Below are 288,358 nucleotides of genomic sequence, written 5' to 3'. Positions count from 1 at the left end.
TCCCCCTATTTTTGATATCTCATATTTACACGTTTTACGATTGCCATATTATCATAGCATGCTCTTACCTTCCTAAGGTATCCGTTTGCAATATTGTGATTATATTTCATAATATGTGCTCTCTTTGCATTATGTATTTTATTTGATGTCAGGGTGCGGTTTTTCTGACTGGTGAGGTTATTTTTTATGCCATTGTGCATTTTGACATGCAGTACCTCTCTTTCTCTGGCATCTTATATCTATACCTTATTTTATTGGCACATTATCAATCAGCATGCCCTCAGTAATAATTACTTAAAGGGGCTGTCTGGTCCAAAATGATAAGTCTGCAGTCACTCTGTGTGACTTCAGACTTATGAATTCCCCCCCAGCATATGCATTGTGCGCTGCAGTGATTCGCCAGTTTCTGAGCCAGGAAAGGCAGTGATGTATGCGGCTCAGAAACCGGCGAATCCCCGCAGCGCACAATGCGTACGCTGGGGGGATTCATAAGTCTGCAGTCACATAGAGTGACTGCAGACTTAGTATTTTTGGACCGGACAACCCTTTTAGGCTATGTGCCCACGATGCAGAAATGCTCAGGATTTTTTCCTGAGCGTTTCTGCATCTCCCTGGCAGAAAAAACGCATGCGGTTTGTACATGCGTTTTTCCTGCCAGGGACATGCGGATGTGAAGCGTTCTTCACATGCATTTCCACATGCGGGTTGACAAGCATTTTCCAAGCGATTTTAGCATCACTTGGAAAGTGCTTGTCAACTTGGTCACACTATATAAATCCATGCCGTTTCACACTATATAAATCCATGCAAACGGCATGGATTTATATAGTGTGACCTTAAAGAATGGTAAAAAATAAAAAAATAAATCTATACTTACCTTCTGATGGCCCCCGGAGTCTTGCTTCGCTCTGTCCTGGCTTGCCGGCAGCTCGCGGTACACTTCACTGTACGACCTGCTGTCACATAACTATGACGTCAGCGCAGGTCCTTCAGTCCACCGCCATCTGCCGGCAAGCGAAGACGAGTGCACCGCGGGCCATCAGAAGGTAAATATAATATTTATTTTTTATTTTATTCTTTTTTTTACAGGTTCTATGGTACCCGGGTCCGGAGGAGAGTCTCCTCTCCTCCACACCCGGGTACCATCCGCACATTGAAACGTTTGGATTCCGCATGTACAGATCCAGTGATGCGGAATCCAAGCGTTTCAATGCAAGTCAATGGCGGCAAAAACGCAGCGCTTCCGCAAAATGATTGGTAGTGCTGCGTTTTTTTCCGCAATGATAATCCGCAGCGGAAATTTCCGCAGCATGTGCACAGCACATGCGGATTATCATTGGGGAACATGGCAGACCTTCTACCATGCGTTTTTTAAGCGTTTCTGCAGCTTTTTTGCCGCTGCGGAAACGCTTAAAAAACGCATCGTAGGCACACAGCCTTAAGGTATTCACTTACAATATTGTGACTATTTCATCATGTACCTTTTTGCATTGTTCTGTTTTTATTTATCTGATGTCAATACTGACCAATTTGTTGTTTTTCTTGTTTCTCAACTTTTGTATGCAATATTTTTAACTATTTTGTTAATAATAAAATTAAACTATTTTATAGCTATATTATTGTTCCTTGCTCTCCTTCTTTATAGTTTTTTTATATTAATGTGCTTATTGGCTCTTCACTTTATTCTCATTATATATATGTAGTAAAATACTTTGTCCTCCCCGGTTGTGTTATATCCTGGGTTGTAGGATTCCGTTTACTTAAATTATTAGGGTGTTTTGTAATTATATAGCATTGCTATTTCTACCCTTGGATTTCTATGAATTCTTGAGATGATCTGTCTTTGCATTTTTGATTAGGCGTTATGGCTTATTTTATAGATTGCTATAATAGCTATATTTATAGACATGAATTTATACCTGTACTGTATCTATGTGATGCTCTCTTTCTTCTTTCACCCCCTTATAGAGGTGGTTGTCATGGTAATGGCGCCTCAATTGAGTGTATACATGGTTGGGTGTTCTTTATGGAGCGCAGGTATGTGTTAGTTGCGCTTCCCCTCATCAATATGGTGGTGACATGTTGTGTGGAACTTTGCAGGTGCGTCCCCACACTGGAGCGCAGTGAGCCGGTTTTCTTTGTTGGTGCCTTCGTGTATAGTCCCGTTATATTAGCACTGTGGCGCGCCATATAGCGCACCGGAAGTGACGCAGTGCTGTCACTGCCGCGCGATACCTGACCTATGCATTCCACGCTGGAGCGCAGTGGACCGGATGTTACATGTTTGTCCCGCCCCTTCCGGTTCCTCCTTGATCGGCGATGCGTTCCAGCGTGGAACGCTTTACCCTGTCATTACCTGCGCCTTCAGTCTGGTCACATGAACACTGTGGTGCATCACATAGCGGACCGGAAGTGATGTTTGTTTGTTTGTAATTGGCGCTAAAAGTGAGCATATTTAAAACGCCACCCATTATCTGAGCATGCAGCACATGTAATTCCCTTTTGTATTTTGTTTTTGGGAATCCTATCATGCTGTGCTTATACAGCGGTCCCATATTTCCTCACTATCCCCTGATGAGTGACTAACGAAACACGTAGGGAATGGGAATCTTTTTGGGACATGTGCAATAGATCCCCGGCTCACCTATTTATACATGAGATATCGCTTTCTGGGTAATTTGTCTGTAGTTCTCCCCCCCCCCATTTGTTTGTATCTCTTCTGTGGATTGTACCTCTCTGGATGAAGTAACCAGCCAAGTGGGGATCCTCTTGTGCTTTGAGTAAGGCTATACTCCAACTATCGGTGAGATTGTTACTTTCTCATTTATTTACATGTCACTGCCTTATTGCTGGGGGGTTGTAATATTGGGTAATTCCACCCTCGCCCCGTGGGTTTGTGACTAAATGTCTATGTGTGTCGTTTGTTGGTTTATCGTGTCTATTGTCTATTTTTATTGAGCCATTGGCCATTTTTATCATATAATCATTAAAAGTTACATTTTAATATACCTTCTACCATGCTAGATTTACACTGATATGGTTGGTAGTCCAAATCCTACATTTTTTTATATATATGTAGGTTTATAATATCATTAACTCTTCACTAGACTGAACCACGAGGGAGAAAAATTAACGATTCGTGCTTAGCCTTAGGCCACCAGGGATTTTGACATTAACCCCTTAACTGTCCTAGACCAATATTTTTAACTCTTTCCTTACGCTGAACTACTTCAGATGCAGCCATTAAATTCTTCACTATTCCAAACCACCACGGTTAAAAGCGGCATATGTTCAGGGCATTTGTCATTGGAGAAATGTTTTTTTGGATCTGGTGATTATCAGTGGAGAATTTCCTGTACATCGTCTGATTCATCTGGTGGATTGAAACCTACAACTTGTAGTCCAAAAGGTTAACAAAGGGTCGCCATGGAAAGTATCAATCATCATGTGGGAATACAGGTAGTGAAGTATGAGCCTGTGGATACAATGATGTGTCCTGGAGGGCAGAGGGTTTTTATTATTGGCTTGTACTGGTCATTGTGATTTTTCCATGATAAAAAGTCTTGTAATGACATCACAGCAGCGCATTGACTCCATACAGATTGCTGGGAATGAGCCTGAACTTTGCTAAGGACATGTGACACTGTGCGGATACACTGCAGACTGTCAGTATTTTGCATATTTAGGTTGCATGTATAATGCAAGCGGTCATTAACCTGCAGTGTGAGTGTTACATGACTCTTTGCATAGCGTAAAATCTGTGAGCAAACTTCAGGTGAAACATTGGTACAAATTCTTCAGGGAATCTGCAGTGGATTTTTCCTCCTCTGCAGTTTACGCTCAGTGTTCATCTGATTTCTGATGTTGGTGTATACAGTAGGGAGTGTTGCCTCTGCCCCACTATAATGTATTGATTGCCATTTTATAGTTTGTCAGGTGCAGTAACAACCGTCCCTTCTGTATGACGTAGATCCCATAGTCCAATCCAATTTATCGCTGTACAGCTGTATGGAAGGTGTTACAATGACATGACTGCATTATAATCCTGAAGAATAAGCCATCTGTAGCAGAAAGTAAGGCTCCCAATGTAGGAAACCAGAGCCGTCCATCGCTGGCATTACACCATCAGACAGTAGGAGCGTCTGCAATGCCCAGGATCTGCCTGAGTCAGGACAATATTCAAGGAACAGACTTCCAGACAGTGGAAAATGTTTGCCAATCTTACAGTAATTCCTTGTGGTCTCAATGATGTAGAATGAATTCACAGATCAGTCCTGGGATGATGAATAAAGCAGGAATGTTAACCTAGAAGCCAGCAGACAGCACAGGGAACCTCCGCTGAATAATGATAGCTCACAAGCAATATAAAGAGGGGATCCCTGGCTGTAGATGTCTATCGTTACCATACACACAAAAATGGCTCCGAACCCCTACATCCCCTGTGCAGTGGTGCAGCGTGGTACCTGGGCCCACCTGGTATATCCTGGTATATCAGTGATTGTCGATATTACATTATATCCTGCAATGAATGGGCTATGTACACTGTACATGGAAAATCAAAATGACCGATACATTCCAATAATAAAAGCCTCCTGACTGCATTGTGCCCGCTGTACAGTTTGGTGGAGGAGGATAATACTATTAGCTGTTATCAGGGCTTGCCCTCGACCCCTTAGTTCCAGTGTAGGGAAATTTTGCAAAAGACATTGTGGATAATTGTAGCTTCAACTTTGTGGGAACAGTTTGGGGAAGAACCTTGTCTGTTCCCCATGACTGTGCCCAGTGCACAAGGTCCATATAGACATGGAGGTGGAAGAACATGACCAGCGGCACAGAGCCTGGACCTGAGAACCTGGACCTCATCCAACACCCATAATGGAGATTGTGAGCCCGGCCTCCCCCTAACATCAGGGTCTGACCTCACAAATGCTGTTCGGGATGAAGGGACATAAATCCCCATAGATACCTCCAAAATCTGGTAGAAATCCTTCCCAGAAGAGCGGAGCTATTATATCTGCAGAGGGGACACTCCATATTAATGTCTATGGATGTAAAATGGGATTTCAGAAAAGGACTCCGGAGGAGGATGGGGGGGGGGGTATATTGTATTATGGATATCCTGATAAATATAGGCCTATCTTCTGTGTTTTGTAACTTCTGTTCTGCCCTGTCATATTTCCTGCTATATATTTTGTGGCCAGAGTTCAGTTTTTCTGATATGGAGCTTCAGTTCCTGCATACAGAGATACATTTCTGGGGACCTGCTGGCACCACTGGAAACCCCCATACTTGCTATCAGGATGCATCTGCAGACATCTAGTGACTGACCTGTTTCAGTTCTCCTGCACAATGACATGTCTGCGTGTTCCTGACTCAAGCAATAAAAGGTGAAGATCTCGATACGATGTTTATGACTACAGAAGCCTCTGTCTGGTGCTGTGAAGGTCCTTAGAAAGATAAATACTTTGTACCAGTGTTTGCGTTTGGTGGCAGGTTATGGCCAGTGATCTTATGAATACATCTGATATTTCAAGCTTCAGGAGTTAAAATGTTACAAACACGCCGCTAGGTTCAGATAGGGCGAGATGGGTTTCGTGAATTTGTTGGAATCCTGGGGGAACGGTTACTCAGGGCGACCATAGGCTGCAGCTTCTCTCAGGCACACGATAGATTCAATTGCTGACCAGACACATCTGACAAGAGTCTTTTTCAACAGTTTAACAGTGGAATTTAATCTGAAGCACGGGCAGTGCAATTCAGGGCTATTACAGCAGTAATCTTTATTATTAAAGTACAGTCTTATAAACCAGGCACAGTAACGTCAGTCTCTTCAGTAGCATAATTCAGCACAGATTAGATCTCTTGGCAGCACCCGTCTATGCATAAACAGCAGGCTTTTCCTTCACAAGGACTCACTAGTACACAGCATTCTTTATCCTGCATGGAGATGGAGGGGGGAGGGTGGGAGATGATCCCTGTGACACAATTCCTTCCAGTCATTATCTTCCTGTTAGTTCAGGGAGTTTATCTGACCTGTGTTTAGTTTTCCTCCTGATCTGAATCCTGTTCAGTTGCCTTCTGTCAGATCCAGATAACCCACCACCTTTCTCTAAGGCTCCAGCCAGAACAGTAAACAACTTCTCCACAATCTCCCTGGGGCTCTGCTAATACACTCCCTGTCTCCTGTGACTGTGTTAACCCCTCTAGTTGCAGGATGCTTCTGAAGTACACTTCCTGTCTCTTGTGACTGTGTTAACTCTTATAGTTGTTGGATGCTTTTGAAGCAACAGCACTACTTCTGCATATCACAAAAATACTACAATTTTTTTTATGTGCACTGTACACAATGTCAGGAGCAAGCTTTGATCCATCTCTTAAGTCAGGGTTGGTTAGTTTGGGGAAATTGATGACTGCAGTGTGTAGATTGCAGCATATTCACTGTGCTGGCTTATGGCATTAGATTGTGCAGTGTCCACTCACTGATCATTTTAAGACTGAGGCTCCTGCCTGTTGTGACATGTGGACATGGGAAGGTCCAGGGAACAATGGTGACTTCGGATATTCAGGACTTTTTTCTTGAATAATGTGAAAATGCAGATTCCAGGAGAAGCTCTGAAATACCAGAATGTGAGTAAATGTCATGTAAATGTTTAACAACGCAATCTGGAAATAATGCCCCAGTACATGGAAAAGTTATTATAAGCAGAGGTTATGGAAATTCCTCTTACACTGGAATGATGCATGTTACAGGGGCAGGCATTTTATTCGGAGTAGATGACGGATGGAGGATGCAAATATTCATAATAACTTCTGTAAAGCCCAAAAAGAAGGGGCAAAATTTCAAATGTACATCTACAATTACTGCCTGTGCCAAACACCCCCAATTCAGACACTACAGACTCAGAGCGTGATTAGCTCACATGGTCTTAATTTACCACCATGGCTTTTTAGGCCTGGCCTATACCATCTTTATCTTTGTTGCCCTAAGTATCAGCATCATTATTTTGTGCTCAGAGAGTGGGCGTGTCATTTTCCCTTTTCCCCCCGAGTGTCGGTGTATCGTTGTGTCAGCGTATCGTTATGTCGGCGTGTAGTGTCATCCCAATCCCCCAAGTGTCAGCATCTCGTTCCGCGACCCGAGTGTTGGCGTGTCGTTGTCCCTGACCCCAAGTGTTGGTGTGTTATTATCCCATTCCCCCAAATGTCTTTGTGTCAATGTCCCGCATCCCGAGTGTCAGCGTTTCATTGTCCTGTGCCCCGAGTGTCGGCATGTCGTTGTACCTCACCCCGAATGTTGACATGTCATTGTCCTGCGCCTGAGTGTCAGCGTGTTGTCCCTGCCCCCCCCCACCCCCCACCCCGAGTGTCAGTATGTCTCCCCGATTGTCAGCATCTCATCCCACACCTCAAGTGTTGGCGTGTCGTTGTCCCATCATCGAGTTTCGGTGTGTCATTGTCCCATTCCCCCAAGTTAGCTTGTCGTTGTGCTGCGCCCCGAGTGCCGGTGTGTCGTTGTCCCATTCCCCAAAGTGTCAGCATGTTGTTGTCCCGTGCCCCGAGGGTTGGCATGTAGTCTCACACCCATAGAGTTGGCGTTTCGTTACCCCTGACCCCAAGTGTTGATGTATCACTGTCCCATTCCCCCGAATGTTGTCGTGTTGTTGCTCCACGCCCCAAGTGTCTGTGTCTCATTGTCCCGCACCCCGAGTGAGTGTCAGCATGCTGTTGTCCTGCTCCCCGAGTGTTGGCATGTCGTCTCATGGCCATAGTGTAGGCTTTTCATAGTCCCTGACCCTGAGTGTTGGTGTATCATTGTCCCATCACCCCGAGTGTTGGCGTGTTGTTGTCCCCCGCCTTGAGTGTTGGTGTGTCATTGTCCCGCGCCCTGAGTGTCAGCATCTCGTCCCGAGTGTTGGCGTGTTGTTGTCCCTGACCTCGAGTGTCGATGTGTCATTGTCCCATTCCCCCGAGTGTCGGCATGCCGTTGTCCCGCGCCACGAGTGTCGGTGTATCGTCCAATTCCTCCAAGTGTCAGCATTTTGTCCCATGCCCCGAGTGCCAGCATCTTGTCCCGTGCCCTGAGTATTGGCGTGTCGTCTCACGGCAATAGTGTTTGCGTGTCATTGTCCCTGACCCTGAGTGTTGGTGTATCATTGTCCCATTCCTCTGAATGTTGTTGTGACGTTTACTAACACCTCGAGTGTCGGTGTGTCATTGTCCCATTCCTCCAAGTGTCAGCATGTTGTTGTCCCATGCACCAAGTGTCAGCATCTTATCCTGTGTCGTCAGTGTTGGCATGTGTCCCACACCCGAGTGTTGACGTGTCATTGTCCCATCATCGAGTGTCAGTGTGTCATTGTCCCATTCCTGCAAATGTTGGCGTGTCAGCATGTCGTTGTCCCGCTTCCTGAGTGTTGGTGTGGTGTTGTTCCATTCACACAAGTGTCAGCATGTTGTTGTTGTCCCGTGCCCTGAGTGTCAGCGTCTCTTTCCGCTTCCCAAGTGTTTGCACTTCGTTGTCACTGACCCTGATAGTTGGTGTGTCATTGTCCAATTCCCCCGAATGTCATTGCCACATGCCCCGAGTGTTGGCGTGTTGTTGTCCCCACGGCCCGAGTGTCTGCGTGTTGTTATCCCGCTCCCAGATCATCAGCGTGTCATTGTCCCACGCCCCAAGCGTTGGTGTGTTGTTTTACCGTGCCCTGATTGTCGACTTGTTGTTGTCCCGCTCCCCGAATGTCGACGCGTCGTTGTCCCATGCCCGAAATGGCGGCGTCTCTTTGTCCCACTCACCGAGTGTCGGTGTGTCCATTGTCCTGCTCCCCGAGTGTCAGTGTGTCATATTGTCCAATTCCCCCAAGTGTCAGCATGTTGTTGTCCCACACCCCGAGTGTTGACGTGTCGTTGTCCCATCACTGAGTGTCAGTGTGTCATTGTCCCATTCCCCCAAGTGTTGTTGTCACATGCCCCGAGTATCGACGTGTCATTGTCCTGCGCCCTAAGTGTTGACGTGTCATTGTCCCGCGCCCCGAGTGTCGGTATGTCTTTGTCCTGTGCACTGTGTCAGCATCTTGTCCCACGCCCCAAGTGTTGGCATGTCCACCCATGCCCCAACTGTTGGCATGTCATTGTCCCTGACCCTGAGTGTCGGTGTGTCGTTGTCCTGTTTCCAGAGTGTCGGTGTGTCGTGTTGTCCAATTCCCCCAAGTGACAGCATGATGTTGTCCCATCCCCGAGTGTCAGCATCTTGTCCTGCGCCCTGAGTATTGGTGAGTCGTCCCACACCCCGAGTGTTGTCATGTCGTTGTCCCATCACGGAGTGTCGGTGTGTCATTGTCCCATTCCCCCAACTGCTGCTGTCCTGCGCTCCGAGTGTCTGCTTGTCGTTCTGCACCCCGAATGTTGGCATGTCGTTGTCACGCGCCACGAGTGTTGGCGTGTCATTGTCCCTGACCCCGAGTGTTGGGGTGTCGTTGTCCCATTCCCCCAAGTGTTGGTGTATCATTGTCCTGCTCACTGAGTGTCAGTGTGTCTTGTTGTCCAATTCCCCCAAGTGTCAGCATGTTGTTGTCCCATCCCCGAATGGCACACACCGAGTTTTGGCGTGTCTTGTCCCATCACAGATTGTCGGTGTGTCATTGTCCCACTCCCCCAAGTGTTGTTGTCCCGTGCTCCAAGTGTCTGCGTGTCGTTGTTCTGCGCCCCAAGTGTCGGCATATCAATGTCACGCTCCCCGTGTTATCCTATGCCCCGTGTGTCTGCGTGTTGTTATCCCGCTCCCAGATCATCGGCATGTCCTTGTCCCACGCCCCGAGCGTTGGCGTGTTGTTTTACCGTGCCCTGATTGTCGACTTGTTGTTGTCCCGCTCCCCGAATGTCGACGTGTCGTTGTCCCATGCCCGAAATGGCGGCGTCTGTTTGTCCCACTCACCGAGTGTCGGTGTGTCCATTGTCCTGCTCCCTGAGTGTCAGTGTGTCATATTGGCCAATTCCCCCAAGTGTCCGCATGTTGTTGTCCCACACCCCGAGTGTTGACGTGTCGTTGTCCCATCACTGAGTGTTAGTGTGTCGTTGTCCCGCGCTCCGAGTGTCTGCGTGTCGTTCTGCGCCCCGAGTGTCGGCATGTCGATGTCACGCGCCCCTTCTTATCCTTTGCCCTGTGTGTCGGCGTGTTGTTGTCCCGCGCCCCCGAGTGTCCACGTGCTGTTATTGCTGGATGATTATACGTAGCATCCACTATATATTGATCATGTTCTTGGCCCCATCCTTTTTCCATTTTCTTGTGTAATGTACATGACATGACATCACCTGTGATGCATTCTCTTGTCTGACCACTTTCCCGTCCTCGCTGCTTTGGTTGCATCCATTGTAGTGAGACCAGAGGATAATCTTCTGTGTATAGTGAATATGGTTTGGATGTATTTGATGGCCCAGATCATCTTGGTCTCTGTTCTCTTATGACCGTGAAATTTGATGGCCCACACTGGTAGAAAAGCTTATTGGCATCAACATCATCATTGCCGACGTAGTGAGCGATTATTAACCTATTGGAACCCCCTTTTCTTGTCATATAATGGGTTAAAGAACATTTTGTGGCTGATTCATTTTTTGGGGGAAAGCCAAAAGACTTCTTGTGAGGGGAGAGGGGGTGAGTCAGTGGACGGTCATACTTTCCCACTGACATCACTCAGAATGGTTTAGATCTACAATGAGCGGAGGGGGCGCTCGGGGTTTAGCTGCTGTTTCTTCAGCTAAGTGAAATCAGACGCTTCCTCTGACTCCTCCTCTTCTCTGCAATAATTTTATCATTTCTTGCCTGGCCCCCCGTCCAGATGTTTCCCTGCAGAGAGCCTCCATCCATACATAATACCCAGTGCGTTAGTGGACAGGAAGAGCCGCGTGGCAGTGGGGATAGGCCGCACAGAGGTGGGGCGCCCAGTCCTTCTTTGCTGATTGGTAATGTGCAGGCTGGGCCCATCTGATTGGATAGTGGGTTGTTTCCTGGCACCTGGTCATGACATCTTGGGGGCGACCTCAGCGCAGTGATAGCAAAGATCTGTTCTCTGAATGCAGTAGAAAATGTAAATGTCTCCACATTAATTACTGCAGAGTGGCCAAGACGGCACATCTAGGTCTGCCTGTTAATTAAACCTCCTTCACTATTCAGTAATATGTATTGGCTTGTATGAATGGCAGTTTCCAATTACCAGGCATACAATATTTATTCACCTCACTTATATAGCACCAGACTATACCTCAGCACTGTACATACATCATCAGAATCTACAGTAAGTTCCCTATCATTGTGTCATTGGAGTGTAGGAGGAAACCGAAGAAACCTGGAGGAAACCCACGCAAACAGGGTGGAGAACATACAGACTTCTTGCAGATGTTGTCCTTGGTGGGACTTGATTGCAGGACCCCAGAGCTGCAAATTGCTCATAACTACTGAGCCACCAGGCTGCCCATCATAAAATGTATTCTGAATGGGTCATATTTGGCTTTTTTAATGGCCACTTATTGAGCTGACATGAAAGCTTTTCTCTCCTCATAAGGCCGGGACTACAGACAACAATTTGCTTTCTCCTATTGAGAATAGTGCATGTATGAATTGCTATACTCAGCTCTGCAGTGCCTCCATGTGGTTTGGAAAGGCTGTAAACAAGACTCCATAATTCTATTGTTCTGTGCGGCGTCTTTTGCATTTGCTCTTCCTTCCCTCCTAGTAATATAGTGTGTGTGTGTGTGTGTGTGTGTGTGTGTGTGTGTGTGTGTGTGTGTGTGTGTGTGTGTGTGTGTGTGTGTGTGTGTTTTCAAGGTGATTAATCAAGAAAGCGAAAGGTTAAATGGACCTTGAGATCCACAATATCCTCCTTATGCTTTTGCTACATCCAGAACTTCATTCACAGTTCTGCTTGGCTTCAGGCAGCTCCGGCTGTTTGCAGTCCTGTCGGTTTAGTTTATGGTCAAATAATGGTAAAATACACCATATTAGACTATTCTGCCCACCTTATAAGAAGGGGAGGGAAGTGGGCCTTAGTTTAAAAGGATCTCGAATTTCTGATTCGTAAGGATTTTTTGAGCAGCTCTTGGATGCCTGCGACACTGAGTGTCCTGAACTGAGGTCCAGTCTAATATAGCACCAAAATGAGTGACTTGTCCTCCATACTTGTGAACTGTAGAGGATTCTGGGTAATAGTAATCTCATTAGTTATAAATGCATTATGATTGTGCCATTACCGGCTTTCACCTCACTGTCTCTGATCTCATATTCTCTGCTTACTCGGTATCTGTCTGGTGCTTCGAAGGAGCTGTAGTGTTCACACTTTCTGGGTAGTACGTAGGTAAATCTGCAGGTCTCAGTGCAGGTCACCAGAGCACAGTGCATTATGGGATTTACTTTCACATTCATTTTTGGAGCTCCCGCAAAACATAACATTATTTAATGGGTGCTCTTGTGGTTAAATGTTTGAGAATTACTGCGGTGACGGCTGCAGAATTGTGGGCGCCGCTTTGGATGTAACTGGAGCAGAAAACATGATGTAGCTAAAGATCATGAAAATTATTAACATATTTTAGTTTCTGAAGGATTTAGTAGATTACAGTCTGTTTATACTTTTCCTTATGGAGCCTCCTCTGATGCTTTGCACCGCAAGGACTGTGCTCCAAGGAGCGGACACAATACTCCTGATTGCATTTAACAAAGTTGTGGTGTTTTCAGTGGAAATTGCAGAAATGGACCAAATGAAGTTATTGCTGCTGTCTGTATATTAGGACATTTTTCATCTGCATGTGATCTGTTACATGGAACTTCCAAAGGCCCCACTGGAGTCAGGCAGAGGTCACGCTTCCAAGACAGATGGTTTTATATAAAAATTACATTTCTGTAAACCATGGAGTTTAGGTGTCTGTAAGGGGCCCAGCCTGATCACAGAGGCCCTATGTCTGTTGGGACGGAGAGGATTTATGTCTTCTGCTGTCTGTAATGAGCTTTATGTTCATAGCCCAGCAAACACTCCAGGAGGGAGCTGCAATCTAATACAGTGGACGTCCAAGACTTTTATTATAAGCGACTCATTATCATCGGCCTTCTCAGTGCCAGGTTTAAATTGATATTTCTGATTATAAGGATTGAGAATGATGATATAAATTCTGGCAATACTGCGTCATGTGCGACAGATAACCCAAAACTCCTAGAACGTGACGGTCTCTTCTGATGCCTTTTGCTTCTTGGTCCATCTATGTAACTGATGTGCAGGTAGATACACAAGGACACGTTGTTACAATGTCATATTATAAACAAAGACATCCTGTGTAAATGTTATCTGCCACAAATGTACAGTGGTGTGAAAAAGTGTTTGCCCCCTTCCTGATTTCTTATTTTTTTGCATGTTTGTCACACTTAGGCTGAGTTCACACGATGCGTATTCCATGCGTTTCCGCTGCGTTTTTGCAGTTGCGGAAACGCATGAAAAACGCATGGTAGAAGGGAAGCAATGTTCCCCAATGGAAATCCGCATGCGCTGTGCCCATGATGCGGATTTTTCCGCAGCGTTAACGCTGCGGTCAAAAATCCGCAGCATGTCAATTAATTTTGCGGAAACGCGGCGATTTCACCGCCATTGACTTGCATTAGAACGCGCCAATTCCGCAAGACAGCATCTGTACTTGCGCTATTGGCGCGTTCTAATACGCGGATGGTACCCGAGTGTGGAGGAGAGGAGAGTCTCATCCACACCCAGGTACCATTAAAAAAGCTGTAAAAAAAGAATAAAATAAAAAATAAATGTATTCTTACCTTCTGTCGGCCCGCGCAGCGCTCCCGCTTGGTTCCCGGCACTTGCAGTGAGTTGTAGGACCTGCGCTGACGTCAGAGTCATGTGACGGGTCACGTGACGCTGACGTCGGCAGGTCTTTCAATTCAAAGTTGCCGGCAGCCGGGAACTTTGTAAAGCAGGACAGCGCGGGCCATCGGAGGTAAGTATATACACTCTCTCGGGTCACACTATATAAATCCATGCTGTTTGCATGGATTTATATAGTGTGACCTAGTTGTCAAGCACTTTCCAGGTGATGCTAAATTCGCCTGGAAAGCGCTTGTCAATCTGCATGCGGAAACGCATGTGAATCTGCATGTGGATCCGCATGTATTCTGCAGGAAAAACGCATGCACAATCTGCATGCGTTTTTTCTGCCAGGGAGATGCAGAAATGATGCAGAAATTTTCTGCTTCATTTCTGCATCGTGTGCACATACCCTTAGGCTATGCGCCCACGATGCAGAAATGCTCAGGATTTTCTCCTGAGCGTTTCTGCATCTCCCTGGCAGAAAAAAACGCATGTGGATTGTACATGTGGATTGTACATTCGTTTTTCCTGCCAGGGACATGCGGATGTGAAGCGTTATTCACATGCATTTCCGCATGCGGGTTGACAAGCGCTTTCGAAGCGATTTTAGCATCACTTGGAAAGTGCTTGTCAACTGGGTCACACTATATAAATCCATGCAACCGGCATGGATTTATATAGTGTGACCGAAAGAATGGTAAAAAATAAATATATACTTACCTTCCGATGGCCCCCGGTATCTTGCTTCCCTCCGTTCTCCCTTGCCGGCAGCGGTACACTGAAGGACCTGCCGACGTCAGTGTCGCGTGACCCATCACATGACTATGACGTCAGCGCAGGTCCTTCAGTCCATCGCGAACTGCCAGCATGCGTGGAGGAGTGCACCGCGGGCCGTCAGAAGGTAAGTATATATTTATTTTTTATTTTATTCTTTTTTTTACAGTTTCTATGGTACCCGGGTCAGGAGGAGAGTCTCCTCTCCTCTAGACCTGGGTACCATCCGCACATTAGAACGCATGGAATGCGCATCTACTTATGCAGTGATGCGTAATCCATGTGTTCTAATGCAAGTCAATGGCAGCGAAAGCGCAGCACTTCCGCAAAATAATTGGTAGTGCTGCGTTTTTTTCCGCAATGATAATCCGCAGCGGAAATTTCCGCAGCATGTGCACAGCACATGCGGATTATCATTGGGGAATATGGCAGGCCTTCTACCATGCGTTTTTAAGCGTTTCTGCAGTGTTTTTGCCGCTGCGGAAACGCTTAAAAAACGCATCGTGGGCACACAGCCTTAATCAGATCACAAAACAAATTTAAATATTAGACAAAGATAACACAAGTAAACACAAAATGCATTGTTTCAATGAAGGTCTTGATTATTAAGGGAAAAAGAAATCCAAACCTACAGGGCCCTGTGTGAAAAAGTGACCCCCCCCCCTTAAAACATAAATTAACTGTGGTTTATCACATCTTTGGGAAGCGGAGTTCAATTTCCCTAGCCATACACAGGCCTGATTACTGCCACACCTGTTCTCAACCAAGAAATCACTTAAATAGGAGCTGCCTGACAAAGTGAAGTAGACCAAAAGAGCCTCAAAAGCTAGACATCATGCTGCGATCCAAAGAAATTCAGGAACAAATGAGAAACGAAGTAATTGAGATCTATCAGTCTGAAAAAGGTTATAAAGCTTTGGGACTGCAGCAAACCATGGTGAGAGCCATTATCCACAAATTATGAAAACATGGAACAGTGGTGAACCTTCCAAGGAGTGGCCGGCCATCCAAAATTACCCCAAGAGTGCAGAGACGACTCATCCAAGAGGTCACAAAAGACCCCACAACAACATCCAAGGAACTGCAGGCCTCACTTGCCTCAGTTAAGGTCAGTGTTCATGACTCCACCATAAGAAAGAGACTGGGTAAAAATGGCATGCATGAGTTCCAAGACGAAAACCACTGCTGAGCAAAAAGAACATGAACTTTTTGGAAGGTATATGTCCCATTATATCTAGCGTGGAAGTAACACAGCATTTCAGAAAAGGAACATCATACCAACAGTAAAATATGGTGGTGGTAGTGTGATGGTCTGGGGCTGTTTTGCTGCTTAAGGACCTGGAAGACTTGCTGTGGTAAATTGAACCATGAATTCTGCGGTCTACCAAAAAGTCCTGATGGAGAATGTCTGGCCAACTGATTGTGACCTTAAAGGGAATCTGTCACCACTTTGGAGTTATCAGACCTCTACTACTAAGTGATTGTGACTCCCTGGCGCCTGCGCAATAGAAACCTGCAGCGCAGTACACAGGCAGACGGGGCCGGGATGAAGCAAAGTGCGCTGTATGTGAGCGGCGCTTTGCGCATGCCCGGGAGGTCAGGGAGACCACTGCACGTCACAGGGCCCTGTGACGTGCAGGGGAGGAGGGAATATGAAAATTAAGCATATAGGCGGGGATTTGGGGGAATAATAAGCACATAGATGGCAATTGCTTGGCCAAGCCTGTACAAAATAGAATTAATTAAAGCGCTTTTCTCTGCAATCAAACCTCTACTATGGGCCATACAGGTATGTATAGATTTACTTCTCTATACCCTGTATGGCCATAGTAGAGGTCTGATAACTCCAAAGTGGTGACAGATTCCCTTTAAGCTGAAGCGCACTTGGGTTATGCAGCAGGACAATGATCCAACACACATCAGCAGGTCCACCTCTGAATGGCTTAAGAAAAACAAAATTAAGACTTTGGAGTCAAAGTCCTGACCTTAATCAGATTGAGATGCTGTAGCATAACCTTAAAAAGGCTGTTCATGCCCGGAAAACGTCCAATGTGACTGAGTTGCAAAAATTTTCCAAAGATGAGTGGGCCAAAGTTCCTCCAGAGCTTTGTAAAAGACTCATTGCCAGTTATCGCAAACGCTTGATTGCAGTTGTTGCTGCTAAGGGTGGCACAACCAGTTATTAGGTTTAGGGGGCAATCACTTTTTCACACAGGGCCATGTAGGTTTGGATTTCTATTTCCTTTAAGAATAATGACCTCCATTTAAAAACTGCATTTTGTGTTTACTTTTGTTATCTTTGTCTAATATTTACATTTGTTTTGTGATCTGAAACATTTAAGTGTGACAAACATACAAAAGAATAAGAAATCAGGAAGGAGGCAAAAACTTTTTCACACCACTGTATCTGTGGGAATCGGTGATTATCTCATCATACATTTTAAAGGACTATGGTTTTAGAGAAAAATCTACCAAGTAGCTCCTTATTATTGGGTCGTGTTTGATAAACTATTTGTTGTTAATGATTTCTATGTATTATGTGTATAATTAATCCATAACCGTACAGGAGAGCGATGCTGCCATCAAGTGTTACTTCTGTAAGTTACATTTCATTTTAAGTACTAGGTTAAATTTAAGAGGTTCTTCAATCTAAAAATAGGATGTAGAGGTTATCTAAAACGTTGAATAAATGATACATACCCTCTCTAACCCCTGAGGTTTCAGCATAAGAACGCTACCTGTACACTTCAAGCAGTCGTGACAATCAGATTACTGATTCCTCAAACCTTCCACAGTCCCACCACCCACTCTTGGGAAAACTCTACTTCTGCACCACAGCCTCCCCAATCACACATTAACAGTTCCCATTTAACACCATATCACATACATAGCCATCTGCTTTTGATTTGGCCAAAATATTTTTTAAGCCGCCATCATGACAAGGTAGGATCTTCTGTCAGGGCCCTACTCTACTCTAACCTATTAAACATTTCTTAAAATATCCAATACTCTTTTTTTTGGTATATTATTTATTTTTCTTTAAGGGAATGTGTCACATACATTTTTTAAAATTACCAATAATATCACATACAAGGGACAAATATCGTCACACCATGGCCGGACCAAATATTACCACCCCATTGTTACCGAATAATACCATATACAAGGGACAAATACCGTCACACCATGACCAGACCACAAATTACCACCACATAGTGACCGAATAATACGTACAAGGCATACATACTGCCACACCATGACCAAACCACATATTACCACCACAAAGTGATAAAATAATACCACATACAGTACAGACCAAAAGTTTGGACACACCTTCTCATTTAAAGATTTTTCTGTATTTTCATGACTTTGAAAATTGTACATTCACACTGAAGGCATCAAAACTATGCATTTACACATGTGGAATTATATACTTAACAAAAAAGTGTGAAACAACTGAAAATATGTCTTATATTCTAGGTTCTTCAAAGTAGCCACCTTTTGCTTTGATGACTGCTTTGCACACTCTTGGCATTCTCTTGATGAGCTTCAAGAGGTAGTGACCGGAAATGGTTTTCACTTCACAGGTGTGCCCTGTCAGGTTTAATAAGTGGGATTTCTTGCCTTATAAATGGGGTTGGGACCATCAGTTGTGTTGTGCAGAAGTCAGGTGGATACACATCTGATAGTCCTACTGAATAGACTGTTAGCTGCTTTTTTCTTGCCATAATACAAATTCTAAGTAAAGAAAAACGAGTGGCCATCATTACTTTAAGAAATGAAGGTCAGTCAGTCCGAAAAATTGGGAAAACTTTGAAAGTGTCCCCAAGTGCAATTGCAAAAACCATCAAGCGCTACAAAAAAACTGGCTCACATGAGGACCGCCCCAGGAAAGGAAGACCAAGAGTCACCTCTGCTTCTGAGGAGAAGTTTATCTTAGTCACCAGCCTCAGAAATCACAGGTTAACAGCAGCTCAGATTAGAGACCAGGTCAATGCCACACTGAGTTCTAGCAGCAGACACATCTCTACAACAACTGTTAAGAGGAGACTTTGTGCAGCAGGCCTTCATGATAAAATAGCTGCTAGGAAACCACTGCTAAGGACAGGCAACAAGCAGAAGAGACTTGTTTGGGCTAAAGAACACAAGGAATGGACATTAGACCAGTGGAAAACTGCACTTTGGTCTGATGAGTCCAAATTTGAGATCTTTGGTTCCAACCACCGTGTCTTTGTGCGACGCAGAAAAGGTGAACGGATGGACTCTACATGTCTGGTTCCCACCGTGAAGCATGGTGGAGGAGGTGTGATGGTGTGGGGGTGCTTTGCTGGTGACACTGTTGGGGATTTATTCAAAATTGAAGGCATACTGAACCAGCATGGCTACCACAGCATCTTGCAGTGAGTGGCATGCTATTCCATCCGGTTTGCGTTCAGTTGGACCATCATTTATTTTTCAACAGGACAATGACCCCAAACACACCTCCAGTCTGTGTAAGGGTTATTTGACCAAGAAGGAGAGTGATGGGGTGCTACGCCAGATGACCTGGCCTCAACAGTCACCAGACCTGAACCCAATCGAGATGGTTTGGGGTGAGCTGGACCGCAGAGTGAAGGCAAAAGGGCCAACAAGTGCTAAGCATCTCTGGGAACTCCTTCAAGATTGTTGGAAGACCATTTCCGGTGACTACCTCTTGAAGCTCATCAAGAGAATGCCAAGAGTGTGCAAAGCAGTCCTCAAAGCAAAAGGTGGCTACCTTGAAGAACCTAGAATATAAGACATATTTTCAGTTGTTTCACACTTTTTTGTTAAGTATATAATTCCACATGTGTCCACATTCATAGTCTTGATGCCTTCAGTGTGAATGTACAATTTTCAAAGTCATGAAAATACAGAAAAATCTTTAAATGAGAAGGTGTGTCCAAACTTTTGGTCTGTACTGTACAAGGCATACATACTGCCACACCATAACCACACCACATATTACCACCACATAGTGACTGAATACTACAATCCTGATCATTAATTAACCTCTTTCTGATGTGGGGTGTAATAATACGTACAGTACAGACCAAAAGTTTGGACACACCTTGTCATTTAAAGATTTTTCTGTATTTTCATGACTTTGAAAATTGTACATTCACACTGAAGGCATCAAAACTATGAATTAACACATGTGGAATTATATACTTAACAAAAAAGTGTGAAACAACTGAAAATATGTCTTTAATTCTAGGTTCTTCAAAGTAGCCACCTTTTGCTTTGATGACTGCTTTGCACACTCTTGGCATTCTCTTAATGAGCTTCAAGAGGTTGTCACCAGAAATGGTTTTCACTTCACAGGTGTGCCCTGTCAGGTTTAATAAGTGGGATTTCTTGCCTTATAAATGGGGTTGGGACCATCAGTTGTGTTGTGCAGAAGTCTGGTGGATACACAGCTGATTGTCCTACTGAATAGACTGTTAGAATTTGTATTATGGAAAGAAAAAAGCAGCTAAGTAAAGAAAAACGAGTGGCCATCATTACTTTAAGAAATGAAGGTCAGTCAGTCCGAAAAATTGGGTAATCTTTGAAAGTGTCCCCAAGTGCAGTTGCAAAAACCATCAAGCGCTACAAAGAAACTGGCACATATGAGGACCGCCCCAGGAAAGGAAGACCAAGAGTCACCTCTGCTTCTGAGTATAAGTTTATCTGAGTCACCAGCCTCAGAAATTGCAGGTTAACAGCAGCTCAGATTAGAGACCAGGTCAATGCCACACATAGTTCTAGCAGCAGACACATCTCTACAACAACTGTTAAGAGGAGACTTTGTGCAGCAAGCCTTCATGGTAAAATAGCTGCTAGGAAACCACTGCTAAGGACAGGCAACAAGCAGAAGAGACATGTTTGGGCTAAAGAACACAAGGAATGGACATTAGACCAGTGGAAATCTGTACTTTGGTCTGATGACTCCAAATTTGAGATCTTTGGTTCCAACCACCGTGTCTTTGTGCGACGCAGAAAAGGTGAACGGATGGACTCTACATGCCTGGTTCCCACCGTGAAGCATGGAGGAGGAGGTGTGATGGTGTGGGGGTGCTTTGCTGGTGACACTGTTGGGGATTTATTCAAAATTGAAGGCATACTGAACCAGCATGGCTACCACAGCATCTTGCAGCGGCATGCTATTCCATCCGGTTTGCGTTTAGTTGGACTGTCATTTATTTTTCAACAGGACAATGACCCCAAACACACCTCCAGGGTATGTAAGGGCTATTTGACCAAGAAGGAGAGTGATGGGGTGCTACGCCAGATGACCTGGCCTCCACAGTCACCAGACCTGAGCCCAATCGAGATGGTTTGGGGTGAGCTGGACCGCAGAGTGAAGGCAAAAGGGCCAACAAGTGCTAAGCATCTCTGGGAACTCCTTCAAGATTGTTGGAAGACCATTTCCGGTGACTACCTCTTGAAGCTCATCAAGAGAATGCCAAGAGTGTGCAAAGCAGTCATCAAAGCAAAAGGTGGCTACTTTGAAGAACCTAGAATATAAGACATATTTTCAGTTGTTTTACACTTTTTTGTTAAGTATATAATTCCACATGTGTTAATTCATAGTTTTGATGCCTTCAGTGTGAATGTACAATTTTCATAGTCATGAAAATACAGAAAAATCTTTAAATGAGAAGGTGTGTCCAAACTTTTGGTCTGTACTGTACCTGGGCCTTAATGACCAGGCATGTATTACTACGCCTCTGCGATCGTGCCCGCACAGAGGCGTGTGGGCGTGATCGCTGCTGGGTGTCAGCTGATTCTAACAGCTGACACCCGGTACTATAATAATAATAATCATCTTTATTTATATAGCGCCAACATATTCTATGTGCCAGGAGCAGTCCCGCACCGCTCCCTGCACATTAACGCCCAAAATGCTGTGATCGAAGTTGATCGCAGCATTGCGGGAGAAGGCAGAGGTATGAGAGCCCCTCTTACCTTGGATCGGAGACCCCATGCTGTGTTTACGGGGTCCTGATCGTTGCCATGGTGACCCAATGTCGTTATGGCGACATCCGGGTCACCAGGGATCAGGAAGTTAGATAGATCGTGCGCAGTGTACAATCTATCTAACTTGTGCCAATGCAGCGCTGGCAGCCTGCATAGCATAAGGATGCTGCTGCATCCCTATGCTACGCAAGCGATCAGCCTGCAAAAAATGAAAGTCTCAAAGTGGGACAAAGTATAAAAGTGAAAGCAAGTGTCAGAGGGTAAAAAAAATTGTAAAAATATATAAAAAAAAGAAAGAAAAAATAATAAAAAAAAAATAAAAATATACTGTACCCATAAATAAATATTATTATTAGAGATGAGCGAATGTTTTGATGTCCGGGTTCGGCGAATAAACCCGAACATCAAAAAAAAATGTTCATGTTCGGGCACCCGATCATGAGCCCAAGCAAGAACATGGCCCCGAACATCCCTGGTTTCCCGCGCTGTCATCTGCGTGATAGCGCGCGAATCAGGGGCTGTGACCAGCGGTAAGATCATTACCGCGGGTTACAGCGCTGCGGGATCAGCATGATCCCTGCAGCTGTGACAGTCACCCGGGGTAAAAAGCTTACCACGGGTGACAGGTGCCGGCTGATGGGACTACTAGCCCCATCATCCAGCGCCTGCTATCACAGTACACAAGCTGCGCAACTGCTGCTGATGGGAGAAGTAATCTCTCATCAGCTGCGCTTGCGTCGTGAAAGTAAATAAAAAAAAAAGGTTAAAATAAATAAATAATTATTTTAATTAAAATAATAAACACATCATACCTACCACTTACCTACATCTTGACCCCGATGTTCTCGTCCCCTGTAAAATATAAAAAACACCATATACTCACTTCACAGCTAATCCCTGATGCCCATGTCTCCTGCAATAAAGGTAAAATAATAAACCAACCTCGTCCTCACCTGTCTGCCGTAGTCAATATACCGAGTGTCCCATGACTATCTCAGTGATAGGATGGTCACATCTCCGGATGTGGCCATGCTATCAGGCAGCCGGCGATACACTGACAGGAGCGCTCTCGCTCCTGTAGTGTATCGCGAGAAGCTGCCGGTACTGAGGTCACCGTAGTTCAAACAGCTGAGCGCTTCGGTGATCTCTTACGGTATTAGTGCTGTGTGGGAATTTTCCCACGCAGCACTAATGCCGTAAGTGAGATCACTGAATCTCTCAGCTGATCATCAGCTGTTTGAACTCAAGTGACTTTACCCCTGCAGCAGCGCAGCACTATACACTGACAGAAGTGATTACACTCCTGTCAGTGTATACAGTGCTGTCTTCTACAGCAGTCTCATCAGTGATTGCTTCATGTCGGCCGTCATGTCAGGCTGACGTGAACCCCACCCTATTACCCCACTTGCCACCGCTACACAACAGTGGGAAGAGCGAGGCTAAGCACCAGATTTGTCGCATCTTATGGATGCGCCGTTTCTGGGTCCGCTGAGGGCTGATGTTATTAGCCTTGGAGGGGGCCAGGATCCATGGCCCCTTTCCTGGCTATTAATATCGGCTCACAGCTGTCTGTTTAGCCTTTGCTGGATAGATTTTAGTGGGGGACCCTACGTCAGTTTTTTTCTGGGGTCCCCCTGTAATTTAGCCAGTAAAGGCTAAGCAAACAGCTGTGAGCTATTATTAATAGCCAGGGAACATCTTTGGCTAATGGCCCCTTCCACGACTAGTAATATCAGCCCCCAGCGGTCAGCTTTCCCTCTGCTGGTTATGAAAATTACTCGGGAGTTCTATTGAACACAGGTGAATCCCCATGTGTTCATTGAACCATGCGGATTCACCGCATTCAGTACATTATATAAAAAAACCTGCAAAAAATCCCTGGTATATATAAGGTGTCCTAAACGGCATTATCAATTGTAGATAAATCCAAAAATGAAAAAGATGCCTGGACCAAAGGTACAACAAGATTCATAAAAATATATACATTTTATTGAATAAAAAACAAACAAATACTACCATAGACAATTCAATCTAAAGGCTGAACGATGCATACAAAGATGAGTGAGCAATTTAGAGTAACCCAATGATATATAAATAATTGATTAAATACAGGGTGGGCCATTTATATGGATACACCTAAATTAAATGGGAATGGTTGGTGATATCAACTTCCTGTTTGTGGCACATTAGTATATGGGAGGGGGAAAACTCTTCCAGATGGGTGGTGACCATGGTGGCCATTTTGAAGTCGACCATTTTGGATCCAACTTTATTTATTTCAATAGGAATAGGGCCATGTGACACATCAAACTTATTGAGAATTTCATAAGAAAAACAATGGTGTGCTTGGCTGTAACATAACTTTATTCTTTCATGAGTTTTTTACAAGTTTATGACAACTTATAAAATGTGTTCAAAGTGCTGCTCATTGTGTTGGATTGTCAATGCAACCCTCTTCTCCCACTCTTGACACACTGATAGCAACACCGCAGAAGAAATGCTAGCACAGGCTTCCAATATCCGTTGTTTCAGATGCTGCACATCTCGTATCTTGATGGTATGGTGTGGTATATGGAGTACAAAGATAGTGGGGCCATTCTTCGTCAATGGAAACCTCAATGCCACTGGATATCTGAAATTGCTACATGATGATGTGTTGCCCTCTTTATGCACTGAAGATGGCACATTCCCTGAGTTTTTCCAACAAGATGGTGCACCACCACATTATGGGTGTCAGGTCCGAGCATTCCTTCATGAACAGTTTCCTGGAAAGTGGATTGGTTGTCGTGGGCCAGTTGAATGGCCACCAAGGTTTCCCGATCTGACCCCTTTATCTTTGGCGTCATCTGAAGGCAATTGTCTATGCTGTGAAGATATAAGATGTGCAGCATCTGAAGCAACGGATACTGGAAGCCTGTGCTAGCATTTCTTCTGCGGTGTTGCTATCAGTGTGTCAAGAGTGGGAGAAAAGGGTTGCATTGACAATCCAACACAATGGGCAGCACTTTGAACACATTTTATAAATTTCTTATGAAATTCTCAATAAGTTTGATGTGTCACATGACCCTCTTCCCATTGAAAAAAATAAAGTTGGATCCAAAATGGCCGACTTCAAAATGGCCACCATGGTCACCACCCATCTGGAAAAGTTTTCCCCCTCCCATATACTAATGTGCCACAAACAGGAAGTTGATATCACCAACCATTCCCATTTAATTTAGGTGTATCCATATAAATGGCCCACCCTGTTCATTTAAAGTGATATTGTGCTATATAGATCTTGGGTTACATAGGGAGTATCAACCATGCATAATAAATATATGGAAAGAGAAAAGAAAAAAAAAACAGCTCACCTCCATGAACCAGCTTGGTGTCTCCGGGATCCGTGATCAGTGCTGCTGCTTGCGCTCAGTAGACAGGTAATAGGAAAGACGATGATCCAGCTCCACAGACTCCAATAGTAAAAACAAATGTATTTTATTTAGAATTTGATTCATATGAATCATACCAAGTTTAAGAGCAGTCTTTGCTCGAAACGTGTCTGGTAGCGCACCCCTTCTTGGTGCCCTTGTGTTTCCCCTTCAGTATTGTTTTTCTACTAGCTGGAGTCACATTATTGCCATTTGGATATTTTTTTTAAAAAATTCTAAATAAAAGACATTTGTTTTTACTATTGGAGTCTGTGAAACTGGATCATCCATCGTCTTTCCTATTACCATAATAAATATATATACAGTACAGACCAAAAGTTTGGACACACCTTCTCATTTATAGATTTTTCTATATTTTCATGACTATGAAAATTGTACATTCACACTGAAGGCATCAAAACTATGAATTAACACATGTGGAATTATATACTTAACAAAAAAGTGTGAAACAACTGAAAATATGTCTTATATTCTAGGTTCTTCAAAGTAGCCACCTTTTGCTTTGATGACTGCTTTGCACACTTTTGGCAGTGTATAGTGCTGCACTTCTGCATTGGTGACTTCACTTGAGTTCAAACAGCTGATGATCAGCTAAGACCTCCAGTGATCTCACTTACGGCATTAGTGCTGCATGGGAAAATTCCCACATTTTTGTTTTTTTACTTTCACTGCGCAAGCGCAGCTGATGAGAGATTACTTCTCCCATCAGCGGCGGTTGTGAAGCTTGTGTACTGTGACAGCTGGCACTGGATGATGAGGCTAGTAGTCCCATCAGCCGGAGCCTGTCACCCGCGGTAAGCTTTTTACTGCGGGTGACTGTCAAAGCTGCGGGGATCATGCTGACAGTATGATCGCGCAGCGCTGTCACCCGCGGTAATGATCTTACCACTGGTCACTGCCCCTGATTCCCGCGCTGTCACGCAGAATACAACGTGGGAACCAGGGATGTTCGTGTTCGAATGTGCCATATTCGTGCCGAATTTAAAATTGACGATCGTTTCCCAAACATATTCGCTCATCTCTAATTATTCTGAAAAAAACAATAAAAGTACACATATTTGGTATCGCCGCATCTGGCACGACTTGACCTATAAAATGGTCCCACTAGTTAACCCCTTTAGTGAACACGGTAAAAAATAAATAAATGAAAAACGAAGCAAAAAATTATGGTTTATCATCATACCGCCAATCAAAACATGGAATAAAACGTGATCAAAAAGACGAATGTTATTAAAAATGGTACCACTGAAAACATCATCTTGGCCCGCAAAAAACAAGCCACCATACCGCTCCATCAGCCAAAAAATAAAAAAGTTATAGCTCTCAGAATAAAGCGCTGCAAAATTTTTTTTTCTTTAAAATAGTTTTTATTGTGTAAAAGCGCCGAAACATAAAAAATATATAAACGTAGTATCTCTGTAAACGTATTGATCCAAAGAATAAAGCTGCCTTATCAATTTTACCACGCGCAGAACGGCATAAAAAAAACAATTCCTGAGTTGTTGGTTTTTGTTTATTCTGCCTCCCAAAAATCGGAATAGAAAGCGATCAAAAAATGTAATTTGCTCGAAAATGGTACCAATAAAAATGTCAACTTGTCCCACAAAAAACAAGCCCTTACATTACTCTGTCAGCTGAAATATTGAAAACTGATTGCAAAAACTAGTCTTTGCAAAAAAAAGCGTCTTTTATTGTGTGACAGCTGCCAAACATAAAAACCCGATATGAATCTGGTATCGCTGTAATCCCACCGACCCGAAGAATAAAGTTGTCTAATCACTTATACCGCATGAGGAACGGTATAGAAAATAAACTCTAGGGTTAGGGTTGTGCTTGGTTTAGGGTTAGGGTTGTGCTGGGGTTAGGGTTTGGCTAGGGTTACGGTTGTATTAGTGTTAGGGCTCTGCTAGGCAGGGCTGTGGAGTCGGAAAGCCAAACTTCCGACTCCGACTCCACAATTTCCATGACACCGACTCCACAACTCCGACTCCCTCATACATGGCTCATGCTTAAGTGATAAATTTACTGTAGCACAGATTCATCTCAGCTAAAAGTCTAGATCCTTAGATCAGGAATAGGACAGACATTTATAGGAAATTTCATAACTTTCCCAAATTTTTATGAAAAAAATATTCCCCACATACTGCATTGAACTACTGTTATATATTTTAGGAGTTGGAGTCGGTCCATTTTATACCGACTCCGATACTGACTCCACGACTCCGACTCCACAGTCCTGATGCTAGGGTTAGGGTTATGTTAGGGTTAGAGTTGTGTTAGGATTGTGCTAGGATTAGGGTTGTAATAGGGTTGGGGTTGTAATAGGGTTTGGGTTAGAGTTGCGTTGGGTTTGTGATTTTTTCAACAGTAAAGAAAAAAAAATATATAACGATATGTTGACTAGTATTGAGCTCAAGTGCTCACTACTTGAGTTTGTATCGGGTGCTTGGGTATGCACCGACTATCGCGGGTGCTCGAGTGACATGCTCGAGTCTCCGCCCCATATGTTTTGCGGCTGTTATACAGCCAAAAAAACCTTGCGGGGATTGCCTGCCATGCAGGAGCGATCCCCGCAAGTTTTTTTTTTGGGTGTCTAACAACCATGAAACATGCGGGGCGGGGACTCGAGCATGTCACTCGAGCACCCGCGATACATGGTGCATACCCAAGTACCTGAGGCAAACTCAAGTAGCGAGCACTTGCGCTCAAGACTAATGACAACTTATTCAATATGATGACCTAATGTTATCAAATTCTGTGTGGTACCTCTGGGTTCAAAATGTTCACTATACCCCTTGATAAAATCCTTGAGGGGTCTGGTTTCCAAAATGGGGTCACTTGTGTGGGGTTTCCACTGTTTAGGTGCATCAGGTGCTCTCCAAACGCGACATGGCGTTCACTCTCGATTCCAGCCAATTTTGCATTCAAAAAGTCACACAGTACACCTTCCATTCTGATCCCTGCTGTGCGCCCAGTGTATTTTCCCAACATATAGGGTATCGGGCGTACTCAGGAGAAATTGCACAACAGTTTTTGGTGTCCATTTTCTCTCTTACCCTTGTGAAAATAAAAAATTTGGAGCTAAAACATCATTTTTGTGGAAAAAGTTTGATTTTTTTATTTTCACGGCTCTAGGTTATAAACTTCTGTGAAGCACCTGGGGGTTCAGGCTGCTCACTACATATCTAGAGAAGTTCCTTGAGAGGTCTAATGTCCAAAATGGGGTCACTTGTGGGGAGTTTCCACTGTTTAGGCACATCAGGGGCTCTCCAAACGCTACATGGCGTCCACTAATTATTGAAGCAAATTTTACATTCAAAAAGTAAAATGGGGCTCTTTCCCTTACGAGCCCTGCCGTGCGCCCAAACTGTGTTTTTTCCCCACATATGGGGTATTAGCGTGCTCAGGAGAAATTGCTCAACAAAGTTTGTGATCCATTTTTTCCTGTTACCCTTGCGAAAATAAAAAAAATTGGGGTCTAAAGTAACATTTTTGTGCAAAAGTTAAATGTTCATGGTTTTCTTCCACATTCCAAAAATTCTTGTGAAGCACCTGAAGGGTTAATAAACTTCTTGAATGTGATTTTGAGCAAATTGAAGGGTGCAGTTTTTTGAATGGTGTCACTTTTGGGTATTTTCTCTGATAAAGGCCCCTGAAAGTCACTTCAAATGTGATGTGGTCCCTAAAAAATTGTTTTGTAAATTTTGTTGGAAAAATGAGAAATTTCTGGGCAACTTTTAACCCTTATAACTTCCTAACAAAAAACATTTTGGTTCCAAAATTGTGCTGATGTTAAGTAGACATGTGAGAAATGTTACTTATTAACTATTTTGTGTGACATATCTCTCTGATTTAAGGGCATGAAAATTCAAAGTTTGAAAATTGCAAAATTTTCACCAAATCTCCGATTTTTTCACAAAGTAATGTAAGTCATATCGAAGAAATTTTATTACTATCATAAAGTACAATATGTCACGAAAAAAACTGTCTCAAAATCAATGGGATCCGTTGAAATGTTCCAGAGTTATTACCTCATAAAGTGACAGTGGTCAGAATTGTAAAAATTGGCCTGATCATTAACGTGCAAACCACCTTCGGGGGTAAAGGGTTTAAAAAAAAACACAATTCTAAGTGACATTATACAAGGGAGCTCTGTATGTAGTGTCAGTTTACAGGTAATACAGTGATCACCAGTCACATTATACACAGAAGCTCTTTATATAGTGTCAGTGTACAGGTAGTACAGTGATCACTAGTGACTTAATACACATGAGTTCTGCATTTAGTGTCAGTGTACAAGTAATACAGTGATTACCGGTGACATTATACACAAGAGCTCTGTATATAGTGTCAGTGTACACGTAATGCAGGGATCACAAGTGACATTATACACGGGAGTTCTGTATATACAACCCCTGGCAAAAATTATGTAATCACCGTGCTCGGAGGATGTTCATTCACTTGTTTAATGTTGTTGAAAAAAAGCTGATCACAGACATGGCTCAAAACTGAAGTCATTTCAAATGGCAACTTTAGGGCTTTAAGAAACACTAAAAGAAATCAAGATAAAAAATGTGGTACTCAGTAAGGGTAATTTTTTTCAGACCAAGCAGAGGGGAAAAATTATGGAATCACTCAATTCTGTGGAAAAAAATATGGATCACCCTATAAATTTTCATTTCCAAAACTAACACCTGCATCAAATTAGATCTGCTCGTTAGTCTGCATCTAAAAAGGAGCGATCACACCTTGGAGAGCGGTTGCACCAAGTGGACTGACATGAATCATGGCTCCAACATGAGAGATGTCAATTGAAACAAAGGAGAGGATTATCAAACTCTTCAAAGAAGGTAAATCATCACGCAATGTTGCAAAAGATGTTGGCTGTTCACAGTCAGCTGTGTCTAAAATCTGGACCAAATACAAACAACATGGGAAGGTTGTTAAAGGCAAACAAACTGGTAGACCAAGGAAGACATCAAAGCGTCAAGACCGGAAACTTAAAGCAATATGTCTCCAAAACAGGAAATGCACAACAAACAAATGAGGAACAAATGGGAGGAAACTGGAGTCAATGTCTGTGACCGAACTGTAAGAAACCGCCTAAAGGAAATGGGATTTACATACAGAAAAGCTAAACAAAAGCCATCATTAACACCTAAACAGAAAAAACAAAGGTTACAATGGGCTAAGGAAAAGCAATCGTGGACTGTGGATGACTGGATGAAAGTCATAATCAGTGATGAATTGCGAATCTGCATTGGGCAAGGTGATGATGCTGGAACTTTTGTTTGGTGCCGTTCCAATGAGATTTATAAAGATGACTCCATGAAGAGAACATGCAAATTTCCACAGTCATTGATGATATGGGGCTGCATGTCAGGTAAAGGCACTGGGGAGATGGCTGTCATTACATCTTCAATAAATGCCCAAGTTTACATTGATATTTTGGACAGTTTTCTTATCCCATCAATTGAAAGGATGTTTGGGGATGATGACATCATTTTTCAAGATGATCATGCATCCTGCCATACAGCAAAAACTGTGAAAACATTCCTTGAAAGAAGACACATAAGGTCAATGTCATGGCCTGCAAATAGTCCGGATCTCAATCCAATAGAATATCTTTGGTGGAAGTTGAAGAAAATGGTCCATGACAAGGCTCCAACCTGCAAAGCTGATCTGGCAACAGCAATCAGAGAAAGTTGGAGCCAGATTGATGAAGAGTACTGTTTGTCACTCATTAAGTCCATGCCTCAGAGACTGCAAGCTGTTATTAAAGCCAGAGGTGGTGCAACAAAATACTAGTGATGTATTGGAGTGTTCTTTTGTGTGTTTATTTTTCATAATTCCATAATTTTTTTCCTCAGAATTGAGTGATTCCATAATTTTTTCCCTCTGCTTGGTCTGAAAAATATTACCCTTATTTAGTACCACATTTTTTATCTTGATTTGTTTTAGTGTTTCATAAAGGCATAAAGTTGCCATTTGAAATGACTTTAGTTTTGTGCCATGTCTGTGATCTGCTTTTTTTCAACAACATTAAACAACTGAATGAACATCCTCCGAGCCCGGTGATTCCATAATTTTTGCCAGGCGTTGTGGTATATAGTGTAAGTATACAGATAACACACTGACTCACCAGTGACGTTTCTAGTTCAACTCATTCATCTTCGCTTTTCTTTTTTTATCCAGCGCAGACTGCCATCACTTCTTCCAGCTAGTACTCGTCTCTGCATAATATAACACAGTTATCTAGAGCAGTGCTTTCAGAGCACATTCCCCAACTTCTACATTACGCAGATGAATACAGACGTGCACCCACCATTAATATATAATTATGTATTATGCAACTCACCATTCCAAATATAAATTGTAATCTACCACTGCGTCCCCACTAGCTATAAATAGCCACTTTCCCCACCCAATAAATACATAAATTAATTAGCACCTGTACACTTTCCCCCAATTCAATACCAGCCACTACATCCTCAATCCCCCCACTCTGTACCTCCAGCTCCCCCAATTCATTATATTTGCATGCCCCCCTCTGCCTCAATTAATTATGTCATTTCCTATGTCCCACTCCCACCCTCTATTCATCACTATTCATCATCAACTGCTGTCTCCCACATTCAATACATCATTTACTCTCCCCTACCCTCAAATTTATCATTATTTGCTGCCCCACCCCCAATTCATTATTTGTTGTCCCCGCCCTCAATTCATCATCATTTACTGTCCCCCATCTCCCAGTCTCAATACATCATCATTTACTCCTCCCACCCTTAAAATTCATCATTATTTGCTCGCCCCCAGCCTTCCCAAGTCATCATTTGCTCTCCCCAACCCCCACCTTCAATTCATCATTTGCAGTCCCCCCATCCCCCCTCACTTCATCATTTGCAGTGCCCCATCCCCCCTCACTTCATCATTTGTAGTGCCCTCTCACTTCATTATTTGCAGTCCCTTGCCCCACCTCACTTCATCCTTTGCAGTCCCCCCTCACTTCATCATTTACTCCTCCCACCCTCAAAATTCATCATTATTTGCTCTCTCCCAGCCCTCCCAAGTCATCATTTGCTCTCCCCACCCCCACCTTCAAATCATCATTTGCTCTTCCCAAGTATCATCTTCAATTTAATTGCTGTCCTCTGTCCTCCACCCTCAATTCATTTGCTGTCCCCCTCACTTCATCATTTGCAGTCCCCCTTTCCCCCCTCTGTTCATTATTTTCAGGCCCCTGCCCCCCCACTTCATCATTTGCAGTCCCCCTCACTTTATCATTTGCAGTCCCGTCCTTCACTACATCATGTGCAGTCCCCTTTCACTTCATCATTTGCAGTCCCCCCTCACTTCATCATTTACTCCTCCCACCCTCAAAATTCATCATTATTTGCTCTCCCCCAGCCCCCACCTTCAATTCATCATTTGCTCTCCCCACCTTCAATTCAATTGCTGTTACCCATCCTCCCCCCTCGCTTCATCATATGCTGTCCCTATCCCCCCCCACATTTCATCATTTGCTGTCCCCCATCACTCCATCATTTGCAGTCCCACTCTCCTCCCCTCACTTCATCATCTGCAGTCCCCCTCCCCACCTCACTTCATCATTTGCAGACCCCCTCTCCCTTCATCATTTGCAGTCCTCACCCATTTAATTCATTTTATAAAGGAAAAAAAAAAAAGGTTTTCTTACTTACCTCTCTTATGATCCCCTGCAGACGCAACTCCGCTTCTAGTGCCCTGGCAGTGGCGCGTGTACATGGCGGCGCATACGCGATGACATCATAACGTATGCACCATCACCAGAAGTCCAGAAAAGGCGGAGGGAGCTGGAGCTGCGCAGCCATTCAGGTTTGACGGCCTCGGAGCTCCGGAAAGGCTCCTAGCGCTGAGGTGTGCACCGCCGAAGGCAGCGTGTTGGCGCCCAGCCCTGCATTACACCCTGGGGCCTGGTGAGCTGATGCTCAAGAGGGGGGGCCCTGACTGAGCCCGCCCCCGCCCCAACCCTCTGTACTTCTGCTCACCAGGTCCAATACAGCAGTAAGGGCAGTAATGCTCTGATGGCAGCCCTGCCCTCATTACCTCACTATCCGACAATCCTAAAAGTCTGTTTAACACTCTTCATTCCCTCCTCAATCCCAGAGTACAAGCCCCGACCACCGACCTCAACGCTGACGATCTGGCCAATTATTTCGAAGAAAAATTTGACCATTTCCGAAATGGAAATTTTCTTCCAATCTCTTATTACCATGCACTGTCCTCCCTCCCACACTGCATCTAGCTCACTCTTTCTTTGAACTAGTCACGGAAGAAGACGTGATCAAGCTCCTTGCATCTTCTCACCCTACTTGCACCAGTGACCCTATTCCCTCACATCTCCGTCGGTCCATTTCCCTGGCTTTCCCACTCACCTAACTAAAATATTCAACCTCTCTCTCTCTCTCTCATTTGGTATCTTTCCCTCCTCATTTAAACACGCCAGCATACACTCATTACTTAAAAAGCCATCTCTTGACCAAAACTGTGCTGCTAACTATAGACGTGTCTCTAATTTTCCCTTCATCTCTAAACTCCTGGAACGCTTGGTCCACTCCCGTCTAATTGCTATCTCTCAGATAACTCTCCTCTACCCCACCTACTGTATCCTCACCCATCCCTTGTAGACTGTGAGCCCTCGCAGGCAGGGTCCTCTCTCCTCCTGTACCAGTCGCTGACTCGTTTTGTTAAGATTATCTAAATGTTTTTGCTATGTATATCCCTATCACATGTAAAGCGCCATGGAATAAATGGCACTATAATAATAATAAATAATAATAATAACTCTCTTCTTGACCCTCTACAATCCGGTTTCCGCTCTTTACACTCTACTGAAACTGCCCTCACTAAAGTCTCTAATGATCTACTAACAGCTAAATCTAATGATCACTACTCCCTGCTGATTCTCCTGGATCTCTGCAACTTTCGACACTTTGGGTCACCAGCTCCTCCTCTATATGCTCTGCTCTATCAGGTTCAAGGACACTGTTCTCTCCGGGTGCTCCTATCTCTCTGACCGCTCCTTCACTGTATCTTTTGCAGGCTCCTCTTCCTCTCCTTTTTCCCTTACTGTTGAAGGTTCCTCAAAGATCCGTCCTAAGCCCCCTCCTCTTCTCCTTGTATACTGCCCATATTGGACAAACAATACGTAGATTTGGTTTTCAGTACCATCTCTATGCCGATGACACCCAATTATACACCACTGCTCCTGACATCACGCCTGCATTATTACAAAACACCAGTGATTGTCTTTCCGCTGTCGCTAACATCACGTCCTCCCTCTATCTAAAACTGAATCTGTCAAAAACTGAACTCCTTGTGTTTCCTTCCCTCACTAACCTACCTATGTCCAATATTGCCATTTCCCTGTGTGGTTCTACCATTACTCCCCAGCTACACGCCTGCTGTCTTGGGGTCATACGTAATTCAGATCTTTCCTTCACTCCCCACATCCGATCACTCGCTCGTTCATGTCACATGCACCTCAAAAACATTTCTAGAATTTGACCTCTTCTTACCTTTGACTCTGCAAAAACACTTAGGCTGTGTGCCCACTATGCGTTTTTTAAGCGTTTCCGCAGCGGCAATTCCCCTGCAGAAACGCTTAAAAAACGCTTGGCAGCAGGTCTGCCATGTTCCCCAATGATAATCCGCATGTGCTGTACACATGCTGCGGAAATTTCCGCTGCGGATTATCATTGCGGAAAAATCGCGGACTACCAATTATTTTGGGTAAACGCAGCGTTTTCACCGCCATTGACTTGCATTGGAACGAATGGAATATGCATCACTGCATCTGTACATGCGGAATCCATGCGTTTCAATGTGCGGATGGTACCCAGGTCTGGAGAAGAGGAGACTCTCCTCCAGACCCGGGTACCATGGTACCTGTAAAAAATTATATTCACATTATATTCACCTTCTGATGGCCCACGGTCTCCTTAGCGATGCGTCTCGGCTTGCCGGCAGATCGCGATGGTCTGAAAAGGACCTGCCGTGACGTCATTTAGTCATGTGACTGGTCACGCGACCGCTGACGTCGGCAGGTCCTTTAGTCTACCGCAAGCTGCTGGGAAGCCGGGACGCATCGAATAAAGACTCCGGGGGCCATCAGAAGGTAAGTATAATATTTATTTTTATTTTTTTACCATTCTTTACAGTCACACTATATAAATCCATGCCGTTTGCAGGGATTTATATAGTGTGACCAAGTTGTAAAGCACTTTCCAAGTGATGCTAAAATCGCTTGGAAAGCGCTTGTCAACACGCATGCAGAATTGCATGTGAAGAACGGTTCACATCCGCTTGTCCCTGGCAGGAAAAACGCATGTACAATCCGCATGCGTTTTTTCTGCCAGGGAGATGCAGAACTGCTCAGGAAAAAATGTGGAGCATTTCTGCATCGTGGGCACATTGAATCAGTGCGACAGTAAGGCTTTCTCATCTAGATTATTGCAACTCTCTACTAATCGGTTTCCCTCTTACTAAACTCTCCCCTCTCCAATCTGTCCCGAATGCAGCAGCTAGGATTTTAATCCTTGCCAACTGCTACACCGATGCCTCTACCCTGTTCCAGTCATTGCACTGGTTGCCCACCCAATATAGAGTTCAACATAAGCTCATCACTCTCACCCACAAAGCACTCCACGCTTCAGTACCACCCTACATCTTCTCCCTTGTCTCAGTCTACCACCCTACCCGTGCCCTCTGTTCTGCTAATGATCTAAGAATAACATCCTCAATAGTCTGAACCTCCCATTCCTGTCTCCAAGACTTCTTGTGAGCTGCGCCAATTTTTTGGAATGCATTATCCAGGACACTTTGATTAATCCCCAGTACCCACCGTTTTAAGCGTGCCTTAAAAATGCATTTCTTTTGACTTGCCTATCGCCTCATCACACTTTTCTAACTATCCCTGTTTTGCCCATACAAAATTTTCATCAAAACCAGGACCCTCGTATCATCTGTTCACACAACCTCCATGCACTTAATAGCCTTCTGTGTCTGTACTGTACACATACTGGTTGGTGACCAGTTCATGCAGCATTACTTGAACACCCTATTTATTATATTGATAGCTGGACCATACAATACAAGCAATTGTTACCATCCACTTTTCGTATCTCCCCTATTTCGTCATAGATTGTAACCTTGCGAGCAGGGTCCTCACTCCTCTTGGTATCTGTTGATTTATGTGATTATTGTTATTCTGCAATGTCTTTTATTGTCTGAACAAATCCCCTCTAAAATGTAAAGTGCTGCGGAATATGTTGACGCTATAGAAATAAAATAATTATTAAATTATTACTGATGGTCTAAAAGGACCTGCCATGACGTCATTTAGTCATGTGACAGGTCACGCGACCGCTGACGTCGGCGGACATGTGACCTGTCACATGACTAAATCACATCATGGCAGGTCCTTTCACACCACCGCGAGCCGTAGGAGGGACCGGACGCAGTGGAGAAAAGACCGGGAGCCATCAGAAAGTAAGTATAATGTTGTTTTTTTATTGGTTGTTTTTTTTACCATTTTTAATCTTTTTTTCAACTATTAACTTGGTCACACTATATAAATCCATGCCGGTTGCATGGATTTATATAGTGTGACCAAGTTGTCAAGCACTTTCCAAGTGATGCTAAAATCGCTTGGAAAGCGCTTGACAACCCGCATGCGGAAATGCATGAGAAGAACGCTTCACATCCGCATGTCCCTGGCAGGAAAAATGCATGTAAAATCTGCATGCGTTTTTTCTGCCAGAGAGATGCAGAAACGCTCAGGAAAAATCCGGAGCATTTCTGCATCGTGGACACTTAGCCTTACATCCTGTATTATACTCCAGAGCTGCACTCACTATTCTGCTGGTGCAGTCGCTGTGTACATACATTACTGATCCTGAGTTATATCCTGTATTATACTCCAGAGCTGCACTCACTATTCTGCTGGTGCAGTCGCTGTGTACATACATTACTGATCCTGAGTTACACCCTGTATTATACTCCAGAGCTGCACTCACTATTCTGCTGGTGCAGTCACTGTGTACATACATTACATTACTGATCCTGAGTTACATCCTGTATTATACTCCAGAGCTGCACTCACTATTCTGCTGGTGCAGTCACTGTATACATACATTACATTACTTTTCCTGTACTGATCCTGAGTCACCTCCTGTATTATACGCCAAAGCTGCGCTTTCTGTTCTGCTGGTGCAGTCACTGTGTACATACATTACATTACTGATCCTGAGTTACATCCAGTATTATACCCCAGAGCTGCACTCACTATTCTGCTGGTGCAGTCACTGTGTACATACATTACTTATCCTGTACTGATCCTGAGTTACATCCAGTATTATACTCCAGAGCTGCACTCACTATTCTGCTGGTGCAGTTACTGTGTACATACATTACGTTACTTATCCTGTACTGATCCTGAGTTACATCCTGTATTATACTCCAGAGCTGCACTCACTATTCTGCTGGTGCAGTCACTGTGTACATACATCACATTACTTTTCCTGTACTGATCCTGAGTCACCTCCTGTATTATACGCCAAAGCTGCGCTTTCTGTTCTGCTGGTGCAGTATATGTGTGTATGACATTTCTCAGATCCTCTTCTATCTTTCATGTAATGTGTTAATTCATTTCCACACTGGAATCTCCTATAACATTGGTTTCCCTTGGCACGCAGCGTCATAGAACAAGCTGACCTATTTACTGTGTTGCCAAGATGAATGGGATGTGCATCATCTCATTGACCAACCTTCCCTCAATGTTATCCACAGATGTGAAATCTTCTCATGTTTTAGACGTATTGAGAATTTGGTGAAATTTCCCAGGGTGTACAGTTGTGAGTTATGTATCCGCCCATATCTGTATGGCTTTGTTGGACTGCCTTTGGGCCATGTACACACACTGGATATTTTTCACTGTGGATGTATTAGGCTTTGTGAAGTCTCATTCACACAAGTTGGGTTATATCTTATTTGTGAGTATTCAGTGTGTATTTCACATGACAATCAGGCTGCACAAACCAGCATTTCTCCACCCAATTTCCTATAGATCTTCTCTCAGGAATCCATCATTGTGCATTATTTCTCTCTTTGCCCTGTCTGCAGCTGGGATGACTGGGTGGACGTGCTAATACAAGTCTAGTCCCCTCCAGCTGTAACCCTCTAATATACAGGGGGCAGGGAGCTGCTTAAATAAATGAAAACTTTCCAGGAATATCCACCCTGTACTTGAAATAGGACACGTTCCATCCGCTCGATCCCCCCTCCATTCCAACGATCTATCATCATATTTTAAACTATTCACCCCGACAAATGTATGCAGAGACACATAGCTGAGGTTTCTGTTAGACTGTGATTTCCAGAATATATAGTGTCTTATTAACCCACCAAGTGCTGGAGCTGGATGTAGGGACACCACTATTGTTTTAGAAGTATCAGCTGCCCGGGTTATCCTTTATTATTGTCATGTAGACTCATTACTCTGCTCCAGCTTGGATATCTCTGTCACATGTTGTGCTTTCCCTCTCCTATGGAGAGTTACATGACGAGGTTCCCATATGAGCCAGAACACATCATTATTCTTCTTTAGAACATGGACTGTTGTGCATGTACTGTAAGAATTATCCATCCGTAGAAGACTGGTCATACAAATCACATAGGTACAGTGGTGGCCAAAAGTATTGGCACCCCTGCAATTCTGTCAGATAATACTCAGTTTCTTCCTGAAAATTATTGCAATCACAAATTCTTTGATATTATTATCTTGATTTAATTTGTCTTCAATGAAAAAACACAAAAAGAATTGTCCTGAAGCCAAATTGTATATAATTCCACACCAAACCTAAAAAATGGGGTGAACAAAAGTATTGCCACTGTTTGAAAAATCATGTGATGCTTCTCTAATTCGTGTAATTAACAGCACCTGTAACTTACCTGTGGCACCTTACAGGTGTTGGCAATAACTAAATCACACTTGCAGCCAGTTAACATGGATTAAAGTTGACTCAACCTCTGTCCTGTGTCCTTGTGTGTACCACATTGAGCATGGAGAAAAGAAAGAAGACCAAAGAACTGTCTGAGGACTTCAGAAACCAAATTGTGAGGAAGCATGAGCAATCTCAAGGCTACAAGTCCATCTCCAAAAACCTGAATGTTCCTGTGTCTTCCGTGCGCAGTGTCATCAAGAAGTTTAAAGCACATGACACTGTGGCTAACCTCCCTAGATGTGGATGGAAAAGAAAAATTGACGAGAGATTTCAACGCAAGATTGTGCGGATGGTGGATAAAGAACCTCGACTAACATCCAAACAAGTTCAAGCTGCCCTGCAGTCCGAGGGTACAACAGTGTCAAACCGTACTATCCGTCGTCGTCTGAATGAAAAGGGACTGTATGGTAAGATACCCAGGAAGACCCCACTTCTTACCCCGAGACATAAAAAGCCAGGCTGGAGTTTGGCAAAACTTACCTGAGAAAGCCGAAAACATTTTGGAAGAATGTTCTCTGGTCAGATGAGACAAAAGTCGAACTTTTTGGGAAAAAGCATCAACATAGAGTGTACAGGAAAAAAAAAAAAGAGGCATTCAAAGAAAAGAACACGGTCCCTACAGTCAAACATGGCGGAGGTTCCCTGATGTTTTGGGTTTGCTTTGCTGCCTCTGGCACTGGACTGCTTGACCGTGTGCATGGCATTATGAAGTCTGAAGACTACCAACAAATTTTGCAGCATAATGTAGGGCCCAGTGTGAGAAAGCTGGGTCTCCCTCAGAGGTCATGGGTCTTCCAGCAGGACAATGACCCAAAACACACTTCCAAAAGCACTATAAAATGGTTTGAGAGAAAGCACTGGAGACTTCTAAGGTGGCCAGCAATGAGTCCAGACCTGAATCCCATAGAACACATGTGGAGAGATCTCAAAATGGCAGTTTGGAGAAGGCACCCTTCAAATATCAGGGACCTGGAGCAGTTTGCCAAAGAAGAATGGTCTACAATTCCAGCAGAGCATTGTAAGAAACTCATTGATGGTTACTGGAAGCGGTTGTTCGCAGTTATTTTGGCTAAAGGTTGTGCAACCAAGTATTAGGCTGAGGGTGCCAATACTTTTGTCTGGCCCATTTTTGGAGTTTTGTGTGAAATGATCAATGATTTGATTTTTGCTTCGTTCTCTTTTGTGTTTTTTACTTGCAAGCAAATTAAATGAAGAGAATAATACCAAAGAATTTGTGATTGCAATCATTTTCAGGAAGAAACTGAGTATTATCTGACAGAATTGCAGGGGTGCCAATACTTTTGGCCACCACTGTATCTCCTGACCCCCCTCATACAGATAACCACTTATCTGTCCAGACTATGCTGTTGGGACATCTTCATATACATTAGTCAGCTGGCCCCATTGGAATTGGCAGATTCACCAGATGTGTGTCTCACTTGTGAAGTCATCTCAAGATAGACCTACAAATATTTTTCATGATTGACACTAAAAATATCCAAAAGTGATGTAATAACCCTCCATATGGTGCTGCAGGAAATCCCTAATATTTGTACATCACAGTGGGCAGGATTCCTGTATACATCACCCTTTCTTCTATACCTGTAAGGGTGAAATAACGCCTTTTGCTTCATAAACTCTGGATACATTGCCATCAGTTGGCCATTGGGATACAATGGCTGCACATGGGAACTACATCTACGTGTATTCTACAATAAAGGCTTTTGTTTTTTTATGTTAAACCTAAATCAGGTGCAAAAACAGAAGCCCAATTGTGTTGTGTGATAATATTTTGTTCTTTTCCTGATTGTATTTTGCAGATTGTGTAGTCTGTTTTATGATAATGTAAACCCGTGTGTGTCCAGCAGGTGACAGCAAAGTAGCACATATACAGGAACACAAGGCTGCTATATACTTTAGTCCATGTATACTGGGTGGGAGTGAATTTTCAGAACATTTGTGGTCTGGGTGGAATTTCATTTCTTCCACTTATCATATGCAGATAAATAACCTATATTCCTCCTGCTACAGGTCTTACATTTATGATGTGAATTATCTAGTGTAATGGTTTTAGGTTTGCAATGTTGCAGTGTTAGAGATGTTTTATTCCCCTGTGTAATGGATTTTGTATCTGTGGCTGCGCTTTACGTCTGGGCACTAAAGAACAATATATTCACCCCTAAAAGCCATCTTCCAACCAATATCTGCACGTCTACCTCATTGTGGATACCATTTTACAAAGCCTTATGTAAAATGCTACATTGAATATCTAGAGTAAAACTTAGACTTGAAATATGCAACGCAAGTCTATGTCATGCTAACTTATACAGTTTTAACCTATTCATAGCAAAAAAAGGATAAAAATTTGTCTCCTTTGCAATGGATTTGTCCTTCCTGACGCCAAATATCATCAGTAAGGTCTAACAGGTTGTGAAATAAAAAACAAGAAATAAACCCTATGAAAGGATATTGGCTCCAAATGATGTTTACTTTTGCTGAAATGTTTGAGACTTATTTTTGTAACGGGGCCTGGGCCCAGAGCAGGATCCTCTGTTGTTCTGGTGGGCCAATCCAACCCTTTATTATACAAACCAATGGATCCCTTTTCCAAAAGTCTCTTTATATCAGATGCCTTTCATGGCCCCCATTAGTGTTTCATGTTTATTGCTGGGTCTTGCATCTTTGATTGGTGACATAAGGTGCAGGAATGTGATGTTTCCCAGCTCCATTATTTGATGGCTTGTTCTAGTGAATAATTGCAATACAATATTTCGCAGTCCCCTATTACATAGATGAAGGATCTTTTACCTGCTGGGACTAGTTGTCCATTAGTGTTCATTTACCCTGCTGTGTGTGGGAGAAAGATGTAATTACTTACCGGTAATGGGATTTTTCGGAACCCATGTGAGCACCACAGAGAGAGGGGATCCACCCTTCAAGGTCAGGAAACCTACAAGATAAAAGGGTAGCACCTCTCCTACACATCAGTTGAATTACAGAGCACGAGAGGACCTCCAATGGTTATTACAACAATTCAAAACACCAACACCACATATCCTTTATGCACAGTGTGACCTTATACCAGAACCAAAGATAGTGCTCACCCACAAGTGACAGGAGGGAATATAAGGGGGCTGTCATGGGTTCCAATAATGGTAAGTAATTACATCTTTTTCAGTCATCCATGAACGCACCACGGAGAGAATTACAGAGAATAAGTATTCGAGGAGGGACCACAGCCTGCAGGACCCTTCTCCAAAAGGTGAGATCAGAAGTCAGATCCAGCCTATAGTGTCTATAGAAAGTGGAGGGAGAAGACCATGTTGCTACCTTACAAATTTGTACAATGGATACATCTGATCTCTCCTGCCACAGCTCTTGTGGAGTGAGCCTTTAATCCATCTACCACTACCACTTGCCGAATAAGCTAAACTGACGGCCTCTCTAATCCATCTAGCTAATGTACATTTTGAAGCTTTAAGCCCTTTCCTAGGTCCCTGAAAGGAAACAAACAACGATCTATCCATTCTCCAGGACTCCGTAACCGATATTTATTTAATCAGACATCTCTTCATGTGTAGATTATGAAGCTTTTCCTCTTTAAGATTTTTAGGATTAGTACAAAAGAATGGAAGGACTACCTGGAAGCTACTTTAGGCAGAGTCATTTTAAAACCCGTCCCGGCCTGTCTTCCAGGATTTGCGTGAAAGGACGACCTACTGATAGGGCCTGAATGTCACTGACCCTGCGGGCTGATGTTAAAGTTACTAGGAAGGCAGTTTTTAATGAGAAAGTCTTGAGTGACACTGACTCTATGGGTTCAAATGGCGAATCTGTCAGGTCTGTTAAGACCAGATTCAAATCCCACGAGATAAATTTTGCTTAAGAATAGGTCTTGATATAGAGGAAGCCCTGATAAACCAACAAATCAAACGATTACCTGCCAGATCACAATTATACAGAGCCCGAAGCACCAAAACCTGAACCCTTAAGGGTGCTGGTGGAAAGTCCCTGTTCTAGACCCTTCTGCAGGAACTCAAAAAGAGCACTAACTGGTACCCATCTTCCACTTTTGCTCCAGAAGTAGTCAAAAATTTCCCCCAGGTTCTACCATAAATCTTAGTGGTGGCCGTCTTTCTACTCTGAAGCAGAGTGGAAATTAAATAGGAGAAAACCCTTGATCTCTTAATAGTGCCCTTTCAAATTCCATCCCATTAAATGCAGACTGGTTACTTGAGGATTGTGCACTGGCCCTTGGGAGAGAAGATCCAGTATCTCTGGAAGCACCCATGGTTCGGTGACAGATGTTACTTTTAGGGAGCAGACAGCTATATTTCTTGTGCGAGGATCGCATCGCAGTGCACAGACTGGCCCAGCACCTCTCCTGACCAAAGCGTGACAGCGTGATGTATTTCTATGTAGCTGTCATGCTCAGGTCAGGAAAGCCGACAATCAGTCCGAGGATTCCAATGCAATCCTCGCACGAGAAATACAGCTGTCTGTCTGCCCCCTAAACCAGGAAAACCACAGCCTTCTGAGCTAAAAGGGAGCTATCGGGATAACTCTTGCCTTGTCTTCCCTGGTCTTCCGCGGGACTGCTGGGATTAAAATCACCGATTGGAAAAGCATATGCCAGATTGTAATCCTAAGGGATCAGGAAGGCATCCACTACCTGAGAACTCTCGCTGGGATTCAGGGAAGAAAATCTCATCAAGGGCCTGGACCGGGTTCCTCCTTGATGATTTATATAGGCCAGCGACACCTAATTGTCTGAGAGGATTCTTACATGGTGACCTTGTAGGGACGATAAGAGCTTCCTTACGGCTTGTTCTATTGCTAGTAGCGTCTTCATGTTTGACAAACTGCCTTCTTGTCCCCTACCCAGACCTCCTGAACCATGAGACTTTCTAAATGACCCCCCCATCCCTTGCATCTGTGGTAACAATAAATTAAATATTGTTCACCCAAGGCACCCCCCTGGCTAGGTTTTCTATGTTTAGCAACCAATGCAGAGAATGTGCCATCATCAGGGGTAATGTCATCTTCCCTTCTAGATACCTTTCCAGGGTGATCTCTTTTCTCAGGACGTTTCACATCAATTCCCTGGTATGAAACTGGGCCCACAACGCTACCGGGATGCATGAGGTCAAGGAACCAAGCAGGGACATTGCTTTCCTGAGAGACATGGTGGGAACCTTTAACACTTGGGATATCTGACTGTAATTTTTTTCTATCTTCCTCTCTAGAAGACGATATTTCTGTTTCGGAGTCCAACAAAAGCCCTAAAAATCCCTGCACTTTCTGGGGTTCTAGTCTCGACTTCTTTAAATTTAAGAGCCAACCTAAGCTTTTTAAGGTAGAGACGATCTCTTAACTTAACACCACAGTGATTATTATTATTTATTATTATAGCACCATTAATTACATGGTGCTTTACATATTTAAAAGGGGTATACATAGCAAACAACAAGTACGATCATTTGAATAAAAAATAGTCAGCGACTGGTACAGGAGGAGAGAGGACCCAGCCCGCGAGGGCTCACAATCTACAAGGGATGGGTGAGAATTTAGTAGGTGAGGGTAGAGCTAATCATGCAGTGGTGTGGTGAAGCGAGGGTTGCTGTAGGCTTGTAGGAAGAGGTGGGTCTTTAGGTTCTTTTTGAAGATTTCCATGGTAGGCGAGAGTCTGATGTGTTGGGGTAGAGCATTCCAGAGTAGGGGTATGCAGGGGAGAAATCTTGTATGCGATTGTGGGAAGAGGGGAGTAGAGCAGGAGATCTTGTGAGGATCGGAGGTTGCGTGCAGGTATGTACCGGGAGACTATACAGATGTATGGAGGAGACAGGTTGTGGATGGCTTTGTATGCCATGGTTAGGGTTTTGAACTGGAGTCTCTGGGCAATGGGGAGCCAGTGAAGAGATTGACAGAGGGGAGAGGCCGGGGAATAGCGGGGGGACAGGTGGATTAGTCGGGCAGCAGAGTTTAGGATAGATTGCAGGGGTGCGAGAGTGTTAGAAGGGAGGCCACAGAGCAGGAGGTGGCAGTAGTCGAGGCGAGAGATGATGAGGGCATGCACTAGTGTTTTTGCAGATTCATGGTTGAGGAATGAGTGTTAAATTGAATTGCCTATAATTCAGAAGTCGTCTAGATAAGGAAGCACTCACGTCTTTTTCCCAAAGGTGAGCCATTACTTCTGCAATCACTTTTGTAAACATCCGAGGGGCCACTGCTAGACCAAACGAAGGGCTTTGTACTGGAAGTGCCTGACTACCCTGCCACTCTGAGGAACTTCTGGTGTTCCTTGTGTGTGGGCATGTGATAATTGGCATCCATCAGGTCCAAAGACTGCCATGAAACAATCTGGAAAGAGCATTTTTATTGTTGATTTTATAGACTCCATCTTGAACGACTGAACCTTTAAGAATCTGTTTAACTCTCTCAAGTTGCCTATAGTCCTGAAAGTTCCATCTGGTTTTATAAAAAAAAAAAAAAGAGCAAAATAAAACCCCTCCCCTTGTTCTCATATAGGGGCCTCTAGAAGGACCGCCTTTTCCACCAGATCCAGAACTTCGGATTCCAAGGTCAGTGCTCTCTCGGTGACACCTGTGGGGGAGTCAAGAGTAAATTTTGTCTGAGGGACTGACTGAAATTCTAGCCTTACGCCTGTTCTTACTAGGCTAAGAATCCAGTTGCTTCTGGATATTTTTTCCGAGGCAGGGAAAAAGGGAGAGAGCCCCCCCCACCTGGAAACAGTAGTCACTGTGAAGATTTTTCACTGTCATGTGAGGGACCTCCAAACAAAGTCTCTGCCCTTTTTTCTTCAATCATCCCATCTATCCTGATTTCTGAGGGTGGGGGGGGGGGGCATCTCTGGTTAAACCTTCTCTTCCAAAAAGACCTTTTAAAGGCTGGGATGGACAGATTAGGAAACCAATTTTTGCTGTCTCCTACTTTCCCCAAAATATTGTCCAGGGCTGGGCCAAAATGATATTCCCCTTCACAATGAATAGAGCACAACTTTAATTTAGCCTGAATATCTCCCAGCCAGCACGTCAGCCAGAGAGCCCTACAGGCTGCATTGGAAAGTGACGCTGACCTGGCCACCAGTCTCACTGAATCGGCTGAAGCATCCGAAAGGAATGATGCTGCTCTCCACATTAGCGGAATTGTAGATAAAACATTGTCCTTAGCCACCTTATCTTCTAAGTGATCCAGCCATATCATCATGTTGCTGCAATCGCTGGTTTCAAGGCCCCGGCTGAAGCTTCCCAGGTACCTTTGAGAAAGCTGTCTGCCTTTCTGTCCAGGGAATCGTTTAGCATCCCCATATCCTCAAAAGGTAGAGCACATTTTTAGATGCTTTCGCTACAGCCACATCTAACTTAGGAGCTTTATCCCAGGAAGATGATGATTATTCATCAAAAGGATATTTTCTTTTATATGTTGAGGGAAAGGAACCTCTTTTCTAGTTTCTTCCACGCTCTCTTGACAAGTGCTTGAATTCTTTCGTTCATAGGAAAGGGTCGACGCTTCCTCTGCCCTAGGCCACCAAACATGATAATCTGCACTGATTTTGTGGGTTTTGGATAAACCATACCCATCATGAATCTTGGCGCCTTCACAAACTTGTCAGTATCCTCTATAGGAAAACAGTGACACCCCCTGCATCATCATCCGATGTCGAAGTTGAAGAGGAGGATCCTGAAAACCCATTTTCATCCTTTGATTTGCTGGAAGCGTCTGACTCGGAAGATAACTTTCTAGACCTCTTCTCATATCTTTCCCATCTTTTCCTTCGGACATGGAACTCGGGGAATTTTTGACCTCCGCCCTAATGATAGACCTTAACTCAGAGGCGAAGTTAGGGGACTCTTCACACACAGTCTGTTCGATACAGGACTGACAAAACCATTTCTGCTAGGAATTTGAAAAGCCTTCTTTACAGAGTTACACATTTCTTTCCGTCAATAAAATGACAAGAAAGGAACTCTATTATAAAGTGAACTTTCATTAAGATCACTTGCCACTCTGAGGTAATAAAGGGTACCGGATTTGGAGGAGGAATCATATAAGCTGATAGATCCCCTCTGGAGGCTGAGGATTCATCCACCTTACTGGAGCCGCAGCTCTGCTGACCGGTTCTGCTGCCACTTGTAGTGCCAAGCCACAGCACTGTTGACCTTTCACCTGCTTCTGGGGTTTATGTTGCTGCTGCTCCTGTTCTGGCACCATACTGCCTGGAAGGACTGCTGGAGCAAAGGGATCTGCTCTACTGGTGGTCTAACCGCATTTAATTCGGTACCTGCCAGGCCAGATACAGTCTGCACCTCCAGGTGCCTCTTCCGGCCCCATCCCCGGAAGTTAGGAGTTACCTCTGGGTCAAGTGTCTCTGGCACGCACGTCACAGGGCACACCTCCTGGCGCGTGCCCTACCTGAGAGGCGCAGAAAGCAGCCAACCACATAGCATGCCGCTGCTGCTCACACCCGCACACAGGTGAAGGCCCCCTTGGGCTAACCATGGCGCTTCCAAGACCCCTGCACCAGTCAAGGCAAGGAAGAAACTGCTGCCCGAGCCGACTGGCCAGGTCTGGAAATGTCTTCTTTCTTCAGGTACCGCCGATGCCGACGAAAGGTTCCCCCGTCAAGGACAGGAAACCAACTGATGCGTGGAAAGGTACTGCCCTTTTATCCTATAGGTTTCCTGTCCTTGAAGGGTAGATCCCTTCTCCATGGTACTGTCATGGGTGATTTAAAAATGTCCTTATAAAACTGTGAAAAAGAAGGACACGGAGACACCACAACCTTGAACTTGTATTTATAAACGCTCGTTCTGTTACAATCCTAATACCAGTATTCATCAAGAAAATAGTCGGATTTCCAATGCTTTTCATGTTGACATTAATAACGTGTGCAGAAGTGATTCACAGTAAGACCAGGCTGAGCAGAAAGGCAATAATCACATGAACACCGCGTATTGTTAGGGCGGTAGGGACAGCAGCTCACGGATACATAGCGAGATCATAACCAGAGAGCTCCAGGGGGGCTGGACACAGATATCCGCCCAATGAGATTCCAGCGCAAAGCATGAAGGTGCTGGGGGACCAGTCAAGGCCATCTGTGTATTATGCCCAGGTTGTGGTAAAGAACAACAGCACTTGTGGCGCCAGCAAGATTTCTGTCTGATTTTAACAGTGGAAATGTCATTTGTAAACATTCTGTAGCACATAATGTCTTCTCTGCAGATATTATGCACCAGATAGAATGCTGGCAAGTACTTTAAAGAGAACCTATCACTTTTTCTGTAAAGAACTCTTTTATCCACAGTATTACGTTCATGAATATCCAAAGGGGTTCTTCATTATGAATTTTCTTGGTGGGCTGTAATTTCTTCTCTAGTGCCCTCCCAATCATTCCAATAAGGAAAATGAAAAGTCTTTTGGAAACTAGTTAATCCTTGATACATAAAAATCTCTCAATGTGAACACATCCAGAAAAAGTATCAGGATCTCTTTAAAGTCTTGGGTAGGGGGTCATTTACCCCCTTTACAGAAGTTTCTCTATGACTTTCATATCATGAGCATTGTCTCCAATACACATAATGGGTAATGATTCTCTGCTGCCATCTTGTGGCCAGTTTTGATTATTACAGAAAAGTGAAAAAACATTCAAACACTTTTATCTTGCATATTAAATGTTGCAAAATCTTGACAGTCTGTTGGATTAGACCTACTGGACTTGAATGATTTATATACAGATATATGAACAATAAGAAAATAAACCCAATTCATGCACATGTGCCACAATCCGATCACTGTTCACCTGCAATGGCAGCCAGATATGACCAGATAGCTTGGCGTTTGCAGAACATTCAGGAGACTATGATCGGATTCTTTCAGCAGTTGCCTAGTGACAAAATTTTAATTAAAGTAACATTCTTTCAAATTATCAAAGCAAAATCATAGACTTTACAATCTTCAGACAGAATTGGCACCCCCACTTGTCATACGAAGGCTGGGGCTACATGGCAACACGTGTAGTGCAACTACATCAGAGCTCAGTCTTTGCTGTAAAAAAAAATGGCGAAATTGCATAAATGTCACACACAAGTCACAGTCACATGTGACATGATTTAAAATTGATGGCAAGTCACGTGTGACTCGGAACAGAAATTCTAACTCTTTTGGAAACATTTGCAACTGTCGTAGGTGACACTATAGAAAATTATTAGACGCAATATCACAATGTGGCACCAGTCGCCGTGTAGCCCTAGCCTAAGATGCAACAACCGTTTTTACATGGTGATGTAGCGTTGACGTGGTCCGCTCTCATACAATACTGTAAAACTGCGACACAACCAAACCGCACAAGAATCCAGAACACGTGGAAGTCGATACAAAACTGATACAGAGGGATAAAGGTTCAGAATACAAAAATAGATCTTCTTTTAAACTTTGCTGATACAATAGATTTTTTTTAATCCTTTCTATGTTTTGTTTTTTTTTTACTATTTTTTTTTGTTTGTTTTTTAATACACAACTTTTATTTCATTTTTTTTTTTTTATACATAATATCACAAGAATGACAAGAAATCTCTCATTGCTGGTGATCCCTAGAGCGCTCTTTCTGGAATCCCCCAGATTCCTGCAGCATCTCAAAATCGATGCGTTATGCTCGAGCCAGGCGTTCCCCCTCTACGGTAATCCTGCTGTATAACTGAGTGTGCTAGATCCTGTGCGTGTGTTGTTCCCTATTAGCACATTTAGGGTTGTCACATATTAGAGTATCATGTGTGTGCAGGATCGGCCCGGACAGCTTTAGGCCATGTTCACACATCCAGTAGTGATCAGTTAGAACGGATCCAGCAGCAGCCCGTTGCCAGAAAAGTTGTGCAGACACAACTTTTTTAGTCCGTTTTTAAATAACTGATCTGTGCTAGATCCATTTTTTAACACTGAAGTCTATGGAAAACAAATCCATTAATTATCAGTCCGTTTTTCTTTCATTTGTGATGTATCGGTTTTTTTACTTACTGGATCCAGTAACTGATCACTATTGGACATGTGAACATAACCTTAGGCTATGTTCACATATGTTTTTTTTCAGTGTTCATTTTCTGCAGCAAAACCTGATCTCTTGCCAGGAGGTTTTTCAGGATTTTTGTTGCTGTTTTCTTGCTTTTTTTGGTGTGTTTTTTCAATGTCCTTTTGTCTGTTATGCATGTACATAAAGTTCAGCAAAAAAAAAAAAAAAAAATCTCATTCTGGTTTTATTGCAAAAAACGCTGAAAACTTGACACCTGCGTTTTTGGTGCTTTTTTTTCACCACCCATTACTTCCAATGGGTGAAAAAACGCTGAAAGAAGTGACATGTTATATCTTTCAAAAAAACATACTAAGCACAAAATCCAGAACAAAAAAAAAAAAGTATGCATGAGATTTCTGGAATCTCAAACTTTGCTGGTACTGCAAAACACAGCTGAAAATTTGCATGAAAAAATTGCTGAAAGAAAACATGATGTGTGAACATAGCCTTACTGAGTATGAGGATAGGTGGCTAATGTACATGAATTTATGTTATCTTTAGTTTCTGGTTCTTGCTCTGTATCTACTACTCTCTGTGGAGGCCTCGGAGTAAAGCCACTGATAGAACTTCCTGGTGCAACCAACATGAATTTACTCAGTGTGCCATCAGCATATGCGAAAGCAAATAAGCAATTTATGTTGGTCCATGTGGAAAAAAATTACAGCATGAACTTGTAGATCTTGTGCATAAGACAGTGTTAATTTCAAATATGGCAAACAGGACGTCATCCATTCTCCATGGGCACGAGCACAGAGCTGCACATTAATGGAGTCATCTCTGCAATTTACTGAAATGACTGGTCCATGATTTAGCACGTTAGTATGAACATAGCCCAAAGGAGTATATATGTAAACCGATATCTGTAATGATTAGGTAATATGGATCATTGCAAATATCCTTTCTGTATGTTACAGCTTACTACACTTCCACATATTATCCACTATAGTCTTTTAAATGGACTCTGCCAGCACAGAATGACTGTTCAACACAAAGTACAGGCGCTCGGTGCTTCATGGCGCGGCCAAACATTTATATGCACCTTCCCACCTGCTTGGTTTCCATCTATTCCTGCCCTTTATTGGCTCTATGAAGCCAGAGCTGTCAATCAAAGAAGAGGGGGGTGGAGATAGAGGGAAAACGAGTAGGAGAAGGGGCACCGGGCTCCTGTACTTGGTGTGAACAGTCATTCTGGGCAGACAGAGTCCCTTTAAAACTCAGATGAAAAGGTTTTAAAAGCTTAAAGTATATGGACATCTTCCCTTGCACTTTTTTATTTTTAAAACTTTGGATTAAAATTTATTTTTGCAATTGTTTAATTTAAAATGTTGAACACCTTAGCTTTAACAGGACTGTATGCTTCACCTTACATCAACTCCTGTAGGAGTTACCTGAGAATTTGTCAGTGAGCTCTTTCTGATGTTGGGATTTATTGCTCATATTTCTCAGTCTCCTCAATTCTGATATGGTCTCGTTTCTTCAATATATCTCTGTATTTTCGGACTCTTCTATCTCAAAGCAGCAATGATGGGGTTACTTTTTTTTTTAAATCTGTCTAGAGGAAATGTACACAGCCTCCAGGGTGAAGTACAAATTACACAATTTGGGGTCAGTCCAACAAACTGGCGGTCATTGTCCCTGTAGGCATTAAGGCAAGGTTTTCACATGCACAAAGCCGCTCCATATGGGACAGGATCAGGCTTGTGGCTGTGACTGCACCAAATTTGAGTGGACTTTCCCAAGTGACATCTGCATCAGTAAGGCACTGAAGGAATAGTAGATTCACATGTCGGCTGCACCTCACACAGGCAGGACAGGAGTGGAGTGGTGTTTGCCTTCAGATATTGGGGAGCAACCACTGTTTAGGAATTTTTTAAAAATCTGCTACGACTTTCAAAATGATACTCACAATTTTTCATTTTTTGCTTTTTCTTCCACAATATTTTTCAACTATGTGTATAGACAAGAACTGCATAATGCAGATTTTATATTACTCTTTACACTCAAATATCTGCATAAATCAGCTAAAGATTCACTAAACCTGCCTGAGCATAGGGCATGTAAGAACGGTAACTTAGTATTAGATCATAAATCATTGCACTATAATATTTTTAACTTTCTGTATTTTTTTTGTTAGCATAAATGTGTATTTCCTTGTATTTGGGGACATACACTGTTACTAGAACTAGGGATGGGGGCAATGGCCTAATATCTTGTATGAATTTCAGCATTGATTGTCTCAATGTGAGGGATAGTTTCTGTCATGTGACGTATTAGGGAGTTCACGACTGTGGACTAAAATCACCAGGAGGGCGCAACGCTGCTCAACCTGCCATTACTGTGAGGAGCACTACTTTCTGGGACCTTTCCAGATGCTTCACAATGGGGCATTCTCAAGTTTGGGATAGTGAATAACTTCCCAACCACTGAAACCCCCACCGAACCCAAAAAATGGGGTTCTGAAGACCCCCAGCTAATGGAGTGAAGGTTGATCGTACTTAATAGGTCCACAGAAGATTGCCAAGCATTGTGCTCCACTGATCTTCGGTGCTCCCATTGAAATGAATGTGCACGTGATCATTGGATAGGGAATAACTTTAAACCTGAGAATACCCCTTTTCACTGCAGATTCCTGGTTACTCTGACATTTCCTATCCGCTGAATGTAATGTGCTGCATACAGTACATATCTGCTGTCAGTTTGGATGTCAGCAGAGGTAAAGAACACCCGGCTCTGGTTGGGGGAGTTCCCATGATTTTCCGTGCTTGTTACTACTATATTAAAATAAGCAGGAGAGGTATAACAATGGCATTAATAGCGCTTGACCAGTTGCAGGTAAGAAAGGGACAGGCGGCGGGAGGCTTCACAGAAGCGTGCTTTTAGCATTGGCTCAGGTTCCGAGTAAGCCGCTCTCATGCAGAACAGAGAGCGACAATGAAGAAGAGAGAACGAGATTCTTTGGAAAATATACATAGACCATTTTATGCTTTACAAGAAGAAACAAAAAAAGGCCAGTTACTCCATATCTGCACTGACTGGCCCAGGAACACAAACCGAGTGTAGACCTAACACAGAAGCCGCTAGATCCCACTACCCCTCTTGACTGGCAGTATCTTGGGCTCAGCTCTTTCCACCTGGTTCCTCTACAACTCCAGAGATGCTCAGGTAGCAATGACTACAAGAGAAAGAAAAACAAAGCGGCCTCTGGTTTCAGTTGTAGCACCAAATGCTTGGTTAGTACAAGGCGGGGATCATCCGTCTTTTTGCATCATGATAAATTCCTTAGGATGAAGATGGAATCTGCACTTACTAAAAATAAAATGTTTAGACTTCTCAAGATGATGCTCAGATCTGCACCTACATTGGCAGGTAAAAAATAAAAGGCCGGGATGATCAACCCGCCACAGAGAAGGTGGACCCAGAATCAGAACCGCTGCATATGAAGTTGTGGTTTTGGTTGTGTGGATCTCATCTGTTTGTGATTTATGGACAATTGTAATTTCATACTAAAATAATGACTGGGATTTTCTGCCTCTGCCTGTCCCTTCCGTGACCAGAGAGGTTAAGTGATGCTCTGAAGCCCCCTCTAGCCAAAAGAAGTATTGAAAACATTGGACAAAATCCCTGAATTCTACCCGTGGTACCCAAAGAGTCCTGTTTTGTTTTGCTCTCTCTTGATACTGCCTTTTTTTTTTCCTTTTTTTTTTTTATATAATATTTTTACATTTCTATTAAAGAGGCAGTAAATCCCAGTCTTTGGGCTTCTAAACTTTCTCAAATACATAAAAACAAAAATAATTCATTTATTCTGTAGTGCCTTGTTCCAAAAAAGCCTTAATAAAAGCTAACCAATCACCCAAATGGTTCTAAAAAACAAAATAACAGGCTGTGGAGCTACCGTACAACCAGCACTTACACCACAGGATAAAACAGTCCACACATCGTACTCTCCCCATAAAATGAAGGTGAGGGGCCCGTGACCAGCTCCGCACCGAGCTGCGCTGTGAGATGGGTGTTTTTTTTTTATGATGATTAAGGCCTAATATCAGATATGGGATTGATCTCCCACAGTATAAACTCCACCTGTGGAAAATACTACCAATATCGTGAGCCTGGCTGGTGACTGACCGCTGATGGTGATGGCCCAGCTATGACAAGGATCAGTTTTTTACAATCCTTGTGCATCATATATTCAAAAATAAAAATACATTCACCCTCACAAATCTGTGTGGATTTTCCTGGGGCCAAAAGTTACCAATAACAGCGACCGAAGCTTCAGCAGCGACAACCAAGCCATCTTAAACAAAAAACAGAGACCTTTGGGGCGAGCCCGGCCTGTACACATCCCAGGCATCTGTCACTGTATGCTGTTAATGATGGGAGAGCGCGGTCCTAGCTCTGCGGATGGACTAAAGGCGCACATGTGACATAGGATGAGGGATCCTGGACGTTTTCATTTAAGTGTGGAGGGACCACAGTGTCTCTCGAGAGCATCCTATAAGAAGTCTATTGCCCTCGGCACATGGGGACAAAAATACATTGCTTCTCTTAAGTCATTTGATGAGGCGCTTCCAGCATCTCCATTAAGAAGGTGTCGATAGGTGTGTCTCCTATTAGCTTGAAGAAGAAGAGGTGTTCCAAGCATTTGAGGCCGATGGAGCGGAGAGCGGGCAGACGCAACAAAAGCTTTGCAAACCTGAGAATAGAAAATATATAAAAGTCAGAAACTAAAATAAAAGTATTTGCATTTATCTCTTACTTGAGACTCTACAGTTAGCAATATTGGACTTGATGTATTCATTAGTAGCAGTGTGCGGACACATCATGTATGTATATGTGGGATTTGCACTTTCCCTAATTATCTGTGGCTCTTTTTTGATATTGTATCCGTACTGATGTGTAGTCATCGATGACAAGGTTTGTTGTTATCATTGATGTTGGATTTTCCTGGCTACAGCCGTACAGAGATCTGACTTGGAAGAATGGGTTAATGTTCTTCTTGACAAGTTGCAGAAGGTTCCTCATGGATGCAACTTCCATGAGCTCTGAAAACTCTCATTAATTGTTAACTCGCTGTCACGGGATATGGGCCTTATATATATATATATATATTTATTTTATTTTTATTTTTTTCTCCCCGTCATCACGCAATATATACGGTCAGGAGAAAAAAAATAAACCAAATCCTTTTACAGATTGGATAAAGGCCAAAGAAAGGGGATCATTTCTGCTGAGTTGTTGAGAATAGAAGTCCAAGCGCCAGGAAAAACAAGACTTTCTGAATGCTATCCAGGAAGTACAACTATAACCTAAAACATATGATGGCCGGGGGAAGGGTCCCATCTCTGTCGGTGCGGAGGCTAGTTCTCCTGGTGCTTCCTCGGACATTGTAGGAGGGAGAGCTGATTATTTTTTTAGGTGATCATTAATATACTGCTATTATCATTGTATAAACTAGAACAAGACATGAATGAGAACATGGATTAGTGCTTAGTAGAAAGAAGGGTTTAGCATACCGATTCATGTTTCTTAGGCCATGTTCACAAGACTGAGACTTATCTTGTCCTTAATACACAAACACTCTCTACCAGTGTAGATGAGCGCCTTATCGACTGGCCTGATCAAAATTTCAGATTTTTCTCTTGTGGTAATGTCTCTCCCAGTAATACAGATAGCATGTGAGGTCTGTGTGTATCCAGGGAACGTATGTTCACACATGAGCTCAGCTTCTATCCTGTACTGAGGACCTTTATGTGTTTTCCTCCATGTCACGGTGGACTCAGCCCTTCCAGAGACTAGATAGTTCTCCAGTGTGGAGAGGTTAGAAAGTATGTGCAACCCCCTCCCTGCTGCTACCATAAACACTCAGAGGAGGGAAGGCAAAGCAGAGGGAGCTGTCAGGAGAAGGCGCTATGATGGCTTTGTAACATTTTTGCATCTAGATGAAGGGCTTACAGACATTCTGCCTCAGCAGATGGTAGTAATTTTTTAATTTAAGCTGTTTATAAAGTGGCTTAACTTTGTGTTTGGGAAGCAAAAAAAAAATTCCTCTTCCTGTCCAGAAGAATGGTATTGCCCATGGATCGGTCTGTGTGCAAACAAAATGGCCTAAAAATGGTGTCAGTCATGTGATCCCCAGCACTCAACTGTTCACAGAGGTGTAAGACATATTATAGGTCACAGTAATGGGGCATGTTTAGTAGTCAGCAATGTGCCGTTATGTAACAGGCGCCGTATAATGTAGCAGCAGTCCACAGAGTATTCTTCCAAAAGTCTTGGCGATCATCAAGATGTCTTCTGGCAAAACTGAGTCAAGCCTTTATGTTTTTTGCTCAGCAGTGGTATTCATCTTGGAACTCTGCCATGCACGCCATTTTTGCCCAGTCTCTTTATTATGGTGGAGTCATGAATACTGACCTTAATTGAGGCAAGTGAGGCCTGCAGTTCGATGTTTTGGGGTCTTTTGTGACCTCTTGGATGAGTTGTTGCTGTGCTCTTGGGGTAATTTTGGTCGGCCGGCCACTACTGGGAAGGTTTACCACTGTTCCATGTTTTCACCATTTGTGGATAATGGCTCTCAGTGTGCTCTGCTGGAGTACCAAAGCTTTAGAAATGGCTTTATAACCTTTTCAGATTGCTAGATCTCAATTACTTTGTTTCTCATTTGTTCCTGAATTTCTTTGGATCACAGCATGATGTCTAGCTTTTGAGGATCTTTTGGTATACTTCACTTTGTCAGGCAGGTCCCATTTCAGTAAATTCTTGATTGAGAACAGGTGTGGCAGAAATCAGACCTGTGTGTGTCTAGGGAAATTGAACTCCACTTATCACAGATGTGATAAACCACAGTTAATTTATGTTTATGGGGGAGGAGGGGGGCAGTCGCTATCACACAGGGCCCTGTTGGTTTGGATTTCTTTTTCCCTTAATAATAAAGACCTTCATTTAAAAACTGCATTTTGTGTTTACTTGTGTTATCTTTGTCTAATATTTAAATTTGTTTTGTGATCTGAAACATTTAAGTGTGACAAACATAAAAAAGAATAAGAAATCAGGAAGGAGGCAAACACTTTTTCAACACTGTAAGGAGAATTACATACATGAATGTTAGTAATTTGTAAGGTAGAAGCTGAGAAAATAAAAACAGGAATATCATCCATAACATCAGAACCAGCGAGTGACCTGAGCAGATTGGCTGGATGTGTAATGGCATCACAAAGGAAGCAGAAACTTTATATCACTTTGTATGTGCTGTGATTCCTCCGATGTGAGGTGTCCGTCTGTCCGCATAGGGGCTGTACGTTTTCTACATTACCAGATAATGTGGTTTATTGTTCCAATGCATCTAACTTCACACATAAGCAACTTGTATCTTTTAAAACTCAAGACTGTCTGTGCCTACAGCTCCTATGCAGAGATGTGTATCCATGGTTACAAATCCGGTGGTGTTTGGTCCTGCAGTCGTCCTCCCTTCTATCACAACTTCTCAATAACCTATGGAAGTTAATTAGATCCAGGACCAGTCGAAGGGCTTTTTTATTTTTTATCTGTCACTATGGAGATGCCTAGATCTGCATAGGAGCTGTAGACCCTGATCAATGATAGATCTTTCATTAGGGCTATTTGCAAAGATTCTTCATTCTGTATGGAACAATAAAACCTATTTTAGAGACATCAACCTTTTACAGACGTAGAATCGCCCACCTTTCATTTGTTTTGTTGTGTTAGTAGCTGCCATATTTGTCGCTTTTCAGCATCCAATGTCTCTACTCCATCCGGTTTCCTGTTCTATTTTTGCAAAGGTTGTGACAAGAACTTGACCAGCAGAAAACAGACCAGACCAAAAATACTCCACCTGTTCAGAATTTCCTGCCGTGCAGACTGTGCGCAGCGAAAAGTACAGAGAAAGCCCAGGTCCCTCATAGACGAGGGATGGCAGCGACTCACCTCCCTGGCTGCTCCGGGTACTTGTGTTTGCAATAAGCTTCCAACGATGCATAGACCTTCTCACGTAATGCCTCCACCTCCGAGGGGTTAGAGAGACCTTTAGAGTCTGCACAAAACAGCATGATAGCAGGTTAGAGGATACATTCAATATACAAGATTACATTGGTCTCATAGTCTGGAAGCAGCTTCCTATGATTGGGAAGGATTTCTCCTCGATCACGCAGAGAATCGCTCTCTTATCAGATCCATGTAAAGCAGGAGAGAAAGCACACCGTAAAGCTGCACACAGTAAAGCTGCACACCGTAAAGCTGCACACAGTAAAGCTGCACACACGCTGCATTTCCTGACTAGCTGGAGGACCATTCAGGTCTTGTGATCAGTCACATTCCTGGGAGGATAAATGTGGTAAAGTAATACAGTGTGTACGGTAATATATGTCTACAATATACTGACAACAGATCTGTTACCTCCCTATTCTACCCTTTATCAACAGGAAACATGTTTTTCCTATTTTCTGCTGTACAAACCAGGGTGCATCTTATGTCTGAAAACTGGTAAATGGTGGAGGGATGATCAGGATTTCACAATCTGCGAGTCAACATAAAATAAAAGGTAAAAAGGAAAGAAATGAAACTTCAGATCTGTTTTCTGTAAATATGGATACAACAAAACAAGGAGCTGATTGATGTGATATGATACTGAGTTGGCAGAATCCTGGGTTTGCAATCTCCATGTTGGCTGCATCACCCTGGCCCTGGCGCCAGCAGAGATGGTGTAAGACCCTTCCCTTCCTCCCTGTATCACACTCCATATTAGCTCTAGTTCTGCAGATGGCCGTGGATTCATTTTCATGGTTTTTGGTCAGTACCTCGTCTAGTAAATTAGAATTTTTACCTGGGTTGAATAAGACAATCGCACGTAAGCAGCCCAGCTCGGTCTTGTCCATTTGCATATCCCGCATTTTGGAGACCAGTTCTGTGAGGACCCTGAAAAAGATAAAGTGTCAGATGGCTCACTTAGGGGAAAGAATTTGTGATGATTTGTAGCAAATGAAAAGATCTGTAGTTTGTGAATATGACTCAACACTCATTTTTGTATAAAAACAGATAGTGTTTTTTTTGTTGTTTTTTTTTTTACAGATTTTTATAAAATTATTTCCATTGTGATTTTTAAAATATACAGATGTCATTCTGCAAATCCACATTGATTTCCCCTTCAAAAATAAAGAAAATTAAAAAATATACGTATTTGGCATGGCCATATCCCAAAAGGTCCACTCAAAATACAACATTATTTAAACTATATGTTAAACACTGATGAAAAAGGGAGAAAAAAAGAATTTGGAAAAAACAGGATTCTCATTTTTTGGTTGCACCATTTGCCCCTCAAAAAACAATTTAGTTTTTTTTTAATATAAAATCAGATTTTGGTTTTTCAAGCTAATTTTTTTTAAAAAAGACTACACAACTTTGGTGTGGTCATTATCATACTAACCTAAAAAATCATTTTTACCACTTTATGAATTGTGTAAAAATGAACACCACAAAACAATGGCAGAGTATTTTTTTTGCAATTTTGCTGCACCTGGAAGTTTTTATGTGTTTTTTTTATTTACATTATATGGTAAAATGAATGGGGTCATTTAAAATTACAACTTGTCCCACAGAAAGACAAGCCCTTATACAGCAATGTCGAAGTTACGACTCTTGGAACAAGGGGAGGAAAATAAGTGCAAAGAATGAAAAATTCCCTAGTCATTAAAGGGTTAAGAGGGGAGATTGCCCAGTAGAGGACAACTCCTTTAAGAGGGAAGGACATATTACTCCAACAGAATGCAATGCTGAATTGTCCTCCGAGTCTATAAGAAAGTGATGCTTTCTGTACAGACACCGGCCCCTTATAGGAATGCCGTTTTTTTTTTTTTTTTGGGCAGAGATTTTAGTTCATGAAGTTACAAAGATTTTTGCTGATCAATATAATGTTGGATTTCTGCATCGTGGGATACAAATGTTTTCTTCCTAAACAATTCTGCCAGTTCCATCACTACATGAAATCCCAGTAACTTTCAAGTCACAAAATAATGAGCAATACCGTACCGGTCAAAAATTGCGCCAACTCCTGCGCTGTGCGCACTGTTGCGGTGGACGTGCAGGCCGGTAGCCAGAAGGATCCCGTCTTTGACAGCTATTGATCGATGGGAGAAGGAGGCGATGAGGAGTTCATTCCAGCCTGCACACAGCCGAAAACATTTTATAAGACAGACAGTACCTCCACCGTGAGGAATAATTCCCGGCCCATCACACGAGCACCGCATCCCTGAGACACACGGATCTTAGGGCCTCAGTCACACGTCCATGAATCACATACGTATGTATTTTACACAGGACACGTGCCAATTATAAATCTATGGAGCTGTTCACAACCATTTTTTTGGTGGACTGTTTGTCCACAAAAAAATTAATATTGGAGAAGTCCGTTTTTAATTGCAGACACAGATCAAAATTACTTATACAAGTTTATGTGTCTGTTAAAAATTACCGACCGCTCACATTGCCAGTGATTAACATTGTAACGAATGGGAGAAGGTTTACAATTTCTTTATTTTCTCATACGAGAAAATCATTGACTGAAATTATGGGAAAAACTGACACAGAGGAAATGCTGATGAAACTTGGATTGAATACCCTGATCTGCCCAAACTCTACCCAAAACTAACCTGACAGAAATGGCTGACTGGAAGTCTAAACATCAGAAGAGGACACCCCCCCCCTCAAGGATGTCTGTTTACTAGAAGGTCTAGGTGACCCCATACATTGTTTTCAGGTTTTATCGGCAAATCGTCCTCAGTGAGTCCTCCACGGATGAATAAAGTATTGATCAGTTTTATCACGTAGGGTCAGGACATTTATACAGAACGCCATGTGATATTTAGGCTGAGCGAGACGCCTCTTCCCAGTCCTGCTTTTCAGCACGTTGCCCATGTCCGCTCCATTTTCCCTCAAGCGGCGTTTCATCTCCTATTAGAAGACGCATGAGTGGATTCAGCTGCACCGTTAGCTGGATGTTGGGCTGTTAATGTTTCATGTGCGGTCAATCCCCAGACTCTGTTCCTGGCTCTCAATAATACATTAAGTTACTGGTAAAATCCTGCAGGGAGGTTATATAAAGCAGCGGGCTCCGTGTACTAGCGGGACTGGATCCAGGAACCGGGTTTACAATCCAGCAACTGCCTCACAGAGTTCTTACAAGGAACGTATATGTGGGTGCCACAGCTAAACTGATTAATCTGCACCAGCGCCCGACTTACCTGCTCGGAGCAGTATTACTTGGTCGTCCAGTGGCAATTCTGAGAAGTGCGGGATTCGTTTTGCCCATTCGACCAAAGTGAAAAGCTGCTTGTCAGCTGCTTGGCAAATGTTGGTAACCGGATCGCTGGGCTGGAAATAGAAAAAAAAAATATTAATTATATAGTTTTCTATACCTTGCTGAAGCTTGGTGAGAGATTTCACTGAAGGACATTTGCAGAACTAGTTAAACTTGGAGACATCTGCCATCATATACATAAGCCTACCAGCAAATGTTACTAAAATAAGTGAGATCTGCAGATAAACATCTTGTGTATGTTCATCCAAAGTGATACAAGCAAATTACCAATGTGCAGACAAAGTTTCCATCTCCAGACCTATCAAGATAGATGGGGGATGAGACCTTGGAGAGATCTGTACAGCACATTTACTCATGCTGAACCGCACTTCCCGATTTGTTTTTACTGTCACCTCGCAGAAAAAGTGGAAATCCAGCGTGTCACCGTCCTGATAAATTATACAGCACCTCGCCTTTAGCTCAGTCACTGCAACTTCTAAAAATATACAACTGCGTGCTCCATACAAGCGGCACGCGCTTGTCCGTCCCCTGAACACAGAATAGATTTCGATTGTACACGTGCCTCAGATTTTCTGCATTCGCTATAGATACAAAAACCTAAACTGTCTGCTCCTGGCACCCAACTCTGAGGACAAATGTATTGTTTTCTGCTTTGATCCTTCTTTCCTGCGACCTTGTGTCTGGAGAGCCAGGAGGTCCCCGTACACTCTAGAAGGTTGGCTTGTGTCGGCAAATAGGCAGGTAAACTTTTCTTTAATGTGTATTGCGGCCTTTATGCTCCAATCACAGCCTGAGCAAATGGGAAATCAGACTGATGTACAAGGCAGGTACAAAGTCTACATTTCCCACAGTCCACCACAGTGGGGTATTCCCTGTACAGACACTGAACTACCAGAGGCGGCGGCACATTTCATTATATGATTAGCGCAGGACATGTAATTAGTAGAAGAAAACCAGTCCAGAAGTCGGACTCCAATTCATCTACAATCACACACGCCATGCCATCAGCACCAGTAGTAAATTTCTATTCTTTGGTCTGACAGTAACATATACAAAGAAAGCTAAATTACACCCCCAGATCTACAAACTAGGGTACCCTGATATCTAACATACCGTCCTCAGTGCTACTTACAGAATTAGGGGTGAGGCCCATGTTGGCCTCAATGTAAGTTTCTGTTTTTGGCTCCACCGCCAGTTCGGCCTCCAGGATTTTCTCCACTGGCATGTCCTCATTGGCGCTGCTGGTGCACTCTATCTCATTCTCATTGCGGTCTTTCCCTCGCTGCCTCTCCTCCTGCACAGCTGTGCGAAAAGTAACAAAGAAGATGCATGAGGAATAGTGAAGTGTGAAGAATATCAGACTATTAAATGGTAGCAAACGTAACAGAAGAAAGTATAACCCCCCCAGGTGCTGATGATGCCCCCTAGTGATGAGTCCTGAGCGTTACTGTACTGCAATACAGAATATCACAGAGTATGCAAACAAGGAAAATGAGTGTAGACAGCACATGAGGGATCTCTCGGTGAGGACCCTCGGCCCGCTGACTCCTCTGCTGCTCACCGGGAGTTCAGTGAGCATCTTTCTTGCATTATATTCTGGAGGAAGTGTGTCTAATTGCATTTAGCATTGTTCTTTGTACCATATGCTGTGACCGTTGTTGATGTTGCGATGCACGCAAGCCAAAGGCTGTTCACTTCTCGCACATATGAACCATGGGAAAATCCCGGCGCTGGCTGCCTTTCTGGACACAATCAGCAAATTCCAGTCCTCCCAATTATTTAATAATATGATTACATTTTTGGAGCTGCAGTGCTCTCAAATGGAGTATTTTCCTTTTTTTTTTTTTTGCCTGTTGGGAAATTGTCTGCCAAAGTTCATGGCCTGCTGCTAGGATTGGGAAAAGCACTGAGAGCAAACACTACATGCTGTAATATCCACCTCCGCTGGTGACTATCACATCTGTCTGTGGAAACAAAATGCAAAAGGGCAAAACTACTTTCATGTAACTCAACGGCCAAAGTTACCTGGTAGAAGAGTTAAAAGCAATAGTCGCTATGGAAATGCCCATAGAAAGTTAACAAAGTTTCTAAATACTTTGCTTTACTTATCTCTATTGGCTGTAATGTTACCCAAAACCTGTAACGGCAGCAGAGACAACCTTCATAGCAGAACTGAAGTAAAAGCTTAAGTCTCCCATATACAGACTAATATCTGACAGCCCTCAGATCAACAGATTCAGCCTACAGTCTAATGTGTATGGGGGCGCTGGGCCATTAATTGCCGAGGGAGTTAAAGATCCAGCATGTCAAATTAAGACTTCAAATCAGTCTGTTCCCTGTGAGAAAAGTCACCGCCAGACATGTCCGGCAGCGGCTCTCGTAGAGAATATGGGTGCGCTTGGCCAAACGAGTGCTCCAGTGTCTGGGAGAGTCGGGTGAGATAGCCACGGGCAGATCCATCGTTCTGCCAACAGCTACCTGATGTGTGTGGGGCTTTAGTGGTCTGTGTACAAGCTAATACACAGGAGCACTTTAAGGCTTTTTGTCCCCCATGACACTAATTTTGCAAGGCCAGCAGATGTGTCAGTCTATTTGTACAGTCCCCACCAGTCTCTAGAAGTCACGTGTCATCGGCCCAGATAAATAATGGAGGCTGGAATGATGCATGATGTTAGACTTAGACATCTACACGTCTCATTGGACATCATATGTGATGAGACGATGGCCGGCGTATTAGGAGTCCATTGTTAGGATCATTTTTGTCCTAATAGAATGATCAGGTTTTTTTTAAGCCTTTGGGGACAATTATCCCATCTGTGCAAAACATGTTTCCTCTTATCACACAGAGATCACTTTGTCACCAGTGTATAATCACACACAAGTGAATGCATCGACAGAGCGACATATAAGAGACCAGTCACGCCATATTGGAAACCCGCCGCTGTTCATAACTTGGCAATTAATATTCTATAATGACATTTTTTGTGCTTTCATCCCTCAAAAAAAAGCGACATGAGATCTGAGTCTCAATTACAAACTGAATAAAAGCACTTCAGGTCATGTTCCCACGTAATAAAAATTCAGTTTTTTTCTGCTGCTGATTTCAGTAAATCTGCAGCGTTCAACAGTTCAAGCGAAACAAATGTGATTTCATGAAAATTCATGTCCACTGCGTTTAAAGATGCTGCTGATATGTGTGCCCCCCACTGCTATATGGGAAGCCTGAAAAAACATATGTAAAAAGTGCAATTGCGTTTTTAAGTCCGGAATCCCAGCATTTGTGTATTAAAAAAATGCTTCAAAACTGTATTTAAAAAAGGGAAAACAAGTAAAAGAATGCAGCAAGTCAGATTTCTATTGCGGTTGTTACGGACAGTGGCTGATAAAAAAAACAGCAGAGCAAAAAAAGGTTTTTGCACATGGAAACAAGGCCTAAAGGATATGGGCACAGTTGCATTAATTTAATTTTTATCGTTAATTTGATTACTAAATGCAAAATTTATCTTTAAAAAAAGGTCATCATTCTCTAGTATTTTACAGCTGTAGGGTTTGTGAAATTCCGGCATATAGCTGGCTGTGCTGCTGATTATGCCAGGATAGCATATTGCTCCTTTTAGGGTGCTTTCACATTGAGTTCTGTGTCGCAGTTGGGGCATACATCTGAAATTCCCCTCAAAACAGTTAAGCAAGTTGAAGATAAAATGATCTTTAACCCCTTCGCAACCCTGGGATTTTCCTTTTTTGCATTTTCGTTTTTTGTTCCCAGAGCCATAGTGTTTTTATTTTTTAGTCAATATGGCCGTGTGAGGGCTTATTTTTTGCGGGACGAGTTGTACTTTTAAACGACATTACTGGTTTTACCATATTGTGTACGGGAAAAAATTCCAAGTGCGGTGAAATTGCAAAAAAAGTGCAATACCACAGATTTTTTTTCTTATTTTTTTTACCACGTTCACTGAATGCTAAAACTGACTTGCCATTATTATTCTCCAGGTCATTACGAGTTCGTAGACACCAAACATGTATAGGTTCTTTTTTAATTAAGTGGTGAAAAAAAATTCCAAAGTTCGCTAAGAAAAAAAAAATGGCGCCATTTTCCAAGACCCGTAGCGTCTCCATTTTTCGGGATCTGGGGCCAGGTGAGGGCTTATTTTTTGCCGCCGAGCTGACGTTTTTATTGATACCATGTTGGGGTAGATACGATGTTTTGATCGCCCATTATTGCAATGTTGCGGCGAACAAAAAACGTAATTCTGTCGTTTAGAATTTTTTTCTCGTTACGACGTTTACCGATCGGATTAATTCTTTTTTTATATTGATAGATCGGGCGATTCTGAACTCGGCGGTACCAAATATGTGTATGTGGGTTTTTTTTTTTTTTTGAATGGGGCGAAAGGGGGGTGATTTAATTTTTTATATTTTTTTTATATTTTTAAAAACATTTTTTTTCCTTCACTTTTTGCTTGCTTCTATAAAAAAAAGTTATGACTATAGGAACAAGAGGAGCAAAAAATGGAAATGCAAAAACGGAAAATGCTCCAGTCATGAAGGGGTTAATGGTTGGCGAGATATTCTTTTCCTGAAATTCTGTGCCCTTTTTTCTCCACACATACCTTTGATCATTGTGACCAGAGTTCTATTTTAACCTCATGGGTCCACAGGACTTGTTTCCAAAATGCATCAGGCTTGTTTAGATGTTCTTTTGCTACTTCTGAAGCTGAATTTAATGGTGAGGATGCAGGAGAGGTTTTCTTCTGATGACTCTTCCATGAAAGCCATACTTGTGCAGGTGTATCTGAACAGTAGAACAGTGTACCACAACTCCAAATTCTGCTAAATCTTTCTGAAAATCTTTTGCAGTCAAGCGGAGGTTCTGATTTTCCTCTCTAGCAATCCTACCAACAGCTATCACTGAAATTTTGTTTGGTCTTCCAGACCTTTTCTTGACCTCCACTGTTCCTGTTAACTGCCATTTCTTAATTACATTTCGAACTGAGGAAAGGGCAACTTGAAAACACTTTGCTATCTTCTTATAGTCTTCTCCTGCTTTGTGAGTCTGCAGCTGCTTAGAAGATCACATGGCTGTTTTTTTTTTGGCACAGGGTTAGAGGAGTCTGGGTTTTTATAAAGCTGGGAAATTTGCATCACGTGACCTTTCCTAACGATGATAGTGAACAAGACATAACCCTAACCGGCTAATTCAGGTCTATAACCTTGGTCAAAGTTATCCGAACACACAAACCTTCAAAACTTTTGCATTGGCCCAATTCCTTGTTTGTAATTTTTAAAATGATAGAAATTACTATAACTTTAGGCCTTTTAGAGATTATTTCATCTTCAATTTGCTTAACTGTTGACAATAATAGTAATTTTGACAAGGGTGTCCAAACTTTTACATGCCACTGTAGCATTTAAGCAACTGTTGCTATGATCAGTGGATGAGACATTGTTATTGTGGAGGAGTATCACAACGCTGAATTCTTTCATCATGTTTTATTGTATTTCTACAATCTAATTTCCCTACTTTTCACAGATACCTCTTTTCCAATAAACTTTGTACGCTGAAGCCGCTGAGAAATCTAGGAGCCGCAACTTCCGCAGTGTCGCAGCAAGCATGATAGGAATGTGATAGGGCAAGGCCTTGGAAGCCGGCCACCTTCAGCAGAACACTGAGGTCCTGCTGGTGTCTAGAAGCGAGAAGGGAATTCCTTGCAGATGCTTCCTCACAGGGGTCCTGTCAGGAATTAGCCTTGTTATATTGTCACAGACCCCTAATGGGAAGCGACTCTATCCTCTCTTATCGCCTATGAGACCTGACAGGCTGCAGTGCAAACAAGCTTCTCAGTGTTAATTTACTGTGGCTGAAGGGGCCAATATAGTGTAGAGACCAGAGGCAGAGACCTATTCCCAGACGAAGACACTTCATTTCGTATCCCTCAAACCACTGGAGAGGACAAGAACTGTCAGTGTTATTCACATAGAGCAAAAATAATCGAAAGACCAGACACTGGATATAACAGTTGCATATCCGGAATAAATGGGGTTATCCAGCACCTCTGGCATCTGGAGGTGATAGTACTTGGATCACTTTTGTTCAGATTGGTGTATGAAATGCCAGTCTTTAATAATTCCCCCCAAATGTTTGATACTCAGGCGCCCACAAGGAAAGTTCCAACATTTGTTCCAGACATTCCTCTAATTTCTAAAGCTGCACAAGGGTGAAAATAGTAACACTCTTGTTTTTCAGTTGGATATTGTGAATATTGCACCCTAGGAAACCTGAGCCCCATAGAACCAACAACCTGCAATGAAGTAAGACAGTCCTGATACCTGCACTCGCCACTTTCTATAGCTGCACCCTGCACCACTCCTCGCATGATAGACACCCCATGTCTGGACAAGGCTTCTTTCAGTCCTGCGATGTCCATTATTTAGCTGACATTGTGGTAGTGTAAGCTCATGCTCACAAGATCTTTGACTGGTGACACAAAGTAACCGCAAAAAGAAAAAGTCAGCAAGAAATTGTCATCCTTCCTCCTCCAGCAAACACATCCAACTCCCTCTCCTCCCACAGCAGCAGCACTAGACGATGTGGTCAATATGAGAACCTCTGGAGAAAATCAGCAGCCACGACAGTGAGAACAGCTTCCTGTTTCGCTCCACACTTCCCAGCACATTGTCACTTTACTTCATCAGGCAGGAACTTTGCTGCTGCACCCTAAATTAGCTGGGTGACGGGCCTGTATGTGACCTCCAAAATGACTACCACAAACTCATGGCCCGTCATGTGACTGAGGGCCACAGACACTTCTCTAAAATAACAGAAAAAAGCAGCTCCCACTCCAAAACTCACAGGAGACCGGGAGGAGTGGATGAAGCCTGAGGTAGGGGAGTACCAACCACAGCAGTAGACCACATGGCCACTATGTGGCTCAGTGCTGAGCGGCTCCACTCCCCACCCATATTCACAAATTCAACAGCATCGCCTGAATGCATACGCCATGAAATAGAATAGTGTAATGGAGACGTCAGCTCTTGGATGCACCATTCAGCTTGAGCGTCCGAGTCTCATTGCAGTAGGCGCAGTGATGTTACCAGTGCATGCCTGCTGCTCAGTCCACACACATCACAGAGTGGAGCATTGCATCGGGAATGGCGAGAGGAGTAGTTTTTTGTCAGTATTTGTGTGTGGGGAAAGCTGTAGGAACCCAGATACTTTGTGGTGACATGATGCTGTATATTGGAGGCTGTGTGGGTCATTATACCGTGTGTGGTGACATGATGCTGTATGTGGGGGGCTTTGTTGGCCATTATGTGTGTGGTGACATGACGTATGTGGGGGGCTGTGTGGTCCACCATACTATGTGTGGTGACATGATGCTGCATGTGGGGGCTATAATACAGCATCATGTCACCACCCATCATGTGGGGGGGGCTGTGTGGGTCATTATACAGTGTTTGGTGGCGTGATGCTGTATGTGGGGGGCTGTGTGGGCCATTATACAGTGTGTGGTGACATGATGCGGCATGTAGGGGGCATTGTAGGCCACAAAACTGTGTGTAGTGACACAATGCTGCATGTGGGGGGCAGTGTGGGCCACAATGCTGTGTGTGGTGACATGATGCTGTATGTTGGGGGCTTTGTGGGCCATTATACAGTGTATGGTGACATGCCCTACATGGGGGCTGTGTGGGACACTATACGGTGTGTGGTGACATACTGTATGTGGGGGGCAGTGTGGTGACATGATGCTGCATGTGGGGGGCCATCATACAGCATCATGTCACCACACAGTATGTGGGGGGCAATGTGGGCCACAATACTGTGTGTGGTGACATGATGCTGTATGTGGGGGGCAGTGTGTGCCACAATACTGTGTGGTGTGACATGATGCTGTATGTGGGGGGCAGTGTGGGCCATTATACAGTGCGTGGGGGTTATGGTGTGAACATACTATGTGGGCAGCTACAAAGGCATTATACTGGGTGTGGAGGCCACGATACTGTGTGTGTGTAAACTATTAGCACTTTTGCTAAGTGGCGCCATGATTTCAATGTACGCCACTGGCCAGAGGGCAAATATTCTAACTGAACATCTAAAATGCTTACAGCCTGAAGGGATTAGCCAGCACCTCTCACTTCGGTGGATGTGGTGTCTGATATGGGACAGCATAATTCTTGTATATGGTTTGTTTCTGCTATTAGAGGAAATATGGCTGACCTGCAATATGGTGCACACAGACCCCTGGGGTTCATCGATACTGGTACTTTGCCCTGCACACCATGCATAGATCGTCAGCCAGTTAGGTTATGATATACCTTATTATTGGTTCATGCAGCGTTATCTGTATGCCCCTATTCAGACTGGTGGCCGGATCACAGGACAAGCACTGTAGTGTGTCCCCCCTATTTCCCGATAGAGTCTAGCTTGGGAGCAGGACCCTCACTCCTCCTGGTAGTTGTAGAATTATGTGCTACTCGGTCCCCTTTGATTTGTAAAGTGCCGTGGAATAGGTTGGTGCTATAGAAATAAAATGATTTAGAATAATAGTGTCTCCCCTCGTTTTAATGAGGAGTTCCCATAAGGTGGAGAAACTACAATTTCTTTTCTAGAATATAATTTACTTTTTCACAGCAGTCGAGCTGAGGAGTGAGAGCAGACTATCCAGACTACCCCAGGGCTGCAGTCTCAGGCTATGAGATTTATCAGATTTGAAGGTTATAATAATGATCGGGTTACAGATTTCTCCCACAGTCGCATGCCATTTCCAGGTATTTATGCGGATAATTGCCAGTAGAGTGATCATTATTATTACATTATAGTGGATTGTTAAATCTTATCTATCTATATAATTGTATTATCCCGTCTGTCTGTCCAGGAAATCCCGCGTCGCTGATTGGTCTGGCCGCGGCCAATCAGCGACGCGGCATTTCACAAGAAGATGGCGGCCGTTAGCGGCTGATCTGCCGCACGGAGGTGAGCGGCGATGCAGCCGGGAGATGAAGCCGGCTGCTCACAGCATACGTCCCCCGACCGGAGGAGCCGCTGACCCCCATGCGGCTACTGTCGGGAGATCAGTGGCTACGGCTGCTTATCTCCGGACGGTAAAAGTGACGCCCCTCCCCTCCTGTCCCTCCCCCAGCTCGCTCAGGACCCCGGCACCCGGCGCCATACTTACCCCTCCCCCCCCCCCGCTCGCTCAGGACCCCGGCACCCGGCGCCATACTTACCCTTCCCCGTGCCTGCGCAGCAGCTCCTGTGTCTTCCGCTGCTGCTGTGTGACGTGTCAGGTCAGAGGGGCGCTCTCTCCTGACCGGTCACAGCGCACAGCGGGAACATGCGGGCTACGCTGGAGTCCAGAGGAGCAGCTGACAAGTGAGGTGAGTATTGGGCATTCAATGGTGGGGTGGGGAAGTGTGACATCGTGGAGGGGCCATTATAAGGGAAGGGGGATGTGACATCCTCCATGGGGCACTATGGGGGGGATGTGACATCCTGCATGGGGTATTATATAGGGGGGATGTGACATCCTGCATGGGGTATTATAAGGGAGGGGGGGATGTGACATCCTGCATGGGGTATTATATAGGGGGGATGTGACATCCTGCATGGGGTATTATAAGGGAGGGGGGGGATGTCACATCCTGCATGGGGCACTATGGGGGGGATGTGACATCCTGCATGGGGTATTATAAGGGAGGGGGGGATGTCACATCCTGCATGGGGTATTATAAGGGAGGGGGGGGGGATGTCATATCCAGCATGGGGCATTATAACGGACGGGGGATGTGACATCCTGCATGGCGCATTATATGGGGGGGGGGGTGTCACATCCCGCATGCATGGGGAGAATCGGGCAACCATCTAGTATATATATATATATATATATATATATATATATATATATATATATATATATATATATATATATATATATATATATATATATATATATATATATATTCGTCTTATCCCGTCTGTCTGTCCTGGAAATCCCGCGTCGCTCATTGGTCCGGCAGCGGCCAATCAGCACCGCGGGATTTCTGAAAAAAGATGGCGGCCGTTAGCGGCTCATCTGCGTGACGGAGCTCAGCGGCGATGCAGCCGGGAGATGACCGGCGCTCATCTCCCGGCCAGTACCAGCAGAAGAACCTCGACCGCCGGACCCATCTGCGTGACGGAGATGCAGCCGGGAGATGAGCGGCGCGAGGCGCTCATGTCCCGGCCAATAGCAGCGGAAGGACCCCGACCGCCGGCGCCGCTGACCTCCATGCGGAAGGGAGGACTGGGGAGCGGCGCTGCGGGTCGGGATACTTCTACTGCAAGCGCCCGCTCATGTCCCGGGTTCTCGCTGCGGAAGTAGCCGCACAGGCAGCGCCGCTCCCCGGTCCTCACCAAGACGATTCGATGATTGGTCGCGGTCTTCGGACCCGACCAATCACTGATATTACCGCAAAAGTTAAACACCACTGTGCTGATTGGTCGCGGGCAGCGTCCAATTTAAATATCGTCCGCGACCAATCACCGATCTTGGCTCCACATTTAAACACCGCTGAGCTGATTGGTCGCGGACGCTGGCCGCGACCAATCACCGATTTTGGCGCCACATTTAAATAGCGTCCGCGACCAATCAGCGCAGCGGTGTTTAAATGTGGAGCCAAGATCGGTGATTGGTCGCGGCCGATATTTAAATTTGGCGCCCAAATCGGTGATTGGTCGCGGGCAGCGTCCGTGACCAATCAGCACAGTAGTGTTTAACTTTTGCGACAAGATCAGTGATTGGTCGCGGGCCAAGACCGCGACCAATCACCGATTTGTGCGGCACATTTAAATAGCGGCCACGACCAATTGGATGTGCTGCCTGTGTGGATACTTCCGCTGCGAGAACCCGGGACATGAGCGGGCGCTCGCAGCAGAAGTATCCCGACCCGCAGCGCCGCTCCCCGGTCCTCCCTTGACACGCTAGCCGCTGATGTCCCCACAGTACCTGCATGGTGTTACAAAGGTCCAGGCATTTGTGTTAAAAATCGCTGATCCCGCGCCAATCACCGATTTGGCCACCGCATTTAAATATTGGCCGCGACCAATCACCGATCTTGGCGCCACATTTAAACACTGCTGTGCTGATTGGTCGCGGACGCTATTTAAATGTTGCGCCCAAATCGGTGATTGGTCGCGCCCAGCGTCGGCGACCAATCACCACAGCAGTGTTTAAATGTGGCGCCAAGATCGGTGATTGGTCGCGGCCGATATTTAAATGTGGCGCCCAAATCGGTGATTGGTCGCGGGCAGCGCCCGCTCATGTCCCGGGTTCTCGCAGCGGAAGTATCTGCACAGGCAGCGGCGCTGACATCCATGCGGCTAGGGTGTGAAGGGAGGACCGGTGAGCGGCGCTGACATCCAATTGGTCGCGGCCGCTATTTAAATGTGGCGCACAAATCGGTGATTGGTCGCGGTCTTGGCCCGCGACCAATCACTGATCTTGCCGCAAAAGTTAAACACTACTGTGCTGATTGGTCGCGGACGCTGCCCGCGACCAATCACCGATTTGGGCGCCACATTTAAATAGCGTCCATGACCAATCAGCACAGCGGTGTTTAAATGTGCGCCAAGATCGGTGATTGGTCGAGGCCGATATTTAAATGTGGCGCCCAAATCGGTGATTGGTCGCGGCCAGCGCCCGCGACCAATCAGCGATTTTGAACACAAATATACGGAGCTTAGTAACACCATGCGGCTACTGTCGGGAGATCAGCGGCTAGGGTGTCAAGGGAGGACCGGGGAGCGGCGCTGCGGGTCGGGATACTTCTGCTGCGATCGGCCTCTCATCTCCCAGCTGCTCGCAGCGAAAATAGTAGTACAGGCAGCGACGCTGATATCCATGCGGAAGGGAGGACCGGGGAGAGGCGCTGCGGGTCGGGATACTTCTGCTGCGAGCAGTCGCTCATCTCCCGGCTTATCGCAGCGGAAGTAGCCGCACAGGCAGCGGCGCTCCCCGGTCCTCACCAATACGATTCCGCTCCCCTGTCCTCACCAATACGATTCGCTGATTGGTCGGGTGCGGAGACTGCGACCAATCAGTGATCTTGGCGCAAAATTTAAACAACGCTGTGCTGATTGGTCGCGGCCGCTGCCCGCGACCAATCATCGATTTGGCCGCCACATTTAAATAGTGGCCGCGACCAATCACCGATTTGTGCGCCACATTTAAACACTGCTGTGCTGATTGGTCGCGGACGCCAGACGCGACCAATCAGCGAGATTTGCGCCAAATTTAAATAACGCTATGCTGATTGGTCGCGGACTCCAGCCACGACCTATCAGCGAGATTGGCGCCAAATATAAACAACGCTCTGCTGATTGGTCACGGCTGCCGTACGCGACCAATCAGCAATTTTGGTGCCAAATTTAAACAACGCTCTGCTGATTGGTTGCGGCCGCCGGCCATGACCAATCTGCGATATAGGCGCCAAATTTTAACACCGCTTAACGGCCGCATACATATTCTAGAATACCCGATGCATTAGAATCGGGCCACCATCTAGTCTATATATATATATAATTGTCTTATCCCGTCCGTCTGTCTGTCTGTCCCGCGTCGCTCATTGGTCCGGCCGCTGTCTGTCCAGGAAATCCCGCGTCGCTCATTGGTCCGGCCGCGGCCAATCAGCGACGCGGGATTTCAGAAAAAAGATGGCAGCCGTTAGCGGCTCATCTGCCGGACGGAGGTCAGCGGTGATGCAGCCGGGTGATGAGCGGCGCTAGCAGCAGAACTACCCCGACCGGCGGCGCCGCTGACCTCCATGCGGCTAACGTCGGGAGATCAGCGGCTAGGACCGCTAACCTCCCGACGGCAAGTGTGAACGGAGGACCGGGGAGCGGCGCCGTCGGTCGGGATGCTTCTGCTGCGAGCAGCCGCTCATCTCCCAGCTGCTCACAGTGGAAGTACCCGCACAAGCAGCGCCGGTCCTCGCTAATACGACGCTGATTGGTCGCAGCCGCCGGACGCGACCAATCAGCGATATGGCCGGCAAATTTAAACGCCGCTCTGCTGATTGGTCGCGGCCGCTGCCCGCGTCCAGTCAGCGATTTGGGTGCCAAATTTAAACTCGCTCTCCAGTACTCACTAACACGGTTCGCTGATTGGTCGCGGCCGCCGGCCGGCCGCGACCAGTCAGTGAAATTGGCGCCAAGTTTAAACAACACTCTGCTGATTGGTCGCGGCTGGCGGCCGACCGCGACCAATCAGCGAGATTGGCGCAAAATTTAAACAACACTCTGCTGATTGGTCGCAGCCGCCAACCGACCGCGACCAATCAGCAAGATTGGCGCCAAATTTAAACACCGCTCCGCTGATTGGTCGAGGCCGCCGGCCGCGAACAATCAGCGATTTTGGCACAAAATTTAAACACCGTTCTGCTGATTGCGCCCGGTCGGCCGCATACATATTCTAGAATACCCGATGCGTTAGAATCGGGCCACCATCTATCTAGTGTCCATATAAAAAGAGGATTTTATGGAAGGTGTATTTGCTGCTCAGACGCTTCAAGATATCCATCACTGGAAATAAGAAGAAATGTGACAAAAAGGATGTTACAACCAGATATGGATCCTGAGACCGGAACTACAGTAAGAGCCAGCACTCCAATAGAAGTGAATGGGAAAAATGTAAACCAGTCACATGACCATTAAGCTCCCCATTCCCCTGTACCACCGCTCTCCAGATACAAGATCCCTATTATACGGCAGTGACATCACCGCTCTCCAGATACAAGATTCATATCATACGGCAGTGACATCACCGCTCTCCAGATACAAGATCCGTATTATACGGCAGACAGGTGATGCGGGTAGGCAAGCAGGCGGGCACGGCCGGTAGCCTTACAGGTGATGCAGGTAGGCAAGCCAGCGGGCACGGCAGGTAGACGGGAAGGCGGGCACGGCTGATAGACGGGCCGGCGGGCACGGCTGATAGACGGGCCGGCGGGCACGGCTGATAGACGGGCCGGAGGGCACGGCTGATAGACGGGCCGGAGGGCACGGCTGATAGACGGGCCGGAGGGCACGGCTGATAGACGGGCCGGAGGGCACGGCTGATAGACGGGCCGGAGGGCACGGCTGATAGACGGGCCGGAGGGCACGACAGGCTGGCGGGCACTGGAACCTGAGGGCTGAGGAGAGTGTTAGCATACAAACAACAACCTTGCACAGGCACCTCCATTTTGGAGGAGGAGCTTTAAATTAGGAATGGTCCTCCGGACGGAGACTCTTTAGGACGGCGCGCGTGGCCCCTTTAATAGGGAGGGAGCGCGCGCAACCTAAGCACAGTGCCCGGAAAGCTGCGCACAATGCGCGCACCCCGGGCGGAGGCAGGGGAGCTGGAGGACGCCAGACCAGGACCGCGCCGGTGAGGGGAATGGTGTCTCTGTCCAGCCGGAGGCAGAGACGCCGACGCTACACCCATCAATATTCGTCAGCATGTGTAAAGAATAGATTGTTGTACATAGAAAAATAGGATCTCAATAAATTAAATGATGGCATTCAGGGTTTGGAAAGATATATTGATGATGCAGAATGTGATGACATAATTATATTTGAATAAATGTTGATATTTTTTGTTCAAGAATATATGTAGATTGTTGTTCATGGGACAAAAATAAGACATCCCCTGAAAATAAGCCCTAACCCATCTTTTGAAGCTAAAAAAAATAATATAATAGACCCTGTCTATTTTTGGAGAAAACTTGGTGTGATGTCACTGCCGTATATGTAACTTGTATTTGGAGAGCGGTGATGTCACTGCCGTATAATACGAATCTTGTTTCCGGATCTGGACCGCTCTCCAGATACAAGTTACATATTACACAGCAGTTACATCACCGCCCTCCAGACACAAGTTACATATTACACAGCAGTGACATCACCGCCCTCCAGATACAAGTTACATGTTACACAGCAGTGACATCACCGCTCTCCAGATACAAGTTACATATTACACATCAGTGACATCACCGCTCTCCAGATACAAGTTACATATTACACAGCAGTGACATCACTGCCCTCCAGATACAAGTTACATATTACATAGCAGTGACATCACCGCCCTCCAGATACAAGTTACATATTACACAGCAGTGACATCACCGCCCTCCAGATACAAGTTACATATTACACAGCAGTGACATCACCGCTCTCCAGATACAAGTTACATATTACACAGCAGTGACATCACCGCTCTCCAGATACAAGTTACATATTACACAGCAGTGACATCACCGCTCTCCAGATACAAGTTACATATTACACAGCAGTGACATCACCGCCCTCCAGATACAAGTTACATATTACACAGCAGTGACATCACTGCCCTCCAGATACAAGTTACATATTACACAGCAGTGACATCACCGCCCTCCAGATACAAGTTACATATTACACAGCAGTGACATCACCGCTCTCCAGATACAAGTTACATATTACACATCAGTGACATCAAGTTACATATTACACAACAGTGACATCACCGCTCTCCAGATACAAGTTACATATTACACAGCAGTGACATCACCGCTCTCCAGATACAAGTTACATATTACATAGCAGTGACATCACCGCCCTCCAGATACAAGTTACATATTACACAGCAGTGACATCACCGCTCTCCAGATACAAGTTACATATTACACATCAGTGACATCACCGCTCTCCAGATACAAGTTACATATTACACATCAGTGACATCACCGCCCTCCAGATACAAGTTACATATTACACATCAGTGACATCACCGCCCTCCAGATACAAGTTACATATTACACATCAGTGACATCACCGCCCTCCAGATACAAGTTACATATTACACATCAGTGACATCACCACTCTCCAGATACAAGTTAAATATTACCAGGGCTGTGGAGTCGGTAAGCCCAATCTCCGACACCTCAATTTCCATGACACCGACTCCAACTCCCTCATACACGGCTCATGTTTAAGCGATAAATTTACTGTAGCACAGATTAATCTCAGCTAAAAGTCTAGACCTTTAGATCAGGAATAGGACAGACATTTATAGGACATTTCATAACTTTACCAAATTCTTATGAAAAAATATTCCCCACAAACTGCATTGAACTACTGTACCCAATTTATTATACATTTTAGGAGTCGGAGTTGGTCCATTTTATACCGACTCCGACTCCACCAAAATGGGCTTCGACTCAGACTCCACAGCCCTGCATATTACATAGCAGTGACATCACCGCCCTCCAGATACAAGTCACATATTTCATAGCAGTGACATCAATATTTAACACAGGTTTTGCCTTGTGGATCACGACCCATCTCATTTTAGTCGGAATGTCTTGCTGCATTTTGGTTTGGTTTATGTTTCTTATTTGCAGTTTGTTGTTGGGGAATCTCTTGGCATCAAATAAATTCATATTACCATATTAGACCCTAGCAAGGATTTATTTTAAAGATATTCTGTGTCCATTCACTCCAGTTGTACTGCACAGATTGTTCAAACTGTCTACTGGCATGTGGGGGAGGTTCAACAGTAAAGAAAAGTTTCATAAAATTATAAAACAAAAAAAATTCAGCTAAAATGATCTCCAATGCTTTCAAATGGAAAGCAAAACCAGAGAGACGTGGAAGAAAACGGAAGACTACCATCGAATGGATAGAAGAATAGCCAGAATGGCAAAGCTCAGCCAATGATCAGCTCCAGGATGATCAAAGACAGTCTCAAGTTACCTGTGAGTACTGTGACAGTTAGAAGACACCTGTGTGAAGCTAATCCCTTAGCAAGAAGTCCCTGCAAAGTCCCACTGTTAAAAAAAAAAAAAAAAGACATGTACTGAAGAGGATACAATTTGCCTAAGAACACATCAACTGGCCTGAAGAGAAATGGAGAAACATTTTGTGGACTGAGGAAAGTAAAATTGTTCTTTTTGGGTCCAAGGGCTACAGACAGTTCGTCAGACAACCCCCAAACTCTGCATTCAAGCCACAGTACACTCTGAAGATAATGAAGCATAGTGATGCAAGCATCATGATACGGGCATGTTTCTCTTACTATGGTGCCGGACCTATTTACCACATACCAGGGATCATGGACCAGTTTCATATATTAAAATACTGGAAGAGGTCATGTTGCCTTACGCTGAGGAGGATATGTCCTTTAAATGGGTGTTTCAACAAGACAACGACCCTAAACACACCAGTAAAGGAGCAAAATCTTGGTTCCAGTCCAATAAAATTGAGGTTATGGAGTGGCCAGCCCAATCCCCCGACCTTAATTCGATAGAACACTTGTGGGGTGAGATCAAAAATGCAGTTTCTGAGGCAAAGCCAATAAATGCCAAAAAATTGTGGGAAGTAGTCAAAGCATCCTGGGCTGGAATAACAGTTGACAGAAGTTGATTAACTCTATGCAACATAGATGTGAAGCAGTTCTAAAAAAAAAACTGTGGGTATACAACTAAATATTAGGTTAGTGATTCACAGGAATGCTAAATCCTCAAAAAAAGAGGACATATTGTGAGTTTGTAAAGACAAATGCAGACATTGCTATTTTTTAGAACAACCCAATGTTCATTTTTTGTTATTTTCTATAAAGTAGTTAAAAATTATACACATTTCTCTTCATGTTTTGAATTAGAAAGCAGTGTGTAATGTTCCCAATGCATGGGAATAAAAACTAGTATAAAGATTTTGTGCTTAACTCATGTTTTTGAACACACTGCTATTATTTTGAACACTACTGTAGGTCAGTTGGAAAAGATTCGGTATAACTTGTATTTTATTCTTTGAGAACCCCGGTGTTTGTATGCATAGGAGTCCAGTCCTATTTGGTGATTGATGTTATTGCATGTTATAATGCACCGTCTTGAAGTCTTTAAAAGGGAGGGGTTGTTTTTGCTGCCCTATGACACCTGTTCAGTTGTACAAGATCGTCAGGTTTCCATTAATATTTATGGTAATTTTACAAAGACATCTTTATATTTTTTAGGATTGTATAGAAACAGCACAAGAGCAGCATTGTTACTGGGATAAGCGGGGAGATCACATTACAGTTGTGATAGAGAGCGTCATTGTATGTTCATTAGGAGGAGATCGCACACATTCCTGACCGCGGCACTACTGACCGTGCAGGTGACATTGCACTGTAACACCGTACTCCATATAAGATAAAGACGTAAAGATCATGACCTGACTTCTCTCACACAATCACAGGCTCTGTGAAGCTATCGTTACAGATGGCAGGTGTATGTGTTGTTCCACTTAGGGAATTGTCGCTTGAGCAATTCTCCTGACCTTTCCCAGCAGATCTGCCTTAGTTTTTAATGATCAGGATTGTTTATCTCCAGCTACAAGTGAGGCAACTACAGTCACCCCATGTGCGATCAGGAAAAGGGCCAGGTTTTGGCCAGATTTGTGGGACTTTTTTTTTTACCCCCTTAAGATCGTGAGCCGCAGGGATTACCAAGTAAAGGTTGAGAATGAATAGTTTGGATGGCCCTCTGTCTAATACTCCAGCTGTTTTCTTCTGAGGGATTGCGGCACTTTTATGTTGAAGTTCCTTCCTCTTAGGTAATTGCCTTTTAATCCTCCCTTCACACATGTGATTTGGATAAAAACCAACTGTTCTGTTTCAGCCTCAGAAGCGCGTGACTGTGCTGCGACTCCCTGCGAGCACCTTCACAAACCCAAGCCAGAAAACCCATCATCACTTCTCCATCCTGACTGCACTTATCTGACTGCACCAAGGAGTTCTCTCCCGAAAAAGAAGATTATGAATCAGTACTATTTCTACTTAAGCTGTGCTCAGAGGCATCTCTGGCCACTTCATATTAAACGTCACCGTGCACAGCAGCAGTTTGTGCTTCACAGCTGCTCTTCATTCACTATTCCAGACAACCTAGTGTCAGTTCCCCCTGAAGGCTGAAATCGACTAGTGCTATATAGATAAGAATATTCTAGGTAAGGGTTGTCCAGGACTTGGACCCCACTGATCTGATACCCCATGGAGCTTCTGTTTTCAGCTATAGCACTATACACAGTGCAGTGGCCTTTCTCGGTACTGCAGCTTCGCTCCTACTATATGTAAATCCCGCCACTAATATTTATATTCTGGAGGATATATATACTAGAATAATTACATGTACGTATGCTCGAACACCACCCAATGTTTAAAGTTACAAGGGTTGCTGCATTAAATATGCAAATTGCCTCTTCAGAGAGGAAGAGGACTTATGGCAAAAAATCTGATATTTTGAACGGCCATGAGATTGCTGCAGCTAATTCCTGATGCACAGAATGATTGGCTGCAGCGGTCACTTCCCATTCAGAAGAGGAAAGCTCAGAGTTTGGTGGAGGACCAAGGCAAGGGTACAAGAAGATTGGTGGGAATCGTTGAGTGTATAATACCGAGGTCAATAAAATCACTTATGTTGGGTTTACACGTGTCGAACGAATCACTGAATGACCACCGATTGGCTACATGCACACAAACTGTCGGTTGTCTAATGGCCATTTAGACAAGCAGACTACAAATCTATGTAGACAGAACGATATTAGGATAATTTCTAAGCCGGATTAAGAGAAATCATCGATGAATGAGTGCTTTGGTGTTTCTTGGACTGTTTAGACAAGCCTATAGTCAGGAACATTCGTACCCCAGCTATCAGCCAGTCTAAGTGCCGCACTGCACTAGGATCTCCAGATCGTGTGCATTTCTTCATATTCTCCCAGTTCTGTGCTACATTCCTTTGGCCGCTGCATCCACACAGTCTCTATATATGATAAAGTTCTGACTGTCCACTCCTGGTCCAGTGACACATCGGTGAGGAGAATACAGCCGTTGTGACATACTCTGAGTGCAGTATGACACTATCAGTCACTGGTTGGATTGTGGAGTCTCCTCACAGCAGAGAAAAAGGCAGAAAATCCCAGCCTGACGATCTCACCGTAACCAGATCAGGTTTATATCCAGACCTCCCAAGACGGCTGCAGGGAGCCTGGGAAAGGGCTTCTCGCTGCAGCTTCCTGCTTATTCTAGCTTACTTGTTTAAATCACACAGCAAAACAGCAGGACCCTGAGCTTACATGGGGCTGTTCACTGCTGTGCTGACCCCACGGTCATACATACAGTAACTTCTTCCGCTACTCTGCAGCTTTCTCCTTCACACACTGCTAATATGGTAAAAGAAAGACGACCTGTTAGAAGGTGATTGTAGCTCCGTGCCGCAAGGCTGGCCATCATTGAGAGGAGCGTGCATCGTGGTCCACGGACTCACCCTTACTCTCCAATCAATAAGGGGCATACAGCTATCGTATCCCAGCCCCAAAACGTTTCTCATGCACCTGTACTTTACAATGCTTTACCTAAGGCTAACTAATATAAAATCTTATTTCGCATATGGCTAGGGCGCGACATTGTTCTATCTAATGAGCGGTCAGGGGGGACACGATACCGCCCCCCTGGCAACGACACAGAATATTTATACTGCATGATCGCAGTGGTTACACGACCGCTGAACAGCTACTTGTGGTGATCGTTTAATAGCCTGTTTAGACAGGCCGACCGCACGTCCATTGTGCACGGAGCTCAATAATAATCACATTACAGGTAATAGATTCTTCTGTGTATAGGCTGTCATTGTTATCGGCAGCACATACTGGTTACTCTGGATGATCTGCTGCCAAAAATGATGACTTTTAATCAAGCTTAAAAATCATTTCACCCAAAAAGCGAGTGTTTTGCTAGTTTGTTGGGTAATTACAAGATTACAAGAACTTAGATTTTTGGCTGCATGTGACTTTCTTATTATAGACCACAATGCAGGTTTATCTGCAACTGCGTCTTACTTGCAACCGGTCTATATTTTGGGTGGTTTCTACTGCAGCTTTAAAATAGACACAGGACAGCAAGTCACAGAAAACATGTGACCAAAGTCATTGTGTAGCCGTAGTCTAGGGATCAACAACCTGCGTGACTCCAGCTGTTGTAACACTACAACTCCCAACATGCCCTTACAGCTGGCTCACTCACAACAGCTGGTGTTTTGAAGGCTGCAGACACCTTTTATAGTCTATAGGAGCCAACTCGGTAGTTCACGATTCGCACACATCACAATATATTTATCCAAAAACCTCTTCACCAAACTCCACTGCTACCCTCCTAGCACCACTCCGGACATCCTGCAGATTATGTGTCTCTATCATTAGATTGCTAGCTCTTGGAGGTCAGATACTTTCTTTCCCGCCTCATTATAAGATGTTATTAAGGGTGAATTGATCAGTCGAGGACCCCGCGCTGCATCTCGCTGCCTGAGGATCTCGTATTACTGAGAAGCATCATTCACACGTGACACAGGGAAACTCTGGCTGTCTCCTGCCACTTTCCCCTGTTAATTGCTGTGGGACGGAAGCTAAATTATGTGTTAAAGAGACAATAAATCCTTCTGGTAATCTGCTCCAGCAGCTGCTGGGTCTTGTGTAATGACAACACTGTGTCAATAGAGAGATAAAGGGCAGATTTATGTCTGCTGCATCCTTCCCTGTGGATCCAGAGCAAAGCTTCTAGATTCTCACTGCTCCAGATAAAGGGCTGAAGACTGAAAACTTCACACCATGCAGAATAGGAGGCTTAAACGATTACCGGAGGATTCCTCCTCTGAATCACGATTTAGGAAAAGCAGCACAGAGTTCTTATGTAGGTAATGGATTCATCGACCTGTACTGGGGTCACAAGGGTCAAGTACAGGGGCAGAACTATAGGACTGAATACATTATAAACATAAGATGTGTATAACATGTATTTCCTCCAGAAGCTTCTATTTTAGCCCCTTACAATGAGAGCATGTAATAAATCTACTCTATAATAAGGGGAGCAATGACCCCCCTCAAGTATATTCTGCCAAATAATCTTTGTCATTGATTACTTTAATGAAGTCGCCACAAATTGCAGCAAACGACTTGAGAAAACAATTGTGGGCTTAGTTTGAGGTTAATGGCTGGTGTAATGGCTTACGTAATGATTGCAGCCATATTAGTGCATGCTGGCGCTGTGTAAATGAAGACCAGACCTTCCAATAAACGCCCCCAGTCACCGCCCTGTACTAATCACATCATTCTCTCCTTGCTTCAGGATCGCAGCCGCAGACCGGAGCGTCATTCAATTATTGCTGCAAAATCCACAGTGTAGCACCATGTGTGCAATATCGATCCAGGTAATCTCGTTTTCTCCATGTGGGTCTCATTTACAGATCACTTTGTCCCTACAATGATAATGGAGTTTTGTTTTGCGTCTCAGACAGGAGTAGATGCGCCGAGGGCAACAAAAATATGTCTGTCTGACAGAAATGGGTGATTTTCTGCAAGTGGCGGCTGCGTTCTGGCCAAAATACAATTTGTACATCATTGTTTCTCATGTTCAGAGTCTCCGCTCACCCGGCCCTGGGGAATGAGGCGCTTTATTGTACTATTGGATGTGTCTGGTAAATCATTATATAGTGGCAGCCGAGTCTGCACCAGCCCCGACAGACTATGGCGACTTGTGACAGTGGATGGCGCGTAAGTTGGTTGTCATTCTTCGGAATACATAGATACATTAAATATATAGGGCCCAATTCATTAGGACTGACAATACACATCACCAGTCTTAATAAAGGCAGCGAGATGCGCCCAATTTATTAGGAGGCGCCCAGCACTTTGTGAATTAGGTGCATCTTACAACGGTTGTGCACCTCCACCAGAAAGGTTACTGGGACTGGAGAACATTACTGGCGAAACTACACCAGTGGCATAAACTTTCATGAATTCAGACGGGCAAAACAGATTGAGACCTAAAACCACCAGAAGTCGCAAAATCTTTGCATGATTCCAAATTGCACAAACATTTTGCTGCATTTGAAGATGTTTTATGCCAAAAATCACTGTATTCAATATCACTTCTAATTCCTGCTCTCATTCCATACAGGTCTATGATGTGCAAAATCAGTGGAGCAGCAGAAGCACCAAACAAACCTTCATTTCTCTGATTAGTTAATCGCAGCATTTTTATTAACCCCCACTGAAACGGGCTGTTTTTGATGTAGAGAGCCTGACAGCATACATCTTACAATTTGGAGAAAAAAATAACTAATTTTAGTTGTTTGTTTTTTTTCTTGCTGGACAGGGCATAATTTGTTTTGAATTTTCTTTGTTTTTATTCCTTAGGGGGAAAAGTGACTGTTTGCATTGTGTTATCTACATATAATAATATATTTACATCCTATGGGGATACACCATATATTAGATCAGTGTATGCTTTTATTTATTTATTTAAAAAAATGTAATTATAAAAAAAGCGTAAAAAATGTATTTTTTAATCTATAGAGTGCGCACTATGCAAAAAGTTTTAGGCAGGTGTGGAAAAATGCAGCAAAGTAAGAATCTTCAAAAATAGAAGTGATTGCATCTTTTTTAAAATTGCTAAAAATAAACTACCGTAAGTAAAAAATTAAAACAGTTTCCAACATGTAATAGCATCATCGAGGCATCTGATTCTGCAGCTGGACAACAACCCCCAACATCTATCCGATGTCATTAAGAACGAGGAATCCTGGAAGTGATGATCCGGCCCCCCAGAGCCCTGATCTCACATCATCCAGTCTGTCTGGAATCACATGAAGACAAAGATGAATCTGCACAAGCCTCATACACAGAAGATCTGGGGTCACTTCTCCAAGATGTTTGGAACAACCTGCTGTCGATTTCCTTCATTAACGGTGTACAAGTGATGAGAAGAAGTGAGAGGTGACGGGTGGCCACCAGATACTGATAATGGAGGCAACAGGCCGCCACTAGATACTGATGATGTGGGCAACAGACGGTCACAAAATACTGATGATGGAGGCGACAGGCAGCCACCAGATACTGATGATGGAGGCAACAGGTGGCCAACCAGATACTGATGATGGAGGCGACAGGTGGCTAACAAGATACTGATGATGGAGGCAACAGGCGGCCACCACATACTGATGAAGGAGGTGACAGACGGTCACCAGATACTGATGATGGAGGTGACAGACGGTCACCAGATACGGATGATGGAGGTGACAGACGGTCACCAGATACGGATGATGGAGGCGACAGACGGTCACCAGATACTGATGATGGAGGTGACAGACGGTCACCAGATACTGATGATGGAGGTGACAGACGGTCACCAGATACGGATGATGGAGGTGACAGACGGTCACCAGCTACTGATGATGGAGGTGACAGACGGTCACCAGATACGGATGATGGAGGTGACAGACGGTCACCAGATACTGATGATGGAGGTGACAGACGGTCACCAGATACTGATGATGGAGGTGACAGGCTGTCACTAGGTACTGATGGGATTTACATTTTTTTACTCAGTCACTTTGCATTTTGTTCATTGATAAAAATAAACAACATATTAACATAATATTTGTACGCTTCTTACTCTGCAGCATACTTTCCAACATCGGTCCAATACTTTTGAACAGTCTTGTATATTTTATATATACAGTTGTGCTCAAAAGTTTACATACCCTGGCAGAATTTTTCCTTTCTTGGTCTTGTTTCAGAGAATATGAAAGATAACAAAAAAAAAATTCTCCACTCAAGGTTGGGTGAAGCAATTTATTGTCAAACTACTGTGTTTTCTCTTTTTAAATCTTAAGGACAACCAAAAACATCCAAATGACCCTTTTCAAAAGTTCACATACCCTGGTGATTTTTGCCTGATCACATGAACAGAATTTGATACAAATGGGTTTGAATGGCTACTAAGGGTAACATCCTCACCTGTGACCTGTTTGCTTGTAATCAGTGTGTGTGCATAAAAGTTGAGTGAGTTTCTGGAATCCAGACACTGAAGTTTCTGGATTGTGAGTCAAGGGGAAAGCAAAAGAATGGTCAATGGATCTACGGGAAAAGGTAGTTGAACTGTATAACACAGGAAAGAGATACAAAAAAATATCCAAGGAATTGATAATGCCAGTCAGCAGCGTTCAAACTGTGATTAACAAATGGAAAATCAGGGGATCTGTGAAAACCAAACCACGGTAAGGTAGACCAACAAAAATTTTGGCCACAACTGCCAGGAAAATTGTTCGGGATGCAAAGAAAAACCCACAAATAACATCAGTTGAAATTCAAGACTCTCTGAAAACTAGAGGTGTAGCTGTTTCAAGATGCACAATAAGGAGGTATTTGAAGAAAAATGGGCTGCATGGTCGAATCACGAGAAGAAAGCCATTACTGCGCACATGCCACAAAGTATCTTGCCTACAATACGCCAAACAGCAAAGAGCCAAGCCTCAAAACTTCTGGAGGCTAATTTGGAGGTAATTTGGAGTGATGAGACCAAAAATTAACTTTTTGGCCACAACCATAAACGTTACATTTGGAGAGAGGTCAACAAGGCCTATGATGAAAGGAACACCATTCCTACAGTAAAGCACGGAAGTGGATCTACAAAGGAACAGGAAACTTGGTAAAGGTTGAAGGAAATATGAATGCAGCAAGTTATCAGCAAATACTGGAGGCAAATTTGCACTCATCAGCCCGGAAGCTGCACATGGGACGTACTTGGACGTTCCAACATGACAACGATCCAAAACACAAGGCCAAGTCGACCTGTCATTGGCTACAGCAGAACAAAGTGAAGGTTCTGGAGTGGCCATCTCAGTCTCCTGACCTCAATATCATTGAGCCACTCTGGGGAGATCTCAAGCACAGTTCATGCTAGACAGCCCAGGAATTTACAGGAACTGGAGGCTTTTTGCCAAGAAGAATGGGCAGCTTTACCATCTGAGAAATTAAAGAACCTCATCCACAACTACCACAAAAGACTTCAAGCTGTCATTGATGTTAGAGGGGGCAATACACAGTATTAAGAACTGGGGTATGTGAACTTTTGATCAGGGTCATTTGGATGTTTTAGGTTGTCATTAAGATTTAAAAAGAGAAAACACAGAAGTTTGACAATAAATGGCTTCACCCAACCAATTACCATGAGTGGTAAAAAAGTTTTTTGTTATCATTCATATTCTCTGAAATAAGGCCAAGAAAGGAAACATTCTGCCAGGGTATGTAAACTTTTGAGCACAACTGTACACGCGAGTAAAATGTATCCAGTGTATGTATGCCACCAGTATATTGAGCCTGTGTGATTTTCTTCTTAACACCGCACATCTACAAGAGAACGCTCTGCAGACCTTCATCTGGCCCCAGCATAACATGGCACTTGGCTGGCGATCATCCCTACAGGGGTCTCCCAATATTGTACAATACCATAATCAGACGATGTCTGTGAGATGATTTACTGGAGGATTGGAGCTTTCCTCCCTCACTGGTGATTGAATAGGAGTATACTTAACCCCCACACTACCACCATGTTAATAGTACGTCAAGGTGCGGGAATATCCCCAGGCCATTAGAAATCCTAAATATATAAAGTATTACAATTTCTGTGTCTCAGGCTGCAAACTAGTAACACTACAGGCGGCAGCGCTAGATTACAGGGACACGACGCCAGTAATAACTACACACAAGTTACAGAGAGGCAGTCTCTCACTGGGCTGGCAGCGGGGGTCTATATGGCTACTATTTTACTAGTCGCCTGATGACAGACGAGAGGGGGGGCCGCCAGTGATATATTCATGCAGGTAACTACGGAGATAAAATCTGCCCTCTCCCTGAAATTGACAGTGTTGGGTCGCCTGGCATGACAAGTGTAGCAAGTTAGATAGGTATAGATTATCACCTGATGGGTGGTCAAGATAAGAGCCTCGTGGTGGATGGAGCGGCTGATCTAAATTTCCCTCATTCCTTATCACAAACTTCTTACCGGCAGCAGTCCAGCTGCCTAAAACTACACAAACATTTACAGAAAATTAATGTCAATATGCACAAGAGCTTACATTTCACTATATACAACATTTATTAACAAGAGCCAAAAGCCTGCACTGACTGCGGCCGGAACGAGATCCGCCGAGTGCCAGGAGTAGCCGAGCGATCGCAGCCCGTGCTGACAGAGCAGGCAGCCATAGACATGACACACATCTATATATATATATATATACATATATATATATATATATATATATATATACACACACTCTCCGCACAACCAAATGGTTCACTCAGCTTTTTCATAGTTATATCTGCTACTGGGAAAGCTGGGTAACGCCCCAGATCGAATATCATCCAACTAGTAAGTTCCTAGATGGAAAATCCACCATTATCCCTAAACTACGGAGTCTGGAGGCAAAATCGTCACCAAGCTTTCTAATAACCAGATATAACAGACACAGATACAGTGAATATTAGTAGTAGTTTTATTTTAGCATTTGTAATAAATGTTTGCATTATAATAGCAAATCATAGATTGTTAATATCCTAATTGTGCGCTTTAATTAGCTTAGAGTTAGGACCCCAATGGTAGAGAGAATATTGAGGGGTCCCTGGAGAGGAATCAAGTCCAACATACAGGCTCTTACCTTCTCGCTTCATCCCCATAGCAAGACACTTCTGATAACGACAATACTGACAGCGGTTCCTCTGTCGCTTGTCAATCAGACAGTCCTTGTTATCTCTGCAGGTGTAAGTCAGGTCCTTCCGAACGGTCCTTTTGAAAAATCCCTTACATCCTTCACAGCTGTACACGCCATAGTGTTTACCTGCGAGACATCGATGGACGGTGTTATATTCACGCTGACATGAGGATACAACCAGAAAGTAATAGGGTTCATATTAATTATTGACTTTTATGTTGTTAAATCATTTCTGCAAAATCAGGAAGAATCATAAAGAAGAAAGAGTAATAATGCCGCCTAGCCATCACTAGAGATCAGCGGTGACATCACTGAGAATGCGGCCTATCCATCACTAGAGATCAGCGGTGACATCACTGAGAATGCCGCCTATCCATCACTAGAGATCAGCGGTGACATCACTGAGAATGCTGCCTATCCATCACTAGAGATCAGCGGTGACATCACTAAGAATGCCGCCTATCCATCACTAGAGATCAGCTGTGACATCACTGAGAATGCCGCCTGTCCATCACTAGAGATCAGCGGTGACATCACTGAGAATGCTGCCTATCCATCACTAGAGATCAGCAGTGACATCACTAAGAATGCCGCCTATCCATCACTAGAGATCAGCTGTGACATCACTCAGAATGCCGCCTATCCATCACTAGAGATCAGCGGCGACATCACTGAGAATGCCTCCTATCCATCACTAGAGATCAGCGGTGACATCACTGAGAATGCCTCCTATCCATCACTAGAGATCAGCGGTGACATCACTGAGAATGCCGCCTGTCCATCACTAGAGATCAATGGTGACATCACTGAGAATGCCGCCTATCCATCACTAGAGATCAGAGGTGACATCACTGAGAATGCCGCCTATCCATCACTAGAGATCAGCGGTGACATCACTGAGAATGCCGCCTATCCATCACTAGAGATCAGCGGTGACATCACTGAGAATGCCGCCTATCCATTACTAGAGATCAGCGGTGACATCACTGAGAATGCCTCCTATCCATCACTAGATATCAGTGGTGACATCACTGAGAATGCCGCCTATCCATCACTAGAGATCAGCAGTGACATCACTGAGAATGCCGCCTATCCATCACTAGAGATCAGCGGTGACATCACTGAGAATGACGCCTATCCATCACTAGAGATCAGCGGTGACATCACTGAGAATGCCTCCTATCCATCACTAGAGATCAGCGGTGACATCACAGAGAATGCCGCCTATCCATCACTAGAGATCAGAGGTGACATCACTGAGAATGCTGCCTATCCATCACTAGAGATCAGCGGTGACATCACAGAGAATGCCGCCTATCCATCACTAGAGATCAGAGGTGACATCACTGAGAATGCTGCCTATCCATCACTAGAGATCAGCGGTGACATCACAGAGAATGCCGCCTATCCATCACTAGAGATCAGCGGTGACATCACTGAGAATGCTGCCTATCCATCACTAGAGATCAGAGGTGACATCACTGAGAATGCCGCCTATCCATCACTAGAGATCAGAGGTGACATCACTGAGAATGCCTCCTATCCATCACTAGAGATCAGCGGTGACATCACTGAGAATGCCACCTATCCATCACTAGAGATCAGAGGTGACATCACTGAGAATGCCGCCTATCCATCACTAGAGATCAGCGGTGACATCACTGAGAATGCCGCCTATCCATCACTAGAGATCAGCGGTGACATCACTGAGAATGCCGCCTATCCATCACTAGAGATCAGCGGTGACATCACTGAGAATGCCGCCTATCCATCACTAGAGATCAGCAGTGACATCACTGAGAATGCCTCCTATCCATCACTAGAGATCAGCGGTGACATCACTGAGAATGCCGCCTATCCATCACTAGAGATCAGCGGTGACATCACTGAGAATGCCGCCTATCCATCACTAGAGATCAGCGGTGACATCACTGAGAATGCCTCCTATCCATCACTAGAGATCAGAGGTGACATCACTGAGAATGCTGCCTATCCATCACTAGAGATCAGCGGTGACATCACTGAGAATGCCGCCTATCCATCACTAGAGATCAGCGGTGACATCACTGAGAATGCCGCCTGTCCATCACTAGAAAACAACAGTGACATCACTGAGAATGCCGCCTATCCATCACTAGAGATCAGAGGTGACATCACTGAGAATGCCTCCTATCCATCACTAGAGATCAGCGGTGACATCACTGAGAATGCCACCTATCCATCACTAGAGATCAGAGGTGACATCACTGAGAATGCCGCCTATCCATCACTAGAGATCAGCGGTGACATCACTGAGAATGCCGCCTATCCATCACTAGAGATCAGAGGTGACATCACTGAGAATGCCGCCTATCCATCACTAGAGATCAGCGGTGACATCACTGAGAACGCCGCCTATCCATCACTAGAGATCAGCGGTGACATCACTGAGAACGCCGCCTATCCATCACTAGAGATCAGCGGTGACATCACTGAGAATGCCTCCTATCCATCACTAGAGATCAGCGGTGACATCACTGAGAATGCCGCCTATCCATCACTAGAGATCAGCGGTGACATCAATGTGAATGTAACTAGAAGGAGATCGTACGACCATCACAAAAGCCAGATATTACAAAAGAAAACGAGAATGACAGAGTCTACTGGAAACTGTTTGACCTTGGCTCATTTCTCAGGGGTAGAAACTTTTAGATACAGTAGATTACATTTGTGGCTCTACTTTACCAACTACAACGAGAAGCTTTCTGCTGGCAGAATACATGACTGATCTCGGGCCATCAAAACACTGAGCGATAACCTTCAGAGAGACAAGTTTGGCACACCTCACACAAACAAAAATCCATTTACCTTGCAACGTTCTCTACCAAAACTCACAAAGAAAAAAGTCACTGCCTGCCGTAAAAAAACACAAAGATACGGACGAAGGACGTGAGCAACGTACACGGAGAGAGTAAAAATGTGCAAAGCAATCCCAGGCTACAATGGCTGGGGAACTACCACCCCAGCAGCAACATTATCTCTTTGATAACAGCAAGCACCAGTGCAGTTGCCAGTTTTTTGTGTCAGAGTAATACATTTTTTTGTAGTGCTGTTGAATTGTTAGTTAGGTAATTCCCTCTCCATGCAATAACGCTATAGACTGAGTTAGGTTACTACTGGGAATATCACTCGTCGTCTATGAAGACCAGGTATGTGACTGGCATGCCCATGCTCGCTGTACAGGATCCCCATGTGTTTTTTTCCTATCCCACCATTAGTAAAGATGGTGGGTTGTCCATTTCTTAACAGATGTAAGGAGGGTCAGATGTAAGGAGGGTCGTGCGGCTTTGAGGAATGCACAACAATAGACAGTTCACTTTATCTTCTTAACCACATGCCAGACACAATGGAGACAGACATGTCAGGAAAGGTCCTGGGTCGCTCCATGTGACCCTCACCACAATTCCCCGAGCTACACACAACTTCCTTTTAAGATTTCATTAAATGTAAAAGACTAAATGCTCTGAATTCAGCCCCTAATCAGATCCTGATATTGGGAGAAGCAGAAAAAAAAAATAATGTGATATTGCCCAAATCAGTCAGTGAGCAGCGGACACACAAATGATAGAAAGCAGCCAGATAGCGGGTGATAACCGAGTGTTCACCAGAGTAGAAGAAAATGCATGGTAGGAGAGTGCCGACGACAACACTCTCCACTGGAGGTAATGCAGGAGACATGGTAAGAGTCAATAGCGTGGATGACAATGATCCCTGCCAGAAGGTGACACCAGAGACAATGTAAGAGGTCAGCAGGGCAAGCAATAACGATCCCTACTAGAAGGTGACACCAGAGACCTGGTAAGAGGTCAACAGTGCGAACAACAACGATCCTTACTAGAAGGTGACACCAGAGACTAAGTAAGAGGTCAGCAGTGCGAGCAACAACGATCCCTACCAGAAGGTGGCACCAGAGACAACATAAGAGGTCAGCAGTGCGAGCAACAACGATCCCTACAATAAGGTGACACCGGAGACCTGGTAAGAGGTCAACAGTGTGAACAACAACGATCCCTACCAGAAGGTGACACCAGAGACTAAGTAAGAGGTCAGCAGTGCGAGCAACAACGATCCCTACTAGAAGGTGACACCAGAGACCACATAAGAGGTCAGCAGTGCGAGCAACAACGATCCCTGCCAGAAGGTGACACCAGGGACAATGTAAGAGGTCAGCAGGGCAAGCAATAACGATCCCTACTAGAAGGTGACACCAGAGATCTGGCAAGAGGTTAGTAGTGCGAACAACAGTGATCCCTACTAGAAGGTGACACCAGAGACAACGTAAGAGGTCAGCAGTGCGAGCAACAACGATCCCTACCAGAAGGTGACACCGGAGACCTGATAAAAAGTTAACAGTGCGAACAACGATACCTACCAGAAGGTGACACCAGAGACCATGTAAGAGGTCAGCAGTGTGAGCAATAACGATCCCTACCAGAAGGTGACACCAGAGACAACGCAAGAGGTCAGCAGGGCAAGCAATAAAGATCCCTACTAGAAGGTGACACCAGAAACCTGGTAAGAGGTCAATAGTGCGAACAACAAATGATCCCTACTAGAAGGTGACACCAGAGACAAATTAAGAGGTCAGCAGTGCGAGCAACAACGATCCCTACCAGAAGATGACACAATAGACAAAGTAAGACAGGTCACTAGAAGCAGGTGACAATGATCCCTACCAGAAGGTAATACAAAAGACCTGGTAATAGGCCAACAAAGCGGGCAACAATGATACCTGGCAGAAAGTATCCAAGCAAGACATGACCTCCTCCACCTGAGGCTAACAAGAGACATGGTCACTAGAGCAAGCGATAATCCCCACTAGAAAATGACATAAGAGACATCGTAAGAGAGGTCACTAGAAAGCTCACAAGAACGGGTGATCTAAACACAAGATATGGTAAAAAAAAGTCACTAGATTGGGTGACAAAGATCCTCCTCATGAGACAGAGAAAGAAACATCTTCACCTTGTGATCTAAGAATCTGAAGAGATGAAACACATGGCTCCTTACAAAAATCTGTTCCAAGGATCTAGACTTTGTTTCTGTGTGCACTACACATAAAAGTCAGGATTACATAAAAGGATGTTGAGAAACACAGCACTATGCCTGGCTGTGGGCTGTGTCTGGTATTGTAGCCGGTCTCCATTCTTGTGAATAGGACTGATCATACCGGGGAGGGATATTAAGCTAAATGTGCTGAATTATTGGCTCTATTAATGGTCTTTACTTACTTTGTGCTTTAGACACTTTCTGCGCCTTGCCTGACATGGGACAAAGCTTTCCATGTGACAACATGCAAAATTGTGGTGCATATTCCTGGCACAGTGGAAGTCAGCTAACGAGTAAATGGTGTAAAAGTTCACCAGATTTATCACAGCATGAACCACTATGATACATCTTTGGCGTTGTCAGATTGTGTAAATTTGCACTAAGAATCCCACTGTTCTAAACCATAGATACATCTTTACCTGAAGATCTGTCTCCGCAGATGGCACAGATGTGCTTTGTGAAGGCCGCCATAGCTGCTGAGGGGTGTACTGGCACTTTAAGAATGCCATTTATTCCTGGTGGAGGCTTAATGTCCTCTGTGCTGCTGACTGAATTCATGGGGGAATGGAGCTGAAACCAGAGGAAGAGAAGAAGGAGCAGATATTAATATTGTGCAGATTATTACATTTTACATCATTAAAAACATAATCAGAATCGCTGAAATCAGGTAGTAGATGACGAATAATGAGTAATGTCTCAAAAGCATTATCCCATAAACAACGTATATTACATATCCACAGCGGTGATAACTGTGGGACCACCACGGATCCAGAGAATGGGGGATCTATATCCCATTTGGAAGAAGCAGTATTGTGCATACCGGACCACCACTCCATCACTGTCTGTGGGGGCAGAGGTCTCACATCCTCACTACTGCTTCACCCATAGACACAGAAGTGAATGGATCAGTGGACACCACTGCGCACTTCTGCACCAATAGATATTTAGCAGTGAACGGAGCAGGGTCACACATTACCAGGCTATTCGCACATGGGAGATATCATGTTCCTGGTCCTAAATTAGGTTTTCCAGGCATAAGTAAAGAACGCTAATCACAGTATAAGCAACTTTCTCATCATTTGTGTTTCAGTTTTCATTGTTTAAGATCTTTGCTTGCTGTCAGTGAAAGGCAAAAAAACAACATCCAGATGACACAAGTGTCATTAGTGCTGGGAGGTCTGACACACAAGGGCTATGTTCACACATGTTGTGTTTTTTCTGCTGCAAATCTGCTGCTAACTTTTCTCTGGCAGGAAAACAGCAGCGTAAAAAAACGCGTATTTGCTGCGTATTTTTGACCACCCATTACATCCTATGGGTGAAAAATACGCAGCAAAAACGCAGCTGCGTTTTCTGCTGCAGAAACGCTGAAAGAAGTGACATGCTCTATTTTCCAAATATGCAAGCAAGGCAGAAAATACGCAGCAAACAAAAGCAACATGTGTGAACAGAGAATTCTGGTCTCTCATAGACTCTGCTGGTACTGCTAAATGCAGCTGAAAATTTGCATAAAAATCTGCAGCAAAACACAACGTGTGTGAACATAGTGTAACAAATGTGATCGCTGCACAATGGATCGTGTGCGCAACTCCACACAACCCGTCATGTTCTCACCACCTTATAATCACTGTGCAGAATGTACAATCTGTGAGGAGGGAAAACGTGATAAATTGAGGATCGAGCTATGAAGACACCAGGGGCCGAGTCCTATCTTCTCCAAAGGACTTAGGACGTTTTTGTGAAAAGGGTACCCCCTGCGTGACGCCAGCAGTCATTAGTGATCCTCATCTCTTCTGTTCTTACAAAAATTCTCGTTATATATCAGCACTTAATTGCCTGAAGTATTTTATGACTCTAAAAATAAAAATTTCCAGTAAGCATTTGTGCCGAGAAGACTTGTTCACTGTGCCGCCATAAAGCCGATGTAACGCCTCTGGGCTTAATAACCCAACTCGCCCGGATGTTCTCCTCGCCAGGAGATCTTACACCATATAAACTTTCGCACCCTCAGAAAGAAAAAAAGAAAATAACGGAAAAAGCCGAGATGAGAGGCAGCGTGATACGAGACACAAACTCATTGCCTAATCAGCTTGTCCAAGACTCTGGCAGGCTCTCTGCAAAATCAAAAGCAGCTGGACGGCAGCAAGCGCAGGGGGCGAGGGGGAGACACCGCTCTAGAGGATCACAAGCCTGCACCACGTCTTAAGTGGTTTTATCTAATGCTCAGGGAGGGCGATGATTCCAAGTCAGGTGGGAGGACTGCCCTAAGATGTGGAAAAGCAAGACAGGAGATAAGATAATCATCCTCTACATTACTGCACAGCTGCCATCAGTATGTAGTCGGGATTACACCTCCTCTCTCATTAGAGACGCAAAATCCACCATGCTTTACACTGCAGTCCTTAAGATTAGATACTCCGCATAATGTAGATACATGGTGAGATGATATCCAGAAAAGAAACTACAAAAAAAAAAAAAAAAAAATCACCAAAAAAGATGATCAGGAATGAAGGAAATGAACCTATAAGAGGCTGGAAAGCATCTCATTGTATGTAGAGACATGTATCCAATCACCAGCATACAAAGTAAAGGAGGAGATGCACGTACAGTATGTACGGAAAGTATTCAGACCCCTTTACATATTTCACTCTTTGTTTCATTGCAGCCATTAGGTAAATTCTAAAAAGTTTATTTTTTTCTCATTAAAATACACTCTGCACCCCATCTTGACTGAAAAAAAACAGAAATGTAGAAATTTTTGCAAATTTATTAAAAAAGAAAAGCTGAAATATCGCATGGTCATAAGTATTCAGACCCTTTGCTCAGACACTCATATTTATGCCAGATGCTGTCCATTTCCTTGTGATCCTCCTTGAGATGGTTCTACTCCTTCATTGGAGCCCAGCAGTGTTTAATTCAACTGATAGGACTTGATTAGGAAAGGCACACACCTGTCTATATAAGACCTCACAGCGCATGTCAGACCAAATGAGAATCATGAGCTCAAAGGAACTGCCCAAGGAGCTCAGAGACAGAATTGTGGCAAGGCACAGATCTGGCCAAGGTTACAAAAGAATTTCTGCATTACTCAAGGTTCCTAAGAGCACAGTGGCCTCCATAATCCTTAACTGGAAGAAGTTTGGTACCACCAAAAGTCTTCCTGGACCTGGCCGTCCAGCCAAACTGAGCAATCGTGGGAGAAGAGCCTTGGTGAGAGAGGTAAAGAACCACCCCAAGATCACTGTGGCTCAGCTCTAGAGATGCAGTAGGGAGATGGTAGAAAGTTCCACAAAGTCAATTATCACTGCAGCCCTTCCACCAGTCAGGCCTTTATGGCAGAGTGGCCCGACGGAAGCCTCTCCTCAGTGCAAGACATATAAAAACGCGCATAGAGTTTGCTCAAAAACACATGAAGGACTACCAGACTATGAGAAATAAGATTCTCTGGTCTGATGAGACGAAGATAGAACTTTTTGGTGATAATTCTAAGCGGTATGTGTGGAGAAAACCAGGCACTGCTCATCACCTGCCCAATACAATCCCAACAGTGAAACATGGTGGTGGCAGCATCATGCTATGGGGGTGTTTTTCAGCTGCAGGGACAGGACGACTGGTTGCAATTTAAGGAAACATGAATGTGGCTAAGTACAGAGATATCCTGGATGAAAACCTCTTCCAGAGTGCTCTGGACCTCAGACTTGGCCGAAGGTTCACCTTCCAACAAGACAACGACCCTAAGCACACCGCTAAAATAACAAAGGAGTGATTTCACAACAACGCTGACCATTCTTGACTGGCCCAGCCAGAGCCCTGACCTAAACCCAATTAAGCATCTCTGAAGAGACCTGAAAATGGCTGTCCACCAACGTTCACCATTCAACCTGACGGAACTGGAGAGGATCTGCAACGTAGAATGGCAGAGGATCCCCAAATCCAGGTGTGAAAAACTTGTTGCATCATTCCCAAGAAGACTCATGGCTGTACTAGCTCAAAAGGGGGCTTCTACTCAATACTGAGCAAAGGGTCTGAATACTTTTGACCGTGTGATATTTAAATTTTTCTTTTTTAATAAAATTTGCAAAAATTTCTACATTTCTGGGTTTTTTTTCAGTCAAGATGGGGTGCAGAGTGTACTTTAATGAGAAAAAAAATGAACTTTTTAGAATTTACCAAATGGCTGCAGTGAAAACTTTAAAGGGGTCTGAATACTTTCCGTACCCACTGTAGATACATGTATCCAATCATCAGCACACAAAGTAAAGGGGGAGATACATGTATCCAATCATCAACATGTAAAGGAGGGGATACACATATATACATGTATCCAATCATCAAAACACATGAAGTAAAGGAGGTGATACACATAGATACACATCCCCAATCATCACAGACGACTAAAAGGGTTACAGGCTCTTTAAAAGCATTTTCACCTAACGTTATTTATCACCTATCAGACAGCGCGTTCTCTATAGAAGATGGAGAGACCTTCCGATGGTTTCAAGGACATGAAACAAGAATGCATTATCGCCTGTTATGTAAGGATGGATGAATGCCACCATGAAGGACACAGCCTGTACATAGTAAAGGAGAAACATTCCTGACTTCAATCTTCAAAAACCCCAATAATAAAATTTCACAGCCCTGAAACAAGGCTAAAGAGAGCAGCATGAAAAGCAAGAAGTGCAGATGTATGCTCAGTGCCAGCTGGCTGCTCTGTGAGTGAAAAGTCAGAGTAACCTCTCCAAACACTTCTAGATCTGTTGCAAAAATTTTCAATATACTTCATGTAAATTCACTCTTGAAAATACAAAAGCACCAAAACCTGAGAGGGTTGTGCTGTGATTGTCATTCACCTCTTGTAGCATCCTATGGCCAGGAAACTTTCATGCTATATACCTAGGCGTTACACTTCACTCCTTACTAATGAATATACAGATGTCACAGGAGATCACGCTGTATCAATATTTAGTAGAATGGCCCCCCATTATAAGACTCCGGCCTGATGTAATGTGCAGATGGTAAATATATAGAGACTCTATACCTGAACATACTAAACCTAATGCATCATACACCAAGGAGGAAAACGTCTAAGCTAGAAACATGTCTGGTATTCATTGCAGCACTGGAGAGACTTCTGACTTAACTCTATCCTGCAGCAAGAACACGCACACTCCTCGCAGCTCCATGTTATCTGGGGTAAGTGCATTGGTAACATCAGCCTCCAGTCCAGATGTGTGCAGGATAAGGGCGGAAAGTCCCTGAAATGAGAGCTCAGTGGCCGGCCAAGGAGGAGAACCGTAGGCCCAAGAACGACGGGGTGCCTCAGGTGTCCTAGGGACTGACATCACCCGGCAGAGAAGCCCACTGGTGTCTCCCATAAAAGCAGGGAGGGGACGCCCAGAGCTCATGTCACAAAAATCCAGTCACTTTGACTTGTCAGTCCTATGGGGGCGGCAGCAGAACATGTGCTGTATTACTACACAGTATCCAGGGGGGCTGCACTACATCCTCCTCATCTGCAGCCTGGTCCTGCCATTATTCCCCATTATATCCCATGTATTATCACAATTAAAGCCTTTAATAAGAGAACAGTAGATGAGGGAAATACACTAGTCTGCATCTTTCTACTCGCATGCAACAAGCCATAAACTTCCTTTCTTCAGTCTGATAAGAAGGTGGTCCTACCAGGTGTCCATAGTACCTGGGGGTCCCCTTCACAATCCAGAACACGCAAGATGTTGTGCGGCCACTGTCGCTAATGCTCTTCAGAGAAAGAGACATATGTTGGAGAGATCCAGCACAGTCTTATTGGCTTGCTCTTTCTAATCACTTAAGAAGGTCTATGACATCGGAGGGCGAAAGTTTAAACCATTGTATCTTGCACGCACCTTCCCGATAATCCATAAAAGACGCAAAAATCATTATCACAAGAGCCGGGGAGCAGTGCCCACAGTTGTCAGCAGTGTCAGGCGCTATTCACCAGCACAGCCTGGAATTGCAGCCCGTGCCCCCCTGGATATGTAGCGTCCTCTTATTCAGTAATGACATTTCTGTAATATAACACGTGGACTGTAATCTCATCCTTTGCTCTGGATTCAGAGGCGCCTGTTACCCGGATAACACATCTGGCAGCTTCATTAGGAAAGTCCCCTTTTTATTCTCTACGGAGGTTTCCTACCAACGACACTTCTGGAATAACTGTATATACATATTAAAAGGGGGTTTTCCCACGAACAAAGTTAATTTTAATCAACATTTTAATCAAAAGATCTTGGAATAATAATAAGTTCCACAATTGGATGTGTTTAAATAAAATGTCCCTGTGCTGAGATAATCTTATAAATGTTCCCCTGCTGTGTACTGTGTAATGGCTGTGTCTGACCGTGCAGGAACATGGTCTGATCATACCACATCTCCTGGGCAGGGGAGGAAGCAAAAAAAGAAAGTCTACAGACAGGACAGCAGGGGAGAGCAAATGATTCTTTCATATATCTCAGTTTGCCAGGACTAGACCAATCCAAGGATATCTGTGACTATAGAACGTTTATGGTCTGGCAATATGGATGGCACATTGTGCTAGTAATTTCCATGCAATGCATAAAATGACCCTCTTATTTAGATCAGGTGCCACAATGCCCTTCTCCACCTGTACCTATCACTCCCAAAATACCCTTCTTGAGTCCAGAAAAATTGCGTATAGGTGCAGCTCCCATCATCAGTTTGCTTTAGGGTCATTCTGGCTACTCCATCACTACAATTCCCCCATCATTGCTGCTTTCATACTACAGCTCCCATTCTCACATCACCATAAATCCTCTGTGGCAGTGATAGTCGAGATTTGACAGCCATGTTCTGGCTCATTAGGGAATGCTAGTAGGACTTGCAGTTGGACGTGGCGCTGCCTAGCAGGACGCTGCAGATTACGCCAGGTCTTGTAAAAGGTGCCAATGTCTGGGTGACAGGTGGCAGTCAGCTGCTGGTGCCCTGTTGCTTATTATAGTGTAAGCTCTTTACCTCTGGGAGGGGGGACCTGAGGGGATTTAGACATTTAGATAATCTTTCCCTTAGTCAGCCCACCCTCCTCAGCAAATGCCATGTTCATTAACCCTTTAACTAGATTTACTTTACATGAAGATGTAATCTGCACGACGTGTTCCTGATAGATGTCAGAGCCTGTCCACACAATGTCTCAAATCTATAGGAAGCGTCTAATTCCAAATACATTTAAAAGGATAGATGAATGCAATACATTGTTATTGTTATGTTCCCTGTTAACAGCCATTTCAAGCAGGAAAAAGGATTTTAGTGTCCTTCAATAGAGTGAATGACAAAGTGCAGAAAATTTCCTGCTCGCATGAACACTGCTGTGCAGTATCCCGGATTACAGGACAGGAAGACTGATGTGCACAAGGGAATATATTCCCCCAATTTACTACCTGGAGTTACAAGCACGATGAACTCACCTGAGGACTGCTGGTGCCAAAGCCCATGCCCGCTGCGGACTGCAGTGACATTGAGGGCCCCAGAGGCGGGCTGATGACCGAGAACGGTGGACCCATTCCATTGATGGGAGAGCCGAGAGGTGAGTGGAGCTGGGTTGGGGAGCCCAACGATGGGCTTATCCCGGAACTGCTGAGGGATGGATGCAGCAGAGGCGCGTTCATAGAACCACGGAGACCCGGAGAGTTCAGGGCGGTGGAATTAACCTGGGTGGAAAAATCTGTGGAGAAAAAAAACAAAACAAAGCAAAAACATCAAAATCAGTGTCTGAAGAAAAACAAAACAAAGCAAAAACATCAAAATCAGTGTCTAAAAACAAAGCAAACCACATCCTGAAGTTTTGAGAGAGGAATCTAAAGCGCCCCCCCCTAACTTATGGCTGACCTTGGTGCAAAGAAGTCCAAAGCAACCTTAAAGGGGACCCAAGATAACCAAATGCTCCTGATCATGGCCGCTTTCTTCCAGAAAAAAAAGCCACACTTGTCCACAAATCAGCCAGGTTACTGCAGCTCAGTCCCATCCACTTCAATGAAACAAAAGAGCAATACCAGACCCAACTTATGGACAGGGATGGCGCTGTTTCTAGAAGAAAGCAGCCATTACTCCACCTCTACATAAATAGAGGTATTTCTATTGAAGTGTAGGGGCCACAGGAATGAAGGCTATGTGTGTGTTTTTAATGCGTTTTCGCTGCGTTTTTTCCGCATGGAAATGCACCAAGACCACTAGGTAATCCGTGTGCCAGCTAATGCAATGACAATCCTGAAGTGCTGTGCACATGATCTAAAGGCTCTGCCCCTGTATATAGAGTATACAAAGTCCCAGCAGACTGGAAATGTAGCCACTTTGTTTAAGGTGAGGAAATACATCCTGGCGCTGAGCCCAGTCCTGATCCCGGTGTGATCAGTTATTAAATCCCTGGATAACTGAGAAATGACATCAACCCGTGCACGGTCTCTCTTCATGTAATACATCCCACGTGTGTCATATGTAAAGGCATATGCTTTATTTCCCTGCCTGGATGATGTCAGGTCGTATATTGTTTAGGGCCTGACCTGGAGCCACCTGACAGGTCACAGTTTGTTGCCTCACCAGCCTGGTATCTAGCATGCAGCCAATTTGTGTTGGTCATCTCTATATAAAAGCAATCATCAATTATAAAACTGAAATGATAAAGCCACAAATGCATTTCTGAAGGACGGTCTCCAAAAACACATTATTAAATGACAATATATAGAGAGAAATATGGAGCAGATGTTCTGCAGAGGAGGCAGGAGGATGGGGGCATTAATATACGCAGACTATCCAATGCCATAGACAACTGAAATATAGAATGATGAAGCCTGCCGCCGGAGGCAATGGGAACAGTATTGGCTTTTCTCTATATGGAACATGGCTCGCCAAGATGGCTAGAACAGATCATGGTCGCTTTACCGTCACCAATGCATTATAAAGCTATAATTTACCAGGTTAATGTTGTTCTCATGACACAATGTGCACAGCCACCACAATGCCGGACAATATGACAGAGCGATAATTCTTGTAACATACAGGGCCCTGTCATCACACTGGAGTATAAATATAAAGCGGAGGAAATAGGATATCCACGTATTGTGTAACATTCATCCTACATATACACATAGGTCTGAACACTAGTGACAGCGAAGTTATTAGGAAGGAAGTTAATGTTATATTTTTGACCTCTGAAATCAAAATTTCATTTTTGCTGCACTCACTATTCTGCTGGTGCAGTCACTGTGTACATACATTACATTACTGATCCTGTACTGATCCTGAGTTACATCCTGTATTATACTCCAGAGCTGCACTCCCTATTCTGCTGGTGCAGTCACTGTGTACATACATTACATTACTGATCCTGTACTGATCCTGAGTTACATCCTGTATTATACTCCAGAGCTGCACTCCCTATTCTGCTGGTGCAGTCGCTGTGTACATACATTACATTACTGATCCTGTACTGATCCCGAGTTACATCCAGTATTATACTCCAGAGCTGCACTCACTATTCTGCTGGTGCAGTCGCTGTGTACATACATTACATTACTGATCCTGTACTGATCCTGAGTTACATCCAGTATTATAATCCAGAGCTGCACTCACTATTCTGCTGGTGAAGTCACTGTGTACATACATTACATTACTGATCCTGTACTGATCCTGAGTTACATCCAGTATTATACTCCAGAGCTGCACTCACTATTCTGCTGGTGCAGTCGCTGTGTACATACATTACATTACTGATCCTGTACTGATCCTGAGTTACATCCTGCATTATACTCCAGAGCTGCGCTCACTATTCTGCTGGTGCAGTCACTGTGTACATACATTACATTACTGATCCTGTACTGATCCTGAGTTACATCCAGTATTGTACTCCAGAGCTGCACTCACTATTCTGCTGGTGCAGTCACTGTGTACATACATTACATTACTTATCCTGTACTTATCCTGAGTTACATGTATTAGACTAAGTGCCCACGATGCAGAAATGCTGCATATTTTTTCCGCTTCTCCCTGGCAGGAAAGACGCATGCGGATTTTACATGCGTTTTTTCCTCCAGGTAGAAGCGTTTTTGCATGCATTTCCGTATGCGGGTTATGAAGCACTTTTCCAAGCGATTTTAGCATCACTTGGAAAAGTGTTTGACAACTTGTTCACACTATATAAATCCATGCAACCAGCATGGATTTATAGTAGTGTGACCAAGTTAGTTAAAAAAAAAAAAAAGAATAAGAATGGTAAAAAAATAAACATTATACTCACCTTCCGATGTCCTCCCGGTGTTTTCTCTGCTGCCTCCGGTGTCTTGGGCGGCTCGCGGTGGTGTGAAGGACCTGGGGTGACGTCACTGAGTCATGTGACAGGTCACATGACTCAATGATGTCATGGCAGGTCCTTCACAGCACCGCGACCCATACAGCAGACCAGACGGAGGGGAGAAAACACCGGGAGGACATCGGAAGGTAAGTATAATCTTTGTGTTTTATTTTAAATTCTTTTTTTTACAGTTTCTATGGTACCCAGGTCTGGAGGAGAGTGTCCTCTTCTCCAGACCAGGGTACCATCCGCACATTGAACCGTGTGATATCCGCTTGTGCAGATGCAGTGAGGCGGATGTCACGCGATCCAATGCAAGTCAATGGCGGCGATTACGCTGCGTGTCCGCAAAATTAATGGACATGCTGCTGATTTTTCCGCAATGATAATCCGCAGCGGAAATTTCCACAGCATGTGCACAGCATCATTGGGGACCATGGGGCATGTATTACCAAGCGTTTTCGCTGCGGAAATTCCCGTCAAAAAACGTTTGAAAAACGCATAGTGGGCACGCAGCCTTATACTCCAGAGCTGCACTCACTATTCTGCTGGTGCAGTCACTGTGTACATACATTACATTACTTATCCTGTACTGATCCTGAGTTACATCCTGTATTATACTCCAGAGCTGCACTCACTATTCTGCTGGTGCAGTCACTGTGGACATACATTACATTACTTATCCTGTACTGATCCTGAGTTACCTCACTGTATTATACTCCAGAGCTTCACTCACTATTCTGCTGGTGCAGTCACTGTGTAGATACATTACATGTCCTGTACTGATCCTGAGTTACATCCTGTATTATACTCCAGAGCTACACTCACTATTCTGCTGGTGCAGTCACTGTGTACATACATTACATTACACTGTGTGCAGAATTATTAGGCAAGTTGTATTTTAGAGGATTATTTTTATTATTGATCAACAACTATGTTCTCAATCAACCCAAAAGACTCATAAATATCCAAGCTTAATATTTTTGGAAGTTGGGAGTGGGATTTTTTTAGATTTGGCTATCTTAGGAGGATATCTGTTTGTGCAGGTAACTATTACTGTGCCGAATTATTAGGCAACTTAATAAAAACCAAATATAATCCCATCTCACTTGTTTATTTTCACCAGGGAAACCAATATCAGTGCACAAAATTTAGAAATAAACATTTCTGAAATGTAAAAACAAAAACCAAAATAATTAGTGATGAATATGGCCACCTTTCTTTATGATGACACTCAACAGCCTTCCATCCATAGATTCTGTCAGTTGCTTGATCTGTTTTCGATCAACATTGCGTGCAGCAGTCACCACAGCCTCCCAGACATTGTTCCGAGAGGTGTACTGTTTTCCCTCCCTGTAGATCTCACATTTTATGATGGACCACAGGTTCTCTATGGGTTTCAGATCAGGTGAACAAGGGGGCCATGTCATTATTTTTTCTTCTTTTAGACCTTTACTGGCCAGCCACGCTGTGGAGTAGTTGGATGCATGTGATGGAGCATTGTCCTGCATGAAAATCATGTTTTTCTTGAACGATACCAACTTCTTCCTGTACCACTGCTTGAAGAAGTTGTCTTCCAGAAACTGGCAGTAGGTCTGGGAGTTGAGCTTCACTCCATCCTCAACCCAAAAAGGTCCCACAAGTTCATCCTTGATGATACCAGCCCATACCAGTACCCCACCTCCACCTTGCTGGCGTCTGAGTCGGAGTGGAGATCTCTGCCTTTTATTGATCCAGCCTCCGGCCCATCAAGAGTCACGCTCATTTCATCAGTCCATAAAACCTTTGAAAAATCAGTCTTAAGATATTTCTTGGCCCATTCTTGACGTTTTATCTTCTGTTTCTTGTTCAAAGGTGGTCGTTTTTCAGCCTTCCTTACCTTGGTCATGTCCCTGAGTATCGCACACCTTGTGCTTTTTGATACTCCAGTAACGTTGCAGCTCTGAAATATGGCAAAACTGGTGGCGAATGGCATCTTGGCAGCTTCACGCTTGATTTTCCTCAATTCATGGGCAGTTATTTTGCGCCTTTTTGGCCAACACGCCATGAAACGCTTGATTGTTCGGTGATCACGCTTCAAAAGTTTGGAAATTTCAAGACTGCTGCATCCCTCTGCAAGACATCTCACAATTTTGGACTTTTCAGAGCCCGTCAAATCTCTCTTCTGACCCATTTTGCCAAAGGAAAGAAAGTTGCCTAATAATTAAGCACACCTTATATAGGGTGTTGATGTCATTAGTCAACACCCCTCCTCATTACAGAGATGCACATCACCAGATTTACTTAATTGGTAGTTGGCTCTCAAGCCAATGCAGCTTGGAGTAGGACAACATGTATAAAAAGTATCATGTGAGCAAAATACGCATTTGCCTAATAATTCGGCACACAGTGTACTTATCCTGTACTGATCCTGAGTTACATCCGGTATTATACTCCAGAGCTGCACTCACTATTCTGCTGGTGCAGTCACTGTGTACATACATTACATTACTTATCCTGTACTGGTCCTGAGTTACATCCTGTATTATATACTCCAGAGCTGCACTCACTATTCTGCTGGTGCAGTCACTGTGTACATACATTACATTACTGATCCTGTTCTGATCCTGAGTTACATCCTGTATTATACTCCAGAGCTGCACTCACTATTCTGCTGGTGCAGTCACTGTGTACATATATTACATTACTGATCCTGTTCTGATCCTGAGTTACCTCCTGTATTATACTCCAGAGCTGCACTCACTATTCTGCTGGTGCAGTCACTGTGTACATATATTACATTACTGATCCTGTTCTGATCCTGAGTTACCTCCTGTATTATACTCCAGAGCTGCAATTATTAATTTCAGAATTGAAGTCTCTGTTTTCTCTGTTTGCTCAGTGTCTGCACAGAAGTTATGCTGGTAATTTGCATTTGGGGAATTGTCCATATACCAGCTACTGTGCAGGAATTGCCTATGTGCACTATAAGCACTGAGCTAATAAGTTGTGTATATTCCTACATGCTAATTGACCGTTTCCCAGTAACAGAACTGTGAATGCAGCTCTGGAGTATAATACAGGCTGTAATTCGGAATCCATGTTAGAGAAGTCACGTTAACTTTATATATAAACAGACGGTTGATAAATCCTTCAAGAACGAGAAGTTAAAAAATACAATGTAGAATAAAATACAGAACCTCTGTGGATTCCAGACTGATGCGTTTTGCCTTCACTGATACATTGCAACACTCATGAGAGACTTATATGTTGATCTATTTATCTCACAGAGAATTGTCTAGACTGGAAATATCTGTAACCCCAGCTGTGGGAAGTATTAGGTCTTTACAGCCTCTGGATATAAAGGAGAAAGTTCAAATTCATCTTGAAAATGAAAAGCAAATTTCAACTATACAGAAAAGCCTTTTACGCGAAGCTCCATTATGGGCCGGGTTCTTGGCTTTTCGCACCATATACAGTAATGTTCTATACTTGCTGCTTTTGATCAGCTGATGTGTAAATCACAGGGCGTCTCACCCATCACTAGGTTTCCCATCTATTCCCTTCCCTGTTTGCAGCGTATGGTAAAAACAAGCCAGCATTAATTATACATGATGTTCTCACCACAAGTCGTTACACAAATGACTAATCCGGTTTGATGAAACAATTTACACCGCACTCATTAATAATGAATGCTGCAGCCACATGGATTTCCAGAATTTCCCCCCTGCAGTATCTGCCAGCAGCGGACGGCAGCTTCATCGTATGACCAGAATTCAACCTGGTAAGAGCCATTGCTTGCACTGGTCAATGGCAAAACATCCATATTCCGACAGAGATGCCATTCATCCTGCGCTACAAGCATGGCAAAACTGAAAACCATTTTAGATACCCATGTGATGATATCGCCAGTGTGCTGCAGGTGGGCATGCTTACAGTATTGTTCCCTGACTCGTGGCTCCAGTAGCCGCCTATATTGTATCAGATCATTGTAATTACTGAATTAGACACAGAGTTCAGTCTCCATCTTCCTCCTAAGACTTTCTAGCCATTGCAAAGTATACCAAATATTTGGGAGTGTAGCGTCTGCAGACCTTAACCCCCCTCGGTCTGCTCGTACTATTAGACTTGTTCCCTATTCTGTGGCTTCACTGATGTGAGTAATTTCTGACTTTCTATACTTTGAAGCTTGCCACTTCCTCAGATATGTGCCCTTTCTCTGCAGCAGAGAGACACTTGTCATTGTCACCTAGGGGGCGACCCACACACTGACGAGCCGGAGTCCGGGGATCCCTGAGCTATTTATACTAATTTCATGACAACGTCATGACCATTTCTTTGACGTCTCTCTGACTCCTTCCCTGAAAGTGACAGACGTATGGTAACTAATATACAGCACCATAAGAATTGAATGTTAACCCTTCCACCCACAGCAGGATCAATTCTCCCTATCTTTTCCTATTCTGCTGGATAATATCCATGCTAGTTTCTAGGCGGACGACACAAATAACTGCACATCCTCTGTTAAACACAATGTCGCACTATTACAACCTGCAATAGTTGCTTCCACAACTTAAACTAATTTTTGCTAGTTTTCATTCAAATGTTATTTTATGTATACAGCTCTAAAGCAGAGCTGTGTGTCTCCATGGTTACAGACTACAAACAACCCATGTGTAGTCTGATCCTGCAGTCATGTGTTAGTCCACGTCCCTTCGCTTCTTGCTTACCTATGGTTTCTTCCTGGTGTTCTGCTGTCCAGAAGAGAGATCTGCTCTGACTTTGGAGGTCACAATATCCTGAGGACATCCAATGACTAAATGTTGGTTACAGACACCATCATTTTGTCACCCCTTCACCTTGATCATTCAAATCTTGCCAGTGGATTTTTGGAGGGATGTGCCAAGTTGTGGTGCCAGAAGTGTTTGGCCGCGGCTGTCCTCTTTTGTTTGTAAATGACACGAGACTGAAGTGCTAACCACTGGTGGGATTGCTACATGAGGGTAGATCCGTTTTGCCTTTTTGCATTTTCCAGTTTTAGTGACATTTAGTCATCAGCATGTACTAACCACAGGTTTATGAAGGAAGGGACATGACGCGAGAGCGGGGCAGAAAACAGGAAGTGTGAATGTAGGCAACACTTACAACACGGAACTGTGACACAATGACTGACGCCTGTGAAAACACCTGAGCAAGGACCGATGAAGAGGACGCTGGCTGAATATCCTGTGACTGCAGAGTAAGCACAGACCAGTAGATTGGGGGATTTATCAAAACTGCTGCAAAGAAAAAGTGGAAGCATTACCCATTGCAACCAGATTCCAGCTCTCACGTTTCAGAGGCTTTTTTTTTTTTTTTTTTTTTTTTTTTTTTTTTTTAAGATAAAGCCTGCTACCAGATTGTTCACATTGTGCAATAAAATTGTCTGACTGACGGATTTCTGTTGCAGATGAGCCATAAATCTGCAGTTTGTACTGCCAGGAGTCTGCAATACAATTTGTCCAATTTTTATTTGATCCTCGTGTTTTCCATGAATTTACTGTCCGATTTACAAACAGATTGTCCATGGATTTGGGTTGATGAATCAGCACTCAAATCTGCAAATAAATTTTTTTTGCATGAATACATCCAAAGAGAGACTGCTGCATTTTTCCTTAGCACCAGTCATTATAAACTCTCCCCAGGAGGTGTCATATGATCCTTTCCTTAGGTGCCATGTTTTTTTAGTTTACTTACATCTTTTTTCCACAGTGGATAGCCAGATACATGAGCTCCGAGACTTTGATTTAAATTTCCCTGTGTGGCCGTCATTATCTGCCATTATTTTTGTAACTTCTATTTGCTTGCCTGTGTTTGCTTGCATAACCTGGTGTCTCAGCGTTTGCAATTACTGAGCCAATTCACAAACTCCTAGAAATGATCTGTGTTGTAAAAGGCGGCCGGGGAGAAGTTCCAGCCTCCTTAGTCCATCTCCAGTTGGCGCTGGTCTACAGAACGTTCGGCTTCAGGAATTGCACTTCTCGTCAGCCGTGATCTCAGCTTACTTCTGGAGAATGCACTTGGATATCCCGCCAGTAGCTGAGCACAATCTTAACCACATGGAACCTTCCCTGGGGGGTATATCTGGCCACATGAAGCTGAACAAGATTCCAGTTGTGTGCAGAAACGTAATTGATAATGAAATATTGCAGAACGGTCCAGAACCATTTTTTTTTACATATATTGGTGCTATGATTTGAAGCCTGGAACATCCCATTGGTCTACTTAGGAAATCATTGGTAAAATTGTCCAGGGGATCGATGGTTCAGGGAGGTTTGGAAACCATCGTTAGGAGGAGAAAAATTCTGTCCAACCTTTCTACTTTTTCTTTTTTTTATTGTATTCATTAAAAAGAAATCGGTTGCAATAGATTTGCAGGAGGGTTGTTGCATCATGCAGCCTAAATGGTGCAAGCCAGGCATGACTGAGCCAATGACTAGAATGAGTCTATGCAGATCAGAAATATTTAGGATATTTTGAAAAACTAAAACAGTCACAAAAATGATTAAAGAATAAAAAAAAAAAAAAAGAGTTTTTTTACTTTGTGCAAAATTCATGAATCACTTGTGGATGAACTTGTCGCAAAAAAACATCAACGAATACAAGACAAAAAAAACCCCACCAATGATAAAAGGGGCCCAGAACTTAAGAAAGGAGGCAGGTCCTCACTTGCAGTGCAATTTGTTCTGGCGGCTCAGAGAGGATGGAAGCAGAGGAAAAAGGTGCTGCACAGGTGGTTCTTTACAGAAAAGCCTCATCTACTGCAGAACCTCTTGGTTTGCTACACATAAGCTATTCTGATTTTCAGCTTTTTTGTGGGGCTCCAGCTTTTGGAAATCTATAACTCCCATCATCCCATCTGCAGCTTTTGTGACAATGCTTGGATTGCATTTGGCATCTGGTACCAAGTCCATGATTCGCTCTCTTTCAAGTTATTACAAATTCTATTTCTCAAAGATTTGCGTGACAGCTCTTGTGGATGTCAAATCTGCCTCATTACACCCAAGCATCCTAAATCTCTGCATGACAATCTCCATGGGACCTGAATGTCACCCTGCTTTTCCAATCTCCTGAATGGAGTGGAGGGTTATACCTTGGCTGATTTGCTACTGTCCTGGGTGACAACCCTTCTTGGGAACTGTAATGGTGTCTTATTTCTCAGAAGGCACATTTGTGCATTCATAACTTTGTACTTGAAGAGAAATCTCGGAATCCGCACAGCAGCACAAAGAAGTTGCAATCATTGTCGGGGCTATTGTAGATGTAATGAGGCAGCGTTTCCATGGAGACAGGCGAAAGGTTCCCAGACGCCTGTAGGAATGAGCCTGTCTCGTTCCTGTACAGATATAATTCATAGGAACTCATGTGGAGCTGTGTGCTGCTAATGACAGTACCACAAGCAGTGACAACCGCGAGTGTGAGCGGAGTCAAAATTATTTTTTTTTAAAAAAAAAGAAGCAAAACACCCCAATATATCGGTAACCTGCACAGTGATGCTGTAAAAGCCACGGAGCAGTCCCCGGGCCATTATCATATGTAACCAGTGAGGCTCCAGATCTGGTTACTAGTGAAGCATTGCTGGGTCCCATAACCCTAATGAGGAGTGGAGAGTTCACTGCCGGAAACATGTCTCTAGAAATCATCCCCGAGTTCTGGGTCGTGATAAATAAGCCGGAGACTTGTGCTGTTGGGTAAACAGAGCTGGAACAATCCGAGACCCAGACCTTCTAACCCCAACTCTCCGCACAGCCCTGTGTGGTCTCTCCATAAAAACATATCAGTTACTGTCAAAAGGTCTGACACCTAAAATCTGCAAACCCAGCACACAGACGCCCAACTGTGTGCCCTGTGCCCCTCCAGAGATCAGTTGGGAGACAGATCCAGATATTACAGCCCGCACATTAAAGGGGTATTCCCATCCCCAAGATCCTATCCCAATATGTAGTAGGTGTAATAATAATAATATTAGCAAATATCTCCAATTAGAAATGTAGTATAGTATTTTTGATTTGCTCTGTCTCTTTCCTCATGCGCAGGCATCGCAGGACCTTAGGTATCCATGGTTATGACCACTGATAAAGTCACAGTTAGCTAGTTGCTAGTGGTCGTAACCATGGATACCTAAGGTCCTGCGATGCCTGCGCATGAGGTAAGAGAGATAGTGAATCAAAAAAACTAAACTACATTTCTAATTGGAGATATTTGCTAATATTCTTATTATTACACCTACTACATATTGGGATAGGATGGGAATACCCATTTAAGCCTTCCTCTGATCAGGTCTATGCTAACAGGACAATGAGCCTTATAAAAGGGGCAATAAAGTTTGCCCCTATTGTGCAGTGCAATCACATGCAGCCATGGCACATACAGCCAATAAGTAAGATCAGCGCTCAGTTTCACAATCTTATCTTCGGGTGTAACTACAGGCTGTAGTCTACAGCTCAGCCTTAGAAAGTCATCAGGGATCATGGGGGTTTATATGTAGCGTTTTCCACTGTGTATTTGACAATGGGAAAATCCACTGTGCATAAAACTACTTGCATATATTCAGAATTTGGTCAGTATTTTACATCAGTATTTATAAGCCAAAACCTGGCGTGGAACAATCAGGGGAAAATTATAATAGAAACACGTCACCACTTCTGTATTTATCACCCACTTCTGGTTTTGGTTTACAGATGTAAAATACTGACCAAATACTGAACGTGTGAACGTGGCTTTATGGTAGTATCATCGGGAAATAGACTAAGAAACTCCGCAGCAAACTCTTTTAGTGCGGTTTTTACACTGAAGAAACTCTGCAGAGGATCCATCGTTGGGAATATACCCTTACAGGGGTTGTCTGAAAAACAATTGTTTTTTATTATTTAAGGCATGGATTGATTAATAATAATAAACTAAGGCATATACATCTTTAAGCACCCTGGCAGATCCAGCACGAGACGCTCCTGAGGTCTCCGCCGACTCCAGAAGTGGTGCATCCGTGGTGGCACTGGAAGACACATATGCCTCCATTTAATGTCTATTCTTTGTAGTCAATCCATGCAAAGAAATATATCTTACTTTCGGACAACCCTTTAAGCCTTTTATCTATTGGTAGGAGAGGTCACCACAGCGATAAAATTATATCAGGCGCCAATACTTATACATAGGTGCTGCATTATAGGTGCATGATCAAAGCACAAAATAGGAAAAATGGCGGAAGACAAACTATTATAGAAGGTTACTGAGTAGCAAACCCAAAAATTGCACAGACGTCACATCTCCTTGTGGACACCATCACTTTAATTTCATCAGAAATATAGCTGTCTAGTGAGACCCTCATGAATGTTTAGTACCCGCTCATGATGACCACCGTGAATAACTTGAGCATTCATTTTCATAAAGTCACGTCCAGGTAATCGCTGAGATTTACTGTAACGCTACATGTCAGCCCCAGGTAACGTGCACTGAGCAGGGGGCCAATTACACAAATTGCCAGGAGTCTCCAACCCTAAAACCCTTCTGTTCCTCTCAGAGAACAGGTCGCTGCTGCCCTACAACAAACATAAGACAGGTCCATTCATTAATCAGTAAGTAAAAATAATACAGGAGCCTGTGTCTCTGAAAACTGAGAATCCTTTCCATACATGTAAATGGGTTGGTTTTGCAGCAGGTATATGGATTTCTGCAAACTCGGCTAGGCAGTATGAGGAAGTCGCAAAAATGTCTGTAATAAATCTGCCATATGTGAATATTCCCTTATGATCCGTAAAGGGCGCTTCTTCCTAAGACATGGCCGCTAGAGGCGCGATAATGATATTAATGACATCCCAGCCAGGAAAAGAAAGTGACAGCTGGCGCTTATATTAATAAATGCAAATATACAGAATAGCGAGGTTCACTCTGACATCCATATGTCTCACTGCATGTTGTCAGATAAAACAGCGGATGCTGCTTCTCCCTGCATATGATGGAGGTTGTGCTCTGAAGGAGAGGAGTTGTAGACTACAAGTAGCAGCATGCCCAGCAGCTTATCCTATACCGCATACCTCCAGACAATGTCCCCCACGTATTACGCTTTTCTCTGTGACATGTCCCACTATCTACACTGAAGTCACACACTGTCACAACTCGGCTAATGGCTTCCTCATTGTGCTGTGGATGTGGCACATTGTGTAATCACTGATCCCCGTATCCTGCATTCAACACTGCAGCCAGAAAAAGACAAGGGGAGCCGAACCTCTGTGTCCATACCAGAATTTAAAGGGCTGCTCAGCCTGTGTTATAAAAGGTTGGCAGTGATATACGATGAGCGGCTGATGTCAGTCACACAGGAATGTCACGCAGCCTCTCCCCAGCCTGAAATGGCTGACAACATAGAGCAATAGATTGCATCCACCTATTCAGCTGTGAATAAATGACGGCCAGGGATGTATCATCATGCAGACAATTTACAGATCATCGGTTACAGCAGTGATTGTTCATATCACATTGGACAGTGATTGGAATCTATAATATGGGCCACACTGTAGTATCCGTGCTGAATGTGGACACAAAACTGTGGCCGCGAAAACAGATGAATGCTCCAGTTTATGTTTGTCTTCAGAACTTCATAATGTAAAACCTTTTTTTTTCTCTGGAAAACTGGTTACAAAGTTGTGGAAAGCCATTTCTAGAAACCTAGGAGTGACCAGGCGACCATCCGCCCAGATTGGGAGCTCCTCCAGACAAGTAATCTACGGGGATGCAGAACTGCTGCCTTTAATGGCTCTTCCATGCAAATCCGTGTGTGAAATCTCAACAAAAAGTGAAATCCGCAACAAGAATTGACAAATCGTATATTCTACAAATCTGCAGCTTTACTGTCTTGTGTGGACTGGTCCTAAACACAAAACCAATCTCCACTGATCTTAATTTCACACAGACTGCAGCTTTGTAAAGGGGGTAGTCAGGCACAAAGTCCATAGCAACCAGTCTGTCTTGGGCCCCGAAGGTGCCACATTTCTACTTAACTGAGGGCAACGAAGGGACATGAGGTTTAGTTCGAGCCACAAGATACTTCTTGCTTATAATTTGACTCTTCTTATATTTGGGCGTCATGCTCCCTTTAAACCCCATAAAACCATAAATTTGTATAATATTGCCTTATTAGCCTTTAGTGCTCTGCCCCTTCCCCTGTACGTCATGTCTGCTCTGGCAGCGACCTCTCGTCACCCTGCGCTCCCTCCCCAGTCTACCTTAGCGGAGAAGTGCGAGATATGAACGGCGTCGTGTTTCCTCAAGGTCGCGCTCTATTGTGACTGACGATCATCCAGAAGGCCAGAACAAGCGGTAACAACATTCATTTCCCATTTGCTGTGTGTTCCCATGACAACAGCAAACGTACGATGCGCAAGCTGTGACCCAGCGCCTGTGTACAGGTGTAGAGAGGTGAAGGTGTGCGCACTCTTAATTTACCTATTCATGGGGGCAAGGTTTGCTGCCTGAGAGACTGGTAATACCATCCCTTCTTCCTCACGTTTTCTTTGTCCTCTGAAGAGGCCATGATCAGTGCTCCCGTACCTGACAGCTAATACGGAAGTGACTCGCCCCCTGGGCCGTGCGGCACCCGTAACCGGGCTTCTATGCGATGCTGGGGGTAGTAGTGGCAACCCGATCCCGTGGCTCAGGGTGGTCAGACCAAATTGTGGCAGTCTATTTATCAGTGTTTTGGAATGTCCGACTACGCCACCCGTGGATTGCGGTCAGAGATAACCGCCGCTGCGAGGCAGACCACTGAGGCTGGTGTTGGTGTGCAGCACAGGGGTAGGACAACTCCCCACGGGAAGAGTGTAGCCTCAGGGCAGTGTAGGTGAATGCTGGGGGTGATAGTGCAGGCCGCAATAGTAAGAGTTCAGAGTCCGCTTCAAACAGTCCAGGGTCTTTATTGCAGATGTTATTACTGACCCAACAGGAGTACCGGTTAGGAATGGGCCTGGGTATCTGAGAGCATTCGGGCGAGCCCCACTGGTCAGGGTGAGTGTGTAGGCCTACCGTTCTCTCTATGCTCTTGCTGACTATCCCCCTTTTCGTGGTGTAATAGCCCACGTCCCTGAGCTGGCCGTGTACTTCGCCTGTATGGCTTGCGACTCGGGCCTTGTGTACCTTTTGCTTCTCCTTGCTGTACTGGTCCCTCTGTGTGGCGGAGCCTCCAGGCTTCTTAGGCCAAGGGACCTGAAATCCCTCGCGGGTTGGTTCTCAGCTGCTGGGCTTGCAACCCTGACAGCCTGAGACCCCAATGTCCGGTTGTGCTTCTCTCAGCCAGGACCAGCTCTCGTCGCCTCTGTCCCTGGCTCGCAGTCTCTCCTCTGCCTCACGGACTCCTCAGCTGCTGCTGACCTGTCCCTCTTCTCTGAGAACCCTTCTGGACACTTCAGAAGTGGGTTCTGGTCTCTCTAACCCTGCCCCAGTTCCAGCTTTTATAGGGGCAGCCTGCTCCCCCTACTGGCCTGGGACAGGAGGTGCTGCATGCTAATGGTCCCTGACCAGGGAACCTCCCTCCTGCTCTCAGACACAGCCTTTAATATTTGTGGCATCCAGGCCTGGGGTGACACAGAAGCGAGTGGTGATCCACAGGACAGAGACAAGGACTGCCTTACATCTGCTGTAATGTGCTATCAGTCGGGAAATGTAAGTCACTACCTAGAGTTCCTCACCTATTTATTCTCTTTAGTCCCAGGGGTTTGGCTGCTTTTTGCCTCAGCTCGATTAAGGCAGAGTCACATTCAGTAACAGAAATTTAGCTACAATGTTTACAGGAGTCTAGGTGGTCTGAGACACACCCCCTGCCTTATCATTGGTTCCACATGCTGCTCTCTCCCTCCCCGGCCTCCTCTGATTGGCTGCGGAGTATAAAGATCAGCAGCAAGTGTCCAGCGCAGGGAGAGACGATCTCTAGTAAGGCAAGAACTAGAGAACCAGATAAATGTCCAGTTATTGCAGCACATATACTGAGGAGCATCATGGCTACGGTGGTAATGCACCTCGGAAGACGTCTGCTCCCCCGAACCACCACATACATATTTGACTCAGGTGAAACACTTCTTTCCCTTGACATCTGCCATTTGAATGAAATGGATGGGACACCCCATACACATTGGCCAGAGACACCAAAACTGCGCTTTTTGGTGCATTTCCATGGACTATATATGGCCAGCCTTTATGGCCTCAAAGTAGGTAAAGACAATTCAGCAGCTTCAAAGACTTTAAAGTGATTGCCTTAACATTAATAATGGTTAAAATTGCAAAGTGCTTGTAAAAACAAGCAACTTTGTAATTTTAATCTTATTACATGTTCTTAAGAAAGGAGAAGATTTCAATTGTATTGTTTAAAGGGAACCTGTCACGTTGTACCTGAGTCCGATGTGCGAACAGCATGGTGGTATAGGGAAGTGGAGCAGAACGATATATACCGTATATTCCGGCGTATAAGACGACCTGGTGTATAAGACGACCCCCCTACTTTCCTGTTAAAATATAGAGTTTAGGATATATTCACCGTATAAGACTACCCCTTTTCCAACGCATACCAAACACCGGTAAAAATTAAAAAAAAACAGATTTGAATTTAACATGGTCCTTTTTTAATTTAAATTCTTATGACATGCAGGTATATAGCAGGAAAACTGTCACTCATAAACATATTAAAATAGGGGGGACCCCACGTCATTTTTTGGGGGGGTCCCCCATTCTAATAGCTAGTAAAGGCTAGGTATTCAGCTGGGGGCTGATATTAGTAGCCTGGGAAGCTCCGTGGGTATTACCCCCTTCCCAGACTTCAAACATCTGCCCCAGCCGTCTGCTTAACCTCCGCTAGAGACTATAATGATGGTGGATCCCACGCCAATTTTCTTTTTAAAAAATCCTTTATTTTAACACTAAATGACAATTGAGGGGTTAATAAAGATGCAGTCCCTAAATTATTATTAATTTTGTAATTAATTTTTCCCAAAAATGTTGACGTGGGCTTCGCCATATTTTTGTGTCCAGCCAGGTACAGCAGGCAGGAACGGGCTGCCCCCAACCACCAGCTGCCTATTTGTACCTGGCCGGACACAACAATATAGGGAAGCCCTTTTTTTTTTTAATTATTTCATGAAATAATTAAAAAAAAAAGACGTGGGGCTTCGCCCTATTTTTGTGTCCAGCCAGGTACAACTAGGCAGCTGGGGGCTGGAATCTGCAGCGCAGGGAGACCCAAGCTTTCTGGGCCCCCCCTGCTGCAAATTGCAGTCCGCAGCCACCCCGGAAAATGGCGCGTTCATAGAAGCGCCATCTTCTGGCGCTGTACCCAACTCATCCAGGGCCCTGGTGCGGTGGCTCACTGGGTAATAAAGGGGTTAGGGCCAGCTTGGCATTATCAGCTGGCCCTAAGCCCGAAATTCATGGGGTCACGCCAATATTAGACATGACCACCATGAATTTCTAGTAAAGTAATTAAAAAAAATACAACACCCAGAATAAAGTCCTTTAATTGAAATAAAGACACAATTTTTTAATGTTCTAAATTAAACCATACTTACCATCACGCCCATTCCAGCTGAAGCCAACGATCTCCTGCAATAAAAGTAAAATAATAAAGCAACCTCATCCTTACCTCTCCATGGTTCCCAGGACCGGTCCAGCTCTGCTACATTCACATGACAGGCTGGACCGCAGCAGAACGCTGCCGTTCAGCTTGCCATGCGGCAGACACTGAGAAGCGCAGGCATGCTTGTGCTCCTCAGTGTCTGACTGTGACGGCATCCAGATGAGCCGAGATCATGTCCAATGAACTCGGCTCACCTCATGCTCGTCACTGACAGCGTGGGAAAATTCTCCTGCTCCCCGCATGCGCAGTAGAAGTTTCCCACGCTGTCAGTGACGGACGTCCAGGAGGTGAGCTGAGTTCATTGTCGGCTCATCTGGATGCCGTCACAGCGAGACACTGAGGAGCGCAAGCATGCCTGCGCTTCTCAGTGTGTGCGGGATGACAGGCTGGATGGCAGCGTTCTGCTGCGGTCCAGCCTGTCATCTCGATGTAGCAGAGCTGAAGCTGTCCTGGGAACCATGGAAAGGTAAGGATGAGGTTGCTTTATTATTTTACTTTTATTGCAGGAGATCGTTGGCTTCAGCTGGAATGGGCGTGACTGTAAGTATGGTTTAATTTAGAACAATAAAGAATTGTGTGTTTATTTCAATTAAAGGACTTTATTCTGGGTGTTTGTGTTTTTTTTAACTTTTACTATGGGGTTAGTAATGGGGGTGTCTTATAGACGCCTCTCCATTACTAACCTGGGCTTGATGTCAGCTGGCATTATAAGCTGACATCAACCCCAACCCTATTACCCCCTGCCACTGCACCAGGGCAGCGTGGAAGAGCGAGGCTAAGTGCCAGAATTGGCGCATCCTATGAATGCGCCATTTCTGGGGCGGCTGACGGCTGGTGTTTCTAGCCTGGGAGGGGGCCAATATTCATGGTTCCCTTCCTGGGCTATTAATATCAGCCCCCAGCTGTCTGCCTAGCCTTTGCTAGCTATTAAATTAGGGGGGACCCCACGTCATTTTTTTGGGGGGGGTCCCCCATTTTAATAGCTAGTAAAGGCTAGGTATTCAGCTGGGGGCTGATATTAGTAGCCTGGGAAGCTCCGTGGGTATTACCCCCTTCCCAGGCTTCAAACATCTGCCCCAGCTGTCTGCTTAACCTCCGCTAGAGACTAAAATTAAGGGGAACCCCACGCCAATTTTTTTTTAAATAAATCCTTTATTTTAACACTAAATGACAAGTACAGTAACCAACACTATCACTGTACTTCATATATATGTGACTGACATGTTTCTATCTATCTAATCTATGTGTGAAGCTCTATTCTGTCTGTTATAAATTGTCGGGTACCGCTGCTGAATTGCCGGCCGGCTTTTTTAAAGAGACGGTGCATGAAAACACTATTATTTGTTTTAATAAATCCTTTACACTAAATGACAAGTACAGTAAGCAACACTGTCACTGTACTTCTTATATATGTGACTGACATGTTTCTATCTATCTAATCTATGTGTGAAGCTCTATTCTTTCTATTCTAAATTGTCGGGTGCCGGCTTATGCCGCTGCTGAATTGCCGGCTTTTCATACATTGTCACAGAAGCGATGCGAACTTCCCTGCTCCGGACACAGCGCAGCGCTTCTGTGACAAGTGAAAGCTGTCGGCACAGAAGCCCTGCGCTGTGTCCGGAGCTGGGAATACGCAGCGATGTGTCAGTTTCAGCACAGAAGCGCTGACTGTCTGGACCTACCGCCGCCGTATTTTAACTCCCTCCACCTTATATTAACTCCGACATGGCAGGGATACGGCCACGGCAGCTTATTAACACCCCCAGAGTATCCCCGCATGTCAATTTCTGAAAGTTCAAAAACATTACCGGCGTATAAGACGACCCCAGACTAGACAGAAGATTTTTCAGTCTTCAAAAGTCGTCTTATACGCCGGAATATACGGGTATGCTTTTTGGAAAAGATTCAGTATTGGTGGCATTTTATTTTTTGAGATCACTGGTGTTTGTAAGTATATGAGTCCAGTGGGCAGTCCTACTAGTGATTGACGGCTATCTCAGCATGCACAGTCATATTGTTAAGTCTGTCAATCACCAAGAAGAACCGCCCACTGGACTCGTTCATACAAACAGAAGGTATAAAAGGCAAGTTGAAGCTTTTCATCCATCAGATCAGTTCCTCCTGCTCTATAGCAATCTGCCTGCAAGTCAGATAACATTTTCAACATAACAGGTTTATTTTACTCACTCATATATCGCCATTAATTCTACAGAGCTTTACAGATATTATCAGCACTCTCCCCATTGGGGCTCACAATCTAGATTCCCTATCAGTGTCTTTGGAGTGTGGAAAGAGACCAGAGTACCCGGGAGGAAACCCATGCAAACACGGGGAGAACATACAAACTCCTTTGCAGATGTTGTCCTTGGTGGGATTTGAACCCAGGACCTCAGCACTGCAGTGCTAACCACTAAGCCACCTTGTATAGACGTTTGTTGGTCCACATGAACCAACAGTCTGCATGGGAAAAAAAATTGCAGACCATACTAGAGCATGTAAATATCAGGCGGCACTATGACTATGTGACTAAGAAGACAGAGCAAGTCAGATCCACAAATCGTGGACTGGCTTTAGGTTTAGTATGGCCGTCTGAATCCAGCGTACTGAGGACTCCGCTTTGAACAATCTTTACTTGTGAGAAGAGTCTCTTAACAATAAGTTTAGTGATCAACTGTACTTGGCAGAAAATGTTTAATTTCCCAACAGCACCCCCACAGGTGAAATGAAGCATTACATGTAAACATCACTTTATAGCTACTTTCCACTTTGAGTATGAAAACAGAATCCTGAACAGAGGACCTCTCCCCCTCTGTCCCACCGACATCTATATTGAGAACAGGCCCTGGTGCATCTGTATGGGGATGCTGACCACCTCTGCACTGACGAGAAGGTTAATTCTCGATATAAATAGGTCCCATGGTGGTACACCCATCTAGCATATATCTTGTGGACATGGCATGAATATATGAGATGGGAATACCCCTTTAACTCACAAATAACCAATAAATTAGCTACATTAACAGAGGTTTCCCAAATACAGATAGAAATTGATTCGATGAACTTGGCTGCCGCTCATCTCCTCCGATTAATAGTAGTTATTCTGTGTCTATGTCCGTCTTTATCTCTGTTATGTACAGTTCTCACTATCATATTCTAATATTCATCTATCAAATATTAAAAAAATAAATAAATACAAAATTGACAAAGCTTTTACTGTCCTCTCAATATCCAGTAGCACAAATGACAGCTGCTTGTTCCATTGTTAAAGAACAGATTGTAGAAGAACTACAGGTCTCAGAATACCATGTCACCGACACAGTGTGCGATCACTACAATACACCTATCAGTACTGAGCTGATACATTGATACATACAGCGACTCCCAGGAAACTGTTCCTGCACACATTGTGGGATTTTCCCTGGATGTGCTGACCATGTGACAGAAGTGACAAGCCATCGCCTGTTCCACGCCAGCGCTGTCAGCCTGTATGAGACAATCAGAGACCAACACAATGGAGGAATTACACTACAGGGAGTGTAAGGAACGTCCTGCTGACACCCCAAGAACAAATCTCCTTGTAATGTTGTGTCTGTTGTCAGGACACGGCGCATGCTCACTGTCACTGTGCTGCCTCCTAACTTGTCAGTAGACCCAAGAATGGCTGAAAGTTTCTGACATCGGGTCAGTTCAGGTTCCTCCTCTAAGACAATAGATTTCAGGTAGAAATTGGTCATTAGAGCAAACCCAAGTAATATATGAGCTGCGTGCAGATAATCAGCACTGAGAGGTGACAGACTTACCCAGGTTCACCCAGGGGTGCAGGCTCCACAGATCTAAACCACAGCTCCCTACAAGGGTGAGAAATGATGCCTCGAGTATTAGCTGCTGTCTGACCTGGAGTGAATTCCAACAGTGCAGGCAGGGGTTAAAGCCACCAGCTGATGGCTATATACTGAGTGCAGGTTTCCTGGAGGAGATGTGACAAGAGGAATCAGATAAATTCCCAGCCAAGCCCAGACAAGGACCTCCCACCCTCCAACATCTGCAGATTAAAGAGCTGCTCATTAAGGAGAGCTCTGCCCCCTGCAAACACAGCACTGCCACTACCACCCATGAAAGGGGCAGCCACCAGGAAACAGCACCCACAACACAGAACCTAGCTAACCCTTTCACTGCCAGGAGAACAAAGCACCAGATAACCCTTTACAGCCTCCACAGATGATCACACCAAACCCCTGCCTGCGCACCTCCAGATACAGTCAGTGACTATTCAGTCCATGCATCATGTAGCAGATCTGCCTGTCATTACAATGCACCCAACGCAGGAACGGATAAATATATGGGAGATACAAGGAGCCGGACAAAGGGGTCACGAAATAAAGTCCATTTCACCAGGTAGTCAGCAGATTTACAATGCTGGAGTCCTGGGCCAGAAGATTTCATTGGTAAATTTGGGGAAATATAAGCAGTTTGTGTCATAAATCACTTATTCTGAAGTTCAGTATAATCCACAGTTTACTGCAGAGGGATGTGATACAACGTAATACAACAGAATACAGTGTGATCCAAGGTGATACAATGTGATACAATGTGATACAACACAATACAACATAATACAGTGTGATACAATGTGGTAAAACACTAAATGATACAACGTCGTACAATTACTGACATAATTTGTGTGAGGGAGTTTCAGGTAATTTTGACACAAGAGATAATCTAATTACAAAACCAATGACACACTTACTAAATCATCATTATAATGTGGTGGAGACGGAGTCCAGGGTCATAAATGCCAGAAAAATCTTTTTGCTTTCCAGATAGTTTGTGCACTTTGTGGCTGGGGCTAGATGGAGACTTAGGCCGTGAAATAAATCTCATGGCAAAAGAGTCTCTGTACCGCTGCTACATCACCACATGATACAGAAAAACAGAGCACTCAGACCACAACAAGCAGGTGACAAATAGACTGAACTAGTTGGATATCTTGGGACTTACTTGTTGCAGTACCTTGCGGGTAGCAATGCAGCCGACATACAGTGATCAATGGCTGCGGCAACTGCGTCACAACCAAAATGGCCACATAGCTCTGGCCTAAAGTTCTAGCAATGGGATGCAACGATCTATGTCGATCATGGGTGTCCATACACATTAGGTTGAAGCTGAAATTATGACATTTCAGCAGAAACGAATATTCATTTCTTTTAATAAACGAACATTTGCCATCGATGCGGACATTGCAGATTACATCGGCCGATCATCTGCACTGGCTGCAGCCCATTTTGTGTAAGAACAACTGATGGCTTTACCATTATGTCCTGTCCATCTTGGATTTGATGCATTTTTCCTTTAGTCTTCCTGCACCAGTGAAAATCATTTATATAAAACCACAGGTACAATTTTTACTTGCTGCCTTTACGGTTTTCCCGAGGTTTGGACAGATCTTACATGGCACAAATAAATCACAAGAACAGTACTCCTATACTAGTGGTCAGAGTGGGATGCATGCATGGTCACCTATACCCCTCCTTTAGAGTGAGATGGGACCCCATTCTTGATATAAGCTATGAATGCCTTAGACAGTATAGCCCCTTCAGGTGGGGGTCCATATTAGATATCTGATGTATGGGGTGGTAGAGATTCCCTCCAAATGGAGCCAAACAAGGATGGGGTATAATGGATTTTAACATGGGGTTCAGAGAGTGACTTAATTTCTCTCCCGAATGAAAACACATGCATGTGTTCAGCAGACTGGTATCCGAGATGAATTGACCTCTTTAGGGTCTTTAAACTGTACAGTAGAGGCTCCACAAAAAGAATTGTTGAAGGTATCAAGAGAAATAAACCCAAGAACTCACAGCAGCACGGTGGCTCAGTGGTTAGCACTGCAGCCTTGCAGCGCTGGGGTCCCGGGCTCAAATCCCACCAAGGACAACATCTGCAAGGAGTTTATGTGTTCTCCCCGTGTTTGTGTGGGTTTCCTCCAGGTTCTCCTGTTTCCTCCCACACTCCAAATACATGCTGATAGGGAATTTAGATTGTGAGCGCCAAGAGGACAGCCATGATAATGTATGTAAAGCTCTGCGGAATATGTTTGCACTATAATAATAATAATCTTTATTTTTATATTAACTCACATACCAATAACCGCATCTGTGGGTGCACGGTCCTATAGGCAACTTCTCTGAACAGAATCCAATGTAAAGAATATTTCCAGAATACACACAGTAAGGCCACATTCACACGTTCAGTATTTGGTCAGTATTTTACGTCAGTATTTGTAAGCCAAAACCAGGAGTGGGTGAAAAATGTAGAAGTGAAACACGTGTTTCTATTATACTTTTCCTCTGATTGTTCCACTCCTGATTTTGGCTTACAAATACAGAGGTAAAATACTGACCAAATCCTGAACGTGTGAACATGGTCTTAGAAGAAATGAAACATGCTTGCACCTTCCCTCCAAGTTCATGAACCCTACACATATCTGAATGGAGGACACTAGACTGAAAGAAAGCGAGAGTCACTGAGCAAGGAGCTAAATATACACCTCCAGCAAAGAAAGGAAAAGGGGAAATGCTTGGTGATGATCCCCTCAGCACATTCTTGGGCAGGTTGTGCAATCGTGTCCGGGACGCAGTGTGCACTGATGGTATAGAACATATGTGAAGAATGTAACACGAGGAGGCTGAGGAGGGACGGCTCCATCTCGGTCTAATCAATAAAACCAGAAACTCCTCTGTGAGGATGGAGAACACCCCGAGACCCCAGATCCTTAACGAGAAGCAGATGACTGCATCGCAATGGGGGAGGAAGGACGGCACTGGAGAGATGGGAATAACACAAGATGTCAGCAACAGTGCAGAACAAGGCCATGATCCAGGGGCACAATCCAGATGTCAGAGAACTAAGGTGTCATAGCAGGTCCGTGCAAAGAACACCTAACGGTAGATGCTGGGTGTTGTAGTTCTGTTGGTAAACCAATATTAATGTCATTGCAGCATCACTTGGCTGGTCCCCAGGCTCTCCAATGGTGTTTATATGTAGTAACATAACTATATATAACTGGGGAGAGAGAGACTGGCTGACAACTTCTGCTGACATAAAAATAGCACCGATATAAGCTCATGAGGTTTTCAGAGAGAAATATATATATTTTTTAATTAATTTAAGGTCCCTCCCATACCACAGCTTATTAGCGTACATTCACACAGGACATATCTGCTGCAAAGTTTACAAAGCAGAAAATTTACACCAGCAAAATTCTCACCAAATGGTGCAGGATAAGCTGCAAAATTCTGCAGCATAAATGGTCATACAGCACGAATACAACAGATGTTTGTCCTGGAAATTCTGGATGGAAAATTTGCTGAGTAACTGACCCAGGTGAACACACCCAAAATTCTCCAAGAACCTGGGAAAACAAATCTACCTGAAATATGGACAGAGAATCCCGAACAACAGGGCAGAAGACGTTAAATTACTAGTTAAAGTGTTGGCTCCTAAAATAGTAATCTAAGTCAATGCAACTGTGCGGCACCCACCATGACACCCGGCCTCCCACTGGAGGGCACAAAATATGTAAAATGACTGTTATTTGAGCTTACAGACCCTGTGAGACTCTTTAGTTTGTCACTTTTCTGATTTATGGAGTTAAATGTCTTTACAGCTTCTCAGAGTGGAATAGCTGCACCGTCCTGTATTGCTGGTCTGGTCGGCCTCATATCCTCCTCTTCTTTTACCACCTACCATGGCACCCCGCATGTCTGCATGCTCAAAAGAAAATATCCCTCTCCCTGCAGTCAGTGACCGGATCCCCGCCAAACAACAAGCCAAGGGCAGGGGAGACTCTGGAGGATTGTAACCAGTAAAAGCAGTCTGACTGCCATGTCACACACAGAAAAAAAAAATATTTTACACCTAGTGGGTCCTATACCAACCTATTCTGCCAAAGGGTGGTTGGCAATGACCACTGCTGTCTGACACCGCTGGGTCCTGGATTTCCATTGTAAAATCCACATGCTTGTCTTGTCCATAGTAAGGGAACAGTGAAGGTCAACTTTACAACTACTTTTATTCTTCTTGTACATTACTCAGTAATTTGTGTGCGGCCATATAGTGCTTCTGAGTATGGTGCCATAATCTGGAAATATTCTCGTTAAGAAGCAATTGACATGAAATCTGAGAAAAGACCTTAATATGATATAGGAGAGACACAGAGGTATGGTGCGGCCCCACATCTCAATTATACAACATAGAGGTTTGGTTGTCAGCATTAAGGCTTCGTAGATTAAAACAATTCAAACTATAAAACAAGAAAAAAAAAACTAATGGACAAAGCAATGGAAAACACACACATGCAAAATACTCCCCCAGCACATACAAATGATGTTTAAGTCGGTCATTTGCATCCTATTATGTACAGGACAAGCATTAACAAAAATATTAAAATGAATCCATGCAAAAAAGTTAAAAAGGTGTTAACTGCATGAAAGTGCCGAGCTACCACTGCCAGAGGCGCGGAGTCACCAGAGTGCGGCGCAGCCCAGATTACCAGCGGACAAGTCTGCTGGAAAATCTGTGCAACTATGTATCGGCCAGCTCAGATCCAATGCTGAATTTTCAACTTTGTCTTATAGTCGATAAGAAGTCTACACATTCAAGTTAAAATTCCAGGTTTTTGTCAAGTAAAAAAAAAAAACATGAAAAATCATTTCAGAACGTTTTCCAACTTTAATGTCACCCATAATCTGTACAAATCCATAGAGAAATAAACAAATAATTTTGAGGGGAAAATAAAACTAAAATAATGTGGTTGCATAAGTGTGAACACCCTCTTATAATTGGTTAATTCTGAACACAATCACATCCCCAATTGCATTTACACTCATGTAAAATAGTACACAGCGCATGGCAGTCGTCATTTACAGGGATTCTGATTAACCCCATAAAAAGTGTCGCTATTCTAGGAGGATTTTCCTGACATTTTTTTGGTCTGTAAACAGCTGACAACACAGCAAAGGATCTCACTGTGCAATGTCGTGAGTCAGGAGAAGGGGAAAAAACATTTCCCAGGCATTAGATCTACCACGTATACTGTGAAGATGGCATCCAAAGTAGCTTAAACTTAATGAATATACAAGAAGACACCATTTCAGGAAGCTGCCAAGAGTTCGACAGCAACATTAATGGAGCTGCAGGAATTTCTGGCAAGTCCGTGTTGTGTCTTGCATGTGACAACAATCTCCCGAATCCTTCATATGTCTGGCTTGTGGTGTGTGGGTGTGTGTGGTGAGGGGGGGGCGGATGAAAGCCTTATCTTACAGAGAAAAGCATACAAGTCTCGCTATGTTCAGCCAAAACCTCCATCACGTCTGCCAAAAGCATGTGGGAAATATATTATGTCTGATGGGACCAAGGTTGAACTTTTTTGCCACAATTCCAAAAGGTGCAAAGCCAATACTGCACATCACCAGATGACCACCACCCCCAAAGTGAGGCATGGTGGAGGCAGCATTATGCTTTGGGGCTGTCTTTCAGCAGCTGGAACTGGAGCTTTAGTCAAGCTGGAGGGAATTGTGAACAGTCCCAAATATCGGTCAAATTTTGTAACAAAACCTTCAGGTCCCTTCTAAAAAGCTTAAGATCACCTTTCAGCATGACGATGACCCTAAGTTTCACCAAAACAAAATGGAAGTTCTGGAATGGTCCAGCCCAAGCCCAGGTCTGGATCCAAGTGATAATCTGTAGTGACCTGAAGAGGGCACTGTACACAGGCGATGCCGCCACAATCTGACAGATATGAAGTTACTGCACGGAAGAGCGAACAAAGATTGCCAGTTCTAGATGTGCCGTGCTGATAGACTATGGCCCAAAAAGACGGAGTGTGGCCAGAAAATCACAGGGGACTTCAAAAAATTATAGTGTAAGGGTGTTCAGATTTATGGAACCACATTATTTTAATTCTTTATTTTTATTTTTCAACCAGAAAATATTTCAGTTTATTTCTCAGTGGATGTGTACAGATTATGGGTGACATTAAATGTGGAAATAGTTCTGAAATGATTCTTTTTGGTATGATATTTTAACAGGAACGTGTAGAATTTTTGTATCCAATGGAACTCCACATATACCCAAAGCTGCAATGAATATGTATGGAAATGGAAAGGAGGGAGAACTGGGGGTTTGTATAAGAGACAGAAGTGATAGTTAATACCCGGAGACGCCCACCCTCCCCTTACCATGGCCCTTGCCCCCCTCCGCACAGTCCTGGAGGGAGGTTCAAAAGTATACCAATTTCCTATCCCTCCATTCCGTTACATTCCTATTTCAGGCTTCGGTCTGCAAACCTCATATATATCATGAGTCACGTGGAGGCTAAACACCCAGTGTGAGATCCTCTCATGTAGGAATAATACCCTCATCATCATTATTTATTTGTTACGCAGCTCACAGCCATAGGGAATACTCTGCGCCTACACTGCATCATGACATATAGCAAAGACGTACTTTAGATAAGCGGCATAGGTGCAAAAAATTGAGGAGTCTGTTAGCATTAAATTCCTTCAAAACGGACACAGATTTGGAGGGTGAATCCTGGTATTATTCAATAGTGTGCACTGTGTTCTGAATAGTTGGCTCTTTTCAGGAGCATGCAACATGTCAGTTTTTTTATGGGGGGTGGGTAAGTGGGTTGGTTTTTCAATCTGAAGATAGCAATGTCACATCGAAGGATAACATTTAATAATTGTCAATGGCTGTGCTGCAACAGAACAGTTGCAAGAAACTGGCCCCAAGACACAAGCAACTTTGCTAGTACAGACTTCAATGTAAGTCGTGTACAATCTCTCCGACCCACTATTAACTATATTACATGCTTTCCCCTTGTCTCCGGATTTATAATGCTAAAAATGGCAAGAAATGTCTTATTGCCAGTGAAAGACTTGGCCGAACGTCCTCCTGATTCCTGTCCTGGAGCTGAGCCACAGACTACAATGTGGTTTCAATTATCAATAATCTACATGGAAGAAAACTGAAGAGCAAAACAGTTGTCGGTCTTATGAGTATCACAACAGTCATAGGAACAGCAGAGGTTAACCCCTGGAATCCATGACTAGGAAAAGTCAGGGCACATTGCAGTAATATCTACTCTCCTAGAGGGGTCAGTGCAGATTCCAAACACAATGACAAAAAAAATCAGCAAAAATGCATCACATGATAAAAAAAAGTCCTAAGGCTGTGTGCCCACGTAGCATTTTTCAAGCGTATATGCTGCGGAATTTCCGCAGCGTAAACGCTTGAAAAACGCATGAATATCCGCACCCCATGGTCCCCAATGGGATTCCGCAAGTTCTATGCACATGCTGCGGATTTTTCCGCAGCGTTTATGCCGCGTTCAAAAATCCGCAGCATGTCATTTAATTTTGCGTTTCCGCAAGCGGAATTGCCTTTGTCCAATGCATAAAAAACGCAAGGCAATTCCGCATGTGGAAAACGCGTGATAAACGCGCGAAAAATGCGCGATAAACGCGTGCGGAATTCCGCATGCGTTTTTCCGGGAGAGGACTTGCATTTATGCAGCAGAAATTTTCTGCTTCATAAATGCAACGTGGGCACATAGCCTAACAGTTTTTTAGCTTTTTTTGCTTTGTTTTTAATAGAGTGGAGGTGTTTGGGGGGGATGACAATGGTGCAGCAATGCAAGACATCCTTTGAATCACCCCGCAGCTGTGCAGAACTTTACTTTCACATAAGGCTGTGGTAATGGGAGGCAGGCGAGCGCAGCACAGGATTGGCAGATCTCGGTCATAGTGCGGAAGTTTTCCAAATAGGACAGAAAAAAAGAATAGGAATTGAGGCGCTGGAGTGTGCGGCGTGCATGTGCTTGTCTGTGTGTGTCTGAGACAGTCCCAAGATCAAAGCCTTTAGTTCCTTCTGCTCCTTTACATCACCACTTCTCAAGAGCCTGATTTATGTCTGCAGAGGGACTTCCAGTCCTCGGCTCCCACCTGCACACGATGCACATTCCTGCTGCTCTGCATGTCTCTGCCTGAGAGGCCCGAACACTCAGCTCTATAGGGCACTAGGGAACTACAAATACCAGCATGTCTCAGATAAATTCTGATGTCCTTGAAATGCTAATAATAATTATTAAAGGGGTTTCCCATGAATCATTTTCTGAAAAGAACGGAAAGGCTTTTACTAGGATATTTAAGATTGCTCTCAGTGGGAAAAAAACAAGATAATCTCGTAGTTATGTAATGGCTAACAAAAATAAAATAAATGATGCTACAAAGCAAGCTTTTGAGACTTCTTAAGTCTCTTCCTCAGGCATGGTATAACAAAATATATGAAGAAACACAAATATATGCACACAAAAAAGCAGAGAGAGCCATGGCATAATAGCATACTAAAACCATAACATATAGCTTTCATATCTGTGCAACAACCCCTGGCTGCTGCAGCTGGGGGCCGCTCTGGTCTGATTCAGATTCCTGACATCTGACAGTAGATTGTCTTAGGCTATGTGCCCACGATGCAGAAATGCTCAGGATTTTTTCCTGAGCGTTTCTGCATCTCCGTGGCAGAAAAAGACGCATGCGGATTGTACATGCGGATTGTACATGCGTTTTCCTGCCAGAGACATGCGGCAATGAAGCGTTATTCACTGACATTTCTGCATGCGGGTTGACAAGCACTTTCCAAGCAATTAGCATCACTTGAAAAGTGCTTGTGACAACTAGGTCACATTATATAAATCCATGCAAACGGCATGGATTTATATAGTGTGACCCAAGAGAGTGGTTAAAAATAAAAAAATAAACCTATACTTACCTTCCGATGGCCCCTGAGACTTGCTGCGCTCCTGTGCTGGCTGCCGGCAGATCGCGGTACACTGTATTGAAATGACCTGCCGTCACATGACTGTGACGGCACCGCAGGTCCTCCAGTCCTGCGCGATCTGTAGGCAAGCACAGGGAAGGAGTCCGGGGGGCGTCGGAAGGTGAATATAATCTTTATTTTTTATTTTCTTTTTTTTATGGTACCTGGGTGTGGAGGAGAGTCTCCTGTCCTCCACACCCGGGTACCATCCGCACATTAGAATGCGCCAATTACGCAAGTACGGACGTAGTCTTGCGAAATTGGCGCGTTCTAATGCAAGTCAATGGCGGCGAAAACGCAGCGCTTCCGCAAAATTAATGGACATGCTGCGGATTTTTGAGCGCAGCATAAACGCTGCGGAAAAATCCGCAGCATGGGCATTGAAAGTGCGGAATTGCATTGGAGACCATGGGGGAAGGTTTATCAAGCGTTTCCGCAGCGTAAAAGCTTGAAAAACGCATCGTAGGCACACAGCATCATACTGCCCCTGGAGAGGGAAACCTCTCAGCTGCACTGCAGAGGCAGCGCCCCTCTCTTCACAAGCAGGCAGAAAGCTAGTCCTATCAGCTGCTCTGCAATGAACCCAGGATCACTATGTAGAGACCTGCCTGTTAGGAGACTGACTGAGCTTGTGTGTCCTCCAGCACTCGGCTCATTAGGTGGAGGTGTCTGAGCATGTGTCCTCCAGCACTCGGCTCATTAGGTGGAGGTGTCTGAGCATGTGTCCTCCAGCACTCGGCTCATTAGGTGAACGTGACTGAGCGTGTGTGTCCTCCAGCACTAGGCTCGTTAGGTGGAGGTGACTAAATGCATGTGTCCACAAGCACTCGGCTAATTAGGTGGAGGTGACTGAGCATGTGTGTCCTCCAGCACTCGGCTCGTTAGGTGAAGGTGACTGAGCGAATGTGTCTACCAGCACTTGGCTAATTAGGTGGAGGTGACTGAGCATGTGTGTCCTCCAGCACTAGGATCGTTAGGTGGAGGTGACTGAGCATGCGTGTCCACCAGCACTAGGCTAATTAGGTGGAGGTGACTGAGCATGTGTGTCCTCCAGCACTCGGCTCGTTAGGTGGAGGTGACTGAGCGAATGTGTCTACCAGCACTTGGCTAATTAGGTGATGGTGACTGAGCGTGTGTGTCTTCCAGCACTAGACTTGTTAGTTGGAGGTGACAGTGTGTGTATGTCCTCCAGCACTAGGCTCATTAGATGATCCTGAGATTTCATATAAACATAAAATTACACACAAACCACTGAATCTTGCAGTGCAGTGGCACATAACTAGTTCGAAAAGTTGTTTGTTGTTTTTTTTTGGGGGGGGGGGATTAGTAATAAAAAGATAAGTACAGAGGAAAGCTTTATTAGTCTTTTCCATTCTGGAACTGGTCCTATGTTTGTCAAATAATAATGAAAATGTGATTGGTAAATGCTGGTCCTGGAAGCAGTGGTCACACACCCCCGTAAGCAATATGTGTTCAATCTAGACCATATCCTGACAGGGCAAATTAACTAAATTAAATCTTCAGCGACGTGACACAGGTGGCCGAATCATACACCAACTCCTTTTATCCTCTGTGGCTGCCAAATCCGATTAATGCCCGTTAGAAAATCAATATACAAACGGGCCCCAAAGCATCTGTTATCCTGCGGGTCCAGATCACCCATGTTGTCACACCCCATAAAAGATGCAAGAGCAGTAATGTCTATAATTATTCCCTTCCTGGATAATATGGCTTGATCTGATGCTTGCATTAAATAAAAACTTTAAAAACAATAAAAAGTTTAAAATCATAAAACTGTCAGAAATAAAAATGCTACATGGAAATAAAATAATAGAAAGTGCTCATAAAAAAAAAAATGACATGAGCCAAAGAAAATTAAGATGTAAACCACAAATGAGAAGCAAAGCAAAAACAATAGAAGATTGGTAAGAGCTATTCCAGGGGCGGGGAGCACTCCAATTGGGCATTGGTAGTTAAGCAATTGCCTCTCCTCCACAGGCAGCGCTATAGATTGTTTGTGCCGATGATGTATTACCGTCTTTTCCCTCCAGATACGTTCAGTAACCTCTCCCTCTGCTGCTCCATCCTTATCTAGACTTTATGTACAGGCTGTGACGGTACAATTGTCATATAATGTTACAGTACATTCATAACGTACAGTAAAACATTTAAATTGCATGGTCGTGCACACAATCATTAATAACCTTGAAGATTTTGATTTTTCCTTTTTTTTAAAAAATAAATAAATAAAAAAAAATTTACAAATCAGACATAACAAGGTGATAAGGCTGTAAAATGGGTTAAAGGGAACAAAGAAGCTCTGAAGAAATAAAAAAAGTCAAGGAAAAGTAAAGTAATGCTCCACACAAGCAGCAAAAAAATAAAATTAAAGGCGAAAAATAAAAAGTCTGACCGATGCCCCTGACTGACAAAGAGGTGCGTCAGCTTCAGGGAGTGTCTGCGTTACTTTTCCAGGTCCATTTTCTTTCACATTTGTTAGTTTGGTGCATTTTGCTAAGTAAATCTCCCCCACTATCTGTGTTTTTGTGCCGTGATATGCACTCGCCGCAGCCGTACTCGCAGCCTGGGGTCTCCAGGTCGCCTGGTGTTTGCACATTTGCCCAGTTTCAGAGGGACGTGTGATGTGTCCATTGATGTATGCTTTACACTGCAGCGCCGGCGAGTCGCATGGTTTGATGAAGAGGACGGCTGTGTTGCAGGAAACCGTTAAGTGCCAAGATTTTTAATATTGTATTTCTTGTCCTTGTGTGGAATGTAGATTAACCCCCATCACCCGGTGACACCATGACAAAGAACAGCTCCACATTCAGAATCAGAGGGATTTTCATCTTTCCATAACACACAGATATTAACATCTGAAAGCTCGGCATGAAGAACCAGCAGATTTGTATGAGGTGCAGCTTAGTGGACGTCTGTCCTTGAGCCCTGACCACCTGTAACTGTCAGTCTCATGGAGCAAATGTGCAACATGTTTTAGGAAAACTGATAAGGAGGCCGCCGCCTTTACTTCTTATACAGATGTTGTCCCTCAGCTTTCCAGGACTACTGAATGGTAAATCTATATCTAGTTACGAAGTGAAACGTCAATCATGACAGAAGAGGGGACATGTTCACTATTTCCTTACAATCATGAGAATCTATTTATCAATTTAAGCTGACGATTCTGAAGTGACCGGCCAACCACCTAATATCTACGAGGATGTCCTGACTCCCCACTGAGATTAGGTTTTCAAGGGGAAAAAAAAATGGTCAAACATGTTGAATTTCAATATGTCCATCTTTTATTTTCAAATGAAAAAAAGTCAAAGGTGACTGAAGCAGACAGAAGTATTAGGCAGAGGATTATACCCATCTCTCTATTGAACACACATGTATGCTCGACTGAGCTTTCAGGTGAACGTGCATGTTTACAGGGGTGTTAGGAATAATAGCAGTTAGACAAGCAGAGTGAATGATAGGTCAGGAATATTAGCTGTTGAACATGCTGGACATGCAGGGGTATAGGGGGGGTCAGGAGTAATAGTTATGGGCTGAGTAAAACATCAAGGTGAATCGTGTGTATGGCAGGTCGGGATGAATAGCTGTAGCCGAGCTTTGCATGCATATCTATGGGGGTAGGAAGAGAAAGCTGTCGACCAAGCTAAGCGTGCATGTGTATGGCAGGGTTGGTAGTAACAACTGTAGGCTAAGCCTGCATGTGTATGGGAGTTGGGAGTAACAGTTGACGATTGAGCGTGCATGTCTACAGCAGGGATGGGAGTAACAGCTTCGGCTGAGGGTACATGTATATGGCAAGGTTGGAAATAGCAGCTGTAGGCTGAGCGTGCATGTATATGGCAGGGTTGGGAGTAACAGTTGACGGCTGAGCGTGGATATGTATGGCAGGGTTCGGAGTAACAGCTGTTGGCTGAGCATTGACGAGTATGGCAGGGTTGTGAGTAGCAGCTGTCGGCTGAGTGTGCATATATATGGCAGGGTTGGGAGTAACAGCTGTCGGCTGAGCATGGATGTGTATGGCAGGGTTGGGAGTAACAGCTGTCGGCTGAGCATGGACGTGTACGGCAGGGTTGGGAGTAGCCGCTGTCGGCTGAGCGTGCATGTATATGACAAGGATGGGAGTAACAGTTTGGGCTGAGTGTACATGTATGGCAGGTTTAGAAATTACACCTGTCGGCTGAGCATAGTCGTGTATGGCAGGGTTGGGAGTAGCAGCTGTCAGCTGAGCGTGCATGTATATGGCAGGGTTGGGAGTAACAGCTGTTGGCTGAGCGTGGACGTGTATGGCAGGGTTGGGAGTAGCAGCTGTCGGCTGAGCGTGGATGTATATGGCAGGGTTGGGAATAACAGCTGTTGGCTGAGCGTGCATGTATATGGCAGGGTTGAGAGAAGCAGCCATCGGCTGAGAGTGCATGTATTTGGCAGGGCTGGGAGAAGCAGCCGTCGGCTGAGCGTGCATGTGTATGGGGGTTTGGAGGACCAGCATTCAGCCAACATCTAAAGTGCATGTCTGGCTTAGAAGAACATCAGACAAACATGGCAACTGCCAGTTATAAAGAGTCGGGAGCTGATGTGCAGACATCTCTCTCACATATAGATTGATCCTTTCCTGACATCTGAATAGCACAACACATTTATGGGAATGTAATTATCCATCTCCGTTATTTCAGTTTCCTCTCATCTGCAGAAAAGATTCCCAGCTATTAGTGAGTGGATATCCCAGACATGATTCGTCCTATCAGGCCAAGTTCATCTTCTGTGTTTTTCCTCAATCTGGCCGCTTTACTTAAAGAGGTGTTCACACTAAGGTTTTTGCAGTAGAAAATCTCCAACTCTACAATCAAAATTTGTGGTTTTTGAAGAATTTCTGCTTTAAGAACTAAGTAAAAAAAACTCAGTGTGAACACACACTAACCCTAAGCACAAGAGCCTTCCTTGTTCACCCTGAGCGGCATAGAGCTCACAGATGGCATCATCAGGGATTGAGATCCGGGAGAAATGCTGTGGCCGGTCCAAGGGTTTGGAGAACGGGATATTTTACTGACTGCTTCCACTAGTGAGATGATGGCAGATGGAGTCCACAGGACAGGATGTGCACAGGTGAATTACTTCCCCCACTGGCGACTTACAGCTTTGTCTGTTTTCACTGTGTAAGTAGTTGATGCTGTGAAAAACTGAGGCAGATACACGGCAGTGAGCACACATTTTAGCGTTTGCTCTTTTTCGCACACCACCAATATTTACAGGTCTGAGTGTGAAAGGCTTCAGCATTACAGGATATTGACGTAAAAGCTTTTTGCACAATGGTTGCGAAGAATTCAGCTATTGCATTAAATGTCCTTGTGATAAAGTCTCATGTCCCACTCACCATTAGCAGCCGTAGCAGATGACCCTCACACCCTCCACAGCACAAAGTATTCACAGCAGTCACTAACCCAAGGACTCGTGGTAAAAGAATCAGAGAGGCGACCAAGTGGCTCTGAGCACCGTGCCAATATACCACATCAGAATGTTAGAAATCTAAGAGATACTCCTATGCAGGGGCCACAACACCACCCAGGGGCCCATAATTACAGTACACAAGTATAACCATATGGTCCAGGCACTACAACACCTGTGCAATTCAGAATCTACTGTAAATAAATGGGGAAGGCCCTTTTCTGTTCCCAGTGACTGTGCCCAGAGCAAGACACCCACACAGACGTGGAGGTGTAAGAACATGAGCGGCCGCACAGAGCCTGAACCCCAGCCCATCCAAGAACGGAGATAGTGAACCCGGCCTCCCCCCAACATCAGGGTCTGACCTCACAAATGCTCTTCTGGATGAAGGGGCAAAAATCTTAGACGCCTCCAAAATCTTATAGAAATCCTTCCCAGAAAAGCAGGAGCCGTTATATCTACAGAGGGACACTCCATATTAATATCTATGTATGTAGGATGGTTAGTTATAAAATCTCCTGTTGGGGAATGTGGAGGGGGTGCATACTTTTCTCCATATAGTGAATGTGGCATTACGTGACTCTTGGTGTTTGTGCTAAAAATAATACATAGGGGCAGACGACTGATATCGCAAGACATACATTACACAATTCTCTACATGGGGAATTTTATGTACTGACAAGTGATGAGCAAGCATGTTCTGTTAACCCTTTCAGCGAGCATGCTCGGGTGCTCACCGAGTATCTTCAGCGTGCTCGGGTGTTATGTTCCAGTCACTCCGTGCTCATGATTTGCGACTGTTTGACAGCTTTAATACAGTGGGTACGGAAAGTATTCAGACCCCTTTAAATGTCTCACTCTTTGTTTCATTGTAGCCATTTGGTAAATTCCAAAAAGTTCATTTTTTTTCTCATTAAAGTACACTCTGCACCCCATCTTGACTGAAAAAAAAACAGAAATGTAGAAATTTTTAGCTTAATTAAACACAGCTGGACTTCAATGAAGGAGTAGAACCATCTCAAGGAGGATCACAAGGAAATGGACAGCATGTGACTTAAATATGAGTGTCTGAGCAAAGGGTCTGAATACTTATGACCATGTGATATTTCAGCATTTCAGCTTTTCTTTTTTAATAAATTTGCAAAAATTTCTACATTTCTGTTTTTTTTTCAGTCAAGATGGGGTGCAGAGTGTACTTTTCTGAAAAGTTCATTTTTTTTTTTCATTATTTACCAAATGGTTGCAATGAAACAAAGGGTGAAAAATTTAAAGGGGTCTATACTTTCCGTACCCTCTGTACATGTGAGGAATGCTTAAGAAACAAGCATTCCTCACATGTATTAAAGCTTTCAAACAGTCGCAAATCATGAGCACGGAGTGACGAAAACATAACACACGAGCACGCTGAAGAAACTAGGAAAACACTCGAGTATGTTAGTAAATCTCGAGTAACGAGCATGCTTGCTCATCACTAGTACTGACAGTGAAAGGTTTCCTGGATTTTTTCTACATTGGGCAGAATAGGGACTGTTCTAAGAAATAAGTATTCCTTACAATCTGATTTCCCCAGTGCTGCCACTTCGGTGGTCACAGCCAGGGGAGGAAGTAATGACGTCCTGTCCATCATTCATGTGATCGTTGCAGCCAATCACTGGCTACAGTGGTCACATATCTCATGCATGCAAATGTCACTCTAAAGGCCCAGTCACACTTATCGACGCTGCAACGATCAGACCTGTCAGGGATCGTTGCTGCGTCGCTATGTGGTCGCTGGTGAGCTGTCAAACAGGCAGGCTCACCAACGATCAGGGGAGCAGCGACATCGTGGAAAGAATCTTTCCACGATGTCCTGCTCCTGGTTACCAGCCTGCTGAAGCAGGAGCAGGCTGGTAACTAAGGTAAATATCGGGTTACTAGGGGCACACGCGCTCCTAGTAACCCGTTGTTTATCATGGTTACCACTCTGCTACAGTGAGCGGGAGGTTACCGCTCACTTTAGCAGGCTCGTAACCATGATAAACAACGGGTTACTAGGTGCGCGTGTGCCCCTAGTAACCCGATGTTTACCATAGTTACCAGCCTGATCGCTGCTCCCGCTGGTCACAAACAGCGATGTGTGCTGACCAGCGGGAGAGCAACGACCAAAAAATGGTCCAGGACACTGCAGCGATCAGCGACCTCACAGCAGGGGCCTGATCGCTGCAAAGTGTCACACATAGCGACATCGCTGGTGAGGTCGCTGTTGCGTCACCAAAACCGTGACACAGCAGCGATCTCGCTATGTGAGACGGGGGCTTTAGCCTGTGATTGGCTGGTTCAGTCATGTAAATGATGGGATGGCTCTGATTGCTTCCAAGACCAGCAGGGACCCCCGCAGAGGCAGCACTATGGGTGTACAAAGGGAAAAATGTTTATTTATTTTTACCACATCTCCAATTATGAGAGAGTGTTCATACTTATGCAACCACATTATTGTAGTTTTGTTATTTTTCTTATCCCCTCAAAATGAATTCAGTTTATTTCTAAATGGATTTGTACAGATTATGGGCGAGATTAAAAGGTGGTAAAAGTTCTAAAATGATTCTTCTTGGTGGGATTTTTTTACATGACTTAAAATCTGACTTACTACCAGGGGTGTGCAGACTTATATCCGCTATATCATTACTAACACATGGGTTTGTCTACTGCAGGAAGAGCCGATTCTCGTCTGTACAGTCATTAGCAGAGATGTCATAGTAACAGGTGACTGTGCTGCAGGTGCAGAAATGTCTGAAATACATGAAATGAGGCATTTCCTTAAATAGTCAGAGAACCCGACATCCTGCGTCCTCCTTATGTCACAGTATATTCTGCAGCGCTATAGTATAAATGTGATTTTCTGAAACTATGTTACGACTATTGTACGGTGTGATGTTGTGTTGTGTTGTGTGATGTTGTGCAATGTTTAATCAGATTTGGTCCATTACATGGCGGTCACATCTCATGGGATGTCTGATAACGGGATCACACAGAGATATTACTTGTGATGTCGCAATCCCATCTTTGTGTTGAATCTAAACTAAAACAAATCTGTTACCTGTGCCGGGGATGGGCAGCAGGAGGAATAGATGTCGGCTGAGCTCAGCGTGCATGTGTATGGGCAGCAGGAGGAATAGATGTCGGCTGAGCTCAGCGTGCATGTGTATGGGCAGCAGGAGGAATAGATGTCGGCTGAGCTCAGCGTGCATGTGTATGGGGATCAGGAGGAATACATGTCGGTTGAGCTCAGCGTGCATGTGTATGGGAAGCAGGAGGAATAGATGTCGGTTGAACTCAACGTGCATGTGTATGGGCAGCAGGAGGAATAGATGTCGGCTGAGCTCAGCGTGCATGTGTATTGGCAGCAGGAGGAATAGATGTCGGCTGAGCGTGCACGTGTATGGGCAGCAGGAGGAATAGATGTCGGCTGAGCTCAGCGTGCATGTGTATGGGCAGCAGGAGGAATAGATGGCGGCTGAGCTCAGCGTGCATGTGTATGGGCAGCAGGAGGAATAGATGTCGGCTGAGCTCAGCGTGCATGTGTATGGGCAGCAGGAGGAATAGATGTCGGCTGAGCTCAGCGTGCATGTGTATGGGCAGCAGGAGGAATAGATGTCGGCTGAGCTCAGCGTGCATGTGTATTGGCAGCAGGAGGAATAGATGTCGGCTGAGCGTGCACGTGTATGGGCAGCAGGAGGAATAGATGTCGGCTGAGCTCAGCGTGCATGTGTATGGGCAGCAGGAGGAATAGATGGCGGCTGAGCTCAGCGTGCATGAGTATGGGCAGCAGGAGGAATAGATGGCGGCTGAGCTCAGCGTGCATGAGTATGGGCAGCAGGAGGAATAGATGTCGGCTGAGCTCAGCGTGCATGTGTATGGGCAGCAGGAGGAATAGATGTCGGCTGAGCTCAGCGTGCATGTGTATGGGCAGCAGGAGGAATAGATGTCGGCTGAGCTCAGCGTGCATGTGTATTGGCAGCAGGAGGAATAGATGTCGGCTGAGCGTGCACGTGTATGGGCAGCAGGAGGAATAGATGTCGGCTGAGCGTGCATGTGTACGGGCAGCAGGAGGAATAGATGTCGGCTGAGCTCAGTGTGCATGTGTATGGGCAGCAGGAGGAATACATGTCGCCTGAGCTCAGCGTGCATGTGTATGGGCAGCAGGAGGAATACATGTCGCCTGAGCTCAGCGTGCATGTGTATGGGCAGCAGGAGGAATAGATGTCGGCTGAGCTCAGCGTGCATGTGCATGGGCAGCAGGAGGAATAGATGTTGGCTGAGCTCAGCGTGCATGTGTATGTGCAGCAGGAGGAATAGATGTCGGCTGAGCTCAGCGTGCATGTGTATGGGCAGCAGGAGGAATAGATGGCGGCTGAGCTCAGCGTGCTTGTGTATGGGCAGCAGGAGGAATAGATGTCGGTTGAGCTCAGCGTGCATATGTATGGGCAGCAGGAGGAATAGATGTCGGCTGAGCGTGCATGTGTACGGGCAGCAGGAGGAACAGATGTCGGCTGAGCTCAGCGTGCATGTGTATGGGCAGCAGGAGGAATAGATGGCGGCTGAGCTCAGCGTGCATGTGTATGGGCAGCAGGAGGAATAGATGTCGGCTGAGCCCAGCGTGCATGTGTCTGGAGGAATAGATGTCGGCTGAGCTCAGCGTGCATGTGTATGGAGGAATAGATGTCGGTTGTGCTCAGCATGCATGTGTATGGGGGTCTGGAGGAATAGATGTCGGCTGAGCTCAGCGTGCATGTGTATGGGGGTCTGGAGGAATAGATGTCGGCTGAGCTCAGTGTGCATGTGTATGGAGGAATAGATGTCGGTTGGGCTCAGCATGCATGTGTATGGGGGTCTGGAGGAATAGATGTCGGTTGCGCTCAGCATGCATGTGTATGGGGGTCTGGAGGAATAGATGTCAACTGAGCTAAGTGTAAATTTGTATGGGGCGGTTTGTGAGGAATTTTGACAACATTTTTTATTACTGGACAGACACAAACTTGGATGGAGTTTTGTGTCGATCAGTGGAGCATTTTGCAGCGCACCCTGAGTCTACACACAGGAATCATATGCAATTGAAGCTACGTGCGACAGTCAGATGCATACTACAGTCCAGCAATTAGGATGACATTTATCCAAATCTTATCCACATGCAGGGGAAAAAATCTGTTATGCAAATTAAATTGTTACAGCGATATAACAACCACCGCACTCTGCCTTCTATTTCAGATTTTTACCACAGATTTCACATTTTTCAACATATAAGACACAAGTTGTGGTAGATCCAAAGTGAACTTAAAGGGAACCTGATCCACGGGTAACATGCGTCAGGCACTGACTGTATCATTTCATTCACGCATATCGGACTCAAATGCTGCGTTGTTTCATACTTTAAAAGCTATGGGGACCGAGCTGCACTGGAGACTAGTCAGACAGGCGGGTCCCCGGCAGCTTCTTCTCCCCCGCTGCCAGTGACTCACAGATATCCCCATGTACACGCACGCAGTGCCTTCACTCCAGGGCAGCGAGCTGAGAGGAGTCGGCAGGAAGAAGCCATCGGGGATCAGACTGTCTGAATAGTCTCCAGTGCAGCTCGGTCCCCGGAGGCTTTTAAAATGTTTTTCTCTGAAACTCCGCAGCGCCTGACATTCATACATTCATGGCGGTAATCATACAGCCAGTGCCTGATACATGCAGCCTGTGGATTGTGCAGCATGTGCCGCTGTCAGGTTCCCTTCAAATTTGTTCTTTTCTGCAGAAAATTCATAGTACAACAGATTCATGCAGACTTACCTGTAAGATTACTTATAGAAAGAAAAAATGTCTGAATAATTCTATGAAACTACCAGGAATATAACGAGACTCTCACGGCCGCCTCGGCAGGTTACGGTCTACGGATTTTCACAAAATTAAGAAGAATGCACTTCTTACGGAAATAAAAATGGGGGAACTTTTAACTAATGTTATATATGTTAAAATCACAGTAACACTCAGTTTCAACCACAATAAAATCTGTTCCGCAGAAAGGGGAGCGGAGCAGTCGATCTTTGGACCACGGAATCTCTGCTTGGTCTCTTTCGCTCTGACCATATTTCCTCAATATACGGTGCGACTCATACTAAGAGACAGAAGAAACCTTAGACAGCTGCAGATAGCGTGTGATATGTAAAGGCCTTATTGACAGGCAGTGCTGGAGATGAACACCCAGAGGTTTGGGTGGCGGGGTACAAGGAGTGGGCCGGAGGCAGAAGAAAACATGGATGATTCTCACGTTCACATGCCAAAAGGATGGATGCACCCATCACTGTACCTAATCCTCACAAATCCTCCGTCTGTCCTGATATAACACCGTCTTGACGCTACAAGTTACACAATTAACCCCATAATGTCACAAGAGCTGGTAAGCGTCCCACCTAGCCTGATAACCGCCTCCTGCCAGACCACCTTTATTTTTAGAATGAGTATTAAGTCTTCTGCGTCATCGAAGGCTGATTCCCACGTGAATATTATCTCTTCAGCACATCCTGGCAGAATATGAGAGACAGCTCTGAGGTCTCCGTCACTGCTCGGTATCTAATCTAATAAAAGAAGAGAGTCCTAAAATTCTGAGGGCTCATTTGCATTAGTTTCTGACCAATTACCTGCTGGTTGTAATTGGGTCTTTCTGTTAACATCTACATAGAGCAGGCCTACACAACATGCAGCCTGCCAAGCAATGTTGTGCGGCCCGCACAGCTGTTCGGGAGACGCCACTCCAGTCTCATCTTCCTCCTATATTCCCATGTATTTGCGTTTTTTAGACACGCATACAGATGAACACTGCAGCGCCAGGACTAGAGCAGAGCAGCGCGCGTCAACTCCAGCATCCATGTGCAGCAGCATCATGAGGTCAGCATGCTGCAGTCAGAGACGTCAGATCTCAGTAAGCGCTCCATGGAGGAGCCGGAAATTAAACGCGTTTAATCATTTTAGATGAGGAGGGTCAGTAACTGCCAAGGCACATTATGAGGATTGTAAAAGGGGGCACAATATAGCGAGGGGTAGTGGGGTGGGTAGACTTTATGAAGAGGACAGCAGGGTGGAGAGAATATTATTGAAAAGGGCAGTTTGGGGGATATTTTGGAGAGGACAGTGTTGGGGTTATATTTTGAAGTGGGACAGTGTGTGTGAGCGGGGGGTATATTATAGAGAGGCTCAGTTTAGGTGGGCGGGAATATTAGGGAGAGTGGCAATATGGGGGGTTATTACAGAGAGACTTATAGTCTGTGGGGGAGATGGTATGGAGAGGGGCAGTGTGGGGGGAATATTATGGAGAACGGCTGTATGGGGGGACATTGTGAAGAGAGCTATATTATGGAAAGGGGCCGCATAGGCAGAGAAGTCGGGTACTGGTAAGCGCTTCACGGCGGAGCTGAAGATGAAATGTGCTTTCAATTTTGATGAGGGGGAGGGAAGAGTTTGATTTACTGTGAGGGCACATAAAGGGGGAATGGAAGACATTTTTGGTGTACATTTTACGGCAATGCAAGACATTATGGGGCAATTGGAGGATTATAAAGGGGGGCATAGTATAGCAAGAGGCAGTGGGGACAATATGCAGATAGGCATTGTTGGGGAGATATGGAAAGGGGCACTTTGGGGAGATATTATGGAGAGGGGCAGTGTAGGGATTTATTATGGAGAAGGGCAGTGTGGGGGGGTATATTATCGAGGTGAACAGTGTGGGGGATATTATAAAGAGGGGCAGTATGGGGGATATTTTGTGCATAAAGCAAAATGAGGTGCAATTATTTATTCAGCATAGGAGATATTTATAATTTTGGGGCAGTATATAAAAAATATACATATACTTTTATTTTTAAGGGTATTGTCGGGATGTGCTGCTGAAGACGGAGAAGAGGGAAGTCTGTAGACATGAGATCAGGGCATGTGCTGTGGTTCCTGTATGGCCACAGTCTAAATGATGGCTAGTAACAGTAACTCCCAGCATCTCTTTACCATTGTTAAGGACATACTGGGAGTTGTAGGTCCATGCGATACAATAAGAGGCTGACCTGACAATGCAATTGATTGCTGTACTAAGCTTGGTGCTGTATAAATGTACTGATGTTGTTTCTGGACCAGCATTCATGTATTGACTGTGATTTTGGAGATGCATTCATGTACTGACAGTGATTCTGGCGCTGCAGTTACGCACTAATGGTGATTCTGGTGGCTGACATGTGTTGATGGTGATTCTGACACTGCATTCATGTGCTGACAGTGGTTCTGATGTTGTACAAATGTAGCAATCCATAACGTGTTTCATGGCTATAGTAAAACTTAAAAATCCTCAAAACTTAAGAGATTTGAGATTATGAGGAGGATTTGGTGAGTTTCTGATCCAAAAACTCAGTTAGTTCGCGTGTGTTCACACTGATTTCATTATTTTTTTATTATTTTTTTTTTTAGCAGAAACTCTTCAAATCCTCCTCAAATACTCAAAACTTGGGTCTAGTGATGTATTAATGTACCAACGGTGGTTCTGGTGATGTAGTCATGTAATTATCCATTCACTTTTTTTTTTTTTTTTTTTGCGGCCCTTAGGATTGGTTCAGTATGGCAATATGGCCCTTCGACCAGAAAATGTTGTGCACCCCTGACTTAAGAGTTTCACAACAAAAGTATAAATGGGGAAATGCTCCCAAACATACATGTGCGACATACACCACTGTATAGCCATACATTAGTGAAGTACCCCTCTAAAGGGAACTTGTCAGCTCGTATTTACATATGGAAGTAGTGATATGGCTGAATAGGCGCTTGTCCCCCAATATAAATGACACCTTTTTTTGTAGAGATCCGATGTGCCAAGTCATGAGAAATCTAGCAAAGAAGCCATATGCAAATCAGACTATGTACACTGGGAGTGTATCACCGCACTTAGAAATAGTTCCAGTGCACTGACATGTCCCAGTGCATTTCCAGTCTGATTTCCATATGCCTTCTTTGCTAGATTTCTCATGACTAGTGTTGAGCGAATTTGTTTGGCATTTCAAATTCGGGTTCGTGTTCGGGGTTCCGGCTTGTTCAGCCAAAAAATCGGCTCCGCCCATGTTATCTGCGTGACAGCGTGGCAAATCAGGGATGTTCACGGGCAGAGTCGATTTTTTTGGCGCGAAGAAGCCGGAACCCCGAACGCAAACCTGAATTTGAAATGCCGAACAAATTCGCTCAACACTACTCATGACTAGCATATCGGAGCTCTACAAAAAAGGTATTTTTATCCGTGGTGACAAGCGCCTATAAAGCAATACCACTGCTTCCATGTGTAAAAATAAGCTGCATGTTCTATTGAAATATTATAAGCATCAGTAATGGAGGGAGACCATCCATAGGCCAGTTTCATGTGAGGGTATTATGGGCCCATATTTCAGGTACAATCACTGTTGATACAGGTCCTCACAACCCATGGTTAGGCCTGAACTTGCATCCATCATAAATGGCTCCAATGTACCTATGGAAAACTTGTAAGAAACTAGTCTATATAGTCTCTGTATAGTAAAGCTACCCACAGTCACAGACTGTCCCAAAGTAAGGGGAGGTGGACAGCAAAGGAGTAGGCACTTAATCCATATACGCTTTAAGTCCTCAGGTAATAAAGAGTCCTTGGGAGCCCTGTAGTACGCAGACTCCATATGACGATTTGCAATGTCATATGTTATTGCATAAAACTGAACATCGTACAGAAAGAATCTAACGCTAAAAACTGCTTTGTGAATTCATGATATTAGCAGCACATGGAGGTTGTGTAAAGTCTGAACCATTCTACCAGCACCCAACTAAATGTATGATCTCGTAGATGGGACCCCCAATGATCCTGAGAATTAGGCTACAAAAATCCTATTAATGTGAATATTGCACATGTGATCACTAGTCCATTCACTTCTATCGGACTTTATGGAGGATACTCCAAGAGTGCGGACACTACCCCATTCACTTCCATGGCTTTATAGGACTGGTAGTGTGCATGCGTGACAACCACTGCAATAGATAATAACAGGAGCATGTGTTATGCTCGCTACTGCTCCATTCACGCATAGGACTTTGTGACACCTGTACTGGACGCTCGTGGGGTCCCAGAGGTGGGACCACCATTAACCATACATAATTATCTATCCTGTGGATAGGTAATAAAAGTATAAAGTGGGAAAACCGATTTAAGACTGGTCCAGTTATCGGGGCATTGTGCATGTCATAATTATGAGGGACATAATTTGTAGGGAGGGAGGGTCAAGGTATTTGGGAGCTCCCCAAGCAGATTATAAATAAGCATGCCGGAAGGGTCTTCAACACGAAGTCTGTATGTGTGGTGAAATATCATCCCCGAAAAGACAACTTCTTGCCATCAGTCCTGTCCATGACTAATGCCGTCGCCTTCTGCTTCATTTATGATGATACATATTTTCGTTTTACTTGCTGTTTACCCGTCCCCCACGTGTCGCCATTATCTGGCGGATCAGAACTGGGATTGAACCGATGACCTTGAAGTGACACGGCGTATGGCGGTGCCAAGTCGGTGACTCATGCTTAGCCTCTCGTGCCTCCGCTCAGTAAGTTAAACTCATTTTTCACATCACTTTCCTCGCTTTCTGCCATTAATCAGTCTTCAACCTCTGAAACCATCACATCCCATTTTCTATAATCTCCCCACCTTCGTCTGGTTCATATTACTGCGAGCTCATGAAGACCCCAGAACTCGCTCACATTACCCGCGGGGGCCCCACCATATAGCTCTACTGTAACTTCAAACAATGGAGGAAAGAATTTACTAGAATTTCTATTCCCTAACTACAGAGTTTTAAAGGGGACTTGTCCCACCATTGTGTAGGCTGAGCAGACGGTGCTAGTAAAACTACAACTCCCAGCATGTTTTGATAATATGATTGATCATTTTTTTGCCTTCTTTTTAACGGCATTGCAGTCACACAAGAAGATACCAGAAATGTGTACAAAATACACAATGACGTAAAGCGGCTGAATCACAACCGGAACAACAGGTTCATAGCCAAACAATAGTGCCACTCGTCAAATGACCCTCGCTTCCACCAGGACGGAGAGTTACTGAATCAATAGGCTCTCAAATAGCACTGCATTATGTGGAAGCGAGTGCCAGGCGGGCACAGCCGCGTCCCTCCGCGGGCAGGCGGGCACAGCCGCGTCCCTCCGCGGGCAGGCAGGCACAGCCGCGTCCCTCCGCGGGCAGGCAGGCACAGCGCGTCCCTCCGCGGGCAGGCAGGCAGGCACAGCGCGTCCCTCCGCGGGCAGGCAGGCACAGCGCGTCCCTCCGCGGGCAGGCAGGCACAGCGCGTCCCTCCGCGGGCAGGCAGGCACAGCGCGTCCCTCCGCGGGCAGGCAGGCACAGCGCGTCCCTCCGCGGGCAGGCAGGCACAGCGCGTCCCTTCACGGGCAGGCAGGCACAGCGCGTCCTTCCATGGGTAGGATGCACAGCGCGTCCCTTCATGGGCAGGCGGCACAGCATCCATAGCTCCTAACATATGACTGGTGGCTACATGCACATGTTGGCAGTTGTAGTTTTGCAAAAATTGGAAAGACACAACTTGGGGATCACTGCTAGACATTAAGGAAAGGGTCTAATTGAATGGTCATAGCATAAATTTGCTGCTAAAATGGTTAGTTGACACTGGGGGTAAGAGTTTTGTAATAGCTCGAAAGCCAGAAATTGGGAATCACTTCTGTATATCAAGAAACAGGAACGAGGGACTGACCAAAGGTCACAAATTTGCTGCTAACATGGTGCTGGTGGTAGCAACTACATTGGTATGGCGAGGGTGGTAATTTTGCTAGGAGTTGTAGGGCATGCTGGAAGTGGTAGTTTGCAACAGTTGGAGAGTTACAGATTTGGGACAACTGATATACAAGAAGGAAAGAACCCTACGGACAAGTCACATGCCATATGCTGGGAATTGTAGTTTTGTAACACCCAGAGATTCACAGATTGGCGACCACTGCAGTCCATGAAGGAGGGGACTGACTGCGTCTCCAATGAGATTTTGCCTTTTTATAATGCAGAACACTTCTGGGAAGGTGACATCCTGGGATCAGCAAAGAGACTAATATTACTGGGTCTTGGGAGACAGATGCCAGTAATGGACAGAAGAAAAAACTGTAAATCCATCCGGCAACAGATGTGGCGATCAGATTTCTCAATAGTAACATTTACAGTTTGCAGACAGAAAGCCTTCCTCCAGCATTGCAAATCTCTGCGTAACGTCTCGTGAGTTATCGGAAAATCCCCTTGAAGCTTTGTGGGGAGCAGCTGCCGGACAATGTCTGTCCTGAGACCACTGCAGATGGATCAAATTATAAAGGAGGGTTTAAATACAACCCCCACAAGACGCTCAGAAATTATATCAGCAGGCCGGAGCTGTCGCATGTCGCGGTATCATTTGCATGGTGTATGGAAAAAGAACACATCCTCTACTATGTGTAATCATCATGCCATACAGTGACCGAAAACCAACACAATCACGACATATTTGCCTATATCCATAATCAATGCAGTAAAATGTGAAAGTCTATACACACAGGGAAGAGGGGGTAAGGTCGATTTTCCATTCAGATTCACACGCGGAAGTACAGCAGCAGTAATAAAAATACACAGGCCGGGGAAAAACATACACTTAGCTCAGTGAAGTCGCACCTCGAAACAAACGCTAAGGCTATGTTCACGCGCTGCGTTTTTTATGCATTTTTTTTCCACAAGCAAAACCTGCTCTCGTGGCAGTAAAGAAGCAACGTTAAAAAAGCAGGTTTTTGCTGTGATTTTTTATTGCGGTTTTGTCAGTGTTCATTTGTCTCTTGTGCATGCTGATAAAGTTTAGTGCATAAAAAAATAACCTAATTCAGCTTCATCAGGATTTAGCAGCAAAACCTGATACCGGCATTTTTTGCAGCATTTTTGAAGAGTTTTTGCACAGCCCATTGTATTCAATGGGTGAAAAACGCTGAAAAAAGTGACCTGTTGCATTTTGTAAAAACACAGCTCTTTAACAAAACAGTCAGGAAAAAAAACTAAGGTGTGTGCATGAGATTTCTGAAATCTCATAGACTTTGCTGGTACTGTAAAGCGCAGCGGAAAATTTCCATTAAAAAAAACGCATAAAAAATGCTGCAAAAACACAACATGTGAACATTGGTTAATTGTTACATATTTTGCAGTGGGAGACCCTGGGCAGGAGGTAGTCACCTTACTAGCCTCACTTACTGGATGCTTTGCCCTCCTGTCATCCAAAAATGAACCAAGACAGCAAAGGACCACAGAAGCATCAGTAGAGGGGACTACAGAGATATTTTATTACTTTTGCAGGAAAACCGGTAGCAAATTCTGGGGCCGGTTTCAATGTGGATTCCTGCTGTATTGTTGTGGAAATTAACCATAGGAGCAGTCTTGACGCCGTATTTTCAGCCCATGCTTAATTTGCTTATTTCAAGCTCAAAAACAGGATCCGATCACATCATAGGAAATGGGAAAACTTTCACTGCTAGTAAAATGTTTCTATTCTTCTCTGCTGGGATCCATTCCTATTTTTCGCCTCCTTCAGACTAACGGTGTTCTTTACAAGAATTCACTTTATTTAGTACTTTGTTATTTCACAAAATACTGCAAAACCTGTGTGTCAATTCTGGAAATAAGAGGCTGAAGTGGTGAACCAATATTTCACCTTCTTACAAAATTTGCAGCATCTTGCTAGAATAAAACTTTTATATCAGAAGTTTTAAAAGGAAGGTGCCAGTGATAAGAGTCCCTCCTGGCATTGGGGCACAGTAGGGGAGTGGCTGAAGGAAAACGAGGCGGGCACCTGGTTGCTCTTGGTATATAGGGCCCACATAAAGCTGTGCCCATGTTAACTATTTTTAATCATTCACTCGGGAAATTTTTCAGTTCTCTCACACCAGCTTTGACCTGAAATTCTGTATGCCCCACAAAATCAAGCCAGGCAATGCTACATTTACATTCTGTTCTGAATATGCCTCCTGCTAGGATAAACCAACCACAAAGTCATTAGCAGAGGCTGCACGGAGATAATTACCCATTGCAGAATCCTCCGCGCAGCAGCTCACACTCGTTATGACAGATAACGTGGAACAGACAGATGTAATTTCTGGGAGAGCGTTTACCGGACAAGAGACTTACATTAAATTACTGGTTTTCTTCAATGTGCTCCAAGGAATAAACCAGGAGATAAGACGCTAATTGGGTTTTTAACTTTCGCTTCCAGCTTCCCGCTGTAATCTGTACAAGCCAGAAATGCTGTGCCGGGTTATAAAAAAAAGAGCTGGAGCAGATGCAGAACAATGGCGGATGCATCAGTGGCCTCCAACTTGTGGCTTTCCCGTTGTTGCAAAACTTCAACTATCAGCAAGATGGAGAGCCACAGGATGGGGGCCACAGCTGTACATGAATAAAGTAGACTGATGGACCGACACAGACCACAAATTTACAGCCAAGATGGTGCTATTGGATACATGAGGCATGCTGGGATTTGCAGTTTTGCAGCAGCTGAAGGGCCACTGATGTACATGAAAAGCTGACTAATAGACGGGATGTATTGTATGCTGGGAGTTATAGTTTTGCAACAGCTGGAGAGGTGTCAGCATGTATTTGGAGTGGAGGAGGAAACCAGAGACTCCAGAGGAAACCCTACAAACACAGCGAGAACATACAAACTCCGTGCAGATGTTGGCCTTGGGGGGATTTGAACCCAGGACCCCAGCGCTGCAAAACTTAATTTATCCTCATTTATATAGGAGGCCTATATAAATATTACAGTGGTTTGATGCCTTCTATAATGACACATTTGTGTGGCCTATAAAATGGCTGACGTGTCTAATCTGACGCTACTCCTTTTTAGCAGTGTCACAGACTTGAGAATTTATGCAAATGAAAGGATAAGTAATAAGCGTGTGCAGCGTTAGATCATGCACCATTTTACGGCATATTAAACACGCATCTTGAGGACAGTTTTCCTTTAAGGGACGCTGAAGAACTCATAGACTTGCAAGAGTCTGCAGCTCTGAAAATGAAGAGACACGCACTTGACTACCCTGCGGGAAGCCCGGGATACAACAGTCAGGGGAAATTATTGCACAAATCAAGGCCCTCTGCCAGCGCTTTAATGAGTCTTTCTGTAAAAGGGATGTAAATCTGTGTGAGCCTCTTAACAGGCCTCAAGGCTGGTAATCCTTTAATAGTACACAGCAAAATAAAGGAACTCAACCTTCCCGGACAAGTTAGCCCTGATCACAGGCCGTGTGCGGAGGACACTTAAGAAGGCCCACCGCAGAACGGGAGAAGTGATTAAGACGTCGTCTCAAGCAGCGACTGTTCTGCGCCTGCCAGGCCCCATTCACTGCACTGTCTACAGAAACAGCTCATCAGTTGCCTTCTCCTCACTAAGTACAGCCCATAGGCAAGCGCAGAACTTCACAGAAGTGGGGAAGAAACTCATCGGCCTCCTGATTAAATAAAGCTAGGAGCCAAAAATTAAAATAAAAAATGCCTGAGACACTCCGTCACGGAGTCAACATCACAGAGGAGAATTTAAGAGCCAAACGTTAAGGCGACTATTTATAGAGAATTGGCCATTTATTCTCCCCTTGGAAAAATGTGACCAGTGCCAGTTGGCCCCATCCCCTTTGCTAATGGGTGGTAATAACCTGTACAGTAACCCTATACAGAGAAAGTACATTGCTAGCAAACAAGGGGGTAAGGAACGGTCCCAAGGAGGAGCCAGCACCAAAGCAAGAAGGTAAGGAACTGTCCAAAGGAGACATCAGCACCAAAACAAGAAGGTAAGGAACTGTCCCAAGGAGAAGCCAGCACCAAAACAAGAAGGTAAGGAACTGTCCCAAGGAGAAGCCAGCACCAAAACAAGAAGGTAAGGAACTGTCCCAAGGAGAAGCCAGCACCAAAACAAGAAGGTAAGGAACTGTCCCAAGGAGAAGCCAGCACCAAAACAAGAAGGTAAGGAACTGTCCCAAGGAGAAGCCAGCACCAAAACAAGGGGGTAATAGACTGTCCCAAGGAGAAGTCAGTACCACACCAAGAAGGTAAGGAATTGTCCCAAGGAGAACCCGGTAATAAAACAAGGGGGTAAGGACCTATTCCAAGAAGAAGCCAGCACCAAAACAAAGGGTAAGAAACTGTCTCAAAGAGAGCCCAGCAACAAAATAGCAATTTGATAGTTGCCATAGGTCCCTCTCTCATGAGCATCATGGACCAGTAACGGTATTTGCACATAGCATGATGTTAATGGGGAGAGTGCAATTATTCCTACATGGGGAACACATTTTAAATTGCAATCTTTCTATCCACCTAAATGCAAAAGTCACAATTACTGAACCGGGACATATTTTTGCATGCAAAAGCTCAGACAGTGAAATCTTATGGGCACATGTGGATGTACATGGGTGGCCCAAGAATCTTTTCCTCTGGTGCGCCCGCTGACCCTGTATATTTGTTATCATGCGCACGGTAATGTCACTTGCCAATAGTGTACTGACAAACACCAATATTCCTCTTAACCCAATATAAGCCCATGGTCAATTTTAATAAATGCCAAATGGATCTTAATGTAAGAGGGGGATAACTCAGTTTTTTTCTTCTGGTGTGGAACCAAAATTCCACAACTGATCCCCATTATTTTATGCATCATTTTCATTTTGGCACCTAGTGCATCAGTTTTGGTACCTAGTGCATCAGTTATTGGATCAGGCGCTAAATTAAAAACACTGCACAGAGTATGACACTGGAAAGGAGCACAAAGTGTGCAACTATTTCATAAACTGAGTTTGTCCAATAAATGTGAGCAAACCCTGAGTGCACCATGGAGCTTGGTGGGAGACAAGACATTCATCTTCACATTTGCAGCCCCCAACATTGTGACAATAGAGATAAAATGTGTGTTAACTAACTACAGTGTAGTAGTGGAGGAAATGATTTTCCACCTCCTCTATTTCCCCTACACTGTTCGCAGTCCCATCAACGACTTCTCTCTATTCCACCATAAATTATTAGCCGCTGCGGAAACAATATGGCAGCTCCCAGATACGCTAATGAATTGTTTATTAAATCTCAGAGGAACTCTAGCCTTATAATTACAGAGAAATGTAGGTCATTGCCTTCCACAAGTTCATTTCACCTCGGTGTAAATATAACCTCCCTTCATTGGGGGAAAGGAATGTTTCCACTGATAAAATCCAATTTCGCAGCTTTATACGACGGCGGACCCTGAACACATCCTGCGTCTGCCGGAGGGGAGAGGACGAGCGTCCAGGACAGACCGCATTTGTTTATTTCCAAGTGAGTCAGCTCACACGCAAACACGAGTCAATATGTCCAGCGACGTCACAATCACTTTCTAAATACGCAGTGTCGCAGCTCCCTGATCGCTGTCCAGGGGCCTCCAGCTCCTGTGCTACTTCCAGACAAGCTATTTTGGGGACATCCTTTATGAAAGCACCTCTCCAGGCCAATTCCTTCCCCAAGCCATGGATTGATTTCTGTAAGGACATCCTGCTTATAAAACCATTAGTTGCGCCTACAAAAATAGCGAGCTCTTGTATCTGAACAATGGTGAAAATGCAAAATTTACCATTGCTGTCTAGTCTGAGTGGAAGGGCCAATCTTTACCATAGTGAAGGTTTCATATTCATGAACAAGGAGGTTCAGGATGAGCAATGCTATTGATTCAAACAGATAGGAGAGCGCCACAGAGCGAGGTATTGCAAGAGGACGCAGAAATACAAATTCAATGGTAAAAGGAACCAGACAAGTAGCAAAATAAAAGAATAATTATGTATCAAAATAGTGCGAATATCCTGCCAGGCAGATACAATGTCCCGCAGAGCCTGCCCATAACTACATTACAGGCATATTAGAGGAGAGGAAGCACGGGATTAATGCCAGCCCATGTTTCAGGCACATACATGGATAAATCTCATGAAATGCTCTTTTCTGTAGGAGACGTTGATCATCTTGAGCAATCGTGGTCATAAGCCTCTCGCTCTGCAAACCTCACAGACCACAGGATTCTGGGGATGAAAGATCCGAAGGTTGAAAAGTTTAGTATCAAAGGATTTACCAATGAAGAGCCATTAAGATATTTATCTTATTCAGACTATAGGCCTCGCTTTCCATACGCACCACATGGTTCTGATTTGCAGCTGGAGCCGGGAAGGGTGAACGATTGAGGGGCTTGAAGTAAACGATTCCTGTATCGAGGTAAACTCCTGTAACTGAATTACCGTCATAATGGAATCAATTTTTGCTGCCGCATCGCTATGTCTTATACTGATCTTTATAGAAAAAGGAGAAATTCATCATTCATGATTAGCGTTGAGCGAATTTGTTCGGCATTTCAAATTCATGTTCGGGGTTCCGGCTTGTTTGCGAAAAAAAAAATCGGCTCCGCCCACGAACATCCCTGATTTGTCACGCTGTCACGCAGATAACGACATATATTGTCAAGTCTAATAAGAATGATAGTGGATGGGCCAGACTGAGGTCAGTAAAGTACCTAGCGATCAATCCTGGACCCATTTTAACCCTGTGGAGCAAAAAGCAGGGCTGTGGAGTCAGCAAGCCAAACCTCCGACTCCAACTCCACGACTCCAACTCCCTCATACACGGCTCATGTTTAAGTGATACATTTACTGTAGCACAGATTCATCTCAGCTAAAAGTCTAGACCCTTAGATCAGGAATAGGACAGACATTTATAGGACATTTCATAACTTTCCCAAATTCTTATGAAAAAATATTCCCCACAAACTGCACTGAACTACTGCACCCAATTTATTATATATTTTAGGAGTCGGAGTTGGTCCATTTTATACCGACTCCACAGCCCTGGCAACCAGATGTATTAATGGCCATTTATATGTGTGGCCATCTTCACTGCGGTGGTGGAAACTCCAAAGAACAACCCCAAGGTATCGGCCTTATACTCTGACCTCTGGGACTCTGACCATTCCCGTTGAATGAAGTGAATGTGGCAATGGTGTTGCACTGCATTACTTTACAATTATTACTGGCACAGTTGGCACCAGCATGCCAGGTAAAGTGGATAATTGGCACCTCCACATCAGGAGGTGAGAGGTGCTACAGATGTTACTTTGATGACAGGTACTGTGAATAAAAAGGACGGACGTGTGTATAATACCTGGCACCTGTGTGTGTACGAGACCAGTCAGTGGCTATCGGCGCAATGGCAGCATCTTGGCTTCTGCTGTAAAAGAGAATTGCTGTGTAAACTGTAATGGATTTTCTGAAAATTGCAGGTTATTCCCCATCCATGGGATAAGCGATAGCTCACTGATCACTGAGGTCCAGCTAGTGGGATCCCCAGCAATCCAGATAAATGGGCTCCATAACTCTAAAAACAGGGCTGTTCAGAATCCATCTTTACTGAAGGGAAAGTGCACATACTGGCCTCCTCAGCTTCATTTATTCTCAAAGAAACTACTCGGAATAGTGGAGGCTGAACTCGACTTTCTCCAACACTCACAGACAACAAATGGAGAGAAGGCTGAGCATGGACACCACTACTCCAAGAGCCTTGGTCTAAGGATCAATGGGGTCTCTGTTGTCAGACCCACAGAGATCAGCAAGTTATATGAATAAGGGATGACTAGAAATTATCAATTGTGAAAAGAATCTTTGGAGTCCTTATGGTCGTTCCCCTACAGATAATAAAAAGACGATACATCTAAAATATATGATTTTATGAGAGCAAATAGAAGAAAATCCTTTTACTGGCGGTTTTGCACTGGAATATTCTCCGTTTGAGAATAATGCAGTAACAAAATGTCATTATCTTTTTTCCTATTAAATTCACGTTTCACAATAAAACACGTGAGTCCAGGGAGGAGCCAAAGACTGCTATCCAGAGCTTTTGTGGTATACATGTAAAAGTTAGCAAAAAACAAAGCGATTCTAATGCTCGCACTATGGCTGGCATGGAGCGAGAGCAAGTTTACAATCAGCAATGTGGATCTGACAGTAGAGAAACCTGTAATACAGTGTGACATGTGCAGCAGAGGGGGGAGGAGGTGACCCGCTGAATTCTGACCCTGCAAGAACACAAATCAGCAACCATCACAGGATCAGCCATCAGAGAGGTCACAGCTCATTAACTATGAACCTGAGCGTGCAAGGCTTGTGTCTCCAACACAGGGGAACGGCCCATCTCACACCTCTGGAGATTTACTGAGGGGCTACAGGCCAGAGGGTCAGCATATAACCACTTATACAAAGGTACAAAGCTGCATGGAGGCAACAGCTGAACAAACCGAAAGAGGAGAGAGGGATTTATGTATGAATGCAGAACAAACACCACCAGGCCAAGAAGACCCCTTAATAAAGAAGGAAATCATTTCAACATGGAACAAAGAGCTGTCGTTATCTCGTTAGCTCATAGGAAACTGAAAAATTATCCCACTTATTCATAAAGTGATAATATTCATCTACACAGGGGGCAATTACTACAGAATTTACACACATTTTATTTACCTAGTTTTTCATGTAATTTTTATTTCATAGGGGACAAATTATCATAGCTACATACTAGTACACAGAGGGAGGTACTATAGTACTTATATTCTTGTATATAAGGGCAGTATTAAAGTAGTTATATTCTTGTACATAGGAGCAGTATTATAGTAGTTATATTCTTGTACATAGGGGCAGTATTATAGTAGTTATATTCTTGTACATAGGGGGCGGTATTATAGTAGTTATATTCTTGTACATAGGGGGCAGTATTATAGCAGTTATATTCTTGAACATAGGAGCAGTATTATAGTTATATTCTTGTACATAGGGGGCAGTATTATAGTAGTTATATTCTTGTACATAGGAGGCAGTATTATAGCAGTTATATTCTTGTACATAGGAGCAGTATTATAGTTATATTCTTGTACATAGGGGGCGGTATTATAGTAGTTATATTCTTGTACATAGGGGGCAGTATTATAGCAGTTATATTCTTGAACATAGGAGCAGTATTATAGTTATATTCTTGTACATAGGGGGCAGTATTATAGTAGTTATATTCTTGTACATAGGAGGCAGTATTATAGTAGTTATATTCTTGTACATAGGGGTCAGTATTATAGTAGTTATATTCCTGTACATAGGGGCAGTATTGTAGTAGTTATATTCTTGTACATAGGGAGCAGTATTATAGTAGTTATATTCTTGTACATAGGGGCAGTTTTATAGTAGTTATATTCTTGTACATAGGGGCAGTATTATAGTAGTTATATTCTTGTACATAGGGGCAGTATTATAGTAGTTATATTCTTGTACATAGGGGGTAGTATTATAGTAGTTATATTCTTGTACATAGGGGGCAGTATTATAGCAGTTATATTCTTGAACATAGGAGCAGTATTATAGTTATATTCTTGTACATAGGGAGCAGTATTATAGTACTTATATTCTTGTATATAAGGGCAGTATTAAAGTAGTTATATTCTTGTACATAGGAGCAGTATTATAGCAGTTATATTCTTGTACATAGGGGGCAGTATTATAGTAGTTATATTCTTGTACACAGGGAGCAGTATTATAGTAGTTATATTCTTGTACATAGGGAGCGGTATTATAGTAGTTATATTCTTGTACATAGGGGGCAGTATTATAGCAGTTATATTCTTGTACATAGGAGCAGTATTATAGTAGTTCTATTCTTACACATAGGGGCAGTATTACAGTAGTTATATTCTTGTACATAGGAGCAGTATTATAGTAGCTATATTCTTGTACATAGGAGCAGTATTATAGTAGTTATATTCTTGTACATAGGGGGCAGTATTATAGTAGTTATATTCTTGTACATAGGAGCAGTATTATAGTAGTTATATTCTGGTACATAGGGGGCAGTATTATAGTAGTTATATTCTTGTACATAGGAGCAGTATTATAGTAGTTATATTCTTGTACATAGGGGGCAGTATTATAGTAGTTATATTCTTGTACATAGGAGCAGTATTATAGTAGTTATATTCTGGTACATAGGGGGCAGTATTATAGTAGTTATATTCTTGTACATAGGAGCAGTATTATAGTACTAATATTCTTGCATATAAGGGCAGTATTATAGTAGTTATATTCTTGTACATAGGGGGCAGTATTATAATAGTTATATTCTTGTACATAGGGGCAGTATTATAGTAGTTATATTCTTGTACATAGGGAGCAGTATTATAGTAGTTATATTCTTATACATAGGGGCAGTATTATAGTAGTTATATTCTTGTACATAGGAGCAGTATTATAGTAGTTATATTCTTGTACATAGGGGACAGTATTATAGTAGTTATATTCTTGTACATAGGGGGTAGTATTATAGTAGTTATATTCTCGTACATAGGGGGCAGTATTATAGTAGTTATATTCTTGTACATAGGAGCAGTATTATAGCAGTTATATTCTTATACATAGGAGGCAGTATTATAGTACTTATATTCTTGTATATAAGGGCAGTATTATAGTAGTTATATTCTTGTACATAGGGGCAGTATTATAATAGTTATATTCTTGTACATAGGGGCAGTATTATAGTAGTTATATTCTTGTACATAGGGAGCAGTATTATAGTAGTTATATTCTTGTACATAGAGGGCAGTATTATAGTACTTGTATATAAGGGCAGTATTATAGTAGTTATATTCTTGCACATAGGGTGCAGTATTATAGTACTTATATTCTGGTATATTAGGGCAGTATTATAGTAGTTATATTCTTGTACATAGGAGCAGTATTAGGCTATGTGCCCACGTTGCGGAAATGAAGCATATTTTTTACGCTTCTCCCTGGCAGGAAAAACGCATGCGGATTTTACATGCGGTTTTCCCGCCAGGTAGAAGCGTTTGTGAAGCGTCTTTGCATGCATTTCCGCATGCGGGTTATCAAGCGCTTTTCCAAGCGATTTTAGCATCACTTGGAAAAGTGCTTGACAACTTGGTCACACTATATAAATCCATGCAACCGGCATGGATTTATAGTAGTGTAACCAAGTTAGTTAAAAAAAAAGAATAAGAATGGAGAAAAATAAAAAAAAATAAAGTTTATACTCACCTACAGATGTCTTCCCGGTGTTTTGTCTGCTCCGTCCGGTGTCTTGCACTGCTTGCGGTAGTGTGAAGGACCTGCGGTGACGTCATTGAGCCATGTGATGGGTCACATGACTCAGTGACGTCATGGCAGGTCCTTCACATCAACGCGAACATTGCAAGACACCGTCCCGGAGCAGACAAAACACCAGGAAGACATCGGAAGGCGAGTATAAACTTTATTTTTTACATTAAATTCTTTTTTTTTTTTTACAGTTTCTATGGTACCCAGGTCTGGAGGAGAGTCTCCTCTCCTCCAGACTTGGGTACCATTTGCACATAAAAACGCATATAATCCGTGAGTACAAATGTACTGACACGGATTACATGCGTCTCAATGCAAGTCAATGGCGGCGATTACGCTGCGTGTCCGCAAAATTAATGGACATGCTGCAGATTTTTGAGCGCAGCATAAACGCTGCGGAAAAAAAAGCAGCATGGGCATTTAAAGTGCGGCTTGTCATTGGGGACCATGGGGGGCGGATTACCAAGCGTTTCCCAAGTGTTTATGCTGCGGAAATTCCGCAGCAGAAACGCTTGTAAAAAGCTACGTGGGCACACAGCCTTATAGCAGTTATATTCTTGTACATAGGCAGCAGTATTATAGTAGTTATATTCTTGTACATAGGGGCAGTATTATAGTAGCTATATTCTTGTACATAGGGGGCAGTATTATAGTAGTTATATTCTTGTACATAGGGAGCAGTATTATAGTAGTTATATTCTTGTACATAGGAGGCAGTATTATAGTAGTTATATTCTTGTACATAGGGGGCAGTATTATAGTAGTTATATTTCTGTACAGAGGAGCAGTATTATAGTAGTTATATTCTTGTACATAGGAGCAGTATTATAGTAATTATATTCTTGTACATAGGAGCAGTATTATAGTAGTTATATTCTTGTACATAGGAGGCAGTATTATAGTAGCTATATTCTTGTACAAAGGGAGCAGTATTATAGTAGTTATATTTCTGAACAGAGGAGCAGTATTATAGTAGTTATATTCTTGTACATAGGAGCAGTATTATAGTAGTTATATTCTTGTACATAGGGGGCAGTATTATAATAGTTATATTCTTGTACATAGGGGCAGTATTATAGTAGTTATATTCTTGTACATAGGGAGCAGTATTATAGTAGTTATATTCTTATACATAGGGGCAGTATTATAGTAGTTATATTCTTGTACATAGGAGCAGTATTATAGTAGTTATATTCTTGTACATAGGGGACAGTATTATAGTAGTTATATTCTTGTACATAGGGGGTAGTATTATAGTAGTTATATTCTTGTACATAGGGGGCAGTATTATAGTAGTTATATTCTTGTACATAGGAGCAGTATTATAGCAGTTATATTCTTATACAAAGGAGGCAGTATTATAGTACTTATATTCTTGTATATAAGGGCAGTATTATAGTAGTTATATTCTTGTACATAGGGGCAGTATTATAATAGTTATATTCTTGTACATAGGGGCAGTATTATAGTAGTTATATTCTTGTACATAGGGAGCAGTATTATAGTAGTTATATTCTTGTACATAGAGGGCAGTATTATAGTACTTATATTCTTGTATATAAGGGCAGTATTATAGTAGTTATATTCTTGTACATAGGAGCAGTATTAGGCTATGTGCCCACGTTGCGGAAATGAAGCATATTTTTTACGCTTCTCCCTGGCAGGAAAAACGCATGCGGATTTTACATGCGGTTTTCCCGCCAGGTAGAAGCGTTTGTGAAGCGTCTTTGCATGCATTTCCGCATGCGGGTTATCAAGCGCTTTTCCAAGCGATTTTAGCATCACTTGGAAAAGTGCTTGACAACTTGGTCACACTATATAAATCCATGCAACCGGCATGGATTTATAGTAGTGTAACCAAGTTAGTTAAAAAAAAAGAATAAGAATGGAGAAAAATAAAAAAAAATAAAGTTTATACTCACCTACAGATGTCTTCCCGGTGTTTTGTCTGCTCCGTCCGGTGTCTTGCACTGCTTGCGGTAGTGTGAAGGACCTGCGGTGACGTCATTGAGCCATGTGATGGGTCACATGACTCAGTGACGTCATGGCAGGTCCTTCACATCAACGCGAACATTGCAAGACACCGTCCCGGAGCAGACAAAACACCAGGAAGACATCGGAAGGCGAGTATAAACTTTATTTTTTACATTAAATTCTTTTTTTTTTTTACAGTTTCTATGGTACCCAGGTCTGGAGGAGAGTCTCCTCTCCTCCAGACTTGGGTACCATTTGCACATAAAAACGCATATAATCCGTGAGTACAAATGTACTGACACGGATTACATGCGTCTCAATGCAAGTCAATGGCGGCGATTACGCTGCGTGTCCGCAAAATTAATGGACATGCTGCAGATTTTTGAGCGCAGCATAAACGCTGCGGAAAAAAAAGCAGCATGGGCATTTAAAGTGCGGCTTGTCATTGGGGACCATGGGGGGCGGATTACCAAGCGTTTCCCAAGTGTTTATGCTGCGGAAATTCCGCAGCAGAAACGCTTGTAAAAAGCTACGTGGGCACACAGCCTTATAGCAGTTATATTCTTGTACATAGGCAGCAGTATTATAGTAGTTATATTCTTGTACATAGGGGCAGTATTATAGTAGCTATATTCTTGTACATAGGGGGCAGTATTATAGTAGTTATATTCTTGTACATAGGGAGCAGTATTATAGTAGTTATATTCTTGTACATAGGAGGCAGTATTATAGTAGTTATATTCTTGTACATAGGGGGCAGTATTATAGTAGTTATATTTCTGTACAGAGGAGCAGTATTATAGTAGTTATATTCTTGTACATAGGAGCAGTATTATAGTAATTATATTCTTGTACATAGGAGCAGTATTATAGTAGTTATATTCTTGTACATAGGAGGCAGTATTATAGTAGCTATATTCTTGTACAAAGGGAGCAGTATTATAGTAGTTATATTTCTGAACAGAGGAGCAGTATTATAGTAGTTATATTCTTGTACATAGGAGCAGTATTATAGTAGTTATATTCTTGTACATAGGGGGCAGTATTATAATAGTTATATTCTTGTACATAGGGGCAGTATTATAGTAGTTATATTCTTGTACATAGGGAGCAGTATTATAGTAGTTATATTCTTATACATAGGGGCAGTATTATAGTAGTTATATTCTTGTACATAGGAGCAGTATTATAGTAGTTATATTCTTGTACATAGGAGCAGTATTATAGTAGTTATATTCTTGTACATAGGGGACAGTATTATAGTAGTTATATTCTTGTACATAGGGGGTAGTATTATAGTAGTTATATTCTTGTACATAGGGGGCAGTATTATAGTAGTTATATTCTTGTACATAGGAGCAGTATTATAGCAGTTATATTCTTATACAAAGGAGGCAGTATTATAGTACTTATATTCTTGTATATAAGGGCAGTATTATAGTAGTTATATTCTTGTACATAGGGGCAGTATTATAATAGTTATATTCTTGTACATAGGGGCAGTATTATAGTAGTTATATTCTTGTACATAGGGAGCAGTATTATAGTAGTTATATTCTTGTACATAGAGGGCAGTATTATAGTACTTATATTCTTGTATATAAGGGCAGTATTATAGTAGTTATATTCTTGTACATAGGAGCAGTATTAGGCTATGTGCCCACGTTGCGGAAATGAAGCATATTTTTTACGCTTCTCCCTGGCAGGAAAAACGCATGCGGATTTTACATGCGGTTTTCCCGCCAGGTAGAAGCGTTTGTGAAGCGTCTTTGCATGCATTTCCGCATGCGGGTTATCAAGCGCTTTTCCAAGCGATTTTAGCATCACTTGGAAAAGTGCTTGACAACTTGGTCACACTATATAAATCCATGCAACCGGCATGGATTTATAGTAGTGTAACCAAGTTAGTTAAAAAAAAAAGAATAAGAATGGAGAAAAATAAAAAAAAATAAAGTTTATACTCACCTACAGATGTCTTCCCGGTGTTTTGTCTGCTCCGTCCGGTGTCTTGCACTGCTTGCGGTAGTGTGAAGGACCTGCGGTGACGTCATTGAGCCATGTGATGGGTCACATGACTCAGTGACGTCATGGCAGGTCCTTCACATCAACGCAAACATTGCAAGACACCGTCCCGGAGCAGACAAAACACCAGGAAGACATCGGAAGGCGAGTATAAACTTTATTTTTTATATTAAATTCTTTTTTTTTTTTACAGTTTCTATGGTACCCAGGTCTGGAGGAGAGTCTCCTCTCCTCCAGACTTGGGTACCATTTGCACATAGAAACGCATATAATCCGTGAGTACAAATGTACTGACACGGATTACATGCGTCTCAATGCAAGTCAATGGCGGCGATTACGCTGCGTGTCCGCAAAATTAATGGACATGCTGCAGATTTTTGAGCGCAGCATAAACGCTGCGGAAAAAAAAGCAGCATGGGCATTTAAAGTGCGGCTTGTCATTGGGGACCATGGGGGGGCGGATTACCAAGCGTTTCCCAAGTGTTTATGCTGCGGAAATTCCGCAGCAGAAACGCTTGTAAAAAGCTACGTGGGCACACAGCCTTATAGCAGTTATATTCTTGTACATAGGCAGCAGTATTATAGTAGTTATATTCTTGTACATAGGGGGCAGTATTATAGTAGCTATATTCTTGTACATAGGGGGCAGTATTATAGTAGTTATATTCTTGTACATAGGGGGCAGTATTGTAGTAGTTATATTCTTGTACATAGGGAGCAGTATTATAGTAGTTATATTCTTGTACATAGGAGGCAGTATTATAGTAGTTATATTCTTGTACATAGGGGGCAGTATTATAGTAGTTATATTCTTGTACATAGGGGGCAGTATTATAGTAGTTATATTCTTGTACATAGGGGGCAGTATTATAGTAGTTATATTTCTGTACAGAGGAGCAGTATTATAGTAGTTATATTCTTGTACATAGGAGCAGTATTATAGTAGTTATATTCTTGTACATAGGAGCAGTATTATAGTAGCTATATTCTTGTAAATAGGGAGCAGTATTATAGTAGTTATATTCTTGTACATAGGGGGCAGTATTATAGTAGTTATATTCTTGTACATAGGGGGCAGTATTATAGTGGTTATATTTCTGAACAGAGGAGCAGTATTATAGTAGTTATATTCTTGCACATAGGAGCAGTATTATAGTAGTTATATTCTTATACATAGGAGGCAGTATTATAGTAGCTATATTCTTGTACATAGGGTGCAGTGTTATAGTAGTTATATTCTTGTACATAGGGGGCAGTATTATAGTAGTTATATTCTTGTACATAGGGGGCAGTATTATAGTAGTTATATTCTTGTACATAGGGGGCAGTATTATAGTAGTTATATTCTTGTTCATAGGGGGCAGTATTATAGTAGTTATATTCTTGTACATAGGAGCAGTATTATAGTAGTTTTATTCTTGTACATAGGGGCAGTATTATAGTAGTTATATTCTTGTACATAGGAGGCAGTATTATAGTAGTTATATTCTTGTACATAGGGGCAGTATTATAGTAGTTATATTCTTGTACATAGTGAGTATTACAATAGTTATATTCTTGTACATAGGGGACAGTATTATAGTAGTTATATTCTTGTGAATAGAGGGCAGTATTATAGTAGTTATATTCTTTACATAGGCGCAGTATTCTGGCATTTGTATTCTTGTACATAGGAGCAGTATTATAGCAGTTTATTCTTGTACATAATCTTGTACATAGGAGCAGTTTTATAGTAGATATATATGTTTTAGACAGAGTGTAGAAATAATTGAAAATGCTTTAAAAAATAGTGTTAATAGAGTATTTTATAAATTAACAGAATGTAAAGTGAATGAACAAAAGAGAAAGCTAAATCACATTAGCATCTGGTGACTGCCCATCACCTGCACACAGTTTCTGAAAGACATAGGCAGCAGTTTGTTCCAAATATCTTGGGAGGACTGACCCCAGATCTTCTCTGTATGAGGCTTGTGCAGATCCTTCTGTCTCTTCATGTGATCCCAGACAGACTGATTGATGAGAGATCAGGGCTCTATGGGGCCGTATCATCACTTCCAGTAATCCTTGTTTTTAAACAGGTTGTCCAACAAATAAAGTTCATTTTAATCAATTGATTTAGTTGGAATAATAATAAGTTCCACAATTGGATGTGTGTAAATAAAATGTTCCTGTGCTGAGATAATCTTATAAATGTTCCCCTGCTGTCTACTGTGTAATGACTGTGTCTGACCGTGCAGGAACATGGTTTGATCATACCACAACTTCTGGGCAGGGGAGGAAGGAAAAGAGAGTATGTAGACATTACAGCAGGGGATCACATACGCTGTTTTCTGTGAGGTAAAACATATTTAATAACAGGCAATGAAACGTTTTATCTCATAGAAAGAATTATTTGCGATCCCCTGCTGTAATATCTGCATCCTCTCTTTTCCTTCCTCCCCTGCCCAGGAGATGTGGTATGGTCAGACCATGTTCCTGTACGGTCAGACACAGCCATTACACAGTACACAGCAGGGGAACATTTATAAGATTATCTCAGCACAGGAACATTTTTTTTTATCACATCAAATAGTGGAACTTATTTTTATTGCAAGATCTGTTAATTAAAATGTACTTTGCTCGTGGCACAGCCCCTTTAAAGACATTGGCTGGATGCTTGGGGTTGTTGTCCAGCTGCAGAATAAATTTGAAGCCAATCAAATGCCTTCTTGGTGGGATTCAATGATGGGTAAGTGTCTGACTGGATTTCTCAGCATTGATAACATCATTAACCCTAAGCAAATCCCAGCTCCATTTGCTCAAAGACAGCCCAAAACCTGCAGGAACTTCCACCTTGCTGCACTGCTCCTGCAAACCCACAGTATTCAACCACTCTTCAACACTTCAGTGAACAAACTTCTTTCTGTAACAGCCAAACATTTCACATTTTGACTCATCAGTCCAGAGCACCTGCTGCCATTTTCCAGCCCCCCTTTTCCAATGTTTTTGTGCACACTTGAGTTACTTGGCCTTTTTACATGTCGAAGGTCTGTTTGTTTAGCCGCAATCCTTCCATGAAGACAACTTTGGACCAGACTGCTCAGAACCATGGATGGCTGTAGCTGGGTCCCATTGATTACTGCCAGTTCTGAGCTGACGGCACTTCTGAACATTTTCTGATTTTGAAGTTAAGTAATCATGATGTACCTTTCATCTGCTTCATTAAGTTTCCTTGGCCAACGTTGAGGACTGTAGAAGCAGTGGTTGGCCATTTCTTGGTGCTTTCACATCTTGAAACCCCGGTCTGTCTTGAACGCTTTGCCTGGGAGAGACCTTGCTGATGCAGTGTAATTACTCTGTGTCTTGTTGCTGAGCTCAGTCTCACCACGGTGAATAACCTGTGACATGATCCTGTCTTCCACAACCTCACCATTGTAGTAGTTTAACTGTTCCTCACCCAGTTTTAAGCCTCCCACACAGCTGTTTATGTTTTAGTTAATGACTACGTTTTAACATGAAGATGAAAATGATGACCATTAGCACCCGTTTGGTATAATTGGTTACTCATACACTCGATTATAATTCTACAAAATTCCTGACTTTGTGCAAGTGTTCCTGTAAGAATTATTGAAGGCAAGGGGCGGTCACCAAATATTGATGGGATTTATATTTCTTTTTGGTTCATTCACTTTCAATTTGTTAATTGAAAAAAATACATAGGGGGATAGTATTATAGTAGTTATATCCTTGTACATAGGGGGCAGTATTATAGTATATTCTTGTACATAGATACAGTATTATAATAGCTTTATTCTTGTATTTAGGAACAGTATTAGTAATTATATTCTTGCACAAAAGGAACAGTATTCTAGTAGTTATATTCTTACACAGAGGGGGCAGTATTATAGTAGCTATATTCTTGTACATAGGGGGCAGCATTATAGTAGTTATATTCTTGTACATAGGGGGCAGTATTATAGTAGTTATATTCTTGTACATAGGGGGCAGTATTATAGTAGTTATATTCTTGTACATAGGGGGCAGTATTATAGTAGTTATATTCTTGTACATAGGGGGCAGTATTATAGTAGTTATATTCTTGTACATAGGGGGCAGTATTATAGTAGTTATATTCTTACACATAGGGGCAGTATTACAGTAGTTATATTCTTCTACATAGGGGGCAGTATTACAGTAGTTATATTCTTGTACATAGGGGGCAGTATTATAGTAGTTATATTCTTGTACATAGGGGGCAGTATTATAGTAGTTATATTCTTGTACATAGGGGGCAGTATTATAGTAGTTATATTCTTGTACATAGGGGGCAGTATTATAGTAGTTATATTCTTGTACATAGGGGGCAGTATTATAGTAGTTATATTCTTGTACATAGGGGCAGTATTATAGTAGTTATATTCTTACACATAGGGGCAGTATTACAGTAGTTATATTCTTCTACATAGGGGCAGTATTACAGTAGTTATATTCTTCTACATAGGGGGCAGTATTATAGTAGTTATATTCTTGTACATAGGGGGCAGTATTATAGTAGTTATATTCTTACACATAGGGGCAGTATTACAGTAGTTATATTCTTACACATAGGGGCAGTATTATAGTAGCTATATTCTTACACATAGGGGCAGTATTATAGTAGCTATATTCTTACACATAGGGGCAGTATTATAGTAGTTATATTCTTACACATAGGGGCAGTATTACAGTAGTTATATTCTTACACATAGGGGCAGTATTATAGTAGTTATATTCTTACACATAGGGGCAGTATTACAGTAGTTATATTTTTGTACATAGGGGCAGTATTATAGTAGTTACGGTATATTCTTGTACATATTATAGTAGCAAAATCAGTTTTATAAACAGTCTTTGGTAGTTGATATATAAACAATTCTTTTCCATTCGTGTCAGTATCAGTAGCTGTTGGAATTACTCTAATTGAAGCCTTTTTATGCATTTGTGTTCAGCAAAACAACATTCCCAGTCCGCAGCACATTGCTTTGTCATATGTTGCAGACCTTTTTGGCAGTTGCTGAGCTAAATATGGCTGCCGCCTTGGCTTCGTCATCGAAAACAGTCTTGTCACCAAGCAACCGTCCAATTTTAGAAAGTTGGCAAAAATGGGAAGATACCAAACAGCAAACACAGGTGCAAAAATCTGCCTGATCATCTTGCTCATTCTCCCCTCCTTCCCCATCTCCATGCGTCTGCTGCCATGGGGAATTCTGGGAAAAGAAACATGCAAATAAGCCAAGGTTTTTAATCTCTCTCCAAGTTCCATTTGCTGTAGTAATCAGTTTGTAAAACACAGCAGGATGAAACAGGACGCGGCCAGGGAAGATGGTCCCGATAGCGGCTCTGACCTTTCATATTTAATGCATTAAACATCTATACTTTGCCGTTTGATGTTTTGCTCTCCGTAGTTTCCAACACGTGCACCCATCATGGGGTGGTTGTGACTGCTTCACCCCCTCAGGTCCTCTATTACAAATATGTGGCTGAGCAACATTCTCTCTGTTTTAGCTAAAGGACAAGCACTCCAAGCAGGCTGGCCGAGGTGTCATCTGCGGCCTTCTCTGCATCCGCAGCCCTGCTGTCTTTTCTGTCCCAGTTATGGCTAAAATCCCACAGGACCAACATAAAGGGGAAAAAAAAATAAGAGGAAAAACAAAGTGTAGGCGAATGAGCAAATCTGAGAAAAGCAGATACAGACTGGGCAGATGGAGATGTGAGAAGAGGGTGTTAATCAGCTGAAAGGCAGAGACGGCCAGTAATGGGAAAAAAAGAGAAAAAAAAAAAAGAAAACACTCATATGGTGCGGGCAAAAACATGACAAAACGAGATGAAAACATTCACTTAACACTAGTGACATATACATGTATGCAAACTGGGGGTGCGTCCTGCGTGCAGCTTGGACTTATAGAAATATACAAAACATACAGAACATAGAAAACACACATGCCTACCGTTGTACGATACAATGGTAGGATAGTCACAGAATTTTCCCTCTAAAAGAAAAGACAAAAAAAAAGACAAAAATCATCAGTAAAAGTGCGTGTGGATGATGAGCATTACAGCTGCAGTTCTTAACAGTTAGGGCATGTGCACACAAGAATAATCCCGATGGAAAATCCGCTGCGGATTACAGTAGGAGAAATGCGGGTGCTTTTATTGTTTTTTTTTTTTAAGACTTTTACAAAACCTCATGCACAGAATATCCACAGGGTAAAAATTAATCGATGCTGCAAAATTGAACCTACCACCTGTCAATTTATGCTGCGAAAATCACAGCGGATTTAACACTTTATGATGCAAAGTGTGAAATGTTCGGAGTAACCATATCTGCAGCAGTCTTTGGCGTAGGTCTGTAAGGGACATTTCTACTATGGAATTCTGCAGAATAAAAACTGCAGAGAATCCGCAGCAGGAAAACCTGCATCAAATTTTGTTGCGGTAATTTTGCAGTGGAAATGGTGTGGATTGCAGCAGATGTCATAAATTGTCATAATGTAGATCTCAAATCTGCAGCGTTGGATTACATAAACTCACATCCATGATTGGAAATCTAGATGACAATAGCTGTGGTGCATTCATCTCAGCCATTATCACTCAGCTTTCCCAGACACAGATATATTAAACTGGAAAGAAACTACAATATTATCAATAGTATGTGACGGCAGAAGACAAAACACCTTTGCACCATAATTGTGCACTGTTTGGTCACTTGTCATATTGATACAATATAAATATAGCTTTGTACCATGTTAGCCAGTAGATGGGAAAATATTAAAATTGGAGCTAAGTGGTAAATACCTTTTAATGGCTAACTGAAAAGATGGTGTTTGTTACCATCTTTTCAGTTAGCCATTAAAAGGTATCAACTATTTAGGACTCTCAGATTTTAAGATTTTTCGTCTTGAGCACTTTTTACTTTGTTACATTTAAGGTTTAAATAGGAAATTGTGGACACATTTGCTGAAATCTACTAAAGTATATAGCATTTTATTTCAATAAAAGGGTTAAAGCGATGGCGGGCTGGTGGGGGCAGGGGCTTGTCAGTCTCCCTGTGACGACAGCCAGCACGCCCCAGTGTAACATTTTCCAGATGTGGTAGACAGAAGCAGACTTGTTCCGTGCACACTGGAAGCTGAGATTGCCCGGAGATAATTGGGAATTCCTGAACGGAGGCCAAAGTCTGCTTATAGACCCTTGGAAGACATAGGACACGTTGCTGCTAGGGAAACCGCAGGGCGGAACCGGAGCACTAAAGAAAAGGATCCTATAAGGATCTTGTTTGTGTACAGAAGACCCGGTCATACAGGTAAAAAATAGAATATATATAGAAAACTAATAAACAAGTATCAAACACCCGGGAACTCAAAATCAGTATTTTATCAAGGCTACAAAGTAAACTGCGGTCAACTTTTCTTCTGTGTTATCTACCCCATCCACAAACACTGGAATGTGCATTTATACTGCAGAAACACAAAGTTCTCTCTCCCTGTCAATAATGAAGGCACAGAAAGTACTGTGTCCCTGTCTCTTCTTGTAAATAATGCAAGTACAGATAGTACTGCCTGTGTTTCCCTGTCAATAATGTAGGCTTCAGAAAGTAGTGCCTCCGTTTCTTCCTGTAAAAAATGCAGGTGCATATAGTACTGCCTCTCTGCATCTTCCTGTAAATAATGCCGGTACAGATTGTACTTCCTGTCTCTCCTACAGATGGTACTTCCTGTCTCTCCCCATCAATAATGTAGGCGCAAACAGTACTGCATCCATGTCCCTTCCTGTAAATGATATAGGTACAGAGGGACTGCTTCCCTGTCTCTCCCTGTAAATCAGGTAGGTACAAGTAGCACTGTCTCCATGTCTCTCACAGTGAATTATATAGGTACAGATAGTACTGATTTTCCATACCTTCCTACAAAAGGAAGCAGGTACAGACAATAATTCCTCCCTATCTTTCCTGTAAATTAGGCACAGGTAGCACTATCTTTTTTATGGTGGCACAGGTATCTTTCTGTACTCAATAAAGGCATAGCTAGTACTAGCTCCCTGTCTTTTCGACTAAATAATGCAGATACGGTAAATGCTATATCTCCTTTTATACCTGTATGTTATATAGGAACAGATTGTACTGCCTCACTGTAAATTAAATAGATACAAATGGTACTTCCTCTCTATCTCCTTATAAGTAAATGTTGAAGGTACAGATAGTACTGCTTTGCTCTCTCCCTACAAATGCTGCTGGTTCAGATAAGTACTGCCTCCTTGTCTCTTCCTGTAAATTCTCTAGGTACAGACAGTACCGCCTCCCTGTCTCTTCCAGGAAATTATACAGGTACAGATAATAATGGCCCACACAAGATTAGAAAGATTTCCATGCAAAGTAAGCCATTTACAGAACAAAGGGAAAACAAGAAAGTTACTGATGATAGATTTTAGAAAGTCTGGAAATTTCATTCAGTGTTCCTAAATCTATAACCCTTGACAAAAACTGGTTCCACCTGTTCATGTCATTAGCCACGGGCTAATCATGGGTCACAATAAAGGCAGCAGACACCAAAGTAGCATTACCTTTAGTTATACAAGTCTCAGACATAACTCTGTGCTATATATATATATATATATATATGGATTATTTATTATGTCCAGAAAAATCCAAACAAGCAATGATACAAGGGACTCGGCCTCGAGGGTGTGAAGATTATCCGCAGGTACAGAAGTCTTCAGTGACATCACAGTTACTTGCTCGGGAATAGCACATCTGACAAGGACACAGTCCGCCCTCCTCTGCTATGCGAGGTCATCTGCAGGTAATGTGTCCTGTGAGCCTCACGCTTCCTCAGCGTCAGTCTGCACCCTAACACAGGGAAAAGCTGACGACAAATCCTGTTTTACACCATTTGAAATATTTCTGAGCGGCTGGATTTGTATACAATAACATCGATCTGTACATGTATACACCCACTTAAAGGGGTAGGAAAAATAAGAATTGTGGAACAAAAAAATCAATTAAAAAGTTTTTTTGGGAAATTTGTTTCAAATATAAAACAAAGAAAATGAGCTTCCATCTATGCCAAAATGTGCATAATTTTGACAAAGGGTTTCTGCAATTACAAAGAGCAATATGAGGAGGTTTCTGGTGCAGAAAGCTTCCTCTGAGCCAGGTGAGCAGTGATGAGGTAGACACACAAACTGCACCTGCGGACCAAAGAGAGGAGCGTGGGACTGTGATATAGGAAAGGCAGATATGGATTACCTACTGAAAAAGATCTGCCCCCATGCTGCCGGAACACACATTTTGTTATATTTCAGATTGTACGGCACTTTTAGGTTCAGAAGCTGCTTTAATCACTGATCCAACACCTAAAAATCACAACTCGTGCTCTATAAGGCTGCACGCCCATTGAAATCCCACTATAAGTTCTCATTCAGACGTCAAAGATTTTCCTCTTGCGCAAAAAACAGTACAAGTGTCATCAGTGTTTTTCCGAATTTTATCGGCGTTTGGTTCATGTCATTTTTACCATCAGTTTCATCAGTGATTTTCACATCTGGATAAATGATAAAACTTCTCCAATCCACGGCAATGTTAATCACGGACAGTACATGGACTGTAGACGAATGCCATCCATGTGCTGTCTGTTATTTTCACACACCAATAGACTTGTAGGGGTAATTTTGATCAATAATTTATTATAGACCACTTGGTCTGCCAAAGAAAACAGGCATGTAAATAGTCCCGTAGACTACAATGGGCACATGTTCCATTTGTGAAATACAAAGATAGAAAACGTATGTTGTCTTCAAGACATTTGAACAAGACCTTAAAGGGGTTGTCCACTACTATTAATATTCGGCCATTCTATTTTAATGTTGAAAATAAGTATCAACACCCTCTCCCTCTCCTCATTCATTGGGAAAGCGCATGGTGGATGCTGGGTGTGACGCACGGGGTAACCCCGCCCACAACCCAGCAGCCACCGCGTCACTGATGTCACGCCTCACTTGACATGACATCAGCGCGGGGTCACGTGATGCTTGTGAGCAGCCAGCGATAGCGCCACTCACAGGCAGTAACTGCAAAGCAAGATATTTACAAAGATACTTATTTTCAACATAAAAATAGAATGGCTGAATATTAAAAGTAGTGGGCAACCCATTTAATCTTCACTATGGGGTTATAAACTTTTGCAACTAATGTTAATCTTGTCATGACAACCCCCACCCGATCATTTTGTATATCTCTTGGTTTAATGCATCAGAATTTGCTTCCAGGCGTGAAACAAACATGTAATCATCTTCTTCCACCCATGGAGGGCTCCCCACGGTGAGGGCATACTCCTGGTAAAGAGACGTCGTCTGCGTTGAATGACAGATGCTTTCTTTGGATAAATGAATTTCGTTTTACACTTGAATTTACTACTTTACGCATTAAAAAAAACAATCAATCAGCGCGTTCGGCAATAATACGTCCCTGTCTGTGAATAGCTCCGCGGTGTAGCACAGTCCCCCTTGGCACAGACACAAATCATGTTGAATCATTTAATAGGTGAAAAGCAATTAAGGTTGTGAAATAAACAGTTATTATGAGTTGTCGTAAGGCGAGTTCCTGCACATTGCAACGTTAACCCCTTCTCACTAGGATGGAAGTCTGCACATCCATGCATATATACATGTTGTATAACAAGCCTTATGTTCTCTGCTCTCACATCTGCACCATGTCCCATACTGAGCTTCAACAGTTCTGCTCTCTATTGCTATATCCCACACCTATAGGACTATAAATATAATAGTATATGGAAGCAGGGCTGAAAGTATATAACTAAAGGAACAGCACAGATAGGATATTTTTATTTTATCAGGCAATGGAATGACAACCCCTAGATTTCTGCTGCAGATCTGAACACAATCCACAAGTAGCATCCACTGTCTATTTTGCACAGAAACTGCCTCAAATCCATTAAAAAGAAAATGTACCAAGGGTGTGGGGTGAATTTTACATATATTTTGATATCCTTAAAAAAAAAATCTGTGTGAATATGGTCTTAGTTTACTAGACAATTTGGAGGGACATCTGCACCAAGCTCTTTACCTAGGGTGGTAAAAAAATAAATATATATAACACACACATATACATCGGGTGAAATAAGTATTGAACACGTCACCAATTTTCTAAGCATGATAAATATATTTCTAAAGATGATATTAACATGAAATTCTCACCAGGTGACGATACCAACTCATCCGATTCACACAGGCAAAGAAATCAAAGCATTGACGTCCATAATTTAAGTTATGTGTAATAATGAGAAATGACGCAGGGAAAAAGTATTGAACACGCTTACTGAAATGTATTTAATACGGAGTACAAAATCCTTTGTTGGTGATGACAACTTCAAGACGCATCCTGTATGGAGAAACTAGTCACATGCATTGCTCAGGTGTAATTTTGGCCCATTCTTGCACACAAACACTCTTCACATCCTGAAGGTCCCGTGGCTTTTTCTAGGAACTCTGAGCATTAGTGCCTTCCATAAATTTCCTATTGGATTCAGGTCGGGTGATCGGCTGGGCCATTCTAGCAGCTTTATATTCTTTCTCTGAAACCAATTGAGAGTTTCCTTGGCTGTGTGTTTGGGATCATGGTCTTGCTGAAATGTCCACCTTCATTTCATCTTCATCATCCTGGTAGATGGCAGCAGATTTTTCTCAAGAATGTCAAGGTAGATTTGTCCATTCACCCTTATTTCAATTACATGAAGTTTGCTAATGAAGTATGATGAAGAACAACCCCACACTAAAATGTTCCCACGTCCAAACTTCACTATTGGTATGGTGTTTTGGGGTTATAAGCAGTGACTTTTGGCCTCCCAACATGGTGTGTATTATGGAATCCAAAGAGTTCAATTTTCGTCTTTTCTGACCAGATTATATTCTCCCAGTATTTCACAGTCTTGTCTAAATGTTGTTGAACAAACTTTACACACGCTTGAACATGCTTTTTGTTCAGCAATGGAGTTTGGCGTGGTTAGTGTGCATACAGACCACGGAGGTTAAGTTCATTACATCTAGTTTTCCTTTAAACAGTTGTACCTGCTGATTCCAAGTCTTTCTGTAGCTCTCAACAGTTGGTCCTAGGCTCTTGAACAATTCTTTGGTGAATTATTTTCACTCCTCTGTCTGAAATTTTGCGGGAAGCACCTGCTCGTGGACGGTTTATGGTGAAATTATGTTCTTTCCACTGCCAGATTATCAACCCAACAGTGCTCATTAGCATCTCCAATAGTTTAGAAATTCTTCTGTCAATGCCATCAGTATGTTTTGCAACAATAATGTTTAGTATGTCTTGAAACAACTCACTGGTTTTACCCATCATGAGATGTTTCTTGTGTGGCACTTTGGTAATGAATCACTTTTTTATAGGCATCAGCTGAACCAGTTGATATTTTTCACTAAGTGGCAGGATTGTTTTCTAATTGCGGATATATTTCAGCTGGTGTCATGACTTTCCATGGCTTTTTGCACCTCTCTTTCTTCTTGTGTTCAATACCTTTCCCCTGTGTCATTTCTCTTTATTACACATAACTTACGGACATCTATGGTTTGATTTCTTTGTCGGTGTGGATTGGGTGGTTGCTACTGACATCTGGTGAGAGTTTCATGTCAATAGCACCTTTAGAAATGCACATACTTGGCACATATGCATGTTTTTCTCAATATCTGACATGAAATCAGAATAAAACTTTCCTGTTTTCTAGGTCAATTAGGATTACCATAATTGTTAATATTTGACAAATGCCAGAATAATGAGAGAGAATTGTTTTAAGGCATTTTTATTACTTACTGCAAAGTCAAAATTTAACATACACTAAGATTACTATGCCTTTAAACAATTCTGGACTGCCCATATGATGAGGTCTTGTGTTTTTTGGCAACATCTGAGTTAATTAGAGACACACCTGTGGATGTATTTTAATGCACACCTGAAACACACTGCTTCTTTGTGTAGCATCATGAGAAAGTCTAAATGAATCAGAAAAGAGATCAGGAAAAGAATTGTGGACTTGCACAAGTCTGGCTCAACCTTGGGTACAATTTCAAGATACCTGAAGGTGCCTCATTCATCTGTACAAACAATTATACGTAAGTATAAACAAGATGGGAATGTCCAGCCATCATACCACTGAAGATGATGGCAGAAGCTGGTAAGACTATGTTAATATCCACAGTGAAATGAGTACTGTATCAACATGGGCTGAAAGGCCACTCTGCCAGGAAGAAGCCATTACGCCAAAAGAAACATAAAAAAGCCAGATTAATGTTTGCAAATGCACACAGGAACAAAGACCTTAATTTTTGGAGACATGTCCTGTGGTCTGATGAAACTAAAATTTAACTTTTTGGGCATAATGACCATCATTACGTTTGGAGGAAAAAGGGAGAAGCTTGGAAGCCCAAGAACACCATCCCAACTGTGAAACACGGTGGTGGCAATATCATGTTGTGGGGTTGCTTTACTGCAGGAGGGACTGGTGCACTTCACAAAATAGATGGCATCATGAGAAAAGAAGATTATGTAGCAATACTGAAGTAACATCTGAAGACCTCCTAGGCTGATCTGATATCACCCGGTTTCCACTATCGTCCCTATATTTGTTCCTCACCAATCGCCGCACGCGAACCTAAGCCCTGTATTTCCCTAAAGCTTGGCCCTGGATAGGGAAGGGGGGATGAGCACTAGTCAGTCCCCACTAACAACTAAAGACAACAAGGGAGACAAACACGGGGGAAAGTAACTTAGCTTGAGCCAACTTCAGAGAGATTACACCACATCCTCTTAGCACCAGAGAGGAAGTAAACGGTTTGCAGCAGCTCCAAGCCTTCACAAGGGAACATGGGAATATCAACGGCACATCCCTCTAGCAAACAAAGTATTTAAGCACCAAGGCCTGGGTGTCAATTAGCAGGAGGGAGGTAGCCGCTGGGCCCTAGAGTGAGACAGATCTAAGAAGGTGTCTGTAATGCCAAATGAAGAGATCTTCTGCAACCAACAGCAGGGCGACTGTCTGTCACATTTGACACACCCGTGACACTCAGGTGGGTAATGGAGCCACTATGTGTCTCTAGTATCGATAGAATAGATGCCAGATTATGAGACATACCGAACTATTACAGAAAAGTAGAACACTGACTTATCAAGGTATAAAAAAGAAAAAGGGAAGATCAGGGACACGATTTATTACCACGTCATCTAGTAATATATTTTTCTATTTCATCCTGAAGGTTAGTTAGAAGAAATTCGTAACTGTCCCCTATGTATTAGGCCTCCTTCACATGTCCGTGTTTGCTTTATATGTGGCATCCATTTTTTTCACAGATGTCATTATAACCTGAGGTGATCTTCACATGCCAGTGTTTTCACATGGAGTGTGTGAACCACATGGAGACATGGCCACTTTTTTCCGGCAGCGCAGATAATAAGGGCTAATACAAGTCTATGGGTCCATGAAAAACACGTGCAGCACACGGATGGCAGCCGTGTGCTGCACGTGTTTAACATTGCAAATTATAGGAGAATTTTTGTAATTTCATTCTTTCTTTATCCCTACAAGAAAAACACGGATTGCACACTGAACCAAAACACTGATGACACCGGTACCATTTTTTCCGGTACCGGTTTTATATGGATGTGTGAAAGGGGTCTTAGCAGACTTTTTTGGATTAAAGGAAGCCTGGGCATTGCAATCATCCTGAAAATAGTTAATGCAGCTTTGACACAGTAAGGGGTTAATTACTCACAAAATTAAACCCTGCAAACGAGCCCGCGCCCCCCCACGTCACTCAACTCTCGCCACTGCGGTTAAAAATTCATTAATGACAGCAGATTAGTATTATGTCTCTGTCTTAATTAAAGAGGGCCGTGGAACAGCATTTTACACAGTCATGTCATTTCCTAAATGACACGGCTTCATTACAAAAGGAACTACAACCGCGCAACATGACACACTCTCCTTTCTCTCTCCGCGATGACAGCGGGCCGCATGCGTTAATTTTTAATTCAACCCCATGAAATATTCAGCCGCCCAGTACTGGGGATAATATTTCCGGAGGTAAGTGGCCGTCAACGTTCCTCGATTGGAAAAGGGATTTGGTTGCTGATTGTTCAAAAAAAAAAAAAAAAGCCCCGCAGTCTGATCCTCTGATCCTCCACATGGTTGTACGATTTCAGGGTCATGTTTTGTTGAGGATGGACGGGCACCAATGTGGGACCACAGAAACTTTCCCCCCAGAGAGGATCTTAATGGATAATCACATATTTGCAAAATTCCATTAAAACGTAGAAAAAAAAAATTTGAGAAATACACATATTAAGGATACAGGGCACCAACGCCATAAAGGGCTCTACTGCATCCATGAATAGGACTGTCAAGGACCATCTTATGCGCTGGCCACTGTTGTCTCCTTACTATGTGCTTTTCTCATAGGGGGCTGCATATCCCCCTGTATAAATACCTATAACTTGCACATTCATAATGGTAGAAGCATGTAAATGGAAGCTAAATTGACACCAGTCACCCTGCCACTGTCTGTCCATGGCTCTTTATCCTCTGCAACCATCATTTACAAAGGTAAAGTGCTCAACACCCAAGAACTTGGATCAAAACTGTATTTGCCAATGTTTAGCCTGGGACCGCTCTCTGGTGCACATTTATCAAGCCGTTTACAACATTTTTTAGCTTAAATTAAGTTACAAAAATGTCAAATTGCACACAAGTTTAGAATTTTGCTCCATGCTCATCAAAAAAGTTGATAAAGGGGGCAGGGAGTTCTTAGAGAGGATATGACCATCAACATCTAGATCAGGGGTCTCAAACACGCGGCCCTAGGGCCGCCTTCAGGCTGCTTCATGCGGCCCGCAGGCACCATAGAACCCGATCGCGGCCCGGTCCAGGAGCTGCCAGCAGCTGCGCTTTAGTTCAGTGTATTGTCGCGCAGAGACAGACTCTCTGCACAGCAATACCAATGCCAGCCGCCTCCAATATGGGAACCAGAATGGGAACCTTCCTACAAGATGGGGACCTTCCTCCAATATGGAGACCTTCCTACAAGATGGGCACATTACTACAAGATGGAGACCTTCCTACAAGATGGGGACATTCCTACAATATGGCGACCAGGATGGGGACATTCCTACAATATGGCGACCAGGATGGGGACATTCCTACAATATGGCGACCAGGATGGGGACATTCCTACAAGATGGGGACCAGGATGGGGACATTCTTACAATATGGCAACCAGGATGAGGACATTCTTACAATATGAGGAACAGGATGGGGACATTCCTACAAGATGGGGACATTCCTACAAGATGGGGACATTCCTACAAGATGGGGACATTCCTACAATATGGGGACATTCTTCCAATATGGGGACCTTCCTACAAGATATGGGGACCTTTCTACAGGATTGGGACATTCCTCAAACATGGGGACCAGGATGGGGACATTCCTCCAACATGGGGACCAGGATGGGGACATTCCTACAAGATGGGGACCAGGATGGGGACATTCCTACAAGATGGGGACCAGGATGGGGACATTCCTACAAGATGAGGACATATCTACAATATGGGAAGCAGTATGTGACATTACGACAATATGGGGCCCAGGATGGGAGACATTACAACAAGATGGGGACCAGTATGGAATATTACGACAAGATGGGGGACAAAGATGGGGGACATTACAAGATGCAGACCAGGGTGGGGCACATTACTACAAGATTTTTGCCAAAAAAAACTTCAAAATAAAGCATGAAAAAATATTTTGCCACTAAAAATGCTGCTTTATATATAAACTCAAGTAAACAAAAAAAGTGCACGTGCATTATCGCCATATCCGTAACAACCCAAGCTATAAAAAATAAAATAAAACAGCAAAAATGTTCAAAAGGTGTATAGAAAAAAAAATGTCATCACTAAAAATGTTACTTTGTCCTGCAAAGAATGTGGCCCCCCAAATTAATTTTTTTTCCGTGTGCGGCCCATATACCCAGCCGAGTTTGAGACCCCTGATCTAGATAATCATAAATCAATAGTACACATGAAAGTAAGCAACTTTGCAATATATCTTACCAGGGGAATCTGACTTTCTCCTCCTGGACTGACCTTTTATTCTCAAATCATGGGTAAAATCTGTAAACTGTGTATTCAGCGAGAACAAATCATTTACATTACTAAGATAGATGACAGTTGGTGCTTGTAAAATTCTATGGAGAGAAGGGAGGAGCTGGAAGCAAACATACTGCAGAAAGTTCCCCTAAAATAACAGAGTCCTCCACAGAACTTTATGAGCACCAACTGCCATCTCCTATATGGGAAGATCTGTGTTCACTGAAGACACATTTTACCTGTGAATTGAGAATTTTGAGAATGAAAGATCAGTCCTGCTGGAAAAAGAGGCGGATTTCTCAAATAAGATACATTACAGAGTTTCTTGTCACAATTTATGAGAAACAGTTAAAGCTTAAAGAGTAGCTTATGTGTTATGTCAGAAAACGTCTCAAGTTCTGATGCAGATCTGCACCTGCTCATAGGAGGTATAGATTTCTTTTTCTGTCTTTTGGACAGTCTAAAACTACACCACATTTATTAAGTGACCTGCATCTATTATTACATTTGGTGTGATTTAGGCCAATTACCTTTTTTCAGACAGGCATATAATATATAATCCAGTTTTGAAAATCTGCCCCTCTGTTTTGTGCAAGTAATACGCAACTACGTGTAAATTGTGACAAATTAATGGCGAGACCCCTTGAGTCTGGTTTCAACGGAAGATTCTGCCACAGAGGATAAATCTGCTGCACATCATCGTTATCCTTTGATATCTCCACTTACAAAATAGCTCAACTTTTTTCGTGGCAACCCAAAAACGCTGGCGCTCTGACTACATGGCTCCTGGCATTTGTCGAGCTCTGGTTTTCAGGATCATATAATTAGGGGTAAAAAACAAAACAAAAACAAGGTCCTGAGAACCTTCAGCTTCTAAATACTGGGGCTGGATTTTCTCAGGACCTGTTCGCTTGGATCTTTTACCCCTTAATTATACGATCTTGGAGAACCAGCATAAGTGATAGTAAGTGAAGTGAGATTTACACCCGGCATGAGAAGGATGTGGCACGGTGACATATAGAGGAGTCCTCACATCATTATTCAGCCTGCTATCACAATGAATGATGGCCTTGTGTTTTCACAGATTCAGCAATAGCCTGGGAATGTCGCTCAGACAGACAGGGCACAAGAATAAAGTAGCTCAGAAAACAAACAAGATTTATAGACCTCCACATCGGTCTCCCATGAAAAACGGTAGTCGCCAATGCATCAGAACAAAAGTGTCCAGCGGAATAGATCACCCTAGGGTGCACCGCCATCTCTCCGGGTATGAACATGCCATAAGCCAGAATCCTCCGCGCCGGCATGTTGGCATTTGCTATGCCCACAGCATTAGTCAGTGGTGGAGAATGTATATACGCTTTGTATGTTCTTTCTATAGCGCCGTACAATAGGGAGATCTATACAGAGCGTGTAAACACTAGCTGGGAAGATGTCAAACACAGACTGGATGTCATTTTCTACCACCCATAGTGCAATCAAGTCAGACAAGTCCTGGATTCATACTGCTTTTAACTCCATACATGCCAGACTCAAACAATAATATTTTTGACTTAGGCAATTTACGGTCAATTTGTTTGCAACTTCCTGTCCAGCAAATGTTCCAAAGTTTCCAATATTGCAACCAGGTTGTGAGCAAGTTACAGGTACACATCTCTTATGTTATGGCCTATGATGGGACTTTGCAACCAGTGAGCAATGATCTAGCAGGTGTGGATCTCAACGGCCGCCGCACAAAAGTCGCAGTAGATCATGAGCTGCAACACAAACATATTGACAACTATTAGCAGCAATGTCGCAATAAGACTCTGTTATCTTTAGGTCATGTGGCCAATGTCGCCATGAACATAAATCTCCATGTATCTGGCTTTCCTATAGGAGACGTTTGCCTTGTGTTATATAATTATTAAATTATGAAACAAGCCAAGGGCACCCCTGCAGAGAGCGGACGGCATAAGGGGGATAATCTGGATGACAGACAGGTAACATGTTGTTTGGGTTAATCTTGGGGATATTGTGAGATACTGAAGCCTTAACCGGTGACTTGTGGACACCGACGATAAACGGAGGATGATGGAGCATAATCCAGAAGTGACACGAGGACGACAAGATTAACCTGCTATGTATTAGAAATAGAGGTAATGTCAGCAGGCTAAAAATCACAGAATAAGTCTGTACTGGATGCCAACCAAAACTAGAGCACAAGCTGATGAGACAGACATGGGGTACGGGACAAGGACGCCGACACTTGGGGTATGGGACAAGGACGCCGACACTCGGGGTACGGGACAAGGACGCCGACACTCGGGGTACGGGACAAGGACGCCGACACTCGGGGTACGGGACAAGGACGCCGACACTCGGGGTACGGGACAAGGACGCCGACACTCGGGGTACGTGACAAGGACGCCGACACTCGGGGTACGGGACAAGGACGTCGACACTCGGGGGTAAAGTACAAGGACGCCGACACTCGGGGGGGGGGGTAAGGGACAAGGACGCCGACACTCGGGGGGGGGGGTAAGGGACAAGGACGCCGACACTCGGAGGGGGGGGTAAGGGACAAGGACGCCGACACTCGGGGGGGGGGGGAAGGGACAAGGACGCCGACACTCGGGGGTAAGGGACAAGGACACCGACACTTGGGGGTAAGGGACAAGGACACCGACACTCAGGGTACAGGATAACGATGCTAACATTCGGGATACTGACACTGACATTCGGGGGTACGGGATAATGATACTGACATTCGGGGTACGGGATAATTAATGACACCGCCACTTGGGATGCAGGATAATAACGCTGACTAAGTGAGTCGGGGTACTGGAAAGTGTGGTCTGTTATACTGGTGCATTTACTAAGGGGCGTCCTCTTGTGTATGGGTATTCTTGCACTACTTCACTTTAATACACTTGAGGGGTTCCTTGTGGTTATGCAGTGACATTTATTTCTATTTAATATTTGTTTATTTCTTGTTGGGTCATATAATGAATTAAGATTTTTATCTTGGATATATATATATTTTTTCAGACAACTATGTCTTTGGATCCCTGACCATATCTGTGACTTTGTGCATTTGTTTATATATTCATCCCCTTCCCTTTTCTGTATTATATATTCTCTTGCCATAATGTGATTAACCATTGACCACCCTGCCTTTTCTTTCTTATTTTATGGGGTGTTTTTATGCTATTTTTCATCTTTTGATTTTTTTTGTGTATTATAATAAATAAAATTATATTTATTTATGGTTTTGATTATTATTCATTATTATAAGTTTTGATGAGTTGGGAACTCAAAGTGTGTTATTGGTTGTTTATTTTAGAATGAGTTTTTTTTGTCAAGTTTTGGTTAATAAAAATCACAGAATAAGTCTCTACTGGATGCCAACCAAAACTAGAGCACGAGCTGATGAGAAAGACATGGGGTACAGGGTAATGACACCCACACTCTGGGTACGGGATAATGACACTTGGGATATGGGATAATGACGCTGATACTCGGGGTACAGGATAAGGACACTGACAATTGAGGTTCAGTTTCCCCTTGTTACCAGACGTCAATCATCTCCATATTAAAAACGTCACGGTTGTTTGCTCATTTTCGGCCAGGATGGGAAAGGAGGGAAAGTTGAGCTCTTTATATCATGACATGGGCTTTTTCTTCAGTGACAGCCGCTACAGGAGAGAGATGAGGAAAAAGGCGAACACCAGAGGAGAACAGTCAACGCTTCCTCTCGAATCGCTGATCCTGTTTTCAGGAGCACAATCTACAGACGACAAAATTTACGAGGCATTGTGGGAAATTGACAGCTCTGAAATGCCTTTGGCCAATCGTATTATCCGGCTGAGACACTTTATGCTGAGCGCTTTGCTCTTTTCTTCACTCTTATATAATAATAAAAATAAGGAAAGTGAAAGAAGCGAGGAGACAATGGTCTTTATGAATCCGTCTACAGATCAGCAATAAAACTTTCATCTTTTCCCGAGTGCGAGGTTTCACAGACAAATGACCAGAGTGAAAACCAAAGACAGAAGACGCCAGAGGAAAGTCAGACAAACGTGGCCTTGTATCTCTTCTTAAGCTGCAGAGACGTAAAAAAAACGAAGAAACTTGTCAAGTATAAAAACCCCAATTTCACAGAGAATTGTTCAGTTGATGTGGTTAGTCGTAGCCTAATGGACCTGAAACATTAAATGGAAAACTAAGCACTACAATAAGATGTCGCTGTAACCCAGGGATGGACCCGGCGCCATTATTATTATTATTATTATTTATATAGCGCCACTGATTCTATGGTGCTGTACATGAGAAGGGGTTACATAGAACATACAGATATCACTTACTAATAATAAACTAACAATGATAGACTGGTACAGAGGGAAGAGGACCCTGCCCTTGTGGGATTACATTCTACAGCAAAGGTCCTCAAACTACGGCCCGCAGAGCATTTTTATCCGGCCCGCCAGGCTGTGGGCGGAGGAGAGCGGTGTCAGCGCCCACTCCCTCCCGCTTGCTCAGGGCCCCGGCAGCCGGATACTTACCTCTTCCCGCGCCTCCGCAGATCCGCTGTCTTCCTGCTGTGCGCTCCCTGTAATGTCTCAGGTCAGAGGGTGCGGTGACGTCTTTCCACCGCGCCCTCCCCTGAGCCGTCACAGGCAGCGCAGAGCGGGAAGACGCCGGCGACGCTGGAGTCCGGACCTGAGCAGCGGCAGCAGGTGAGGAGAAGTGAGGTGAGTATTTTATTTTTTTTAATGTATGGAGGCATGGGGTATTATAAAGAGAGGGGGGTGATATTCTGCATGAGGCATTATATGGGGGGGGGGTGACATCCTGAATGGGGCATTATAATGACAGGGGAGTGATATCCTGCATGGGGCATTATATGGGGGGGTGATATCCTGAATGGGGCATTATATGGGGGGGTGACATGCTGCATGGGGCATTATATGAGGGGGGGGTGACATCCTGAATGGGGCATTATAAAGACAGGGGAGTGATATCCTGCATGGGGCATTATATGGGGGGGGGTGACATCCAGCATGGGGCATTATATGGGGGGGGGGTGACATCCTGCATGGGGCATTATATGGGGGGTGACATCCTGCATGGGGCATTATACGGGGGGGATGACATCCTGCATGGGGCATTATACGGGGGGGATGACATCCTGCATGGGGCATTGTAAAGACAGGGGAGTGATATCTTGCATGGGGCATTATATGGTGGGAGAAAGGGACATCCTGCATGGGGCATTATATGGGGGGTGACATCCTGCAAGGGGCATTATAAGGGGGGGGGGGGCAGCCTGCATGGGGCATTAGAAGGGAGAAACAGCCTGCGTAGGGCATAAGGGGGAAACAGCCTGCATAGGGCATTATAAGGGGGAAACAGCCTGCATAGGGCATTATAAGGGGGAAACAGCCTGCATAGGGCATTATAAGGGGGAAACAGCCTGCCTATTGAGGACCTATGCTGCCTATTGGGGACCTATGCTGCCTATTGGGGACATTTACCTGCCTATTGTGGACCTATGCTGCCTATTGAGGACCTATGCTGCCTATTGGGGACATTTACCTGCTTATTGGGGACATTTACCTGCCTATTGAGGACCTATGCTGCCTATTGAAATACCAGTTGATTTAACTTTACTTGTTCTTCATTTTAAATATTGCATTTGTTCCTGTATTGTTTTTTTTACTTCAAAACAAGATATGTGCAGTGTGCATAGGAATTTGTTCATAGTTTTTTTTTCTTAAATTATATTCCGGCCCTCCAATTGTCTGAGGGACAGTGAACTGGACCCCTGTTTAAAAAGTTTGAGGACCCCTATTCTACAGGAATGGGGAAGGAGACAGTAGGTTGGGGGGTTGCAGTAGCTCCAGTGTTGTTGAGGTGGCAGCAAGCAAGGTCATGGCAGGCTGTAAGCTTGTTTAAAGAGATGGGTTTTCACCTTCCATCTGAAGGATCCAAATGTGGCGGATAATCGGACGTGTTGAGGCACAGAATTCCATAGGATATCCAGGAGAAATCTTGGAGGCTATTGGGTGAGGAACGAATAAGTGTGGAGGAGAGAAGGAGGTCTTGGGAGGACCAGAGATTAAGTAAGGGACTATATCGGGAGATTAGTTCAGAGATGTACGGAGGAGAGAGGTTATGGATGGCTTTGTAGGTCAGTGTTAGTAGCTTGAACTGGATACGCTGGGCAATTGGGAGTCAGTGAGGGGATTTGCAAAGGGGGTAGCAGAAGAGTAGCGAGGCCAGAGATGAAGCAGTTGCGCAGCAGAGTTAAGGATGGACTGGAGGGGTGCGAGAGTGTTAGCAGGTAGGCCACAGAGGAGGATGTTGCACTAGTCGAGGCGGAAGATGATGAGGCCATGCACAAGCAGTTTAGTAGATTGAGGGTTGATGAAACGACGGATTCTGGAAATATTTTTGAGCTGGAGGCGACAGGAGGTGGCGAGAGCTTGGATGTGGGGTTTGAAGGAGAGGGCAGAGTCAAGGGTTACTCCAAGGCATCGGATTGCCGGTACAGGGGAAAATGTGATGTCATTTATTGTGATAGAAAGATCAGGTGGGGAAGATATGCGAGATGGGGGAAAGATGGTGAGTTAAGTTTTGTCCACATTGAGCTTGAGGAAGAGGGAGGAGAAGAAGGAGGATATGGCTGCTAAACTTGCTGGGATTCGGGACAGCAGAGAGGTGAAGTCTGGGCCAGAGAGGTAGTTCTGGGTGTCATCAGCGTACAGATGGCACTGGAAGCCATGGGATTTTAAGAGCTGTCCCAGGCCAAGGGTATAGATTGAGAAGAGTAGGGGTCCTAGGACAGAGTCTTGAGGGACTCCAACAAAGAGGGGGCGGGATGAGGAGGTAGTATGGGAGTGAGAGACGCTAAATGTGCGGTTAGAAAGGTATGAGGAGATCCAAGATAGGGCAAGGTTTTTGATGCCAAAGGAAGAGAGGCTGTAGGAGGAGGTAGTGGTCAACTGTGTCGAGAGCAGAGGACAGGTCAAGAAGCAGGAGTGCAGAGAATTGTCAGTTAGCTTTGGCTGTAAGTCATTGGTGATTTTGGTAAGGGCAGTTTCGGTGGAATGGTGGGGGCGGAAGCCGGATCGTCGGTTGTCGATTAGAGAGTAAGATGAGAAATGAGAGGAAAGTTCAGCGTGAACGTGTTGTTCACGGAGTTTGGAGGCAAATGGGAACAGCAATATGGGGCGGTAGATGGACAAGGCGGTTGTGTGGAGGGATGTTTTTTTGAGGATGGGCGTGATTATGGCATGTTTGAAGGTAGCGGGGAAGGTACCAGAAGTTAGTGATTTATTGATAGGTTGAAGAGATGTGGGATGGGATGGGGTCGAGTGCACAAGTGGTGAGATGTGATTTGGAGAGGAGACGAGTAAGGTCTCTTTCCATGATGTTGGGAAGGGAGGTTATGGGGGAAGGGCAATGGTCTGGAAAACAAAGGGGTTGTGGTGGTTGGACAGTAAAGACTTGCCTTGTTTGGTCAATCTTGTTTTTGAAGTGTGTGGCAAACTCCTCAGCAGAGATGATGGAGGTCGGAGGGGGCAGTGGAGGGCAGAGGAGAGAGTTAAAGTGTTGAATAGCTGTTCGGGGTTGTAGGATAGGAAAAGATATGAGGGTTGTGAAGTAGGCCTGTTTAGCAGAGGTGAGGGCTGATTTAAATGCGAGTGTTGCTTGCTTGGATGCAGTGAAGTCATCTTGAGAATGTGTTTTCTTCCAACGCCGCTCCTCAACCCTGGACGCTTGTCAAAGCTGTTTAGTGAGGTTGTTGCGCCAGGGTTGCTTATTGACTCGTAGTGTTCTGCCATGCACAAGAGGAGCGACCGAATCAATAGCTGATGCGAGAGTGGCATTGTAGAAAGCAGTGGCGCTGTCTGTGTCGTGGAGTGAAGATATGGATGTCAGTGGTAGAATAAAGTCAGAGTGTGTGTCTAGATGTGCAAGGTTTCTGCAGGGGTGTGCTAGTTGCTGGACATGGGTGACAGGTGAGGAGGACAGGGATGAGGTGAGTAGATGGTAGTCAGATGGGGGTAGGGGAGAGGTTGTGAGGTTAGATAGGGAGCAGAGTCGGGTGAAGATGAGGTCTAGTGTGTGTCCGTCTGTGTGGGTGGCTGAGGAGGACCACTGAGTAAGTCCAAAGGATGGAGTAAGCTACAGGAGTTTGGATGCTGTTGACTGGCGAGTGTCAGGGGGATGTTGAAATCGCCCATGATGATTGTGGGAATGTCAGCAGAGAAAGCAAAGAAGCAAAGTGGAGAATTGGTCAATAAAGGCAGTGACCGGGCCTGGAGGTCGGTATATGACAGCCAATTGGAGGTTGGAGGGAGAGTAGATGCGGACAGAGTGGAATTCAAAAGAAGGCAGAATAAGGGGGGGTAGAGGTGGGGTAGGGCTAGAGGTGCAGTTATTGGAAAGGAGAAGACCCACTCCTCCACCATGTCTGTTACCAGGGCGAGGAGTGTGGGTGAAGTGCAAGCCACCATAACACAGCGCAGCAGGGGAGGCAGTGTCGGAGGGTGTCAGCCATGTCTCTGTGATGCCCAGGAAAGAGAGACTGAGAGAGGTAAAGAGGTCGTGGACAAAATGAAGCTGGTTGCAGACAGAGCGGGAATTCCAGAGTGCTCCAAAGAGACGGAGCAGGGGGGGTGGGCGTCCAGGGCACGGGTTTTACATCGGAGAGGTTGCGGTAGTTTGCAGTTGGTTTGAAGCGATAGGTGGGGGAATTGGTGGAAGGTGCAAGCTGTGTGGGTCCAGGATTGGGAGATATGTCGCCAGCAGTGAGGAAAAGCAGAGAGAGGGAGAGCAGGTGGGAGAAGGAGAGTGTCCGGCTTGTGTTATGTTTTGGTTGGATAGATCTGAGGTGGAGGAGCAGGTCTGTAGGATGAGGTCAGGTGGGGAGGTAAGAGGGAAGGAGATTATATAATCTCCTTTTTTATATACATTATATAAAAGTAGCGTGATACACTGCGACAGCAAACAAGAATGAATAAACCTAGAAAAAACATGATCTGCCCCATCATGCGGATAATGGAGATACACGGTAATTTTGGTTGCATGGTAGAGTTGATGACAAAAAACATTTGTACAACTGATGCATGATTTATTTTTTTTACAGCCATATCACAGCTGCAAAACAAACACAAAGTAGCAGATTGCAACTTGTGACCAAAAATACAGCAGTTGTGGCTTTTTTTTTTTTAAAGTGTTATGACCAGCTCGTATCAGGTTCCAGATCACAATTCTACTGACAGTCATTAGATGCAGTTGCACAATGCAGCATTGCAATCTTCAGGTCGTGCTAGCAATGTCGCCGAGTAGCTCTAGACCAGGGGTGGGGAACCTCAAGCTCGCGGTCTGTTTATCTCCCTCGACGACCTTTTTCTCTGGCCCACAAGCAGATTCTTGGGGACCCAGTGCTTGGGCCAGCAGCTGCGTTTTGACAGCTACCGGTCCTTTCATTCCTTTTCACTCTGCCAGGATGCACATGCAGCATTGCCTACTGTACGCTGTGGCACGTGTAGTGAAAGATTACATCCTCACATTGGCCAGTGCCAGCTTTAGGCCGTACTTCGTGGGCAAAGTTAGCACGCGGTGTGCTCCCATTGCACAGTAGAAGACAGGAGCAGCAGAGTCTCCTATGAGGTCTATGCTGCAGCCCCAAAGTGTCTCCTGTGATGTATATACCACAGTCCCAAAGTGTGTCCTGTGATGTCTATACCGCAGCCCCAAAGTGTCTCCTGTGATGTCTATGCCGCAGTCCCATGTCTCTCTAGTGATGTACAGTGGTGTGAAAAAGTGTTTGCCCCCTTCCTGAGTTCTTATTCTTTTGCATGTGAGTTCTTATTCTTTTGCACGTTTGTCACACTTAAATGATTCAAATCACATAACAGATTTAAATATTAGACAAAGATAACACAAGTAAAAACAAACTGCAGTTTTTAAATGAAGGTCTTTATTATTAAGGGAAAAAGAAATCCAAACCTACAGGGCCCTGTGTGAAAAAGTGATTCCCCCCTCCCCCTTAAAATATAAATTAACTGTGGTTTATCACATCTTTGGGAAGCGGAGTTCAAAAATCCCTAGCCACACACAGGCCTGATTACTGCCATACCTGTTCTCAATCAATAAATCACTTAGATAGGATCTGCCTGACAAAGTGAAGTGGACCAAAAGATCCTCAAAAGCTAGACATCATGCTGCAATCTGAAGAAATTCAGGAACAAATGAGAAACAAAGTAATCGAGATCTATCAGTCTGGAAAAGGTTATAAAGCCATTTCTAAAGCTTTGAGACTCCAGCGAACCACAGTGAGAGCCAATATCCACAAATGGCGAAAACATGGTACATTGGTGAACCTTCTCAGGAGTGGCTGGCTGACTAAAATTACCCAAGAGAGCAGCGGCGACTCATCCAAAAGGTCACAAAAGACCCCACAACAACATCCAAAGATCTACAGGCCTCACTTGCCTCAGTTAAGGCCAGTGTTCATGACTCCACCATAACAAAGAGACTGGGCAAAAATGGCATGCATGGCAGAGTTCCAAGATGAAACCACTGCTGAGCAAACAGAACAAAGGCTCGTCTCAATTTTGCCAGAAAACATCTTGATGATCGCCAGGGCTTTTGGGAGAATACTCTGGACAAACGAGACAAAGGTTGAACTTTTTGAAATGTGTATATCCCATTACATCTGGCGTAGAAGTAACACATTTCAGAAAAGGAACATCATGTCAACAGTAAAATATGGTGGTGGCAGTGCGATGGTCTGGGGCTGTTTTGCTGCTTCAGGACCTGGAAGACTTGCTGTGGTAAATGGAACCATGAATATTGTAGTCTACCAAAAAATCCTGAAGGAGAATGTCCGACCATCTGTTCGTGACCTCAAGCTGAAGTGCACTTGGGTTATGCAGCAGACAATAATCCAGAACACACCAGCAAGTCCACCTCTGAATGGCTTAAGAAAAACAAAATTAAGACTTTGAAGTGGCCTAGTCAAAGTCCTGACCTTAAAGGGGTTGTCCACTACTAGGACAACCCCTTCTTAAACTAAATGTTCGGACCTGATAAAATAAACAAACCTATACTCACCGGCAGTGCCGGCTCCATTCCAGCAGTGTCAGCACTCGCGGTCCGGGGGCTGTGATGCAGTGGAATAACATGTGATGCCCAGCGCCCAATCAGCGCTGGCTTCACTGTCCCCGCCTTCGGGCACACTGAACACGAAGAGGAAGTCCGGGATCAGCTGCAACCCTGGCTTCCGCTTCATGTTCAGTTAGTACGAAGGCGGAGACAGTGATGCTAGGACTGATTGGGCGCCGGGCATCACGTGTCATTCCACTGCATCGCAGCTCTAGGATCGCGAGTGTCCACACCATTGGAACAGAGCCAGCACGTGAGGTGAGTATAGGTTTGTTTATTTTATAGGGGCCGAACATTTAGTTTAAGAAGGGGTTGTCCTAGTAGTGGACAACTCCTTTAATCTGTTGTGGCATGACCTTAAACGGCGGTTTAAGCTCGGAAATCCTCCAGTGTGGCTGAATTACAACAAGTTTGCAAAGATAAGTGGGCCAAAATTCCTCCACAGCGTTGTAAAAGACTCATTGCCAGCTATCGCAAACGCTTGATTGCAGTTGTTGGGTGGCCCAACCAGTTATTAGGTTTAGGGGCAATCACTTTTTCACACAGGGCCCTGTAGGTTTGGATTTCTGTTTCTCTTAACGATAAAGCCTTAATTTAAAAACTGCATTTTGTGTTTACTTGTGTTATCTTTGTCTAATGTTTAAATTTGTTTTGTGATCTGAAACATTTAAGTGTGAAAAACATGCAAAAGAATAAGAAATAAGGAAGGGGCAAACACTTTTTCACACCACTGTATATACCACAGCCCCATGTCTCTCTAGTGATGTATATACTGCAGCCCCATATAATCTCTAGTGATGTATATACCGCAGCCCCATGTCTCCTGTGATGTATATACCGCAGGTCCATGTCTCCTGTGATGTATATACCGCAGCCGAATGTCTCTCTAGTGATGTATATACTGCAGCCCCATATCTCTCTAGTGATGTATATACCGCAGGTCCATGTCTTCTGTGATGTATATACCGCAGGTCCATGTCTCCTGTGATGTATATACTGCAGCCCCATGTCACTCTAGTGATGTATACACCACAGCTCCACGTCTCCTTTGATGTATATACCGCAGCCCCATGTCTCCTGTGATGGCTATGCCACAGCCCCATGTCTCCTCCTGTGATATACAGGGTGGTCCAAAAGTAGGTGGACAGAAAATGTAATAAGGTTATGCTTAACGAAACTGAAGAAAATCCAGTAATTTTAGATAACATTATGTGGAGTGATGAACTTCTTTCAAATTATCCGGCCATATTAACAGACATAATAGTATTTACTGGTATAATGAGAACATGCATTTAACATTAGAGCAATAACTAAATGAGCCTGGTATCAATGTTTGGGGTGGTATTTTAAGTTTTGGTGTTTTAGGACCAATATTTTTTGATGGAACAGTCACAGGAGATAAGTGTCTCAAAACTCTAATGAATCAAGTTGTTCCCCAGTTACAGCAACAGCCTAATTCAAATAACCTTTATTTCCAACAAGATGGGGCCCCTCCACATTATTCAAGAGTAGTCCGCGAGTATCTTGATGAAACATTTCCCAATAAATGGATTGGCTGAAAAGGCCCACTTGATTGGCCGGCACATTCACCAGACTTGAAGCCAATGGATTTTTTCTTTTGGGGAGTACTCAAGGACAAAGTTTATAGTCGAAAACCAAAAAGGGTCAGTGATCTGAAAAATTACATAAGAGATGCATTTCAAGAAATTAATACCCAAAGAGACTTGTGCAAAAAAGTTTGTCAAAGAGTAAGAGGCGACTTCAAAGCTGTGCAAATTGTAATGGAAAACAGTTTGAGCACCTGCGTTGATAAAATTTAAGGGCTTTTGTATTATTGTTCAGAATAAAATTTAATTGTCAATGTTATGCTTGTGTTAGTAAATATAATTTTATATATAAATCAAAATAAATGTTATTATTTTCTGGCCACCTACTTTTGGACCACCCTGTATATACCGCAACCCGATGTCTCCTCCTGTGATGTATATACCACAGCTACATGTCTCCTGTGATGTATATACTGTATCTATATGTCTCATGTGATTTCTATGCATCAGCCCCATGTCTCCTCCTGTGACATATATACACGCAGCCCCTTGTCTCCTGTCATGAATATACAGCGGTCTCGGTGTCTCCTATATGATGTATATACAGTAGTCTCAGTGTCCTCTATGTGATGTATACTGCAGATCTCCCATTATTTGAGTTCTATAAATGTAATGTGAGCAGTGATGGATATTTAACCAAATATAGCAGGGTAATTTTCAAGCTGATAATTTTGTACGGCCCCCCGAATGATGGAATAAATAGTCAAATGGCCTTTGGCAGAAAAAAGGTTCCTCAACCCTGCTCTAGACTAAAGACCACTTTACAATAGACAATTTTACAGCATTAAATGACTGTTTAATACCCTTAAAAAGAGGCAGACTGTGTGAACAGAGTATTAAAAAATGCGCTTCTGATGCGCACTCAACGATCAGTATGATTGCTCAGTGCAGACAGGCTGCATTGTTCTCGGTAGCACGAGTCCTGTTTACACAGGATAAAGGGCTGCCGAGAACAATCAGTGCAGCACAAAAGATCATTTCTCAACCTCCTTAGACTGCACGATTATTCTGGTAACGCTCACTCATGATAATCTTGCAGTGTAAATGGATGAGGTTGTAAGTATAAGCACAAGTACAGTTTTGGTTTGAGAAGCAGAAGTACTTACGCATGTGATGTTAATGGGAAATACAGGGAGGTCCCAGATCCCCATGCAGGAGACTCACATCGATTAAGGCCCCGTCACACTCAGCGATGCAGCAGCGATCCCGACAACGATACGACCTGTCAGGGATCGTTGCTGCATCGCTAATACATCGCTGGTGAGCTGTCAAACAGGCAGGCTCACCAGCGATGAGGGGAGCAGCGATATCGTGGAAAGAATCGTTCCACGATGTCCTGCTCCCGTTCCCAGCCTGCTGCTTAAGCAGGAGCAGGCTGGTAACTATGGTAAATATCGGGTTACTAAGTGCGCGTGTGCCCCTAGTAACCCGCTGTTTACCATGGATACCACTCTGCTACCGTGCTCTGGAGCCTCCGCTCACTGTAGCAGAGTGGTATCTATGGTAAACAGCGGGTTACTAAGTGCGCGCGTGCCCCTAGTAACCCGATATTTACCATGGTTACCAGCCAGATCGTTGGTCCCGCTGGTCACACACAGCGATGTGTGCTGACCAGCGGGAGGCCAACGACCAAAAAATGGTCCAGGACACTTTGCAACGATCAGCGACCTCACAGCAGGGGCCTGATCGTTGCAAAGTGTCACACATAGCGACATCGCTGGTGAGGTCGCTGGTGAGTCACCAAAACCGTGACACAGCAGCGATCTCGCTAGCGATATCGCTTAGTGTGACGGGGCCTTTACACTATATCAAGCAGTAAGAAAGGTAATCACTGTTTGTTCGCCAAAGCAAACAGCTCGAGGTACAGAAGATTTACCGTAGTTTAGTAGATTACACTTGACCCCAAATCCGGTGATAATGTTTAAAAAATTACACCTTCAGCCATCACTAATGATTGGGATGGCTTCATTGCCAAAATAATTGCACCATCTCAGACCCACACCCATAGGACAGTGTCATTGAGACACAATTAGGGAAGGCTCCGATGCAGAAAATACATTTTACTGCAGATACTGTAAATCTGCAGAAAATCCACAGAAATTCCTACACAAAGCCTGCTACAAGATTTGTAGATTTAACCCATACATTGTAAAGGTGAAACCTACTGTGGAAAGCTGTGGCTTTTCTGCACCTGAATGAACATGCTCAGATTTCCTTGTAGATTTTTTCGTCTTCATGTGAATGGGGTTCATTTTAATTTGTTATCTCAAATCTGCACTGCAAATCCGCCAGGTCTAAAAGTAGTGGAATTTTTTTTTGTTTGTTTTTTTTAACCTTTGCACATTACGTTTTGGTGTCCCTTAAGACTCAGCTTGGCCAATCACAAGTGATCTAAAAATCAGTGTTTTCACCAGGAAAAGTGTTTGCTCCATGCGCCCTATCCTTCCTGGCGGCTTTGCGCCTGCAGTCCTGTCACATTTTCTCTTTTCACAATTAATAAGGATTCACAAGGAGAAAAATGTCACCTCACCCGAGGGTGTTTCAGAAGGCAGGAAACTTAAATACCAAGATATTTAACCCTATCACATCGTATGTGCTGCACCCTGGAGTAGAAGAGCGGACAAGGAAAATTAGATATGATGCATAGTCCCAGCCTGACGGTATAGTGATGACCAACCATAATCCTCAGCGTGAAGAGCAGACCCAAAGCAGCTGGATCGTCAAGAAACGTCCTACGTTCTCTCAATGGACCCCTTTTCCTTTAATTAGTAAACATCCTCAAAAGGATGCTTCCAAAAAAGGAGGAGGAAGCAGGATGTTGGTCGCAAATGCTAAAATTATGCCATAAGTTTTATGGGGAAATTTAATGGTTAGATTTAAAGGGGAATTCCACATTAATCTTCAGACTTGTCAGCGAGGCTGTGAGCTGGGATGTCCATCAACTCATCTAACAAAGAGGACTCACAGCAAATCCCTTACTGCTACAAGGAGAAAGCACTATTGCTATTCTGAAAGAAAGAAATCTTGCAGATCTCTGGTATTCACTATAAGGATGTGTTTGCGGCAATTTCAGTAACTCAGGTGGGGTGAGGGTATGGTTTCTCCTTGTGGAGACCACTAACTGGCATAGGGAGACTTGGCCAGGCAGTGCTCCCTGGGAAAGAATATGCAAATTACTTCTCTTCTAGGGAATAAAAGAAAAGCTGTCTTTCTAGTACTAGCTTTTAGACTGCATGCCCACGATCAGGAATTGTATTGTAGAACGCAGCATTTTGGACACAGCGGAGGTGAGCTGCGTCCAAAACGCTGCGTTCTACAATACAAGCGCAGTGGATGGGATTTATAGAAATCCCATGCCCACTGTGCCTCTATCTGATGTCACGTAATCTCACCCGCGACGTGTCAATCTCTGTTGCAGAAATGCCAGGCTAAGCAACAGAAATTTTCACAATAGAATGTATTTGATGCAGTAACTCCACACTGTTCAATGAACACATGCCGATTTACCTGCGTGATTACAACGCAGCGTTTTGGAATCAGCGAAAATACGCTGCTATATACTAATTGTGGGCACACACCCTTAGAGAAATTCACACTATAGTCAGTTTCTGACCCTTTGACAAGCCTTGTAATGGGACTTAACATACCCAAACTGTAGTCTTCTCCAAAAGTAAAAGACACCCATCTGCAGAAAATGTTTTGCTCTCATTTTTTAAAAGCTCAAGATTGTGACTTTCTTCACCAAAGTGCAAGAAACTGCAGCCTGCCACAATAAAGAGTGTATAGGTATGCAGTTTATCGTTAGGGTTCTCCAAAAGCTGAGTGCCCCTTATCTAACCTTCCCCAACCCCTCTGCCCCAGAAGGCAACAGCAAGGATTGGGGATAGGTGGTCTTCCTTCACCAAAGGTTGGAGAGAGTCCATCTTGCTTTTGGTTTCCCCCCAGTGTCTAAAGAGAGCCTCAGTCTAGTCCATCTCCCAAAGGAAAAAGGGAACAATGGTTGCAGGGAGTGAGGAACCTGATGGCCACACCCCGGCTAGACCTCAGAAGGGAGACATGTCATTTATTCTACTCTTCAAAGCAGAGGAGGGTATTGGAGGGGTGGCTTTTAAAACGGTCTAAGGGTAACTGTTTCTCCTTGTGGAGAGTGCCAGACTTCTAGGCTAAGCAGTGATCCATGGGAAATGGGTTATGCAAATTAGATCATCACTGTTCAGAAAGGGGATCATAGAAATCCATGTGCTTCCCACAACAGCCCCGTTCAGATGGATTGATCTCATGTTTTACTTATTCCATCTACAAGATTTGGTGTAATCTCCTGAAGGCAAATTGTAGCAAAAACAATGTCACATCCACAGGGTGAAAAGTTGCCAGAATGAGTAGAATTGCTTTTTGGTTGATAATCGCAGAGGACCAGCTCTACGATCTCTATGTTCCGCAATTACAAACTTTACAATTCAGACTCTTCTTGGCCTGGGGCATATAATGATAAAGGATCCTATAATCCCTACACTTCAGCCTAACCACTACACCTAAGTACCCAGGTACGGCTGGTGGTGACATCTCTCCATCTAGCTCCAGTATTCACATGGTACACACTGGGGAAGTATCAGACAACAGCGACATGGTGGGAGGTTCTCGTCCGCTAAGCTTTCCTGCTTCAATGAGGTAACGGTAATTACAGACAATTATGCTGCTGTCATGATTCATGGAGGAAAAATTAAAATGCGTCTGGTCATTCCACAAGTAAATTACTGACACACAAATGTTCTGCCCGGTGGTTCAGGCCCTTGTCTCCGGGACTGACAGGTTTCAGAGGGTGGTCCCTAAATAGTATTTGGATAAGCCCCTGAGCAATTTATGTGACTATATACCGGGGCCTAGATGGAATTGTTGTAAGCAGACTGCTGACTTTAGATACATCAACTCAGTAGAGTGCGTTGCACATGACAGGATTAGATACACATCTCAGCAAACAGTTTCACATATGATGAATCAGATACATAGATCTGTAGGTAGTATCACCCTGTATAGGAATAGATACACATATGATGGGTTAGGTCGGTATTGGATTAGATACTTATCAGTCATGAGAATATACTGTAGATTCAGGATGTGTTTTCACTATTTTTGGCTCATATAACCTTGCGGCCTTCGATGACTTTGGAAACTCCGAATAAGTGACCTGTAGTTGTTATGTTTCTTTAAAACCAAAAGTCGACATAAACCAAAATGGATAAAAAGCTTTATAGGATTCCATCCAGAGCCGCAGTAACACTTATTATAATGCAGCAGCAGTGGAGACATGCGAGGCACCAGAGCGAGCGGAGCGGCTGGATCATCTCTCAGCGCTAAACATGTAAATGACTCATTAGTGCATTGCTCGCAAGCGGAGGACAATTTTCTTTTTATTCTGTTTGTGCTATTTTTCTCCATAGAGCGATCTGCACTAATTCTGGCGCAGGGAAGTGACTCGAAGACTGGGGCTGGGAGTTTTACAGCACCCTGGGAGCAATCTGAATGGCTGCGATGATTTTATTACCGGAAGAGGGAAGGGGGGGGGGACATGAAAGGATCAGCTGGAGTTATAGGGTCTCCAAACACAAGAGTGAGAAGTGGAAGGTGGAGAAATCACAAAGACAAAGGGCAAGCAAAACCAGAAACAGACCCCCAAGTGCAAGGAATTTCAAGTTTAATGACCCCCAGAGTGCAATTCACAGCACCACAACAATGTAACAATCCTGAACAAAAAGCAACATAAGGACAAAGAGAATCCACTTCCTTCATTGTCTGGAAAAGACACTTTATCGCAGCAATGAGCATCCATTCACTGTCACAGGCCAAAGCCATTCCGATGACCGTCATTGACAAGCAGCTGTTGTGGCAACTAAACTCACGGACTAGCACCTAGCTGCACAATGATGGCGTAGTAAAGCATCTGAGATACAGCAAAATCCTCAACTGTAAAAACTCCATAGATATGGCTGATGTCCATGTGGAGCTCGGTGACACCTTCCAATGTACGGATTAAGCACAATTTTTGCCACCTGACTTTCATCCATGGTGTAAGGTCCTATAGTGCATGTGACAACTTTTTCTGTGTGGAGAATCGCACATGTGGATTGTGCTATGTACTTTTATAGGACCGGAGTGCCCAGGCGTGGTGACGTGGCTGCAGCCACAGCAACGTGTTAATGTTCTTTATTTGACCAATTTGGGAGATAACATGATATCAGGCTGAGATGATGTAATGAAGAATCCTTAGGACCAACATGAGTTGAATGTTTTTTTATTTCCACAATGGAGAAACCCCCTGCCCTTGAATATTTGTTTTGCATTTGTTTTTTTTCACTTGAAAAAGATGCTAGTCCAGCGATGAAATGCGCTGTGGAAATAAAAACCATTCATCTCATCTTCATTACAGCAGCAGCGCAGCCTGATATCTTGTTATCATCCAAATTGGTCAAATATCCTGGAGGAACTTGTGCCCCACCACGAGGTAGCAGGAGCTGATATGTTCAGGTGTTCATGAAAGTTGTGGCTGCACCTAACCTGCTCAGGTGAGCACCTTCCTTTTACTTTCCTTATACCCAAAAGGGTATCTTGTGCGCTTTTTTTACCCTGCAGTTTTTCTACCAATGTTCCTTATTTGTCACCTCCACCTAATGTACGGAGTGCTGGTGGACAGATGCTCAGTCACAACCACCTAATAATCTGAGTGCTGGAGGACACACATGCACAGTCACCTCCATTTAATGAGCCGAATACTGGAGAACACACACACGCTCAGTCACCTCCACCTAATGAACCGAGTCCTGGAGGACACACATGCACAGTCACCTCCACCTCATGAACCGAGTGCTGGAGGACGTCCATAAAGAGTCACCTGCACCTAATGAGCAGAGTGCTGGAGGACACAAGCTCGGTCATCTCCACCTAATGAGCCAAGTGCTGGAGGACACACATGCACAGCCACCTCCACCTATTGAGCAGAGTGCTGGAGCACACACACGCTCAGTCACCTTCACCTAATAAGCTAGATGCCGGTGGACACATAAGCTCAGTCTCGTCACAGCCAGGTCTCTAACAGCGATCCTCTATTTACTGCAGAGCAACCCATAGAAATGTCTGCCTGCTTATCAGGAGAGGAGCAGAACATTTGCAATACATGGCAGGACAGCTGCTCCTTCTTCAGAAGAGATGAGCAGTGACTTTACCGTCAGCTGCCAGAGGAAGAAGGAGAGTGATTCCAGCCAGAGCCACCCCTGGTAGCACCAAAGGAGACACATATGAGAAAAAAAAAATGAGAAAAAAAAGGAGTATATACTTTGCTATAAACATTAAAAATTAAAATTGTATTTATAGGAGGATGCTCCTTGTGTGCATCAGATGTAAACCCAAGAAGCTGCTCCCACATAAACTCCCCAAAACAGGATCATTCTTAAATAAAGCGTGTAAATGACAGACATCATGTTATCAGCTGCTGTGTAGAGAAAGGCTGTAAATAAGTCGACGGTGAGTACAGCGTTCGGGTTACACAAGACGCACAATATTTAATTATTTGGATAATGCATTTTATACTCCTTAAAGGAGTTTTCCCACAAACAAAAGTTAATTTTAATCAATAGATCTTGGAATAATAATAATTTCCACAATTGGATGTGTTTAAAAAATGCTCCTGTGCTGAGATTATCTTATAAATGTTCCCCTGCTGTGTACTGTGTAATGGCTGTGCCTGACCATGCAGGAACATGGTCTGATCATACCACAGCTTCTGGGCAGGGGGTGACGCAGGAGAGTATACAGACAGGACAGCAGGGATCACAGCTGATTCATTCTGTCAGGTAAAACATGTCACTGCCTGTTTTTAAACTATAGATTCCTATCCTGCTATTTAAATCTACTGTTTTTTGGGGAGCTGCTGCATCTGGTTCCCAGGCTCTCTAAGGCTCTGTGCCCACAATGCATAAATGCTCCGGATTTTTCCTGAGCGTTGATGCATCTCCCTGGCAGAAAAAAAACGCATGCGGATTGTACATGGGGATTGTACATGCGTTTTTCCTGCCAGGGACATGCGGATGTGAAGCGTTCTTCACAAGCATTTCCGCATGCGGGTTGACAAGCGCTTTCCAAGCAATTTTAGCATCACCTGGAAAGTGCTTGACAACTTGGTCACACTATATAAATCCATGCAACAGGCATGGATTTATATAGTGTGACCAAGTTAATAGTTGAAAAAAAGATTAAAAATTGTAAAAAAAAAAAACACAAAAACATTATACTCACCTTCTGATGGCCCCCGATCTTTTCTCCGCTGCGTCCGGTCTCTACTACGGCTCGCAGTGGTGTGAAAGGACCTGCCATGACGTCATTTAGTCATGCGACAGGTCACGCAACCGCCAACGTCAGCGGTCACGTGACCTGTCACATGACTAAATGACGTAATTGCAGGTCCTTTTAGACCATTGCGAGCTGTAGAAGAGACCGGACGCAGCAGAGAAAAGACCGGGGGCCATCAGAAGGTGAGTATAATGTATTTTTTTATGTTAAAAAAAAAAAAAAAAAAGAATTAACAGGTACCTCTTCTCCAGACCCGGGTACCATCCGCACATTGAATTGCTTAATAATTCGTAGTGCTGTGGATTTTTCCACAATGATAATCCGCAGGGGAAATTTCCGCAGCATGTGCACAGCACATGCGGATTATCATTGCATAGTTGGCACACAGCCTTAGTATTGTGTCTCACACAACCAGGCAATATGAGCGGTTCTGCTTATAAATACCAACCCTTTTTAACGTGAATAAAACTATTGTGCTATTGCATTTCTTTACTCTTTTTAAACAAAATTTTACTTCAAAGAAAGAATCATTTGTAATCCTGTACTGTAATGTCTGTATACTCTTTCCTTTCCTCCCCTGCCCAGGAGATGTGGTATGGTCAGACCATGTTCCTGCACGGTCAGACACAGCCATTACACAGTACACAGCAGGGGTACATTTATAAGATTATCTCAGCACAGGGACATTATATTTAAACACATCCAATTGTGGAACCTATTATTCCAAAATCTATTGACTAAAATGAACCTATGTTTGTGGGAAAACCCCTTTAATATCCAGGCAGAGAGCCTGCAGAATGAGAGGAATGTATAGTTTTGGATCAACTTCCAACTCCCATTATGTAACACATATCATTGGGAGTCACCCATCAGGGAACAGTTTGGAAACAGAATGACAGGTGTATCATTTTATCCGTTCTACACGTAATAAACAACAAGATCAGATCTATGGATACAACACACAGAGTCTGTTCACGCGCTGCCGTGTAATGTCTCTCTATGTTATAGTAAGTGCACTCACATGATACAACACAAAGGGTTAATATATTATACCGACCTAATCAGTATTTTATGTAAAACATTCTCCACAAGCAGAATAGTGAGTGCAGCTCTGGAGTATAATACAGGATGTAACTCAGGATCAGTAATGTAATGTATGTACCCAGTGACTGCAATAGCAGAATAGCGAGTGCAGCTCTGGAGTATAATACAGAATGTAACTCAGGATTAGTGTTGAGCGATACCTTCCGATATCAGGAAATATCGTATCGGATTGGATCGGATCGATACCCAAAAAGTATCGGATATCGCCGATTCCGATACTGGAAACCAATGCAAGTCAATGGGACACAAATATCGGAATGAAAATAAACCCTTTCTTTCCTTGTAGGTTAATTCTACATGAAGTAAAACAACTAAGAATAATGTAGAATGTATTACATGAAAAGCCGGCAATTCATCAGCGGCATACACCGGTACCCGACAATTTAGAACAGAAAGAATAGAGCTTCACACATAGATTAGATAGATAGAAACATGTCAGTCACATATATATGAAGTACAGTGACAGTGTTGCTTACTGTACTTGTCATTTAGTGTAAAGGATTTATTTAAAAAAATAATAGTGTTTTCATGCACCGTCTCTTTAAAAAAGCCAGCCGGCAATTCAGCAGCGGTACCCGACAATTTATAACAGACAGAATAGAGCTTCACATATAGATTAGACAGATAGAAACATGTCAGTCACATATATATGAAGTACAGTGACAGTGTTGCTTACTGTACTTGTCATTTAGTGTTAAAATAAAGGATTTATTTAAAAAAAAATTGGCGTGGGGTTCCCCTTAATTTTAGTCTCTAGCGGAGGTTAAGCAGACAGCTGGGGCAGATGTTTGAAGCCTGGGAAGAGGGTAATACCCACGGAGTTTCCCAGGCTACTAATATGAGCCCCCAGCTGAATACCTAGCCTTTACTAGCTATTAAAATGGGGGACCCAAAAAAAAATGACGTGGGGTCCCCCCTAATTTAATAGCTAGCAAAGGCTAGGCAGACAGCTGGGGGCTGACATTAATAGCCCAGGAAGGGTGCCATGAATATTGGCCCCCTCCCAGGCTAGAAACACCAGCCGTCAGCCGCCCCAGAAATGGCGCATCCATAGGATGCGCCAATTCTGGCACTTAGCCTCGCTCTTCCCACTGCCCTGTAGCGGTGGCAGTGGGGTAATAGGGCTGGGGTTGATGTCAGCTTATAATGCCAGCTGACATCAAGCCCAGGTTAGTAATGGAGAGGCGTCTATAAGACACCCCCATTACTAACCCCATAGTCAAAGTTAAAAAAAAAACACAAACACCCAGAATAAAGTCCTTTAATTGAAATAAACACACAATTCTTTATTGTTCTAAATTAAACTCTCCTTACCATCACGCCCATTCCAGCTGAAGCCAACGATCTCCTGCAATAAAAGAAAAATAATAAAGCAACCTTATCCTTACCTTTCCATGGTTCCCAGGACAGCTTCAGCTCTGCTACATCGAGATGACAGGCTGGACCGCAGCAGAACGCTGCGATCCAGCCTGTCATCCCGCAGACACTGACAAGCGCAGGCATGCTTGCGCTCCTCAGTGTCTCTCTGTGACGGCATCCAGATGAGCCGAGTTCATGTCCAATGAACTCAGCTCACCTCATGCACGTCACTGACAGCGTGGGAAAATTCTCCTGCACCCAGCGCTTCAGCGTGAGAATTTTCCCACGCTGTCAGTGACGTGCATGAGGTGAGCTGAGTTCATTGGACATGACCTCACCTCATTCACGTCACTGACAGCGTGGGAAAATTCTCACGCTGAAGCGCTGAGTGCAGGAGAATTTTCCCACGCTGTCAGTGACGTGCATGAGGTGAGCCAAGTTCATTGGACATGACCTCGGCTCATCTGGATGCCGTCACAGAGAGACACTGAGGAGCGCAAGCATGCCTGCGCTTCTCAGTGTCTGCGGGATGACAGGCTGGATGGCAGCGTTCTGCTGCGGTCCAGCCTGTCATCTCGATGTAGCAGAGCTGAAGCTGTCGTGGGAACCATGGAAAGGTAAGGATGAGGTTGGTTTATTATTTTACTTTTATTGCAGGAGATCGTTGGCTTCAGCTGGAATGGGCGTGATGGTAAGTATGGTTTAATTTAGAACAATAAAGAATTGTGTGTTTATTTCAATTAAAGGACTTTTTTCTGGGTGTTGTGTTTTTTTTAAATACTTTACTAGAAATTCATGGTGGTCATGTCTAATATTGGCGTGACCCCATGAATTTCGGGCTTAGGGCCAGCTGATAATGCCAAGCTGGCCTTAACCCCTTTATTACCCAGTGAGCCACCGCACCAGGGCCCTGGATGAGTTGGGTACAGCGCCAGAAGATGGCGCTTCTATGAACGCGCCATTTTCCGGGGTGGCTGCGGACTGCAATTTGCAGCGGGTGGGGCCCAGAAAGCTTGGGCCTCCCTGTGCTGTGGATTCCAGCCCCCATCTGCCTAGTTGTACCTGGCTGGACACAAAAATAGGGCGAAGCCCCACGTATTTTTTTTTAAATTATTTCATGAAATTCATGAAATAATTAAGAAAAAAAGGGCTTCCCTATATTGTTGTGTCCAACCAGGTACAAATAGGCAGCTGGTGGTTGGGGGCAGCCCGTTCCTGCCTGCTGTACCTGGCTGGACACAAATATAGTGCGAAGCCCCACGTCAAAATTTTTGGGAAAAATTAATTAAAAAATAAATAATAATTTAGGGACTGCATCTTTATTATCTCCTCAAATGTCATTTAGTGTTAAAATAAAGGATTTAAAAAAAAATTGGAGTGGGATCCCCCATAATTTTAGGCTCTAGCGGAGGTTAAGCAGACGGCTGGGGCAGATGTTTGAAGCCTGGGAAGTGGGTAATACCCACGGAGCTTCCCAGGCTACTAATATCAGCCCCCAGCTGAATACCTAGCCTTTAATAGCTATTAAAATGGGGGACCCCCCCAAAAATGACGTGGGGTACCCCCTATTTAATAGCTAGCAAAGGCTAGGCGGACAGCTGGGGGCTGATATTAATAGCCCAGGAAGGGTGCCATGAATATTGGCCCCCCTCCCAAGCTAGAAACACCAGCCGTCAGCCGCCCCAGAAATGGCGCTTCCACGCTGCCCTGGTCCGGTGGCAGGGGGTAATAGTGGTGGGGTTCATGTCAGCGCCAGCTGCCATGAAGCCCTGGTTAGTAATGATGGGCGTCTATAAGACACCCCCATTACTAACCTACAAAGTGTTAAAAAGAAAAAACACACTACACCCAGAAAAAAAAATTATTTGAAATAAAACACACCATTTTATTTAATTCTTAGTTTACTAAAAAAAAATAGTTACCTGTCCACGTTCCTGCGCTGATCTCCCATGCACAGCTGTCACATCTGGAGATGGTGACAGCTGTGCATGGCTGCTGTAAGCTCACACTGCCGGGAACACGTCCGCTCCCGGCAGCGGGAGCCACTGACTGAGGTCACCGGAGTGCATTCAGGCAGCGCAGCTCCGGAGACCTCCTTTACGGCACTGCTGTACCGTGGGAATTTCTCACGATACAGCAGGGCCATAAAGGAGCTAACCGGAGCAGCGCTGCCTGAACTCCGGCGAACCCGCTTATGCAATGACGGGGCTGCTTTACGGCCCCGTCATTCTAGCGGCGGCAGCGGTTCAGAGCGGTCACATTCTATGTGGCTGCTCTAAACTGGAGATCATCGTGGGACACTCGTGGACTACTACGGAGGGGTAAGGATAAGGTTGTGGTTTATTATTTTATATTTTATTACAGGAGATCGATGGCTTCGGGGAATTAGGTGTCTAGGTGAGTATAGGTGTAGTTTTTTATTTTTTACTTTATTTTAGGTGGCGATCGGCGGGGACAGGTAATGTATAAACTAATTTATTTTAGGTAACCACTGGCCACCAATGACATGTATTTAAAATTTATTGGGGACACAGTAGGGCAATTTAAATAGCAGGATCAGGCTGATGGGGACTACTGCTCCCATCGAGCTGATCCTGCTGGCACGAGTGGACGGGGGACAGACATAGGCCGATGGGAGTAGTAGTGTCACATCGGCCTATGTCTGCCTGCACGCACACACCCGCAGACATCGCACAGACACAGCACACACTCGCAGACACACGCACAGACACCCCGCACACACTCGCAGACACCGCGCACAGACACCCACACACACCAATCATGATGGGTCTGATCGTCTGGGAGGTGAGGCTGACCTGTGCGGCCGTGGGAAAGTTCATGCGAGTTCATGCAATGCAGTCAAGCATGAACTCACGTGAACCCTCTGAGGGCACCGCGGCTACTTCAAATGAACAGCTGATCAGCATCACCTGATACCTCAGCTGTTCATTTGAAATAACCGGCGGGAAAGCGCAGCACAGAACGGGAAAGCCGGCGGTGAAGTCTTTTCACTGCCGGCTTCCCCGCCCGGGTCCTTCGCTCCCCGCTCCTTGGTGCTGCGCTCCCCGCCCGGTCCTAACTTACGATCGGGATGGGAGGTGGCGAGGGGTGCGGAGGTAGGCTGCGGGGAAGCTGTGTGATTGTTTAAAAGCCGGCGGCTTTTTACCGCCCGCCGGCTTTTAAACGATTAGGAGAATTCTCCCACGCTGGGATGGCATTCTGATGACAGGCTGGATCTCAGCTGAGCGCTGCCATCCAGCTTGTCATCCTTCAGAGACACTGCAGAGCGCAGGCATTATGGGAACTTCCGATTCCGGTATTCGATATTTTAAAAGTATCGGAATTAAGTATCGGAATTCCGATACCGCGAATATCGGCCGATACCCGATATTTCAGTATCGGAATGCTCAACACTACTCAGGATCAGTACAGTATAATAATGTGACTGCACCCAGCAGAATAGTGAGTACAGCTCTGGAGTATAATAGAGTATAATAATATAATACAGAATAAGAAATACAATGTATTTTCAAAGGTAATACAACTTTTTAATTAAAAAAACACACATTTATATGGACATACATTTTACTAATACATTACAAAGGGCCAGGCTTTATATTCTCACATACTAGCCACCTTCTCATTTGTTTTACTGTAGACGTTTTCCTTTAATCCTATGGAACACCTGCCAGACTGGCCTACGTAGCCACATCCATATAGAATTTTTTGTAATTTTAGCCTTGCCAGCTGCAGCCATAGCCGTATCACATACAGACATTATTATTATTAGTGCCTTTGTGTTGCGTGCAGGCTGCAAGTCGTGAAATCATTTAACTTAAGGATTTGTTTTCAGCAGATGGCTGGATGCTTTGGGTAATGTTCAGAAAGTAGCATCATACATACATATATAAACATGTTTCTATCTTCGCTTCAATAGGACAGGAACTAGGCATAAAGGTAAATGCTGCAATGTATGGTAACTTTTTTGAAGAATTTTTTAAATTCCAGCAAAAATAAAAAAAAGTTCAGGTTGTAAAATCGTGTGCCATCAGTCAGTACTATACATACAGTATATATTATTATTATTTGCAGCTTATCTATATATAGGATGTGTACAGATGGACAAGTGTCTGAGTCGACACTATCAGGCGTGTAAAACACAATAAACAATTTTGACGTTTTTCATACATAATCTGCAAAGGGTTAAATCCACAGTAACAGATCTGGACTGCTGCTGAAATACAGGAAGAAGGCACAGACAACTTGCAAGGAGGTTTTCAGTAGGACCTGGCTGGAGGCCTGGGCTTGTTGGTCCCTTATCTAAGGATTCACTTCTCTGGTGGATAATAAAGAGCGGGGGAGAGGGAAAGGAGAAGTACAGTGAATTGTGTCCATAATCACAGCCAAAGTCAGAACGAGATGGCAACACAAGTTATTCAGTCACCTTGTGTCATAGATACAGAAGGTGTGAAGACAGAGCTCATGAAGAGGTCACATCCAGACTAGCGGCCTAAAGGCACTGCCACTTATCAAACCTAAAAAGTGTATTTTAACCTGATAAATCAACAGGTCAACTGTTAGGCTATGTGCCCAAGATGCAGAAATGCTCCGGATTTTTTCCTGAGCGTTTCTGCATCTCCCTGGCAGAAAAAACGCATGTGGATTGTACATGCGTTTTTTCCTGCCAGGGACAAGCGGAAGTGAAGCGCTCTTCACTTGCATTTCCGCATGCGGGTTGTCAAGCGCCTTAAAGCGATTTCAGCATCACTTGGAAAGTGCTTGACAACTTGGTCACACTATATAAATCCATGCAACCGGCATAGATTTTATATAGTGTGACCTTAAAGAATGGTAAAAAATAAAAAAAAAAATCTACACTTACCTTCCGATGGCCCCCAGAGTCTTTATTCACTCCGTTCTGGCTTGCCAGCAGCTCGCTGTACACTACACTGAAGGACCTGCCGTCACATGACTAAATGACATCAGCGCAGGTCCTTCAGTCCACTGTGATCTGCCAGCAAGCAGAGACAAGCACACCGGAGGCCATCAGAAGGTAAGTATAATATTTATTTTTTATTTTATTCTTTTTTTTACAGGTTCTATGGTACCCGGGTCCAGAGGAGAGTCTCCTGTCCTCCACACCCGGGTACCATCCGCACATTGAAACGCTTGGATTCCACATGTACAGATCCAGTGATGCGGATTCCATACGTTCCAATGCAAGTCAATGGCGGCAAAAACGCAGCGCTTCCGCAAAATAATTGGTAGTGCTGCTGATTTTTCCGCAATGATAACCCGCAGCGGAAATTTCCGCAGCATGTGTACAGCACATGCGGATTATCATTGGGGAACATGGCAGACCTTCTACCAGCGTTTTTTAAGCGTTTCTGCAGCGGAATTGCCGCTGCGGAAATGCTTAAAAAACGCATCGTGGGCACACAGTCTCACTGTACAATAAAGATTACATTATATTACATGTTCTATACCCAAGAGAAAAAAAAAAAGGTCAAAAGGCATCAATGCAAAGCAAATGAAAAATCCTTGCACTAGAGATCAGCGGTGACATCACTGAGAATGCTGCCTATCCATCACTAGAGATCAGCGGTGACATCACTGAGAATGCCGCCTATCCATCACTAGAGATCAGCGGTGACATCACTGAGAATGCCGCCTATCCATCACTAGAGATCAGCGGTGACATCACTGAGAATGCCACCTATACATCATTAGAGATCGACGGTGACATCACTGAGAATGCCTCCTATCCATCACTAGAGATCAGCGGTGACATCACTGAGAATGCCGCCTATTCATCACTAGAGATCAGCGGTGACATCATTGAGAATGCCGCCTATCCATCACTAGAGATCAGAGGTGACATCACTGAGAATGCCACCTATACATCACTAGAGATCGACGGTGACATCACTGAGAATGCCTCCTATCCATCACTAGAGATCAGCGGTGACATCACTGAGAATGCCTCCTATCCATCACTAGAGATCAGCAGTGACATCACTGAGAATGCCGCCTATGCATCACTAGAGATCAGCAGTGACATCACTGAGAATGCCGCCTATGCATCACTAGAGATCAGCAGTGACATCACTGAGAATGCCGCCTATTCATCACTAGAGATCAGCGGTGACATCACTGAGAATGCCACCTATCCATCACTAGAGATCAGCAGTGACATCACTGAGAATGCCTCCTATCCATCACAAGAGATCAGCGGTGACATCACTGAGAATGCCGCCTATCCATCACTAGAGATCAGCAGTGACATCACTGAGAATGCCGCCTATCCATCACTAGAGATCGGCGGTGACATCACTGAGAATGCCGCCTATCCATCACTAGAGATCAGCGGTGACATCACTGAGAATGCCACCTATCCATCACTAGAGATCAGCAGTGACATCACTGAGAATGCCTCCTATCCATCACAAGAGATCAGCGGTGACATCACTGAGAATGCCTCCTATCCATCACTAGAGATCAGCGGTGACATCACTGAGAATGCCGCCTATTCATCACTAGAGATCAGCGGTGACATCATTGAGAATGCCGCCTATCCATCACTAGAGATCAGAGGTGACATCACTGAGAATGCCACCTATACATCACTAGAGATCGACGGTGACATCACTGAGAATGCCTCCTATCCATCACTAGAGATCAGCGGTGACATCACTGAGAATGCCACCTATCCATCACTAGAGATCAGCAGTGACATCACTGAGAATGCCGCCTATCCATCACTAGAGATCGGCGGTGACATCACTGAGAATGCCGCCTATCCATCACTAGAGATCAGCGGTGACATCACTGAGAATGCCGCCTATCCATCACTAGAGATCAGCGGTGACATCACTGAGAATGCCTCCTATCCATCACTAGAGATCAGCGGTGACATCACTGAGAATGCCGCCTATCCATCACTAGAGATCAGCGGTGACATCACGGAGAATGCCTCCTATCCATCACTAGAGATCAGCGGTGACATCACTGAGAATGCCTCCTATCCATCACTAGAGATCAGCGGTGACATCACTGAGAATGCCGCCTATCCATCACTAGAGATCAGCGGTGACATCACTGAGAATGCCGCCTATCCATCACTAGAGATCAGAGTTGACATCACTGAGAATGCCTCCTATCCATCACTAGAGATCAGCGGTGACATCACTGAGAATGCCTCCTATCCATCACTAGAGATCAGCGGTGACATCACTGAGAATGCCGCCTATCCATCACTAGAGATCAGCGGTGACATCACTGAGAATGCCGCCTATCCATCACTAGAGATCAGCGGTGACATCACTGAGAATGCAGCCTATCCATCACTAGAGATCAGCGGTGACATCACTGAGAATGCCGCCTATCCATCACTAGAGATCAGCGGTGACATCACTGAGAATGCCTCCTATCCATCACTAGAGATCAGCGGTGACATCACTGAGAATGCCTCCTATCCATCACTAGAGATCAGCGGTGACATCACTGAGAATGCCGCCTATTCATCACTAGAGATCAGCGGTGACATCACTGAGAATGCCGCCTATCCATCACTAGAGATCAGAGGTGACATCACTGAGAATGCCGCCTATCCATCACTAGAGATCAGCGGTGACATCACTGAGAATGCCTCCTATCCATCACTAGAGATCGGCAGTGACATCATTGAGAATGCCGCCTATCCATCACTAGAGATCAGCGGTGACATCACTGAGAATGCCGCCTATCCATCACTAGAGATCAGCAGTGACATCACTGAGAATGCCGCCTATCCATCACTAGAGATCGGCGGTGACATCACTGAGAATGCCTCCTATCCATCACTAGAGATCGGCGGTGACATCACTGAGAATGCCTCCTATCCATCACTAGAGATCAGCGGTGACATCACTGAGAATGTCGCCTATCCATCACTAGAGATCAGCGGTGACATCACTGAGAATGCCTCCTATCCATCACTAGAGATCAGCGGTGACATCACTGAGAATGCCTCCTATCCATCACTAGAGATCAGCGGTGACATCACTGAGAATGCCGCCTATCCATCACTAGAGATCAGCGGTGACATCACTGAGAATGCCGCCTATCCATCACTAGAGATCGGCGGTGACATCACTGAGAATGCCGCCTATCCATCACTAAAGATCGGCGGTGACATCACTGAGAATGCCGCCTATCCATCACTAGAGATCAGCGGTGACATCACTGAGAATGCCGCCTATCCATCACTAGAGATCACCGGTGACATCACTGAGAATGCCGCCTATCCATCACTAGAGATCAGCGGTGACATCACTGAGAATGCCGCCTATCCATCACTAGAGATCAGCGGTGACATCACTGAGAATGCCGCCTATCCATCACTAGAGATCAGAGTTGACATCACTGAGAATGCCTCCTATCCATCACTAGAGATCAGCGGTGACATCACTGAGAATGCCGCCTATCCATCACTAGAGATCAGCGGTGACATCACTGAGAATGCCGCCTATCCATCACTAGAGATCACCGGTGACATCACTGAGAATGCCGCCTATCCATCACTAGAGATCAGCGGTGACATCACTGAGAATGCCGCCTATCCATCACTAGAGATCAGCGGTGACATCACTGAGAATGCCGCCTATCCATCACTAGAGATCGGCGGTGACATCACTGAGAATGCCGCCTATCCATCACTAGAGATCAGCGGTGACATCACTGAGAATGCCGCCTATCCATCACTAGAGATCAGAGTTTACATCACTGAGAATGCCTCCTATCCATCACTAGAGATCAGCGGTGACATCACTGAGAATGCCGCCTATCCATCACTAGAGATCAGCGGTGACATCACTGAGAATGCCTCCTATCCATCACTAGAGATCAGCGGTGACATCACTGAGAATGCCGCCTATCCATCACTAGAGATCAGCGGTGACATCACTGAGAATGCCTCCTATCCATCACTAGAGATCAGCGGTGACATCACTGAGAATGCCGCCTATCCATCACTAGAGATCAGCGGTGACATCACTGAGAATGCCGCCTATCCATCACTAGAGATCGGCGGTGACATCACTGAGAATGCCGCCTATCCATCACTAGAGATCAGCGGTGACATCACTGAGAATGCCGCCTATCCATCACTAGAGATCAGAGTTGACATCACTGAGAATGCCTCCTATCCATCACTAGAGATCAGCGGTGACATCACTGAGAATGCCGCCTATCCATCACTAGAGATCAGCGGTGACATCACTGAGAATGCCTCCTATCCATCACTAGAGATCAGAGTTGACATCACTGAGAATGCCGCCTATCCATCACTAGAGATCAGCAGTGACATCACTGAGAATGCCTCCTATCCATCACTAGAGATCAGCGGTGACATCACTGAGAATGCCACCTATCCATCACTAGAGATCAGCGGTGACATCACTGAGAATGCCGCCTATCCATCACTAGAGATCAGCGGTGACATCACTGAGAATGCCGCCTATCCATCACCAGAGATCAGCAGTGACATCACTGAGAATGCCTCCTATCCATCACTAGAGATCAGCGGTGACATCACTGAGAATGCCGCCTATCCATCACTAGAGATCAGCGGTGACATCACTGAGAATGCCGCCTATCCATCACTAGAGATCAGCGGTGACATCACTGAGAATGCCGCCTATCCATCACTAGAGATCAGCGGTGACATCACTGAGAATGCCGCCTATCCATCACCAGAGATCAGCGGTGACATCACTGAGAATGCTGCCTATCCATCACTAGAGATCAGCGGTGACATCACTGAGAATGCCACCTATCCATCACTAGAGATCAGCGGTGACATCACTGAGAATGCCGCCTATCCATCACTAGAGATCAGCGGTGACATCACTGAGAATGCCGCCTATCCATCACCAGAGATCAGCAGTGACATCACTGAGAATGCCTCCTATCCATCACTAGAGATCAGCGGTGACATCACTGAGAATGCCGCCTATCCATCACTAGAGATCAGCGGTGACATCACTGAGAATGCCGCCTATCCATCACTAGAGATCAGAGTTGACATCACTGAGAATGCCGCCTATCCATCACTAGAGATCAGCGGTGACATCACTGAGAATGCCGCCTATCCATCACTAGAGATCAGAGTTGACATCACTGAGAATGCCGCCTATCCATCACCAGAGATCAGCAGTGACATCACTGAGAATGCCTCCTATCCATCACTAGAGATCAGCGGTGACATCACTGAGAATGCCGCCTATCCATCACTAGAGATCAGCGGTGACATCACTGAGAATGCCGCCTATCCATCACTAGAGATCAGCGGTGACAACACTGAGAATGCCTCCTATCCATCACTAGAGATCAGCGGTGACATCACTGAGAATGCCACCTATCCATCACTAGAGATCAGCGGTGACATCACTGAGAATGCCTCCTATCCATCACTAGAGATCAGCGGTGACATCACTGAGAATGCCGCCTATCCATCACTAGAGATCAGCGGTGACATCACTGAGAATGCCTCCTATCCATCACTAGAGATCAGCGGTGACATCACTGAGAATGCCGCCTATCCATCACTAGAGATCAGCGGTGACATCACTGAGAATGCCGCCTATCCATCACTAGAGATCGGCGGTGACATCACTGAGAATGCCGCCTATCCATCACTAGAGATCAGCGGTGACATCACTGAGAATGCCGCCTATCCATCACTAGAGATCAGCGGTGACATCACTGAGAATGCCTCCTATCCATCACTAGAGATCAGCGGTGACATCACTGAGAATGCCTCCTATCCATCACTAGAGATCAGCGGTGACATCACTGAGAATGCCTCCTATCCATCACTAGAGATCAGAGTTGACATCACTGAGAATGCCTCCTATCCATCACTAGAGATCAGCGGTGACATCACTGAGAATGCCGCCTATCCATCACTAGAGATCAGCGGTGACATCACTGAGAATGCCGCCTATCCATCACTAGAGATCAGAGTTGACATCACTGAGAATGCCTCCTATCCATCACTAGAGATCAGCGGTGACATCACTGAGAATGCCTCCTATCCATCACTAGAGATCAGAGTTGACATCACTGAGAATGCCTCCTATCCATCACTAGAGATCAGCGGTGACATCACTGAGAATGCCGCCTATCCATCACTAGAGATCAGCGGTGACATCACTGAGAATGCCGCCTATCCATCACTAGAGATCAGCGGTGACATCACTGAGAATGCCGCCTATCCATCACTAGAGATCAGCGGTGACATCACTGAGAATGCCGCCTATCCATCACTAGAGATCAGCGGTGACATCACTGAGAATGCCGCCTATCCATCACCAGAGATCAGCGGTGACATCACTGAGAATGCTGCCTATTCATCACTAGAGATCAGCGGTGACATCACTGAGAATGCCACCTATCCATCACTAGAGATCAGCGGTGACATCACTGAGAATGCCGCCTATCCATCACTAGAGATCAGCGGTGACATCACTGAGAATGCCGCCTATCCATCACCAGAGATCAGCAGTGACATCACTGAGAATGCCTCCTATCCATCACTAGAGATCAGAGGTGACATCACTGAGAATGCTGCCTATCCATCACTAGAGATCAGCGGTGACATCACTGAGAATGCCTCCTATCCATCACTAGAGATCAGCAGTGACATCACTGAGAATGCCGCCTATCCATCACTAGAGATCAGCGGTGACATCACTGAGAATGCCGCCTATCCATCACTAGAGATCAGCAGTGACATCACTGAGAATGCCTCCTATCCATCACTAGAGATCAGCAGTGACATCACTGAGAATGCCGCCTATCCATCACTAGAGATCAGTGGTGACATCACTGAGAATGCCTCCTATCCATCACTAGAGATCAGCGGTGACATCACTGAGAATGCCGCCTATCCATCACTAGAGATCAGCGGTGACATCACTGAGAATGCTGCCTATCCATCACTAGAGATCAGCGGTGACATCACTGAGAATGCCGCCTATCCATCACTAGAGATCAGCGGTGACATCACTGAGAATGCCTCCTATCCATCACTAGAGATCAGCAGTGACATCACTGAGAATGCCGCCTATCCATCACTAGAGATCAGCGGTGACATCACTGAGAATGCCTCCTATCCATCACTAGAGATCAGCAGTGACATCACTGAGAATGCCGCCTATCCATCACTAGAGATCAGCAGTGACATCACTGAGAATGCCTCCTATCCATCACTAGAGATCAGCAGTGACATCACTGAGAATGCCGCCTATCCATCACTAGAGATCAGTGGTGACATCACTGAGAATGCCTCCTATCCATCACTAGAGATCAGCGGTGACATCACTGAGAATGCCGCCTATCCATCACTAGAGATCAGTGGTGACATCACTGAGAATGCCTCCTATCCATCACTAGAGATCAGCGGTGACATCACTCAGAATGCCTCCTATCCATCACTAGAGATCAGCTGTGACATCACTGAGAATGCCGCCTATCCATCACTAGAGATCAGTGGTGACATCACTGAGAATGCCGCCTATCCATTACTAGAGATCAGCGGTGACATCACTGAGAATGCCTCCTATCCATCACTAGAGATCAGCGGTGACATCACTGAGAATGCCGCCTATCCATCACTAGAGATCAGCGGTGACATCACTGAGAATGCCGCCTATCCATCACTAGAGATCAGCAGTGACATCACTGAGAATGCCTCCTATCCATCACTAGAGATCAGCGGTGACATCACTGAGAATGCCACCTATCCATCACTAGAGATCAGCGGTGACATCACTGAGAATGCCGCCTATCCATCACTAGAGATCAGCGGTGACATCACTGAGAATGCCGCCTATCCATCACCAGAGATCAGCAGTGACATCACTGAGAATGCCTCCTATCCATCACTAGAGATCAGCGGTGACATCACTGAGAATGCCGCCTATCCATCACTAGAGATCAGCGGTGACATCACTGAGAATGCCGCCTATCCATCACTAGAGATCAGCGGTGACATCACTGAGAATGCCGCCTATCCATCACTAGAGATCAGCGGTGACATCACTGAGAATGCCGCCTATCCATCACCAGAGATCAGCGGTGACATCACTGAGAATGCTGCCTATCCATCACTAGAGATCAGCGGTGACATCACTGAGAATGCCACCTATCCATCACTAGAGATCAGCGGTGACATCACTGAGAATGCCGCCTATCCATCACTAGAGATCAGCGGTGACATCACTGAGAATGCCGCCTATCCATCACCAGAGATCAGCAGTGACATCACTGAGAATGCCTCCTATCCATCACTAGAGATCAGCGGTGACATCACTGAGAATGCCGCCTATCCATCACTAGAGATCAGCGGTGACATCACTGAGAATGCCGCCTATCCATCACTAGAGATCAGAGTTGACATCACTGAGAATGCCGCCTATCCATCACTAGAGATCAGCGGTGACATCACTGAGAATGCCGCCTATCCATCACTAGAGATCAGAGTTGACATCACTGAGAATGCCGCCTATCCATCACCAGAGATCAGCAGTGACATCACTGAGAATGCCTCCTATCCATCACTAGAGATCAGCGGTGACATCACTGAGAATGCCGCCTATCCATCACTAGAGATCAGCGGTGACATCACTGAGAATGCCGCCTATCCATCACTAGAGATCAGCGGTGACAACACTGAGAATGCCTCCTATCCATCACTAGAGATCAGCGGTGACATCACTGAGAATGCCACCTATCCATCACTAGAGATCAGCGGTGACATCACTGAGAATGCCTCCTATCCATCACTAGAGATCAGCGGTGACATCACTGAGAATGCCGCCTATCCATCACTAGAGATCAGCGGTGACATCACTGAGAATGCCTCCTATCCATCACTAGAGATCAGCGGTGACATCACTGAGAATGCCGCCTATCCATCACTAGAGATCAGCGGTGACATCACTGAGAATGCCGCCTATCCATCACTAGAGATCGGCGGTGACATCACTGAGAATGCCGCCTATCCATCACTAGAGATCAGCGGTGACATCACTGAGAATGCCGCCTATCCATCACTAGAGATCAGCGGTGACATCACTGAGAATGCCTCCTATCCATCACTAGAGATCAGCGGTGACATCACTGAGAATGCCTCCTATCCATCACTAGAGATCAGCGGTGACATCACTGAGAATGCCTCCTATCCATCACTAGAGATCAGAGTTGACATCACTGAGAATGCCTCCTATCCATCACTAGAGATCAGCGGTGACATCACTGAGAATGCCGCCTATCCATCACTAGAGATCAGCGGTGACATCACTGAGAATGCCGCCTATCCATCACTAGAGATCAGAGTTGACATCACTGAGAATGCCTCCTATCCATCACTAGAGATCAGCGGTGACATCACTGAGAATGCCTCCTATCCATCACTAGAGATCAGAGTTGACATCACTGAGAATGCCTCCTATCCATCACTAGAGATCAGCGGTGACATCACTGAGAATGCCGCCTATCCATCACTAGAGATCAGCGGTGACATCACTGAGAATGCCGCCTATCCATCACTAGAGATCAGCGGTGACATCACTGAGAATGCCGCCTATCCATCACTAGAGATCAGCGGTGACATCACTGAGAATGCCGCCTATCCATCACTAGAGATCAGCGGTGACATCACTGAGAATGCCGCCTATCCATCACCAGAGATCAGCGGTGACATCACTGAGAATGCTGCCTATTCATCACTAGAGATCAGCGGTGACATCACTGAGAATGCCACCTATCCATCACTAGAGATCAGCGGTGACATCACTGAGAATGCCGCCTATCCATCACTAGAGATCAGCGGTGACATCACTGAGAATGCCGCCTATCCATCACCAGAGATCAGCAGTGACATCACTGAGAATGCCTCCTATCCATCACTAGAGATCAGAGGTGACATCACTGAGAATGCTGCCTATCCATCACTAGAGATCAGCGGTGACATCACTGAGAATGCCTCCTATCCATCACTAGAGATCAGCAGTGACATCACTGAGAATGCCGCCTATCCATCACTAGAGATCAGCGGTGACATCACTGAGAATGCCGCCTATCCATTACTAGAGATCAGCAGTGACATCACTGAGAATGCCTCCTATCCATCACTAGAGATCAGCAGTGACATCACTGAGAATGCCGCCTATCCATCACTAGAGATCAGTGGTGACATCACTGAGAATGCCTCCTATCCATCACTAGAGATCAGCGGTGACATCACTGAGAATGCCGCCTATCCATCACTAGAGATCAGCGGTGACATCACTGAGAATGCTGCCTATCCATCACTAGAGATCAGCGGTGACATCACTGAGAATGCCGCCTATCCATCACTAGAGATCAGCGGTGACATCACTGAGAATGCCTCCTATCCATCACTAGAGATCAGCAGTGACATCACTGAGAATGCCGCCTATCCATCACTAGAGATCAGCGGTGACATCACTGAGAATGCCTCCTATCCATCACTAGAGATCAGCAGTGACATCACTGAGAATGCCGCCTATCCATCACTAGAGATCAGCAGTGACATCACTGAGAATGCCTCCTATCCATCACTAGAGATCAGCAGTGACATCACTGAGAATGCCGCCTATCCATCACTAGAGATCAGTGGTGACATCACTGAGAATGCCTCCTATCCATCACTAGAGATCAGCGGTGACATCACTGAGAATGCCGCCTATCCATCACTAGAGATCAGTGGTGACATCACTGAGAATGCCTCCTATCCATCACTAGAGATCAGCGGTGACATCACTCAGAATGCCTCCTATCCATCACTAGAGATCAGCTGTGACATCACTGAGAATGCCGCCTATCCATCACTAGAGATCAGTGGTGACATCACTGAGAATGCCGCCTATCCATTACTAGAGATCAGCGGTGACATCACTGAGAATGCCTCCTATCCATCACTAGAGATCAGCGGTGACATCACTGAGAATGCCGCCTATCCATCACTAGAGATCAGCGGTGACATCACTGAGAATGCCGCCTATCCATCACTAGAGATCAGCGGTGACATCACTGAGAATGCCGCCTATCCATCACTAGAGATCAGCGGTGACATCACTGAGAATGCCGCCTATCCATCACTAGAGATCAGCGGTGACATCACTTTGGATGCAGCTTATGAATTCCTTCCAGCTGCAGGGTTGACTTCCCACAATATTTGTAGCACAGGCATGGTTCTCATGATAGAGGTAGGTGAGGAGGCTAAATATAGCCCCAATGATACACCCTGGGTGCAGTGGAACAGCTGGGGTGATTGTCTACAACTCATTGACCTCTTCAGCGTCATTACCCTCCAGACACACAAGCACGGTCTAGCTGGCAGCCAGGCTGGATGTCATGTGGAGCAAACGGGCCAATGTTTGCTCCACTTATTACCCCTGTACTGTACAGTAATGCAATGCCACCTGCAGCCATGCAGTAGTGCTGAATATTAAAGTACAGGGAAATAAAAGCATCCTGTGCCTAAATTAACCACTTCAATCCAAACATCTGTATATGCCACACAAAAGAGCCATGCTGCAGGAAGCCCATATACAGTAATGAGACTGCCATGCACATAGGACTATTCATTCACTAGGATACTGTCCAGTGCAGGCCACTAATTCTCCTAATTAATGACTTCCTCATTCGCTGTCTTATTATCATGATGCTTCCGCATCAGGTGACATATCGGGAGGGGGGAGATGAAGCTGCAATTTTTATATCTTCCTTAAAAATACAAAATTTAGTGGATGAAAATCTCTTAACTAAAAACTTTCAATTCGTCTTTGGTCCCTAAACCCTTCAGCTGCGTCTTTACACCATCAGGTTGAAAGAAAAAAAGTCTTGGTACCATGTTAGCCAGTTGAAAAAAAATTGATCTCAGCGGGAAAAACAAAATGATAATCTTGTAGTTATGATACCCTTTAATGGCTAACAAAAATAAAATAAATGATGTTACATAGCAAGCTTTTGAGACTTCTTAGGCTTCTTCATCAGGCATGGCATAACAAAGTATCTGAAAAAAACACAAATATATACACAAAAAGAGAAGAGGCATGGCATAATACATAAATATGCCATGCCTCTGCTCTTTTTGTGTATATATTTCTGTTTTTTCAGATACTTTGTTATGCCATGCCTGATGAAGAAGCCTAAGAAGTCTCGAAAGCTTGCGGTGTAACATTTATTTTATTTGTTAGCCATTAAAAGGTATCATAACTGCAAGATTATCTTGTTTTTCCCACTGAGGGCAATCTTTTTACACCATCAGTCACATATAACAGATATTAAATCACTGGAGAACTGCGGGGACTGGATACGGTCATACACATGTGAAAGGAAGGAGGGCCAAGAAGGTCACCAAACACTGCAGATGGCTACAATCAGACACTCCTGTCCTACGCGGCCTTACCTGTCTCCAGCACTTTGATACATTTTGACATCAGAAACAGGTTACAAACACACATATGAGCATCATCCTGTATAGGCAGCTTAGGACATGAGGTAAGAAAAAGCTACCAATGTGCAGGAGGCATAGAAAATACACACAGTTCTGATTTTCTAAAAAGAAAAATGTAAAGGCGGGGAAGGGTGTATTAGCTTCAAAATCTTTATATGAGCCCATACACCTGGATAGCGGGTGGCTGTTTCGATGAGAGCTATTGCTTTCGATTTCCCCACGCACATGCTCAGCCAACACTGTTCCTTCTGACCACCAAGATACACGTGCATTAGGCACAAGCGATAATTGTTCTTCACGGTCTCCCATAAACATGCATGCTTGGCTGACCATTGTGATCTCAAAGGGGAGAGGGGAGAAAGCCACAGCCAAAGCCCTCCGCCCCGCTCCAGACAAATCTGACGGCTGCTTATAAGAAGAAAGAATGAAATCTTACAGGTAAGAACAGAGAATGGAATCAAACAGCCATATCCTTTCCGAATATTGGTCAACCCCCAATATACATTAAGTCAGCAGGTCCCAACAAAACGGCAGGTTTGGGTGACATTCATCTAATGTGTAGGGGGCTTTATGAGTCTCCTCTTTTTCAAGGAGAGTTTCTATTGCTGCAAGTTGTAAGTTATGACCAGGACCTTACAACCCTTCCTTAGGGTCTCCAAAACTGCACTAAATTGATCTATATATAGTTCATGTATACAGCAGCTTACTACACGACAGTTATACCCAGAACTAGAACAAAACCTTTTACTGTGGTGAAAATGCTGATGTTATAGTCCTGCCCATTACATGTCATACGGGACCCCAGATCTGCAATCTACTGGGTGGTCTCCTTACCTTATCAAGAGCAGAATCTGAAGAGATTAGGATATATTCTATCTGTATATAAAGTATATGGATGGCAGGCTATATACATATACAGTAGGGAAAAAAGTATTTAGTCAGGCACCAATTGTGCAAGTTCTCCCACTTAAAAAGATGAGGGAGGCCTGTAATTGACATCATAGGTAGACCTCAACTATGAGAGACAAAATGAGAAAACAAATCCTGAAAATCACATTGTCTGATTTGGAAAGTATTTTTTTTTCAAATTTTGGTGGAAAATAAGTATTTGGTCACCTACAAAAGTTCATCTCAATACTTTGTTATATATCCTTTGTTGGCAATGACAGAGGTAAAAAGTTTTCTGTAATTCTTCACAAGGTTGGCACACACTGTTGCTGGTATGTTGGCCAATTCCTCCATGCAGATCTCCTCTAGAGCAGTGATGTTTTGGGGCTGTCGCTGGGCAACACGGACTTTCAACTCCCTCCAAAGGTTTTCTATAGGGTTTAGATCTGGAGACTGGCTAGGCCACTCCAGGACCTTGAAATGCTTCTTACGAAGCCACTCCTTCGTTGCCCTGGTGGTGTGCTTGGGATCATTGTCATGCTGAAAGACCCAGCCACGTTTCATCTTCAATGCCCTTGATGATGGAAGGAGGTTTTCACTCAAAATCTCAAGATACATGGCCCCATTCATTCTTTCATGTACACGGATCAGTCGTCCTGGTCCCTTGGCAGAGAAACAGCCCCAAAGCATTATGTTGCCACCCCCATGCTTCACAGTAGGTATGGTGTTCTTTGGATGCAACTCGACATTCTTTCTCCTCCAAACACGCCGAGTTGTGTTTCTACCAAACAGTTCTAGTTTGGTTTCATCTGACCATATGACATTCTCCTAATACTCTTCTGGATCATACAAATGTTCTCTAACAAACTTCAGATGGGCCTAGACATGTAATGGCTTAAGCAGGGGGACACATCTGGCACTGCAGGATGAGTCCCTGGCAGCGTAGTGTGTTACTGATGGTAGCCTGTATAACGTTGGTCCCAGCTCTCTGCAGGTCATTCACTAGCCCCCCCCCCCCCGTGTGGTTCTGGGATTTCTGCTCACTGTTCTTGAGATCATTTTGACCCCACGGGGTGAGATCTTACGTGGAGCCCCAGATCGAGGGAGATTATCAGTGGTCTTATATGTCTTCCATTTTCTAATTATTGTTCCCACAGTTGATTTCTTCACACCAAGCTGCTTGCCTATTGCACATTCAGTCTTTCCAGCCTGGTGCAGGGCTACAATTTTGTTTCTGTTGTCCTTCGACAGCTCTTTGGTCTTCACCATAGTGGAGTTTGGAGTGCGACTGTTTGAGGTTGCAGACAGGTGTCTTTTATACTGATAACAAGTTCAAACAGGTGCCAGTACTACAGGTAATGAGTGGAGGACAGAGGAGCCTCTTAAAGAAGAAGTTACAGGTCTGTGAGAGACAGAAATCTTGCTTATTTGTAACTGACCAAATACTTATTTTCCACTAGAATTTGAAAAAAATTTCTTTCCAAATCAGACAATGTGATTTTCAGGATTTGTTTTCTCATTTTGTCTCTCATAGTTGAGGTCTACCTATGATGTCAATTACAGGCCTCTCTTATCTTTTTAAGTGGGAGACCTTGCACAATTGGTGCCTGATTAAATACTTTTTTCCCCACTGTATATGTATATAGCCTGCCATCCATATACTTTATATACAGATAGAATATATCCTAATCTCTAAAGATTCTGCTCTTGATAAGAGTAAGGAGACCACCCAGTAGATTGCAGATCTGGGGTCCCGTATGGCATGTAATGGGCAGGACTATAATATCAGCATTTTCACCACAGTAAAAGGTTTTGTCCTAGTTCTGGGTATACTAAATACTTTTTTCCCCACTGTATACAGTATATGGACCATAGGGTTTATATACTGTGACATGAAAAAGTTTGGGCACCCCTGGTCAAAATTACTGTTAATGTGAACAGTTAAGCAAGTTGAAGATGAAATGATCTCTAAAAGGCCAGAAGTTAAAGGGAATCTGTCACCCCACTGGGACTTATCAGACCTCTAATATGGGCACACAGGTGATAGAAATGTAAATTTATACATACCTGTATGTCCCATATTAGAGGTTTGGTTGCTTTGAAAAGTCTTTTTATTAAATCAGTTTTCCTATGCTTGCCGGCCGGGGGGACAGGAAGAAATCCCCACCTACTTAGTGAATTTCAATATGCTCCCCCTAACCTGTGACGTGCAGTCTTCTCGTCCAGATCCTGTGCATGCGCAAATTACTATTAAAGCAAGGTGAGCTTTTTTTTCTCCCGGCTATATTTTTTCCAGCAGTGATCTTGTGCACAAACGCCAGGAAGTCGCAGTGACGTCCCGGGGCCTGTGCACAAAATCACTACTGGAAAAAATATAGCCGGGAAGAAAAAAAAGCCATTTGTAGAAGCCATCCTTTTTTCAACTTCAGCTTTTTTACAGATGGTGTTATGTTTGCATCAAGAATTTGTTGAAATTTCATTGAATCCATTCTTCCCTCTACCCGTGAAATGTTCCCCGTGCCATTGACTATAACACAACTCCAAAGCATGATTGATCCACCCCCATGCTTAATGGTTGGCGAGATGTTCTTCTCCTGAAATTCTGGGCCCTTTTTTCTACACATACCTTTGATCATTGTGACCAAAGAATTCTATTTTCACCACATCGGTCCACAGGACTTGTTTCCAAAATGCATCAGGCTTGTTTAGATGTTGTTTTCCATACTTTTGACGCTGAATTTAATGGTGAGGACGTAGGAGAGGTTTTGTTTTCATGACTCTTCCATGAAAGCCATATTTGTGCAGGTGTCTCTGAACAGTAGAACAATGTACCACAACTCCAGAGTCTGCTAAATCTTCCTGAAGCACTTTTGCTGTCAAGCGGGGGTTCTGATTTGCCTCTCTAGTAATCCTACCAGCAGCACTCACTGAAATTTTGCTTGGCCTTCCTCATCTTGACCTCCACTGTTCCTGGTAACTGCCATGTCTTAATTACATTTCAAACTGAGAAAAGGGCAACTTGAAAACACTTTGCTATCTTCTTATAGCCTTCTCCTGCTTTGTGGGCCGCCACCATTTTCAGAGTGCTAGGCAGCTGCCTAGAAGAACCCATGGCTGCTGTTTTCTGGCCCAAGGTTAGAGGAGGCTGGGATTTTATGAAGCTGGGATATTTGCATCACCTGTCTTTCCTAACCATGATAGTGAACAAGCCATAACCCTAACAGGCTAAATAAAGTCTGAAACCTTGGTCAAACTTATCTGAGCACACAAATCTCCAAGGGTGCCCAAAATTTTGCATTGGCCCATTTTATTTTTTGTAATTTTTAAAATGTAAAAAAATGAAAATATATATATTTTTGCCTAAAATACAAAGGAAATGTGTCATCTTTAACTTTAGGCCTTTTAGAGATCATTTCATCTTCAACTTGGTTAACTGTTCGCAATAACAGTAATTTTGACCAGGGGTGCCCAATTTTACATGCCACTGTATCTATATACAGTATATGGCTGGTGGCCAGCAGAGTATACACGCACATACAGTATACGGCTAGTGGCTTGCGTTGAACACTCGCAGGCTAATCATTAACTCCAGCAACATGAAGACATCCATGTCAGCAGTACACAGCACATGACAGTGCAGGGGTAGGCGAGGGGGGCAGCGAGACACAACGCCCTCGTTACAATTAACAAGCCTACAAAAAGAGAAGCATTGTTTATCAGCGGAAAGGGGCAACGCTCCTCTGATACAGTCAGATTCAGAGCCTTGGGTAACTTCTGTACGAGGTGCAAATGATATGTTATCCGCTGTGTATACAGTGTGCACATATATCTCCTGTACACAGCTTGCCTATCAATCAGGGGGGCCACATTCACAATCCAGTGGGATTCTAGCTGTAACACTTATTGGGAGATATAGCCATGCCACGATCAGTAGAAATTGTACAATAAGCCATGGTATTCACATAGGCTTTTACCCCTGCAATATTGTAAGCAGCGAAATCTGTGGGAAATGCTGCGTAAAATCTGTAAAAGTAGGAACACACGATACAGAGCTGACAATCCACCGCACGCTCGTATTTCTGGGCCATATCAGTAAAATCTGCCTGCTCCTATAATTTGCTGAGGATTTTAATGGTGCCAATTTGCAGCAATTCCAACTAGTTTGGATTTACCCTAAGAGTGTCTTCACGAGAGATGGAGAGACAGACACATTTTTCTGCAAATTTGCTTTGGAAAAACTTGCAATACAAAAGAAAGAGGGATAACATTTTACTAAACTGTATTCACGTGCTGTGGAAATACTCCACTTGGAAATGGACCTGTGGTTTAGAATTTTATATCCCCAGTCCCTAATGAGCACAGGTTTGTTACAGACTGCCAGTTGAGTTCAATGGAGGAGACGAAATCTGCAGGTAAAATGTTTGCTGCAGATTTTGCAGCAGATTATCGTGCGGCAATAGAATGAGATTTTTATTCTTCCAAAGATCAGCAGTAGTAAGACATGCAGATTTGGTGAGGATTTAGATGCACATTCCTGTGGAAGTAACCACAGGAAAGCCTACTACAAACTACGCGGAAGTTTGCACAACTGCTTTGCATTGGTATCACCTATATCACTAATTACAAAGGGCCAAATTGATGCTTTGAACAGGGAAATCACTGGGAAACTGGTGCCAACTTGTGTTTGTGCATGTAGAACAGAAATTAGACTGCAGGCTCCCTCGGTAGGCGAGCCTAGGAGTATAATGAGATTTTGGCACAATATGTATTGGGGCTAATAAGAAAAGTAGAACATGTACAGTCGGTGAAGGGCCACAGACAGGATTGTTGACCTTAGTGGCTAATTTTATGTTCATCACAAATATAGACAAGAGAGGCGAGAGAGACGACAGACAGACGTCTCTTGCCATCGTAACCGCTGGCGTTCTCCAGCACTGATGAGGTTAACAGGCCCGACATGGGAATGTTCGCTGCTCGCACTGAGAGCGGCTTTTGTCAAGGAAGTCAACAAGAGCCGACTTGTAGCAGTAGCTGACGTTCCTGCGTCCTCATAGTCAGCGCGATCGCCCTGGGCGGCATTCTGAGCCAAATCTGACATTTTATTCCTATATGTATTCACACAGTAAAGTGAGGAAAGCTGCAGGAATTAGTGCTCTCATCCCAAGACGATGAGGGGCAGGGGGCGGACATCCTTCATCACATCAGACTGCAATGTAAAGATCGAAATCAGAGGTCTCCAACCTGTGGATATCCAGCTGGTGCCAAACTGCAGACATAGCAGCTGGAGAGACACCGACTACGGTCAGGATGCTGGGAGATGTAGTGCTCCAACAGCTGGAGAGTTTTAAGGTTGGGTGGGATGCTGAATGTTGCAGCATTGCAACAATTAGAGACAAATCTATGGCTTTGATGTTGGGAGTTGTAGTTTTGAAACAGAATGGGAACCTCAGATTTGGGATGATGGTGGTTTGAGTTATGCTAGAGTCAGAGAGCCTTAGTTTGGGATGACGGTGCTGAATGTTGCTGATCTGCAGTAATTACTGAGCCAGATTTTGGAATCAGGATGTTGGAAGTTGTAGTATTGCATCTGCTGGAGAGTTTCATGCTTCAGTTGGCGTGCTGGACATTGTAGGCTTGCAACAGCAGAAGGCTATGTTCAAAGAAGCAGCTTAAAAAAAAGGAGGTTTTTCTGCGTATTTGCTGAGTTTTTATTGTATCTTGTGCATGCTGATGAAGTTCTGTGCCCCCAAAAAAAGATGATGCAACTTCCTTAGGTTTTTGCACCAAAAAAGCAAAAAAAAACTGATATCTGCGCTTTTTTGGCAGTTTTGCACTTATCAATTGCTTTCTATGGGTGAAAAAACACTATAAAAACGCTGAAAAGTGACATGCTGCAGTTTGCAAGAAAACAGTAGTTTACCAAATCAGTGAGGAAAAAAAAAAAACAATCTGTGTGCATGAGATTTCTGAAATATCATAGCTTTTGCTGGTACTGTAAAACACAGCTTAAAATTTGCATAAAAAAAAGCAGCAAAAAAAATGCTGCAAAAATGCAAAGTGTGAACATAGCCTAAGAGTCAGGGGATGGGTTTAGGTTGCTGGGAGTTGTAGTTTAGCAGTTTGAGAACTCAAAGTTAGGAGGAAAGTCACAGTTTGGGATGAGGATGTTGGGAGTTGTAGTTGTACAAAAGCATGAAAGCCTGGGAGTTGTAGTTTTGTCACAGCTGAATGGCACAGGACGCAGCTATGGATGGTCACTGTACATTTACTGCACCGCTGACCCAATATTAATAAAGACAGACACAAATATTAGTTGATTTACGGCCAATTGGACCAATATTGGCATAATGAAGGATAGATGCATTCATGTCCATGGCACATTATAAATATCTAACTCAGGAGATTTATTGCTCTATATCATGATGACATCAAGACATATATTCTACTAGCAGGGTTTGTTGGGACTTGTAGTTCTGACACTTTCTATACAGGTGAAAGTTTGTTGGGCTCCGTACACCGTGTTTGGTGTCTTTACACCAAGGTGAAAGTCCAGGGCTGGCGTGTTAGGAAGAGACTTTAACCTAATAAAGTTATTCTTGTTATGCAAGAACGTACAAACATATTGGGAAACAAAGAAGAAAAAACAGCAGATACTATATAAAGACCTGGAAATATCACTGCACGCCGTAAACTGCACTCATCAGTCACATAGCACCGCTAATATGATGGATATGACAGTATTTATTTATTTGACTCTAAATATATTATATTATATTATATATATATATATATATATATATATATATGCGTGTGTGTTCACCGCATTCCCCACATCTCAGACATCATGCCCCAGAAGTCAGATGATATAACCTGTGCCCCACATGCCCGTGGCTGAATGCCCGCCTCTGTTATGTAGCATTTGTGGCGCATGCGCACTAAAATCTGCAGTGTATAGTAATGCTAGCATTTGGTTTCCCAATCTTCATGTCCTAAACAAGGGGAACGCAAAGTATGCTGGGAGTAGTAGTTCTTTCAATCATAGCTTACAGTTCCTGATACTACTGATTCCTCTGCAGGGTATGAACAACTGAGACATACTGAATTCACATAGACTGAAAAGACATATAGATATCATGATGTATAGGCCATTCAATTCTATTTTAAAATCAAGTTCTGCAAATATTTTGACATCAAGTTCCCTGCAAACATGTCGTCTATTCCCACCAACATTGACGGTCTAACAGTCTAATGTGTGTGGGGGACCCCCGACTCTCCTACAACAGTTGATGCTAGGGGGAAGATAAGGGTCCGGCATATCCGATCCATCGCTCAGCCAATAGCCATCTATAGTGTATGGTGGGCTCTAGAACAGAGACTTTGCAGCGGATTTCACGCTCTGCAATACAACACATACAATGTTTTGCTGTAGATGAGTAAAATCCGCTGTAGAAAGGTTTTATTGCATGTGAACACCATTTACAATCAAGTGGTGGCAGCAATAAAGATACCTGGATTAAGATGACTAAAAGATCCAGACCCAACTGCAGGGGCAGCCTCAAGCTCAAAAATGGGACCCCTGGGAGCAAGTGCACTCGGCAGTATTAGGAACTTCCATACAAATGAATGAAGAGAGTTGCGAGTGCACAGCCCCCTCTATGTTACGAGATGGGGCGTCCTATCGAAATACAAGCAGATCTCAGTGGAGGGATCTGCATACATTAGACATTTCATTTCCTATAGATCTGTCACAAATGTCTGAGAGTCTGAAATGAGACAACCCCTTTAATTACTGATGTGTTGCATTTCTCCTTATGGGTGTGAACATAGCCTAACTTTTCCCTTTTGGTTGAAATATCCCAAGATGACATTACTCTGTGGGGCATTGCTTATGCTGTTTGTGTCTGCATGAGAATCAAATCACACGTGAGAATGGGCTGCATTTATATAGTGAGAAATTGGTTGTTTGTCACATAATCTGCAGACCGGTAAGGGGGCACACATCTATACAATTTCTATTACTCCATAGATGTGATTGTCGCCTCCTGATACAGCCGTGATCATGTCAGGACTATCAATATCACTCTTATAAGATGTGGCTTTATTCCTGAAGTCTGTAAGCGGATATAAACTATAGACTAGAAGATTCATCTATCGGCCTCCAGGCCAGTAAGAATCAGGCCAGGGTGGTGGGTGCACCAGGACTCCCCATGTGCTCGCTATCTCCACCATTGTGTACAATCAGAGCGGGGTATATGTGATCCAGAACTGATAGGTTTGTTTCTTTCATAGTGTACACAATTTCCTGGCAAACAATAGGAGCTAAAGCTACGGGAGGTCTTAAATTACATTTACACAGGTCTAATCCTTTACAATATCTATTACTGCATCTAAATCCTGGGCCAGCTGTGAGCGATCACAAACAGGTAACAAGCCTAATGACGCCATTAAGATATTGAAGAGATTCGAGAGCGGTTTTAGTATAGGGAACCCGAGAGGCGCTGATCGATCGGGGAGGGGGCTGAAGTTACACCAGGAATTCTACCCTTTTATAAGCGAGCAGTCGCTCCGCGTTATTGGCGCCGATGCCATCACAAGTATTTGTGGAGTATACAGGACACTGTCCGGGCTCTGCCCTGCTTTCCAGCGACAGAATGGACACTTTTGTGTCTGTTCCTGATGAAAATCTCAGGGGCCTCGGGTTAAATAGCTTATAGTTAGAGCCAATTTAACGAGTTGGCACATCAAGCAGGGGTCTGACGGGCCTGTGTTTCCTCTGAATCGCTCTCTGATTCAGAAAGCTCCTGGAATCTGAGTCTCTGGTTGTGGCAGTAGAGGAGAAATCTTTGCTTTTGGCTCAGGAGAGGGTATTGAGCAGCGATCAGTAGGATGTATGGCCCACTAGTGCTGCAGGGATGACACCCATACACGAGAGGATTGCAGTATTAGTCATAGTACAGATACTAGACTACACATTCATGATTGCAGATACAAGGCTGCACATCCATCACTGCACAGATGATAGCGGCAGGAAAATACTAGACAGGTTAGGTCCTGTTCACATCACTTTTGTTGCCTTTGCTTTGCGTATATGGCAGGAGATACTCCAAATGGATAAAATACATAGAGGTCATAATGGATGCCTAACAGTAGCAACTGACACCTATTGACTACTAGAAGTTGTTTAACGGAGCTTTGTCATGACATACCCTTTAAGCGGATGCCATTATCACTGGTGGGTGATGGATACTTCCGTTAAGCATCTGCATAATGCATGTCACCCATAGACACATATCCGTTTAATGGATACATCTATTGAAAAGCTCATGGCGTTCGTGTTTAATGGTTACTGTACAACTGCATCCATCACCCATAGCTATCAGATTTAGTGAAAGGAACTAAAGACAAGAGTGCGGTTATTAAGAGCGTGCGAGATCTTCCATCCCAGAGATGTGCATTACTGTTCTCAGCTGTGCTGCGGCTGCGGTGTGTGAACTGACGGCAATATCCAGGATGGAGTCATCCCCACAACGGAGATTACATGGGCAGAAGCGTTAGAGATGACCGACATACAACTGCGTTTTCCAGAATTACAATAATTATTCCCCACGGTAAAAAGCAAGTCAAGATTATTCTTTTGGCATCTTTGCTTGGTGCAATAATCAATGAGAGAAATCGCTGAGGTGCCAGAGTTCCCCTTTAGGTCTTCTTCACACGTCCATGTGGTATCCATTTTTTCACGAATACGACAAGAACCAATTATAACCTATGCAGCTATACACATGTCCATGTTTTTACACAGACCGTGTGTCCGTGCAAAACACATAGAAACATGTCTGTATTTTCCGGCAGCACAGTTGACAAGGGCCAATACAAGTCTATGGGTCTGTGAAAAACACGTACAGCACACGGATGGCAGCCGTGTACAGTCAGGGTTTAATATTGCAAATTATAGGAAAAGCTTTGTCATTTATTTCTTTATCCAAACTAGAAAAACACGGATGACACCGATGGAAACCACTGATGACACGGGTACCGCTTTTTCACATACATGTTTAAACATGGACGTTTGAACAAGGCCTTAGGCCATACGAGTGCCCTCGTAGTTTTATGTTCTAGTCCATGTCTGAGATAGAAAAATTAGGTTGGAAACTCCATAAAGGAGCATTTTTGGTATGCTAAAGACAGACACTGTATCTTTTGTTTGTTTTTTTTTAACTTATTTTTTTCTTTTCTCAGTATTTAGGCTTTTGATAAAACCTGAGCAGAAGAGAGAGCCATGGTAGCCATAGATAAGGCCAAAAAAACAGATAGAAAGTAAAAAAAACATTACATAACAAATCGCAGACTGCCATGGTGAACACAAAAAGGGGCTGACACAAAATCATCCAAGATAAGTCAGGAAAAACATTTATAAAATGCCAATGGGTACTCCATGAGCAAGGTGTACCCCCGTATAATGACACAGACTGACGGCTCATGTCTTTTCCAAAAGTAGCAAACTCAGATGAATGAAAATAAAAAGAAACACAACACAGATGCAATGTCAGGATTGTTACGGCACTATTGTGTACATGGGGCAATTCATGAAAACTTATAGCATTGCATATGCAAAAAATATTATATTATATATATCATTTTTTTTTTTTTTCAATTGCTTTTTAAGATGTAAAAGCAATGAACAAATAAAAGAAAAAAGAAAATTTTGCTGGAAGCACAATGATTGCAAATGAGCCAGTAAGATGGGGCAACAAGCTGAACTCTACCCTAGCAGTGACATTGTCACCAACCCCTTGTACAGCCCTGTCTTCCTTAAAAGGGGGGGGGGGGTGGTGGCCTGAAAGCATTGTCCCCAAGCTCTATCTAGAAGGTCACATTATTAAGTACTTTGATGGCCCCAGAGAGGAGGGCTGCTCCACGCCTTCTCTATGTGACTTCAGCTTTTCTCTCGCAAACAATGGAAATTAGTTTAGCTTCTAAACCACAAACAGCGTCTACGTTAACATATAAACTGGTTTAATTGGATCATCCTTTTAGTGGTGTTTTTCCCTTTAGTTAAAATACAACCTCCACCCCCAGAATTAGTTGGAGACAAATTCTGCTTAAAACCAACCCTCTAGCTTCTATGATCCTAGGTATTAGAATAAACATTTCGACTTTAAATCAGGGTCCTCACATTGCGCCTGCACGGGTGGTAGTATGCCGCCAAACCGCTCACGGATCATCATAGAGCAGTATCAAGTACAAGTGATGCACATGTTTTTTAAGGCTCACATGTGCCCAATGAATTATGGGTTTTTGCTCTGTTATAGGAGCTGAAATCCAGAATTCATGGAAGGCACAGTATGGATACTAACAGCGCTCATCTGTTTGCCGTAATTTTGAAGAATAAAATGGAGGGGGGGTTACAGCATGTCACCCTATTTTTCCACCTTGATGGAATCTGCGACAAATCTTTCACAGCAGCTGTGAACGATGCCTCACGTAAACTTGCCATGCATCTGCAGCAATTAGGGGTAAACTATGTGAGGCTATGGCATGTGGTTTTCTACATTTTGGCACATTACTGCCACTGCCTCAATAAAAGCCATTTTGTTGGCGAGACATCTGTCCATCTTCACAGAACCCTCTTCTCTGTAGTTCTGGTATCCTTCATGAACTAGGCAGATTAGTCTGAACCGATATGGAGCGCTGCAGAACAAGGATCAGATTAAAACAAAATTATTTTGCTTAGAAAAAAAATGTGTTTTCATTAGTAACCGATGCTGTGACTTTAATAGCCATGTCCGAAACACAGATTTTTTTTTTTTCCCAACATCAGCCAAGCTAAACTGCCAGAATGTAGACAGATTACCACACTGCTGCTCTATGAAACATGACATTAAATAGCAGCGTGCAAACTCCTGGCAGAAGGAATACTTATAGTTCACTGCTGTACAATAAAGTGATCACAGACGATTCTGCAAGGGGCCCAAAAGAACATTTCCAATTTACGTGGGATTCCCAGGGGCCCCGATCTCACAGGAGACTTGCAGATCAATTCAAGTATCTAAAGAAAGGAACCTGCTAGTCCGGAAGCCGGAAACATGGAAAGAACTTTCTAAATAAAAATATGCAGCAAATTAAAAACCCTGCACTAATAAACAGCCGTCCAATCTTGAGAGCCCATAGATACACTCAGACTAGAAAACTTATGGAGAACCTACAGAAATCCTGAATTCCGAAGGAAAAAATAAAAACAGCCTCAATAGATATCAGCAAAATTTCAGCGTTATCCTGCTAGAATAAGGGCCTCAGCAGAGCAGTAACATCATAGGCATAAAAATGCCCAAGTCTTAAAAATGCCACCGTGGTGAGAGATGGCGCCCCGTGACTCCTCCATTGTAAAAGTACACTTAAGAGAGGGTCCTTTCAAGGTCATGTCTGAGGTCACCCACTGCGACAAAAGAACACTGGGCCCTACACATCTCACCCACAAGGGCTGTTCAGTGGAAGAAAGGGCAATGTGGAAAAGCTGAGATGATCTCTGTGGAGTGAAAGGTCACAGATGTCAAGCTGCGTTCCCTCCTTATGTCCCAACATGGAGGGAATTCATTGTCATTACGAAGAAGCAGAAAAACAGAAGGAACAAGTTGAAAAGTGGAGCCAGTCTGTATGAATAAGAAAATAAAACACATTTTTAAGCCTATTTTGCATTCAAATGATGACTATTATTATGTTTTAGTCCTTGATTTTCAAGTTTTATTTTACCATCAACAGCAGTGATGTCTTCATTTTGACTTCCTAACACCAATTCATTCCAAGTCCTTTTGGTCCATTCATGCTCACCGGGCTGCGGAGCCAAACAATCACTTTATAAAATTCAATGACCATTGTGAAAGAAGCCGCTAACCCCTCCGGGAAAAAGAAAGTGACCAGTATGAGATGGAATAGAAAGAGTTAATGCACTGCAGCGGCACCTTGGATAAACGCCTTCCCGGTGGCGAGTCCTGGGATAGTCTAAAATAATGGCGTAAATGCATTACTATATAATCAGTAAAAGTATAGAGCTGCCTGGATAACGGAGATAATGGAGGTCAATTATTACTGGTCAGGAAATGCATGAATAGCGTTGGATCTCATCAGATCAGAGGAGATTAGATGATATCAGGTTGAGCTGGCCATAGCCTGCAGTGTCCAACACCCCAATATATTCCCCCATTGATACACTGATCATTACAGAAGGATGTACTGTAAAATAGTGCAGCGGGCAGACCTAATAGTATGAATATCATGATGGAAATCAATAGGGCTCAATGGCTAAGTTTAATTAGCTAAGCCAGCCCCCCTTCTCTGTGTGATGGAGAAGGGGGCTGGCTTGGTTACGGACATAGGCAAGTCAATTAACCCCCTTCACATGCAGCGCCAATGATCTGCCAACATGAGAAATTCTTTCACGTTTCAAGCCCAAACTGGCAATTTAACCAATTCATGTGAAAATTTGATATTTGATCCAACAATGGAAAATAACTCAAAAATGAACAGAAAAGGGAGCGCATTTCGAGATGCACTGGATACCTCAATCCTATGTTACCTATAATAATTACATATATTAGGAGCTGGATAACAAGTGAAAAGTCATCTATATATTTCTGCTGGCAATTAAAATCTGGGTTGTTTTCTTTTTAGGTCTACGGGACTTTGTACAGTAATGCATCAATCGTACTCCCTCCCACACAAAAAAAAAATTACAAGGTAACTAAACTCCACAAATCCGCAGCGATACACCCGAGTATATGCAATAATGGAAAAGAATAAATAAGCCACCCCTTGACCGGCGATTCTGTTCCCATTCGTCTGTTATGTTCTTTCTTTTCTTCTCCTAATAGAAGTTTCATCTTTCCATTTGTATCCACGTAGCAACGGTTGCAAACACTCCAGCAGAACGAGGAATGAATGCTCCAATTAGGAGGCACAATTAGCAGAGAAAAGTGCAGGCTAATAGATGGAATCAGCAGCGCTATTTTAATTTGCAATCATAATGGCGACGATCAATGGGTTGCAAACAAGAAGCCGATAAGGTATAATATTCTCACCGAAAACAGGACAACTGGTTCCTGCCTACAAACAATGATGATATTAAATTGCATTTCACTGATTAAGGGAACAGGCAGTCTTAGCGTCAGGTCACATCTGTGGAAAAAACACGCAAAACTCAGGCATTCAACAGCACTAATTAAGCCAAATATTAGGGGACATGGCAAAAGGACCCTCAACTCACGCTTCCAGTAAGGGTGCATTCACATGTAGCAGATCTGTTGTGGAAAAAAAGCCCACGCGCAAATCTACAGGAAGCAGCATCTAAAGTATTGAGGACGTTCAGATTTGAAGCAAATTAAGATAAAAATCTGTATACTCCCTTCCGGTCGGACAGTCTGATCACCTGCCAATCTCTGTATTCTTGCTCACAGCGATGATGATTGGCTGCAGAAGTCACCGCTGGCTGCTTTTAAAATAGGAGCGCAACTTTATTAAAAAAAAAAAAAAAAAAAAAAGTGTTTTCTTTTTTCCTTTTCAGCAGATTAGGACTTATTCATTTGGCGCAGTACTTACATGTCTGTAATTGTACGTGTGGTGCTCATTTTTCTCCATGGACATTATATACACGTATTTTCTATGGGACTATTCACATGTCCAACTAATTTGCATTAACAAAAAAAAAATCTCAGCCTTATCCTAATCTGATCCATTTGAAGCATGGGCCCACAAAAGAACAGACGTGTGCTGTCCGTTTTCATAGTCTGGTTGCTTAGCGGCTCTTGGGAAACCTTCAGTTTTCAGCGTACAGATAAAAAAAGGTGGATGGCAAAAAAAAAATGAAAGAGTAAGCTGGAGGATGAATAACGGATCATCACAGGGATGATCACAATCAACGTTCCTCCACTATATTTATTAGGAAGAAAAATGTTCTCTTTTTTTTCAGAAGCAAACCAGACACATAAGTACAGTGGTGGCCAAAAGTATAGGCACCCCTGCAATTCTGTCAGATAATACTCCGTTTCTTCCTGAAAATGATTGCAATCACAAATTCTTTGGTATTATTATCTTCATTTAATTTGCTTGCAAGGAAAAAAACACAAAAGAGAATGAAGCAAAAATCAAATCATTGATCATTTCACACAAAACTCCAAAAATGGGCCAGACAAAAGTATTAGCACCCTCAGCATAATACTTGGTTGCACAACCTTTAGCCAAAATAACTGCAAACAACCGCTTCAGGTAACCATCAATGAGTTTCTTACAATGCTCTGCTGGAATTGTAGACCATTCTTCTTTGGCAAACTGCTCCAGGTCCCTGATATTTGAAGGCGCCTTCTCCAAACTACCATTTTGAGATCTCTCCACATGTGTTCTATGGGATTCAGGTCTGGACTCATTGCTGGCAACCTTAGAAGTCTCCAGTGCTTTCTCTCAAACCACTTTATAGTGCTTTTGGAAGTGTGTTTTGGGTCATTGTCCTGCTGGAAGACCCATGACCTCTGAGGGAGACCCAGCTTTCTCACACTGGGCCCTACATTATGCTGCAAAATTTGTTGGTAGTCTTCAGACTTCATAATGCCATGCACACGGTCAAGCAGTCCAGTGCCAGAGGCAGCAAAGCAAACCTAAAACATCAGGGAACCTCCGCCATGTTTGACTGTAGGGACCGTGTTCTTTTCTTTGAATGCCTCTTTTTTTTTCCTGTACACTCTATGTTGATGCTTTTTCCCAAAAAGCTCTACTTTTGTCTCATCTGACCAGAGAACATTCTTCCAAAACGTTTTCGGCTTTCTCAGGTAAGTTTTGGCAAACTCCAGCCTGGCTTTTTTATGTCTCGGGGTAAGAAGTGGGGTCTTCCTGGGTATCCTACCATACAGTCCCTTTTCATTCAGACGCCGACGGATAGTACGGGTTGACACTGTTGTACCCTCGGACTGCAGGGCAGCTTGAACTTGTTTGGATGTTAGTCAAGGTTCTTTATCCACCATCCGCACAATCTTGCGTTGAAATCTCTCAATTTTTCTTTTCCGTCCACATCTAGGGAGGTTAGCCACAGTGCCATGGGCTTTAAACTTCTTGATGACACTGCGCACGGAAGACACAGGAACATTCAGGTCTTTGGAGATGGACTTGTAGTCTTGAGATTGCTCATGCTTCCTCACAATTTGGTTTCTCAAGTCCTCAGACAGTTCTTTGGTTTTCTTTCTTTTCTCCATGCTCAATGTGGTACACACAAGGACACAGGACAGAGGTTGAGTCAACTTTAATCCATGTTAACTGGCTGCAAGTGTGATTTAGTTATTGCCAACACCTGTTAGGTGCCACAGGTAAGTTACAGGTGCTGTTAATTACACGAATTAGAGAAGCATCACATGATTTTTCAAAGAGTGCCAATACTTTTGTCCACCCCCTTTTTTAGGTTTGGTGTGGAATTATATCCAATTTGGCTTTAGGACAATTCTTTTTGTGTTTTTTCATTGAAGACAAATTAAATGAAGATAATAATACCAAAGAATTTGTGATTGCAATCATTTTCAGGAAGAAACTGAGTATTATCTGACAGAATTGCAGGGGTGCCAATACTTTTGGCCACCACTGTATGTATAAAACCCAATCTGCACAATTCGGGAAGTGTTGTATAGTCTGACCTAATCTGCAATAAAGATTGCACCACCATTTCCAATTTTTCCACACTTCATCCACTTTGCTATTGTTGTTTCTACAGCAGATCTTCCCTCTGAAAAATTCTGGCACATGTGGAAGTGTCATCCTAGTACAGGAGGTCCTGCTAAAACCAGATGATTGCATACAGCGCCATTTATATGCCAACATGCAGTAAATGGAGGACCAGCTACAGTGTACGGTGACAAAGAAAACAAAAAAAGATCTAGAAAGATTTCCAAGGCAAGTTAATCCACTTTTTCCATTCCCTTCATAGCATAAAATAAAGTTTATTCCAAATTGGCTGAGGGCTGCAAAACAATGCCGAGGTGCCCGACAATTACGAGGACGACTGTGAGAAAAGCGTCTACTGTGAGCAAAGCCTCTATAAGGAGAAGGTCGATGTACGAATGGTTTCTAAAAGAGGAACTTAAAGGAAACGACTACAGAAGTGAAGGTTAGTTTGCCATTTAAAGGGATGAAAGCCGTGTCTACTGTATAGGATGAGAGCCATTGAGCGAAGCTAGGTAAAATGAAGAGGATTATAAAGAAGCTGCCAGGGTTGATCAAATAATGATGCAGAGCGACTGAGAAAACCGAATAGAAGATTCCCATTATTCCCAGCACTGAAACGATTATATGCGCAAAGAAAGAAAATGCCAGCAGTACAGGAATATACAATGATAATGCGAAAGTCATAGAAACTCCAGAGCTGAAGGAAAGGTCAGAAGAATAAAAAGATGACACCGCCATATACACTCATCGGCCATAACATTAATCCCACTGACAGCTGATGTAACGCTGATTATCATGTGACAATGGCACCTGTGACCCCAATATATTATCAGCAAGTGATCAGTCACTTCTGGAAGTTAATGTATTGGAACATTTTGCAAACTTAATAAACAGCGTGACAAGGGGCAAACTGATGACTAGAGGACCGGGTTCAAGCATTGCCAAAATGGCGGGTCTCACGGGGTGCCCCCGTATACGGCGGGTCTCACGGGACGCTGTCAGCTATGATAGTAAAGTGGCAGAACACGCAGACCATTGTGGCAATGATAGAAAGGTGTATAGATGCAGATCGGTCAGATTGCCCATGCTGATACCAGTTTACTCCGTTTAAAGAGGGAAAGCAAAAGACAAAGGAGCTTGCAATCTGTCCTTCTACACAGATACCTACAGAAAATTCACTGTAACAGTCAGTCAATCTTTTAGTGGGGTTTCATTTACTCAGTTTCTCTCACTGTTTTACAAATAACATGAAGGAGCCCGTGAAGATAGTGATCATGGCAGCAAGATAAATCGCAGTAATCATGGAATATCATTTCATACAATATGCCAATTAGATCTCATAAAGAGGGTAATGCAAGAACCACATGTCCAGATGCCGATCAGGTACAATCCCATCATGGATGAGAGAAGACCAGAGGCCGCTGACATGAAGCAACTGTCAATCAGGGGATACTCAGACGTCGGCAGATTTCTGCAAGGGTCTCATTCATCTGAATTGGTATGTTTTGGAGGAAAGCTGATTGATTTCTGCAAACTCCATTCAGATTAATAGCATAGTCATAGAAATTCCTGAACATGCGAATTTACCAGTCTTTGGTACTGTACGTGGCTGGGATAGAAAAGTGACATAGAACATGGACCCGCTGTACTGGCACCATCACCTGCAAATTCTCAGCGGCAGATTTGAATTTTACAGCAGGTCAATTCCTTTATTTTTTTTGCGGATTTCAATCACTGGGCCACAATGTGCACGTAACATCTGTGAATTTAACTACTGTTTATCTGTGAAAAATAAGCAGAAAATACGCTATGTGTGCACTCATCTTAACGCGACCAGAGTGAGAGAAGATCCACATCACTACAATGATAACTGTATATAAAAAAGTCAGGCTCTGTCAGGCTCATGGGGGTTGTCACCCAGCTTTACTCAGAGCCTGCATGACATATAAATCTGCATTTTAATCCTCCCAGCTCGGTCTCTTCTGAAGTTTGGCCTCCATAGATTTAAGTCTTGACCGCAGGGCTCACTTTTATTTTCATTACTTAGAAGCACTTGATAACCGCCTATTGGCTCCATCAAACTTAGGACCACAAAAAATGCTAAAAAAGTAAGATGAATAATTTTTTTTTACTTTTTATACATGTTAATGAAGCCTTCAAGAACAGCTCTGGAAGTTTTAGAAAATCGAGTCCATGCTCAATTACCCCCATTAGCCTGTGAACCGGGGCTCTGAGGATAAGAGCCGGTGTCAGAAAGGCAACGCACATTTCAGTAGGTCAACCTAAGAACACAAACAGGAAATCTTGGAAGGTCCCTTTTTATAGAGTCCATGTGCCTTTAAATGCTCTGCCTCCACAAGAAGCTGCAGTCACAAGACTCTGCTTTACCACTAAACCGCACCTCTTCCTGATAACACAAAGCCCTAAGTTTTATAGCTGCAGAGCTTTCCTCCACAGCTTCACAAGTTTGATTACCACTGCACAAGTTTATAAAAAAAAATAAAAATCACAGCTCCGTCCTGGAAGTGAAAACTTTCTGAAAAGCACTTTAATCTGTGCTCAATGGGAAAAAATCCACACAATAAGCATACAACATACAGTGGTGGCCAAAAGTATTGGCACCCCTGCAATTCTGTCAGATAATACTCAGTTTCTTCCTGAAAATGATTGCAATCACAAATTCTTTGGTATTATTATCTTCATTTAATTTGTCTTCAACGAAAAAACACAAAAGGAATTGTCCTAAAGCCAAATTGGGTACAATTCCACACCAAACCTAAAAAAGGGGGTGGACAAAAGTATTGGCACGGTTTGAAAAATCATGTGATGCTTCTCTAATTCGTGTAATTAACAGCACCTGTAACTTACCTGTGGCACCTAACAGGTGTTGGCAGTAACTAAATCACACTTGCAGCCAGTTAACATGGATTAAAGTTGACTCAACCTCTGTCCTGTGTCCTTGTGTGTACCACATTGAGCATGGAGAAAAGAAAGAAGACCAAAGAACTGTCTGAGGACTTGAGAAACCAAATTTTGAGGAAGCATGAGCAATCTCAAGGCTACAAGTCCATCTCCAAAGACCTGAATGTTCCTGTGTCTTCCGTGCGCAGTGTCATCAAGAAGTTTAAAGCCCATGGCACTGTGGCTAACCTCCCTAGATGTGGACGGAAAAGGAAAATGGACGAGAGATTTTAACGCAAGATTGTGCAGATGGTGGATAAAGAACCTTGACTAACATCCAAACAAGTTCAAGCTGCTCTGCAGTCCGAGGGTACAACAGTGTCAACCCGTACTATCCGTCGGCGTCTGAATGAAAAGGGACTGTATGGTAGGATACCCAGGAAGACCCCACTTCTTACCCCGAGACATAAAAAAAGCCAGGCTGGAGTTTGCCAAAACTTACCTGAGAAAGCCTAAAACATTTTGGAAGAATGTTCTCTGGTCAAATGAGACAAAAGTAGAGCTTTTTGGGAAAAAGCATCAACATAGAGTGTACAGGAAAAAAAAAAGAGGCATTCAAAGAAAAGAACACGGTCCCTACAGTCAAACATGGCGGAGGTTCCCTGATGTTTTGGGGTTGCTTTGCTGCCTCTGGCACTGGACTGCTTGACCGTGTGCATGGCATTATGAAGTCTGAAGACTACCAACAAATTTTGCAGCATAATGTAGGGCCCAGTGTGAGAAAGCTGGGTCTCCCTCAGAGGTAATGGGTCTTCCAGCAGGACAATGACCCAAAACACACTTCCAAAAGCACTATAAAATGGTTTGAGAGAAAGCACTGGAGACTTCTAAGGTGGCCAGCAATGAGTCCAGACCTGAATCCCATAGAACACCTGTGGAGAGATCTCAAAATGGCAGTTTGGAGAAGGCACCCTTCAAATATCAGGGACCTGGAGCAGTTTGCCAAAGAAGAATGGTCTACAATTCCAGCAGAGCATTGTAAGAAACTCATTGATTGTTACCGGAAGCGGTTGTTCGCAGTTATTTTGGCTAAAGGTGCCAATACTTTTGTCTGGCCCATTTTTGGAGTTTTGTGTGAAATGATCAATGATTTGATTTTTGCTTCATTCTCTTGTGTTTTTTCCTTGGAAGCAAATTAAATGAAGATAATAATACCAAAGAATTTGTGATTCCAATCATTTTCAGGAAGAAACTGAGTATTATCTGATAGAATTGCAGGGGTGCCAATACTTTTGGCCACCACTGTATATAAATCATACTCTATGGAAAGTCATCAGATATCACACTTATAGGGTCTAAGGCGTTCATCCACTGTCGGGAAACTACAACTTCCAGCATGCCATGAAAACATGATAGGGACTTCATAAGGCCTGGAGTGTGCCCGGGGTTGTAGAGCACATACTTGCAGTGAATTTCAATGGTTAATGGTCCTTAATCCTTAGGATATGCTGCTCACTGAACTCTATAGGCCGATATCCACAGGATCACCACCAAAGTTATCACCTATTGTAGTGTTCTCCAACTCCAGTCCTCCAGAGCCACCAACAGGTCATGTTGTCAGGATTTCCTTAGTATTACACAGGTAATGGAATTATTGCCTGTGCAGGTGATGGAATTATCGCCAGGGCAATACTAAGGAAATCCAGAAAACATGATCTGTTGGTGGCTCTTGAAGACATGAGCTGGGGAACACTGACCTATTGGATGCCAGATAACTTGCTAATTGGGACCATACCTTTAATGAAGGCTGAATGCGCAGATTTCATATACACATAGTTACATAGGTTGAAAAAAAAAAGAACTAGGTCCATAAAGTTCAACTTTCCTCCACCAATTACACACTTTTCCCTGCAGGATAAATGATGCAACAGGCATTATTAGGACATCACTACACATTTCTGGGTGTATTTACTACTCTGCTCCAGGGAGAAATGTAAAGGTGGCCATACACATGAAAAGAATGTTGGCCGAACGCGCTGAGCGTCAGATGGAATGGGTATTAGCTGAGCGTGCATGCGCCTGTTGCAATAGTCATCAGAGGAGCGTGCATGCGCCTGTTGCAATAGTCAGAGGAGCGTGCATGCGCCTGTTGCAATAGTCATCAGAGGAGCGTGCACGCGCCTGTTGCAATAGTCATCAGAGGAGCGTGCATGCGCCTGTTGCAGTAGTCATCAGAGGAGCGTGCATGCGCCTGTAGCAATAGTCATCAGAGGAGCGTGCACGCGCCTGTTGCAATAGTCATCAGAGGAGCGTGCACGCGCCTGTTGCAATAGTCATCAGAGGAGCGTGCACGCGCCTGTTGCAATAGTCATCAGAGGAGCGTGCACGCGCCTGTAGCAATAGTCATCAGAGGAGCGTGCACGCGCCTGTTGCAATAGTCATCAGAGGAGCGTGCACGCGCCTGTTGCAATAGTCATCAGAGGAGCGTGCACGCGCCTGTTGCAATAGTCATCAGAGGAGCGTGCACGCGCCTGTTGCAATAGTCATCAGAGGAGCGTGCACGCGCCTGTTGCAATAGTCATCAGAGGAGAGTGCATGCGCCTGTTGCAGTAGTCATCAGAGGAGCGTGCATGCGCCTGTAGCAATAGTCATCAGAGGAGCGTGCACGCGCCTGTTGCAATAGTCATCAGAGGAGCGTGCACGCGCCTGTTGCAATAGTCATCAGAGGAGCGTGCACGCGCCTGTTGCAATAGTCATCAGAGGAGCGTGCACGCGCCTGTTGCAATAGTCATCAGAGGAGCGTGCACGCGCCTGTTGCAATAGTCATCAGAGGAGCGTGCATGCGCCTGTTGCAATAGTCATCAGAGGAGCGTGCATGCGCCTGTTGCAATAGTCATCAGAGGAGCGTGCATGCGCCTGTTGCAATAGTCATCAGAGGAGCGTGCATGCGCCTGTTGCAATAGTCATCAGAGGAGCGTGCATGCGCCTGTTGCAATAGTCATCAGAGGAGCGTACATGCGCTTGTTGCAATAGTCATCAGAGGAGCGTGAACGCGCCTGTTGCAATAGTCATCAGAGGAGCTTGCACGCGCCTGTTGCAATAGTCATCAGAGGAGCGTGCACGCGCCTTTTGCAATAGTCATCAGAGGAGCGTGCACGCGCCTGTTGCAGTAGTCATCAGAGGAGCGTGCATGCGCCTGTTGCAGTAGTCATCAGAGGAGCGTGCATGCGCCTGTAGCAATAGTCATCAGAGGAGCGTGCATGCGCCTGTTGCAATAGTCATCACAGGAGCGTCCATGCACCTGTTGCAATAGTCATCAGAGGAGCGTGCATGCGCCTGTTGCAATAGTCATCAGAGGAGCATGCATGCGCCTGTTGCAATAGTCATCAGAGGAGCGTGCATGCGCCTGTTGCAATAGTCATCAGAGGAGCATGCATGCGCCTGCTGGAACAGACATCAGCTGAGTGAGCATGAAGCTTTTGAAATAGCCATCAGTTGAGCGTGCTTGCTCCTGGTGGAAAAGTCATCCACTGAGCACAAGCTGAGCATGCATGTGCCTGGTCAGATGTTATCAGATGAGTGTGGTTGCACCTGGTGAAATATTCATCACTTAAGCATGCATGCGCCTGTTGGAATAGTCAGCCATCAGTTCAGCGTGCATGAGCTTAGTGGAATAATCACCAGCAAAGTGTGTAGGCAACTGGTGGTAATGGTGGTGAGGGGTCTCAAAGCCCCTGCTCTTCTTAATGCATGACTGCAGTAAATAGGGATTTCATGCATTGGTGATGGAGCATGCGCTTCTGCCACTCCGTTCTAGGTCTATTGAGGGACAGAGTACAGTGCTCGGCCCCTTAGACATTTGGATAAACAGACCACTGGTTTGTTATACATCCACTAGTTGCAATACCACATCTGTACACAAACATGTATTATAGAGCAGAGCACTGAACCCCAGCATCTATAAAAAAAAAAAAAAAATCTATTTCCTGGACTCATTTATTTACACAGACAAGAGGTTTGCAGCATCTGCATTAGAAGGTGAAATAGAAGAAGGTTTTACAAACAGGGCAGAAGAAAGCGCTGGAGGAAAGCTGGCGATCCGTCAAAAGTTATTTAGTTAAATATTTATTATTGTGACCACAAAAGGGAAGTCGTTTATTTCCATTCACACCAGAGACACACGGACCCTGAGAGCGGAGAGGGGCGAATGAATGGGCGCATCCAGAGGTAAGACATGATAGTCAGCTGTGGGAAAGCCCCTGATCACTAGTAACAATCCAGCCACTAATGATGAGTATTATTGATTAGTTATTTGCTTTGGATACATGATAGGTATTACTAATAAATATCTGTGCATGTAAACCTGCCTAGTGCTCTCTGTTATGTCTTTACTTGCAGGAGGAAGGCCTGACTGAAGCACAGGAGAAGTTAATCTATTGGTCCAGTTATCCATTTAATAGACTGGTATGGCCATCCATGTGTAGGACAGGTAACATGACACACGACCAGCAAGCGCCTGCCTTGTGAACTCATCCATGAGCATCAGGCTTTGCAAAAAAAGCAGCACTACGACACTGGGAGGAGCCAACAATCAGGTCTGGGTAAATAAGACGGCAAAACACTGAAATAACACCAAACCAGGGAATCTTGGGCTTCAGACAGGAAAAAAAAAAAAAAACACACAGGAAAATAAGTGTGTCAATCGGCTGAATACCAGAGTCTAGCAGCCCTCTTAGGGAAGGGATTGGAATATTCCCCTTTGGACCTGGCAGAGACTTGAGTTTTAATTCTGCTCCGTACAGAATCCAGCGCAGAAAGGGTTAACACTGGTCGCTGAATCGGCAAGATGGACTTGAACCCTGGACTCCTATTTTTTTTTTTTTTTATATTCACGTGTGCGAGATGAAAGTCCAGCCGCCCCCTCCTCTATTACATACAGGATCAGTCGCTCTGCGTAACGCAATACACAACGCCGTCGGTTTTGGAACCAGAAGACACCTAACATACAGATGTCAGCAGATATGTTGGAAATACTGTAGAAAACAAGCGGGGACAATACCTGGCTATAAGGATGTCGGCAGCCATACTTTTGTTTCCAACATTTTAAGAAAAAGCTTTACCCAAAAGGCCATATTACCGCTCTCTGGCCAAGATTGGATACTGTTAGGGGAATGTGGCAAAAGCTGCACCTTTTTAGAAGACAATTCTCACATTGAGTTACCAAAATGACAGTAATTTCATGCAAATTTGAAAACTTGCAGGACAAAAAAAAGCAATGTGACAGCCATGTGTGAACCCCATACACAGATGAACCCAAGATGAGACTTAGGAGCGTAGCACTGATAATCAGTCCATATACCAGAGCGACTGCACTTGTCATATTGTTCAGGCCAGTCGCCTGGCACACCCCAAACACTGTAATATTGCCCAAATCTGGGCATCTTTCCTCAAGGACATGACGCAGCTTCACCTCTAATAATCCCATAAAGCTCCTCAGCTCGCCGCCACATCCCCGTGACGCTTCTTTCAACCACAAGCGCTTAAATAAAAATAAAAAAACTCAAATATTTATATGATGGACTTGAAAAATAATCTAGGATTTCAGGCCAGCCTGAATAACATATCCTATATATCAGAGTGAATAAGGTGCCCTGTATATACTGAGGCTCTGCCAAGTCGCGATGAATGCAGAAGTGTTACTACCTAAACATTTAGACTGTAAACTCTTGGGATTATTCAGTGTTTTCTATGGCGTTTACCCTTTAAAATAAAAAAAAACTCCCTAAATACAGTTATATTAAAAAGTTTGGGCACCCCTATTAATCTTAAGCTTAATGTTTTATAAAAATTGGTGTTTTTGCAACAGCTATTTCAGTTTGATATATGTAATAACTGTTGGACACAGTAATGTTTCTGCCTTGAAATGAGGTTTATTGTACTAACAGAAAATGTGCAATTTGCATTCAAACAAAATTTGACAGGTGCATAAGTATGGGCACCCCACCAGAAAAGTGACATTAATATTTAGTAGATCCTCCTTTTGCAAAAATAACAGCCTCTAGTCGCTTCCTGTAGCTTTTAATGAGTTCCTGGATCCTGGATGAATGTATTTTTGACCATTCCTCTTTACAAAACAATTCCAGTTCAGTTAAGTTTGATGGTCGCCGAGCATGGACAGCCCTCTTCAAATGATCCCACAGATGTTCAATGATATTCAGGTCTGGGGACTGGGATGGCCATTCCAGAACATTGTAATTGTTCCTCTGCATGAATGCCTGAGTAGATTTGGAGTGGTGTTTTGGATCATTGTCTTGCTGAAAGATCCATCCCCTGCGTAACTTCAACTTTATCACTGATTCTTGAAGATTATTGTCAAGAATCTGCTGATACTGAGTGGAATCCATGCGTCCCTCAACTTTAACAAGATTCCCGGTGCCGGCATTGGCCACACAGCCCCAAAGCATGATGGAACCTCCACCAAATTTTACTGTGGGTAGCAAGTGTTTTTCTTGGAATGCTGTGTTTTTTTTGCCGCCATGCATAACGCCTTTTTGTATGACCAAACAACTCAATCTTGGTTTCATCAGTCCACAGGACCTTCTTCCAAAAAGAAATTGGCTTCTCCAAATGTGCTTTTGCATACCTCAGCCGACTCCGTTTGTGGCGTGCTTGCAGAAACGGCTTCTTTCGCATCACTCTCCCATACAGCTTCTCCTTGTGCAAAGTGCGTTGTATAGTTGACCGATGCACAGTGACACCATCTGCAGCAAGTTGATGCTGCAGCTCTCTGGAGGTGGTCTGAGGATTGTCCTTGACTGATCTCACCATTCTTCTTCTCTGCCTTTCTGATGTATTCTTGGCCTGCCACATCTGGCCTTAACAAGAACTGTCCCTGTGTTCTTCCATTTCCTTACTATGTTCCTCACAGTGGAAACTGACAGGTTAAATCTCTGAGACAGCTTTTTGTATCCTTCCCCTGAACAACTATGTTGAATAATCTTTGTTTTCAGATCATTTGACAGTTGTTTTGAGGAGCCCATGATGCCACTCTTCAGAGGAGATTCAAACAGGAGAACAACTTGCAAGTGCCACTTTAAGAAGCTTTTCTCATGATTGCATACACCTGGCTATGAAGTTCAAAGCTCAATGAGGTTACAAAACCAAAAAAAGTGCATTAGTAAGTCAGTAAAAAGTAGGTAGGAGTATTTAAAACAAGAAAATGATAAGGGTGCCCATACTTATGCACCTGTCAAATTTTGTTTTAATGCAGATTGCACATTTTCTGTTAGTACAATAAACCTCATTTCAAGGCAGAAACATTACTGTGTCCAACAGTTATTACATATATCAAACTGAAATAGCTGTTGCAAAAACACCAATTTTTCTAAAACATTAAGCTTAAGATTAATAGGGGTGCCCAAACTTTTTCATATAACTGTATGTCTAGTTTTCCGTAAACCCCCTAGATTAGCGTTTCCATACCAGTATTCTGCACACTGTTTGGTTCCAGACTGGTTTCTGTGCTCATTGGGGGGGTCTCGATAAATTGTGAGGTCTGAATTAATCTCTACTATGCGGGGCCTAAATTAAGTTGAGGTCTGATGAGTTTAAAATCATTTAGACCTATAAGGCCTAAATTAATTATGGGGTATGATGCTGTTGAGTCTGAATTAACTTTGCTCTATGGGTCCTGGCATCTCTAATTATTGGGGAGGTACCTATGGGGTCTGAATTAACTTAGGGTCTAAAAGGTCAGGGTTTCAATTAATTGTGTGTTCTGACATCTAATAATACTTTTGCTGTGTGGGGTTTGAATTGCTTTTGGGGTTTTATGCAGGGTTGTGGAGTCGGTAAGCCAAACCACCGACTACACGACTCCAACTCCACAGCACCACCTCACTACTGAGCATGTACATAAAGTGCAACTAAAAGTCTAAATCCTTAGATCAGGAACAGAACATACATTTATAGGACATTTCATAACTTTGCCAAATTTTTATGAAAACATTTACAGCTCATCCTGCATTGAACTACTGTACCCAATTTACTATATATTTTAGGAGTCTGAGTCGGACCATTTTATATAAACTCCGACTCCACAGCCCTGGTTTTATGTCTGCAATCTGAATTAATTCTGGCATCTAAGGTATTGGGTCTGAATTAAAGTTGCATTAATTTGGGGCTTCTCATCTGAAATAATTGCAGGTTCTGATGTCTGGGGTATGTTTGGGGTCTGAATTAAATTTTGTGGTTTGACATTTTGGGGTCTGCAGTGATTTTGGTTTCTGGGATCAGGAATCTGATTTAATTTGGGGGTTTAAAAAAGTTTGAAACCCTTCTATCCATTCTGTAGAGTTACCTTCACCCCTCGGCCTGCCGGTCTTCACTGTAGACACAGAATTGTGTTTGTGAAGCAGGTACCCCTGGATGTACAGATCTATAGTTTCCTCATTTATTTTGAGGGGGTGGAGGGTGGTTGTGATTGCTCATCAGAGAACATTTAATAATTGTCATCATCTGTGGATTCCCAATGAAACAGGAGTATCACAGGTAGTTCTGCACTAAAGTAATACTATCGTCCGGTAAATACACAGCAAGTGTCATTACAGAAAGTGCAGAACGCGAAGCTTCTCCTGGTCCCTGCTGGTATTACAAACCATTAATAGTTTATTTATACCGGTGACGAGCAATGAGACACGGAGCTGTCGAAAAGCAACGTGATACATGGCGTAAGGCGTTTGATGGAAGTCTTGGCACGCTCCGCAACTCTACTGGTGACACAGTCTTTATAGGGGGCTCAGATGGTTCAGCCTGGCATTTACCATCACAAGGTAAGGACCGAAAGGAGAAGGAGAAGAGGGACAAACTAAATAATTCAGACAAAGGAGCACGGATATACTGCCGCTACGGCTGACTTTCTATAAGCAGCACTTGAGATGATGTGGCTGTGATCACATTACTCTGGCACAGGTCGTAAAGAAAGAAACTGGAGAAGCAACTTTCATTTTTGCTTTTTTGTAAGTGCAATTCATTAACTTGGTGTCCTATTAACATAATGCAAATGGCAAGTATACCTCTAAGTATTAGTCTCACCTACAGCTAGGGGGCATCTGCAAACATTACAGATTAACATGCAGATTTACTGTAGATTTTACTTTATATATTGCAATGAATAAAATCCGTGGGGAAAATCCGCACATGACTGAACGTGTGCTCCACATAAGGCTATGACAACCACATCCACACATGAAATCACTACAAATTTGGCTTACAGAATCCACATCGCAAACCTGCAAAGACTGAACACGGCCTGACATTATCAGGACTCGACAGGTGCTGGATGAAGAGATTCTGGATTATCAGACATTTGCATAAAATCATGAAAACTCCATTATGGAGGGGAGAAAACTTCAAAAGAAGCAGCCAAAACCAAACACAAATGCATAGTATTAGTATTCCTTCTAACGAGAGGAGTCTACTGGTTAGTTTTCTTCATTCAGTTTTCAGGTGAATTTCCACGTGGTTGATAAGCTTCATTCATGTGAATCAGATTGCAGAAATCGGGGACAATTGCATAAATTTCTGCATCAATTCTGCTGCATGTGAATTCACCTTCCAGGGAACAAGCGCCAGAATATCAAACAATCAGTTACCAGATTAAAAGAATTTCACTGTCGGTTCAGACTGGATGATCTCAGGGCTAATTTACGTGACAGAACAGGAACCGTATTTTCTTACCGGTATTACAGCGGAACCATGGCATCTATTGCCAACTATGAGAGCCGCAGTGGGCCACGATTTCCAGCCATAATATAGATTAGAAGATATGGTCACTATGAGGTCATATGAATAAGCGCTTCAGCGATGTTCACATCTGCGTCATATTTTAAAAAAAGCACAGAGCAGTATGCAGTGCCATTTTCCCCATTAAAACATTAGACCCTCCCCCCCATTATAGTCAAAGGGATCCACGTGACAAGGTTGGTGTCTGTTACGTCATGCATAAGGCAGTTCCATCAAGTTTGGGTTTTTTGGCTCCTATGACGGAGCAGATCAACAAAGTTGACAAAGCCTGTGTGAACTCATCTCAACACAGAGGCCTATGACGGCTCATTGGGTGATGACCGAGGCACGATGCATCTCACCGCTCACAACATTGTCAGTTATTTTAATGGATAGGCCGCAATATCATAAAGCCTGGAGCAAAATGGTGCACACACGACAAACTAGGCAGTCCCTGACTTCAGACCTGAGCTCATTATTTGCAGCCAGTGAGTAGGCTCCATTCCACTTCATGTGGTTTCATATTATAACATCATGTGATGTACGGAGGCCCAAACGATTCAAAAAGAATCTTTACATAAGTGGCTGAGTACTGGGTTCAACACTAGAACAAGCACAAAACAACCCAAAAAAAGAGCAAAAAGTCAATCAAAACTTGTGCACGACTACAGCAAGTGAAGACCTGCGAGCGGCGATGGCTCACTGCGACCTACGAGACGCGCAGGGAATTCCACATCTGGATTTTGTTTAAATTTTATGAGTCCTCGGGGACAGAGATTTTAGATACAACAATCACACCGACATGTAATAAGAACAATGAGAATCAATATTTTCTATATCTGCACTAAATCATAGAAAATGCATCTTTATATCCAATTACAGGTAATTACAGCATGAAAACCCCCAAATCTGCAGCTGCTGTGCAACTACAACCCCCAGCAAGTTCTAACTGCTGAAAGCCCTGATGGTGGGAGTTGTAGATTCATGATAACACAGATCTGATTGTGTCCAGATACTGAAAATTAGCTATAAGCCTAAACCCTAAATGCCAGCACTGCCAGTAAATGACAACTTGGGTTAATAGTGGGTGTCACTGATCAGATGAGAAAGGTGCTAAATTCGTCAGACTTGAGGTTATATGTGTTTTTCTCACACTGGGTTTTTTTTTGTAGTAGTCTTGTACAAACCACAGTAAGACATTTCAGGCAGAAATGAAGTGATACCTGGGCACTGAGCGGGCGAGGGTGGCAGACTGTCACTTCACGGGTCCTGGGAGGGGGGGGGAATCTTTAAAAATCATTTAGCCTTGGCTTTCAGCCCCATGTTGTTTAACACTATGCTGGGTGGGGTGGGGTGGGGATACACAAGGTATCCAAGCGCTAATGAAATCTTTGGCATGTCAGGGGTTAATATCTACTGCAAAAATGTCATCCACACGCAGCGCAGAAGTTCTGCAAAATCTGGACGCAAAGAGTTAACTGGGTATTAATGGCATTCTCGAAATTATAAAGTATTAGATGAGTTATTGGGGGCAACATGAGCCCCTCATTCCCCCTCCCCCAGCACACCTCTCCCTGACCCTAAACCTGCACTTAACCCCGCGGAGGGAAGTTTTGCACTGGTGCCCATCTCCTGTCCCACAACTGGACTACAACTTGGGCACATGGAGAGCAGAGTGTCCCGGGCAGCGGGGCACACAGAGGATGTGGCCCCCAGCAGTCCCAGGGGCCCAGGATAAGGAGCCGGCTGCGGCAGACGGGGGGTTAAGAAGAGCGCAGCGCCCGCAGAATGCAGCCGAGAGATGCACTCACCCAGCGGCAGGAAATGCTTCGTGTCCATCGCTGTTAACTCATGCCCGGCGAGGAGTAAGGGAAGGTCGGCCTCTCCGAGGTGCACGGCTCGGGGCTCCGGGGAGTGAGGACGCGGGGTCCCGGGGGGGCAGCAGAATCCAGAGCCGGGGAGGCGCGGCGGACGAGTTGTAGCAAAACTCACCAACAATGTAAGAAAAGTGTCTCCGGCTCCACTCACTGCAACTGCGGGGCCCCGCCAGGGGGGGAGCGAGCAGCGACCTCTGCCGCAGCGACCGGGACCTGCAGCCTCAGTCTGAGCGCACCGAAAGAGTGTGCACCCCACATGTCACACAGGGGAAGGAGGCTGCGCCCCAAATGTCACACAGGGGAAGGAGGCTGCGCCCCAAATGTCACACAGGGGAAGGACGCTGCACCCCAAATGTCACACAGGGGAAGGAGGCTGCACCCCAAATGTCACACAGGGGAAGGAGGCTGCGCCCCACATGTCACACAGGGGAAGGAGGCTGCGCCCCACATGTCACACAGGGGAAGGAGGCTGCACCCCAAATGTCACACAGGGGAAGGAGGCTGCGCCCCCACATGTCACACAGGGGAAGGAGGCTGCACCCCAAATGTCACACAGGGGAAGGAGGCTGCGCCCCCACATGTCACACAGGGGAAGGAGGCTGCGCCCCACATGTCACACAGGGGAAGGAGGCTGCGCCCCCACATGTCACACAGGGGAAGGAGGCTGCACCCCAAATGTCACACAGGGGAAGGAGGCTGCGCCCCCACATGTCACACAGGGGAAGGAGGCTGCATCCCACATGTCACACAGGGGAAGGAGGCTGCATCCCACATGTCACACAGGGGAAGGAGGCTGCACCCCACATGTCACACAGGGGAAGGAGGCTGCACCCCAAATGTCACACAGGGGAAGGAGGCTGCGCCCCACATGTCACACAGGGGAAGGAGGCTGCATCCCACATGTCACACAGGGGAAGGAGGCTGCACCCCACATGTCACACAGGGGAAGGAGGGTGCGCCCCACATGTCACACAGGGGAAGGAGGGTGCGCCCCACATGTCACACAGGGGAAGGAGGCTGCATCCCACATGTCACACAGGGGAAGGAGGCTGCACCCCACATGTCACACAGGGGAAGGAGGGTGCGCCCCACATGTCACACAGGGGAAGGAGGCTGCATCCCACATGTCACACAGGGGAAGGAGGCTGCACCCCACATGTCACACAGGGGAAGGAGGGTGCGCCCCACATGTCACACAGGGGAAGGAGGGTGCGCCCCACATGTCACACAGGGGAAGGAGGTTGCGCCCCACATGTCACACAGGGGAAGGAAGCTGCACCCCACATGTCACACAGGGGAAGGAAGCTGCACCCCACATGTGACAGGGGAAGGAGGGTGCACCCCACATGTCACACAGGGGAAGGATAGTGCTGCTGCACCCAACATGTCACACAGGGAAAGGAGGGAGCGCTCCACATGTCACACAGGGGAAGGAGGGTGCGCCCCACATGTCACACAGGGGAAGGAAGCTGCACCCCACATGTCACAGAAGAAAGAGGGTGCATCCCAAGACATGGTGCACCTCATATGTCACACAGGAGACGGGGACAGCTGTGCATCCCCCCACTTCACAGAAGAAAGAGTGCACCCCATGTCACACAGGAAGGAAGGTGCACCCCACATGTCACACAGAGAAAAAGGTGCACCCCACGTCACAGAAGAAGGAGGGTATACTCCACATGTCATACAGGTAAGAGGGTGCACCCCACATGTCTCATGTGAGGACAGGGTGCACCCCACATGTCATACAGGTAAGAGGGTGCACCCCACATGTCTCATGAAAGGATGGGGTGCACCCCACATGTGGCAGGAAAGAGGGCGCACCCAACATGTCACTCAGGTAAGAGGGTGCACCCCACATATTACACAGGAAAGGAAGTGCACTCCACATGTCATACTGGAAACACGGTGCACCTCATATGTCACACAGGAGACGGGGACAACTGTGCACCCCCACTTCACAGAAGAAAAAGTGCACCCCATGTCACACAGGAAGGTGAGTACACCCTACATGTCACAGAGAAAAAGGTGCACCCCACATATCACAAGGGAATGGGGGTGCACTCCATGTTATACAGGAAAGATGGTGCACCCCACATGTTACACAGGAAAGAGGATGCTCTCCATGTCACACAAGAAGGAGGGTACACTCCCCATGTCATACAGGTAAAAGGGTGCACCTCACATGTCTCATGGGAGCATGGGGTGCACCCCACATGTCACAAGAAGGAGAGTACACCCCCACATGTCATACAGGTAAGAGGGTGCACCCCACATGTTTCATGGGAGGACGGGGTGCACCCCACACGTCACACAGGGGAAGGAAGTTGCACCCCACATGTCACACGGGAAGGAGGCTGCGCCCCACATGTCACACAGGGGAAGGAGGCTGCGCCCCACATGTCACACAGGGGAAGGAGGCTGCGCCCCACATGTCACACAGGGGAAGGAGGCTGCGCCCCACATGTCACACAGGGGAAGGAGGCTGCGCCCCACATGCAACACAGGGGAAGGAGGCTGCGACCCACATGCCACACAGGTGAAGGAGGCTGCACCCCACATGCCACACAGGGGAAGGAGACTGAGCTCCACATGTCACACAGGGGAATGAGGGTGCGCTCCACATGTCACACAGGGGAAGGAGGGTTCGCTCCACATGTCACACAGGGGAAGGAGGGTGCGCCCCACATGTCACACAGGGGAAGGAGGGTGCGCCCCACATGTCACACAGGGGAAGGAGAGTGCTGCTGCACCCAACATGTCACACAGGGGAAGGAAGCTGCACCCCACATGTCACAGGGGAGGGTGCACCCCACATGTCACAGGGGAAGGAGGTTGCACCCCACATGTCACAGAAGAAAGAGGGTGCATCCCAAGACATGGTGCACCTCATATGTCACACAGGAGACGGGGACAGCTGTGCATCCCCCCACTTCACAGAAGAAAGAGTGCACCCCATGTCATACAGGAAGGAAGGTGCACCCCACATGTCACACAGAGAAAAAGGTGCACCCCACGTCACAGAAGAAGGAGGGTATACTCCACATGTCATACAGGTAAGAGGGTGCACCGCACATGTCTCATGTGAGGACAGAGTGCACCCCACATGTCTCACGTGTGGCCGGGGTGCACCCCACATGTCATACAGGTAAGAGGATGCACCCCACATGTCTCATGAAAGGATGGGGTGCACCCCACATGTCGCAGGAAAGAGGGCGCACCCCACATGTCACTCAGGTAAGAGGGTGCACCCCACATGTTACACAGGAAAGGGAGTGCACCTCATATGTCACACAGGAGACGGGGACAACTGTGCACCCCCACTTCACAGAAGAAAAAGTGCACCCCATGTCACACAGGAAGGTGAGTACACCCTACATGTCACAGAGAAAAAGGTGCACCCCACATATCACAAGGGAAGGGGGGTGCACTCCATGTTACACAGGAAAGAGGGTGCACCCCACATGTTACACAGGAAAGAGGATGCTCTCCACGTCACACAAGAAGGAGGGTACACTCCCCATGTCATACAGGTAAAAGGGTGCACCTCACATGTCTCATGGGAGCACGGGGTGCACTCCACATGTCACAAGAAGGAGAGTACACCCCCACATGTCATACAGGTAAGAGGGTGCACCCCACATGTTTCATGTGAGGACGGGGTGCACCCCACATGTCTAACGTGTGGACGGGGTGTACCCCACATGTCACACAAGAAGGAGGGTGCATTCTCTTCCTTGCAGTACCTCCACATCTGTCAGATTACAGGGGCATCTCATGTGTACAGTGCCCTTTTCAGGTCACCACAGACTGTTATTTGGATCCAGGGCTGGGCCATTCCATAACTTCCATCTTCTTCTGGTGAAGCTATTCTTTTGGTGACTTGGAGGTTGCTTAGCATCATTGTTGTGCTGAAAGGTGAAATTCCTCATTATCTTCGGCTTTTTAGCAGTGGCCTGAAGATTTTGTTGCAAAATTGACTGATATTTGGACTGTTCATCATTCCCTCCACCTTGACTTATTCCCCAGTTCCAGCTGCCGAAAAATGGCCCCAAAGCACAATTCTGCCTCCACCATGCCTTACTGTGGGAATGTTGATTTTCTGGTGATGCGCAGTGTTGACTTTGCACCTTTTAGAATAATAGCCAAATAGACCTTGGCCTCATCAGACATAATACGTTTCCTACATGAGACGTGATGGAGTTTTTGCCAAAACATAGCCAGGCTTGAAAGTTTTTCTGTGAAAGAAAAGCTTCCGTCTTGCCACCCAACCCCACAGGCTGGAGATATGAAGAATACGGGAGATTGTTGTCACATACAGGACACAACCAGGACTGGCCAGAAATTCCTGCAACTCCTTTAATGTTGCTGTCGGCCTCTTGGCAGCTTCCCTGACCAATTTTCTTTTTGTATTTTCATCAATTATTGAGAAACGTCCAGTTCTAGATAATGTCACTATTGTGCCAAATTTCAGCCATTTCTGGATGACGTGTTCACAGTGTCCATGGTAAATCTAACGCCTGGGAACTTTGCACAGTGAGATCCTTTCCTGTGTTTTCAGCTGTTTACAGACCAGAAAATGTCAGGAAAATCCTCCTAGAACAGCAATACTCTCTCTGGGGTTAATCAGAATCGCTGTAAATGACAACGGCCGTGTACTGACTACTATGTAATATGAGGGTAAATGTGATCTGCTGATTCTGAACACAATCACATTCCTATTTATAAGAGGGTGCTCACAGTTATGCAACCAGATTTTAGTTTTGTTTTTGTTTTTTTCTGCCTCAAAATCGTTTAAGTTTGATTCTTTAATGGATTTCTACATACCATGAGCGACATTAAAGATGGAAAAAGTCCTGAAATGATTCTTGGTAGGATTTTGTTACATGATAAAAAACCTGGCATTTAGCCAGGGGTGTGTATACTTTTTATATCCACTGGACATCATACCTTACATATAGTATAACATAACACAAATGCATCACATACAATGTATCACATACATAATCCATTCCCATATGTAACATATCATATATAGCGTATCACAGAAAAGTGGTATGACGTACGGCACTGGATGTGTATACAGTGGTGCACATCAGAGGCATAGCTCAGCAAATACTCCCGGTGCACATCTCCATCATGTGAGTCTATGGTAACATCAGTATACAGATCCGGAGATCAGACAAAGTACTCACGCCAATGTCTGATCTCCGGATGTGTATACTGACATTACCATAGACTCACATGCTGGAGATGTAATTGGTGCGAGAACTTTTAAAGAAAATAATGAACGGCAATGGCGTCCGATTCTCAACTCCAGTGGAAAAACAGCACCAGGCTATGAGCAGGACGTGGAAAAATTACTTGAACCCCATTTCCTTAAAGACCATGCTCACTTTCACATTTGTTGCCAAAGTCAAATATTTTTTTGCAGTTCTGTTGTACTCCACACTTACGTGTGCCACAAAAATTGCCACAAATTGGACTTAATATGTTCCTATTTTTTGCGCACTGCCACGACCAAAGGGAGCTGTCTAAAACATGTAAGAAATATGGCAGGTACCATTTCTTCATTAAAATTTGTGACAGAATTCTGGCACATTTCGCTTTGAAAAATCTCCCCCATTTTTCTTTGCCGATATGTGGCTAATATATTGCAATATTACAACATAGTGAGGGCAGTTATTGGTGGTAACGTGACCTGAGGTTCCTCGTGCAACTCAAAGTGTAAATCTAAGAAAAAAAAGCCCCTAAAACTTATGGGGAAGCGGGAATGTGACACGAACGCATCAGAGGTGGAAGTTGACCATAGCAACCAAAAAGAAACTGACATATGCCACCGCATGTACCATTGTGGTTGGGGTTTTCACGCTGACGCTAATTAGGGAGAATGGGTTTTCAGCCCAGGACCACCACGCATCAAGAGAGGAATCTGGCTGCTATGGGCAATAGAGCTATATCTATTTCAATCATAGAGAAATAATATTTCCTCTTCACTTATGTCCGAGGGCCCTCCATGCGTCCGCCCATAGAAAGGCGTGTGGAGCCAAAACTACGTGAGGTGGCCTTCCCTCTTTCATATTATTTGGCAGGGGTCCTAATGGTTGAATCCCTGACAATCAGGCACTTGTAGTCTATACTAGCTATTGCATTTTCATCCCCATTTTTGCAGTGAGAGTTGTTATTTTTTTAATAGCTCCATTTCATGTATTGAAAAAATAAATCTTTGTGGAATAAAATTGGGGAAAAAAAGTATATAAAGCCAAACAATTCTACCATTGTTTTTGGGTTTGAATTTTACTGTGTTCACCATTAAAGGGGTTGTCCAGGTTTGAGAGCAAAGTCTGCAGTCACACTATAATTGCATACATGCGGTCATGTGACCTCTCGCTGGCACCAGCAATACCAGGAATCATGACAGTGTGTGCATTACACGCTGACAATTCAGAAGTCTGCAGTCACATAGAGTCACTGCAGTCTTTGCTCTCAAACAAAGGCAACCCCTTTAAAAATTGCATTGTGTTATGTTCTGAGTGCTACTTTTGGTATTGTATTTTTATGGGACAAGTTGCAGTGTTTATTGGTGCAATACACACAAATTTTGGTCACGTTTTATTCCATTTTTTAGGGCGGGTGGGGAGACAAGCTGACAAAAAAACAGCATCATGCTTGCTATGTGCGATAAATGACAGGATATATTACAGCAGTTGTTCGGGACGGGAGACTCCAGCTTAATCAATTCAAGACCCCAATTAAAAGAAAAACAGTGGATACTCTCCTCCCGCACCGTGGTGGCACCATTATTCCCGGAGGGTGATGTGACATTGTTGTGCCACGTAGCTTCTGCAGCCAATCAGGGGCCACTATTTAGCTGCAGCCTTTACTATTTTGTCAGACGTCCGCCATGACGGAATATTGATGAGCAGCTGCTGATTGGCTGCAGTGGACACGTGATTCAACATGGATTTCATTCCTCAAGGAAAAAACAAATAAAAAATAGACAGCATCTTTAAGAACTGTCACCATACATGGGGAAACTAATCCCAGCACTGAGGTATATACAGAATATAGATGAAAAGACGCAAATTTGAGACTCAACAAACATCTGTGTAACATTTTTTAAACATTGCAGTTTGTATCAGCACCAATTTTCAGTGTCAAAATGTCACTTTTTATAACTTTTCCACTGATAATGGTACAGGTTGGAATATGGCGGCTCCCAGAGTCGGGGCTTTGGTTGAGCAATTAAAGCATCTGCTTAATAAATCTGGCCCCGTAACCCTTTTAGTATTGACTGGAGCGGGTGGAAGGAGCGAGCATTAAACATAAAACAGATTTATCGCTTCCACAATGTAATAATCTTCTAAATTATTGTAATAGATATGTATTTAAACATAAAGCAGATGTATGGGCTCCGCGCTGCACTGTAATGTGAGGCTTTTGGAGGAATGTACATTGATTTTAGTAGAATTTTTATTTATTTCTTTTTTTTTTTTTCTCTCGGAGTGTTCAGACCGGGGGGCTCTGGATTAGGTTATAAACTTCATAAACAGTTTAGTTCTAAGTGGAAATTTGTCAGAGTGGATTTGAGGCCGAAGGTTTTTCATGGAACGAGCATTAATCACAGGAAAAATGCTGCATTTACAGGAAGCCTGGACCATGCGCTTAAAAGCCTATTTTAACTTCTGTGTGCTTCTACTCACTGCTAATGGTACATAAACTAGAAGAAATAATGGAAAGAAATTATATTCTGCTGAACATGAACACAACTATTCTGTGGTGTGCGGGATTTGTCAGAAGAGCTCTAGATTGTCAAATTCATCTGTTGACAAAAACCAATGGGAACTTGAAATCCTTGCTCCGTACATTTGATGCAAGAGGATGGAGCACAGAGCACTGACACTCAGCTCAAACTCGCAGCAGAGCTGGAGCCGAGGGTCATTAGTATATCGCATCCGATGCTCTCGCATGGGATGCTTTACGCTAGTGGGAGTCCAGCCTAAATATAAAAGAAAACACATCACAGGAAAATGGTCACAATACCAATATAGTGGATGCAGCGGATAACAGGCAGAGGCAGCACAGGTGTAAAATACTGCAGAACTAAACACTCTTTCTCGAATCATCCATGAGTATGCTTAGTATTATTGATCATCCATGAGGTGAGGATGCTTAGTATTATGGATGCACATGGATACAGCTTGTATAAGGTGCCGGTCACACAGTGCTGCAGTATTGTGGCCAGATATTGGTAAGTAAGGCCTCTTTAGTCTGATATAGAGGACAATGTTTCAACTTACTGACAGCAAGCAGAGTTGTTGAAATTATGACCTATTTGAAAGGAAATGTGAAACTAAAAAATTCAGGACTTTGTACAAGTCTTCATGTAAATGCATTTGGAGAATTCGACTCCTTACTCCCCTCCACTGAGACCCCCTCGTCTCTTCACCTCTTTGACCCTCTGTCCTCTTATCTCCTGTCCTTATTACCGGCTCTTCCTAATAAGATGATTATATATTGATCACAGCGACTTCCAGATTCTCTGCGCCTTTTCTAATTTTGTTCTCTGCTGGATTTGTATTTTCTTTTTAATTTGTCCTTAATTGAACATTTCTGAAGATCTCCTCCTCCTTGTCATCCCCCTCCTCCAGTAATGGATGTAATCAGCTGTATATAATATACCATAGCCAACGTTCTGTATATAGTACATACTGTGTTATACTGTATATTCACCTAGCTGCCATTTACAACGTCCAGCTGCTACTTTCTGCTATGAGGGACATTTAAAGACGGCCTCCACCCAAAATCAGAAATGTTATGGGTGTAGCTGAACGAGCATAATATAATAACAAGATATTACTCACTTCCTTTCCATCGTTCTAATGGATCCAGAGCCAAGAAACAGAACTAGAAATGGTTTTAAATTTGCTGTTACTTGTAGTTATTACTTATGGTAGATTATTAAGCTATTTAGTGATGTCATCACCAGGGGGTGTGGCCGACAACCTCTCACACGGTATACAGGCTGGTTGTCAGCAGTAATAGATGATGAGCTGGTAACGTACTATTCAGACATCAGTTTTTCATGTAAGATGTGTTTTTGGCACACTTGGGACATGTGTCTATTATAGTCTATGGGTTTGTTCACATGTCTGTATTTTATGGACTGAGGGTTTCACATCAACATACGGAGACATGACACTCATCAAACACTCGCCAATGCAAGTCTATGGGTCCATGAGAAAAATCAGACAGCACTCTGACGCCATACCTGTGCAGTTTGGTGTTCACCAACTATTTGATGATAAAAGTTTGAGAAATCTACAACAAAAAACAGTGAAACTCTGATGGTAAAAGTCAACATTGACCAAGCTCTGATCCAAAACAAAAATCATTCTTTTTTTTGCGTATGAGAAAAATCACTGATGTCTGAACGACGCCTAAAGTGTGCGTATCATCATGGGCACTAGTGACCAAAAGGGACCCCAAAACATCCCTCCGTTCTAGTTACAGAGAAGGATTGCGAAAACTCAGTTCACTAGCAGAGAAATAAAACCGCCCTCAGAACCTTCACAGGGAGAGCCATTTATTTTCTTAACTAATGTGTTTATAGGGCGACGTATGCTCCGAGAAAACACTTCTCCGTAATATGATTATAATGGTCTGTTTATTTTTTTAATAGACCTTTCAGACAGGTTAACAAAGAATACTTTCACCCCGCGCTGAACAACAATGTCAGCGTCTGTTTGGCAGACCGTACCGGTAATATTTATGTATCAGGCACAGCCGACACTGAGCGGCCGGGAGAATGCTGCCTGTCAGACCCCTCATGCCTGGACACATTATGTGGGGGAAATGCAGGGGGATTTAAGGATATGAGACTGTATAGGCGAATGCAGTAAAATTCCATTAATCCAGCACAGGAGCGTAACTACAAGAAGCAGAGGTAGCAGTTACATCCGAACTCAAGTTCCTAGGGGAGCCAAAAGACCACCACTGCCTGAGATGATACCAGTATTACAGTGGCACATGGTAGGATCCTGACCCAGCAGCTGTGTCAATAGTCTATGGCCACCGGACCAGAGCCCTGAGAATCTCCTAGCGACCAGCATCCCTGGCACTGCTTCTGGTTAATAAGCCTGCAGAGACATCATGCATGTGTCACATTACAACAATGACATCACACTGGACCTTCTAATTAAAAGAGAATCTGGGGATGCCGGCCAGTAGGAGGAGATAAGAGGATCTGGTTCGGCAGTGGACTACCAACGTGGCCACTGGACAAGGGTCCTGCTAAAAATTTTGCTCCATTCTGTTCAGCAATGAATTTTTGTGCCATATGGAAGAGCACCGACTGCTGAGAGACATCCCACCAAAAAATGTATGCTTCTTAATGTGGGAGACGTATGTCACTGTAATCCTCTGCATAGGTGTGAAATTGACCCTTGCTGACATATTAAAATTAAATTAGAGAGCTGATCAGTTATCAGTCATTTCAGGCAATGCAAATGTTGAAGGGCCACGGGTAGGAGACCAAGACTTTGAGACCTAGTGATTACAGCCTCTAGCACAGTGGTTTCTAATGTGTGGCTACCCACAACTAAAACTTCCAACAATTGGAGAGCTACTGGTTAGAGACCACTGCTCTAGAATGTCCCAGCACTACACATACAGTACAGTTAGGTCCAGAAATATTTGGACAGTGACTGAATCTCTGTGATTTCAGCTCTGCAGGCCACTATTTTTTATTTAAAATTAAACAACTGAGATGCAATTGAAGTGGAGACTTTCAGATTTAATTAAAGGAGCTGAACAAAAATATCCTGTGAAACATCTAGGCTGCATGCCCACGATCCGTAATAGCAGCATTTTGGATGCAGCTCACCTGCATTACATTAGAAGCACAGTGGATGGGAGTTAGAGAAATCCCATGCCCACTGTGCTTCTATTTGACGCCGCATAAATTCACCCGCTGCGTGGCTTTATGAGCAGCAGCATGTAAATTTCTGTTGCAGAGACACAAGTCTGCGCAACAGAACTTTCCCCAATAGAATGTATTGGATGCGGTAACTCCGCATGTGTTCAATGAATACATGCGAATTTACCTGTGTGATCGGACGCAGCAAAAATACGCTGTGTCCAAGCACTGATATAGCCTGATCGTGGGAACATAGCCTTAGGAATTGTAACCATTTTCTACGAAGCCTCCTCATTTCAGGGGCTCAAACGTAACTGGAAAAATTAACCTTACCATAAATAAAATGTTAAAATGTTCACTTTTAATACTTTGTAGAGAATCCTTTTGCAGGCAATGACTGCCTGAAGTCTGGGATCCATGGACATCACCAAACGCTGGGTTTCCTCCTCTGTAATGCTTTGCCGCCTTTACTGCAGCTGACTTCAGTTGTTGCTAGCTTGGGGTCTTTCTGCCTTAAATTTTTGTCTTAAGCTTGTGTAATGCTGCTCGATGGGGGTGAGATCAGGTGATTGACTCGGCCATTGCAGAATATTCCACTTCTTTGCCTTAAACTCCTGGGTTACTTTTGCAGTATGTTTTGGGTCATTATCCATCTGTCCTGTGAAGCGGAATCCAATCAACCTTGTTTCATTTGGTTGAATCTGAGCAGAATGAATCGCCCTGTACACCCCAGAATTCAGCCAACTGCTTCTGTCTTCAGTCACATCATCAATAAATACTAGTGACCCCATTGGAAAGCATGCATGCCAAGCCATAACACTGCCTCCACCATGTGTTACAGAGGATGTGCTGTGCTTTGGATCATGAGCCATTTCAAGATTCTCCATACTTTCTTCTTCCCATCATTCTGGTACACGTTGATCTTAGTTTCATCTGTCTACAGAATGCTTTTCCAGAACTGGATGGCTTCTTTAGATGTTTTTTTTTGGCAAAGTCTAATCTGGGCTTTCTCTTTTAAAGTTTGATTAATGATTTAAGGCTGTTTGCACCTTGTGGTGAACCCTCTGTATTTGCTCTAACAAAGTCTTCTCTTTATGGTAGACTTAGATATTGAAACACCTACTTCCTGGAGAGTGTTCTTCAGTTGGGTGGATGTTGTGAAGGGCTTTTTCTTCACCATGGAAAGGATTCTGTGATCATTCACCACTGTTGTCTTCTTCAGAAGTCCAGGCCGCTTTGAGTTCCAAAGCTCACCAGTGCGCTCTTTTTTTTTTTTTGCAGAATGTACCAAACTATTGATATGGCCACTCCTAACATTTCTGCTATCTCTCTGAGTGAATTTTTTCTTTTCGGTCAGCCTAATGATGGTCTGTATCTCTTCCATTGACTGTGTGTTGTGGGTTCACAGCCACAGCTTCCAAATGCAAATGCCACACCTGGACTAGGCTCCAGACCTTTTATCTGCTTAACTGATGATGGATTAATGAGGGAATAGTCCATGCAGCCCATTAAAGCGCTTATGAGATAATTGTCCAATTACTTTTGGTCCCTCGAAAAAGAGGCAGCTACAAATTAGAGAGCTGTAATTCATAAACCCTTACTCCAATTAGGATGTAAATACCCTCAAATTAAAGCTGAGAGTCTGCACTTTAAGCCCATTTTGATTATATAACTGTGTCTTGAATATGTTTTTGTAAACAGCTAAAATGCCAAAACTTGTCACTGTCCAAGTATTTCTGGACCTAATCGTATGTGTCATAAAGTTGTGGTCTCCAACTATTGTAAATCCAGAACTCCCAGTATGCCCAGCTGGGAAGCCACAGGTTGTAGACCACTCATTTATGTTACTTCTCCGGCACTTCTGGGACTGGCCCTTTAAGTTCAGCCCTCATACATAACAGGCATTCTTTGTGGGGCTCCTGTAAATGAGGCACCATAAGGGCTTTTGTTCTGGATGTTGATGTGTGCACATACATCTTCATTGTGTCCTTCTGATTGATACTGCATGTTCCAGACTGTGGAAGGCGGCCGCTCTGTGCCACACTACGGATCTGCAGTAGCTGATCGGCTCATTATATCCTAAATGGCACTTCTACAAGACTATGGATCAGCGGCGGCTATACTTAGAGTAGATGAGGTTATATAACAGAAACAAATGTCCAGACAGGAACGCCAGAGGGACTCGCGGAGCAGCGCTGTACATTCCTCCCGCTGTGTAAAACCCACGCTCATACTTATATATTTATACAATGGGCTTATATAGGCTATAAATCTCCAGGAAACAACAAAGGATAATGTATGTGGAACAGTGAGCCACGGTTTCCCATATAGGACATTCACTTTTATGAACGAGAGAATGAAAACAATAATAAATCAGCGCCACCTAATGGTCATATTATTATGATAGGTGATGCAACATTACTAGAATATTTCAGCAATACTTGTTGTCATGGCTTTGCATTCACATCCACCACCCTAGACTAGTTGTTTTTTTCCAGAATTATGACTGCAGTCACCAAAGAGAACTTTCAGCTTGGTAAATGCTGCACTATTTATGGGCAGATTGATATAAGCTTGTAGGAAAAAGGACAATATGCATTGTAATAACTAATTAAAATATCTCCCTATTTTGAATTTAGGAGTCCAGGGGTGATTGACAGTCTTCCTTAAGTGTACATACAGTGATAACTATCAATCAATCACTGATTGGGGCCCATTGGACTCTTAAGCCCGCAAAAGCAGGATTTTCAATTAATAGAAAAGTGTTTGTATACCAAAACCGGGAGAAAAACTGTAATTGAAATATTGACACCTGTTCTGTGTTTTGGAGACTCTCCTGGTTTAGGCATACAAATACTGATGTGTGAATAAACCCTTAGGCTGGGCTTATATATCACATACTTGGTGCGTATTTTACGTGTGGATTTCTAAGCTGAAATCCGCAGCTTTTTTCATTCAAAATCCGTGCATATTTTCCACACTTATTAATGTGTGTTTTCTATTGCAGAATTGCACCAAAAAAAACACAACACAACAATGTAAAGTCAAAGGTTTAACCTGCAAATTTTTGGTCTCCATTGCATCAAAAAGGTGCATTTATGCCACAGAAATTGATGAGCTGTGGATTTGAAAAATTCAGCAAAAGCCAATTTCTGTATGGATTCTACAAATAAAATAAAAATAAACAGCAGCATGTATATGACATTAATTTAAAACTCATTCACTTTCCTTGTACCATAAAATGCTGTGGATTTATGAGCAGAAAACGGCATGGAAAATCCACACCAAATATGCAACGTGTGAATCCACACAAATAGCACTTAAAGGGGTTTTCCCACGAACAAAAGTTAATTTTAATCCATAGATCTTGGAATAATAATAACTTCCACACTTGGATGTATTTAAATAAAATGTTCCTGTCCCGAGATAATCTTATAAATGTTCCCCTGCTGTGTACTGTGTAATGGCCGTATCTGACCGTGCAGGGACATAGTCTGATTATACCACAGCTCCTGGGCAGGGGAGGAGGCAAAAGAGATTATACAGATATTACAGCACGGGATCACAAATTATTCTTTCTTTGAAGTAAAACATTGTTTAAAAACAGGCAGTGAAATGTTTTACCTCACAAAAATAATCAGCTTTCGTTCGTGGGAAACTCCCTTTAAGGAAATCCACATCAATGGGAAATTTCAATAGAGACTCATTGGTCAATATAGAAAACTCATACAAATGAGATTTGTATACTGTGTGGACACAATGAATGGCAGACCATTCGGATGAGAACACAAAAAGAGGAGAACCACCGAATGTCAGGTCCAAAAATCAATTAAACATTGGCTATACAGTGCTGGCCAAAAGTATTGGCACCCCTGCAATTCTGTCAGATAATACTCAGTTTCTTCGTGAAAATGATTGCAATCATAAATTCTTTGGTATTATTATCTTCATTTAATTTGCTTGCAAGGAAAAAACACAAAAGAGAATGAAGCAAAAATCAAATCATTGATCATTTCACACAAAACTCCAAAAAAGGGCCGGACAAATGTATTGGCACCCTCAGCCTAATACTTGGTTGCACAACCTTTAGCCAAAATAACTGCAAACAACCGCTTCCAGTAACCATCAATGAGTTTCTTACAATGCTCTGCTGGAATTGTAGACCATTCTTCTTTGGCAAACTGCTCCAGGTCCCTGATATTTGAAGGGTGCCTTCTCCAAACTGCCATTTTGAGATCTCTCCACAGGTGTTCTATGGGATTTAGGTCTGGACTCATTGCTGGCCACCTTAGAAGTCTCCAGTGCTTTCTCTAAAACCATTTTATAGTGCTTTTGGAAGTGTGTTTTGGGTCATTGTCCTGCTGGAAGACCCATGACCTCTGAGGGAGACCCAGCTTTCTCACACTGGGCCCTACATTATGCTGCAAAATTTGTTGGTAGTCTTCAGACTTCATAATGCCATGCACATGGTCAAGCAGTCCAGTGCCAGAGGCAGCAAAGCAACCCCAAAACATCAGGGAACCTCCACCATGTTTGACTGTATGGACCGTGTTCTTTTCTTTGAATGCCTCTTTTTTTTTCCTGTACACTTTATGTTGATGCTTTTTCCCAAAAAGCTCTACTTTTGTCTCATCTGACCAGAGCACATTCTTCCAAAACGTTTTAGGCTTTCTCAGGTAAGTTTTGGCAAACTCCAGCCTAGCTTTTTTATGTCTCGGGGTAAGAAGTGGGGTCTTCCTGGATATCCTACCATACAGTCCCTTTTCATTCAGACTTCGACGGATAGTACGGGTTGACACTGTTGTACCCTCAAACTGCAGGGCAGCTTGAACTTGTTTGGATGTTAGTCGAGGTTCTTTATCCACCATCCGCACAATCTTGTGTAGAAATCTCTCGGCAATTTTCCTTTTCCGTCCACATCTAGGGAGGTTAGCCACAGTGCCATGGGCTTTACACTTCTTGATGACACTGCGCACGGAAGACACAGGAACATTCAGGTCTTTGGAGATGCACTTGTAGCCTTGAGATTGCTCATGCTTCCTCACAATTTGGTTTCTCAAGTCCTCAGACAGTTCTTTGGTCTTCTTTCTTTTCTCCATGCTCAATGTGGTACACACAAGGACACAGGACAGAGGTTGAGTCAACTTTAATCCATGTTAACTGGCTGCAGGTGTGATTTAGTTATTGCCAACACCTGTTAGGTGCCACAAGTAAGTTACAGGTGCTGTGTAACATACCTGGCGGCGTCCTTGCATAGTGGTCCATTTCCCACTGTGCAGGAGCGCGCACTTGATCTCCTGTCCGGAATGTCTCTCTGGCTTCCCTCCATGCTGTCTGTTTGTGTCTGTCTCTGCTGCTTAAGGGCGGCGCCCGATCACTTCCTGCTTTTTGTACCTGCTGTGGGTCACACCCCTTGTGCGTCCTCAGCCTATTGCTGTCTGACACTTGGTATATAGCTCAGCAGCTCCCTTCTATCCCTGCCTGAGCATAGTGTTTTCCTTCAGTGTGTGCTTGCACTCTGAAGGTGCCAGGTCCCGTCTTTGTTTCCTTGTCTGCCTTTCCTGGAGGCTGTATTTCCAGGCCTGTCTGAACTTAGTCCTGTATGTCTCCTGCTTTGCGGTATTAGTTCCCGTGTCTGAACTAAGTCCTGTATGTCTCCTGCTTTTCGGTATTAGTTCCCGTGTCTGAACTGAGTCCTGTATGTCTCCTGCTTTTTGTATCAGTTCCCGTGTCTGAACTGAGTCCTGTATGTCTCCTGCTTTTTGTATCAGTTTCCGTGTCTGAACTGAGTCCTGTATTTCTCCTGCTTTGCGGTATTAGTTCCCGTGTCTGAACTAGTCCTGTATGTCTCCTGCTTTTTGTATCAGTTCCCGTGACTGAACTGAGTCCTGTATGTCTCCTGCTTTTTGTATCAGTTCCCGTGTCTGAACTGAGTCCTGTATGTCTCCTGCTTTGCGGTATCAGCTCCCGTGTCTGAACTGTGTCCTGTATGTCTCCTGCTTTGCGGTATTAGTTCCCGTGTCTGAACTAAGTCCTGTATGTCTCCTGCTTTGCGGTATTAGTTCCCGTGTCTGAACTGAGTCCTTTCTGTGTTCTCTTGTCTGTCCTGTCTGAACTCGCTCCTAGCCTGTTCCTCTCGCCTTCTAGTGGCCGTTTTCCTAGACCCGCTCCTGTGTCTGGTCTGTCCTGTCTGAACACGCTCCTTGCCTGTTCGTTCCGCCTCTCTGGGGGCCGTATTCCCAGACCCGCTCCTGTATCCCTCTGCAGTGTCGGTCTTCTCCGTACACTCAGTTCCAGTCTGAACTCTCTCCTGTCCTTTACCTGTTTTGCCTCTATGTCCGTTCCCTTCCTTTTTCTGCAGAGTCTGAACTCGTACCTAACTCCTGCTTGTTGTCTCTGCAAGTACTGTGTGAGTATCTGGCTCTGTCTTTCCCTTCCTGTCTGTTCCGTGTGAACAGAGCCCTGTCCTCCCTGCTCAGCCTTGTCTGCACTCTAGCTGTGCTTGCCTGTAACCCTCTGCCTGTATTGTTCCTGAGTCCCGGTGTGTACTGGGTCCTATCCCGCCTGTGTTCCTGCCTGCTAGTGCCTCCCTGTCTGCACTCTAGCTGTGCTTGCCTTTACCCCCCTGCCTGCATACCCGCCTGCCTGCATACCCGCCTGCCTGCATACCAGTCTGTGTGCCAGCCTACCAGCCTGTTCCTGTATTCCCCTGTGTGGGTCAACAGCCGTGTCCGGGGTCTGTCCTGGAGTAGCACCTGGTCCCTCTGCTCGGTTCCTCCTTGGTGCACTGGCGTCGTATGCCGTCGTGCGACCCTGGTCGGATCGGGTGAATACTTAGTCACGCCCCTCCAGGCATTCACTCTCCGGCACGGTCCAGTGGAATCACTACCAATCCCACGCACACGCCGCTTAGCCCGGGCGTGTGCATAACATGCTGTTAATTACACGAATTAGAGAAGCATCACATGATTTTCAAAGGGTGCCAATACTTTTTTCCACCCCCTTTTTTAGGTTTGGTGTGGAATTATATCCAATTTGGCTTTAGGGCAATTCTTTTTGTGTTTTTTTCATTGAAGGCAAATTAAATGAAGAGAATAATAGCAAAGAATTTGTGATTGCAATCATTTTCAGGAAGAAACTGAGTATTATTTGACAGAATTGCAGGGGTGCCAATACTTTTGGCCAGCACTGTATATAAAAAAACTTTATTAACAGAATGGTCATAGTGGTATTACAGACACAAGATTGTCCGCAATCGCAATAGTATATATACAACATCAATGTGGTCAATAAACATGATCAAATTGGATCACAGAAAACAGGTATACAACAATTGCAATAAACATGATCAAATTGGATCACAGAAAACTGGTATACAGCAATTGCAATGGGTATGTCAAAGCCAATCTAGCAAATGTGGCGTAGATGGTAGTACTTGGCGCCCAATGATGCATGTGGTGACAGAAAATGATAATAATAATACATAGTGAGTACTTCAGGTAAATAAATAGTAATGTCACAAGGCACCATGCGCAACCAACTATAATATATGATGGTCAATATCTGTCCGTGTGAATCCAGTCTAAGGGCATCAAAACAGCCCCGCAGACCGTCCCTACAGTATGGGCACACTTGCAAGTGGTTGTCTGAAATTTAAAAAGTTCTGATTTCGGAAACTCAAGGTGGCTTATTGCTATGGGTATTATGTTACCACATTCATGTTCAATTATGATCATGTCATCAACCCTTGGGACTCCTATGGATGTGTATCTGGTACTTTAGCTCTGTCTCTATCACTGTCAGTTGCAGGCCCATCTGCACATATGGATCAGCCCCTGTCCCCAGACAGATATTGGAGCACTGTGGCACACATTGGACACTGGTACTAGTGATGATCATGGGGATTGGACCACTCTGCACATATAGGTAGCTTTTTTAATGATACACTGGCCATATTTTTCCATCTAGATTTCATTTCCAGATGGGAAAAATACATACAAAAATGGAAGTGGAAGTGGTGAGGCTTTTAAATTTCTACCATTTCAATTTACAGTGGTGATTTTCACATCACAATTTACCCTTGGCAATACATAAGGTAAAATCCATGGATTTGCAATTAATTCATATTAATTCTACAGCGGAAAATACTTCCATGTCCCAGTGCAGACCACCATGTGGCACCATCATCTGTAGTCCTGTTACCTTCTCATCTGAGGGGCTTTAAAGCCACAAGAATCAGGTTCTGGGGTAACTGCAGTGCTGCAGCCCTCCCCATGGCTACCTAATGAGACCCCCTCAGATGTCCCACTTTTTGGCAGCTGGTCCTACACTGTTACAGGATCAATAAGTATTGTGTATGTGAATTGTCTATAACTTCCACTTCTATTGTTCCTCGCCCAGACCTATAATCTGATTATCCAGTAATCTCTGCCATTTCTGCTTTATTGATTAGTTGGTAATAATTACCATCATAATCTAATTCCTCCAATTATCAGTAGCTATGGTTACTAATTACCAAGTGCAAAAACTCGGATTGGCTCTCCTCTGAAAAAGTCAGGATGGTTGAAAAAAGAAATATATGATGGGGATATAGTCACACATACACAAATATCACACATGGTTGGCGTAGATGCGCCCATGATAGACTTAAGTAAATTAGTTTTATAGATAGTAGGCTTAGATACACTAGAATCACACAGGAGCGGTTAAAACTGTCAGTATCATATGTGAGAAGTTAAGGCCACATTCAAACGTTCAGTATTCGATCAGTATTTTACCTCAGTATTTGCAAGCCAAAACCAGGAGTGGAACAATCAGAGGAAAAGTATAATAGAAACACATCACCACTTCTGCACTATTCACCCACTCCTGGTTTTGGCTTATACATACTGATGTAAAATACTGACCAAATACTGAATGTGTGAACTTGGCCTTAGATACAAAAGTATGTGTGTAGGCTAGGTGTGTCATGTAGTAGGCTTAGATACACCAGGCTCACACATTATAGGATGAGACACACTAGTGTTGCCATGATAAGTATAGATATGATGCTTGGATACCCTAGTATCCTAAGTTAGATACACTAATATTAAATATTATTAGACTTTAGACTAGTATCCCAAATAATAGGCTTATATCCCTTTGTAATACAGATATAGGTCTACACACACAAGAACCACACATGATAAGCTTAGATGCTCTAGTATCTCACATGACAGGCTGCAATGGACCTGCTGACCAGCCGCCTTTCATCTCAGTATAGTAATTACATATAATAGGTTCAGATACAAGTAATTAAAGATCAACGAGCTGCAGAGATTAACACAGAGATGTTCAATGGGGATTTGTATTCTGCAGACAATGTGAACAGAAGGTCCAGGATAGGCTATTGATCCGTCATGTCCGACTTCTGTCACTGTGCATCTATCACGGCATGTGGGAGCTGAGAACTTGTATTTACATTAGTAAATCCCTGATTTAGATAGTTTGGGGCCACCAGGAAACAAAATAACAAAGTATGTACTGCCATATAGGGTGCATTCACATTGAGCTTATCTTCACGTTCGTTGGTCCTGTCGGGGCTTGCATCCGACCCCCACCTTACCCCACAAAACAGGATTTGGACGTATGTGCCAATGGGTCCATAGACTACAATGGTACCAGCAGAGCGAACGTGCGCTCTGTCTGCATAATTTTGAGGTGTATACGCCTATTGGAGTTGGACATCCAGACGCAGTCTACTACATCTGAGTATCTACAGTAGGCGTTTATGCCCAAAAATGAAGCATGTCAGAGCACAGGTTTGCTCTTTCGGCACCATTATAGTCTATGGCCCCATCAGCGCATACACCCGAATCCCATTTTACTGGGGGTTCGGACATATGGCCCCAATGGGACCAATGAACAGGTGCCAGAACGCAGTGAAAGCACCCATAGTGTAATAACTAGGTCACAAGTTTAGTCTCCTGCCATGATTTTCCCTTGCTCTGCAAAACTTGGTTTGGGTGCAGTGACTGATTCATATAGAGAATAGCTATACTTTAAACTTTGCAGCATTTTTTCGCACCTAACACTTTTGCACATTGCTATATATACCATGCTTGTGCTCCTGACTTCTCTTATGTCAGCAGTAATTTTGGATAAGCTCTGAACAATGTCACAAGTTGATAATTTAAGGCCATTTTACATGGGGCGATGCAAAGTGTAAGGGTACAAACAATCATTATTACAAGTGTTTGGTCCCTATACAGTATGCATATTGTGAGCAGCACATCCCATTTACCAGGATATGCCCTGTAAGGATATGTCCTACCACGGGTGGACATACCGGTGGTGCAACCTGTGCAGCTGCAGAAGAGCCCAAGAGGTAAAAGGGCCGGCTTCTACCTCCAGAACAGCAGGCAGCTTCTGACACCGATATATAGTAGGGTGCATTGTGATTAACTATTGGATGCTAAGAGTCCATATACTGTTCTTTCACAGGGGCCCTCTTCTCTCTGTGTCTGACCTTGCAATCTGTGCTGGGTACGACTTATTCTGTGCAGTTACAGTTGTGTCGAGCAGCACAACACTTCTGCATTATTGCACTTGTTTTTATTATGTATACCCCTTTTCACATGTAAAGTGTCATGGAATAAATGGCGCTATAATAATAATAATAATAATTATTGCTGCACTCCTAGTGAGCTTAGGGTGCCCCCAACTGAGACTCTTCAAGTTACCCTCCATATTGCAGAATCAGCAATAGCGCAGTACCCTTTTAAGTCCCATATGCTCAGACAGACATTGGTATTGGATTGTATAAGTGAGATAATCAGGATAAGACGATCATTTTGCACTCTTCCCTATATGAATAGTCTCCTTTTAGCTGTTTGCAGAGAACTGTTTATATAGGTCAGCACTGTGCAGTTTGTGTCTGGGCGGCATTCACCGGATATCATGAGATTAATTTAATTGATGACAATGGGCCCTTTATGCTCTTTCTTACAATTTTGATGGACTTGCTCATAAATACTCAGGGATTTATTTATTTTTTTCCACACATTCCACTGTCACATTTTCCTTCGTTGGTTCGCTCTGTGCCAGCTTTCATTGCAAATTTCATCAGTGGCAGCTAAGAAGCATCATGGGAGCAATGTATCAATACTAGAGCAAAGGAAAAGTCAAGTAATTAGGGTTGCCCATGGCGGTGGCAACTACGGTTTTCCAGTTTTGTTATATTTTCCCCCATGTGTTCAGGGGTGCATCGACCGCGGTCGCAGAGGATGCGACCGTGGCCGGGCCCGTGTTGGTGAGCAATCCGCCGAAGCCAGCAAAAACTTTGTCTGAATGTGTGTCCTCAGATGCACATCCAGTTGAAGCATATTGCAGGACACAGACCCGTTGGTTCCATGCGCAGCAATACACGCTGCCAGCCAATTAGAGGCCAGCGGCTGACGTCAGGGTGCATGTGACTGGGGGCGCATGGCAGTGACGTCATGCACTCCTGTCACTTGCACAATGAAGTCAGCTGCCAGGTTCAGGAGAGGACGTCGCGCGGCGGGGGAGCGGAGAGAAGGTGAGTATAATGGGTTTTTTTTTTCTATGCGTTAAAGAACAGCGTCAGAACGCAGGATATATACCAGCATGGGGTCCAGAATAAGGGATATATACCAGGATAAGGGACATATTACCAGGATGGGCCCAGGATAAGGGACATATACCAGGATGGGGGACATATATACCAGGATGGGGCCCAGGACAAGGGACATGTATACCAGGATGGGGGATATATATACCAGGATGGGGCCCAGAATAAGTGACATACAAACCCGGATGGGGGATATATATACCAGGATGGGGCCCAGGATAAGGGATATATACAAGGATGGGGGATATATATATACCAGTATGGAGGACCTATATACTGTGGGGAAAATAAGTATTTGATACACTGCCTATTTTGTAAATTTTCCCAACTACAAAGAATGGAAAGGTCCGTAATTTTTACCGTAGGTACACTTGAACTGTGAGAGACAGAATCTAAAAAAAAAATCCAGAAAATCACATTGTATGATTTTTACATAATTAAATTGCATTTTATTGCAAGAAATAAGTATTCGATCACCTACCAACCAGCAAGAATTCTGGCTCTCACAGACCTGTTAGTTTTTCTTTAAGAAGCCCTCCTACTCCAGACTCATTACCTGTATTAATTGCACCTGTTTGAACTCGTTACCCGTTTAAAAGACACCTGTCCACACACTCTATCAATCACACTCCAACCTCTCCACCATGGCCAAGACCAAAGAGCTATCTAAGGACACCAGGTACAAAATTGTAGACCTGCACAAAGCTGGGATGGGCTACAGGACAATAGGCAAGCAGCTTGGTGAGAAGGCAACAACTGTTGGCACAATTATTAGAAAATAGAAGAAACACAAGGTGACTGTCAATCTTCCTCGGTCTGGGGCTCCATGCAAGATCTCACCTCGTGGGGTAAGGATGATTCTGAAAAAGGTCAGGAATCAGCCCAGAACTACATGGGAGGACCTGGTCAATGACCAGAAGAGAGCTGGGACCACAGTCTCAAACATTACCGTTAGTAACACACTACGCCGTCATGGATTAAAACCCTGCAGGGCACTGAAGATCCCCCTGCTCACGCCAGCACATGTCCAGCCGGTTTGAGGTTCGCCATTGGCCATCTAGATGGTCCAGAGGAGGCATGGGAGAAGGTCATGTGGTCAGATGAGACCAAAATAGAACTTTTTGGTATCAATTCCACTCTCTGTGTTAGGGGGGAAGAAGAAGGATGAGTACAACCTCAAGAACACTGTCTCAACCATGAAGTATGACTGGGGAAACATTATACTTTGGGGGTGCTTTTCTGTAAAGGGGGCAAGACGACTGCACCATATTGAAGGGAGGATGGATGGGGTCATGTGTTGCGAGATTTTGGCCAGCAACCTCCTTCCCTCAGTAAGAGCATTGAATATGGATCGTGGCTGGGTCTTTCAGCATGACAATGACCCGAAACACACAGCCAGGGCAACTAAGGATTGGCTCCGTAAGAAGCATTTCAAGGTCCTGGAGTCTCCAGACCTGAAGCCAATAGAAAATCTTTGGAGGGAGCTGAATCTCAATGTTGCCCAGGGACAGCCCCGAAACCTGAAAAATCTGGAGAAGATCTGTATGGGGGAGTGGGCCAAAATCCCTGCTGCAGTGTGTGCAAACGTGGTCAAGAACTGCAGGAAATGTCTGACCTCTGTAATTGCAAACAAAGGTTTCTGTACTAAATATTAAGATCTGTTTTTCTATTGTATATTGTATCAAATACTTATTTCATGCAATAAAATGAAAATTAATTATGTAAAAATCACACAATGTGATTTTCTGGATTTTATTTTTAGATTCTGTCTCTCACAGTTGAAGTGTACTTATGATAAAGACCTCTACATTCTTTGTAGGTGGGGAAACTTGCAAAATCGGCAGTGTCTCAAATACTTATTTTCCTCATTGTACATATATATATATGACGCGCCCCCTGGGCCGTGGGGTACCCGGTGCCGGGCCGGTGGATGCTGGGGAATGTCACAGTGGCGGTGACCCGGTCCGTGACCCAGGGCGGTCAATAAAAGGGGTTATGGATAGGGGATTTATAGTGTTTTTATAGAGTTTGTGACGCCACCTGTGGAATGCGGCTAAAGGGATCCGCCGCTGCGGAGCAGTCCGCTGAAGCTGATGTTACTGCAGCAGGGATGGTGTGGCTCTCCACAGGAAGAGCTTAGCTCCAGGGCAGTGTAGATGTTGCAGGTTGTGCTAGGCGTTGTAGTGCAGGGGTTGATGGCGCAGCAATAATCAGTCCACAACTTAATGGCAGTTTACTCTTGTCTTTACTGGTGGTGATTAGACAAGCTGGGACTAGGGTACTGGCTAGAAGTGGAAGTCCGGGCAGCCTGGAAGCAAGTAAAGAATCCTCCTTGCCAGGTGAAGTTGGAGGCCTTCCCTTTCCACTAAACTCTTTGGCCCTGCTGATTGTAGCTGTGCGGTGGCCCTCGTCCCTGAGTGCAACGTTTCTGTGCTCACCCGTATGGCAGGCAGCTCGGGCCTTGCTGGTGCGTCGCTCCCACGTGGCGGTGCTGGACTCTGCGGTGCTGCTGAGCCTCCGGGCGTCTGATGGGGCCAGGAGACCTGCAGTCTCCCGCCCTCCGGTTTCTGCTGCTGGGCATTCGGTGCCCCACAGCCTCGGACTCCGGTGTCCGGTTCTTCTGTGCAGTACTTCTGGGGTGAGCTGCCGCACAGCTCCAGTCCCCAGCTCCTCTCTCCTCGAAGTCCTCTCTTCAACTCCTCACATTAAGGCTAACTAACCCCGCCCCCAGATCCCAGTTGCCAAGGGGAGTGGCTCCCCTTGCTGGTCTGGAGCCAGGAAAGTGTTGCATGTTTAGTATACCTGACTAGGGGATCCCTGCTTGCTTCCAGGCATGGCATTACCTCTTTTGAGGGAGGCAATGCCACTGTGGCAACCGGACCCCTGGGGTGCCACATATATATATACAGTAGGTATGGAAAGTATTCAGACCCCTTTAAATTTTTCACTCTTTGTTTCATTGCAGCCATTTGGTAAATTCTATAAAGTGATTTTTTTTTCTCATTAAAGTATGTTCTGCACTCCATCTTGACTGAAAAAAAACAGAAATGTAGAAATTTTTGCAAATTTATTAAAAAAGAAAAACTGAAATATCACATGGTCATAAGTATTCAGACCCTTGTTCAGTATTGAGTAGAAGCACCCTTTTGAGCTAGTACAGCCATGAGTGTTCTTGGGAATGATGCAACAAGTTTTTCACACCTGGATTTGGGGATCCTCTGCCATTCTTCCTTGCAGATCCTCTCCAGTTCCGTCAGGTTGGATGGTGAACATTGGTGGACAGCCATTTTCAGGTCTCTCCAGCGATGCTCAATTGGGTTTAGGTCAGGGCTCTGGCTGGGCCAGTCAAGAATGGTCACAGAGTTGTTCTGAAGCCACTCCTTTGTTATTTTAGCTGTGTGCTTAGGGTCATTGTCTTGTTGGAAGGTGAACCTACGGACAAGTCTGAGGTCCAGAGGACTCTGGAAGAAGTTTTCATACAGGATATCTCTGTACTTGGCTGCATTCATGTTTCCTTCAATTGTAACCAATCGTCCTGACCCTGCAGCTGAAAAACACCCCCATAGCATGATGATGCTGCCACCACCATGTTTCACTGTTGGGATTGTATTGGGCAGGTGATGAGCAGTGCCTGGTTTTCTCCACACATACAGCTTAGAATTATCATCAAAAAGTTCTATCTTCGTCTCATCAGACCAGAGAATCTTATTTCTCATAGTCTGGGAGTCCTTCATGTGTTTTTGAGCAAACTCTATGTGGGCTTTCATATGTCTTGCACTGAGGAGACTTCCGTCGGGCCACTCTGCCATAAAGGCCCGACTGTTGGAGGGCTGCAGTGATAGTTGACTTTGTGGAACTTTCTCCCATCTCCCTAGTGCATCTTTGGAACTCAGCCACAGTGATCTTGGGGTTCTTTTTTACCTCTCTCACCAAGACTCTTCTCCCACGATTGCTCAGTTTGGCTGGACGGCCAGATCTAGGAAGACTTCTGGTGGTCCCAAACTTCTTCCACTTAAGGATTATGGAGGCCACTGTGCTCTTAGGAACCTTGAGTACTGCAGAAATTCTTTTGTAACCTTGGCCAGATCTGTGCCTTGCCACAATTCTGTCTCTGAGCTCCTTGGGCAGTTCCTTTGAGCTCATGATTCTCATTTGGTCTGACATGCACTGTGAGCTGTGAGGTCTTATATAGACAGGTGTGTGCCTTTCCAAATCAAGTCCTATCAGTTTAATTAAACACAGCAGGACTCCAATGAATGAGTAGAACCATCTCAAGGAGGATCACAAGGAAATGGACAGCATGTGACTTAAATATGAGTGTCTGAGCAAAGGGTCTGAATACTTACAACCATGTGATATTTCAGTTTTTCTTTTTTAATAAATTTGCAAAAATTTCTACATTTCTGTTTTGTTCAGTCAAGATATGTACAGAGTGTACTTTAATGAGAAAAAAAATGAACATTTTAGAATTTACCAAATGGCTGCAATGAAACAAAGAGTGAAAAATTTAAAGGGGTCTGAATACTTTCCGCACTCACTGTATATACAATGGCTTCTCACTAAATTAGAATATCATCAAAAAGTTAATTTATTTCAGTTCTTCAATACAAAAAGTGAAACTCATATATAGAGTCATTACAAACAGAGTGATCTATTTCAAGTGTTTATTTATGTTAATGTTGATGATTGTGGCTTACATCCAATGAAAACACAAAAGTCATTATTTCAGTAAATTAGAATACTTTATAGCAACAGCTTGAGAAATGTTTTTAAAATCCGAAATGTTGGCCTACTGAATGCACGCAATACTTGGTTGGGGCTCTTTTTGCATCAATTACTGCATCAATTCTCTATGATTCTCTATGGGGTTAAGGTCAGGCGAGTTTGCTGGCCAATCAAGCACAGTGATACTGTTGTTTTTAAACCTGGTATTGGTACTTTTGGCAGTGTGTACAGGTGCCAAGTCCTGTTGGAGAATGAAATTTCCATCTCCAAAAACCTTGTCGACAGAGGGAAGCATGAAGTGCTCTAAAATTTCCTGGTAGACGGCTGTGCTGACTTTGGTCTTGATAGAACACAGTGGACCTACACCAGCCAGCAGATGACATGGCTCCCCAAACCATCACTGATTGTGGAAACTTCACACTAGGCCTCAAGCAGCTTGCATTGTGGCCTCTCCACTCTTCCTCCAGATTCTGGGACCTTGATTTCCAAATGAAATGCAAAATTTACTTTAATCTGAAAACAACACCTTGGACCACTGAGCAACAGTCCAGGTGTTTTTCTCCTTGGCCCAGGTAAGATGCTTCTGGCGTTGTCTATTGGTCAAGAGTGGCTTGACACAAGGAATGCAACACTTGTAGCCCATGTCCTGGATACGTTTGTGGGTGGTAGCTCTTGAAGCAATGACTCCAGCAGCACTCCACTCCTTGTGAATCTCCCCCAAATTTTTGAATGGCCTTTTCTTAACAACCCTTTCAAGGCTGCGGTTATCCCGGTTGCTTGTGCACCTTTTTCTACCACAGTTTTTCCTTCCACTCAACTTTCCACTAATATGCTTGGAACAGCCAGCTTCTTTAGCAATGACCTTTTGTGACTTACCCTCCTTGTGGAGTGTGTTAATGACTGCTTTTTGAACATCTGTCAAGTCAGCAGTCTTCCCCATGATTAAGGAGCCTACTGAAACAGACTAAGGGACCTTTTTAAACGCATCGGAAGCCTCTGCAGGTGTTTTTTGTTAATTATTCTAATTTACTGAGATAATGACTTTTGTGTTTTCATTGGCTGTAAGCCATAATCATCAACATTAACAGAAATTAACACTTGAAATAGATCACTCTGTTTTTAATGACTCTATATAATATATGAGTTTCACTTTTTGTATTGAAGAACTGAAATAAATTAACTTTTTGATGATATTCTAATTTAGTGAGAAGCACTTGTATATAAATCTTGCACTGGGGCCAATAAGACTGTAGTTACACCCATAGGCGGATTATAATGAAGGCAGCCTGGGCTACCGCCCGGGGCCTGGGGGGCCCATGGCCAGATTGCCCTCATTATAATATGTGCGGCGCCGGCACCAGTGTGGCACATGCCAGCAGGCAGAGGTGGGGGGACCCCGGACCGCTCCCCCAGCAGCTGCGCGGGGCCGCTGCTTCTTCTTCGACCGGGCCAGCACTGCACCTGTTAACTTCACCGTGTGCTGGCCCAGCCGCGTCACAGCTAGGAGACATGGCCCTGTGCGCGGCCGTGTCTGCTAGTGTGACGTCACGCAGTGTGCGCCCTACACTGCTGCACCGGAGAGGAGCTGGACAACTAGAGCCGAGCCAGGGAATGGTGAGTGCGTGTGTGATTGAGTGTGTGAGTGTGTGATTGAGTGTGAGTGAGTGTGTGAGTGAGTGTGTGAGTGAGTGTGTGTGTGTGCAGGCAGATATCATTGTGTGATGTCTGTTTATATGTATTTTTCTGTTTCAAATGTGTTTATGCGTGTATGTATTTGTCTGTATATGTTTGTGTGTGACTGCGTGCAGCCTCCCGCTGTCTCTGGGGGGGCAACATGTGGCCTCCCGCTGTCTCTGGGGGGCGCCATGTGGCCTCCCGCTGTATCTGGGGGGCACCGTGTGGCCTCCTGTTGTATCTGGGGGGCGCCGTGTGGCCTCCCGCTGTGTATAGATGTCACCGTGTGGCCACCCGCTGTGTATAGATGTCACCGTGCGGCCTCCCGCTGTGTATAGATGGCACCATGCGGCCTCCCGCTGTGTATAGATGGCACCATGCGGCCTCCCGCTGTGTATAGACGGGACCGTGCGGCCTCCCGCTGTGTATAGACGGCTACGTGCAGCCTCCCGCTGTGCATAGATAGCTATGTGCGGCCTCCCGCTGTTCATAGATGGCTACGTGAAACCTGCCGCTGTGTATAGATGGCTATGTGCGGCCTCCCGCTGTGTATAGATGGCTACGTGCGGCCTCCTGCTGTGTACAGATGGCGCTGTGCGGCCCCCTGCTGTGTATAGATGACGCCCTGCACTGCTGCACTGGAGAGGAGCTGGACGACTAGAGCCGAGCCAGCGAATGGTGAGTGAGTGTGTGTGTGTGTGTGTGTGTGTGATTGAGTGTGTGATTGAGTGTGTGATTGATTGTGTGATTGAGTGTGTGAGTGAGTGTGTGTGTGCAGGCAGATATCATTGTGTGCTGTCTGTTTATACGTATTTTTGTGTTTCAAATGTGTTTATGCGTGTATGTATATGTCTGTATATGTTTGTGTGTGTGCGTGACTGTGTGCGGCCTCCTGCTGTCTCTGGGGGTTGCCGTGCGGCCTCCCGCTGTCTCTAGGGGGGCGCCGTGCGGCCTCCTGCTGTCTCTGGGGGGTGCCGTGCGGCCTCCCGCTGTATCTGGGGGGCGCCGTGCGGCCTCCCGCTGTGTATAGATGGCTACGTGTGGTCTCCCGCAGTCTCTGGGGGGGCGCCGTGCGGCCTCCCGCTGTATCTGGGGGGCGCCGTGCGGCCTCCCGCTGTGTATAGATGGCACTGTGCAGCTTCCCGCTGTGTATAGATGGCACAGTGTGGCCTCCCGCTGTGTATAGATGGCACTGTGCGGCCTCCCGCTGTGTATAGATGGTGCCGTGAGGCCTCCCGCTGTATCTGGGGGGTGCCGTGCGGCCTCCTGCTGTGTATAGATGGCACTGTGCGGCCTCCCGCTGTGTATAGATGGCTTCAAGCAGCCTCCTGCTGTGTATAGATGGCACCGTGCAGCCTCCCGCTGTGTATAGATGGCACCGTGCAGCCTCCCGCTGTGTATAGATGGTTACGTGCGGCGTCCTGCTGTGTATAGATGGCACCCTGTGGCCTCCCGCTGTGTATAAATGGCTACGTGAAGTCTCCCGCTGTGTATTGATGGCTACATGTGGCCTCCCGCTGTGTATAGATGGCACCGTGCGGCCTCCTGCTGTGTATAGATGGCTACTTGCGGCCTCCTGCTGTGTATAGATGGCTACGTGCGGCCTCCTGCTGTGTATAGGAGGATTGTGGCAGCCCATATTATGTGTAGGGTCTCATACTGTATATAGGGGATGTCAGCATACTTAATTGTGCTCAATATTTAGTCATACAATTAATGTAAAAAAAATTATTATAATTAATAAATTAATATTGTGCCAAATTAATTTCACGTGAACTATCACAGGGGATCATGTGACATGTCACGTGATACATCAGGTGTGGGGGGGGGGGGGGGCACGCCTTCTAAACTGCCCGGGGCCCTTGCTACTCTTAATCCAAACCTGGTATACACCACTGCATGTGTGGCCCTATGTGAGATGTGATATGACTGATTGTGATTGATTGTCACCCATTTAGGGGCATTTCTTTGCACTTCTATATGAATGTGATTTTATCTGTTTAAATGTTACTCAAGACTGTAGGGGGTTGTTTTTTGAATGTAACATTTTCAGATTATTGGAGGCTTCTCCCACTTTCAGGTGGGTAAGTTAGATGCCCATCATATCACCATCTACATTGGTTCTGCAGAATATATCATGAATAGAGTTTTGATTAATCGGCTGACTGCAGGAAAAAGACCCCTGATTTCATAACTGCTTTCTGACAGTGTGATTTACCCTAAGGTTATAGAAGATCAGGCCCTGGATTGTAAGACGCAAACTCTTCATGGAATATGTGTGAATTGATAGCAGGAAGGGCAATGATGACACTTTGTGCCCAAGGCCTCTATGGACAGAAATTTAGTTTCCATCCTGTCTGTGGAAATGAGCTATTGTGGCTCAAAACTCAAGGGCCATGGTACAAAATCTATTCCTGGACTCCACACCTCTCCGTCAATGACGGGTGCGGCAGGAGATGATGATAAGCAGTGTAATAAAAGTGTTCATTGCTATAGTGAGGTATTTACTTGTAGTTTAATAGAAATGTGTCATAGCAACTGTGCACTTAATACATGTAGCGCGGCTGCGGAAAGTCCGGTGGCTCCTGCGGGCGCAGCACTATCTGTATCTGACATTACAAGAAAGACATAGTGTTGGCTCTCAATACATTATTCTCACAGGGCGCAGACTACGGTAATAACAACAAAGAGGCAGTGCTATCTATAGCTACATCATTTACAGGGCGGTAGTACTATCTACTACAGGGATGCCAAACTCAAACACACAAAGGGCCTAAATGAAAAACTTGAACAAAGTAGCGGGCCAACCAGTATACAGGATAATGGACCCCACATAGTCCTCCAAACAGTATAATGGCCCCACATAGTCCTCCATACAGTATAATAGCCCCACATAGTCCTCCATACAGAACAATGGGCCTCACCAAGTCCTCCATACATAATAATGGGCCCACATAGTCCTCCATACAGTATTATGGGCAGCACATAGTCCGCCATACAGAATAATGGGCCCACATAGTCCTCCATACAGAACAATGGGCCTCACAAAGTCCTCCATACATAATAATGGGCTTCACATAGTCCTCCATACAGTATTATGGGCACCACATAGTCCTCCATACAGTATAATGGCAGCACATAGTCCTCCATACAGTATAATGGGTCCCACATAGTCCTCCATACAGTATAATGGCAGCACATAGTCCTCCATACAGTATAATGGCAGCACATAGTCCTCCATGCAGAATAATAGTCCTCTATACAGAATAATGGCCCCACATAGGAGTGGTGGTTCTGGTGTCGCAGGCCAAATAAAACCACCCTGCTGGCCAGATTTGGCCCATGGGCCATAGTATGACATGTATGATCTACAAGGAGGCAGTACTATCTATAGCTACATCATTTACAGAGCGGTAGTACTATTTAGAAAGAGGCGGCACTATTCTATAGCTACATTATTACAGGGCGGTAGTGCTACCTACAAAGATGTGGTACTATGTATAGTTACATCATTTACAGGGCAGTAGTACTATCTACAAGGAGGCGGAACTATCTATACCTACCTAATTTTTTACAGGGCGGTAGTACTATCTACAAAGAGGTGGTACTATTTTATACAGTAGCTACATTATTACAGGGTGGTAGTACTACCTACAAAGAGGTGGTATTATTCTATAGCTACATCATTTATAGAGCGATAGTACTATACAGATCTATACCATTCACAAGGAGGGAGTGTTCACATGATGAGGCAAAGGGGAAGTATATAATTTACATGGAGACAGCACTATCTGTATCTAAATTATTTAATGGGAGGTAGTACTATCTGTTCCTATATAAATTACAGGGAGAAGCAGTAACATCATGTACAGGAGAAAAGTACTATCTGTATTTCTATTATTTACAGGGTACAGGTAGAACCCTCTGTACATACATCATTTACAGGATGGTAGTACTGTCTGTTCCTATATAATATACAGGGAGAGACAGGGAAGCACTATCTATACCAACATCATTTACAGGGAGAAAGAGGGAAATAGTAATATCTGTTCTGACAGAATTTTTCATCTTTTTATTGCACATTTTTTCATTTTTATGCAGGATGCAGCCAGGCCCTTTAGTGTTGGTTGGGTGTACTGGGGTGTCTGACCTTGTCTGGTGCACTTAGATCAGGCAGGCTGCCCAGCACTATATAAGGCTATGTGCCCACGATGCAGAAATGCTCCAGATTTTTTCCTGAGCATTTCTGCATCTCCCTGGCAGAAAAAACGCTTGCGGATTGTACATGCGTTTTTCCTGCCAGGGACATGCGGAT

The 288,358-nt window shown here is 44.1% G+C and overlaps 1 protein-coding gene across 6 annotated transcripts; it reads right to left on the bottom strand.

Moving 5' to 3' along the window:
* Window positions 1-47,878: 47,878 nt before the first annotated feature.
* Window positions 47,879-255,279, bottom strand: RXRA (retinoid X receptor alpha). 6 transcript variants are annotated; one of them, XM_073640742.1, is made up of 12 exons: window positions 255,032-255,278; window positions 170,647-170,688; window positions 101,618-101,874; window positions 94,574-94,724; window positions 89,013-89,192; window positions 88,277-88,384; window positions 62,623-62,792; window positions 61,414-61,543; window positions 60,203-60,335; window positions 59,001-59,092; window positions 58,106-58,211; window positions 47,879-54,854 (listed from the first exon to the last, which is right to left on the bottom strand). In XM_073640742.1, the coding sequence occupies exons 1-12, from the start codon at window positions 255,057-255,059 to the stop codon at window positions 54,707-54,709; spliced, it is 1,545 nt and encodes a 514-aa protein (XP_073496843.1). In that variant the 5' UTR covers window positions 255,060-255,278; the 3' UTR covers window positions 47,879-54,706. The 6 variants fall into 6 exon arrangements, with proteins under 6 accessions (XP_073496843.1, XP_073496846.1, XP_073496844.1 ...); XM_073640745.1 differs by having other exon boundaries at window positions 255,213-255,236; XM_073640743.1 differs by lacking the exon at window positions 170,647-170,688 and having other exon boundaries at window positions 255,032-255,279.
* Window positions 255,280-288,358: the final 33,079 nt, after the last annotated feature.

This window comes from Phyllobates terribilis, unplaced genomic scaffold, assembly GCF_046119375.1.
Source record: "Phyllobates terribilis strain yellow unplaced genomic scaffold, ASM4611937v1 Scaffold_7__3_contigs__length_470593459, whole genome shotgun sequence".
In the NCBI taxonomy this organism is placed as follows: domain Eukaryota; kingdom Metazoa; phylum Chordata; class Amphibia; order Anura; family Dendrobatidae; genus Phyllobates; species Phyllobates terribilis.
This window is presented reverse-complemented; position numbering and strand designations above follow the sequence as displayed.

Excerpts from the sequence above, each read along its gene's own strand:
- RXRA (XM_073640741.1), bottom strand. The coding sequence starts at position 109,284 with ATGTCCTCAGGATATTGTGACCTCCAAAGTCAGAGCAGATCTCTCTTC. Across the intron at positions 88,385-89,012 it reads TATGGGGATGAAGCGAGAAG|TTTTAGGCAGCTGGACTGCT; the intron begins GTAAGAGCCTGT and ends ATGTTTGTGTAG. Across the intron at positions 58,212-59,000 it reads GATTGTCTTATTCAACCCAG|ACTCTAAAGGTCTCTCTAAC; the intron begins GTAAAAATTCTA and ends TGTTTTGTGCAG.